Below are 288358 nucleotides of genomic sequence, written 5' to 3' on the forward strand. Positions count from 1 at the left end.
AGTGGTTTCCGTTTGGCCAAGATATATTTAAGTCACCACATACAATTATCCACAGATTGTGAAGATTCCTTAGATTTATGTCGATTATTGTTGTTATTGATTGGATAAAGACCCCTGCCGAGATCTTTGCAGGGTTCCAGTATACATTGACTAGCAAAAGATGTTGAGGTGAGCTGGAGTCTTTTCTAGAATCGTTGGTTTTTCTTACGAGTAAAGTTGACTGTACATGACCATTAGGATTTGATGTGTCCGCCACTTCCCAACCTGTTCCTATTTTTATCATTGTCAATAATCCTGAAGACGGACGACCTCTCGCATTTTTGCTTGCAGGATTTATTAGTATGTGGTAACCGTCTTTTACGGGAAGCTGGCGCATCCAGGTCTCTTGCAAGCATATTATAAAATTGTCCTGGAGGTCCACTGGAAAGTTGTTATATAAGTGGCCGAATCCTCTGGTATTCCATGAAATCAGGGTATTGACAGACTCTGGTCCACCGTTATCTAGTTAGTAATTTCTCGTGTCGTGTTGTAAGGTCCTGTTGGTCTTAGCAGGTATCAAATTTGAGTTCAAATGCCTTCGAATCTGCTCACGCCGATGACTCAGGATGGTTTTTTGTTCGTGTTCCTCCAATAGATTATCTCTGTACTGTTTAGCTGATTCAAGATATTCAAGAATTTCAAAGCCGAGCCGTAATATGTCTTCTCTTGCCCCCATGATTGCTCTTCTAACTGCTTGTGAGTTGACATGTAGTAATACGCAATCGAGTCTTTCTTCGGAGTAGTATTCGACAATTTGGATGTCGTCAGATGAAATTGTCCTTAGAGAAGGGACTGAATGCAGAAGACGCATGACATTGCCACGGTTCAAATTTACATCAGAGTCGTCAGCCAACACATTGGTCAATTTGATTTTCTTTGATGTTATGACACGGTGTTGCCCAACAGTGGTACGTTTTGTTCTTATATCCCTGAATTTATGATTCTGAGCAATTGTGCGCTTTGGATTTAGGACAGTGACTAGCTTTTCCTCACTGGTATTTAAGTTGAGACATTTTCCCCCAGTCATTTTACTGTCAGACTTTCTTACATCTGGTGTGCATTTCTCACTCAGTTTTATTGGCAAACATGTTTGATTTTCTTTTGTTTTCCAGGGATTATTGTGTGGTTGAATATAAAGCTCAAGGGGAGTTTTATCAGTGTTAGACATGTTGTCATCAAGGACACGGCCACCATCCCCACTCACTTCTAGTGAGTAAGTGGACAGGTTGCAGAGTTCCTCGAGGTCGTTTGCGGACGAGTCGCTACCAGAATCCGAGACGACCCTCCTTCGCTTGTTTGGGTTTAGTTTTATTGGCTTAATCACATCGTTTTGCGTATTATTTTTCAAAGATGAAGGATTGGATGCTTTTTCTTCCTCTTTTTTTTTTGCCATTTTCTCTACTAGAGACCGGGGCCTGGAATAACGATTGACTCTTTGACAATTTTCCTGACGTGGTGTCACGGACAAAGACTTTGGATTTGGGAGGCGTTGTTAAGTTTCTGATGAATTTCTTTGCGATTGGAGATTGCTTTAAGACCGTTGTAAATCTTGTCTTTTCTTTCTTTTTGTTATGTGAGTCACTACTTTGAGGACCTCCTGATTTTCTATTTAGTGTGGAGCTTTGAGTCTTTCCATTTTGGAGGTTTTTTGCGCCCCCATGAAAGATACCATAAGAAGCCTTTAGATTTGAGCAGCTTGGGGCTGCTGGAGGAAGATCCCAGATACTAGGAGGGACTTTTCCTTTTAGATTTTGATGTGCTTCTCTTTCTTTTGGCAGTTGAGAGCCTTCCACTAGACAGGATTGAAGTTTCGCAGGAGTGTCAGTTTTAAAGCTTATTTCTTTCACTTTTGACACCTGCTTTAGTGCATTTGCTTCGACTTTTGCTTGGGGATAAGTAATGCCTTGCACGTTCACCTTGACTATTTGCCCAGGGAATGTTATTGGCAGTACAGCTGATTCATCCGAGTTTATATGTTGACAACTTCCATTTTCCGAATTAAGCGATTCTATTGGGGCTGGACTTGGGTGCAAAAGAGATTTTTTCATGAATGTCGACAACTCGTCCATTTGTGTCTTTGCTTCGTTTGAAGTTTTTCCGATTAACAGGAATATTTTTCTGAGACCGTCTTCTATCTCTAGTTGATCTTTTGTACGTTGTTCCAACTGCAGATTAAAGTTATATTCCAGCAGGGATACTTTTTCTTTCAGATGTCCAATGGTTGCACCGTTATTGTGAAGTGTTTCATTCATACTTTCATATAGCTTTATGAAAGGTATTAAAGCCTGAGATGTCGCTGCTAGCACGTTGTTATGTATTTGTATTGCTGCAGCGACCGAGAGATTGGATTTTGCTTCGAAGATTGAGTCCATTGGGTTAGGCAATTTTGGCTTACAGTGACCATTATATTCGAAGGGGTCCGCTTGAAATGGTAGACGTTGTTTTTCTCGGCCTGCATCAGCGGATTCAAGTTTATGGGCATTAAAGGGGGTCGAGCACTTTGGCGCGTTGTCACCACCTTTGTTTGTCACAAGCTTTGGTCTAAGCGTAGTCTCTCCTGCTTTCTCAACTCGATCATCTCTCAGTACATGGGACCGATGTGAACTAGGGACACCTCTCACCTGTCTCGGTGAGATGATCAAAGTGCATTCTTCTTTTTCTTGAGAACTGGATTTTTGTTGGTAGTTTGTAGTTTCTGATTCCACATTGGGAAGTGACTCCGAAACTAACCTTGTCCGATTGTTAGTCCCCTTTTCATTTTTTCCTTCAGGGTAGCTTTCTGACAGTTTTACTTTCATTTGGTCAAAGTCGGCTTGTAGCCTTTGCGTAAGTCTGGCCTCCCGATCAGGTAAATCAATTGCAGTATTTAATGCTCTTGTAAAGAGAGTAAAATGTGTGGAGTTTACTGGCATGTTCTCTTTATTAGTGTACGCTGATTTTTTTCTGTTTTCTGTACTTAAATTTGATGATATGTTGTTTGCCAGTTGATTGATCAAGGGATGACTGTTCTGAGACATTCCGCAAGGAGTTGTAATAGCAGCGGGTTGAGCGGCATCCTTATTTCGAAAATGAAATCGTAACATTTTAGGGTTATTTTGGGTGCGAGAGGGATCAGAGTTTAAGAGCTCGGCATCCGTCACCTCAAAAGGAGAATAAAACAAATCTTCTCCGTCCTCGTTGCTCTCTTCTGGTGGACAGTGTGGTTGTAATATCTTAAGTGCAGCGTCGAGATGTGTTTTGCATGTATGTTCCACGCAATCGGTGTTTAAAACTAGTGCAAGTTCTGTATTTAAATGCGTGGGTTCAGGTAAGTTTGCGGGATTCTCAAAGAGTCCCGCTTTTGGCTGGTCTTGTTGGGCATCTGGACAAACGGTTCGCTCACAGTTTGCCACCTCTTTAGTGTGAGGCTGTTCCAGTACATCTCTCGCCTTTACCTGGAACTCAGAGGCCGAGATGGCCTCGTCCAGTGGCACTGCAGGCGAAGGGCGTCTCTCCGCAGGACACAATCCATTTTGTACAGCATCAGTGTCCGATGTTGAAGCAGAAAGTGCTGATGCTGGTAGAGGCACAATAATGGGGAGTTTGAGGGGAGCATTTCACAAGAGGGCTGGGGCCAATCGAACTTCCTGATCAGAGCTCAAAATGCTAGTCTCGTTTCCCACAAAATCTCCTCTTGGGTTGTTGAACTTGAACCAAAGGCAGCCGTCGGGGGAATAAAGTCTGAGTCAACAGACATCAAGTTCAAAGATGAGTCACATCCAATTTCACACAAGGTCTGTTTTGTTTTAAGGCGAGTTAATGAACGGGTATCCATGGTCAAGAGTCTTACCTGGCGACTGGCTGCCTGCCGATGACTGGGACTTAGCACAAAACTCTATATGTTCTGCTCATGCACCGTGATGAGTTGATCTTGCAGACTGTGTGTGGCTTTGCTGGATTTTCTGAAGGGATCAAGGAGAATATTGTCTCCGCAGTCTCCCTCCCGCACCACCAGCGCCTAACAGCCGCACAACAGCCGATGTGCTTTACTTCCTCGGGCTTAACGCCGCGAGGGTGGTAGCCTCGATCTTTTGAGGGCGGCCTGTGTCACGTGATAGGTCACGTGCCCGCTGTAGCCCCACCTCCTCCAGGAAGCGCAGGAAAGCCGACAGGAGCTTTGTTCCTGCTCGCAGTGTCGGGTAGGTGAAGATCAGAGTTCCAAAAATGCTATGAACACCTTCAAGACGCCGGAGCGCAGCGCTCGGGCGGCAGCCTCGATCTTTTGAGGGCGGCCTGTGTCACGTGATAGGTCACGTGCCCGCTGTAGCCCCGCCTCCTCCAGGAAGCGCAGGAAAGCCGACAGGAGCTTTGTTCCTACTCGCAGTGTCGGGTAGGTGAAGATCAGAGTTCCAAAAACTCTATGAGCACCTTCAAGACGCCGGAGCACAGCGCTCGGGCGGCAGCCTCGATCTTTTGAGGGCGGCCTGTGTCACGTGATAGGTCACGTGCCCGCTGTAGCCCCGCCTCCTCCAGGAAGCGCAGGAAAGCCGACAGGAGCTTTGTTCCTGCTCGCAGTGTCGCGTAGGTGAAGATCAGAGTTCCAAAAACGCTATGAGCACCTTCAAGACGCCGGAACATTTATCTTTTGCTTCCATCACGGAATTCTGTTTTCAACTTGATAACCATCCCTGAATCATTGATAGGGCTGGCCTGAACTGATTTAAAGTATCTCTCACTCACCCTGAACCTCCTATAGGGACTTAAAAGCAATTTTAGTACATTTTTCACTTCACTTCATTGCCACCCCATTTAAAAGGATTTTGCCTGTGTTTAAAATCATACCTGTTTTCCTCTAAGCTCGCTGGGGGGAACTGGAACTTTGTATTGCATTTGTGTGTATTCCTGAGAATTTTGTGTGGTACTTCCATCTCCTTACATTGCATAGGGGGGAGTGAATTGTCAAAGAAAAATGAATCACATTATCTTTTGCTGAAATCATATCAAGTTTATTTCTGTACTGCCTTTTATTCATCTTTGCATCTCCTTGAAACCATAAAGCATTCTCTGATACCTTATTCCCTTGTTCCTAGTCATAAGTCACCAGAAGTGTGCTATTGTAGGATTACCTATTGCTGATTACTGCTCTTATTCACAAATGTGATATCAATTATTAATTTATTATAAAAGTGCGATATATATATATATATATTGTTTAATTCTCAAATAAACCTTTTAAATTTGCAAAACAAACTTACTTCTTGGCTCAGTGGGGTCAGGGGGATTCTAAGAGAGGGGTGTTATATAAGGGTTGTCATCCAGAGTACACGAACTGGACATAAAAATATATAAATAAGGGCTTCCCTTGAGCAATCCCAGACAAGGCACTGACTTAGTCGGACTGCTTGATTGGAGTCTTTAACAAGAAACACTTGTGTGCAGGCGCGTTATAAATGACTTATACCATATCATGTGATCACAGATGCCCAGAAAAATATACAATGCTGCAGTAAGAAACGGCTAGACTGGCAGCACCAAAATGGCAGTCTAGCCAGGTAATTCACTTAGCAGGACTGCTTAATCAGAAATGCCCAGTAAAAAAAAAAGTCATACCAAACTGAGGAATGACTAGACTGCCTGCACCAAAATGCCTCTCTAGCCACTAATACCACATATCATCCCTGCTTAGCCTGGACATAGACAGCCATTATGATTTGTCATACAATCCTGCCCCCCAACTTATCCCCTCTCCCTTCCAGCCCAACCTCCAAAATCAGCTCTTTGGCCCAGAATTACCTCCACGTACCTCTTCCTTGCCCCAGAGCTTACGGTTGGGACTCCTTGTCTCATAGGTAAGTACTGGGATGAGGAAGAGTGGGACTAGGTGTAATGAAGATTACAGGTAGCTAAGTCAGGCATTACCTCCATGTACCTCTACCTCATCCCAGTACTTGTGTATGAGGCAGAGTGCCTTATTCACAAGTACTGTCTCATACACACTGGGACGAGGAAGAATAGGACTAGGAGTAATGAAGACTACCAATAAGTAATCCAGGCATTAAACACAAGTATTGGTGCAATACCATTGATTTAACTCAGATTCAGCACTCCCCCGACCCCCTGAAATGTTGGGCTATGTTGACTCGACCTGGCTGACCTTCACAGCAGTTGCTAGACAGAACAGGACACAGATGTTAAACGACACCTGGGTTTCGGTGTTAACAAGAACGCAGCAATTACTAACATAAAGCATTGCACTGTTAGTACCTGCATTCAAATGCCACATTTTTTTAGGCAATTGAAATCGTAATGTGGGTTTAATACTTGCATGCCAGGGGAGTGATTGGAAGGGTAGAGAGGGAACAGGAGACCACTCATTCTCACAGCAGTCCATAAGTGGGTGCTTTCAACCTTAAAGGAGAGAGTTAACTGCTTTTAACATTGAAGCTGTACTAGAATAGACTCGTTAAAAATCGTAAAGAAATTAGATGCCCCAAACAAATAAGTTTGACCCACCCCCATCGCCCATGAAGTTAGCGCCTCTCTCAACATTTGAGGGGTTAGCCTCCGAAATGTAGGTTTTGTTGCGCCCCTGAACGCAAGCACACACACTATTCACCATATATACACATGCACACCAAGCCATCCATACATTTAAATGTGTATTCTTTCACCATACTAGCACACCCAGGCAGCCATCCATATTTTTAAGTGTGCACCCTTTGACCATACAGGCACACCCAGGCAGCCACCCGTACATTTACATGTGCACCCGTTGAACATACATTCACGTATGTCATGGGGTTGAGGGGAGCCCTAACACTTCAAAAAGAAATTGGGCCTCATTGCAACTATGCGGACTGGAAACAACGGTGCCGGTAAGCTTACCGGCACCGTTGTTTCCGGGCCGGCAAATGACTGCTCTGCGGGCGGTTGCCGTCCTGCCCGGAAGGTCAGACCTGCCGGGCCGAATGGCACCCACCTGCATAGTTTTCACAGAAGCACCGGCACTGTTATTAACAGTGCCGGTGCTTCTGTGGTCCCCATTCCCATAGAGTCCTATAGGGCTTTATGGAAATGGGGACTTAGCATTTGCCGACGCCTGACTTCCCAGACTGCCGGGGTTGTAATCCCCCGGTGTCATCAGGAAGTCGGGCACCGGTAAATCATTACGGGTCTGGCGGCAACCTGCTGGTAGCACCGGCATGGTTACCGCCAAACCTGTAATGAAGCCCATTGTTTCTTTTTGAAGTCACTCTGACTTCATAAAGAATTTATTTCTGTTAAGGACCAAACCATAACGAAAATAATGTTTCTTTTTGTAGTCACTCTGCCTTCATAAAGAAATGACTTCTGTTACAGAAATACTTTCTTTATGAATGCAGAGTGAATTCAAAAAGATTTTTTTTTTGGGGGGGGGAAATGTTTTTCTTTTTTTTTCTACAAGTGGGGGCCCCTCCCAGGACATGTGCCTGCGGGGCTCCACGCACCGCGGGGGTTGCGGGGGCCCCTGTTATGCCAGTGAACCTCTGGCATTGCTCTGGGCAACACTCCAGACCAATGTTCTTTGCCTACCAAACCATTAAAAAAGGGGAAAGACTACATGCAAATCAGGCTTGATCCCACCCCAAAAGGGACAGTCCATCCAAAACTATTTGGTCACATCCCTTCTGCACAACACCACACGCATCCCCAAACATGTTTCAGCCTTGAAGAACGATGTTCTGGTGGGTTGCCCAGAGCAATACCACATGTTAAGATTAATTCAGAACCTTCCAGCCAGCACCTCTTTGGTTTTCCTCATTTGTGTTCCGCCGTTACTCACACACATATGGTGTGAGTCTGCTTGGCTCTTGTGCTCCCTGTTATTCTGCGTGAAGTGTGTTGTCTGAACATAGGGGGCTCAATTGCACTCTGTGTACATGGCTTGTGCTTGTTGTCGGTGGCTGCCATACCGTCTGTTAACCCGTACAGAGATGTTGTCACTGTTTGAGCATATTGTCTGGGCCTATCGATCTCATTTGTACTCCAGCCTTAGATTACATTTAATTCCATGCTTCGTACATATGGTTTGTGCCTGTAGTCTTTGGCTACTGTACTCTCTCTGGTACTTCATGCTGAGCGTTGTGCAATTATTGCACGTTTGTTGCTCTGATCTATTGTGGTCCACTGCATGGGTGGGTGAGTTATTTTGTACTGCGTGGGCCATTGTTGGTCATGGTGTCTGTGTGGTCGTGCATCATCGACAAGGCATGCCTTGGCGTCACGTCAGACCTAGTATGCCTGTACGAATATAGGTGTTATGCCATGAGGCTTGTGTGTGCATATGTTCATTATCGGCTTATTGATCCTGCCTATTTTGGTTGGTAGTATTCCGCGTGTATGGCCGGTGCATAATTTATTCCATGTGCGTTTTTGTTGGGTCTGTTTGTGTGAGCATTAAATATTTCTCAAATGATTTTGTTCATTTATATTTCTTTAATATATTCTTTCTCACAAGGTAGTCACACACACATCCCACCACGAGGGGGGCGGGGTGTCTCACTTTCTAGGGAGAAAGCTTTAGTAAGACCTGTATTGTTTTGTATGGTAGTCGTAATTTATATAGCGCCAATTTCCCCATTTGGATGGCCTCAGTGCGATTTGTGGTTGGAACGCCCTCAGGGAACAAGGTCCAGGTATGGGAAAATATGGGAAAGGTATGGGAAAGTTCTAAGAGTAGACTTTAAAATGCGTGTGTGCATTCTGCCTGGATTAGGATTTAGGACGGCTGGATAGGCTGCAGTAATGCTATCCCCACTGACCACCCACTCACACATTCCACTGAATGCAAGTACAGATTCTACATGAGATTTTGCTCAGTGTGACTTCCACTTCTAAGTGTCGGAGTCAGCAAGTGTTTATGTTGAGTCTGGAGGCAGGTACTTCCTAATCAGCGAAGTATGGCGTAACCCAGCTGTCCCTTTCCGGAAGAGGCAGCCCTTCGCGGGAAGTTCTGGAGCACATATGTCCTGGGAGGATAGCTCAGCAGCAACGTGCTCGCCTTGGAAACAAGACGACATGAAGCAACGCAGTTTCCATCCCCGGATCCGCGCTTAGAAACCTCTGGGTATTTAGCACGTTATAAATACACAACTAAGACATATTGCTGTAACAGCGCCTCGATGTCCCTGGGCTGTGCGAGCGCTTTAAAAATGCAAAAAATAAATAAATATGGAAAGCTAAACCCATAGGTCAATCTTTCTATGTCTAGTTCTCACCACTCAGACAACCCAGGGGCATCTTTCTGTATCAGGGAGGAAATGCAGCAAAGTCCGCATTCGACAGAAATGGAGCAACAAACATGTCTGCCGAGCTCTCCCGCCCAGCGTGCACCTGCACGTGGCAAGGCCTTGTGGGTAGTCAATACAAAGAGCAACTCTAGTATCCACTTATGGATTCCTTGGTGTCAGTAGTGTGATAAAATGTATAGTATGACTCTTTTTGGTCGAATCCTTGTGGTTATGTCACAAGGGTGGGTTAGTCCAGGATGGATGTTCGATTTGAATGTGAAAAAAACACTGTGAAGTGGAATGGGATGTTGTCATGAATAAACTCAATCCTTGATGTTTGCCTTAACATTGCTGTCATTTAACTGGTAATCAAATGGGGGCCGGGTGGTGGGGGTGGAGGAGAGGGGATGAACCAAAAAGTAAGTGCCATCTGTGGCAAAACATATCTAGTGTGCATGGTGCCAACACCAGAAATACAAAGTAAACACATTTAAGAAAATTACTCGATTAACTTATTGAAAACATATATTGTGTCTGGTGGACGCAGACGCCATGGGCTCGTGGGTATTATTAACATTTTGTTTTTCTGCTAGGTCTAAGCATAACAGCCAATCAAATATTAGTACTCGGCGAGGGGGGCGTGGCAGCTTCCCAGCCAATGGGGAGGCTCAGAACACGGGCGTTACCAGACGGGAATACCGCCGCCCGGAGCATCTTCAGGGCTGGCGACCGCCCTCTCCCCTCGCTGCGTACTAATATTTGATAGGTTGTTATGTTACGCGTCGCGCGGGCCTGTAACTATGGGCCCTGGGCATTACCTGATGTGGTAATGACACTCCTCATCCACTGGTCGGGGCTTATTGCTTAAGTAAAATCCAATCATGCTTTCAGAATGACCAACAAACATGTAAACTGGCTGCAATTGCATTCATTTTATGTAAATTGCTCTTACACAGATTCATTACAGATAAACTGCAAATGTGATGGAAATTTACCAATCTGTACTTAGGGAGGACAAGCACTGTTTTTACCCATTAAGAGAATGGGTAACCATGTCACCAGGCAGCCGTAAGATGGTGATCTTACGGCATTCTAATTTAATGCAATGTATCGTGTCTAAGAGCCTCATTTTGTATTTGGCGTTATGACCTCTGGTATTACCGCTAGTATTGGTAGTACTCTCAAACTCATGTACCTTAACCGCCTGTCTTATAATCACTTGCGTTAATATTCCATGGGTGATACCGAATGCGGTAATTCTTTTGTGTGGCAGAAATCTCCTCCACACAAAAACAGGCAGAAATAACGAGTTTTTGGCAATAAACCATAATATGCTGGAGCAAAAACACATATGGGATTTCCAAATACAGCATGTTTTACCAGTAGTGGCAACCTCCTAATGCCTGCAATTTACTGGCATTTGAACATATTTTAAAGTTGATTTAGCACTGCCAGATACCGGCGAGGCAGAAAGCTTCACCTGTGACGGGTACAGGGCACCAGATTCACCACCTCCCTGACAGTGTCCCAAAAGTATCACTTATCACACATCAAACCGCACATGTCGTCAAAGTTTCAGATTTTATTGTGAAAAATAGTTGCCAGTTTATCTTCGCTCCAAATTCAGTTTTTTTTTTCTTTCTGACAATACAATATAATTGCTAAATTCATAAAAAATAAATTCTCAAACTATAGTGGCACCTCGCGCAGCTAAGGATCCGCAGGCATGGGCGGCAGCCTTGCCGCATCGTGAAGCTCTGGGTATGGCTTGGTGCCTGGCAGTACTTGCCGAGACCTCTTGAGCCGCATGTACCCTCAGGTACCCAACAGCAAATGGAAAGAATTGAAAGGACTGTAATATTTGGCGGTATACTGGGCATTTCTGTGATGTCCATTTGGGTTTATATAGCACAAACCTAGCTTGCAACAGAGCATTAAACAAAGACATGTGGGCTTACCAGTGGTTGGTGATTGGGGAGATTACAAGCTGTAGTAGTTTGAATGCTCCATACTACATGGCTGGTATATGCCGAGCAGTAGCAGTGCCTAAGAGGCCCCTAGGTATCCCCCGAAGAGCCAGGACTTGAGTTCCTTCTGGAGCTGAAGGAGCTTTGGAACAGTCCTGATTGGGACCGGGAAGGTGTCCCAGTAGGCTCATTGCATGCCAGTGTAGTCTCATGCCATGCAATAGTCTGGCTCCTAGAGGAAGGCATCCAACCTGAACCCATGAGGTTTGTATCTAGGTAGGCAGGTGTTTGGTCAGTTCTTACCTCATGTGTGTTGACACAGCATATCCCAAAGGTTTCTGCAAAGTAAATATTTTGCAAATATGTCGCCTTTAGGGCAGTTACAGCAAAAGAGGATCATAATTGTTATATCATCAAATGCAGAGCAATATCGAGTGAGATACCTTCCTCAAAGCACAATCTCCCTATCCATGGCTCCACTATGTGGATTGTGTTATGAGAAATGCATGAAACATTATCAGATATTTAAAAACACTTATTTTGGATCTGGGCCACAATGGGGAACTGGGTCCCTGGATGTCTTCTCTAATCTCAGTTATACAAGTTGACTCTGACTTGACTCTGACCTGGCAGGTGGACTCTGACTCGAAATCTGACCACTAGTGTTTGAGAATTTACTAAAAGAGTTTTTTATTTTTATTTTGGGCGTAAGGGTTCCCATTGCTGGTTGCATTTCAAATGAAATATTGCCGCTTTATCACTGGTCACTCAATAAATATATACACAAGGAAAGCACAAGGGCATTTTGAGACAAAACAAATTAAATCAGACAAACATTACAGCAACATCCACAACATGACAATTAGAAGAAGTTGTTGGCTAATTACAAATGGTACACTTGACATATTACAGGTGTAAGGACAAGGAAAAATCCACTATGATAATTCTGCCTTTTGCGAAGTAAGGATTAGGTGCTGATTTCAATAACAAAAATATATTTATATTTACATAGCTTGAGCTAACAGTTGACTCATTTAAGATTTTCTTTTGATTGCCATTAAAGTTCAGGTTTGGTGAGGAGCTGAGAGATGTGTAGCGTGTCGTCAAGTTCCTGGAACGTACATAGAAATGCAAGCTGGGTCACTTAGAATGTAGCGCGCCCACCCATTGCGCACAGGTGTCGAATCCATGGACATGCATGTTCCAGGCTACGGAACATAAGAAAGAAAATGGGGGTGGGAGTCAGTCATTCGTTATGGTATGGCTAAGATTCAATGGCTTCAGCAATCCTATGGATGCCATGCAGTAGTAATGGCAAAGTTAAGTGTGGAATGTAGGGGTATTGGTGGATGATATAAGACTGAGTCACGCTGGCAATGTTGTGGAGGGATTCTGTGCCATTGGCAGTTTAGTGGTGGCATTCAGTAACATTGGCAACTGCAAGAATGTTCCTAAAACATTGGAATGGCACCAGGCTGATATCATGCTTCATGAAAGAGGGAATGCCAATGTTTGATTGTGCAGGATGGCACTGGATAATGAGATGGATTGGAGAATCATCTTTTGGGAATGTTATGGAACGATGGTAAGCAATAGAAAATGCTGCAGAGAGTGGTACATGTCACTGGCAAAGCTAGGCGTGAACTATTAGCAATATAATGGGAATGTCCTTGGGACGGTGAACGAAATGGGGAGAAACGTTTGGAATGCCATGAGACATTAGACCCAAACTGTAAGGCGACTGCTCCAAAGGTTATTGCATGATGGAAGAGTGGGCAGACTGTGCAGCATCTGGATACGAACAGGATGAAGGGTGGTGTTTAGGAAATGCCATGGGATGGGGGGAGAAAAGCACATTGATCATCAATCCAAGAAACAAATCCCCCAAAATCCCAACGAGAGAATGTGCTGTACATAAAGAAGCTTGCATGTGTGAACTGAAAGCCACAGGAACATGTTTTGCCAACTCATTGGCAACAGGAGCCAAGCACTCGGCGATGTTAAACTCCCTGCTGTAATTACACATTTGCTTTGAGTCATTTCAAGAAGTAATTACAGGTGTGGAATCGTGATCAGCTCCTCGGGCAGTCGTGGGCCATTTCATGGACTCTGATCGTCCTCAGGTGCCATGGTTGCTCCTCAGGAGCCATTATGTCCCAGATATGAAAGTCTAGAGGCACCCCTTCTAATCCTACTCATTTGTAATTTGCATAATGGTGAAATGGACGAGAGTTATGCGGAAAACTGCTGAGGGCAGGCAAGAGATCAGTACGGCGTGTTCCCTGACGAGAAGAATGTGTTCTCCGTATATTTAATACCCCTCCAGTTTCGCGGACTCACCAGGAGCCATTCAGCAAATAAGGCCCTTCAGCGCAATGCCTAGAAATGCTGTTGGAAATTACTGTCTCACAGAGCACAGCACAAGATATAAAACACGCCTCTGGGGCACCCTCTCTGCAGGCTACCTACTTAGGACTCTCCCTCTTGGACACATTCCTGTACATCAGATGACAAAGAGAACAATGGAGTGACTCTCTAAAGCATTCGTCCTTTAGGAGACTTGCATCCCTCACCTGCCACTAAGGGATGACCCACAGTCTGCTCTGACGTAACAGAGTGAACTCATATATTGGCTTTCTAAAGAGTAACCCTGGGGGAAATCCTATTACTCAGATTCTCCTAGACCTAGTACTGGCACATGGCTTCCTGGACCTCGATTACACTTTTATGAAACTGCTATGGAGACAGCTCCAGTTGTGCTCAGTTACATTTTGGACCTGGGCGTTGATGTATAAAGGTGTCTTTGGGTTCCTGTTGTTTTTTTATGTGCAATGGTTACAAGTATTTATTGCACTGTACATGTACAGAGCAAGGTTAAAACCCATTAAGTCCTATTTAAGTTGACTAGAAACCATTTGAAGCAGGTCAACTAGAATATCCACCAGGGAATCGCATTTTTGGGATCTCATTATTTATTTTAAGGTATGTAGCAGCAAATGCTAGCAAAGAAAGTGTAATATACAGTATTTTTGGATGAAGGATCAAATATGAGAGGAGGCACGTGTTTAGCCACCAAGATACACCAGATTGACCCTTAGCGCTAGTACTGAAAAAGGTGATTGACCACTAGGGAGAAATCAAAACGTAAGAGCAATTTCATAGCTCATATCCACGCATATCCTACAGTATGAAAGCTATTATAGGCATGGATGGATTAGATAAGCATGGTGGGCCTCATCTTCCTTTAATATCTATGGATCGGATAAATCATGTGTGCCCATGGGAAAGGGAGTTTTTGCTGCAGTAGAATTCATCGAAGTAGATTTTGTCCAATTATTTTCATCTGATTTTGCCTCAAATATATTTGGGGGTGGCTTTAGGTGAATAATTAATGTAGGGGGCTAGGGGGCTGCAGGGGTCTGCCAACACATATATTTGCAGCAAAATCTTCCTGTAAAATTATAAAAATTTACGAAATCTACTTCGGCGAAAAAGATTTGACCAGACCAAATGGAACCATGAGCACAGGGGGAGGAATGTCATCAGATTTGAGCCTGTACTATTGGTCTCTGGCACCCATGCATCAATAGCAGCTGACAAAACTAGAAAACTATTCTGAGATGATAATCAAACATGCCATGGTGTGTCTCAGCCAATAGGGTCATGAAGATCAGTGGCTCCAGGGTCTCATGGAAAATTGATTCCATACTGGTCTGTGACTAGGACATATTACATTTCCTCGCTTTGATTTTCTATGCAAATCAGTTCAGAACCCTTGTGCTTTGCCCATGATGGATAGGTCCAACTATGTATTGTTGGAGACATTCTGCCGTCTCTCTCATTCTTGTACACGGATTGGAAATTCAGGTAATCAGTCCCTCAACCCCATCACCAACCCTGCAAAATGAAACTGGACCCAATGGAGGAATCGGGTTTTCACAGAGGGTTTGATTCTGACCAACTATTTTAATTCATGAGGTTCACCATGACGCCTCATGTGCTCATTTTACTCAAAGCCATACTCACAAATGGGAATCCTACTGAAAAGGGTCTGAAGCAGATAAGGGACAGTTAAATCAATTTTGCTATGAATGAAAACTGCACTGTTGTGAATTTGCAATATGACCTGACGCAGAGTAGTTCATTACACCAGCGACACAAGATGAGCAATAGTTTCCTTTGATTTCATGTTGTCCCTTTCAAAAGCCTCCTCTTCACCCACCCACAGAGCGGAGGCTGTGCCAGAAGAGCGCCCAACAAAATGGATCCCTCTGCTTGATCAGGGTCACCACATCTTAGGATATGCTTTAATGTTAGGTGGCCACAGGGAATCTCTTGCTTCCAAAAGTATAAATCTCTTTTTTACAACGCGACCCCTCCTTTTTCTTTGATGATTTTAGGTTGGTTCAAACCACACACTCTTCAAGGTGTACATGAAAAGCACTATTTGTGTTCGAAAAGATTTAGCTGCACAAACGTCCACATATATTGCCAGCCTTAGAGCATATGCCAGGCAGGGATGCCCAGTTGCTCATGGCAAATGGGCAGGAATTGATGTACATGCACTTGCTTGCAGGAAGTAGGGGGTGGGGGGCTTCTTCTGCTCCTCAGAAAACGTGTTTATGCTTGGATTCAATCACAAAATAAAAGCGGGCAAGGGCCGGCTTGTACGAAGCATCAGTAGCACAATGCATCTCTTTAAGTTCCAGTCCCAGTCCCTGTGCTGGTTGGGGGACATGACAGAGGGGGACAACCCAAGATGTAGATGGTTAAACCCCGATTTTCATGTCTATGTTCTGCTGATTTCGCATGTCCGCCGAGTCCACCAGCTTTTGCTGTGGGTCACCAGCGTTGCAAGGCGGTTCCTTGGGCACCAAGTTCACCATTTCCTGGGACCGGCTGGGGTCGCCGTTCATCTCGCCCATGCGCCCTTCTTCCATGGCACCACCACTGCCGTTGATCACCAGCTTCTTCTTGTGGCCGCATCTGTTCGGGGAAAAGATTGCATTGAATTAGGCACAGGGTCTGAACACAACCACTTTGTTCAAGTTCTTGAAAGTGGGCGTTCACTGTGAGCTAACATCTTATTCTGGGTGTCTACTGGACTAAAAGCCACTCTGCATGCACCATAAACATGCAAAAAATACTTTTCTTAACAACCTACAATTCAGATGACAGTGCAAAATGTATTACTAAACATACTTAACGCCTAAAACGTATTATGCACTTGCATTTCCGCTGGCTCAAATTCTACTCCTTTACTTTTTAGTTTGAGACTGCCATTAAAAAAGTGGACTAACAACATGCAAATTAGCCTTCAAATCTTTCCCAACGAGAGCAGGCCAGCCAAACCTGCTCGTTCTTTCTTCTCTGCCAGAGAGCACACTCACCCCTAGAGATGTACCAGTCTCCTCAGTGGGGTGTGGCTTGGGAACCTGGGTACTGCGTGCTCGGACCCAGACCTACTCATAGCGTGCCCCTCCCCACTTAAACCAAATGACTTCTAAAAGCACAAAAGAGCTTTCAATGAAGACGCTTCAGCAAATGGTTCTTCAGAAAAAGGAAGTGTAAACACATCTGCAGTGGTGTATTCCTTTGCAGATTGGATAGGGGCTAGTAAATTCAGGCTGGGAATCACCTTGTGGGCGGGGGTAAAGAATGGCTTTCATGTCATTAGCCCCTTCTGTTGTGCTACACACAAGCAAAACAATGCTACCCAGAGGAATTCCCAGTGCATAAAGCATTTCGCACTATCACTTTGTGGTTTTTCAGAGACGTAATGTCTTCTTTTTTAAACCTCTTTAAAACAATGAGCTGTGTTCTACGCTCAAGGATGGTACACATGACAGCCAAATGAACCACAATGCCTGCCATGCAGGCTTGTAAACCAGTCACTATTGAATTAAATACTATTAAGGAACATAGTGAGATATATATTTAGTGCCTTTACAAACTAAACGAGGGTTCTGAAACCGGCAGCTCACTATGTGTTTTGGACTACAATTCCCATGATCCCTCATCACTGACTAGCCTGGGTAGGCTAATGGGATTTGAAGCCCAAAACATCTTCAAAGCCAAAGGTGGTTGATCTATTCAACAATCCAATACATGCTTAACAAGTAATAATACAAAACGATATCCGTTCAAACCATCGTGAAATACAATATTTTATGTGGATTGGAGCACCAGCAACACATAAAGGGGAACTCACATACTGACAGTTAAGTATATACATAACTTACAAATATTTTACTCCTGTGACATGGAAGGTGGAGGGCAAGAGAGGGGATTAGGAGGGAAGGTGAACGGATGATGCTGTGCTCGACCAAGGTGCCCACTCCCTGGGAGGTGACATTTAAGGGCTGTTTCCACGGCCTCTACATTGGTGATGTTCTTAATGTTATGGACAGGGACGTTCCGAGGATGAGCCACAAGAAGTGTAAAGGCAAGTAAGCAGGAGGCAATGTAATGGGGAGAAGCCTGATTGTGCCGGGTAATGGACCTCAATATGCGAGGTGAGGGGTGAAAGGCAGATTTAGCTAGATTGGGGGAGGGCGTCAGCCCGTTAATGGACTTGAAAACAAGGAGGAGGAGTTTGATCAGGGGCCACCGAAGCCTCAAGAGCCACGAGGGTCATATACAGTGGTGGAAAAGTAGTAAGGGAGGTTGTTGAACAAAGTACGCATTTTGTCAAGGCAGCCAAAAGAGGTCAGAAGAGGGACGTGAAGGAAGCTGGAGCAGTACTCAAGTTGGCTTAGTACGAACGTGGACATCAAGATTTTAGTAGAGTGGTAGGCGAGCTGAGGCCAGAGCTCGCATACGTTCATCGTGCCTATCCTGGTAGGCGTTGCTATAGAGATAGTTCTATATCTCAAAGAGGACCCAACCATTATGAACAACGTCATAAGCAGATGCCAAGATATAGAGATGCTGGTAATGCAATATGCTGTCAGAGATGCTTGTACAGAAATCTTTTCCCCCCAAAATCAATATTATTGTCACATGAAGTTTTGGCTGCTTAAACGAATGTTGACTAAAGAGAGGATCATGTAAACATATGCCCACAAAAGATATATCAACACAGATATGTTACCATAGAGATATGATAATCTAAAGATATGCCTTCATACAGATATGTCAGTGTAAAGATATGCTGCCAGGTAGAGATTCTTCCAAGAGGATATGTCAACATATGACTACGCCCATATTAAAATATGCTGACATGAATGTATGCTGCAATGAAGATATTGCCAAACGCACAATTCTGCCCCCATAAAGTTCGATGCGCTTGCTTTCTAAATAGGTTTACATTTAAGGAACGTTGAACGAAGATCCGACGTATGAGACCCACATTTAGGTGACTACAATACTAAGCTAAAGCTTGAGCAAATAGGTGTCTTATGTAGGTGCCGCAGTACATGCATCTGACACACGTCATCAAGTTTGAGGAGTCTATTCCAATGAACAGAAAGTCATTGGACAAGACCTGAGTTTGATGGGATGATTCCATACACTAACTCCTGGTCCTTTCTGGCTTTGGAATATCTTCTCCTCTTTCTCACAGGAGCAAGTTCAACCTCTTATTTCACTCCAGTCAGTGTCTCAAATAATCACTGGAGGTGTGGCCATTGAGTCAACTGAAAGAGTGCAGTGAATTCTGGATTATAGGAGGTAAAGTGTTGCGAAGCCCAGATTGCTCCTCACACCTGTTTAGCCGTGTCGCAGATGTCGATATTTAATTCCCTTCCAGAGACACACCTAACTATGGATCTGTCCACTATGTTGAACGATTCTACTAACTCACCCCGTACCAAAAGTGAACGCCATTTTAGCCACATGGGTTGGGTGTGCGTCGCTAGAATTTGAATTTGATTTTGGGGCCATGTCAATGGTGTAAACTAAACAGCATTATAAGAATATTGAAAGTGGCATCAACATTTCTTAAACCCAAACATCCTAGGATTTGTGATCACATGACTTTGACTCCAGAATGACATCCCCAGAAGTGCTATAACACAGACTATCACCCTGATAAAAACACTGGATGCATAAACGTACAAGCATAGGACTAATATATAACTACAAAAGCAGATGAGTCTGACAAATGAGTTACAAGGGGTGAGAATACTGGTTGCAGGTCTGACCCATAAATGATGCCACCTGGTACTGGTGTAAATTAGTGCGGCGGTGAGGGGGGGCTGTTCATCAGTTCCTTGCTGGCTCCTAAGGGAGGGGTGGAGAATTAAAGCAGCCTCCTTATCTCAGCTCCTGTTGGTTACGATACACGGGTGGTGGAACTGCTCACCCTTTGGGTCTTAAGAGATTAATGCTTAGTATGGGACCAAATGGATCATAAACGCGACTGCGTGCTAACTCCCCTATGGAACCCACAGAGAATGTGTTGCAAGGACTTATCTAATGTGCGCCCTCAAGAAGAGTTTAAGAGGGCATGATAACAAGGAGAAGTTCCTGAGATCAAAGTTATTGCAAACTTTATGAGTTGGGATGCCTATCTGAGATACTAACGACTTAACTACATAGCCATACCACAGACCACAGAAAAACGACTTTGTACTGCAATACGTAATTATGAAATAAAGATTTACCCCCGGAAAATTGAATTAAGTGAAACCCCAGAGCTGTGCTAGTTGCTGATATTAACTGTGTGGTCTGAATCCCCATCACTAGAAGCCACAGCTGCCATTGGTTTTGGGTTAGTTCCTCAATCTTCAGAAACATGTCACTTTCTCAGACTGTGCCTGTATAATCTGCTCTGGAGATCAGTAGTCCATGTCAAACGTACGAGCCACATCCTGTTGCCACAAGGGCAGGCGATTTGCGGAGACCTTCCATAGGCTTCCATTTCCTTGAAGCATCTGGAAACATGGGGCACATTGCTACACCCCCCTCAGACCTCATCAGAAGGAAGCTCCAGGGGCTGAATGGCTTTAAGAGAATACGGAGACTGTGCAGCAGTCTAACAGGCCCGCAGTTCTCAGTAGAGCCCGTCGCTTGTCAACTGGTTGCCTATGCTGTGCAAGTGTGATGTGTCGCTCCCTAGTGATATGGCGGCCTTTCTTATCTATGTTCACAGACTTCATATGTGTGGACTTTTGGTCTCAGGCTGGCTTCTTTTTCAAACATGTGTTACATAGGTTCATTTGGTTGCCTTATTGTACGCTACCACATACTTAGGTACGCATGAAATGTCACATATGGGAAGTGTTCTTGTTCGCATATGTCGAATGTTATATGTGCTTTTTACTTTGTTTTGATTCTGTCATTTGCATGTTCACGTTAGGATGTCTATAGTTGTTTTATATGATTGTAGTTGTTTCTGAAGTGAATTATCAACTATTAGTTTCTTTTGAATAAATGACTCTAAAAGGTAGGCGGGACGGTGAAGGGGCGGCATTTTATAAGGGTGGGCGTGAACCCCCCGACCCCCTTGGCCACCCGTTTGTGGCGCCTCTGGCAGGATGAGCAAGTGCTGCCAGGAGTCGAGCCTGCTGGAGGAATCTACCTTCAACGCAACCTTGAAGAGAGAAAAGGCACTGGCTCTCTTTGCCACCCTGATGCGGAGAGCAGGATATGCACTGCTCTGCGGGATGATGGAAGCAACGCCTGACAAACTGCTGATCCAATCCGAGCTTTATCCTTTTCACAATCTCACTTGGAAACTACAGTGCAAAGGGTTCCTCTGCACAAAGATGTTCAGTTGTATGTCAAGACACCTTCAGACCCCACCCCTAACCATGAGGTAAGGTGGCCTCAGACCTCAGGGACTGATTACAGTAAGATAGTTCAGCATGCTAAGCCTCTGCTGCAGAAAGCTGTGTGTTGCCTGACAATCAAAGTTCTGACACGTTAGCGGTTAATAATGTGAGTTAGAAAATACTAACAACTCGTATTAATCTACATGCAGCAATTCAGTTAACGGTGTGCTCTACATAAATGGTTGATAATATTGATAACATTATCCTACCATTTTAGATTCAGATTTTTTTTTTAAACCCAGAGGAGGAGGTTTAGCAGATAAAAGAACTCTGAATACGAGCTAAACGAGACAGAATTGAACAGCAGCTGCTAAATACATTGCCGATTTCTGACAGGCTGGCTCGGATTTTGGCAATTTGCAGGTCCTCCCCCAAACCGAGTTGGGCAGCATTTACTATTGCTTCTGTAATCTTCCTTGCAGAAGTGGGCCTCGTGGCTGCAATTCCAATTCCCCTGGATGCGCTAACATCATATCTGATCTAGCACCCAAACAGCACCAATAGCTGCCCTCATGCCACCACGGATGACTGTCTCCCTCCTTATCATTGCACATCTCACCTCCTCTGTGACAGCATCTGACAGCTCTCTTCCCCAGCATCTGTCTGTCTACCATTGCCTATTCAGAGAGTTCATGTTCAAAGCTCGTCTGGAAGCACCTCAGCCAAACACTGCTTTAGTTGGCAGGCCAGCCATGAGTGATATACAGATAGCTCGGATTCCTTTTTTTTACCTGATTAGCCAGGTGTCACTTCAGAGCTCATTAACGCCATGCTACTGATGAAGCAGTCTGTCTTCCATGTCCCTAGATGCAGTCCTAGTTTAAGTATTTCGTCTATGTCTATGGACCCCTTGTTGGATCAGTTCAAGCTTTAAAATGATATTGATGGTTCTGATAGTTGACGGATATTTGAACGTAACAGGCTTAGATTACTTGCAAAATCCACACATGCAAAGTTAATGAAGTAAATTGCATGTAATCATGGACATGCTTGCCATGGTGCATGGCCACGATGAATGAAAACTGCCAGTGGGAGAAGAGGAATCATCAATTCCATGAGTGGTCAGCTGAAATCGATGGAGTATGTCTGGAATATGCAGTTGGGACGTCCTCTAAACTTGGGATTTCACAGAGAGATGCTCTTGGCCGCAATGAAGAAATCATACAGTCATTCTAAGAAAGAGTGATTGAATAAATATTCCTCTTGCATCCCATTCTATCCCACCAAAGTTAGCTTGGACAAGCTCATGGACCTGCTCATGAGTTTTCTATCAGAGGCACACGGCGTTGGCGGCATGCATTTCACCTCTAGCAGAGAATTTCCCTAAAAAATCTGCAATTCCGGCTTGATTCTGATCACCATGTAAAGTAAGTCATTATGGGATGGGAAGATCCTTTTTTACTTGCTCCATATTCTGTCTCTTTATAAATATAGGCACTGAATTTGAAGCAACTACGAAAGGTGTCTTTTCATCACGAAATTACACGTGTTATTTTCAATAGAGCTCAGAATCGTGCCCCAATTCTCTGTAAACGTTCCTGTTTGGCTCCATTTGAGCAAGTGCTTTCCAACACTATCTAATGGGCCACAAAGAAAGTGCCTAGAGAAGATCCTGTAGTGTGTGCTATTGGCGCTTTAAAATCAGTTAATAGCAATCGATATACAAATCAGATATTTCTTGTAGGTTAGTAAATTGTCGTTACATTCGGAGCTGCTGCAGAAACTGTGTGTCCTCGGATGCATTTTTATTCTGTAAGTAAATTAACCCTTTAATGTTATCCAGATTGTCTTTGTAACTGGCCAATTTAGAAGCCATGTGAAGTGAAAATGTGAAACTGCTGACTCGTCCATCATTAAGAAGACCAACTTGACAATAACCTGGGGGGAACATTTCAAGCAAAACAGCCAAAGGAACCGATTGGAATGCCTGACTGCCGACTCAAGAAGGGGCTCAGAACGCCAGCTCAAATACTTCCCGTGAAAATGAAATCCTTTACAAAAGACCAACATCTTTGAAGCCTCCTGGGGCCCCGCTTGATTTAGTGACACCAGATGAGGAAAGCTGGAAAAGAAGAACTTTCAAGCAAACTCTCTTTGAAAAAAAGGAAAAGTTATGTACTGTGTGCAACTTCCAAGGAAGGACATGGTTCCAATTAAATAAACCTCCCTCAAAAGTCAACTGTTTCCAGATGCTCTGCTTCCTGGTCAGATAGTAGCTGGGCTTGGCCGGCAGCCATGTTTGCCTGTTGCCATGAGCAACAGCGTGAATGAGGCCCAGCTTCAGAGTCATAACAAATACTGACAGGCTGCTCAACCAACCATACGAGTCAGATCCCAGCTGCCCTGTGTGAAGCGACAACTGGCTTGTAAGCTTTTTATTTGATTAGTCCATATGGTAGACATTTGTGTATAGACGTTTCAGCAGTGAGAGGAAGTACAGTTTATGAAACTAGATACACGTTAGCTGTCTGCAGTGGCTGGCTACCAACCACGCATTTAAAATTGATTTTTCGATTCCTCCAACAGAATTCCACGTCTTATACAGGTCCTCTCTCGCAGTTTTTAAATTTTTTTACAGAGAGACAATTTAGGTAGTAAAGAGGGACAAGCACATTCACCTATCATTTATGAGCAAAACCCGAATTCCGTCTTTGGTCTGCTCTTTATAAAATACCTACAAAAATATCCACCTCTGACTGGAGCAGAATTCGCAGAATACATTTTGAAATGGGTCAAGGAACAAATAACAAACAAATAGTTAATAGCAGACATCAAAATTGAAAAGGGCTTGGAGCTTGTATTAAGCTAAAGTGCAGGCTTGAGAGAATTGTTTTTTCTAACTCTAATTGTTGAATGTTACGTGCCACTGAGGAGCAAATATATGATTTTTACTTCTCTTGTAGGCTCTAAGTGCCTATTTTGGGTTGTCTGCCTCTGGCGGTCGAAGGCCGTAATCCTGACAGGTTTTCAGGATATTCCTCATTGCGATTCATGAGGAAAAATGTGCATACATTTAGAATCATTGTATGCAAATTTATCTCATGAATATTAACAAGGGGCATCCTGAAAACCTGACATGGATCCAGCCTTTAAAGCCTGGAATTGGGCAATTCTGATTTCAAGTTTATCACACTTTGCAGCATACTGGTGGTCCCCTGCCGTTGTTTCTTGGCCTTCTTGGAAGTCACCTTCATGAGCTTCAGCTAGCCAAATACTAGCTGTGTCTGGTCTGGCAAGTTGACACCATAGCGCTTCTGCGCTTCTCAAACTCTACTCAGTGCTCTTTGGATCGCCAGTACAATCGTGATGCACGCACACTGCTCATAAAAACAACATGCCCAGCCAATAAACTGTCACCACTCAGCAAAGATCACATTATTAATGCACCCAGTGATCCCAAAAATGAGGTTAACAGGCACAGACAGAACCACTCCAGAGGCCTCTGCCTCATTCTGTCCACAACTGAAAGCACCCACCCATTCTCACCCTTTATCCCTGGACCCCTTTCTCTTTTCAAATAAGCAGCAGAGCCAAATGCTAATAAATAATTACACCTTTTCTCATGCACTTCCCATTTCAACCAATCTGAAAAAGCACCAGATCTGTTCAGCAACCCATTAATATCCGAATATCCCTCAAATGTTTCCCGCCCGTTCAAATCCTCAACTACTCCTAAGCAAACGCATAACACCTCTGTGAATTGTGTAGCTAAATGTGGCAATATCTCTGTGCCCAATTAGCAGCCTAAGTACAGTAAAGTCACCCATGTAGTAATAGTGCATGATCATAGCTTACTAATTGTTTTTCAAAAAAATAAGTGGCGAGCTAGCTCTTCTCTTTTTTTTCTTGGTTTATGTCAGGTGCACATAGCAGGTATATTTTATTGTGGTAAGACCTGATCTGGCAGTCCAGATTGGGTCTTAAGGCAATATATTAGCACCCCAGTGTTAAAAAAAGTATGTTCATTCATGGAACGGGACACTTGTGGGGTCCTGTTCATTGAATGAAAATACTGTGGCAAGATGGCCGACATGGATGTGGAGGGCAAGGCTCCATACTGAGCCCCTCTTCCATTTCTGTGGTGGCCGTGTAGCGATAGCAGCAGTGCGGCAGTGGTGGACGGCCCGCCACCACCACTGCCTGGTAAGAAAAGAGGTAAGTGGGATGGGGGAACCAAAAAATAAAGGAGAGAGGAGGGGGGAGATGGCGCTGTGGGCAGGGGAAGTCAACGATCCAAGGAACCTGATTGGCTGCTCCCCCCACCGCGGGTTCTAATAGCTCTTATGAATAATAGCATTTTTTTGGTTCCAGCAGCTAATAGTTTCATATAAATGTAAATAAACTTCTGCATTAGTAATCTCACAGCGCCAAGGCTTTTCCCAAAAGTAGTGTGTTCTTCCCCTGCCTAGTTTATCCAGACTGTGCACTGGGGAAGAAAAGAAATGTAGGAGATGAGAGAGGAGGGAAAAGTGGCAGCAGGTGGAAACGAGCATCAAACGTGCATAGAGTTGATGCCAGTCTAAGGCTATTCTACGCTGCTGCTAGGGCACTGCAAGCAGAGCGGCGCAAGAATTACCCTTGAAACATTGAGTTTGGCTCAATTTGTAGGGCGAGTGGGCGCCAAGAGGGCATTTCACTAAGTGCTTCATTATCCTTGGGCAGACTCGGACTGTCCTATAGGGCAATGTCTGAACAAAAAACTCAAAATGCTAGTGTGGGCCCGTTTTTTGGGTCAAAGTTAGCCACTTATTTGGGGCAGTTTTTATAAGTTACTTCAGCATGTGGCTAGTAGTTTTTACCATTGTTACGGAATAACTAGTCTTAAAAATGCACAATTTACATCACATTTTATCAAAAACCATTAGCAACTTTGGACCACTTTTTTATTTGTGTCTGAGACAATTTTATGCCACAGTCCGCCCCTGGCATAGCCCTTCACACTTCCGTCTGCGAGGTCCATTGTGCAAAGGAGAGATCGAGAGCCTTGCTCAGAGCAAAGGAAAACACACATTCCTTGTGCACTAAAACATCCCCCAGGCAACAATAGTGGCATTGGTGTCAGACATGTACATGCTTTACAGTAGATGCCATGTGTGCAGTGGAAACACGCATTTCTTTGTGTTTCTGCTGGCTCTAGTTCTTCCTACCTACCTCTCTGTACTGCAGCTGCAATACCACAATGTTTTGGGACCTTTAAGGCCTATGAATGACATCACTCCAAGATACTTGCACGGTGTGATGGCCTTCAGTACTATTGCACTGTCTTCCAAGACACTACACCTCTGCCCTAAATTCATAGCTGTGATATGATCTCATAGGTTATTTATAACGCGCTTGATACCCAGAAGTTTCTAATCGCTGACCCGGGGATCGAACCTGTGCTGCTCCGTATGGTCTTGCTTCCAAGGCGAACACCTTGTCCGTGAGCTATCCTCCCGAGATACATGACTCCAGAGAATCCCGCTGACAGGCCGCCAACCATTCTTTCATTTTTCGCAAACCCCTCCTCTTTTCCTGGAGTATCAACTTTGTTGCAGATATCAGTGTCATTTATAAAGAAATATTCCTCCCTTTCATGGAAAAGTGTGTGTTCCAGGGCTCATCCTGATGGAAGCACATGAGCCACTTCTTTATGCACAGGAGGCCACGTCGCTGAGGGTTGCTCAACTCCGAGACATTGGGGCAAAACACCTGAACGACATTGCTTTCAAGGATCAACCGCATTATTCCAACTCGACCCACCCAAAAGAGGATTAGGGGAAGGAGGTTTGTGCCAGACCCCAATCCCGTAGTCCCTAAAATAAACATAATACTGGCAATCAATGTATTTTATGAAGACCTTGGCTAAAGAGCAGTAGGTTTCACAGTAATTGAACATTATTTCTGTCTGATCCTTTATATTTCCCCCTCACTGTTTCTTTAATGTTCCCTCCCTGGCACAAGTAGATGACGGCTGTATGTATACATCAGGCCTGGCAGTGTTCGTGAAAGAGGCAGGATAGCTCTCTGACGCTATTTAAGAAACAACTGAAAACATTTTTATTTTCTTAATTTTAGATCTGAACCCCACTGACTTTCTGCTTATGAACCCTAGTTTTAACTCTGCTTTTATGTTTTTTGTTATTGTTTTGTTCAATTGTCTGCGCCATTATGCCTCAGGGTCCATAGAGCGCATTGCAAATAATGTAATGTATGGTTAGGGCCCATATAACAGATACATAGCGGCCGCACAAGTGCATGTAGGAATAGTGCAAACATTGCCCTAGTGCAAAACACTTTCTATCAATGCATTTTTGCATAACAGCAAAGGACTAGGACTTGGGCAAACATCTCCCTGGTGCAGAAGTGCATTCAAATAATATGTTTTCTTCACTAGGATAATGTCTAATTACACTTGCACCAATGCAAAATGTATGTAACATCGCCCCACACGTTTGTCAACGTTCTAAAATCCTAGTGGAGCTGTCCCTCAGACTAGACACATATGTAAGGCTCAGACAGGACATCTTCTATGTTAAGACAACAGACATATCTCTTTTGTTTCACTAATTTACCAGGCTCGGACCTCAGCCAAAGAGGTGCATTTGGTGTTAAGGAGGCCCATGAAATCTATCAGCGTAGGTCATAAAGCCATCATATAAGTCATGAAATAACTGCTTAGAAAGGAAACGGTGCCACGTCGTCAGCGATAAATGTTCCTGCACTGGCATCAATTAATGCTTGAATAATAACTTGAACATTTTTGAAAATGCGTGGATTACGCCCCAAAATATGAATTTGTTGTTTTCCATTAATTGAACACATTCTGTCCTCAAATACTTGCTCTCTATTTGAAAAACATACATGTACTTTGTCCCAATATATCAGCTGTTCTTTTTCTCAAAATGAAACAAACTTGTTATTTTTACTTAATGCTTTTTCCACAGGCCACCTCCTTCTCCATTGCCCACCGACTGCCTGCGTCTATGGCGTGTAAGTGAGAGTGGCCTTGTGGATGGTGTGGGCAGCTGGACTGTGGTAAGGATAATAATTTCTAACATGACCACTTGGCATGTGGGGCAGTCACCCTGCAAGCTAGCTCTACACCACAGCTAAATCTCAGGTACTGCCTGCCCCACAGGTTCTCGTCCCAACCGGAAGCCTTTAATTCCTTGCTTCACTGAAGGACTAAATGTGATCAGATACCAAATTACTGAAACGACTTCCTATCAATTTGCTCCCAGCAATATCACCCCATTTCTGATGCCCAATGTACCGTCTACAGCCACCGCAGCTCAGCCAGCGTACGCGTGCAGAAGGAAAGCTCGGCTCTTCTTAAGGATTCCTCTATGACCTCAGCCTCCACTGGAGCCCAGGTACCATTGCGGGAACTAGAGGGCCCCCTCTACAATGATCTCAGTTAATGCAACAATGACTAAACATCAAGTTCATCCTGGTTATCTTCCACCTCTGACCCTGTGGACCTGATTCTGACTAATCTTCCATCCATGAGCACTGGTCTTCATGTGATTCACTTTCCATTGATGATGCTTGTAGTCTCTTGCCGCACCTTGAAATCTCCATCAGCAAAGACTATATTCCAGCTACATCCCTTGCATCTCTTGCAGCCTCGTTAGCCTTCCCAGCTCTTTAAACATGTCTTAACTTCTTCCATAAAGATGTCCATGTTCCGGTTGTTCTGAAATCTCCATTCCTTGTCCGCATCCTTAAAAGCCCTTCCTTGAACTCCAGTCCCACGAACCATAGATCCCTTTCCCATTGCCCTTATTTTGCCATTAATTTGACAATTATATTTCACCGAACCAGAGTTCCTGGTGGCTGCCCAAGACGATTCCTCCTTGGCTTCTTATACCAGCAGTGTCACAGACCTGAGTTTGCTTCATCTGCCAGCCACCTTTGACACTAATTGCTGGAGCGTGTGTTTGACACTGATTGCTAGATTGCTTGCCCAGCACAGGGATCTCTGGCACAATCCTCTCCAGGTATGAATCTTTATTGATACACCATGTACAGTAAGTCATTTTCTCTTTTGTCTCCTTCGCCGGCCCTTTAAAATGTGGTGTACCACAAGGCTCAGCGCTATCACCGCACCAAAGTGCTCCACAAACTCGTTTTTCCACTTGCATTCCACCTCAGATGAGAGGCTAAACCAGGATATGGGTGCCCCAGGCCGTTTTGGGGTTGGAATACATTCTGTTGATCAATGGGTGTCACTTAATTGGCTTAAGTTGAATATGGACAAAACAGGGTTTATGAATGTAGGTGGTAGCCCTCCCCTCTTGGGACCTTGGTGATGGCCCCAGGAGATGGGCTTTGCCTCCTTCCCCTCTGGTTCAGTTTATAATATCAGTTTCAGTTTTTGTCATGGCTTCTTCGCTCATTCCACAGATTAATGCTGTTTCCAAGAGCTATTTTTTGCCATGACGTTTTAAGACCTTCTGATATCTCTGCTCCTGTGGCCATGAGGCTAAATTATGGAAATACATTGATTTTGCCCTTCCAGATCTTGCCGCTTCTACAGTTCAGAACGGGGCTCAAGACCCGCCTACACAAGGAATGGCTCCTTCCAACACCTAGTTCCACACACCCTCCACTCACCACCCTGCCTGAGACTGGATGAGCTACTCACCCCCCACCCCTCTTTGCCTGTAGATCCCTTGCTGACTAATTGCCCACCTTCCCCCTACCCTGGTATCTCCCTGACCTCTTGTTTCTCTGCCTCCCTGCCCGTGTTCTTTCCCCTAGGATTGTAAAGCGATTCATTGCTACTAGAAGCTAGGGCCTTGCACAATAAATACCCTTATATTTATTATAACATTAATAATAAGAATTATCATTATCATTATTATTATTCTAACATTGTGTCTTGAAAGGATACATAAATCAGCCCCTTCCCCTAAAGTTCCCTTCCACTGCAACACAACTGTTCTCTTGAAGGAACTCCATTGGATCCCGATTTGTCAAGGGATTATGTTTAAAGAACCTCTACTTGGTCTTCCGAGCTGTTACTAACTCTGGTACTCCATTTTATATAGACAATGCTAGATCCTACATACCTAGTGGCACTATCCACTCTTGCTCAATTAGGTCTCTGACAGTGAACAATCTACCCTTCCAAATGATGTCTTGAAATAATGTCTTAATTTTCTGACACAGTTTGAAAATACATCTGTTTATTTCCCTGTTCATTAAAAATGGTATGCAATATTCCTATGTGTATTGTCCACCCAGCTTAGTGGCAGTATATGCTTTTGGGTGATAGTGTACTTTATAAGTATACATCCATACAGTGCCTCATATGATGAAGAACAGCCTAATGTGCCTTTAACCACCTCATCTGCACAGCTACCGGCTCTTGTGGCCCAGCCATTTCATATGCCCAGTTAGAGCCTCATGTACCAAGGTACAACTTAATTTGTCAAAGGCATCCTCATAGCCATGCACACCTTCAAATGTCCCAGTTCAACCATCAAGTGTCCAGAAACAGTCTCATATGCCCACATATGTCTACCTCACATTACCAGGATCAACCACCAAGTAGCCTGATAGAGCCTTTTCTTTACTTTGGAGCAGCATGAGGTGCTCATGTGCTCCATATGCCCAGCATCAGCACACTCGATTCCCCATGTACTGCCATCATATAGAGAGATAACCCTTTACAGGCGAGGATCAGCCTCAAATGCCAAGGTCTGCCCCTTTTCCAAGCCCATCCTACCCACCAAGATGCTGGATCGTACTCGGCATGGCAAACTTTGGAGAGCTGTACATGTCATGCCTTGGTGTCATGATTCAAAGTATTGAAGGTAGGAATGAAGGCACGTTGCAGGACAGGCCTCTACAGCATGAGGTGGAGTGCTCCGGAAATGTGCATGGTGGGCGACATATAAAGCAATGGTGCCCATGTTGAAGACAGGCCATTGCCAGTAGGGATTACCTATGGTTCTGCCTGTTTGACCTTACCACCAATAACCTAACTCCTTGCATGCCAGGATCCTGTGTAAGCAGCCTTTGAGGGCCAGATGGTGATTCTCCTCCATCCTCATCACACACACATACTCTGCTTGTGCAATGGGGAAAGCACATACATTTTCCCCAGACACATATGCATTGAAGAATCCTCCACTCTTACCATATTTATAAGTGATAATCAGTCATGGATTTGGCAGGAGTAGACATTTCATTGGTACAGGACGGCACAAGTGAATGATTTCACGGTTGCTAAGCACTGCACAACGCTCCTGCACATGGACTGCAAAAGGATCCCATTTATTAACAACTTTTTAGAGGAGCAGCTGTATACCTCTGCATGAGACCCCGCCACCCTCCTCCCATATGTTGGAGACCTGAGACCGTGCCATGTTTGACTCCTGCCGTTGTGCCAATACTGCAGAAAGAAGATACCCATTAAGACAACCCTATCGAATGTATCCCCAAAGTGTTGACAACCCAAGGGAGCAACTCCCTGAAGGAATATGAAAAAGAGCAAAGACAGAAGCTAGTGAAGTCTCAAGAGACATAGCAAAACGTCACGAGATACTGGCTGAAGAAGATGTATGGATTCTACAGAAACTAATGACGAAGTAAAGAGTTAAGTGAACTTTTAAATATGAAGAAGTAATGCAGAAAATCAACCGTTCAATAACTGTACAGATACTGAAATGCAAGTAGACTAAGTCATCATAGAAGCTGGCTGTACGCAGTAAATAGAATGCAGGCATAGCCGCCATTGTTTAGGAGCTGGACATTGGTATCATGAATTTAGTAAGCCAGTACCCATGAAGAGGGAAGGGATGAAACTGTGTCACAGCAAGAATAAGCAGAATCGTGGAGCTGCATGGGGAGGTTGTCTGTCTTTGAGTCAAGACTGAAGCAGCCAAGCTCAGCTATCTATTCTGGAAAGGAGCAAACGTGCGAAGGATGAATCATCCCTTGTTAAGGTGCAAAGAAAGAATACCAATGGTGGCAAGTTTCATTCAGTTAGAGAATTTAGAACCTACAAAATGGACCAAAACGTGGTCATGTGGGCCAAGGATTAAAATAGAGTTTGAACTTGGAGTCCCAGAACACTATAGTGAGTGCTCTCACCTCCATGTATTCTAAAGACAAGGATACTTTACAAGGCCAAGTTCAAAGACAATCTTCATGGCAGAAGGCACGGCCGATGAGAGATGCTGGGCTCATTGGGAGGGGAGGTAGTGCCATGCCCATCTCCTTGCACCTTGCTCTGGGCTTACATGTTGTTAAGTAAACCGAATGTTCCAGACATGGAACAAGCATGCCAACCAATCGCAGTAGTCCATATGTTGAAGGACCATATAGTTTGAAGACCAATGAGAAACTGTCTATCTAATGTTTCTGAAGATGACATGTTTTAGAGGTAGGCATATGTTGTCTACCTGATAGTGGACAGACAATCACAATCCTAGTTCCTATAGAATGTGTACTTCCCCTTAGCCATTGCTGACCCTTGATAGGTTTTTCATTGTTTGCCACGTAGTATGACATCACCTCTGATGTATTTTTGATATAAAATCTATTGTCGTGTAAAGATCGCTGAGAGAACCTGAGCGTACGTCCATTGATGTTCGTTGCAAACGCCCTGTTTTAGATAATTGTTAATAAAACAGTACTTTGCCATCTTCCTGAGTTGGTTCCGTTGTTTCGACTTGGAGTTATTCTGTGTGATCCCATCCATTGCATACACGTTACTAAAGGGCCCTAAACTCAACTTCACCCTCTTTTCACATAGCTTATTTCCAGTGGCATAGAACAAGGTAAGGGGCACCCCTGTAAAATGTGATGGGAGCTCCCCTTACACAGCGGCTAACCAGACACATACAGAAACATTGAGACACCACTGGGGCTATTTAATCGTGTGTGCTCCCTTGCACTGCAGGAATGTCTGACCTGTGTCTATTCCTTACTGTATTCACCACAGTAGGATATACAGCAAAACTGCTAAACTTGCTAATATGTTTTCTGTGTCCGAGTCAAAGCCTTTTCTTTGAGCAAGGAAGAGCACATGCACCCGCCTCGTATGTCCTGTATCTGTCGTCACGCAAGGGAAGTGAAGTAAAGATGGTGTTCTTACGTTTGCCTGCTGTTCACTGCAATGCACACAGCAAGGATCAATGCCAGACAAACAAGGGCCACCACGACTATCAGCCAATCTGCAGAAAAAAAGAGAATATATTATTATTATTATTATTATTATTATTATTATTATTATTATTATTATTATTATTATTATTATTATTATTATATTTATTTACCAAGCGTTTGCATTAGTCACCATGCAATAAGAGGCTGCATCTGTACAACTGTGGCACCGAAAGAAAATAGTGACAGGCAATAAGGATTTCAGCCTAATTACCAGGAGGGTACCCCTTTCTAAAGGATGGGTGACCAATTACTAAAATGAGGTACATGTCAGCCCAGCATAAAATATAACTTCTCCCTACTTGCCCATTAGATGCGCTGGCCTACCACAGTTGAAGCAGATTCTCTTCCCCATCTTTTTTCTGTATCAGTGGATATAAATGAGCCAATTTTCTTCGGTAAAAATTGGGCCAATCTGAAGTGTTTTTTTAGAGCATCTCTGTCCTAAAATGAACTCGGGCATTGCTTATGGAAGCAGCGGACTCAATCTTTTGGTCTGACATGAGAGAACTTTACTGTTTTTTTTGTAGAGCTATTGAAGACGAATATTGTAGGGGACTGTCAAACAGTTACTCCATGATGCGGAACGAATGCATCATCGTGAAAGCTATATTATAGTAGCAGCCATTTTGTAGAAGCTAGTGTAGCTGATTATGGCAGGGATAAAGTTGGTGCATTTTGCTTTTAATTGCTTGTTTTCTTTGCATGTTGCTTATTACAGTGTTGACCTTTCCACTTTCGTGCTGCATTACATTGTGTTTGTTATTTTTGTTGTGAATGTTATTATTATTGCTAAAGTCAATGGTTTCCACTGTTTGTGTTATTAAAGAATGCTGCCATAATTGATTAGCAAGCTCACTTTGTAGTGCTCCCAATCATTAATGGCGGCCATCATAATAAGGTTTGGCGAAGGCAAAAGGTTTCACTTTGCAAAGGCAGAGGGTAAAGGTCTTGTAAAGACTACACAGACAAAAATATGTCTTACCCTCTACATCTGAGAAGTCAGAACTGTTTGTTCTGTCAATGCTTGTGGTTAGATTTACTCTGCTCTGACTATTTGCCACAGCCGTCCTCACAATCTAGATGACTTGTGGTGAACAGGTAACGCCACAGGCCTTGCTAGGGGGGAGCTGAGGGGGCTATAGCCCCAGGTCTTTTGGTTGTAGCCCTGGATAGAAGATCAGGGGTTGCAACCAAAAAGGCTAGCTAGCCCCCAGCCCTGACAGTCCCAAAATTAACACAGCCCCAGATTTTTTCCAGACCTAGCAACACCTCTGGGTAATGCCAAAGGGACCAAGGTGGCCTGACTCAATGCTCTGTCTAAAGACAGTTCAGTGGCGCAAAGAAAAAGCTGGCCTGAACTATTGAGGTCAGGTTATTAAGTAAGCATTGGCTGCTTTATGGCATGTAACCACCATCAGAGGCAAACAGACTTGCAATTGCCTAGTTCAAAATTTCAATATGCAGGGAGCGAACGCCCTTCAGTTATAGCCCTGACATATAATATATTTTTTAAAGGAAATAACCATCTGATTGGGGGCCTTTTGAATTAATTATTTGATTTCTCCCTGCTCAGATTCTGATACACGCATCATCACACTGCTGTGCAGATATGCTATTTAAAAGCTGTAAGAACCCAACATAATTCTTTCTAATGTAAGAACATTTTGGCACAATCGAACACCACAAATAGTGTAAAAAAACTCAGCCTAAAATAAAGAGTAACATAATAGTGGCCAAAAGATAAAGGGTGCACAACCATCGAACTATTGAATACATTACATTTTAGTCATAGGTTTGAAAAACATAAAAATGCTCCTCTTTTGCTAATTGCCCAAAATTCCCAAAAAACAAAAATATGCAGAATCGGTCAATCCTACCACACCCTTTCCCTTTCATCTTTGCCAACCCGTTTTCCCTCCGCAGCCTACCTGCTCCTCTCACTACAAAACCATCATCCTTACTTCTATGTAGAAGGGGTAATAAGATCTGAGCAAAAATGTCACCAGTAAAAGAAATTGCAGGAAAAATGCTGTGGTTTGACCTGTTAAAGGTGTACCCCATTATACCATTTAAGGGGAGCAGGGGTTGCGGGGGTGTCCCCTGCTCTCCTTAAATGGTATAATGGGTCCGGGGGTTACAGGGGTATCCCCGCATCCTTTACATGATTGTGGAAGCAAAACCACAGCATTTTTGCCACAATATTTTGTATGCACTGCCATTATTGCCACGTTTTTATGAGATAGAAGCGTAAAAGGTATTTTATTTTTTTTACCATACATTTGTTCCTTTACAAAGTTACTATTACTATACATTCTTGATGTGGACCCTCTGGAGCTCATTTAGGAATTCCCCGTAAATAGCACAGAGGGGACCTGTTTCCAGAGGCATAGCCAGGATTGTCTAACAAGTGGAGCCTGAAGCTAGTGTAGTGGGCCCACCGCAGTGACGTTAACATATGCAAATGCCCACATAGTGCTGCTGAGTGGTCATTTACAGGTTTTGGGTGGGCCTTGCCCACTCAGGCCCTACCCTGTCTACGCCTCTGCCTGCTTCGTGTACACTTTTGCGAAGGCAGGTCCCCTCTGTGCAATTTTCAAAATGGGCACAGCGGAGTGCAAAAGTGGAGAGCAAAAAGGTGGCGTACAAGCATTCCGCCATGCAAATTGAGTAAATGCTGCCAGCCATGTACACAGGGCAAACAACATTTACAATGCGTTCCAATGGAGTCCGCCTGCTTTTTGCTGTTGTAACATGCAGGCGACGCGATAGGAATCCACAGCATTTGCACCAGGATGAAAATATATGTTGGTGCAAATGTGTGGAGCATTTGTATGGCGGAGAGGTGGAACCTTAACTTACGACCTGCAACTCCTCTGAAATGAAAATGCACCATGATGCAAATTAAATGCAGGGAAAAAAAGCCCTCCATAGGGCTCTAGCGCCTTTTCTTTGCGTTACGGCTCTTTAACAATAAGTAGTTATCCAGCTGCCTTTTTGGCAAGACACTTGTCAACGATAACAGCATCTTACCTGATCCCTTTACTTTACAAAGAGGTACAAACCAACCTGGGACGTAGGGTGTTCTCTTGCCGCGTGGTTGCTTGGTTGTCAAGAGTCCTCCCGAAGCAGCATTGTCACCTTCGCCAGCTGATTTGCCATCATGACTATTGCCGTCACCACCATGTACATGTGTCCAATCAACACCTGAACACAAAAGTAAAGCCATGTCATAGTACAGTGTCAGGCAAGGGCCCCACTAGGTGGAAGCACAGATTCCAAAGCAAAAAGGCATTGTTCAACTTATTCCATCATCCTTACAAACAGGTGAACACATAGCCTGGATGAAGACTTGCAAAAAGTTCTGCACATCTCGTGAGCTTTCTCAAGACCTGATTAGAGGTGTCAGACATGGCAGTCAGTCATTCTTGAATGTTTTTATTTAACTTAAAGATAAATTGTAATCAATCACACCTTGGCTGTTGATGATTTCTATTGCTCGATTCATGGAATTTTATCCACGGTTCAAAATGACTTTGAAGTGCTGACACAAAGCCTGATTCATGGAACTGTGCAAAGTGTATTTTTGCAGTGCAAAGTCAGCTCCAAGTCATTTTGCAGTACAGCATGACTTTGCACTGCAGAAATACAGGTTGCACAGTTCCATGAATCAGAGTTTGTGTCGGCAGCGCAAAGTCACTTTTCAGCAATGCAAAGTCACTTTGAACCATACAAAGAATTCCATCAATCGGGACCTTAATCTCTATGAAGGACGCAGTTGCTATTGCTTGTTAAAGAATATACCAAACAGTAAAGACCTGCATGACCACAATGGGGTGACTTAGTTATTAAATTAAGCATCATCACAGTGATTCAGAAGCATCCCAACAGGATTTAATCTGCGTTGCCTAACATTAGAAAGACTCAACAAGTCATATCTCTACATATAGACATTATAGGTGGTCCGTTCTCAAATTACTTCTGAAGTGCTACAAAGGTGGCATTCAATTTGATAACTCAGTATAGCTATTTATCAGCATTATCCATATCATGTGTCGATAAAGCCTTACACAGAACTTATTGTATGTATCTTCTTTGTCTGTGCAGTTCATCACCAGACTTCAGTCCAAAGAAACACCTCAATAACCATTTATATTTGATTCGTCATTACAAACTTTCTCCGTTCCCTCCTTATTATAGAGTGGTCATTTCAGTTCATACCGTAATATATCAGCCCATTCAGATTAACTCCTGATGCTATCTGTGACAAATCAACTTCCGGGGCACCAGTGGTCCAGGGATGAATATCGGTTCCTAAACCATCAATCAATCCACACCTCTAATACATCAGAAGGGACCCAAACAGATTGGAAACGCATGTAAATTATAAACTTCCTTGTCCAATGTTGGCAACGTGGATGGATCGACAGGCTTTTCAAGGTTGTGGATCGTTGTTTAGTTGCAAAACAGTGAAAATACAATTATTACCCAATGATAAAAGGGACTGTCCAGTCAAGGTTGTATAAACATATCTAATTTATTATTATTACAACAGACAGTTCTAGCACACTACAAAATACAACCCACCCTGTAAAGGAACACAGAGGACAGACAGTTTCATGAAGGAAAGGGATGCACTCTGGATACTGACATAAGGGTAGTCGGTAAAGCAATCAGTCCACACTGGTCAGGGTTATTTGCTTTCAGCACCAAGGGAGCAAGGGGTCGTAAATGTCAATAGGGGCTTTCGGAGAAGAACCAGAGGGACAGAATCACAATGTACCTGGTGCTTGAGATGATCTTGGTGCTCAACAGGGTCGAGTCCGTTCCAGGATGCTTTGGCAGCTCCTGTGACAGAGTGCAAGACAGGAGAGAGCTGCAAGTATCAGGAGGCATGCAGTTTGGCAAGCAAGGCTGGACAGAAGGCTGTAGGCTGGCCTACATGGCAGCGCAGGTCTGGTTGGCGGATCTGGAACACTGGTCGAGGCATCTTGGACGGCTTTAGTGACTGCAACGTGACACCAATCAGTGGTGCAGCCGGTCGAGGCTCAAGGGCTCGTCTGCCTCAAAAATATTCTTAAAAGATGGACGCTGGTTGATGCTTGTCATGGTTTTCCTCCTAGCATCTTCGCTGGGCTTGTGTCATCCTTTAAGGTGGACAGCCCAAAGCTGAGGAGACTGTTTGCAGCCAACGTCTTTGTTCTTTGTTCAGAGACTCTTTGGCACTTCCCACCCAGGAAGCTTGCTTGCAGAACATAGCAGGGCATGTTGTGTGCTGACTGAGTACCGGTTCTGGAGCTGCTGGACAGGTCTTCTGAGTTTGGTATCTCCCTATGTTCCTTGGGAGATGTTATGGGGCGGGATTTTGCTTCCTTCTTGGAAATCCTGGCCTTCCTTCACTGGCAGAAGCTTTAAGGCAGACTGTACCTTCAGCCAGGGTCAAAAAGAATCCTTCTTGTTACTCCTTGCAAAGCCTACCTTAATGAACCAATCCTGGGTCCCCACCAACAAGCTTCTGTTATGCGTGAGGTGAAAACCAGAGTGCGTTACAACAGGAAAGGTAAAGGGGTGAAAACATGTACTTCTAAGTCCCACCCATCTTTCTGTATATTCTGGATCAAAGAGTCTCACTGGTTAATTGAGCTCCCTCTAGTTTCTGATCATGGCACAGATTTTCCTTGAAGTTTGTGCCGAGGAAAGATTTTCTGTCTCCATCAAATCACACACTCCTTCCCTCTGAAAGGGGGGTCTTCCTGCAGGGGTTGCCTACTGTAAACAGTTGTCCAAGACATGATATTCACTGCCATTCATACTAAGGGGTGGGAACTGACTTCAGGTTGACACAGATGCATATCAAAAAGGTGTTGGGTTTTCTACCCTTTGTTAGTTCTTTGACCAGTCCTCTTCGCAGGCCTGCTTCAATGAACTTTTATCAGTATGCGCTGCCACTACACACAACTGCTAATGAATAGGGCAGATCCATGGAGCCTTTCATATTTGAATGAGGCTGGCCATGGCAGCAGGAAGATGTTGACTTCTCCCTTCCTGAGATGCTTTGATGTACCCGTGGCAGTCACATTCCAGCTAAACATGCCAAGAGGACTGCATTTGTAGGCTGTGTCCCCCCAGAATACACTTGACTATGTGTTTGTTGTGCAGCGAGCATATGAAAATGTGTGCGGATTAGCTCCAGCCATTTTCCGGAGGTTGATCTCCCAACATTCCATTTCATTATCAAATTTCAAAAAGCCCAGTCGAGCGCACACTCCCCGTGCGGATGGTCGAATTCCTTATGCTATCAATTAGGCTTTATCATTTGATACGACTTCTCCGATCAGCTTCTGCTTCTGGAGTTGAATTGTTTAGCCCTCAGAGACTTTGTGATGGATAATCATGAAAACCATTATGTTGATTGATAATGTACAAATATTGCATTTTTTTCTTTGTTATAAAATGTTCACATGTCTTCTTAATGTGCAGTACAAGATTGCACAACACACGTTTTCCACATCAAACACTCCCTGGGATTGTGAGTAAAGCAAATTTGAAACAGATGTTTGTTCTGAAAAATAGCTAGAACACAAGACACCTCTTACAGCGAGTAAGCTACCAATGATATTCAAGCATCATTGGGGCTAAATTGTTTTAAAGTGGTAATTGCCTGATAGAGACCACCAACATTTTCACTTCCGTGCACTGCCAATGTGATTTTCCACATTTGCAAAAGGTAGTGCAAAATAAAGTTTTATATCAGTCGAAATGACCTTTTTATTGCACTTCCTTTTGCAAAGCATACATGTCACCTGCCTATGTAATCTGCCTGCTTTCAGGAGTTGGTAAAAACAGTCAATGTTCCATAGGAACTTACAAGTTTTACGCAAGCATGACTATGTTATGCTAGGGTAAAAACAAACTTTTTTGCAGGTGAACACGAAATGCACATTGGAAAGGGTCATATTCATCTGCAGAAATGTGCAAAATACCCCAAAAATACCCCGAAGTGTATGGTGGTAAATATAGTGGAACCTTTTAATCCAGGTTATAAGGCTTTTTCTACGCTCCGGCAGACTTGAAAATGATCCCCTATGTATTTTGCAAGGTTGGCTGGAAAGGTCTATAATTAAACTAATATTGATACCATTAGATGTTTGGTCCTAGACTTTCTTTTGTAGTGATATTTGAAGCATCATTGTTATAAGCATCGTTGAGCGTGCTATTCGGGCACTCTCCCTTGATACATTTTTTCATCATGCTTTCAAATTATACAATTCAATTGGTTCCCCTAGAACAATTAGGTTTCGAACTTGGCAGGCCAAAAAACACGGCTTGGTGCATTAAGGATGAAGAATAAGAGCTACTATAGTGTAGCAGTATTCATTTTCAGTACACTGTGGTATCCCGACACTACGGGTGGGGGCTCTATCGCCTCGCCTGAGTGGCAGGCAGCACAGCACACCTGTGTGCTTTGTTTGAACGGGGGACTGTGCGGCCTACCTCTGAGCAGGAGTGCTTTCCACGCTACCCAATTATTTTTACGTTTCGGCTCTGCAAAAAACATAGCGCAAAATAGTGAGAGGCAGTGAGGCGTCAAAAGCCTGGCCCGCCGCCCCTCATTATTATGCTAACAGCGTAGACACACTGACTGACAGGGGAGGAGTCCTCTCCTGTTGGTCAGCATGTTGACGTTGTGAATAGGAGGGCCATTCAGTCCTCCTTGGAGGTGCAGGACTTGTGGAGGGCGCGAGTAGGTAAGGTAAGTTTTCTTTATGTATGTATTTGTGTATGTTGGTATGTTTGTTTTATAAATGTGTGCATGCCAGGAGTTGTTTGAATGATGTGTGAAACCACAGGTGACAGTGTTGTTTGTCTGTGCATGTCAACCCCTACCCTTAAATGCTGTGGTCCCGCTCAGCTTGGACCTCTTAAATTTAGAGGTGGGGCTGCTGGGCGCATAAACATATTTTTTGCTTTACCCTTGATGCACAGGACATTCTCAGTCTCTTGTGCTGGGTCAGCTTCTGACACTGTTGCGCTTGGCCCGTTTCTTTTTTCCCCTCTATACTTCCCCTTTGGCTGAAGTTATTTAATCTTTTGGTCTTTCTCATCACTTTTACGCAGACGATACTCAACTCTTCTTGTCTTTTTCTTCTTTCACTTCTGAAATCCACAATACATTTTCGGCATGTCTTTCAGCCATCAATTCTTGGATGACAGAAAATATTCTTGTATTAAATTCTGCCAAAACCAAGCACTCTTCTTTCCAGCAAACAAGATTCCATCTCCTCTTCCTCCTTCCTGAATTTCCTTCCCTCCGTCTCAGCTTCCTATCTCCCGCACAGCTCGTAACTTGGGACTGTACTTTAATTCTGATCTACCTTTCTCGTATATTCCTTTATTTTACCGCTCCTGTCATTATCACTTGTATAACATGTGTAAAGCTCGTCCATTCTTAACATTTGATGCCACTAAACGTTTGATTTCCCCACCAATTCTTTTCAGACTTTTCTATACTGTTTCTTTATTCATTCTTCCTCTCTCTCGCCTTGCACCACTTCTGGTTATCTTCTCTATCTTCTTTCTCTGCGGGACTCTATTGCCTCTTCTCTCTCTACTCTTGGTTGGCTCCATTTTTATTCTCACCTCACATTTAATTTTCTGTGTTTAAATCTCTTTCCAGCCTTGTGTCTGCCTATCTTTCCTCTCTTGTATCATTTCCTACTTGTTCTCTTTGCTCCCAGTCTCAATTTCATCTTGCAGTTTCTCCTCCTCCTTGTGCTAATTCATGTTTTTGTTCTTTTACTTTGATAGCTCCTTTCCATTGGAACTCTCTCCCACTCTCTCTCCATTCATTTTCTTCATTCTTTCTATTCCGTTCCTCACTGAAGATGTATTTTCTTCAATCTGACATACAAGTCTGATTGCTCCTATATTGTGACCTGCATTTCCCATTTTATTGTATTGTTTTTATGATTCTATGTACAGGGCTTTGGCTTAAGGTGCTTTATAAATTCAAAATAAAATGCTAAAATACCAAAGAAATACAGTACAATCCATCCAGGGTAAATCAAACACGATAAGTGAAATGTTATTAGATAGTTAGACTGGCCTATATTCATTGTTAGCCAGTCTAGCCATCTAATAACATGTTTTCTTTATTCTTAATGCACAGTAACTGTACATCAAGGGTAAAGCAAACCTGATAAGTGAAGTGTTAATGCGTGCCTAACACTATGTTTGCTTTACCCTTAACTGTGCATCAAGGGTAAAGCAAATATAGGATAACACAATAATAAGACTTATGTGGCTAGACAGTCTAGAAACTCAATGCACTTAATGTGTTTTCTTTGCCCTTGATGCACAGTTATTACATGGCTAAACTGGCTTACATTGGTGGCTCCAGTCTGCCCATATATTCTTTGTGTGTCATGGCATTTGTGTACTTTGCATCGAGGGTAAAAGCAAACATACGTTTGATGATGTGGTACACCAGCCTATCTTGGTATAGCCAGTCTGGATATACTTTCTATCTGTGGCATGGCATTTTATACTGGCTGGGAGTCGTGTATTACTCACATGTAGTGGTACAGCCTCCATTTACATGTATGGGCACAAGCAGCATGAAAATGTTGTATATACTGGCATATGTTGTGGGAAAAGGCATCATGAAAATGTGTTGGAAAATGGTCCTGCGCACTGTTGGTGACTTGCATCTTTTGGGTTTTTTCATGTGCTACCTTAGAAAACTGATTAATGCCTTTGGGGAGCACCCTCCACACACTTTTTGGCCTGCATTACAGCAGCCTACACACCCAATGGGCCCTTAAAGGCAACTGAAGGAAACCATCTCCAGCCTTGCATGGCCTATTGGAAATAGGGGTACTGTACGCCAAGGAGAACCACGCTTCCATAGGAAAGCCAGCCCAGGAGAGCATCCGCAGCAGCGAGTTGCTGCGGATGGAGAGCTTAATCTTTTCACTGTTCTAGCTCTCAGCGCCCCATTGCATAGTATGGAGAAGCTGCCATTGTTGAATGCTTCGGAGCTTTGAAGTTTCGCGGGGTGCTGATCCTCCAGGAACTCCTGTTGCTTGAGGGAAATAGGGATGTGGCCTATTCTATCATTACTGATTATGTCACCTCAAGAGAGAGGTTCCTCAAGCATTACATAATTTTCTCTAATTTTCACTTCGATTTCTAGCATTTGCTATTTTATTTTGTCAAATATTTTCTATATTTTTGAACAGTGAGTGTAGGCAATATTTGTGAAGCTATCCATAGCATTGGATAATGGCACTGTTTCTGATTTTGTCCTTTCGGGTCTCGTTTTCTCTCTTGCTTCTGATTTCCTTTTACGTCCAGGAAGCTACTCCTCAGAGCCAAAAAACCCTGAGCAAATTAGCCTGCCAGATGTTTCTGAATGTTCAGCCAAGCTAGTTTTACTAAAGGGCACAGTGATTTACAGCAGCACCTCACAGGAAGCATTAAGCTAAATGACGCCCATTAAATCCTGCTTGTGCAGCACCTAGGCTCTTTATAAACTGTAAAAATGTGAGAAATATCACAGTGGTCTGGTATCAAGAAAATACAAAGGTTCTGAGAGGTTTTACATATGGGCAACACCACCATTGTTCCGGACAGGAAGCCTCCAATGTGTCAAATAGCTTTAAAATACACGGCTTCTCCATCAGTGTAGAGACCAACATCCTATTTAGTGGTTTGATGGGTTCAGTGCAACACATATGGATCCACATTTAGGATAATGGTGATGATTTTGCTACCAGCAGAGGAGTTATGATTACACAGTGCACCTGGAGGCCTTCTCCGCCACCTCAAACATCACATTATTCCAAGACAACCGTGTGTGATGCCAAGTATGCAATGGGAAGCAGACCAAACTATATTTTCTAGAACTGATATGTGCATCATAAAGAGTCATGGTGAAAGACTGCAGCACTAGAGCACTACTATCAAGCACCAGAGCTCTCAGGGTTCCCTTGGCCATGCGTGAGAAATCCATCCAGTCCTGTTTTTTTTCCATTTGGATTCTCTAGCTCAGAGCTCAGCACAAGCCTGAGAGTCATTCAAGACACTGGCCTCAATCCAAGCTTACAAATCAGTCCAAGCATAAGAGTCATTCTCAACATGGAACTCAGTTGTCACTCACAGGTTAGCACATGCCTGGGAATCATTGTAGACGTGGGCCTCAGGTCCAGCTCACAGGACAGCATGAGACTAGTCCACATTTTAGTGTAAACGTTTTAGTCATTGTGGACCCAAGCTTAACAGGTCAGCACAAGCTTTAGAGTAATGTTAGATGCAGACCTCAGTCCCAACACAAAGCTCATCATATGCCTCTGAGTCATGTGGGATGCAGATATCCGCCTTATCTCACAGGTGACCACAAGCCTGGGAGTCATGCTCAACACAGCCTTTAGGTCTAGCTCAGAGCTCTGCACCACCTGGAGACCCATCCACGGCATTGACCTCAGCGCAAGCCTACACGCCAGTAGAAGCCTGAGAGTCATGCTCGAGATCGAACTCAGCCCTAACTCACAGGTCAGCAAAAGCCTGGAAATCATTGTGGATGTGGCCCTTAAGAGTAGCTCACATGTCAGTAAACCGGAGTTGTGCTGGATGTGCGGTTCAGCAAAAAACGTGAGTTATTCTGGAAGTAAGCCCAGCTCAAGCTTGCAGGTCATCACACTGGTACAATTATCATTCTTACAACTCTGATTGTGGTAGTAATTCTTTACTGTTATTTCGCAATTGGAATCTTATCATACAACAGTGGCAGTAACACTGCTCAAGGCACACCTGGACTGCACGCATTCTTTGCTCAAGGGGTTTGATGATTGTCAAATTTTAAGACTACAGAAAGTACTACACGCTTCATTAAAGGGTGATCTTCTGCCTGGAAAGGAGCTAACCTGTGTCACCCCAGCGGGGGAGCTCCTTCTTGGTAGAGTAACATTTCAATTCCCCCACCTGCTGCTCAAATGCCTCAGTGAGACAGCAGCACCAACCTAATAAAAGACTTAAAAGAGAAAGGCTATGCTCAGAAATCTTCCTGCACTACACTCACCTTGGAAGCAAGACGACCCACGGAATGGCATGGGTTCGATCCCCGGTCCACGCTTAGAAACATCTGGGTATAAACAACCTATCATATCATATCACTCTAACACTGAAGATGCACAACTAAATCAAAGTCTTAAATTTATGGCAAGAAAGACACACATCAGGCAAACACTTCAGTATCTGAATATCCATTATAACTGAAACCCAGTATGGACAAGGTTTAAATTGTTTTGCTTAGACTTCTCCTCCTTTTAATGGCAACAAGTGATTTGGCGTTTACAAAGTAATCAGCATTTCAAGAAATGATCTAAAGAGATACTGAACTAAATCGTCAAATGGATACTGTGTAGAGGAGCAGGTGGACAAGTTTTTCCTAACTCCCCCCCTCACCACCCTCATATTGGAACAGTAGGAGAAGAGTCCTATATGGGAATCCATGTTTTGTCCCTAACCGTAATGAGTGAACGAGAGCTGATATGCACTCCGACTACTGTATCAAATGTATCCTCGAACTGAGAGAGTGGAAGGATATCGAGTGAAAGGATGTCAGCACACATCATTGGACATCATGGAGGGCTGAGTGAAATCTGATGAGAACAGGGGGATGTCATGAAGAAGGTGTGCAAAGGCGTACTGAAACAATATGAAAATACTTAACGAGTGATGATGTAACTCAAGTGACAAGAGAAATATTTATGAAATAATAGAGTCACCATGTATGCAAGATGAGATAAAGTAACTTGCTGACCAATAAGTGTAAATATGCAGCAACACAAGGTAGATAAGACATATAGAACCTTGCTATAGAGGAAAATATAACGTTGCTAGGATGACCATAATTGGAAGATGGATGCCGGCTCATGCTAAGACTCAATCCAGCTACCTCAGAGACTGATCAGGGTTGCAGAGTCAGAAGATGCTGCAAATCAGCTCTGTTTGCAAAACGAAAAGGAGCCTATGTTGGCCTGGGATCAAGGACGCTACTTCTAAGGAAAAGCTGCAAGGCACAAAGGGGTGCAGATGGATAAGCCATGGATGTGAGACATATTGCTCTTAGGTTAAAGAAGATGAAAACATTTGCAAGAGTCAAGTATTGGACAATTAAAAGTGTATTAGTTCTATACAAGATAGAGTGAGCAAGTCTCTAGAGGCCAAGAGGAGCAATGACACCCAGCATAATTTAATCAAATAGTAGTAAATAAGAAGTCACAATTGACAAATGTGTGGTCTCTTCATATGTGATTCAAAGTCGAAAACAAGGGCTATTTATTAAGCTGTGGATGGAGATAGTGATGTGCTTACACTCCCTTGAATGTCACAGAACAGAGAGCAGGCTACAAGATCAACTACAGATGGGAGACGTTGGCTCATGGTCGAACTGATGAGAGATGATGGACTAATTGTGAAAGTGGGGTGTGATGCTGGCTGAGCCGAAAGTCCATGGTTGGGTGGGGATGCCAACCAATCAGTGGGTTTATGGGGCAACCTGCTCTACAAGTTTGCATAAACCAATCCACTGCCATTTTGTCTGCTATAATCAGCATTATACATATTTAGAGGTAGTTTGAGGTGTGCCGACAGCCAATGGTGTACTAACCCCTATGTATTCTATAAGTGTGTATGTTCCCCTAACCAATCCCTCCCATCAATAGGTTTCACCGTTTGCCATATAGGATGACATCATAGATGATGCATATTGGGGTACAAAACCTCTGTGTAATCAAGTATGTGTGTCAGTGTGCAAGCATCAGTCCGATTTCTGCCAGTTTTTCCTGCTTTATTAAATTGAGAAGAAAGTAGTACTTTGTCATATTCTTTGAGTCTGTCGGGTTATTTGGTTGAGATCTTTATTGGTAATCCCATCTAGCACAAGAGACGCTCCAAGGTGCTAGATCACAATTGCAAGCCCCAACAATGAAGTAGATGTATTTACTCCACAGCGAAATATGCACGCACGAGAGATGGCACCTGGAAAAACAGATTGTGGAAATTAGGTAATGAGCGTTTTTTTGAATGGTTCACCTAAAATCAATGGTCAAAACATGGAGTGACAACTCTTATAAGACTTTGTCTAATGGTTTGGGGGAGCTGAGGAGGGAATGATGATGGTGGGATAACACTACCTCTGGGAGATCAGAGGAGGTGGGTGAGGGATTTGACAACCCAGGTTCTGTTGAATGGGAGGAGGTGGGTGTTGACAGTGGGATGTATAAGGTTCTGAAAAGGCAAAGGAGGTAGGCAATGAATGTGGGGTCAGCGAGGAAGAGCTGGGGATTGGAGTTGACTTCAGGATATATAGGGCTCTGGAAGAATAGACCATATAGGGGCCAACTGTGGGATGGCTGCGCACTTTTGGAGCCCCAAAGAAGACTGTTAATGGAAGGATGTCTGGAACTCTGAATGGGAGGAATGTTGATAGTAAGGAGGCTTGGACTAATTTGGAGGAGAGTGGGTGGTTGTTCATGGTGATATGAACTCTGTTCTGATGGCGCAGGGGAGGTAGATTCTGACTATAGGATATCATACGCTCTGTAGGAGCACATGAGAAGGATGATAATGGGGGTGAGCTGGTCTCTGAGGAGAGAGGGTGTAGAAATTAAAAGTCGGATATCAGCACTCTGTAATGGCAGAAGAGGTGGTTGTTGATGGTGAGATGTTCATCTTAGTAGGATTGGAGTGAGTATGTGCTGACAATGGGATGTCTGATAATCTTGAGGTGGAGAGGAAATCTGTTGTGGTAGTAGGATCTAGGGGCTGTGAAGGAACAGATGAGGTGGCCAGTGATAGTAAGATGGCCGATTCTCTGCTCTGTTGAAGAAGAGGATATGGTTGTTGATAATGATGTGACCTGTACTCTGGAGCAGCAAATGAGGTAAAGAATGACAGCTTGATGACCTGGACTCTAGAGAAGCAGCAGATAAGGGAGATGATGATTGTGATGTTTAGGGCTGTGAAGCATCATAGGACCTGTGTGTTCACATTGGAGCAACCTGGGTGTCAATGGCACAGTGATTGTGGGCAATAGAAGTGAAATGGACTAAGGTCTTTCTGGAGTAAAGGGGACTGATGCTTGGGGTGGGAATGTACAGGCTTTGAAGGTTCAGAAAGAGAAGTACTAGGTCATTGTGGCATTCCTTTGAGCAAGAGCAAGTGGGAATGATGGTGCAATCAACAGAGCTCTATGGCCCTCATTACGACCCTGGCGTTGGACCATGGTGCTAGTAGCACCATGGTCCATGCCGGTAACTTACCGACTCCGCCATGGCGGAATGGGGAATTACCGCCCCATTCCGAGGTTCGCGGGGCGGTAATTCCCCATGCTGCCATGGCCCTTCCCCATTCCCGTTTTTGCCCCATAGGGCTCAATGGGAATGGGGAAGGTGCTAAGTACGGTGCCGCAAATTGCGGCACCGTACTTAGCACCAAGGTCCCTTTGTGGGTTGGTTTTTAACACCTGCAAAAAGCAGGCGTTAAAGTCTCCAACCCGCAAAGGGACCTCGTAATCAGGCGTTAAGGGTTTAACGGCCCAGCCACCTTTTACGGCGCCGTTAACCCCTTAACGCCTGGGTTGTAATGAGGGCCTATATGTTTGTGTTGATCACATCGAGTTCCATGACTCTGGCAAATTAGATATGATGTGATGTCCAGAGCTCTGACAGGCCAGAGGAATTTCATTTATATTGATTGGGTATTTATAATGTGCCTATACACCAAAAGATGTTTCAAGGTGCTACAAGGCAAAGGGGGTCGAAGGGGAGAACAGGGATGAATAAAAACTAAAACAGTCCTACTAGGTATTCTGTCATTCGAATCGTACAAGAGCTGTATTGGTTATTGATTGTGTGTTTAGGAATCCTCTCATAGACATAGGACAAAGGTGCTTATGTGTTTGGAACTGCCTGGATTCTAGAGGTGCTGAGGGCTTGAGCGTTGATAGTAAGCTGACCTCTGCCATGGAAGAGACAAGGAAGCAGGAGTGAACTGTTAGATATCCACAGACTCTGTAGTAGCAAATGTAGTGGGTTGATTGTGCGATTGAAAAACTCTGGAGGAGATGAGTGGCTATGTCCTCATTGTTGGATATCTGAGGCTCTTGAGAGGATGGGGAAGTGAATTGTAGTGGTGGGATGCCAGGGGTTCTGAATGAACAGATGGGGTGGGTGTAGACAGTGCTATGACCTGAACTTTGGAAGAGAAAATAGTTTTAGTGATGACGGTGGCATGTCAAGGCTCTGGAGGTAAGTATTGATAGTGGAAGGACCCAGGCCCTTGGAGATAAGAGGAGGCATATGATTATATTTCCATGTCTAGAGCACAAGAAGAGCAGGAGTGGGTGTCAACATGAAATGTCCAGATCTATGGAGAGGCTGGTGGGTTGGGTGTGGATGGTGAGATGTCGAGATCCTCGAGTTGCAATAGGGTGGGTAGTGATGGTGAGAGGTCTTGGGTCCTGAAGGTCCAGAATGGGTTGGATAGTGATGGTGGGATGTATGGGCTCTGGTGAAGCAGATGAGCTACGTCCAGATTGGCTGATATCTTGGGCTTTGGAGGAGCAATAGGGGCTGCGGGTGGTGACTGTCATATGCTATGGATCTGAAGAAGCAGAGGAGGAACATACTGCCAATGAGATAACTGGGACTCTTCAGAAGGAGAGGAGTTGGGGGGTGACGCTGAGATGTCCAGACCCATGAAGTAGCAGAAGGGTGGGTGTTGACGGTGCGTGATCTAAACTCTGCATGAGCAAGGTAGGTTGGGATGATGAAGGCATGGCTCGTGCTACGGAGGAGTAACACGTGTGAGAGTTCACAGTCATTACAGCTTGTCTTCTGGAGGTAAAGAGAAGAAGTGGGCTGACCGGGGGGATGGTCTGGGCTCTGGGGACAATGGTCTGGGCTCTGGAAATGAAAAGGTGGTTGTTGATAATGGGATTACCTTAGATCTAGAGTTGTTTTTATTAATGCACAAATGGCATAGACCATAGAGGAAAAGAGGAGGTTGGTTCGTGCAGCAGTGTGGCAATTTTATCTGCTTTGGAGCGTTATCAGTTTGAAAATATTGCTGTGCAGATGAATAGGAACTGAAGGTGTTTAATCAATTGTGCATTGTCACTAGTGATGAGACATTGTTGGTCTACTCGTTCTTTTCATCTTAGTATTAACTAATTGTGACCGTTGGCGAAGTCTGTTCAGGCAGTGGAAGACATCCTGACCCATACGACCCCCATTGCTCTATTTTCAGCGTCTGACATGATTCAGTGAAAGGAACAAATACTATGTTAGCACCCGCTGTATGTGCGGCAGCCACTGAGGCTGCACCCAAAGCAGGCCTTACTGACAGTAGAAAGCCTGCTTTCCAAGCTGGAGCAGTGCGCACCCTGGCTGCTAGTTCTGACCTCTCCACTCTCTGCTTTCCATCTCCGCCATAAAGATTCTAATGTGGTGTTTTCTGACAAAAAAAGAAAAGAAAATTAACCTGATGCTATATTTGCTACTCCCATGGTGCTCCTGTGAATTTATTCGCCTTTTCAGTGTTCCTCATGGCTTGGTAATGAGCACTGAAAACAGACTACTAGTGTCCGGGGTTACTGAGGGAGAAGCAAACACAGCAACAGGCATGTGTTCCTTATAAAAAAAAAAATACAAAAAATATGTCTTACCACCCACATTTTGTTTGCAGGTTCTATCGGCTACGAGGCGATGAGGACCTGATGAGTGAGAAGCCACAGCCAGTTATGGTGCCTTCAAGCTTGTGGAAGCGAAGCGCATGCCCTTAACCTGGTAATCAGCTGCGATGGCCTGACCAATCAGGTTCTTAATTCCTAAGAAAAACACTTTTACAGCCTAATGCCAATGTTGTAAAAATATCTTTGTCATGTTAGTCTAAAAGAATACGTTTCACATGTTCTATTAATCGTAAATATGCTGACCTAAATACAAACAACAAATAATAATAATAATAATAACAATAATTATAATTAATAAAGTCAACCACAGAAGGATGACGTAACTCTGACAGTGGCAATAGCTGCTTCTTGGTGGCAGATTAGCAGCACCTGGTTCCATCCTTGAAGAGCTGATGTCTGCCTCTGATTGCGCCTTTGGCCTCAACTATTTCCTGCCTATGCAAGTCAGGCTGAGTGGCAGGGGAGCAAATGGGTGTGTTACCCTTGTAGATGATGTCACAGGCATGATTAAGGTGGGAAGAAGCATCGGGGATGGGGAAAGGGAGAAAAGGGAATTTTAAAGGACTTACAAATTGATGAAATAAAGGGTGGTCCCATGAGTCCCCCATGAAAGATTCTGGTGCCTGCTTGACTAAGATCCACGAGGAGGAAAAGTGAACCGAAACATGGAAATGCAGTGGGGGCCTGTGGGAGTAGAGAGGTGTGCATGGAGATTCAACGGGTATGCAATTGTAATCGTATTCCTTGCTGTCACTTAAAAATGATGCCTACGTCTGCCTTATGACTGGCTGGAATGGGGAAGAGGCCTATTTTGCCATTTCACCACCAAACAGCGTAAGTACCATTAAACGTCCCATGTTGCTAACGAGCCTAGTCATATAGATTGATACAAGGAATTCTATCCTGCCTTGCCCCTACATATATTCTCCATTAAGATTTTAATATGATCATGATTAAATTAGATGTTCTGTAGTATCCGGTCGTCCATAAAACTGTGTCTAGAACACTAAATACTAACAAGGGCAATCATGATGTGTGCACCTTTTGATGTTCCCATGTCTGTCATTCCAAAATTCAAAAAAGCAACTGCACATGTTAATAGGTAGATAGGTAGATAGAGATACAAAGGTACAGAATCGGTGCTTCATTCAATCATTTAGCAACTGAGGGCCTCATTACACGGACGGCGGTAAGGGTTTACCAGTACCGGTAAGGGCACCGGTACCGGTAAACCCTTACCACCTTACTACGAGGTCCCTTTGCGGGTTGCTACTTTAACGCCTGCTGTTTAGCAGGCGTTAAAAACCAACCCGCAAAGGGACCAGGGTGCTAATTACGGTACCGCAATTTGCGGCACCGTAATTAGCGCCTTCCCCATTTCCATAGAGCCCTATGGGGGAAAAATGGGAATGGGGAAGGGCAATGGGGAAAGGGGGAATTACTGCCCCGCCAATCTTGGAAAAGGGCGGTAATTCCCCTTTCCTCCAAGGCGGTGCCGGTATTTTACCGGCATGGACCAAGGTGCTCATAGCACCTTGGTCCTCCGCCTACCGTGTAATTAGGCCCTAAGTCGCCCATTTGTGACTTCATTCACTTTATAACCTTTCATATTTTACCATTCACTTCTTAATTCAATAATGTAACTTTTCAATCAGTAACTCACTGATTTCATTAGTCATTCACTGCCATTCCTTAATGTATCACTTCCTTAATTCATTCCTTTATGCCCTAGCACTTTATTTATTCACTCACTCATTCATCATTCATTTTCCCTCACTAATGCATTGTATTAGCATTCACTGATGCATGACTCTATAGAGGCATGCATATTTTCATTTACACATCTAATTCCCTGTCTTGCTCCTCTGTGTAGTCACGTCTTCAGTGACTTTAGTTATATATCTATTACTGGTACCTTAATTCATGCATGCAATATATAATTCACACTTTCATCGACTAACACTTAGAATAAAAAAACTCAATAATTCATTTAGATATTTGCACGCTCATTTTGTCGCTCATTCAGTTAGTTATTGTCGCACAGAATTGCAAATCCTCATGGTATGCATATCACAAGTCTACAGAAGCAATGCTCGACTTACTGCTGGTAGCTTCCGCACCATCTTCCAATTCAGGATGGGCTTCATTTGGACGAGGTAGAGAATACCCATCATCAGTAGAATCTGGCAGGATTGGCACTCCTGCTGTAGTTGTAAAACCATTAACCAATTCATTTTCATGTTCACCATCAGGGATATGGTCATCGACTCCAGGGACATCATGGCCAGCATGAGCATCTGCTGTTGTTGAGTCAGTGTATGGAACTAGGTTACCTGAATGGCCCTCATCTCTGCTGCCAGGCTGCAAGTCACTATATCTTGTCTGATGGGGATCTCCAGCAGGAGATGTTTCTGTTCCAGCATGGGAATCCACAAAATTTGACAAATCTGAATCCTCTGACTCTGTGACACCTTTATCATTGATATAAGGATGGATGTAAGCATTTGAGGGGTCAGTTACAGTAGCATCTTCGGAGTCTACTCCGTAGTCTGATCCATCAGTGTGCGACTTGTCAGTTACAGTTTTGGAACCAGAATGAGGTGAACCCTCGTTAGAATCATTGCCTGGATAGACCTGAGGTTTATTGCCTTCATCCGTAACTGTAGATTGTTCATCGTGCAATGGGTCATCGGTCACATCAACTGGATCTTGACCATGAGATCCACCAAGATGATCTTCATGAAGGGAATCGCCTGCTTGTGGGGCAATGGTGGTCTGTTCATCTCTCCCTGGCTCAGAAGATCCACTAGGATGATGTCTTTGCGGAAAGTCACCTGGTTGAGGGTCATCGGTTGTGTCCTCATCTGCTCCTTGTTCTTGGGATCCACCAGGATGGTGTCCGTGGGGGGAATCACTAGAATGTGGATCATCAGTGGTCTCTTTATTTAGGTCTTGGTCAGAAGACCCTCCATGATGATGATGTCCATGGTCAAATACATCATGATGAGGAGCGTCAGTGATGTCTTCATCTTCTCCTTGGTAAGATGGTCCACCAGGGGGATGCTCATGACCATAACCTCCAGTTGGGGAAGGAGTTGTTGCGTCATCGAATTGCTGGCCAGGAAATCCACCAGGTTGGTAGCCTTGATCAGAATCACCAGGCAGGGCAGCATCTGTTACATCATCTGCTCCATAGGCAGGATATCCATCAGAATGATCATGCTGGTTAGGATCCTCAGATTGGGGGGTATTAGTTACATGATCACTTGCCCCTTGGGAAGTAGATCCATCAGGATATTGTCCATGGTCTGAAATATCATGTTGATCATCACCTTTATCATTTTTGGATTCATCATCACCATACCCTGTTTGTGTGCCATCGGTGTGCAGAGTATCTGAAATGACAGAAGGTCAGATATTACAACACGCAATCCTCTTCTAAAACTTCCATATTGCTGCGGCACATATGTGGACTGGCTAAAGTGTGCTGCAGTCAAAGAGTAGCAGCTGCTTTCAACATGATTGCAGGTGAAGCACTGTGATAATTATGAAGTATAATGGCCTAAGATTCTGCCATGGCAGCGTACTGGCAGGAGCACTGATGGTTTGCAGGGCAGGGCCCCACAGTGTGACAGAGAGTGGGACAGATCACACTGATGGCACAATGATCAGGGTGGGTCAGGGAGCAGGCTGGACGCATGTATGGGGAGTAAGGCAATGAGGGCAGTGGGTTGATGTCAAGGTGGTTTACAGGGAAACTACCTGGATCAGAACACGGCAATGAGGAGCTGAGGTGAAAGAGATCAAATGGAACAGGAAGGGGAGAAAGCCATGGGGGTCTGCCAGTTGAATGGAATGTAAAGCAGAAGGTTGAAGGGGTGAAGAAAGGCTGAGCAGATATGTAAGTCCAGAAAGAAAAGTGGCATGGGGTCTCCACCTCGACATTATGGGCATGTGGTGGATTCTGATGCTGAGGTTTGATAATCTAGGGATTTGAAACATCAAAGTCAGAACATGAACCCATATGATCCACCTGTTCGATCTTCCAAGGTTTGCCTATGTGTTTACTTTTAGCTGAGTTGTTTACTAAAAAGTTAGGAATTATAATGAATGCACCTGGCTTGCCGTCAGATAATGCTACTATTTCAATATCAGCCAGTGCAGGCTATGCACGGGGTTACCACCCAGGACCTGCTGTCAAAAAAGGACCCAAACTAGAGGATGAGGCTTTCTGTCAGAGGAAAAGTGATGGATAGAAATCTTCAACGTTGTGAGTACACTAACAATGTGTTACACGTCATAAGAAAAGGTGGAATTTGCGTTTAGGTCCTATAAATAGGTCCTCTTGTAGGGGAAGCCAGAGTTTGTTGTCAGCACCCCATGCAACATGTGTGTTCTAGTCATGGCACTTGAGGTCTTTATTGTTTGGCGATCATTCAAATGTTAAAGCCAATCATACACTCTATGAATTCTTCAAAGCAGATGTTTCTTCAATGTCCATGCAGTGCCAGTATAGAAGCAGATTGCCCATATGCACGTTTGCTGTGCCCAGGCCCAAAGGGTGCAGTGCAGACCAAGTATCACAGAACAGGAGCCACCAAATCATAGTTCACCCCAGTCTGGTTGTGCATCATTGTTGAGGTGTACCTTAAAAAACCTAAGCGCAGCGAAGTCAGAGCATGCACCAAAAGAGAGGCCTGGAAGACTTTCCTTAATGCTATGCACTGGGGATTCAACTGGACTGGTGTGTTGCTCACCTGTGGCATTACAGGAGGGAATCGACCATGTGCACAGCATCACTTACCAGGCCGTGTCATCATTCCATGCTGGAAAAACTTGCAACCACAGCAACTTTCCACCTTGTTTGTTGAATTCTGCTGACCTAGCAGTTTGGGGTGGTGGGGGCAGATTATTATGTATGATTCTCTTTTTTTATCTCTACTTTAATTGTGACCACAGTCTCAATAAAACTCTGGGATGGAAAGCTGTCCGGTGCAATTCCCAGTGGTTTATGATTGATGACAGCTTTTGAGCTATCACTTGTTGTTTAGTGTTTCAGTGCAAATCTGACGCAGCCTGTAAAAAATACTGGGCCTCATTACAACTCTGGCGGTAGCCATGCCGGTAAAAATGGCAGGCTGCCGCCAGAGTTGTGATTTTTCCCGGCGCCTGGCTTCACGGAAAAACCGGGGCATTATGACCCTGGTGTTCCTGGAAGTCAGGCGCCGGAAAAATGTTAATCCCCATTCCAATTTGAGTCCCATAGAACTCTAATAACGGAAAGTCTGTGAGCGGCTGCCGTCCTGCTCGCCAGGTCAGACCTGGCGGCCGGGACGGCAGCCGCCTGCAGACCCAGAGTGTGCCGGTCCCATAACAATGGTGCCGGTAGGCTTACCGCCACCGTTACCAGGCCAGCACACTTGTAATGAGGCCCACTGCCTTCTAACGTATCCTGTTACAATAATGTTTTACAACAGAGTGGAATCTGCATTAGTTTCATCAATTTAAAACACTTTATGAGAATACAATTCTCTCTTTCCAAGGCCTTTTCTTTGTCACAAGGATGTATTTTACTGTCAGGATAAACAATCCATTAATTTGCCACTAATAAAATATCTGGCCTATATTTTCTTTCTTATATGTGGTTTAAAAAATCAGGTAAGGCAGACGTATTAGTCATATTAGACATATTAGTAGAATCTAAGCCCTTACCCTACCTTGACATGATAATACTTATCAAGTACCTTGTCAAGTACCTTGTAGGACCCCCACCTGGCTACACAGAGTTTTATAAACACCACGCCCATTTTTAGAGGATGATACAAATAGAAATCTTTATAAATCCAAACTTGATCGAACCAATGCTCGCCTTTCCAGGAAAAGTCTTTTGTTGCATTGTGGATATCATGATATAAGTCTTTTTTGAGAATATTGCAATGCGAATGTCTCCAGCTTTCTTGGATCTATGCACTCTGTGGTGATGTCCCCTGCCTGGTCCTGGGCACCACCAGTACAGTAACTTAGGGGAGCATGTGTCACCCCGAGCCAGTGGATGTTGGTCTCAGGGGATGTATGGAGAGGACACTGGTCACTTTTTTCCGGTTTCCTGCACATGGTAGGGTACAGCCACATAGCCTTAGTGCAGGCATTCCCAAGACTACAGTCCCCCTCCACTGCATTAACCCATCAAGGCAGACAAGCACTAAATGGTTATTCAGTAATCAAACGCCTTGAAATAAACTGCAAGGCTATAAAGCACCCTTGAGAGAGCCCACGGCTCCCCTTAAACAAGCTTCCAGCTCCATTGTCCAAAACTCTGCCTTTTCCTTTAATTGAAAATGCTTCAATTCACTAGCCATGGTACAGTATTTTGCAATCTTGTTAAATACTCCTTTGGAACAAGTCAATTCAAAACATATAAGGGACAGTCATTCAATGAGTTACAGAGTGCTACAGACATAATGTTTCAAACCCGTGGCTTCACAAAGAGGTATTGCATCTGTGAAAAGTTACGAAGCATTGTCCCTCAGCAGAGTTCCACTGCATAGAAAATAGTTTTGCAGTTTCCCCAAGCTCACTGATTATTCATTAACCTCAAGAGATTAAAAAAGCTTACTCAGGGTGGTTCCAGTATTGACGTCCCACACTGAGTGACTACAGCTCCCAATACAGCGCAAGTAGTACCCAGGGTCATGTAGGGATGACTGGCATTCAAGATGGTAGACAAGACATATATAGTCTTGGTCCAACAGAAATCAGTCCCAGATGTGGAGATGGAGTAGTAAGAGGTAGGGTACAGGAGGAACTGGTACAATCCAAAGGACAGCGGGAGGTGTGAACCTCAGCAGGTGGGAGGGACACTGAAGAAGTAGCATCTGAAGAGGTCGACAAATATCTGGTGGAGAGGAAAGGTGTATTGGGGCCCTTGCTGAAAAGGCCCAGGGCCCTCTAGTCCCACCTTTCTAAAAGCCAGTTTGCAGGCCAGACACCAAGGAACAAAAGTAGACTGTAGGACTGCTACCCAGGAAGAGGAGGAAGATTAGCCATGTGATACTACCGGAACTGGGAGTGGCTTGGAGAAGGAAAAACACAAGAAGGGGGATGGATCTAGTTTACAAGAGCAGAAAGGTTACCTCAGACCATGTTGGCCCTATGTCGGACCAGATGGAGGGAGGAGGAACTTTACTTGGTTCCATGTCATTTCATCACCTGCCTGTTCATCCCCAGGCTTTTTAACGAATGAAATATAGCAGCTGGGGTCGGCCGGTGCTGCAGAGGTGGTGACTGAATTCTGTCCAATGGATCTTTCTGCCCCATCGGATCGAAGTCTCCGGTGCCCTGCCCTCCAGGCTTTTATTCACCTGCACCAGGCCTAACTGCTTGGGAGCAGTGCCTGCCCTGTCCTGCTGGGCGTTACTGTGACTGGACTCATGGACTTGGCTGAGACCGGGCTCTGCAGCGCTGGGTCAGTATCTCCAGTCCCTTCATTAGTAAGGATTGCGGGACTTGGGTTGGTGGAGGGTGGGGAGTGAGGGGGACAAGGGTGAGTGTAAGTGCATAATGCTTTACCTTAACATCAGAGTATGAGCTTCCAAAGGGATTTTATCTAAAACTAAATCAATGGGATCAAAATAAACGCTGGGCCGTTAAGACAAATAAGGGGTGGCAGATATAATGCCTGCGTGGGCCAGAAACAGGGCTGCGTCAGCTTTTGTATGGGGAATTCCTCAGATAAAATCCGGCTGCTCCAGACAAGGCAGAAAGAAAGAGATCAAAGCCCAATACACCTGATAAAATACAAGCCTCCCTGATAAAAGGTGGTGCACGCACGGCACCCCTCTAAGGTAAGGGGCAGCAAAACGAGCACCAGCAGTAGCTCCCGGGCTGAGCAAAGTCTGACGGACCAATGGGCAGAGGTGGCAAAAGGGTGAGGAGCCGGTTTTACCACCCACTCATATCTGCCCCACCCCAGCACCACCAGAGAATCTCTAATGCTATGCCCACCCTCCTGAGATAGTGTGAGCGACAGACACCATGAGTTACCGCACCAGGTGTCACCAACTCTAGTGACGCCACTGATTTCTTGCTAAACTAAATGTTTCCTTCTAATGGCACTGTCTTTCCAAATTTGGATTTATATTCATACAAGACTTTCTGTAAGTTTTTCAGCCCATTTTTCAGAAACCTGGCACTGGTGCAAGTGCAATTTTTCACTGTATTAGCACTAGGGCAAGAATGTCCCGAGTCCTAATGCATATCCTTTCCATGCATTTTTTCACCCAGAAATGTTTTCCCTAGTGCTAATACTATGCCATATTAGAGATAGGCAGAGCATTACCATGGTGCAAAATTGTTCTGAAAGAATCCGTTTTTTGCACTAGTGCCACTACCGGGTTAAAACCTCAATTGCACCGGTGCAACATTTCTGCAATAGGAGCCAAGAAGGTTTGCTTGCCCCTGAAACCCAATGGACCATGAGCCCGAGATGGCAGTTTTGTTCACGTATAGCATGACTTGACTTAAGACATTACTTGTTTTCAGGGGAAATGACTTACACAGCTTAGTACTTTCTGTAGAAGGTCAGCCAAGAAAAGAACATTAATCATTATTACCATTTATTTATCAGTATATCACCGACTAATATGTCTCTCTGTGCTTAAGCTTAAATAACAACTGCAATTAGGAACCTGTGCACAATTATATTAGACGACATTACCTTGCGGACTGCTTTGGTCGAAATCAATAGGCAGAGGGAAGCGGTAATTCTCAGGTAAAAGGATCTTGTCACACACCTTCATACGGGTTTCTGCATATTGAGAGAAAGTGGCAAATGTTAGTCAGCTTCAAGTGAAAATCTTTTGTACGATATTATATATAATTCACAACATTTTGCAGTTAGTTTTTCTTTACAAATGTCACAAACATTGACCCCACAAAGATCCTTATAGAAGAGAGACTAACACTGAGATTTCAAATGATATAGATGTTTTTTACTTAGCAATGTCTGGATGGCATTCGCTTTGAGTGTTATTGAATACTAAACTGCATTTGAAATTATATGTGCAGACCCAAATAATTAATTCATCACTATATTTCTGGGAATGGGGGTGCATATTGAATTAGTTTCATCTATTTAATTTCATAGAACAGAACTTTACTTTCCCACATATATTTGTGACTTCTTAGAAGATGCAGGCTGGACCTACATGAGACATACTGTACCACTGCCCTACTAGCCTTTCAGAAGCCCTGGTCTAACGGCAAATGTGTTTTGGCCTGGAGTAATCAGGGAACCTCCAAACAGGACAGTGCAAACTAAAGGTCTGCAGGGCTGCATTATGATTTAGTCAGGTGCAATGGTTACTCATAATATGTCCCTCCACTGCCACTATTCCTAACTAGCAAGAATAGTCAGTGGAGAAGAATCATGGGGGTTGTAAACCAAAATGCTTATTACGGCAGTCTTTTGAAGGCATAAGCCTTATGAGAAAGTCTCCTGATTTCCCTAGAGGCCGACCTCTTTCAATTGAACTCATTTATGATTGCATATCTTCTGAGGATTCAAAAGGTTCTTGATATAATAATCCATATTCCCCAGACAATGGCATTCCAGTTCAGTTAGAACCCCAAAGAGTTTACCCTCAATAAACAGACATATTGGGTCAATATTGGAGCCCACATGTTTTAAGATCTAAACCCATACATTAAAATCCCACCATCAGACCAATTCATTGCGAGATTTTACATAACAAAACCAGACGTAAAGTTTTGTTATTTTTTTAATTCAATTTGCATTTAATCTTGTTGTTTTATTGCTATTTGATTTCCTTCTGATAGCAGGTCTTTATTCAGATTGACTTTAATTCACCCTGATTTGAAATAATTGGTTCCAGTGGTTGGGAATGATTCAAATGCAAACCACAGATATAGGGATCCAAACATTTGTGGTCTAGATTTCAGACATGTCTGAATCCAGCTCTCTGGGTGATTGACTGATACAAACGTTAAGTTAATGATTCAAACCATGATTCAAGTCAAACACCTTAAGGCTCTCCCACCAAAACTACATTGCAAGTTTCCTTTACAAAGGTCCCTTCTTTAAGATTTATGTGTTTCCCAAGACAACGACTTCATTCTCGTAAGAATTTCCAGTAGTTTCGAGCAGCCAATTCCAAAACAGAGCCAGGGCAAAAACCACCACATTCTTCCTTTTTGGATTGTGTAGACGTTGTATAGCCAAAAACATGTATAGCCTTTGAATGTTTTCCCTTTCTCCCAAAAGAAGCTGAAGAAAGTGATACCATGCATTTTAATGTCCTTAAATCAATTGCTATAATTACTAATTTTAGGAATTTCACTAAGATTTACTGTTTTCCTTTTTAATTTGGAATTATATTTAACTCTTCTAGAAAATCATATTGCACTTGGTAAAAAATTACTTTGAGGAAGTCATCTAAAAACAAGGTATAGATTAAGAAACTCCTGGTTTGCCATGTAGCAAGTCTTTGAAGGAATTGTGGTAATAATTCTTACAAACAATAGTATTGCAGGAGCAACCGGGCAAGTGTGGAAGTGGGTTGTTATAAATTATGTATGGTTCTGTGACATGGATTGACAAACGGATAAAAAATAACCAAGCTTAATAATTCAATTTCATTTCAGCTTTATTTTGATAAGAAATGCACCATAAAGGCCAACATAATTATAATGTAGCGTTCAAAAATGTAACTTAAATAGCTGAAGTATATCATAATATCATTAACAGGGAGTTCTTCAAAAGGAATGGAAATCATTCTGTAAATCAATTATAGTCATTTGACAGTGAGTGCATTTAAGGAAAAAGTCATGTTTGGTAATATGAGAGGAATTCTACTCAGAATTGCTCTTAAGCGCTCAAGTTGCCTCCCATAGTGGGTATAAAAAGGCGCCCACCTGCAAATCATCACATCATCACATATCACTGTGAAAAAGCTGAGTATTCAGTCCTCACCCACCCAACATTTGCCTGGTTTAATGCCCGTTCTGGTCCAAATAAACCCATCACATACCTGACACATTGTAGCAGTAGGCGTCATACTTCTCAGTTATGTTCGATACAAGTATATAAACGCCTATGTTATTTGCTGCACATATAGGGTTTTCGTGAATGCGTGGGATGACGATATTCCCTTCAATCCATCCATATCTGCAAAGAGAATTCACACAGATGCTCATTAAAGCTTGCTACATGGGAGAACATAAAGTGTGCTGATGCCCCCTCATCCCCCCAGGTGGAATTATGCAACTGGGGTTTGGGCCACATGTGAGTCATTGGGTCATTGCCCTAGTGTGACCTGTGCCATATCTTGACATTTAGCCTATATTTTGGTATTTGACTGATAGGGTTGGCACTTGACCAGAAACATCAGAGGTTGTATAAGCAGGTAGCGGCGGCAGTCCTCTGTATGGTGCCTCGGCATAGTTACTGATGATGTGTGGGCGGTGATGGGATGGGTATAAGAGGAGGATGGCGACGGAAAGGGAAGACATATCAACAAACAGGCACATTTATATATTATACTCTAAGCATTATGCCAGTAATTACGTAATTACAGATTACCATCAGGTATTGACGGGGCGAGGTATGTGGTAGGGGAGGGCAAGTGGGTGGAAAACAAGGGGGGGCGGGCAGTAATGTGGAAGAGCATTAAAGTGGTGGGGTTGGGGGCCAGTGATGTGAAGGGGCAGAAGCAGGAAGGAGCACAAGGGCGGAGTTGAACAGAGGCTGCCTAGGGCTCTGGGACAGAGAGCCCCAGCTGGATAATAGAAATGGATCGTGACAATCAAACAAGGAACAGGAGTGTAAACAAGGAATGGCACTGACTGAAGAGCTACCCAGCATGGAGACCGTACACTGGGGTGGGAGAGGATCTAGGTAGGCTGTAGAGTGTGAGTGTGTGTGTGGCAAAGTTGGGTATTTGTATTGAAGGACGAGAGGGAGAACAATGAGTAGGCTACAGGAGTAGTACAGTCTACTGGGAACCATGGCCGAGAGGAGAGTGTGTCAGAGTGACAGGTAAGAGTTAATATTCCTGATTTTTTAGAAGGTTGGTCTTTGCCACACTGGCAGTAGTGAAATTATGCTCTTTTAGTTTGCTGTCAAAGAGGACCCCCAGGCAGCGAGGCTTGAGTAGTGGCCTCAGGAAGTCAGGAGGACAGGAGACAGGGGATGTGAGAATCAGGGTGGGCGACACATGACTTCAGTTATGTGGGAATAACATCAGCCAATCCAATGCCATACATAATCGGACTGAAGGGAGGCGGTCAGTGATATGCTGAGAGATGTCAATGGTGAACGAGGCCAGGGAAAACAGCAAGAACCTGATAGGAGGGTCGCTTAAAAAGGTATACGCACATTCTGCAAATGTTTGATTTTGTTCATTGTACCAAACACTGTTATTCGTGTGCACTTTACAGATGATGAACGGGCCTTGATCCATATCCTGCAGGGAAACTGCAAACACTGAAGTGCTTTCCAAATATCAAGTGATTTGGCGGGTCGGACATATTTTCCTATTTGTGTGAGCAAATCTATTTCCTAAGATAGATAGATAGATAGATAGATAGATAGATATAAAGAGGGGGAGCAAGACAGTGACAGTGGTGAACCTTAGGATCTGCCGGAAGCTGCACCTTGGTGAGAAGGACGTGGAAATGCTGCTACACTCCCTCATTGGAAGGCTATTTAAAGTCAAGTGAACACAAAGTTCATGCAAAGTGCACAGGTGGAGCACAGTGAGCGTTAGCGCAACAGTGTCAGTCAATTTAAAACCTGCCGGAAGCCTCGCCTTGGTCAGACAGATGTGGGAATTCTACTAGGCTGCCTCTTTCTTAGTTTATTTAAAGCCAAGTAAGTGAGAAGTGTGCGTAAAGTGCCTGTAAAGTGCACTTTTGGAGTGCAGCAAGGGGCAGTGTGGCTGTGTCGGCGGTGGTACTTTAGACCTGCCAGAAGGTGAGCCTTCACTTGACCAACATGGGGAAGCTGCTATGTGGCCTCCATGGCAGGTTATTTAAGATAACTAAGTGTGAAGAGCACACAAAGTCCCTGAAAAGCGCACAGCTGGTGGCAGCTGGATCAAGTGGACCATATGAACTGTGTCCTATTATGTTATAATAGGTAGGGATCATCCTGAACTTGTTTAGAATTCCATGTGAGTTTCGCTTATATAATCATGACGAAACCAAATCAAGTCTTTAGTTGTTAAGCTTGATTCTGGAACAACACTGGCAGGGTAGGGCATTAAGTAACGGAAATATCAATGGCCGAACCAATCTTCAGCAGCCTGACTCTGGTGTCATTAACAGTGCTCAAGTCGAGGGTACACGCGGGGCGACGGAGTCGACCCACATTTTTCACAGGGAGGACTCAGTCCCCCCCTCCCGCCCGCCTAAAATCCTAAAATGAGAAACATTGAATGTCCTCTTTGAATTTATGAATTAACACCGACATCGGGGATCAAAACGCAGTTGTCAGGTTTGCAGGCTGAACACTTCTCCACTGCACTATATATAACCTGATGAAAAACAACAAACAACTAAAGGTGAAATGTCCCATTTCGGTACTGCAAGTCCCATGGGAAACATTTCTATTGGTTCTTGGAGTTTAAAACATGCACAGCATTTAACGTTTAAAAAAACACTAGTAGAAGAAAATATCCTCTCTTGGTTTTCTGCGTGTGTTGATTTTATGAACGGCAAATGCCATTCGTCCCGGGCAATTTGGGTGGTTATGCAAAGCCAATTTCATGAATTGTGCATATTCCAACTTCATATACTCATTTCTGGTGACGTCATATCCAATTGCGTTTGTTGATGAGTCCCCCACTTTAATTTTTAGGACTTGACCCCTGGTTATTAATGAACATGTTGTGCAGTGTTTTGTGTAGGCTATAAGACAAATCCGATGTGTGCTGTGCTAGTGTTTGAGAGAGAATTACAGTGTGCCATAAACGTTAGGAATCCGTGTGAAATGGAGGGTGTCACAACAGCAGACAGCATTCACTATTATCAATTGATTGCTCTATGGATTAAAGCGCCCCTTCAAACGCAGTGCACTGCACAATCAGACTGAACACATTTCATTAGTCAAGCAGAGAAAATACTGAAGCCAGGTTTGGCTTCAGAGGACGTTGCTTCTGCTCTGGTGAAGAAGATGCATGTGTATTTTCCAGCTAAAAGCAAGCCATCAGAGAAAATGCATCCAAATCTAAAACGAGGGCTGAAGATTGATGCTCCAATTGAAGAATAATCTCTGGAACCAGCAAATTTAACACTGAAATCGATAATGGACAGATATTTCTCATGCACATACTTTTAGTTAAAGAAAAGAGGCTTTGGGGCTGGATCAAATCGAAATCCAAGGAATCCAAGAAATAAATCTAGCCATTGGACCAAATGGAATGTATTCTTCCTCTTAGCAGCCGCTTCACCCAACTAGTGTGCAAGAGCAAATATTAATGGAAGCGCCTGCCTGGCTGAGAGCTCTGTGTATGGCCGTTCTATCCCTTGTTCGGCGCTATGACAAGATCACGAAAGACGTGAAGTCACATACGGAGATTCCTGGGCAAATAAAATTACAATGTGATCTATTAAAAGACAGATGGATCTATGGAACTCATTTGGTAGAAAGTCTATTCTGTATTGACTTATTTGAATCTGAAATGAACACTATCAATTCCCCAGTTAGAGCCTACGCAGTGCATCTCGAGCAAAATTCCTGCATCCGTGGTCTTGTTGGAGGATCAAGTGCAGTTGTCTCCTGTACACACGGGAATTACACACTTGGCCATGAACATTTCTGCTAAACATCAAGATAACACGTGATTTTATGACACCCAGGAGGGCTAATCATCAGCGCTCACCAAGAAAACGCAGTGACAAAGACATGGCTTGCAAAACGGGAAATGTGGGAAACGACGGTAAAATAAATGGAGTCTAGTAAGGAGAAGGGGTGATTATAAGTGGTAATGAAAACCGTACTTTATTAGATAATGTGGAATGCCACTATCTGTCAGCGCCACATAAACAGCCACTATGAGCAGGAATAAAAAGAAAATGAGTTTGCTTCTTGATATTGGAGAATGGTGGAGGAAATAAAATTGAAAAACATTCAAAATAATCAAACACGAGCTAAGAAGATCAAACTGTCTCTACACCTACTACCCCTGTTCACACTAAGGACATTGTAATTGATGACAAAAAGTCTGAGAAGGAAGATGGATAAGGGCATTGTGTAGAAATAGAAGATATAGAGGATGATTCATCCATTATGGACCCTTTACATTAATCAGAGATTGCAAAGGATCCAAAGCCAACTTTGAGACCTAGCTTTATTGCTTCAGCCAGTAGACTATAGAGAGGCATTTAAGACTCTTTGATCCAACAGATGGAAAATGTACTTTACTCAATTTTAATTCAAATACCTCTCAAAAGAAGCTACAATTTAAACACGTTTAATTAATCATTAAGCTTAAGGACTTTTCCACCAAGTACCGTAATCTTGTCGAACTCCTAAACTGGTGCAGGTAAGAATCTACTGTACATGCTGTATAGTGCAGAACTTGCTTTTAAAGGAAGCAGGAGCTTTCTTGATCATGAGAGTTGATGTATTTACCCATAGAGAAAAGAAGTACATTGACAATAATAATTATTTAGGAGATTTAAGTATTAGGATGCTTGATAGTATACGGCTCAAATGTTCACCTAGAAGTTGTTAGTGGTGCAAGTTCAAAGAAATAGAGTGAACAATATAGTTTTAATATAAGATTATCGTGGTTGTCTCATACGTTACAACCATGGCTATTGCAGAGGCCCTAAAGACAGTCTTGCACATTTGCATGCACTTTGTGGAATTCTAGAGGGTTATGAGTTTTTTGATAGGGCCAATCAATACTTTTTATGTTCTCAAGATAATAATAATTTATTTTTTAATATAGCGCTTTAATCTAAAGCACTTTACAAAGAACATTTTTTACATATATTACTATTATTACCCAATCGAAATTGGCACTCGTTTATCAACCTCAGAAAGATGAAAGGGTGAGTTGGCCTTGCTGGGATTCGAACCTGCGACCAGCAGTTCAACAACAGATCAGAGCAACCAGCGTTTAACTGACTGGAATATCTTACCTGCAAAGGTTTTGGCGACAAGAGAACCCCCCCCCGTCTTTTTAATGGTTATACAAATACTCTAATACCCTCAATAAAAGGTTTATGAGCCCACTCAAAAGGAGGCATAATGGCAGTGGCCAAGAATTACTTTTATATGAATAGATTGGGAAAAAGTCATTTTTGCCTGTACATGATTCCATACAGGCCATGAAGCTTGAACAATAGACATACTTCAGATATTCTTGTAGAAGACTTAAATTCGATATGCCCTGACTCTAGTGTGCACAGGAACTTGATGATTTGGGTGTTGATGGTCCTGTAGGAAATTTAAACCAGAAAACATCACATGGTCTAATGGGTTTGTGGGCTGAATGTCTACATTTTTGGAACTTTAGAACAATGGGATACGTTCCTGGTGAATACACTTAGACAAATAGTCGATCACAATTGTTGATAGACTATTTCTGCATCTCGAAGATCTCATTTAGATGCATTTGATTTACATATCAAATGAATATCACATAAAACAGAGTGAGAGATCACTCATTTATTCCTTTATGTGTGTCGATGGACTACAAACTAGGTGAATCTAAACAGTTGGCTGGAGGCCTGCATATACACGCATCAAAGAATTGCAGGACTTGTACTAAAAGAAGTATTGGAGCAATTAACAAAATAATCATTGATCACCCTATCTCCGCGTGAGGATGTAGAAACTGATTATACCTGATTATACTGATTATATAGAAATAGACCTCTTATTTGCCTTAAACAATAAAGGGTTGGGATGAAAGGCCTTGCAGTGCATGCTTCTGGACCCTTATTATATCTTGAGGGGGAAGTATAAGGGAAGTACCAGGGACATTTTAATCGACTATTAGTGTACAAAGAGAAACAATGTTAGCCACAAACTTAAGGCGTACATAAAAGTTCCAAACTTTTTCTAGGAAACTGTTAAGCACTCAAATAAAAGAACTGTAAAAAAACGAAGTCTATGACGCAAGCAAAATGTCATTCATGCTGCGTGGCCTACTATTTTGCCTATTGTGAAAAACATGTCATAGACCATTTTGGCAACTAATGAATATAGCTGATCAAGGCATGATATCTCAAATAAACCCTTTTTTCAGAGTCAACTGGGAAGGCTTTTTCCTGTTGGGTAACAAGCGTCAAATCGCTCCCACCTTCCTCAGGTGTCAATTCTGTAGGATCCTTTTGAGGCTATCAGGCTTTGACTGCCAGCAAATGGTTAAAAACGTCTCGAGTACTGGGCCCGGAGTGGTTGACATATGTGGGGACTCAAGGCAACCTGGAGCCTGGGCAGGAGCTTTGACTCTTTTGTATTGAAGCATCATAAGTACTTCACAACAATCCCAGCAGTTACTGACTGACTGTCTAAATTGATGTTGCTAGTAATATCTTTGCAGCTTTGCTGTTGAAAGAGCTACATAAATGGGCAGACAAGAGGAATACCATTTCCATATTCCAGACTGATTTCATGAAACAAATGGGTACTATCCCAAATGGTCTGATTCGAAATATTTTAAAGCACAAACCCTTCACCAGGCACAACCCTCCCCTGCTTTCAGCTTTTGTAGATTTGTCTCCTGCGTTTGACAGGTTTGAAAGGGGAAAGCTTTGGTCGGAGCTGAATAGTTGAGGGTTGGAGAAGGGTTTCACTCAAGGTGATAATGGCAATGCATTTGGATTCTGCAGTCAGAGTGAAATTGGATAATACAGGGCAATTCACAAAGAAAATTCAAATAAAGAGGGGCCTGAAACGAAGATGTGACCTGTGCCGTGCCTTTTTATTTTATACACAGAATATTTTGAGGACAGGCGGTTAGCTGTTAATAAATATCAACCAAATATTGCAGTAGCATAATTTGACTCGCAAATGACAATGATGTGATTGTCTTGGACAACACGCAAATCAGTCTGAAGGAAAGCCCAAACACAATAATAGAGTATTAAAAATAAATATTGAAAAGTCAAAAAATATGTGATTTACATTGGGAAGGCAGAAGGCAGATTTTAACTGGTCCCCATGACCAAGAAGACTCTACAAAGTTTCTGTGTTCAACTAGTTGGGGTTTAATATTAATAATGTATATTCATAGGCCGAATCAGTGATAAAGGGTTACAAATAATGATTTTGTTTAGGCGTTTTGATAATAATAATTTATGGGAGATACTCACTTCAGCCAGTTATAGTTAAATATAGAAGTGGCCCAAATGCTTTGATATGGCATTGAGCTTAGATTCCATTCCAATCTGTTTTGTCTTCAGAAATACGAAGTTCGAATTTGGAAAACTACACTGGTGTTGTCTCAATTAGTTCCAATCCAGGTATTGAGAATTAAATTAGCCCTGACAACATTATTCATCTGAGCAGCTATGAGAAGGGTGAAACTTTATTTGAAGATCAGACAGATTTGATTTCATATCCGTATTAGTGTGCTAAAAGAATTTCTGTTATCAGGATTTTGCGCTGTAATGGAAGATAGGTTTGAAAATGATAGGGTATGACATTGACTGGCCAAAGGACATCAATACTTTATCAATAGAAACTAAAAAGTGAACTTTTGGGATTGGAGTGATAATTATAATCACTTATAGAAATTGTTCCTATGGTTTTGATACATTACACAGTTTCAAAACCCAAATATGTGTTTTTATGCTGTTTCATCTGAATAAATTAGAGACTCTAGAAATTATTTGCACACACAGGGCTTATATAAGAAGGCTTAGAACCTGTAGGCCATAAAGCATTTTTACATTGATTAATCAGTAATGGTGGACTTGAGAAAAACAGTAATTGGACAATTTGTGCAGGAAATGCATACTCTCATATTTGAAACGTTTTGAACTCGTTTGAGGAATGGGTATCAAATTACACTAATTGTGTTAGCCTTGAAAAACTGGGCGGATTAAAATAAGGATGTTTTTAACATTGGTTACATTTTAGTGGTCTTCTTTTGGTTGGTAAGTGATTGATTGTATGCATTATGCAAATAATTTGCTGTATTTTAAACATGGAAATGTGTTAATCAGTGGATTGTTTCATGGTTGTATTGTGGAGGGTTTACCGTAAAGTAAATTACAATAAATAACAAATAATAAATAATAATAATAATAATAACATAGCATACACAATGGCCTAGACACATTCTAAATGTTCATTTTCATGGCTTGTTTTCCGTGGTCATTGAAAACAAATAATGTACAGTGATGGATAGCAATACAAACTAGTTTTGTGCATCAGCAGTTCCAAATGAAGATCACTTAATGTGCCATGCTGTTTAGTTGGTCCTTGGTGGTACAGGGGCAGCTCTAATGCCTACTTAGTTCAGCTCTAGTAGAGGAGACCATGGGCCAGAGTGCGCAATTTCATCCCTGCTTTCCTTATGGCAAAGTGACAAATACTTCATGAATATATATATTGAACATCTGGCATGCCAACACCACACGATGAGTACATAAATTGATTTGGGGGTCTGGATATGCCCTCTTCAGGAAATCTAACACTATGGGAACTTTTGACGTCAATGGATGTTGGGATCCCAAGTCTCCTGGCCTTGTTGCCTATGGACTAAAGTGAAAGCTGGTTTCTTATAGAAAGTGCCATTATTTGTTGGCATGAGGGTAAGGTTATTGAGGGGATCTCTGTAAAATAACAAGGGATGCCCCTATCAGCACACTATTAAGGTGGCCTGGAAAACCCCAGTTTTTGCAGAGGCTGGGAAATCCTGCACTCAATAGCAGAAATAGACAAAGTGAGAGGCAAACCCCAGCTTTATTAACATCCAAAATAAAGCAGGGACAGCATACCAGCAACAAATCTTGTGACTCTCGTAGATCTTCATAAAAAACATCATATTTTATGCCAAAAACACATCATAAGGACAACATCATAATACAATACCTACGGGGTGAGGGGATTGGACATTATTAGTAACTATATGTGTATTACATAAGTACAAGTGTAACAGCCTTTTTACACTGCCCAAAGTGCAGGTTTTCATTCACACAGTAGGACCGCTATATATCCTAAGCCTACAGCTCCCCCTAGCAGTGACAACAGGTGAAGCTATGCAAATTGGACCACTGTAAATCCGAAGGCAACAGCTCCCTCTAGATGAGCATTCTGTACGTTGGGGCAGACTCTACTGCGCATTACTGCATCAGACAAACTTACCTCTGTCCTTATATATACTGTATAGTAAGCCTTTAATTGGATAGTTCTTAACTGATGACTCCTCCTGATACCACCACTGAATTGATCAAATCTAAAATACATCATCATTACAATTGACTATTGGTTGATGCAATACGCACTGGGTGCCTAGCACTGAGTGTCCTGATTAGTTGGCATTCTACTGACCAACCGTGGATAACTGATAAGATGTCAAAACATGAGCCAAAAGGGAGTAAGGAAAGAGGAGTCTATGGTCTGCTTGTCTTACTTCCAGAGAAATATCATCCCTCATCTCCTAGGCCATGAGCCAGGGTGATCAGCTTTGTAGTTAACCTTGTAAGGCACCTTGTGTCTGGAAATGTGCACGAGGAGTAAAGCAGGTGGCGTATCTGTGTCTGTACCAATGAATAGACAATGTTCTTGAATTATGAGTCACAAGTGATAGGACCATGTTTGGATTTATTTCACCCTGCATTTATAAATATTTTAGCTAATATTGGCGTGAGTGTCACATTTTGTTTTACCTCTGGGGGCACTCTTGAGCTTATTCTTCATGATGTCTTTTAACTTATAATTATCCTGCACCTGGCTCATAACAGTGGGTTGTACTATTCCAGACTTTAATTAATTTGGAGGTATACTTCTTGCGCACTGGGAATCATGATCTGGTGTCTTCTGTGCAACTCGCAGACCCTCCTTAAATTCTTCATAACCTTAGCTTGCACTCCAAGCTGCTCTCTGATCTCTGCACGGATCTGCTATTTCTGTAATTTCAGCATCCTGTGCTCTCTGAGAGTCTTGAGAGTTGTAGGTATTAAAAAGGCTTGCTGCAACTTCCATTTTGGAAAAGATGGCTTATGTGTCTCTTGCATTTCTATGTTAGCGGCTATATTTGCGTGTCATTGGTGTTGGATTTGGCTTATATATATTGCTTATGTTATGTTCTTCATGTCTTTATGATTGCAATGTTAATATCCTTCATGTATAAATGCATACTTGACCTAGTGCATTTTCTTCAATGTGAGTGTGTGTCATGTCTATTGAATGGATATATATGTTTTTCTTGTTTTCCTGGCCATTCTCACCATCTTTAGCTCACATCGTGTTCAGCATTTGCTGCCCCTGCGAAGGATATGGGAGGTATGGTTGTCTCAGTGAATAATACTTTTCACCTTTGAGGTATTAGACCTTGGTGAGGGTCAGTAGCTATAGAGAACATATTCATCTGTCCTTCAACAACAAACACCACACCGCTTTCCAATCACTCGTTCATTCAACATGCCCTACCGGTAAAGAGAAAAGCAGTAGCAAGACAGGCAAAGGCTGTACCCAAAACTTAGTTAATCACCCAGGTTGGGCTCCGGGCCATAAAATACCACACATTCAATCAGATGATTGACAGTATAAATGAAAAAAGGTGGGCTCACATCTAAATGTAGTGTAATCTAGTAGGTATTAATATTTTCCCTGTTCCCACCATAATGATGTCCCAGTACAGAGGCAAATCACAAAATGTCAGCTTTTCGAGGTAGATCCGTTACCCATAAAATGCAGGTTGCTATGAAGTCCCTTTATTTAAGTCCCATAAATAGGATACCACCTACCTGCTCCACCACTACATGCTCCAAAAACATCCTCGCATACAAGACACTAGGACCCATCTCCAAATAAACCACATGACAACTCTTAGTTGTCTGCATGCAATCCTGTACACATAGAGCAAATTGGAGCTACCAGTCAGTGACATGAATGGCACTTTTATAAAAAAACGAATACATGTATGATTACATATGATGGTGCTCTGTGGAGGATTGTGGGAGCTACACAACTTCAGCAAGTCCCAAAAGGGGCTACCATTGCCCCTAAAAGGGGAAGAGAAGTTAGAAAAGTGACAGGAAATGAGTAAAAGTGTTCTGGATATCTCCCCCTAGAAGCCAGATAGCATAACATAGGAATAAATAAATCTGCTACAGAATTGATGCTTGATCGAATGTGTGCTGTCTAGAAAGGAGATGTTAAATTCCTCCAAATGGTTTTATAAATGATATTTACCAGAATTCTAAGGATGCCCATATTAAGTGCTCCAATCTCAGAAAAGCCCCCAAAGATATTCCTGATGCCCCTCCTCCCCCTTCACTTGGTGTGGCCATATTAAATGTTTTACAAATCCAATTGCTACTTCATTTTCCATTTCCTTCTCAGAGTTGAAACACAGAAGGGAAGGGCATTCTAACGTCTTAATCACATATTGACTTCAAAATATTACTCATATTGTTTTCCGCGTGGGTGCATTTTACTTCCAAAACATTGGGAGGACTTCCAAATGTTATGGAAGGGATTGTTTGATTCCTTTGCCTAGATGTTAACTCGGCCCATATGGCCTACTTGTGAACATTTGAAACTTTTTAGTGCAGTATCAGTGTTCAACAATGGTCGATAGACTTTGTTTCGGAAACAGATGTGTTAATGCTGTGCTTCTGTCTTCATTACTGTGAAGGAAACAAAGCCATACTCCAGTATTTCGAAAGAGCCTGGAAGAGTATTAATGTAAAGCCTGGATCATGTGCCTCCTGCCAAACTGGTGGTTTCCCACAGAAACCTTCCACCGGATATTATTCACAGGCGGCGGAGTGCAGAAGACTTGGGATGGATCATTCAGGCCTGTCCCTGCAGAAGCCTCCTCCCACTGCTGCTGCACTTTACTCATCATGTTGATTTCAGCTTTTCCTACCGAGCTGCTCAATGTTCAGCCTGGGATTATTTGGCTGGCCCAACTGGAGCAAGAAGGAAGATGTTTACTTGCCTTATATCACAAAATGGAGCCTCTACAGCCCATTGGCCTAGGTTACCCCTATGTAACCTGCCATTAATAAGAAAATATGGAACTTTAATAATTTTCTTCATATATTTTTTATAATATTACATGTGTAGTGAGTGGCTGACTTGGCTGTAGAGAAAGGGAGAAAATGGCATGACTGTGACACAGGGCTATGCAATGTTTACACAGCAGGTAAGCTTTTATGTTATCTTGAAAAACCTGACAACTAAAGCGGGGTCTTAACCAGTGAAAAAGGAAGCACATGCAGTTGGGTGTAGGAATCAATTCACCTCGTTCATTAAATCTAATGTATCCAAGGACAGGTCCCAGTTACTTAATGAAAATTGGTAAAGTGTCAATGTGTGCTACAAGGTGCACCCAATTAAGTAAAGGAAATTTGAAAAGTGTCAATGTGTGCTAAAAAGTACAAATATGTTGGATTCAGATTAACCTCTGAATTTAGTTAGACTAGAGCAGTCGTAAACAGATGACATGGGTGAAGCATACATCTCTTGCTCGGCTACCTGTCATTTCCTTGCCTGCAGCTGCTCACGAATTCTATTTGGGCTGCACAGTCTTGCAGAACATATCTGGGATTCATGTTCCTGTAGACACTCTCTGGTCTTTGTTATCTCGCAGGCACTATGCAGGTTTAAGGGTCTCACAGTATACAGGCTGCGTGGTTTCAAAATCACCATCTTGGCTGTGTGGAAGGAAATAGCAAATATATGTAAAGGAGCATTTCAAATAATGTTGATGGGAATTGTAGTTGCAAGTGAATGTAAATGCAAGTGGAAGAAGTATATTGATTTGAGAAAGACTAGGCCAGTATATTCAGTCCTAGGCCTCTCATAGTGTAGAGCGAACTCCATTTTGAATGATATGCTTGCAGTCAGGACTAGAGTAATGAGCTTGGCAACTAATGCTGTGTTTACTGACATGTTTTGCATTCTGCTGACTTAGCAAGTTATTTTAGAAATATGCCTGCACAGCCAAACATATACCCATATATCGCGAAGAAAAGCAGCTTCAAATGAACAGTGCCAGAAACTGTCAGTCTTAACATCATTAAGGGTGCACATCTCTTGAAGACTGAAGGAGTGCCTTTGGAAGGCTAGGTGTGCCTTTCTCCATGTAGAAGACCTGTGTGCTAATGTGCAGAAGTGAAATCCTCCTTAGGGAAGTTATAGAATCTACCACTCGTTTTATTCCAGTCAATGTTCTGAAAACCTATAAAGGTTGCTGATATGGGGGCGGGGAAACACAGTTCCAGGATTGCTTGGAATGTCCTGCATTTTGTTTCCGTGTTCACACTGCAATAATGCTATTAAGGATTTACATACCTAATCTTACTCTCACTAAATACTCTCCCTCCAGATCTTTACGTTCCTCCGGCACTAACTCTGTGTGTGTTAAGCACTTCACCAAACAGCGAGCTGGTGGCTGACCTCTTTCCTCAGCAGGCTCCCTCCTATGGAATAGCCTCCCCCTCCTCTTCGTCTTGAGCCGGATCTCCTCAAATTCCAGAAGCTCCTCCTCAAGACTTTCCTTTTCACCTCCTTCTTCCCTTCCTTCCCCCTCTGTTAAATCCCACAGTTGCTGAAATTGTTGACCAGGGCCCTTATGTGTCCTCCCAGGTCCTGCCCTTCCACACCCATTCGCCTACAGCCTCCTCCCCTCCCAGCCCTTTGCCTTGGCACTCACTGGCCTTTGTCACCACAGCACGTTCTGAATTCTCACAAGGCCTAGTAGGTCCGCCTCTATCTTTCATGTTGTATTTGTTCTTCATTCCCATGTCCCCTCCCTGTTGCCGTGTGGGCACTTTGAAACACAATTTACTTGATGGATAAGCACCTTACAAATGCACAATAAATAAATAAATAACAGTCTCACTTGAGATTCAAGTCGAGCATCTGATTTATGTGCAGCTGAATCGTTATAAGGACAATCTCCAGGATTCATAGTCATGTAGATATATCCAGGATGCATGGTCACAAAGGCACTAAGGGAGTGTGCTGTTATGCAGATACTTTCCAGACTGCATGTCACTTGATTCAGACCCTAGGCAAGCTTCATGGTCTCACAGACAATAAGCTGATGTCATGGTCCCACAGACCCTATCACAGCTGCATCGACGTGCAGACACTATACGGGATACACAGTCCCATAGACCAGACATAGCAGTGCCTCTTCAACCAACATTAGGATGAAAGGTCACATGCAGGCCATGTCCAGATGGACAATTCCAGAGATGCTATGAAGTGGCCTAGTCATCACGCAATGTTCAGATACCCAGTGCTATAAATCTGATCACACACTCAGAAATCAAAATGGCTACTTAGAACTCCAAATATCTTGCTGAATTGCAGTGGAGGCCACATTCCGATGTGTGGGCAATCATCTATGGGACTGTTAACAGCTTAAGTAGACCCCCCCACCAGCCCCGAGCAATCATGTACAATGATCCTCCTGGATCTAAATCATTCCATCTGGCTCTCCACAAGGGAGTCGCAGATGGAGCATAGATCAGCAAGGGAGGTTGGAAGGCAACAGGGAGAGAAAACACATCTGTATTTAAAAAAGAAGTTACCAGGAAATAGTGGGAGTCTAGTCCACATTGGGATGCACTGTTGAAAGAGAAAAACATTCATTTTCGGGTACCGAGGGAGATAGAAGAGCGCCTCTACATTTTGTCGCGTGAGAGTGCTAGAGGGTAACCATTCACAGTCTAAGGTTCCACTGTGCTGAGGGTGTTTCAGCAGAAGCTGCATTGCGTGTTATGGCTACTTGAGAGTGGTTCCAGAAGTTTATTATACATTGGTAACCCCACGCATTGCCTTAAGACGTACTGGAACGTTGTCCTTGTTTTTTATTCATTTTAAGACCCACTTTTTCAGTGCCACCTTTAGTTAAGTTGTTTTTACAACAGCATGTGTGTGTGTTTCGTGTTTCTTCCCTTACAGTGCCTGCTAGCCTGCCCCGTATTTATTTATTGAAATAATAAATTGTTGTACTGCATTCTAATGCTCATTGATATCTTTTACCGGGAAACATAAGGGAATATGGAGACATGGTTTCTTTCCCATCTTTTTATAAGGCAACACTAATCGCAGGATTGCCCAAACACATCTCGAGTGATCACGCACCCAAACACCCACAAAAGAGTACTGATTAACAAAGTATGAAGATCTGTGTGCAACGTGATACAACGTTATCTGCACCACCTGCACATTATCCATTGCTTACTTTTGGAGGAGTCACTTCTATGAGCTTATCTATTCCTGCATTCCATTTCCCTGCTCATTTCACTGGTTTATGATCTTGCTTTTCCTGTCCTCCCTTTCTCTACTCCTAATACGCACATACTCGGACAAGCATCAGTGTCCGGAGAACACTGTGGTGGTGGCAGGTGCAGTATGAATGATAATTTACTTACTCACTTTCATCAATCACTATACCTTTGGACTGTAGAGTAATCTAGATATTGTGGCATAGGTCGGCATCCAATATGGAGACCTCATCTTAAAAGTATCCGGGATGATCTGAAAGAACTGCAGGATGTCCGTGCGATAAATTACACCCTAATAGGGTGTATGAAAAGTGGCATACTCAGTTAGCTTGCCTGTAAAACACATAACTGGATTTACAGAGAGGCTGGTGCCTCTGAAAGGCATTTAGATAGTGCCCCAGTCTTACTGGCTTAATCGGAATCTTTACTTTCTCCACAGAACAATTCCCCTCCCCTCACCAAGACAAAGTGTACACACTTTGCATCACTTGTCTATTAGAAGAGTCTGTACTGCAATGGTTAATTTTAGAAAGAGAAGATCAGAGTTAATAGTTAGCTATTTATTTAGTGTCTATATCCAACTCTCTTTACATGGATATGTTTTATATACAATTACCCAATAGAGCACTACTAATTTTTGCCAAAATCTGTAGCATGACAGTATGAGAGGGTCGTCCCACAGTAAACACTGCTGTAGCCTATAGATCACACATTCATGGTTGTTTAAGAAACACGACACTGAAGTTCCTGTGATTGGTCACCTATCCGATCAGGAACAAAACATGTTGGGGAGGCTAATATTGGATTTGTAAATTATGCACTTACTTTTATAATTTTGGATAACAGTGTTAAGACCCTCCTTGATAAGAATAGTAAGAACATTGTGTTACCAATGCGGTTTTGTTATGACTGTGGTAGCATATGACATCTTAATAATGTATGTAAGATTGCACAAAGAACTTTATGAATGAATGGATGAGCGTGAGTGTAGTGTGGTGGTGAATTGTTATATTGTGCATTTGTATCTTTTTCACAATTGTCGTTGTTCACATTGGTTTTATGAAACACAGACAGGGTCCACATAATAGAGATGAATTTCATATGGTGAATTAATGTTTTGATATTCCTTTTTCCTTTATACATTGCAATTAGTAAATGATTGGGTTACTGACTTTGCAGTTTTACTAATTTGTACACACAGTTTGTTGTGTTGTTGATGACCTGTGAGAACCATTTCAGACCAGCATTGTTAGCTTAAGAAGGCAATTTTTCATTTTAGCAATACACCACATCGTACCGTTTCTAACCACAACTGGGTGTGGTGGAGTGCATTCTGTGAAGTTGCCCTATGCACAATTCAGAGCTATCTAGATATTCCGCTTCCTGACTCACTCGTGACTCGTGCCTTATCTTTTACATGGAAACCCATAGCCTCAGGTCTGAGATAATGCAGCTTTAGGTACATTGCCCAGACATTAATTCACCCAGGAGAAAACCACAACTGCGGGCCAGGACCTCCCATACCCACAGTCGAAACGTATCGCCTCTGGGCCTGACTTTTACCTTTGCTGTAATGTTCAACCAACACTGTATAGTACTGCATTGTCCCTAGTCAGCTATGCACCAAATGAGCTAAAATACAAAGAAGAAAACATTTGGCCTCATTACAAGTTTGGCAGTGTGCGAAAAAAGTGGCGATAATTCCATTACTGCCCCTTTTCCTGCACTGCCAAATTTAATTTGTAGTGAATTTACTGCCTGTGGAATTACTGTGCAGTAAATCAACCAATTCTCAGAAGAAAAGTGTCGGATTCACCTCCAGCTCTTCCACTTTACCTGCCAAAATTGGCAGATTTACCATGCATTAACTCTGCAGGCGGTAAATCCACTAAAACTCCCAAATGTAGTCCTATGGACCCCAGAAATGGGGAATTGTCACTGCTTGTAATCCTGTAGTAACTCCACGGGACCATGTAGCAGTAACAGTAATTAAGTTTGGTGGTATTTCGGGATTACATGTCTTTATATAGACATATTTTATATTGAATGCACATTTCTCGAATATTTTAAATTGAAAACATTTATAGAAAATGCACTTTTTTGGGTCTCACCACTAAAAACCCATCTCGACCATTTTCCAAAAATATTGAACCCTTTACCACACCCCTAAATGCATTCACTATAAAAGGTTTCACTATAAAATATTTGCTATATGCGCATTCAATATAAAAGATTCTATATAAACACTATTTTGCAGATTTATCACTGGAATACTGCCAAACGTGCAAATGAGGCTCACTGATTTTAAGTCTGAGTGTTACAGATATGGGATAGCCCTTGTGCCCAAGAGGCGCACAAGCCATCAGAGCGATCCAGACGAAGATCAAGCTTGCCACCTCTCCAGGGTTATACAGGCATTTGAAGCTCTACTGCAAGTGTTCTCCACGGTGCTGATTTTTTAGTAGCAGACTTGAAATGTGGATTGACATTGTCTCGAATGTTTTGTATCTCATCCCATACATTTACATTTCATTTTTGAGACAGAACTCATAGCTTTCCTAGTTAGCCTCGCAATGTTCCAAAGTATTATCTTAGAAAAGCGACCAGTCAAGATCAGATATTCTCTGTCATTAAGAAACCATTGCAATTCACGTGGAGATATCTTCCCCATCATCTGCCTACATTATACTCAATGCATTTGCAACAATACCTGACTTTATTTTAGCTCTGTGGCAGAGCACATTGGTCATATGTCTAACCTCCCCAATACCCGGCTCCACCCACGTAATAGCAGTACGATCCCGCGCGTTATAATTTATGAGGATGGACAGGCTCGGCTTGGTTTTGAAACCCACACCAATGACATGATTGAGGATGGGTTGGAGAATGTGATATATTATTTATTTATGACTGTTGAATAAACTGATAGTTTCAGATAAAGGAAATACATCTAACTTGGCTGCTCTTGCATGTTTTCACATCTCTACACGTGTTATGCTGCTATGCAATGTTCTGATGCTTTTATACTGTCCAAATCACCATTAAGTGGCCTGAGAGTGCCGAGCCATATCTGGAAGATGCAGAAGTGTGCCCATGCCAGAATTAACCAGAACATAGTCCTTGGAGAAAGGGGGAAGTAAAAGGTATTTGAGTATGGGAAGCGGAAGAACGAAAGAAAAGACAATGTTAAACAGGAAGGCCCAGAAACCTAACTTGAGAGCATACTAAGGCCTCATTTTCACATCCCATTTGCTTCTCAGTGCTTACCTGCAGGTTTCAAAGCCAGCCTCCCTTGCTGCAATCATTTGATCCATGGTCGCCAAGGTGGTGTTGAGTACCTCGCAGAGTTGCACAGCCTCTTCCCGGGCAAGGTTGTAGCGTCCGTTTCTCTCCACGTGGAAGACCCCCTGAAACCTACAGCTTATATTTAAAGCTGGGATGGAGGAGAAAGAGTGGAAATTAGGTCTCAGTTGGCATCAGTAACAAGGGTAAGAGTGAGAGCTCAGCTAAAAGCTGGCCCCCTACATATGTAAAGATTGTGCAGGCTCATTGTTAAACAATGACAAAGGCGCTGAGGACGCTCAATAACATGTGATACAAGATCAAATGTAGAATCAATATTCAATTATTTCTGCTTTATTAGCAAAGGAATAATCTGGTAAATGTTTAGATGCAGCACAAATGCAGTTGTGGAAGTAAGTAGCTAAGTGACAAAAATGGGTTAAAATGCTGTGATAAAAATATGCTGCTTAAAAATAAAGAGGAACAGGAAGTGCACCACAACTATGAAAATAAGCATTACATTCTACACACGTTGTGTGGGCTTGGATATATGCATTGCAGACTTGAAATCTGCTACTGCAATAAGGAAAGGACCAGAAAACAAGACTTCTCTGCCTACACCCCAAGACTCTTGATCCCCCTCCCCGTCAGCATCAGACTTGCCCCCACGCTCCTACAATTTAGAACTCAAGACAAACCCCTTCAAGGAATCTCTCCTCCTCAATACCTAGGCCATCACATCGCCCCTCACGCCACCTGACTCGCTAGACGACACCCGCCCCTCTCTCCCGGCCACCCGGTACAGCTGCACCCCTTCTCTCTGCCCCTCTGTATCCTACCCTCCGCTGTAGATCTGTTCTGTTCTTACCTCTAAAAAGCGCTCTGTTATGCATATGTACTATTGCACCTCTGGTAAGCACTCCATTATGGTACCTGTATTGTTGTGTACCTCTGTAAAGTGCTCTGTTGCTTCTCGAAGCTAGGTCCACGCTCAATAAGTACCATAATAATGCTATCATAATAATAATGCACATGTAAACACCTAGAACACTTTAAAGCGCTGTTGGGTGGACCTTGGACCGGCGAACAACCCTTAGTGAGTGCATTTTTAGAACTATACGTTTAATTTAAAAAACATTGCCCATTTCTTAAACATAAAAGTATTTCTTCAAAGTGTTTAGCCATGTTAGGCTACAATTCAAAACTAAAAAACACTGAATGGGTCATCTTTTTTATAATGTAAATATACTTCTTCTGCTCATCAGTTTGTTGATGTGTCATCATATATATTCTCTTGGTGTAAATACTTCCAATGCTGCATCCCAAATAGTATTTCTGAACAACGATTACACACATCTGATTGCTAGGCAATCCCTAACAATGTAAGTATATTGCAAGCAAAATGGTGTGCATAAAACACACTGGAGGCGTCTTGAACATGTTTCTTTCCTTCTTGTTTTTTGCAAATTCATCATGGAGAAAGCTTTCAGACAGGTAACTGGTGAGGGTTAAATATAAACTGTGTTTCTGTACTATTTGAGGAGTAAAGCAGAACAAATTCGAAGCACCTGTTATGTGTATTTACCATTAGAACAATTAATTATACATTGTGGGACCCCGAGTTAACCATCGAAATACTTCGCTTTTATTGTAAAAAGGGTGATACATTTGGTGCTGTTTGATTTGTGCATTCTGTCATGATAACAATAAACATTTTAATAAATGTTAACAAAATAAAAACTTCCTTTCACTTGAAATGTGACATATTTCTAAAAACACGCATAGTTATGATGCAGAGGCAGTAAGAGATATTTGTAGAAAATATGTCAACATAAAAGGCCACTGCATTGTTCCAAGGGTTCTCAGAACCTAAGGGTAACCATAAATGTAGATACAATCATATAGGAAATTATCAAAGAAAAGTAAAAAGAAAAGTGTGGCCACCATAAACCTACAATAAATTCATTTTCGAAAAAGTCATACATTTATTAAAATGGGTTTATTTTATGTTCAAAGGGTGCCATTGCTGCAGTACTCCACATATTGGAAATCCTGCTCCTTCTTCCCCCACCAGCACACTGTCAGAATTAAGGGAGGAAATTGTATTTTCATTGTTTTAGTATAATAATGTCATTAATTTTGACAATTATTTTTTTACATATTTGAATTTTCTAACATATGTTTCTTTATTCCCAGTTATAATATTGGTACAAGATATTTTAGCCACAATGTTTACTCAGCTCAATGATTTTTTCTGAAAATAGTTTGCTCCCTTTCTGCTGAAGCCAAATATTCTTGAACTGTTGTGATTATTTACTATACCGACTACCCTCCTGTCAGTATCCAGAGTGCATCCCTTTTCCTTTGTTGCAACTGTCTGATCCCTGCATTCCTCTACAAGGTGGGTTGTATTTCGTAGTGTCACTAGAACGGTCTGTTGTGATAATAATAAAGTAGATATTTGCATTCAACCTTGTCTGGACAGTCCCTTTTATCACTGGGTAAAAATTGTATTTTCGCTGTGTTGCAACTAACCAACGATCCACGTCCTTTTGAAGATAAGCCTGCCGTTCCATCCACCTTACCAAAATTGGACAAGGAGGTTTATAATTTGCTTCTGCTTCCAATCTTTTCGGATCCCTTCTGGTGTACTAGAGGTGTAGGGCTGATTGATGGTTTAGAAACCGATATTTATCCCTGGACCACTGGTGCCCCGGAAGTTGATTCGTCACAATGACAGCCGCTTTTGATAAAGTGATAATGAACAATCTTTGGAACAAATTACGGAAATTGAATATTCCCAACAGTTTATTAAATATGCTTCATTCCATACGAGCAATAAATGACAAGTAAGATTGGATATGACTGGTACTCTGTCAAAACCATTAAAGGCAAACATCGGTTTGAATCAGGGTTTGAGAGTGCGTACTTGAGCCCTATGTATTCAATTTATATATGGCAGTTATGAGGGAAACTATAGATAAACCCAATCCGCTTATGCCAAAAATAGGTCAAATGCAAATCAGGTGGCTTTCGTATGCAGAAGACTTTATACTCCTGGATCACATTCCATTAGGTCTGCAATGAAGCCTTCACTGTTTCAGTGAATTGTTGATGTCTAATGGTTTAGAAATGAATCCTGTAAAATTCAAATTGTCATTTTTCTGGGTGATAAGAAACAAAGGTGGGACTACTTGGGCGAGTAATAACAGAAAGATAGAAGTGGTTGACAACCTAATCTATCTTGGCTTCATGATAACAAGTAAAAATAAAATGATTGCATTAAAAAATAGAATTGGCGAGAAATGTAGGACATTTAAATCACAAATGAAAATAATCTTAAGAAAATATTGTGCATTCACGTTATCACAGTTAACTGAATTTGTGAAATTAAAGGTAGTCCACCGTTACATATAGGCTCGAATTGCTGGAGTAGACTGATTTGGCCTGACTTAAGGTTTTTGAAGGCGTGCTCTGGAGGAGGTGTTAAACCTCCCTCTGTCCCTATAGCCTTTATTCGGCTGCTGTTTATTAGTTTGCATTACTGTGTGAGTTGTGCGTTTTGCAGGTAAACGGTACACAACAAAACTATAACAGTCCTTGAAAGTTAAAACGGACATTTTTTAACAAGTAAAGCTCTGAAGGTATGTGGTCATGTGCCTAAATTGCAGAGTCATTTAAATTCCCAGATTCGCTGCTTAACCAAACGGCGTGTTCCTGGGCAAATGATGTGATCTCACTGTGACTTAACTGAACATTTTGGAGTCTTTAAAGGTAATTTAATTCACATTGTTTGAACAAAGACTACCTTACTGTGGATTAAATTTTGGGGGCAATATGCTGTCCCTCCATGTTCCTCTTCTAGTGGCCACCAAGGCTGTCACCTAGAATTGCTTTTTTTGCACTGCCCCCCGACCCCCTCAGCCCCACATCACTTGATTTGACAGGCAAATATTTAGTCTTATGAGCAAGGCAGTTGTACGATAGATTCTAGTGCAAGGAAGAACCAACATTCATTTCCTCCCCTGTTGCTGCCAATCAACAAAGTTGCTTGGGCTGTCCAGAGTACTGCCCCATGAGAGAATGTGAGAATCTCTTCAATAGGCCCTGTTCTGCTACATTACTGAGTTTTGCACAGCACACTTGCTACCATTTTCACATTTTTTGGAGCGTCATCATCTGCAAGAGGTGGGTTAAGAAACTAACGGAGGGGGGGCACACCAAGGTTGCTCTGTTACAATAGTGCTGTGTGCAGATCTTAAAAAAGATAGACATATATGTGTTTTGTACTTTTTATGTATTTTGTGAGTTGTCTGGAGCAGTTGTTAATGTACACTTCATGTTGCTAATGTAAATTGTGCAGTTGTCTTTGGTGTTTGTCAGAGTGGTGTTTAAGGGGTGTGGAGTGTTGTGTTGGTCTGTCTGTGCAGGTTTACTCTAGTGTTTAGGAACATTTAGGCTAGACACTTGTCTTCGGGTGGTGAAAGTTCCATTGTGCAAGCTGTGTTGTTTGGAGGCTATAGTTTTGTGACGAGATTTGTTGTCAGAAATAGTGGGAGGTAGAGTCATTTTGTGGTGGTTATGTGTTCCCTACCATGGCCAAAAGACCACCTAATACCTAGGTCTAACCTTGTGCACTTTGGAAACATTGAAGTTGGTCACATTAATTTGTTCATATCCATGTAAAGCATTTTTTCTTCAGCTCTTACGACTTGTTGTGCCATATTATGTGATGTTGGGGTAAGTAATGCTAGGTCAGGTGGCACTAGGCCGTGGGATGCATTCATGGTCCACACTTTCCAGTCAGTTCTGACTGCCCACTGACACCACAAAGACACTCCAACTGCAGTGCCCATCATTTTTAGATGGGGTTATGGTATTAGCCGCTGGACATACACCATGAACTAGCAACTGACAAAGTTCACCTCATCCTAACCTAAGAATTACTATGTTGTCCATTAAAATGTGCTTTTTATCTCCAAATCCTATCATGTTTTTGGGCAATGTCAGTGGCAGAATGTGCTTTAAATTGGAATATTTTAGATGAATTTGACACTAGTTCCTAAAAACATTCCTTGGTTAAGACGAGAAGAGGGCTTGATGCAAGTAAGTTTGTTCTACCCACATAAAGTCTTTGTAGGTAGCCCGCCTGCCACCATTTGAAGTGTTATCTCCCCACAACATTTCCGTGAGGTTATCGCGGGCAGCAGGCACAGCAAACAATGCAAGGGTAGTCCTTTCCCCTCTAACAATCCCAGCCCTCCTTAAGTGTTAGTGCGGATTGTTTCATGTACAAAGGTTGTGTACATTCTACATAACAGAAAGATACATACGTTTGTAAAAAGAAGACTACAAGCAGATGGGTGTATCACAGAGGCCCTTCTGGCAATGCCTTGAACTTATGAAGACAGTTAAACACTATCTAATGTTTCACAATGTCCATTGGGAAAACAAATAACCATTCCTGCCCTTTAGGTTCATCAAAAAGTGTGTTTAAAAGCGTGTTTGCATGTATGTGTGTGTATATTTGTGTATGTGTGCGTGTGCGTGTGCGTGTGCGTGTGTGTGTGTGTGCATGTGTCTGGGGCAAAGGAGCAGTCTGTGGCTACTCAGAGTGGCATGATGCAGAACTGGGGCAGCAGGGCATATATTGAGACAGACTGCCGGATTTGATTAGAGCACTAGCGGAATAAAAGTTGGGAAGGGTGGGCACATATTGTTGAGGCAGGATTCATGATTTTCTGGGACATTGGCAGCATGAAAATGTGTTTTACAGTAGAAATGCTGTTATGTAGTTGTGAGGCTAGCCTAATTACAAAAAGCAGGAAAGATGAACAGACCTTATGATCTGATTTCAGCAGAACACGTTTGAAAGCAGGGCAATACGGGTATGTATATTGTTTGCAAATCCTCATTGCTTTTCTTTGGGCAAAATGCTCCTGTGTACTGTTGGTGAGTTGGCATCTTTTGGAGCTGTATTTCAAGCGTTGCTCTGCTGACCTGAGTGCACATTTCACATAGTCACACAGTTTTGTTCAACGTTTTGCTGCGAAATGCATGATTTCCACGAATGATTTCAATACTTAGAGAATGCGCCCTGGATTAGTTCAGCATGCTTTCTCGGGCTGATTCAAGGAAACCTCAACACAACTACGGTTTTCAAATGCTCCAGCTGCAAACACTCTAGACTTCAGTGGTATTAAGAAAGTGGGGCATGAGAGTTCATGAAGACAGCTGCTTACGTGTTGCTTGATTCCTGCTTCCTTCTCTGACTGCACATTGTGAGAACTCGATATCCTCATCAACAAAGCACAGACACAGTTCTCCCTGGCGCTAACGCTGCTTCTGTCCATTCTGTCTTTGTTACTTTGCTCTGTCATTTCTTAAGACCGGCGCCCTTCACGTGTATGTAGGGTCCAACATTGCCGGGAGCTAGGCGCTTCCTAGCTCCTGTTTCTAGACTAAGAGAGCCTGGTTAGATTGAAACTAACTTCTCCCATGAGCTACTTTCGGCTTCAAAGCCACCTGGTGCCTTACTGACATACATGTGTGACACTAACTTTTGAGTATTTGAAAACGTTTATGAAGAACTAGGACCCATCTAGAACACATAATGGAGCCTACATAATGGGCAAAAGGTAAAGTTTGCCTGTCCTGTGAAAGTTGTTGCAGTGCACTGTTTACTCGCTCCTGGTTCCCCCCCTGACATTGTTGGTTCGAGCTCCTGCTCATGGATTTGTGATTTCGAGACTTGCGGAGCATACCGTGTTCCGCCGCATGTAAGGGGACCAGTGAGACTTCACCGAACTACACTTCTAATTAATGTAAATGTAGACTTTCAGCCCATGGCCTCTAAGTTAAGTATGGATCCCTGGGGTGGGCGCTCATCCCACTTTGCTCATTAACCCTGATGTAATTACATTAAGCTTCTTCTGATCCAGCTGGGCAGAACGACGCTCAAGGGGACTGGCTCCTCGTTATAGCCCTGTCCCGCAAATGGAAGATGAGAGATGGGGGCAAGCGCACAGAAGCAATGCACTGTTATTACAGGCCTGGTGATATGCAGCACGCCACAGTACTGCATCCTGGTGCTGGTGGCTTGAGCGTAAAGTTAGGATGCGTATATATATATAAACAATACACAGAGCTGGCTGCTGGCATTTGAAAGCACGCATCCCCACTTCTGCATTAACCAGGGGCCAGGGGGGGGGGGTGCGGGTGCTTACTGAAAAATCATGAGAGAGCCCACATTGATTTTTCGCATACACAAGCAGTAGTTGCAGGCAAGGAATAACATTAGTGCGCGTGCAAAATGCACTTCCGTTGCTGTGATTTTTCGATAATCCAGACCCAGATTTCTATTTGAGGGCCGATACTGTGCAGGTGTGCGCCTGTTGCAGGGCACACGAGGCTGCATGAGACGCGCTGGTGCTCTGCGCCCCACCAGCAAAAGGGACATTTGCAAGGGGTGCCCTTGCAGAAAGCTAGCAGGAATACGCTAGGAATTACGGAAAGGGGGATTCCTTTTGCCCACTTTTGTCAGCCAGTGATATTCAAACATTTTCATACTGAGCCCCCTATGAATCCAAATATTGTTTCTTTTCCCCTCTAAAAAACTATCACTGCTTATATTTTCCATTGCAAGCAGTCACTGTGGTCCCTTTTTAAAGAGTCTTGCGCCCCCCCCGTCCCCGGACATCCTTGGGCCTGCCGCCAGACCCACAGTTTGAGAACAACTGTGTTATACTAATGTGCAGGGTAAGCGGTACAACGTACACTTCTTTAATGAGGGACCTGACGACCACATCACTGTGGTAATCGAAATCTAAGGGGTACATGTGTGAGTGACATCATGCACCCTTTCACACCCTGATTTGAACACACAAAGGGACTTTGCTTGATCTCTAACACCTAATTACATGAATAAAGATATTAAAAAGCTATTGACAATGCTAATGCCACCAGGAGTCGATACAGACAGCCTACAATAGGTCTGCTACCTCGTATTAATCAGTTAAATGGCAGCCATGGGATTTGCAAGGGGAGCACAGTGGATTGCAGTTGCTCCCTAAATGGTGCCTCAATCATCGGCTACTGGGCCACAGAATGGCTGGACTGGCTATTGTTACTTTGCAGTTTCCTGCCAGAGGGGGCGGTGTTTCCATGTGAATACTCATCTGAAAGCTGAGGAGCATAAATAAGGTCCATGGTGGCAACAAAGGTCTGCAGTCCATGGTGAGGCTCGAATGGTGGTCAATGACCGCATCTCTTTTGTTTGCCCTGCAGATTCGCTGAATGTACCCAACTCTATCTGCGATGGTTTGTACTGGAGAGTGGGACCATTGGAATTGCGGGACTGCCGCACTTCTAGATATATTGGTTGTGTGTCATGTGGCATGTCACCCAGTCTGCTAAGGACAGTGCCCCACTGTCAGGTTCTATCAGATTTGCAGTGTGTTTTCGAGACCTGACACAATCGCGCTACACACTGTACAAATATCGAGAGTGAATTCTCTAAAAAAGACCTTGCAAGATTTGGATTGGTGAGCATAAACTGATGTTTATTAGGAATTGTCTAGAAATTGCTGACACATGTTTCAACCTTCGCAGTGGTTTTCAAGGCAAAAACGGTTAGAAATGGGTGTCAAACGTTTAAAGATGACGAAGAGGAAGGTCCCTTGTGCTCATACAGGTGGGTAATCCACAGTTCAAGGTTGGGGTGTGGTCTGACACAGCTCACGCGAGTCTTCTCGGTCGGTCGCACTGTGTTGCAGCGTCAGGTCTTGAAACCACACCACTTTCTGCAATGGTACTAGTAGAACTGTGAAACAAATGAAAGGGGTGCTAGAATCAAAGTATTTATGTGCTTTGATCCATAGGACACAATGCACCACTTATATTTTATTTTATTTTAGTTGATTTTGGGTAGTTGATGTACACAAACATAGCAGCCACAGCAGAGTGCTGGACCTAGGTGAGTGGAAGAGTGTGGCTTTCAGACCATGGGAGGGGAGCCTCTGCGAGGGCTGTGGGCCGTTACTGGCCATGTCTGCCCCTCCGCCGACGGGGTGTGGAAGCCATTCGCATCCCGGGGTTAATCCAGGATGCAAATGGCTTTCCTTTGTCCCTTCGTGAGATTCGTGCTGCTTGCGCAGCTAATCTCCCGAGGGGGGATTTTTTTTAAAAAGATGGCCACTCCTACAGGTAAAAGGGACTAAGTCCCTTTCCATTTCTAAGGCGGACAGAGTGGGAAGTGCAGCCCCACATAAAACAAAAATGGGAAGGGCCTCGGATGAAAGGGGTCCACATCTGGGTTCCCCCAGGTAACTTAGGGGGACCAACCCCAAGTTCCTAGCAAAATACAAAAAAGGTAGCAGGCACCCCTCTCTAGAAAGAACATGGCATGATAACCTGTTCTGTAGTTGTTTCCCACTTTGAGAGCCCGCAGCCATTGCTTTTAGCTTACTGTACATTTCACAAAGGAGGAATAGCCATTTGCATATCAGTCTTTGTCCTGCCCACAAGGGCAGTCCAGCACCGAAATGCCATGCAAACGTCCTTTGAACAAGAGTACCAACAGCAAACCCAGACACGTGTTTCAGCCTTGTTGGGCCTCATCAGTGAGGTGGAGCTGTGCCTCTCTGAGCACAGTGAGCAAGGGGTCCACGTCTGGGTTCCCCCAGGTAACTTAGGGTGACCAACCCCAAGTTCCTTAAAAAAATACAAAAAAGGTAGCAGGCACCCCTCTCTAGAATGAACATGGCATGATAACCTGTTCTGTAGTTGTTTCCCACTTTGAGAGTCTGCAGCCATTGCTTTTAGCTTACTGTACATTTCACAAAGGAGGAATAGCCATTTGCATATCAGTCTTTGTCCTGCCCACAAGGGCAGTCCAGCACCGAAATGCCATGCAAACGTCTTTTGAACAAGAGTACCAAAAGCAAACCCAGACACGTGTTTCAGCCTTGTTGGGCCTCATCAGTGAGGTGGAGCTGTGCCTCTCTGAGCACAGTGAGCAATGGGTCCACGTCTGGGTTCCCCCAGGTAACTTAGGATGACCAACCCCAAGTTCATTAAAAAAATGCAAAAAAGGTAGCAGGCGCCCCTCCCTAGAAATAACATGGCATGATAACCTCGTCTGTGGTTTCTTCACACTTTGAGAGTCCGCAGCCATCGCTTTTAGCTCATTTTACTGTTCACAAAGGAGGAATATACATTTGCATGTCAGTCTTTATTCCCCCTTTGTGAAAGGTACATTAAGCTAAAAGAAACAATAAGAAACCTTGGGAAAACCATGGACAGTAACCTCACACTAGAACCATAACTGAGAGCAATTGTTAAAACGTGTTTCCTCCAACTTCACATGCTATGGCAAATACTACCATATTATAATAATATCACTTGTGTCACTTGTGTCAGCAGCCTGTAACAGCAGCAACTCGTAACAGTCCAGGATCCAGGTTATAGGTCTGAGTGAAACCAGGGCTTTAACGCCAGGCCCCAGTGCCGTTACCGGCCGATCCAGCCACCGCCATGGATGTTATTTCTATAAGCATCCCGGGACTGAGCACAGAAGTGCAAACAGCAAGTCATTTCTTTTTTTAAATATATGACCCGTAGCATGTGAAGGGGAGCGTGCTGCAGTGGAACCAGCCATAGAACTGGAAGATGGGCTCCGGTACTGTAGGTGTCTTGCTGGCCAGAGCAGTGGATGCAGGCCTGATTAGCGAATACGGGGAGAGGTTCTTACCTGTATGCCACCTCCAGACCTCCGTAGAACACGAAGAAGGTCTTTTGGAGTCCTAGGGGAAAAGAGAAAACATTCTGGAGATTTGAGGGTTGTGCCTAGGTAGTACAGCCACCATGCGTATTGTATTTAGGTGGGCAGGTGGATAGTAGGTTCTGATTGGAAGAGTAGAGGTTTTAAGATAGATAGGAAGTTTCCTATTAGGTACTCTGGGTGGCCCACTAGGGCCTTGTGCTCAGGGCATAGAGGGCCTCATTACACGGTAGGCGGTGAACCATGGCGCATTTAGCGCCATGGTTCATGCCGGTAAAATACTGGCACCGCCTTGGTGGAAAGGGGAATTACCGCCCCATTCCAAGGTTGGAGGGGTGGTAATTCCCCCTTCCACCATTGCCCTTCCCCATTCCCATTTTTGCCCCATAGGGCATAATGGGAATGGGGAAAGCGCTAATTACGGCACCGCAAATTGCGGTACCGTAATTAGCTCCCTGGGTCACTTTGCGGGTTGGTTTTTAACGCCTGCAAAAAGCAGACGTTAAAATCCCCAACCCGCAAAGGGACCTCGTAGTAAGGCGGTAAGGATTTGCCGGTACCGGTAAAATACCGGTACCGGTAAACCCTTACCGCCTACCGTGTAATGAGGCCCAGAGTCTTGAAGTATGACCTTTGCCTGATTGGAAACGAATGCATTAACATTATTGCTGACATTTTTTGACATGGGTTTTTGCGTCGTAGGTGGTGTGATTTTGTGCTCTTTGTAGTTTGAGGAGAGATCTTTTCAGGACCCCTGTGTACAATTCATTCCAATAATCTATCCATGGTCATACATCCTCAAAGCAATCTTGTGGAGGAAGGTGTAAGAGGGGACGAGTACTTCTTGGCAGGTGCAAGTGGTGGAGTGCGTCATTATAACATCACTTATTTGCGGCACGAAGATCAACATTGTGGATCTAGATTACTAGGTCGGACGCTTTCTGGACTGGTTTGAGTGGTCGGCCGAGAGTGACGGGCCACTCAAAAGTTAAGAGCCCAAAGTTAAGCGCTCCTCTCAGACATCTGTAGGGAGACTTATCCCAACAGGATGGATTGGGAACATCATCATTTGGAAGTCCCACTGAGGTCCACTGAATTTGGTAGTAAGAACACCTTTTGTTTGTAACAGCACTAAGAAGAGGAATTTGGAGTATTAGCTGTATTATTTTCCTGGAGGTGGGTAGCACCGTAGTACCGAAGCAGATCAGCCTGTGGTTGGTAAATGTTATCTCTGTCCCAAAATGGCACTGGCGTTCTAGGAGGCTGCCCAGCTTGAAGCTCTCCATCTTTTCACAGCCAATTAGAGTTTAAGCTCCTCTTTTTCCCCAAGGAAGAATTTTAAAGTGACAGTAGCAGGACATTCTGTGATAACGTGTTAATGATTTCATGATTCCCTGAAGCTCTCAGACTCGTATGCGACTGGGTTACCCTTTCCCTTCTCTCCAGGCCCTTCCTGTGTCTTGTATCTCTCAGAGCTCACTGAGTTAGTTGTTGTGGGCACATATGTCCTCCTTCCTTAATTACACTGTCATCAGCAGAGCCACCTACAGTCTGAAATCTCTTCCCATCCAGCTCGTGAACAGGCGTGGAAGGCCTCCCTACCGATGCCAAGTAGCAGAGACGCTGGGTAGGCTATGCACTTGTCCGTTCAGCGCTGGCCGGCTTCCTCTCCAGTTGTCTTCACTCCTAATCTCAGCGTGTCGCTGACTATGTGCACGCCAAGGCGTTGTTTTCCTGAGTCCCGCCTAGATAGGCACCCTGCCAGCTGTGTGTGGCCACTGGGTTCCTGGAAGAATGCGGGAATGAATGAAGCCAGCAATAAGAAGTTCCGGCCTGAAAACAAGTCACATTCCCCGCTAGGAACTGCTTTGCTAGATGCCGCTGTGGAAATATCGATTCATATATTCCATCCAGTGGCCCCCTGCAAGACCAGTCCGAAAATAAGACGTTTCCAGGCGGTGCCCAGCACACCGCCAGCAGGAGGTCTGTGCCCAAGGGTCGCCATTCTGGATTTAAAAAACAAGAACTCCGCCTGCATTGTAAGAGGGAGGTGTCAACATGACAATTCATCTTGGCGGCTTGGCCAGTATAAAATATGCTAATGGGCCCAGACCTCTGCCCACACCTCTTTAGTTCTTAGGGCTTCCTATTGAAACATTGATTTGGTATGGATTTGTCTGGGGCCAGGGATTTAAGTGCCCTTCTCAGACATCTGGATTTGCAGATGGTCGAACGGCGCACCTCCACGTGGTTTTGATTAAAGGCTGATGAGGAAACAACAGGGTTTCCTTGTTCAGACTGCCTCTGTGTCTCCTATTTAATGAGTAGGGAGTGAATGAGTCTAAGGGAGAACATTCTGTTTACCCTAAATAAATAAGGCTTGTCTGGCAAGGTCAAGTCAGTTGCAGTGACTATTGTCTTGATGTTATTGGACATGTATCATGACCTAACAAACAGTAAAATGCAGTCGGATCTTCACAATTTAAATAATAAACAATAAATTCACAATTTACATTAACAGTAAACACTTTTGTAAAAAAAAAATCCTGATCCACCGGCGAGATTCAGCAACCCATGAAGAGCAGCAGAATGTAAGCACCCTCACAGAAAAAGAATCAGTCAATTTGTTTTCAATTTAGTGAAAGGGGGCAAGTCTTCAAGTTATTTTGAAAGGCCCATCTGCACTTGGGCCTCTGCTACCCTCCATCCAGCTTGAACTCACTTATTGGTCAATATGGCAATGCCATAAGGGTTAGCCCAAAAGACTGGTGAAGGCCACTTGGGTAGGCCAGTTTGTGCCAGTGTTATGTGTTAGAGCGCTGCACAGATAACAGTGTTGATCAATGTTCGTGACCAAATGTTCTTTAAAATTTACTATTTGCCTCTAGGGTTTGCACAAAAATGTCAGATGGTGGGGGAGTGGTTGGGTAGTAATTGGCTGAAACTGAATGGGGACAAGACGGAGGTCCTGGTGGTGTGTTCTCCTCCTAATCCCACTCTTTGGACTCCATCTTTCTGACGTGTTGCACCTGGTGATTTTCCTCTTCCAGTGACGGCTGTTCTAAACCTTGGGGGCTGTTAAGAACCTTGGGGTTGTCCTTTCTTCTACATTGTCCATGGCACCTCAGGTTGGCGCAGTTTGTAAGGCCGTCCATTTTCATCTAAGGATTCTGTGCAAGGTTCTGCCTTTCTTACCTTGCCATCTGAGACCTCTTGTGGTAGCCTCCTCTGACTTTGAGCCGATAGGTTATTGCAATTCTCTGTTTATGGCTCAACCAGTGTGGTGTATCCACCGGTTACAGTTGTTGCAGAAACTGGTGGAACGGGTGGCCACTACTACACCCTACGGTGGGTGCCCACATCACATTTCTGCGCTCTCTCCACCTGCTTCCAGTGGCCAGACGTGTGGGGTTTAAGGCTCTCTGTTTAGTCCATCTGGCTTTCTATCTTCAAGGGGTGGACTATCTTCATCAGAAGTCCCCCCCTTAGCTCCCCAGCCAAGCACTGCACTCTGTGAGTGCTTGTCTAGTTTCCATCCCGAGGTTTCATCTAGCCAAAGTGGGAGGTTGTGCCTTCTCTGTGCCAGCAGGTAGACTCTGGAATGCACTCCTTCTTGCTCTCAGATGCACCTCTAATGATTTGCAATTCAGACGTCTTTTGAAAACTGTTTTCTTTTAATTCTGGATATAGACTAGCTTGCCAGATGTCCTTAGTGCCAAGATGCCTACAGGCCTACGAGCGCTTTATAAAACTTGTTAATATGACATATATACAGGAGTTAGGCTTGATGGTGTGGTGTTACATTTCCAAGGCCACTTCCGGTTCCCAGTCCACACCTGTGTATAGGACATCTTCCCAGGTGCCTTTACAGTGCAGAGACCTGAACACACCACAAGAGAGTAAATAATGAAGTGGGTTTTGAGGAACCGTCCGAGCTGGAGAAGAGGGTTGTGGTGGATGCAGGTGACTGAAAAGGGTATCAGAAGTGACATTTCGACAGTGGATGTTGATGAACGACTATGCACCTGTGGGCGTTAATTGAAATGCATCATAAGGGTCAAGAGATAAGTTACGTCGGATCTATGTTTGTCAAATTCCGACTGCTGAATTCTTTATTTACTGCATTTTCACAGTTTTTACCATCAAAATCAGAGGGAGACACCCCACACAACCTCTCGCCCCACCCTATCCTATATTGCTTGGCCCCCAACCTACCATCTACCATGCAGTAAAATAACAGGGAAAAATGGGGTAAACAAATTCGACCAGTTGTAATGCGCCAAAACAAATATATTCCCTTCATATTTTATGTCAGTATTGGAGCTTCTCTGTCCCTCTAGTCCAGGGGTCTGAAGCCTTTGGCTATCCAGATGTTTTGGAATACAACTCCCATCATCCCTAACCAGCATAGTCAAGAGCCAGATATCATGTGAATTGTAGTCCGAAACATCTGGAGAACTGAAGGTAGCAGATCACTGATATGGTCTATGCTTCATCTGGAGCTGTGTACTTAAACAGAAGACAGCTCATATATTTCCGGGAGAGAAAGGTATACACCCCACAAAGCACCTGGTGGGAGAGTTTCATGTTGTTTGGTTTCCTATACACGATTGCATCATTTTATGTAATTTATTTAATTGTTTTTTTATAACACACTTAATAACTGAGTTTGGTTCCTAAGCACAGATGTGGGATTCACATCTCTGTTGCTCTGTGTTGTCTTGCTTCCAATACCAGCACGTTGCCCCTGTGCTATCCTCCATTCATCAAAATAGACATTGAAAATCTCTGTGTAGATCGTAGCAGAGCACAATTGTTTATATCCTGTGTGGCCATATTTGCGCAGGTGTGAGGTGGGTTCCTTAAAAGAAAGGTATATTTCCTGCCTGACCTTTCTACTGAGAAAACAAATCTGTGTACCCTCCGTAAACCAGACATGAATAGTTAGTTTCCAAGCTTGTGCAGGCCTTCAGGGAAGAGTTATTTCTTAACCAGGTCAATTACTAAAATGGAAGCCATGCCTTGGTTGGGGGCGATCCTATACAGAGATTTGAGATCTACAAAATGTGACGCAACCAGAATTAGGTACCTATGGATCTAGGACCTTATTCCCACCAGGGCCATCATTAGGAGTCTGGTAAGTGGCGATAAAGGTAAAAACAGGTGGTGTTTAAAATACTAAGGACACAGAGAGGGTGACAGTGCTGGCTTTGAGCGCATCATTTAATGTATGCCAGGGTGAATGGGCAAAATAGTCACATTTCAAATACTGCCTGTTTTTTTTCTGCCTTTTCATTATGGGCCGAGTGGTATTTATTGAAGGCAGTGTTCTAAGGGTTTCAGCATGCATTAAATAGCACATGATTTCAAGATTAAGGACCTGATTCACAGAAGCGTTTTATAATGGCGCAATCCCGTAGGGAAACGCTCTAAGCATGTCTAGTGACCAGCAAAAAGGTACATGTTTGCCTTTAATATTAAGAAATACACTAGTGCATTGCCTTCAAGACAGGATATAAAAATGCTCACAGAGACACACAAACAGGACGAAACCTGATCATCCTAACCCTACTGTCCATTATTACACATGCTACAGTAGTGGCATGCCACGCTACTGTACCCAATCCACTTTTATAGTCAAATCAGTCAGAACAAATGTATTGCCAGCAACTCAATGCTATCAGAGCAAAAATACACATAAAAACCGTGATACACGCCAAAATGCTATTGTTCTCCCCTTTCAGAACCTGGGTTTCTCTCAATGTAGACCTGCCTTTATTTGTTTTATTGTAGATAAATATGTCACTTCTGTTTTGGACACTATTAACTTATTTGAGATGTGCACTGAAAAGGAGAGAGTATCTAATGAAAGATGGTAATAAGGGATGCCTTTATTTATCTATGCATGGGTATACCGATCTTAAAACTTGGTATACATATTTTGCATATAATGATTCTAGGAAGACAGTTACATGGTTATTTTTGTATAGAATTTTCTGTATTTGACAGATTGGACTTAAATGGATTATTATCATCCGAATAAAGTAAATCAATGAACATATAACAACATAAAATATATTAAAATCTATTAAAAATACATCAGTATGTCATGATAAAATGCCATCCAATAGACCACATTTCGGGGTTAAACCTTCAGTTGAAGAGGCCCTGCAGTACAAATGAACTGAGCAATAGCAAATTGGTTCGGGTGCGCTAGGGCCACTTGGCTCAAATGACTGGAGAATGGGGCAAAACAGTAGGAAATGTACTTCGGTGTCCTTGCTTGTCAGGTAGCAAATCCAGGCCTCATGATGGTAAATAGGGCTGCACAATGCCCAGGCTGAGACTCACCAACTTGAGTTTCACAGATATAGACCTGGTGAAGGTCTGCCAGGAGAAGATCAGGTTGGCAGGAGCTTGCTGGGTAGAGAGTGAAGAAGCATTCTGTCAGGGAACCAGGATTATTAAGATCCAATGCTAAATGTGTTCTCCACTCCCACTGCAGCACATACAATGGCTCAGGGCGTTTTGGGAACCTGCCAGCCCGTGTGGGAGAACTTCTCTTTTACATGTGACAGCCATGTGATGGGCAGATACTTTTAAAAAGATATATTTTCCCTATGAATAGGGTCCTGGCCTTCTGCCCAATCACCCCACCACCCTCCTGCACTGCCCACTGTGCCCACACCTGCCTTTTGGGTGGTTTCGCCTTTGCCCCACTCTTATCTTTTGGGTGGTAGAACTCCCACTACTCCAGGGTTGTTGCTGCCGATGCCGGTACCTGTTGCCCCCTAACAGGGGTCTCTGGCTCTTCCTCCCCTAGCAAACCCCAATAGCACTTTACCTCACCCCGCCCCCTTGTTTTCATTTCTTTCACTGCACTTGCACACTCCGAATATCACAAGGCTTGGTAGGACCACTGTTTCTTTATATTTCTTAATTGTTATTTCCATTATTTATTTTCTCCATTGTTCCCTTCCCTTGTGCCTTCTGGTGCTTTGAAACACTGTCTTGCTGCAGAAGCGTCTTATAAATGACCAATAAAAAAGAAAATGGTAACGTATTTTACCCAAAACAGGCCTGGAAAAGGAATAACCCAGAGGATGCCTGGTTTGCGATTGGGCATACACCCACTTCACACAGCATGGGCGGTAAAGTAATTTCCATACGGAGCACAATTACTGGGCAGAAAAACCTGCTATCATGCAAGAAAAGCAGTGATAACTTCAAAGACCAACACATTTCCACCTTTACAATGTAATGAAAAAGGCCTTAGACAGTGACATGGTCCACTGAGATGCCCCCAAATTTCCTATTTCCAACATGGGTCACCGGCACAGCTGATTTCTCCACTTGGGGTACCCAACTAAGGGAGTACGGAAATAGGATAACATTTAGGGAAACATAAGAAGTCATCACCTCCAAATATTGTCCTAATGGAGCATAATCTCCAAGCACTATAATTTGAGACTTTGGGACACAATCTCAAAACACAGATAGAAATAGATTAGAAAAAATCTGAAAAACATAACACGTGGAATTTCAGAAATACTGCATGCAATATTTTGGGAAATCTGCATTAAAGCTATAATGATCTAATGATCCAGGAACCCTCTGGTTACCAGAGAAGGTAATGGTAATTACTGCATTTGATTGAGGGCTTATTCTGGAGGAAAGTCCTGCTACTCCCAAATGGAGTCTCAATGGCGGTGATTGCTACGACCTGGGCCTGCTTTCCATTAAGTTCCACACCTTATCAAAAAATCGTGCACTACTAAGAAGTGTCTGGTGTGCTGAGCAGGGTTCCATCTGGTGGGAATTGAAGCTACTTTTGGACTCATAAACTTGGCTCTGCTTCAACAAATGGGAGCAGGAATGTCATGCAATCCTGAAGGATAGCGGCATCTCTAGGGATATGATCTTGAACTCCCCTTTAAAAACCAAGAGGAAGTTAAAAGAAAGGGATTGGATGTAAACGATCAAAAAAGATCATACAAAAGGTTTAAAGACTTGCTGATTGATGTAAGGCCTGTGGGGGTGCTACCAACCTATTTAAGCAAGTCACCTAGCCTGACATGGCATAGTTGGCAATGAGGTTAAAGCTCCATTTATCGCCTACTAATGAAATTGAGGGCGATAGAGCTGGGACCCAAAGGGATTTAAGGATCTGTCGCCATTGTTGGCCAAGTTGGGACATTGCAGCACCTTTTGCTGTATTACGGGGCTTAGAATGACAGCCGCCACCACTACTTTCACTACCTGATGGAAAAGTGTACTGTTTGATGAGTTATAATGGTGTGGCAACGAGTTGTGAGCTCTTTGGTCGAACTCATTGGTTGACGGCATCATTTCACCTTTTTAAAGAGATTTTGAATTTAACATAACTGGTTTTGGACATTTGTTTATTCTGACGGTCCTTGTATTGTATGATTTTTATTTGATGTGTTTAACTATGAATTCTGAACTAATGTAATTATTTGTGTTTTAAATTTGTTTTATGAATTTGTTAAAGGTTAATCTTTTTAACCATATAACAATTAAAAAAAAAGAAAACATTACTGCATTTGTTAACCAGGAACACACATCTTTGGCCCATGTAATGAGGGCCTGTGATCTCCCAGTACGCTCCCTCAAAACGCACTACACCTTTGTTGAAAGTGCACTCTTGGAATGATTTAATTGAGCTCATGCTGCGAAGTGCCTGTACGGGCAAAACTGCAGAAATTAGCTCTGTGGAGAAATTGGCACATTATGGGCACATTTTTGCCCGACATTTCAAACAAAAAGTGAAATTTTGTTTTTTGGCCCTAAATTTTGAAGACTGCGTAACGTTCCGTCCCCCAATTGTCAGAAATCTAAATCACAATGTGAAAGTTCAGGCAAAAAACAACATTTAAGGTAAAAGCGAAATTCACCTAAAATAGTCAAATCAGGGAAATATCGGTTCCTCTGGCGCCTCGAATAATGGATGGATGCACATTGTGGCAATTTTGTTTCGCCGTCTGTAATTTCGATCGCACAACCTGAGGAGTACTCTCTGTTAAATATATTCAATCCTTCCCGAGAAACACCAACTCTCCCACTGAATGTGTTGCAGCCATACTGACAATTGCTAGTCCTCTCCAAGTTAATGTATTAAAGTCATTCATGGAAATGCTGATACTCTTCCCAGTGGACCTACTGCCTCCGTCCTGGGAAGTTCTCTCCTACTGAATGTATTATACCCATGACGGAAGTGCCGGTGTTCTCCCACAGAACGTGTTGCATCCGTTCTGACAATTGCCGAAGCTCACCACATGAATGCCTTAAAGTCTTTCATGGAAATGCTGATTCTCTCCCACCGAGCCTACTGCCTCCGTCCTGGGAAGTTCTCTCCTACTGAATGTACTATACCCATGACGGGAAGTGCCGGTGTTCTCCCACAGAACGTGTCGCATCCATACTGACAATTGCCGAAGCTCACCCCGTGAATGCCTTAAAGCCATTCTTAGGCAATGCTGATCCTCTTCCCAGTGGACCTACTGCCCCCGTACTGAGCATTGCTCTCCGACTAAGGGCCTGATTCACAGAAGTGTTTTATAATGGTGCAATCCCATAGAAAAACGTTCTTTGAATCAGGCCTTAAATGCATTAGACCCTGGTTGAGAAGTGCTGTGCTCTCCCACCGAGCGTGTTGCATCCATGCTGACCAGTACCGCTACCCCCCGCACCTACTACTCGCATACTGAAGGCGTTTGCCTCTCCCTTTGAATGAATGGCACCCATGATGAAACTTGCCAGTCCTCAAAGAAATGTTCAAGTGCTTAGATCCAGCAAGTACTTGCCCATTTCCAGCAGTGCATAGATTACAATCACTGCTGCTCAGATCTGCACCCATTCCGTGGGTATCCGAGTCTCACTCTTTGGGAAGCAGTCTCGCTCCTTGCCAGCTTCAATCAATTTTTATCCCGCTCTCTGGCAACTACGACCTGGATACAGGAAACATTAATGAGAACTATTCTCTTATCCAGAAATGGCTAGTGGACAACGGTTTGGCTTTAAATGATGCTAAAAGCGACTGATGATATTAAGGCAGCTTGATACAAACAATTAGGAATTCGTGATAGCAGGGTGTATCATCACTACCCTGCCCAAAGTTAAAACTCTTGGGGTTGTCTTTGATCAGGAGCTGAATATCAAGGCCCATGTGACCTCTTCCTCCTATTGCAGCAAGTGGTTAAGCCTGTTAAGACATTTCCCGATGCATAAAAGCTGTGCCACCATTGTCAACGCTATCATTGGCACTAAACTTGACTACTGTGGTAGCTTGCTTCTGGGAATAGGAAAAGGCGAAAGAGCCCTACTTCAAGCTATTCAAAACAGTGCTGTGCATGCTGTTGAGGGCATGGGTAAGAGAGAACATATCTGAAGCCAGGAGGGCACTGCATTGGCTGCCGGTGGCTGCAGGGATTTTCTTCCGCCTTCTCTTGCTGACGCATAAATGTCTCTATGGTTAAAGTCCAGCTTATCTCTCAGAAAGCCTGAGCTGGTTGTCTAGTAGAAGAACTTTGAGATCGAAGAATACCCAACTCCTGTGTGTGTCAAAAGCAAAATTGACCGTTTTCAGTCATGGTGCATTTCACTTCTCAACACCGAAATGCTGGAATGCTTTACCTCCGGATTTTAGGGGCGCGTCTAGCTGGACTGCTTTAAATGTGCCTTGAAGACCCTACTATTTGCATGAGCGGAATGTCGACTCTTCTGCTGTGCCCTTCTTGGTCTGGAATAGTTAGGTCGTGCCATCTGTTTTGTTATGTAATGTTAGCGCTCTAATGCCTCTGGGCTTTGACTGTCTTTAGTGATATACAATAAATAAATAAATAAATAAAGTACTATCAGTGTTATAATCTTAAGATATCACAGGCCACTGAGCCTTCAGCACTGGAGATAGCTTGTTCTCTTGATGACGGATTATTGCTCTGCCCACCATGCTGGAATTCAAGCCTTTTTACAGCAGAGAGGGGCAAAGGCTTTTGAGTTTGCAGACAGGTTGCAGGGGCTCTACTCGAACCAGTATTTACACAGATTCGATTTCAGTGAATGGATGGAGGCCCTTTCGCTCAGGTTTATCTAGGGTAGATGGGGGTGAATGGAGGAGGGGAATTGGTGGCAGGTGTGTCCACTGCTGTGGGTCCGCAAGATCCATGGGGGCAGTCAGTAAGTGTCCACTCCTAGCAACTGCAGTTCATTTGGGAATGATGGGTTGTGTCATGGGCAGTGTGGTTGTTTATGCCTGGGCCAACGTGGGCTCCCAATGCCTATGCTTCTGACCATTCAGCAGAAGAAGTGTGGTATGTGATATTAACCTCACCTCCCTCTTCCTCGACACAATCTTTAAAATTGTGAAGTGAGCCAGCATCGTTTGAGAAAGCCACTGCACTTCCTTTGACCTGCACTTCTAGGTGGGTCTATGAAGGATAACCTTCTCAAAATTGACCCATGTATTGGCAATGATGCTCTTGCTTAGACAGTCGGGTGCTGGGTACGAGCTGTTGTGTTCAGGTGCAGTCATAAGAGGAAGGGGTTACAGATCCAAAGATTTCTTTCACTTAATAGAGAAGTCATATGCCAAAGTCAAGTGTTGGTGGCAGGCAGTTGTGTAGGTAGTCATGAAGGACGTACAATGCTGAGACTTGAAGATCTGAATTCAGATTAATGAAAATGGTTTTGAACATACCTGGTTGAAATTCTATACTTTCAGCGGTCAGCAGCTGGAGTTTGGCCGGTAATGATGTAGAGGAAATTGTGTGCCACCGCAGCATGTGGCTGATATGCCATAGTTTCATCCCAGCTTGTAGTCAAGCCGGGAACTTGAGGGAACGGGCTGCTGGTTGGCTAAAGGACCAGTATATCATACTATCGGATGCATAACAGCAGGGACTTGTTTCCCTGGACAATGGCATGTTTGCCTCACAGATGTCATAGCATTTTGGCAGTTCCTGGTGCAGTCGATACCAAGGAGCTTGAGAAGACTTTGTACTCAACTTCCAGAGGTGGAACCAGCCCAGAGGAGACCTTATTCTCAACTTCCCAGCACCAGAGGTGGAACCAGCCCAGAGGAGACTTTATTCTCAACGTTCCAGCACCAGAGGTGGAACCAGCCCAGAGGAGACTTTATTCTCAACTTTCCAGCATCAGAGGTGGAACCAGCCCAGAGGAGACTTTATTCACAACTTTCCAGCACCAGAGGTGGAACCAGCCCAGAGGAGACTTTATTCACAACTTTCCAGCACCAGAGGTGGAACCAGCCAGCTTTCTGCCTACCCTCCTGGTAGAGTGAATTGCTCAGCCTGACTCAGCTTCTGCCTTGTCTAGTGTTCGGAACCCCCTTGTTGAAGGTGTCTGAAAGGTGCCCGTCTAAATGCCTAGAGGTGGGTGCAGATACTCTGCTTTGATGCCCACCATCATGTGATGTAAAGAATCTGTGGCACAGTCACTGGGCCTCATTACAACCCAGGCGCTAATGGTTTAACAGCGCCATAAAGAGCGTCGGCGCTGTTAAACCATTAGCGCCTGATTACAAGTTCCCTTAGCGGGTTGGAGGCTTTAACGCCTGCTTTTTGCAGGCGTTAAAATCCAACCCGCTAAGGGACCTAGGCGCTAATTAAGGCAACCGTAATTTACGGTGCCGTAATTAGCGCCTTCCCCATCCCCATTATGCCCTATGGGGCAAAATGGGAATGGGGAAGGGCAAATGGTGAATGGGGAATTACCGCCCCGCCAACCTTGTGATGGGGGCAGTAATTCCGCCATCCACCATGCCGGAGACCGGCATGGACCATGGTGCTAATAGCACCATGGTCCAGCGCCTGGGTCGTAATGAGGCCCACTGTCTTTACATGGTAGTACATGTTTCACCATTGCACTAGATCCTTGCTCACCATCAGAAAGAGAGCCTGAAGAGTGCTAGCAGTAAAACTGTGCTATTTCTTACTAGGCCATCCAGGCTTTGCGAGAAGCTTTTTGTACTGAAGCCCCCCGGTGCACATTGAGAAGTGTTACAGATGATTCTAATGACTTTTAGGTAAAGCAAATGTGCAGATATTTTTCTGAAAGATACTTTTTTGCTACCTTGATTTCTATGAACTATTGTGTCTTTAATCAGGTTTTTATATTTTGTTTCAGAGCATTTTTTTTGTATTATAATCATGTTTAATGGTAATAAAATAAAATGTTTTTGGGGTGGGGGAATTAAGTTGCTTAATGCTTAACTGTGTTGCTTTTTGAAGAGGCTATATTTGCACACCACTCACCTCTTGTGACTTAAGCCTTTGAACATGGCCAGCATTACCAACAAGGTGAGCCAAAACGCCATTCAAGTGGACAGTTAGGCCTGCATCTCTCTGAAACCCACTGGTTAAGAGTCTGTGGGAGCTCAACTAGCACAATTTAATTATCTATCCTCTCTGCCATTCCCGCCAAAGCTTTCTTTCTTACAGTCATCGTGTTCCATTGATGATTGGCTATCTACAGTCAATCAAATGCAACATAGGTGGAGGTTGGTCTCCAAGGAGGGAGTGAAGGTGGTTGTCCCATCCCTCCGGAAATAATTAAACTCACATAAGGGAACTGCAGAGGCCAGTTTAGGAAGCATCAGCAGCCTGACCCCCTTCCCCACACCCAAACTATCTCGGCTCTAGGGGGGTCATGAAATGATGTAAAGAGAATGGAAAGAGTTGGGCAAGCTGCTTAAGACTCATTTCATTGCACAATCGCAAAGGTAGCAATGTGCTCGTCTGGGAAGCAAGACGACGCAGAGCAACACAGGTTTGAATCCCGGGTCTGTGCTTACAAACCTCCTTGGTATTAAGCGCATTATAAATAACCAATTATTATAATAATATGTTCTCATTGTAGGAAGAAGAATCCAATGTTTAAGACATTTTCAGATGGGATTGTGGAAGGCTGGAAAATTATTTATATTATCTGTGGCTGCTTTTCCAACTAACCACATAGGTAAGATGTCTGTAAGAATGTTGGAAAAGTGGCAACAGCATCGTATGTATTCTAGTAATTATGCAAGAGCTTGCAGGCATTGTTTGAAGCAGTTAAGGGTGGTTTGGCTGTTCTTTGCTATTCGAGACCATGGTGTAATAAAGGCAACTCTTCTCAGATGGAGCCTTCAATGGTCTTTGAGCAATGGCATTGGGGACAACTTTCAGGGAAGTCGGGTTGAGTGTCCAACAGGCAGATGGCATGAAGCCATTCTCCTTGAGTGGCTGCTCAGGGTGGCAACACCTCCTATCCCAACATCTACGATAAAAAAAAAAACAACCTTTGTATAATCTTTGATGATCAATTCTCTACATTTCACAAGTCAACTTCACCTCACGGAAAGCGTATCTCCAACTTCACGGTCTCAAAAAAAAAGAACACAGTGCCTGGAAAGACAACAGAATCTGAGGTAGCACAGGCCCTCATTCTGTCAGGAGGTGGCTATTGCAAACAATCTCACATCTTCCTGAATAAAGGCCTGGTCCACCATTTCCAATGGCTTCAGAAGAAGGAGTCCAGTATGATCTTTGACATGAAACCACAACACTCTGTGCCACCAGCCATAAACCTTACAGCTATTCCCTAATGATCAGATAATCAGATAATCAGCTTGAAGACCCTGTGCATTATTCACAAAGTCCTGGAAGATAAAAGACTGCCATACCTTAACGTTTTCATTGCCTAATATTACAAAAGATGAACTTGCATTCAGCAATGCAAAGACCTACCTGTCCAAAATACCGAAAATAAGTTATTTGAAGAAAAGAAGTGAAACTCTCTCGCCCTCACAATCAGGATATAGACATCTTTCAGTGCAATTAAAAAGAACCTCAAAGCTTGGGCATTGCCCACACCAACGCTGATTTCCAAGCTTATGGACTCTTCTCATTCACCTGAAATCCCTAATCTCATGGTCCCAGTGTGAAACTGTGCCCTACTCACAGGTTCACTAGGAATGTCCAGCATTACACTCTGTTTTACAATGTGTGGCTGTGTACGGCAGAGGCCTGCAACCTTTGGCTCTTTAGATGCGTCAACCACAATTCCCATCCACTCTAGCCAGCATTGTCAATGATGAAGGATCATGGAAGTTGTAGTCCAAAACATTTGGATACATTCTGCTTTAACAACTCTGCTGTGGTGCAATTGACTGCCTCCTTTCTTGAAAAAACCTCCATTAAGTTTCCCTGTTTTTCTGCTTCTTTCGATACACTGTGATTATTCAGATCCCATGAATCAGTTTACGGCAACCTAGCTGTGAACCGAACAACATATAAAAAAGCCACTGCCGAGCCACTGAGCATGAACAGCGTGAGGGTTTTTCTTCCATTCTGTTCCAGGTCATGAATGTCTTATTAAGTGACTCGGCGGATAGCTCAGGGGCAATGCGCTTGCCAGGTTCGATCCCCAGATCCACGCTTAGAGACCGCTGGGTATTAAGCGCGTTATAAATAACCAATTACAATTGCAAGTGTAGACCAGTGTTAGTCTTAACGCAGAGCAATGGATATGGGAAGACTTGTCATTTCAGAATGGCCAGCTCCAAGAGATCATTCCTGAATTTGCTCTGGGGTGTTTCGCTTCCTCTATCCAGCATTTCACAGTGCCGTGCTGCGCGTATAGGTCATTTAGAGGTGGACATTGTGGTTTCGTTCTGAAAAAAGGACCAGCTCTTTTGCAAAAGATAAAATGGGGAGTCTGAAGTTCACCACTTTCGGTATATCTGAAACAGTTTTCTGTCAAATGTGCAGCAGTCCATTTAATTACAAGCCAATCAGGGAGGCCAAGACAGGGTCCCGGCAAACACGTATTGCTATTGGGAAGTCCTCGGTTAGCTGCCTTCCTCCCCTTATCGAAACTTCCTCAGATTTGCATTTCAAGCTCTTCCTTTTGAGCTTGCAAACATGCTTTGCACTCTGAAATCTGCTCTGGGTGTCTTTATCAGGGCGCTGGCTCCTTTGGTGGGTGTTCTGAGTGAGAAGCCATCATCCATAGCAGGATACATGCTTCATCGTGCTATAAGGATAGTGGTTGATCCAGCTGGCCAATCCACACAGGGCTCCTTCTGAAGACCTGGGATATGTTATGTTAGACGCCTATCGGTTCATTCGTATCTTCTACCAATCTGGAGCCATAAAGACCTTCCCGGCGTTTCTGTGGCTTTTTCAGGGAGTGGATGAGGATTGAGAGAAGCATAATGGCCTGACTCTTGATGGCGCTTGCTCTATGTTACAGATGAGGAAGAACTAGGGTGAGACTAAGGGTGGGGCTGATGGCGCTGCTCTCTCCCCTGGACATCCCTGATTTCTCCTGCACCCCGCCCTCGCTGTCCTCCTCCCATCGTGCATCTCTCTCCTGCTCTGTGGGTGGTTTAAGGTACTGTGGAGTGTAATCTACGTAACTGCCGGCTTATGTTTGCTTTGTCTTGGCACCCCCTCTGGCGCAGCTGCCAGACTTTGTTCTAACCCACTGCCAGGCCCTGACTCTTTCACTGCCATCCCGTAATGGCACAACTTCGACTCTTCCCGCCTTCCCGCCTTCCCTCTCTCTTATTCCCCCAAGCAGTCTCTCCTCTTCCACTGCAGGCTATATTGGTGCACTGCATATAATAGTGTGAACCTCACTAGCTGGCAACAGAACACTGTAAGTATATATATATATATTTTTTATAATGCGCCTTATACCATGCCTGAACTTGGTTTCTAAGTGCAGATCCGAACCTCTGTTCTGCTGTGTGGTCTTGCCTCCAAGACCATAGCCTTGCCCCTGTGCTATCCTCAGTTGACTAAAGAAGGAGAGCGCTGTGTTTGGATGAGAGGTGGGTGGGGGGCGAGGGGGATGATACCAGGAACGGGCACCCTTGCAGGGCATTTGAGGAGCATGAGCATTTTAGTGCCACTCCTCGTGTCCTATCACTGCATTGGCTATAGGCGTCTCGGGCACGCAGGAGCCTGCCCTACATCCAGCAGGCTCCCACATTCCCACACCCTGCGGCGGGCACAGCGTGCCACTGAGGTGCATGTTGCTGCAGGAGCAGGGAATCATGGGCCTGCACTTTCGCTTGCTGGAGCTTGATCCTGTATTTAATCCCAAATCTCAGTCATTAATTATTCCGGTGAGAAGCTGCGCTGTGTTTGGGAAGAGTCATGTCGCTTCCTGCTCTGTCAAGTACCGCTAGCCAAGAGGCCCATCCCTGGGCAGGCCTCTGGTGCCACACCTCCACTCTCATCCAAACTGTGCCCACACCAGGGTAGGAAACCCAGTGAGGAAAGCGCATGTGGGGAATGCATCTTTTGGAACACTCACCACTAGAAACAAAGATCGGTCAGGTGCCACAAAAGGCTCCCCCATTTGCACATTTCATTCCATAAATGTTTGGGAAAAACCTAATAGAAGTTGATATACCATGCTGGGTAGATGTGTGGCAAATTTTGGAATAAAAGCAAATTGGGCTAGTAACATTGGTCAAGTCGACCAGCAGCACAGTCTACCAAGTCGTCAGCATGGCACACACAGTGTTCCATATAAGATTTTGAAGTGGGAGTATTTTAGTTCCTATTTGTACAGTTCGGAGTGAAATGTTTTTTAAGGAGTACAAAAGTAAGCTCAATTCCCAATGGGAGTATTTTATAAGCGAGTAAAAATATGTTTCAACTGGAAACCGAAAATGTTTTCTTGCGCCTACTTATTTATGCATATTAAAGATGCATGCTGACCTCTTTGGGTCAGGAAGTAATAATAGTAGATTCCTCTTGTGGCGCTACATGTACAACTGGTCCAAACACATCCATGGCGCTGTGGGGCAGAAAGCAAGGGAACAAGGTCCTACAGGTGGGGCAGAAAGCAAGGGAACAAGGTCCTACAGGTGGGGCAGAAAGCAAGGGAACAAGGTCCTACAGGTGGGGCAGAAAGCAGGGGAACAAGGTCCTACAGGTGGGGCAGAAAGCAGGGGAACAGGGTCCTACAGGTGGGGCAGAAAGCAGGGGAACAAGGTCCTACAGGTCTGTTTCCTATTTTTTGTTGAGAGTATCTTTACTCCCTACTTATATTTGTTGGGAGTATGTGCCTATTTTTAGGGAGTACAAGTGGCTGATAAAAAGCCTGTTTGTAGAAGGGTGGCACAGAGGAAAGAGAGGTGGCAACAATTGCCATTGAGTAAGATTATTATGAGATTGAACCAATGGGGCTGCCTTGTATTGCCCTATTTCCCTCTAGGTCACTAAGTCCTTGAGTAGTCCTTCATTTCGATTCAATATATTTTGTAACACATTATCATCTCTTTTACTAAGAAAGTAATAAAAAATGAGACTGACTTGTTAGCATGTCGCTACAGTGATGTTATTAAACAGCAATGACAATGCCAACACTTCAGGGCAATATAGGGCTTTTGTAGGCACTTGCAAGTCCTTCGTCAGTTGCCAGGTGTTGTCATCAGACTGACAAGTGCTAGAATCCATAGCTCGGGTACGGCCATCATATGACAGGTATTGCTATCAAATACCAGGTGTGTCCCGGTTCCCACACCACTGCCAGTAATTAGCAACACTTTCCAGGGTGCTCACTCCATTATGGTTGATGGACATCCAATGCTCCAGTAGTGACACCATGAGATAGGAATTATGAGGCGTGAAACATGCGTTCGCATCTGAAGATCACCTTCAGTCTGTGTGTACGTTAGGGACACAGACTACGTATCCCTCTGAACTTGACAACATTGCCAGCTGACTGTGTGTAACCCTCTGCAACACACTACTGTTCATGGGGCGGGAAACACAAAGCACGTGCCTACATTGTACGCTTGATCTTAATCATCTGCCATGCACGTGCCAACAGTTGGTAATTGATGGCTGCAGTGACTATGTAAACACATGTCATAAATGATCAGATGGTGAACGGAGCCAGGGGGCAGTCAATGTTTCAAGGGCCTATCAATAGCAGGGACGTCAATTCACCAAAATGCCAGGGGTAGTGGAAGTGACATCACACAACCCTTGACCCCTGATGACATCACAGAAAGTGATGTCATTTGACCCCACACTGAAGTGATATCGCGGGAAGCGATGGAACATGACCCTTCATCCGTTGACAAAACAGGAAGTGGCATCACATAGCGTTGTACACTACAAAAAATATGGTTATGATATCACTATAATGTGATGTACATTTCATACAAGAATGGATCGTCATATGTATCGTTACGATTAGTGTGTATAGGCCCATATAACCAAATTACTGTGAATGCAAGCAGACGTCCATGAATGATATTGATGTGTTATTATATAGCACTTAAGCTTAAGCGCTTTACATAGAAGAAATATACACCCAATATCACCCAACCTGTGTTGGTACCCATTTATCAACCTCAGAAGGATGAAAGGCTGAGTTGAGGCATTTAAGAACAGACTAAATCAGTGACTCACCCCCTGAAGTGTGCCTGGAATAAACCTTTAATGAGTCTAGCAATTATTTTATAGAATTCCAGAAAGACACATTTTTTGGTATTCCTATTCTTTCTTATTTAGGGTCAGTGCTGAAAGTGTTAAGACTTGTGGCACTTCTGTTCTTGTGTTTCTTCTTTTTTTTTTTAAGGGGCCTGAACAGGAAAGCTAGCCACTCCAGAATTAAAGATCTACATGGTGCTGGCCACAGCCCAGGAGCTTGCAAGTGAGACAACAGAGGTCTCAAGGGAGACCTCAGAGGTCGCACTTGCGACCTCTGGCGACCCCCAAATGAGTCCCTGATCAATAGTCCAATGCACATGCTAATGGAAAGTGGGTTTTTACGCATTCAGCTTATGGGGATAACACGAGCAATATGGACTCTGTTGTATTATCTTCCAGAAACTTCTGTCCTTCATTTTAGTGAAACAGGACAGGTTATAGTTTGTTCTTTTTGTTTACAGCAACAGTAACTGCCTAACGGCCATTTCATATCGTGATATTAAACTTGTAATCGCTTTTGAACGGGGGTGGGGTGTGGGGGGTGCGGGGACTCCTGCAGCCTGGTTCTCAAACGCCGGTTCCGGTGCAAAGCGCGTGTACCGCTGCAGCTATTCTCTGGGCACACAAAGCAATAAACTCGAAATCTTCTTGCGCCCGCAGTGCCTGGCAGGTGTTTCCAGAATAAGCTCCGTTTATTAACACCCCGGATTTCCTCCTGCAAAAGCATCCGTTGCAAAAGCTTTACCTAGAGATCAAGAGAAGAGAGGCTGGATTGAATGGCAGCGATATTTATCTACGGATGCCCATCATTGGCACCGACTGCATGACGCTCACGCACAGCGCCTTGCGCCACAACAATGACCGCGTCTCTGGAACAATCCCGCACAGTGATAGTGCTCATTTTACATTCATTCGATTGCATTTTTTGTATGCTGCCGATCATATTGCTGGGCGGCCATTTTAGAGTATTTACAGGAAGATGGGGGAAGGAAAATGTGGAGGGGTGCTGCAGGGCACATGAAGGTAAATGCGGGGCACAGGGTGTGTGTGGGTGTTCTTATTGAATTAGTAAACGCACCCTTCTGTCGTCAATGAACAGGTAGAGAGCTCCAGTGGGTGTAGCTTTCTATGTGGAAGCCTCTGCCTCCAAACTACTCCGAATATTTTGGGTGTTGGTTGCAGGCCGGTTTGATGAGGAACTGCATGTGGGCTGAGGAAATGGGAGAGTTCCTCAATATCCCCTTGGCTCTAGAAGGCCAACAGGCCACGGTGGACTCATCACTCCTCATGGTTTTATGCCGGACAAAAGCCCTGAGAAGAATGAGTGACATGTGACGGAACAAGCTATATTTACTTCACCGCCCATTATTACTACTTCAGGGTGTCGCCTAGTACTGCAGCAAAGCTGTTTCCCTTCGAAATGCAGAACACGACAATGACGCTGGCTTCTAAGACCATGAGAAATGACCCAGAGGCCCCGCAGCTTTGCCCCATTCAATGATTACACTTCACGTATGGACGGCACTGTTGTCCCCCTGTGCCTGTCTCATTCCCTTTTAGTGTCTCTACGTATCCTATCTCCGCCATCTTTGCTGGTAGGTTGTGCCATGCTGCATGAAAATGGACAACATATACGGGGGGAACTCCCCACTTCATAGGTTTGAGAGGGGGTAGTAGTTGTGGGGGCACGATTGCCAGTGGTGTGGGTGGGACTCAGGAATGGAGCTAGGTGTTGAATCATGTGGGTGCCCTGAATGTAGGATGCTGCTGCTTTGCATAAGAACAAAGTGCATTTTGGGAACATAAGAATGACCTCTCATTTATCAAACATGCCTGCATTAGTAATCAAAACGTGCATTCCTGATGAGCATGCAATGCACACCGAGTATGGTGCTCATTTCGTCTGTCAGAATAGTCACCATGACAGTAACACGTGTGTAAAACATGTGGCATATATACAGCTTTGGTCCTTTACACACCTGTAGTTTGGGCTGTCCAGTTGAGCAAAGAAGGACTTTCAATGATAATTAGTAAAGCTGTTGCATATCTCTGCTGGCATTCAGACTCACACAACTGGTGATTCAGGGCAGACTCCAAACGCACAATGTTAAGAAGATTCAAATATTCAACTGCAAAGAGCATCCTCAGCTTGGGGGGCCATCTGGCTTGGGCCTAGGGTCTACACACTCTGACAAGACGATATTTGCTGCGCTCCTTCTTGTTCGGCCCAATTCCTCCCCTGGCCATGCACGAATTACACTGCCTGTGTAATTAATGTCACTTCTGAGGCTCGCTGCAGCCATTTTAAATTGGTACTTCAAGGGGTAGCAGTACTTTACCCCTAACAAATGCTGCCTCCTGTGCTGTCTATATTGCCTTAAAGTACGTGAATGTCTTGTCACAACTCCTTTTCTCTAGTGTGGACTCGACTTTTTCTAAGTCTTGAGGTTTGAAGAGGTCACCATTTTGTTGGCCGTCTCTGGCATGTCTCCAGTCTTTTTGAGGCATTTTGTGGTATCTTGAGCCTTAAGAGAGGGGTTTACTTTAATTTTGGGGTATGCACACTATCTCGCATCAAATGGATCCTGGATCGAATGCCACTGATGTTGGCCTTGGGAAAGGTTTATCTACATCAGGGATCCCCAATCATTGGCTCTGCAGATAGTTTGGACTGCAGCTCCCCTCAGCCATAGCCAGCACGGTCAATAGGGAGGAGTCATGGGAGTCGTAGTCTAAAACATCTGGAGAGATGCAGTTTGCACACAGACTCCTGATCGAGAACCACTTGCACATGTGCAGTGTAGGACATGTCAATCTCGAATGTCATACTTTGTAAGAAGGTACTTTAATATGTGGGATTCTTCAGAGGTCCCCCCTGCAGACTGACATTCTTGAAAATGTCAGCATTCATTTTATTGTTCAATAAAATAAGGGCAAGCCTCCATAAGCCAAACAGAACAGCTCTATTTCTTACAGCGTCAAATGGTTGATGTTAAACCTGGCTAAAACAACTTATTTTTCACAATTGTTGCAAAGTCAAACAGTCAGTCAGTAAATCAGATGTATTTGTCGGAAGGATAGCTCAGGGGCAACGTGCTACAACACGGAGCAACACAAGGTACAATCCCCGTGTCTGCGCTTAGAAACCTCTGGCGATTAGGCGCATTATAAATATCATATCATATTACGAGCATCTCGTACAATCCGAAATATAAAACACCAACAAAAACTATGAAGACGCATTTCAATGAAACGGTATAATGTTGGGAAGGGTTGTACGGGGAGTATCTTCCTTGAAAGATGTGCATTGTCTTATACAATCAATAGAACATAATTTTAAAAAGCATGTCCTAAAGAAATCAGAAGAATACTTGACCTAAAAAGTTAGCACAATATCCTCAGGGGAGAGGCCCTCCACCCTCTTTGGGCTTTAGCAGCCCATTGTTGATGAACAGGCAGCCCAGCCTTGTCAGGACAGTGGAATCAAGGAGCCCACATGTAAAGAAGCGAATGTACAGGTAGTGCCGGGCAAAACACCTTGGCATGATACCATAGGTGTGCAGACACTAGGTTCCCCCCCTCCACCCCAGTAGACTACCACTCACTCAAAGAGCTACAACATTCTGACAAATAAGATAGGTGGGCATTTCAGCCAAACAGAGAGTCTGAACATTCTCTGCACTATGATTGGCTGAAATGCATTGTGGTAAGGGCTGCGGCCTGACAGTGGTGGAAATGAAAATGACTAACTGGGGGATCCCACCAGCCACGAGTGTGTGGGAGGTTTTCAGGGCAGGGGTTGGGAAGTTAGGGGCCTGGGGAAACTCAGCAGACTTTTCTCAGTGCCGCCCCACTGTAAATAAACATTTACATTTCAGGAGATGAATACATTATTAAAGAAAGGTGGAGCGTTTCCTATAATATTGCAAGCAAATTAGAAGAGGCGCACATCTTTGCAAAGCTGCACTTGAATATTTTCTGCAGAGTGCAATCCCGACAGGAGTATTCTTTAGAGTTGCAACCTGACATCGCAGTAGTCTAGTGGGTGAGTCACTCCACTTTGGTTCTGGTGACCTGAGTCCCAATCCCGGTCTCTGAAATAAAAGCAGACCATGTGCATACATCGTTTTCCAGGATCAGAGAGCGAAGGAAATGTTTCTCCATCGGATCACTGATCCAGGAAAATCAGGGCGGATGACCAGCCCTGGCTGGCCAGAATGCTTTGGCCGTTCAAAGTGACTGGATTGCAGTGCATTCCAGCCCATCCGGGAAAATCTCACCCCCCAACCCAGCTGGCAAAAAGAGGACACGGCGGTGGAGCTGCAAAATCTGCGAAATCCACTAATTCTGTTCACACGCCGACATCCGACTCACTTTCCGTGAGATCGGCTAAGGCCGTGCACACATTGCCTGTATTCTCTGCATTACTAATCAGACTTAAAAACTGTTTCCCATACATTCCTTTCGATGGACAAAAAGTTTTTTTTTTATAAAGAATGGAGAGACTCCAAAGCCTCCATTACACATAAACCTTGTCCAACTTGCTGTTTGTGTCTACAGTGATTGTTACCATAACCTGAGATTGAGAATTAAAAGCCTGCCTGGACTGATATGTCAGTCCAGACAGGCTAATAGTGTTTATCTGATTATTGTCGACCCATAACCAGCACCAGCGCCTCCAATGTCAACGAAGATACACTGAGAATGCTAGTAGTGTGAAGGTGATCTTGTTTATTGACGATTACACGTGTTTCGACCAATTGGTCTTTCTATCTATCTATCTAAAAAATGTTAATATCACACCACACACCTGAAGGCCTCAGGGCGCTCACAAGACAGAACTGACATGAAACATAGAGCAGAAAGAGTGTGAGAAATCACAGGCAAGGTGATAGATAAGATCTCAGCAGAACCTACAGTCATGTAGTTATCTTAGTCCAGCTTCTTATCAAAGAGACATGTTTTTAGATGTTTTCTAAAGAGTGGAGTAGAAACACAGCCTCTAATATCCGGTGGAACCGAGTTCCACAAGCAAGGAGCCCAAGCATTAAAACTTGCTCTGCTGATCTTTTTCAAGATTACACGTGGCTGATCTAAGGTTACCCCTTTGTAAGAGCGCAAGGCCCGACGAGCAGGGGTTCTTTTCACTCTAGAAGAAAGATAGTGCTGTGCCTCACCCACCAGACATTTGAATAGCATAACAGCACCTTTAAAATGAATATGCTGTTTGTCTGGGAGCCAGTGCAGTTTCCTGCGAGATTCCAAGACCTGAGATCAATGATCAAGACCACAAACGGCACGAACCGCTCTGTTTTGTGACACCTGGAGTTTCTTAATATTACTTTGAGATGTACCCAACAAAAGACTATTACAATAGTCCAGTTTCGTGTTCACTATAGCTGCCGCAATCAGAGCCCTGTTAGTTTCTGATAAAAAGGAGCGAATCTGCCACAGCATGTGGACATAGAACGAACATAAGGATTTTAAATAAGAAACAGGTTTTTTGAAGGCAAGATGAGAGAAAAAAAACTCCAACTGTCTTGACTGAATCTGATACTGGATAGTGTTCCCATTTATCTCAAAAAGTTTATATTGTGTATCTAAATTTTTCAATCTGTAAGGTGTTCCTAGGATAAGAAGCTTGGTCTTTGAGTCTTTAGAGCCAGAGAATTCATGGCCATCCATTTCTGGATTGCTTTAAAAACGTTATTAATGCATTCTGCATCATCCTTGTATACCCCAGAGAGCTTTAATACTATCTGGGTATTGTTTGCTTAGTTTGCAAGCTTTACTCCTAAGGATGTGAGGAGGTCACATAAGCATTTAATATGTATGTTAAAAAGCAATGGGGACAGGCACGATCGCTGAGGAACACCACATGTTAAGGGCGTCCTCTGGGATTAGGCCTCTCCACCAACTACGCAGGCCGTCCTCAGACCTAAGAAGGATTTAAACCAGGATACAGCTGAAGCATTACATTTCCCTACGTGAGCCAGCCTATCTGCTAGCAGGCCATGATCAACCAAATCAAAAGCCAATGAGAGATCTAATAACAACAGCAAAGCCACATTTCCATCCTCAATAATTTCTGAGATGTTGGTTTTTAAATCTAATAGAGGAGTCTCCGTTCCGTGGTTAGCCCGGCAACCCGATTGCTCCTTGGCTAGAATGTCTTTCAGTTCCACAAAAGACTGGTATTAAGAGCATGCCACCTTGTCAATTATTTTAAGGATAAAAGGCACATTCTTAATGGGCTGGTAATTTCCAGCAACCAAAGGGTCAAGATTTTCCTTCTTCAATAAGGGAGTAATCCATGCCTCCTTGATGTTCTCAGGGACGTGAGCCTCTAGAAAGTAGTGGTTAAGGCACCTTGTAACCCACGGAATCAATATAGGTGCAAAATCTTTAAATAGTGTTTCTCAAACCAGAGCTAGATTCATGGTTCATAAAACATATATTCCAAGATTATAATTTACACGACTGCGACAGCCAAGAATCAGCTCGAAATAATCAGTGGTGAGCGCAGAGTGGAGTTACAACTCCCAAATATTTGAAATGAATAGTGCTTATCTGTTGCTGTTTTTTTTGCGTTTCAAAGTTTGTATAAAAATAAGCCTTTAGTTCAGTCCTGCTAGCAGACTGAGCATACATTTGGTTGTTCCTTGACTGTATCAAGACCAAGTTATCGGTCGATTGTGAAACGATGAGACAACACTTGTTCTTTGTGGCTCAGAAGTGGTAGAAAAAGAAACAAGATTTTTGAAGAAGCTTGTAGCGCAATCTGTGGTCAGTGTTACATGACATCAGTTATTGTGTCTCTTTAAATTACGGCCACCTTTCTTTCCCCGTGATTGTTTCTTAGAAATAGAAAGGAGCGCATAGTTGGGAGCAAAGAAGAATTGTAAAAGGCGATTGCAAGTTAGTACTTGCAAACAGGATGAGCAGAAATTGAACATATGCCGCACTGAGAAACTATCATTTAGGTAGAATGCACCAACCATCTTTACAGGAGTAATTGCAAGGAACTTGGGTAGAATGCACCAACCATCTTTACAGGAGTAATTGCAAGGAACTTGGGTAGAATGCACCAACCATCTTTACAGGAGTAATTGCAAGGAACTTGGGTAGAATGCACCAACCATCTTTACAGGAGTAATTGCAAGGAACTTGGGTAGAATGCACCAACCATCTTTACAGGAGTAATTGCAAGGAACTTGGGTAGAATGCACCAACCATCTTTACAGGAGTAATTGCAAGGAACTTGCCACTGCAATGAGTGGTTTGTCAGCAAATGTGTATATTCTAAACGCATATGTGCTGGGAAAACCACGTGTGAAAAAACTTTGAAACAGATTTCTGATACTCTTTATGTATCAATTAAGGACTGAAACAGAATCAATTTTAACATAGCATACAAGGACGAGAGTGCAAACTAAGCAAAATAGGCGTGTGTGGAGTGTGAAGAAAAATAATATTTGTCACTCTAAGAAGCGTTCACGTAGGTCGGGTACTGCTTTTGCCAGTGTTGCAGTGTTGCTTCGTTCGCAGTGGCCGGGGAAGAGTCATGGTTATCTTAGAGCCCCTTTTCCATTTCCATGGCGGGAAGAGGAAGCCAAGTGGTCCAGCCCTGGCAGAGGAGCTGTGTTAAGGTAAGGAGAGGAGAGAGGGCTTGTTGTGAGGCTCGAGATGGGGGCTTGAGGCCCCGGAGTTGGGGCAGAAGGGGGAACAGGCAGCATCGGTTGGAGTCCGGGGGCACAGAACACTCGGGTTGCTCGAAACCCTGGCCTGCATAGTTAGATTCAGTCCAGTTATGGAGAATCCTGATTGGCTGGCGCAGCCACCAAAAGTGCTAATGAAGTAGAGTGCACAAAGATTATTGAGGAATCTGCTCACCAGAGGATCCCCTGCCAGGCCATGCTCGTCCCACCCGACTGTCAGTGCAAGTCTACTGCCATGTTCTCCCTCGCAACTGTACTTCCACAGACATACAGGGCTAGTGAGATGCCTGAAGCTTTATGCAGGGGGAAGTCCTTCAGTACAGGAATCTCGTTCTGGAAAGTCACAGAACAAGAGCCCCTGGGGTGCATTGGGACAATTCATGGTACACCCTCTACCCCTCAGGTCTTGGCCTAACTGCCCACTGAAAAACATGGAATAGTAGCATCCTCATTCCATACTACATCTTACGCCCACCAACACTCAATGTTACCATCGCTCCGGCCCAGGCAGGCCGGGTGGGACACCCTAGCAAGCACACCTCCCTGGCTCTGCTTTTACATAGTTAAATCTCTCTTCCTTGTCACACCAACTTTCTTCTTTCTTCTCCCCCCCCTTGCATGTACCCTACTCCCTGCTCATGGCATCTTCACTCTATCAACTCCAACCTTTTCGTGATAGCCTCGTACACAAACACACACAGCGCCACCTATCTCTCTCGGACTCTCACTGCACTCTTTTCAGTCATGTCACACAGTTAACCCTTAAGTCTCCAGGCTGCAGGCATTCACCTTCAGCACCATCCCAGAGGCGTAGACAGGATTGGGCCTGAGCGGGCAAGGCCCACCCAAAATCTGTAAATTCTCACGCCGCAGGGCTGTGCGGGCATTTACAGATGTTTATGTCGCTGCGGTGGCCCCACTACATTCGCTTCATGACCCACTTGTTAGACAATCCTGGCTACACCTCTGACAAGGGGCACCCCTCAAGAGTTGCTTATGCCTTTCCAAAGAAGCTGTTTCATAATATCCATGGGTGCTGGATTCTATAAATGCCGCCTGCGCTGTGTCCACCCACAGGGCATCAGCATACATGGCCAATGCATGTGACTTTGTTTTACAATTATGAGTCTCGGTGTTATGTTTAGTTTGCATGAAGTTCGATCTGTAATTTTCCATATTCATTTTACATCCAGTGTTTCAATAATTATTTTGTCAAAAAATGAAGTAAAAACGAGTGTTTCCCCCCATTTATTTAAGGTGTTCAACGCACTGTAAAGCTTAGGTAATCTGCACGTGGGGGCAAGTGAATTACCAGTCCCCAATGGGCAGTGGCAGAAGATACTGTCAGTCTCCAATGGCCAGTTACAAACACTATGCCACTGCCGGTGCCCAAATGGCCAGAAACACATAAGCTGTGCTAGTGCGGTTTGCATCCATTGCAGTCTACGAGTGGTCAAGGAAGAATGCTCACTTTGGTAAGCCTTGTCCTTCCTTATTGGCTGGCTGCTTAACGGGTTGCACTGCAGACTTTGAGGACTCCACTGACAGTACAGCTCTAGCAGTGGGGACAGCATCCAGGTCAAAGACCAGAATGTCCACGTCTGCCTCTTTTTTCCATTTAAGATTTCTCAATTTAGAATTCCTTTTCTCCCCTTTCATGCTCTGATTTCTGAAATGGTTCCTTGCTATATGCAACCTCGCTCCCATTTGTACGATTCTGTCTTAGCTACCTTATTAAATCCATCCCTGATGTAATTTCCTATCTTTGGTTACCCTCGATTATAACCTCTTTTAGGCATTGCATCTTTCCTGATTCAACGAAACCTGGTCAGGTGATCCTGTTACTGAAAAAAAACTGGCTTTGACCATACGGATAAATCAAGCTATGATCCCATCACCACCCTGCCTTGATTAGGCAAGGTTCTGGAACAATGTCCAGCAGATCAACTTTCCATTCGCCTGTCAAACAAGTGACACCAATCTGCCTCCCATCCCTGGTGTTGCACAAAGAGCATGACTGTGCAGTGTGATTTGACACTGATGACTATGAGGTTCTGATGAGCACCCTATCCACCCCTATGGGCTTATCTGTCCCCTTCCTGACCTCGTTCTCCATCTTTATACTCAACTGAAGTTTGTCCAGGTTGGATTGGTCAGTTCCTCTTTGCCAAAGCGGTGTGCCATCGATCAGGCGTACGTTTTGACAGCCATATTGTTCAACATCTTCATGCAACCTCTGGGAGATGCATTGATTGGGTCAGGCCTCGAGATGCACTATTATGCTAACAATACCCAGATTCATGTAAGGGACTCATAGTCAGTGGAAGTTGCCTGCCTTAGGTACTGTCTCAGTCCATTGAAGACTGGATGTGTGCATTCTCTCTCTTGCACTTAACACCTTTACAATGGAGTTTCTCTTAGTTTCTCCTTCTTCCTCTTTTTCTGTACAAGTCAAACAGTGGCTTCATCCCCTCTCTTCTTTAGGCATGAATCTGACCCCGGGGTCCTCTGCTAAATCTGTAGATATTATTCTAGACTCAAACATGAAATTCAAATCTCATATTTCCCATGTGACCCAATCCTGTTGTATCTTCTTCTGAAGACATAGGGCCTATTTCACAGGAGGGTTTTATAATGTTAAAACCCCATTGGAAATCTTGCTGTGAATTAGGCCCTAAGGCTTTTTTATTACCCTCAGATTTTCGCTCTGCGGTTCAGGCCCCTGCTATATCTCGATCAGACAGAGGAAAAGCTCTGATTGGGGGACTGCCAGCCTCCTCACTGGAACCAGTGAGCTCTATTTTACACTCTTCATCCCATTAGATCACAGACCTCCAGAAATGTGAGCACATGAACCCCACTTTACTTTATCTTCATTGGCTTCCAATTCACTTCCGTTCACTTTTCAAGATCGGCGTCATTACTTCTAAAGCGGAGGTCTGAGATCAATCTGCTCATATTGCAGTTAAACATCCTATCCCTCAAGGCTTGAGGTCCACTCGGAGAGCGGACTTGAACCAGCTTTCAGTTCCTCATTTCAGACATGCCGTCTATTGGCTCAAGCTTTTCCAACGGCAGCCCCACAAGCCTGAAATGCTTCGCCTCCTGACATTCGGCTACTTCTTACTCTTCCAACATCTCGAAAGCCTTGAAAACCTACTCTTTTTCTAGGGCCTACCCTTAATTTCTGCCAGTTCCCTTTTCACTAGACAGTTACTTACTTTCGTTTTTTGGAATGTTTTAATTTTTGTTTTGATTTATTTTGGCTTTGTTTCTTGTTCTTATTTTTCAGTGCAATAACTATAATTTAATGTATTATGTATTGTAAATGTGTACATTATATGTTTTTTTTATTGTAAAGGGCTCCAACACATCTCAGTTAAGATGTGCTATTTTAACTTTTAAAATAAGTAAATATATTATTTCTGTCCATATTTATATGTGTTCAACAGCAAAAACGCAGAACAGGGTTCCCTATTTACAAGATTGCAATGTCTTGAATGGCTACCCCCCCCAATCTTGTCTGAAAGGGAAGTAATTTCTCACTTGTTTGCACCTGCTATATGACTGGAGAATCTCAGATTGCACATGTAAATAATAATATGCAGTGTCCGTCTACAATGTACACCACGACAGAGTACATTTCTGTTACATGATATTTTGTGTTCTAAGGCCATCTCTTTAGATCTGAAGGAAAGAGCATGTGCTCTAGCACCTTGGAGCGTCTCTTGTGCTAGATGGGATTACCAATAAAGATCTCAGACCAAATAACCCGACAGACTCAAAGAATATGGCCAAGTACTTCTTTATTCTCAATTTAATAAAGCAGGGCAAACTGGCAGACTGATGCTTGCACACTCACACACAAACTTGATTACACAGAGGTTTTATACCCCAATATGTGTCATCTATGATGTCATTCTACATGGAAAACTGTAAAACCTATTGGTGGGAGGTAATGGTTAGGGGAACATATCTACATATAGAATATGTTTGGGTTAGTATGGCATTTATTTTTTATTTTTATTTTATTACATTTGTTACACGCCCAGACCCTGGAGTATCACGGCGAATTGGCTGTCCCTTATCTGTAGGGCAAGCCTCGAATTACCTCTAAATACGTATGATGCTGATTATAGTAGACAGAACATCAGCAGATTGGTCTATACAATGTTGTATAGCAGGTTACCCCATAGGCCCACTGACTGGTTTTCATTTTCACCCAACCTTGGACATTTGGCTCGACTAGAAGCACATAAGCGAAACGAAACCAAGGTCCTTGAGTCACGTCAGATTACTCCCCAATTTACCAATTAGTCCATCATCTCTCATCAGTCCGACCATGAGCAAATGTTTCCCATCTGTAGTTGACCTTGTAGCCTGCTCTCTGTTCTGGGACATTAAAGGGATTGTAAGCACATCACTATCTTCATTCACAGCTTAATGAATAGCCCTTGTTTTCGACTGCTGAATCACGTGTGAAGAGACCACAAATGTGTCCTTTTCGACCTCTTATTTACTGCTATTTGAATCAATTTTGCAGGGTGTCATTGCTCCTCTTGTCCTCTAGAGACTTGCTCACTCCATCTTGTATAGACTTTATACGCATTTAATTGTCCAATACTTGGCTCTTGCAAATGTTTTCTTCTTCTTTAATCTAAGAGAAATATGCCCCATGCCCTTGGCTTATCCATCGGCCACCCTTTGTCCCTTGCAGCTATTCCTTGAAAATAGCATCATTGATCCTAGGCCAACATAGACTCCTCTTCATTTCGCACACAAAGCTGTTTTCAGGCGTCTCTGACTCTGCAACCTTGCTGTCTCTGAGGTAGCTTGATTGCATTTTAGCACGAGCCGGCATCCATCTTCTGATTATGACTAGCCTAGCCACGTTATACAGTCCTTTATAGCAAGCTTCTATATATCTTTTCTACCTTGCATTGCTACGTACTTACACTTATTGGTCAGCAAGTTACTTTATCTTCTTTTGTATACATGATTACTCTTGTATTTCACATGTTTCGCTTGTTGCTTTCAGTTACATCATCACTCTTAAGTATTTTCATATCATTTCAGTATGTCTTTGCACATCCTCTACATGACATCACTCTGCCCTCATCAGATTAAAGCCAGCACTCCATGATGTCCAATGGTGTGTGCTGAATCCTTCCACACAATATCCTTCCACTCTTTCAGTGCAAGGATACATTTGATGTGGTTGTCTAAGTGCATATCATCTCTCGTATACTCGATGTGGTATAGGGATAACACAAGGAGTCCCATATAGGGCTCTTCTCCTACTGTTCCAATATGACAGCAGTGAGGGGGCAGCAGTTTGGGAAAAGGCGTCCACCTTCTCCTCTACAAGCTTGTGTACTACTGCTCATAGTAGTCAATTAGTCCCATAGAGTGTTTTCTGTTTTGGAAATAAGGGCACCCCATACAAGGAGTAACAAGACAGGGAGTGTGAGGTTTGGGTACACCTGACACTGCATTCAGCAAAGTTTGCCTTATGTGATAAAATACTGACATTATGGTTTTAATGCAACCCTCAAGCAATATGTTATCAAGGGACAGTGTCCTATATGACAGTCCTAAATATTTTTCTCACTCTGTGAGACATTCAACACATTGCCAATATTTTCATGTTGGGCGAACCCAACTAAATGTACTGCTGAATTCTAAATCTTCCCAAACATTGTCCCTCATACGATCACATCAATCAATCCTTTATTCGACTAGGAAGTCACCAGGACACAATGTGCAAACAACATAACACATACATAAAATTCATGGCTCCATTCAATTCTAATATACCACACATAAGGTTAAAAATCACTGATGTCATTGTCTCGATAGCGGTCAAATTATCGTTGCATAGATTTAAAACTCATTAGAGTGCTTGAGCGCTCACCATGCAGCAATATGAGCATTATAAGGTCTGAGTTGACATGAAAACTACAATTACATTAAAAGGAAATAAAGGACCAGAATCAATGTGAGCAAAACATAACTAAAGTACTGCCAGGAGACATTCTCTTAACCACGCTCGATGTATATACTTGCCCGAGGAGTGGACTACATCCATGTCAATGGACATTTTAGCTATTTGATTGACCTCTTCACTATCACATCGTGTCAGTCATCCCGCACAGCATGACTGTTAGAACTCCCCAGCATCTGAAGGCCCAATGCTGCAGCACCACTTGTCTTTCCTGGCATGTTAGGGCCCACTCCACGTGGCATCTTGAGGCCCAATCCTGAGGCAATGCGTGTCCTTTTTCATCATCCTGGCACCCTGCCCTGCTGCGCCACTCTTTGGGGAATGTAACGTATCTATTGCCCTTTCCTGTCTTTGTAAGCAAGAGATGCTTGACAAGTGATCTGTCATCAGCAACAGGCAGTGGCTACTACCTTGACCTTCATCATTCTGACAGGAAGACATTAGACAACCTCTACCTGCAGATACACCACGCCTCTCCCACTAAGCTAACTGTCAGCTTGTGGCAGCAGGGAGTACTCCTGACAGATACAAAGCTAAAGAGAATACCACCAAAGCCTCGAGCTGCTAAACAGTTTGGGGACCAACCAGTACTTCATTTGTGGGAGTGTTTGCCAGGGTTCAGCCCTGCCACTTATTTCCAAGTCCCGGCACTTATTGCCTCAGACTCAGTGTGATTATGAAGTAATGACAGCCAGAGCATCCACAAAACCCAAAGAGTAGGTGCAAGCTCTGTTGACACTGTGGGGAACAGCTGTGGGTGGTGGCAGCAATGGTGGGGAACTGCCCACCCGTAGTGTCACAAGAGTGCTAGAAAATATTTCGGGACTTCTTTTCTTACGAATTAAGTGCTGGGCCCAATCATCCCCTGGGCAAACATTGACTCACGAATTTGATGCTTAGAGTGTTTAGCAACGTGGCCGTGCATTTATTGACAGTGCTTGCAAGTTAATTTTATCAGAATTCTGCAACTTTAATATTGTCTAAATATTTTTTAGAACGATTGGCAGTGGAGAAAGTCAGGAGATGCCCGCAGCATCTCAGATTTGCTCTCGCCACCTTACACCTGATTCACAAAGCCCAAAACTGCAGAAAATCTGGGGATGCCCTTGAGCATCTGGGGATGCTCTTGAGTAAATCTTTGTGAATTATGTTTGCACATGAGCATCTCAATGACGCTCCAGGCAGCCACAGGTTTACTCCGGGTTTAGGCTTTGTGTATCAGGTATAAGCTAGAAGGAACACATCGAAGATGCTCGGGACATTCCTTAGCATGCTCCATTGCAAACCTTTGAGAACTGGGCCCCTTGTATTTATAGTCTAATGGAGCAAAAGATCATGCCACCAATCCTTCAACAATACCTGGCCCCTGCAAATATGCTGCAGTCAGGAGCTTTATTGGAGATGCCACATGACATGAAATGATATGATATGCCATTTATAACGCACCTGTACACAAGTGTTTCTAGGCTACATGGACATCCTTTGTAATGCCAAAAGCAATGCATTCTTGAGGGGAAGTTAAGATGAAATCGGCACCGGGTATTCAAAGACATTTTAGACTTCTTTTAGCATCCTCTGAAAGCTTGTTCTTTTCAACGATAGATACCTAGATATATGTGCTTGTGCTTATAGCAGGCGTTTGGTGAAAGATGACGAGGCTGCAACTGTGTGAAAACCACAACGTGTATGTCATCTTGGTACCAAGGCAACTAGGAAGTGTTGCTCAATGTTATCATCTGCAAAGAGATTGTTTGCTGTAGTTCCTGATTTTTGATGCGTACAGAGGATGTGGTCAGTGCTCAGGGCGGTATGGCGATCAGTGGAGTAACTTTGCTGAAAATGTTGGGGAGGGGGCTGACATCTAAATGCAAGGGGCCCCTGCGAAATGTGTGGGACAAAATGGTGTGACATAAAAGATGTGGGTGACAAACACTCTTATCCCCCTAAAATTACGCCCATAATGATGATGGTGGAAGGCCGAAAGAAGCGGATTGTGGCACAATTTCACAATCTCACATGTAGCGATTAAAGATCAGGTGCAGTGACGTGTGCAAACCTGTCTCTGTAATGTTTAAAGCATGCCCATTCACCAAACACAAGGGGTCTTGGCATTTCCTGGGCTTTTAACTGTTTGACTGCTGGACTGGGACACTATCCTAAGTTCAATCCAATTATTACAGTTAGGGGTGGCCGAAAGGCCCAATGTGACATGTGACTGGTCCCCGCCATTTTTAAAAATTCAGGTGACCAAAGAATATTGGCAAGTCACATCGGAAATAAATGAAATAAAGGAGCATTCTTCTCATCCCCTCCTTCTCCCTCCGAAGCTTTCTTACTGGATTGTGCTGGATGCAGAACTTTGTTTTCCCATTAATAGCACGAATGCTTCCTCACGATGGAAACAGAAACATATATTTCTATTTAAGGTACAAGTGGGACAGCCCAGGGTTGTCCAACTCCAGGCCTCAAGGCCCGGAATCATGATGGGTTTCAGGATATCCCTCGTTAATAAAGCAATAGAACCCGAGGAAGGGGGGCATTACCGGTCTGGTATTGGCTCGGGCATCAGTTCCAAACCTGAATGAAGCAAGGGCTTTAACATAAGCCCTGCGGTATTACCAGACCGGTAATGCCCCCCCCCTCTCAGGGTTCTATTGCTATTTGTACCCTAGCATTTTTCTCAAGTTGGGAAACAGCAAGGAAACGGTTACGCAGCTCGAGATAAAAAAAAGAAAGAAATGGCTGACATGCATCGGAGAGAAGGGACAACACGTAGTCCCTTCTCCCTTTCCATGTCTGCAAGTCGGAGAAAGGGAAGGAACTTAGAGGGATGCAGCACGCACTACGGAAGCAGGTAAGTCTTTGTCAGGCTGGTAACGACCAAGCGAGGGCCAATCAGATTGATTGTTACATTCTTATTGTCCCTCTCTGGCTACTAATATTCATTAGATACATTTCTATAGAAGGATTCTAAAAGAATGCTAATTTTTCTTGTGAATATTAAACATGGATATGCTGTAAACCCGTCAAGACTCCAGCCATCGAGGCCTTGAGTTGGAGAGTGAGCTCGCTTAAGCTAGGAGCAGATCATGTTTTCACTAGTTCCCAATCAAACAGTATGCTTCCTATTTCCAGTAGCTGCGCTTGCGAGCTCCCCTGCTTCTGCTACAGACAGAACCTATTTTTTCTATTTCAAGCATGAGTGTGTGCCTCTTGCTGGAATTAGTGTGAACATTTATTTTTTATTTCTTGCAAGTATAGGTGTTCAGGTTAGAAACTGAAGAATAGAGGTGTCCTCTGGTGGACAGAACCACCTCCCTCATTCACAAAGCCCTTGCCTGGTTCACATCATCATTTTTCATCTGAATCTGTGAAACTATTCACATGTTTGAGGGACCACAAACGACCCAAAATGGGTTTTATTTGAGTTTTGCTCCAATTTATGAATGTTGAAAAACTGAAGAATGATGGATGGAAGATTTTGACTAAATCATAACCACTTGTATTGGTCTGGGCAGCCCTCAGAACCATATCTTCACTCATGTTATTTGAACATGGGAATGACATATCCAAATCAGGCTTGGCACTGCCCCAAAAGGACCATTCCAACCCCCTTTGAAATGACATCCCTGCTGCACAAGATCACAAGCAACCCTAGGCATGTTTCAGCCTCATGGGTTACACCAGTGAGGTGCAGCTTGGATTTATAGGCATAGCAAGCTTGCAACCTACATCTGGGCATGCTTGTCTGATGCCTGGGGTTCATTTTAGTCCCATGAAGAATGGATGTGACCAGAGGTTTGGGCTGGACTGCCACTTCTGTGGTGCCGCGAAGTCTTATTTTGGGTCGTGAGCAAGCATGATTTGCATACAGATCTTGCCCTTGCATAATAGTAGAGCAACCTACAGAATGGTGGTTTGGGAGGTTGATGACTGCTATGCCAGTGGTTATGATTAATTCACAACCTTCCACCCATCAACCTTCCATTTTAATTAGGCATGAGCAGTCAAGAGGTTGATATGGATCTGTATATCATGGCATTGCCGGCTTCACAGTTGGGGGAACACACACGATTTAACAGACAATGTGAAGGGAATAATAAGGGGCCACAGCCGTTTGTAGTCGACAAATCCAGCTAGGATTCCCTCTTTAACACAACGAGTCAATGCTAATCATGTATAGAATGACAGCGAGTCCATTAGCGATGAGTATATTCAGTTAATCAGTAGCTGGGGTCTGTTCAAATGTTGCATTCAGGTGAGGCACTGGATGCCGGTACTAGGTGGGCCGCACTGTAGCACCACTAGGTATTAAGACCCCATGAGGAGAGAGTAGTGGAGGTTCCAAGAGAGACACTTGGCCACATTCACAAAAACTAACATTAAAACAGAATGTGCAACAATACTAATGAATAAGAGCTCCCAGCACTGCGCGGCGGCGGATGCGCATATCATAGGGACAGGCCCTTAAAAGGCCTGTCAATGCTACCTCCAGACCAAAAGACACATGGGGGCCCCTTAGGATGTACCTAAACATTACTCAGGAGGAATCGGAAATAGAAGATGGTCATTCACACTGTTAACGTTATGTGGTGTAAAAAGGATGTGTTGGTATTTTGCACATTACCCAGTTGTAATTGGTTGGAATCCAGTAATATGGTTCTGATATGATGTATTCTTCAGCTTGAAAATAAAGTTTTTAAAAAAAAGGCCTGTCAATGTGAAATGTGTAAAAACAAAAGAGCTATTTCTATTCCTGTTTGCGGATAGAAATGCCAGGTGGACAGCAGCCGCAATGACCTCATCTGTCCAACTTAAACATGAATGCATGCACTTTGTCAGAAGTGAAACGTGTATGCACTGGACATCCCCCTGCATCTTTTCAACCAAGTGCAGGGGAATGGTCCTTCATTAGAGCACATTTGAAAGTAGATCTGATTTCCGGGTGCACTTTAACATACCCAGAACTGCCCCACAGTTGTGACATTTCACCAAGGGGTGAACGATGCTCACCTTCAGATGCCCTTTGTGAATTCTGGTGCAACTTTCTTTGGTGCAAGTGATGGTACATGGTAGTGCATCTCATCGCTTGTGCCAGAGGAGGCTTGGAGGATCTGGCCCATAGGTTCCCCAAAGTGTTAAGCCTTTTAAAGGAAAGTGGGGCCGATTACCTGGCGTGACTGCCTCTCCCTTACCCGAACAGTTTTGCAGAGGCACCACCCTTTCTGAAAACATTGTTTCCGTACGGGCCGCTCCACCTCTCTGCAGCATTAGGAAGATAATTCAGGAATGCAGGTGAGCAGTGTGGATAAGGCTGGTTCCTGGATATCAATCGGTATTATTAACCCAGGCCCTGGCGCGCGGATGTGAAACTGCGTCACAAAACCACTAGCGATAATAGAATTCTATACCCACTGTGCCTGGATTAAAGTCTTACGAATGAGATGGGCAGCAGCCGAATTTACCAGCAATGTGTATGCACTTTATGCAGTGCTTGCTGTATCATGCTTGCAGTGCTTCTGTCTTGCAGGCTACTTGTTGTGTTATGTTATTAGGCCTTTATATTGTGCCAAATCACCACTCTGTTAGTTTTGGGGTGCCTGGGCTCTTCCGTGCAGTGGTGTACCGGGCCCACAACAGAGGTATACAAACTTGAATCTAATGGGGGAAAGAAAATGATCAAGGGGTGGGCAATAGGTGCTATAAACAAATGGAGGTGGGGAGGGTAGCCTGGGGGGCAGAAGAATGTTTTGTGATTGCATGGGTGCATGTCTTTCCTGTTAGGTGGAACATGGCTCTGCAAAAGAGAGGAAGAAGTGATCTCCCTACGTGTTGTGATAACTGGGTTGTGTTTCCAAGGCAGATTTGGAGAAATATAAGTTAGAACTCAATGCCTCATTACGAGTTTGCCGGTACAGATACAACGGTACCAGTAAGCTTGACGGTACCGTTGTATCCGGACCGGCATACTCTGAGTTGTGCTCCCGGGTGCCTTTCATTCCGCCAGGTCTGGCATTCCGCAAGCACTACATGCCTGTAGTAATGACAGGCATCCCCATTCCCATTGAGCCCTGTGGGGCTACTTCCAAACTTGTATTGAGGCCCAATGTAATGTCGGATGCTTGAGGGGCTTGAAAGCGTGCTCCGCTCAGGCAATCGTGGAAGTTTGGTGGCTTATTTGCCTGCGCATCTCTACACGTTGTAGTCCAAGGCCAACTGTAGAATGTTAATTCTGGGATAGCAAAGCCTCTGGCAAGGGTTGCTCAGTCAAGACTAGACTGTGTAGAAAGGTGAATGTTTTTGGTAACCGAAGTGACAGGAATGAGTGCCCAAAACTAATAAGGTCAAATTGGAAAAGCCTGGCAGCTTGATGTCAAAAAGATCATGCAAAGTCTATGCAAAGTCGTTTTGTACTGCAAAAATTATTATGCGCTGACTTTTCCAAACCTTGCACGGCAAAAATACACTTTGCACGGTTCCATGAATCTTGGTTTGTGTCAGCAGTGCAAATTCACTTTGAACCTGGCAAATATGCCATGAATCGGGCCCTAAGGGCTTGCTCTGTATCACGCATGCTAGTCTTTATTTTAGTTCATGGAGAGAACATGTTCTGGTGTCTTACTTTACTGTAGGATATCAAGGTATGATAATACTTACCCATCTATAGTGAGAAATTGTACGTGAGCACCCAATGCAGGTTAAACTGCGTGAAAGATGCATGTGGACATACCCCAAAAAAGGGAGCACGTGTATGTAGTGAGCACCTGTAGGTCTATGTCGAGTATGTGTACACAAATGGGTGCCTCCAAAACCGTGTCCAGGTCCGGGTTCCCTGAATGGGGAAATACCGGGCCATTCCGAGTGTGGAGGGCCCGGTATTTCCCCATTCAGGGAACCCGGACCCGGGCCTTCCCCATTCCCATTCGAGCCCCCATAGGGCTCAATGGGAATGGGAAGGGAGCTAACAACTGACCCATTACAAGAGGGCCCGTTGTTAGCTCCCTGGTCCCCTCGCGGGACCCGCTATGGATGTCTGGATAAACCAGATGTCCACATCGGGTCCCGCAAGGGAACCTCGCAATAGTGCGGAATGCGTTTAACGGCGCCGGCACCATTACCGGCGCCGTTAAACGCATTCCACAATAGTTATAATGAGGCCCAATGTATCTAGAAATAATCCTGAATAAATATTTAGTAAATACTCTGCATCTCTCCACCAGTGTATGCCTGGGTTACATAATGTACATATGATGTACAAAAGGTCATTTTCCAAAGATACCTTAAAGTTTCCAGATTCTTCGGAAATGCACAATTTTACTGTTTATTCCCATATACTTTTATAGAGTTGTCAATAACCAGAGATCAGAGAAGTCCAGTATATTTATAGTGACATAGGTATATACCAAAGCAGATACTGGGTGTTTATCCAGTTTCTATAAGTTCCCAAATATGGTCATTGGGCAACTGTGCAGGGCTGGATCCAGCAGGAGGATGCGATCTCACTGCTGAGGTTCATACCTATGGCATGTAAGTGAGAGCCAGATCTCTACAGCAGGCACTCAACCCACTAAGCTGTCTTACTTGCATGAAAACAATGGACTGTTAGACATTAGGGTGTGCCACGCTGCCACCCAGAGATAGAGCACTCCAATCTGCAGTGCAGCATTTCTTGGCGTCTACCCGATAGGTTACTGCGCTGTGAAACCCTCTCCGGGGCTTGCAGCTCTACTACGGAGCTTTGTTGCTCACCTTCAAGACTCCAGTTCGAAATCTGGCAGTGCCAGCCTCCTTCCAAGGTTGATAAAATGAGGCTTTGCAGGGTGCTCATTTGGGTAAATTCTGTATCTCAAATTTCCAAAAGCTCTCTCATGGAGATCATTTTACATTTTGCTAGAGCGGATTTGAAATCAAATATGGTAATTGTTTTCTCCCAATCACACGAGGAATATGTTTTGGATGCGTTTAACACAAGATGTGGAGGCCTGTGACTTTTTGACATAAGCCACTGAAATGCCACGTAGAAGCTCTTCCACGAGCGCTTTCTGATATTGAGGTTCTTGTGCAAAGATCACAGACAGGGTCAGAAGTTCCATGTGCAATATCCACTCCACGTGTCCCTCTCGGAGTTCTTACATTGCATTCATTTGGTAAGTATTCAACGAGAGCTGAGTAACAAGAAACTAATTGACCGGCGTTGAAAATCTTTTTTTCTGCCAGAATTCTGCCAAATACTTGCTCACCTCTCATTCCCACCCATTTGCCACACCTCCACACCTGAAGCTACCTCCTGCTCTCTGCATCAGGCCCCATGGTCGCTCCTCCGCAGCATTCTTTTCACTTTCCTCCTCCTGTGCCCTCTTCCCTTTCTGTCCGGTACTGTGTGCCCTGGTCACTCTGGACCGGCAACCTCTCCCCTCTCACTGTTCTGTCTCCCCCACCACCATCACCCCGCTGCTCACGACTGTCTCTGCAAGCACCAAAATTTCCATTAAACAAATACCACAAGGAATGTCTTGGTTAGCACTTGTCTCCCATTGTGGCTCTCTGGACGAAGGCTGGTCTCTGGCTAGGCTCTGGCTCAACTGCCCCACTGAATGTTGGGGCTTGCCCACTTTTAGCTGCAACATGACAGGACAACTGTGTCCATGCAGGAAAAGCATGTGGGCAGATGAATGCCTGAGAACACCTTACAGTGGCATGGACCTGAGGAGCAAAGGGCACCCTCTTTTCCCCAGGACCCACCCTGCACCATTGCATGCAGAGGAAAGCTGCTGCTGTTCATGAGTTCATGGGTGTGCAGCTAAATGAGCACATCGAAAAACAAGCACTTGCCAAGCCAACAGTTCTTGTGAAGGCACGGGCTCCATATTTAACAGGCATGTACTTCCATAATGGTACTTTCTGTCCAAAAGATGTTAACTGCAGGAAATGGTGTTAGTAGCGGCGCATATGGTGACAGTGCGTTACAAATGCCTATCTAATGCCTTTACAAGAGCCAACACTGTTGGTTTGGATAATTCTTATTTTAAACAAGCATTCAGAGCAAGGAACTGATGCATGGATTCACATACTGCTTGTAAATCCAGTGGCTGAAGGCATACTCTGCTAAGACATTTATATTATTCCAAGAGCTGATTCAGGGTCAGAAATGAATCCATTGCCTTCCAGAAGGCTGCTCAGAAAGCACTGAGTTAGAGTGAAAGAGAACTGGGAGGGGTGTTTATTGCAAGGAGGGGCAGGCAGTAGGTTGGAATGGTCATAGAGACTGACATGGCCTTAGGCTATAAATCAGTGGCCAAAAAAAAAAACAACACCCACATGCTGTGTATGCCTCCTCGCACCCCAACTCTCTCCAATCTTAACTTCCTATAATAGTTTCAGCTTACAGGCAGGGCTTACAGCGCCACCTAAAAGCTCAAATGATAAAACAACATCATGGGAACAGCAAACAGTACAGGAGGGAAATAAACCGCGAAAGCGCCACCAGACCTATGGATTTAACACAAGGAAGAATAGAATAGAATTTGAAGAAAAGCCTCTTTTAGACCTGTATTAGAAACTAGATTGTGCAGTTTAGCTGGAAAAAGTGGATACCTTATTTTTCCACATCACTAGATTTAGCAGGCTTGAGTTTTTCCATTTGAGCAGTTCGTGTTCATGCAGATTACTGTTATGCCACAGAAGAGATAACATTTAGTTCTACAAGCTATGTGGAATCACATAGATGATATGATAGGATTGGTTATTTATAACGCGCTTAATACCCAGAGGTTCCTAAGCACAGACTCGGAGATTGAACCTGTGTTGCTCCGTGTCGTCTTGCCTCCAAGGCGAGCACGTTGCCCCTCAGCTATCCTCCCGAAAAAATGTAGATCTCTAGCGGATTACATGCATCTGGAATGCATATATGTGTGAAAATATTAGACGCTCTGCTCAAATATGATTCCGGGGTTTCAGCATATTGAGCTTCCTCTCCAAAAGATCCATGCACTAACTTACTCTAGTAATACAAATAAGATTGGCAACGAAGTCATCTTCTTGGATTCTAAGACAGAAGACAGAGTTAGTAAAATCATCTGATCGGTAACATATTATACTAACCTCACATGGCTTACATGATTGCCATACCTGGTCAAAGGAGAGCTGCCTAATCACAAGGGCAAGATTTAACAAACTAACCATAAGGGTTGTGCCTGTGACAAACACTGACTCTAGGCAGGTGCCCTTATTACACTATATTTTGCTGTTGGGTGTCTCTAAAATTCAGAGAAGATTTGGTAAAGGTGTTGAATAGACACCAAAAGCTCACTCTTTGGCCTGGTCCACGACCATGCTTAAAAAAACACCACGTTCAAATAAATGTATCTCCTTTAATGTGTAAGGGGCACCTGCCTGACGTCCACGTGTATATGGCCAAGGTTTGCACTGTCAAGAACTCCTGGCTACACCACGCGAACACGACACTCGGAGCAGGCAAGAAAACAACAGAGTCTGTGCTCCTTGCGTCCTCTGGACTGGGGCAGATTTAAATCTAGAGTTCCAACCAAAAATATGTGCGGTACAAGAAAAAAATGGAAAAGAATAATTGAAACAGCATATGAAAGATGGGGGAATTCAGTGATTGGTTGCTGGAAGGCTTATGAAGAGGGGCCAATAGTCTATTCAGGAGTCCATTTCAAAGCCAAATATTGTTGTTGTATTTTCTCCCCGCCTGCGGTCCCGGCCAACACATGAGGAGTCCGGGGCCTGGGCCACAGAGAGGCGTCTGTTTGTTCCCTTGGTCGGAGCCTGTTCTGGAAGCACAGAGCCTCTCCCAGCTCCCGAAAACGGAGGCCCTCCCAGGGAGCTGGGCCAGGAATCAATGGGGCCGTGTTCTGTACATGGCCTTGCCTCAATTAGGACATTGGAGGCCGAGAAGCTGTTAATGTTCGTTTCCCGCTGCACTCCTCCCCTTCCCCTGCGCTGGCAGCGGGACAGCTTCGGCTCCTTCTGCTGTTCCTGGAGATTAATTAAAAGCGACTGTGCGCGCAGACAGCTCTAATGAGCCCCGCCGGTTCGCTCCTGAATACATTCCAGGGCCCATCTCCTACTTGGTGGAGACCCCGCACACTTGGCCGCCCTGACCCCCTCCCTTCCAGGTTCCCCCATCACTCCGCCAGCCCTCCCCCCCGCCAGCCCCCAGTAATACACAGCCACACCATTTTTGTGGATGATCATCGTGCTGTAGCTGTTTTATGTTAGCGAGAGTTAGCTAACAGGTGAACCGTATTGACAATCCCAACCACACTGAGCTGCATGCGTCCAGGTAGCATTTGCCACCCTAAACATCCCAATCTGCCTTTGCTGGTGACAGTCAGTTATCTTGTACCCCATTCCCTGTGCCTGATTGGCTTTTCCGACCCTCCCCTCTATATCAATGACCCTTTCCCCTTGGTGTTAGCCACTCCCCCTTTGGTGTCTGATCCCCCTCCCCTCCTCTCCCCAGGTCCCGCCTCCCCTGTGTTAAATGCGTCAGCCTTCCCTGGCCTCGCTTGCAGTGGCAATATTACCCCTCTTCTTGGCCCCCATTGGCTGCTTACACCCAATGCCTCCCCAAGGCCTTGTGCCCCGGGGGGGGCGTGTTTGCTCCTCCCGCCCCTGCTCCCTTTGACTGCTGGACCCTTTTGGCCCTTTTAGCACTCTCCCTCTAGGTACTAGCGCTAGGTAAATCTGCTGCGGCGCCTCTGAAAGACGGTATCAAATCACATTACAGGTCATTTCCGTATTTGCCCTCCTCCACCCTATCCTTAGCGTAAGGTGTGGGCGGGCGGGTTCATCCTCTCGCTGTCTGCAGCTGGAAACACAGAGGGCTGCTCCCCTACTCCTCCTGCTTTATCTGGCCCTTGACCCCACTCCACTACCACCAACCATGAATGCCCCTCGCACCTGGTTGTTCCCCCACTCCCCCCTCTTCTCCTGACCTCCCTTCCTCCTTGCCCCACACATGCTGCCATCCCCATTAGCCAGTCGGAGGTCTCCCGCCCAGTGGGCATCCCTCACTAGTTGGGGGGCTCCAACGCCTTCCTATGGGCGGTGCACCCCCCTGGCTTTTCCCTTGGACTGGACGGAAGCATGTCCGTCTCTGCCGCACAATTATCCCAAAAACGGTCTTTTCTGCGTGGCAACCATAAAATCGATTCTTCAACAGAACCCATTTTACGGCTAAGTGACATCACAGATTGACATGGCAAATGACTAACTGATTCTCCCAAATTCGCCATCTGGAGGGCGATACTGAATTTAGCTTTAAAAAGCATTGGATTCTTCAGTGGTTCTGTGGCTAACATTCTCTGTGCGATAAAAAATGTAGCATTTATATAGCGCTACGAACCTGAGGGCTGCTTATTATTACCACTCTGTGGCGACGTCGGAAAGATGAAAGGTGAGCTTGGCCTGGCAGGATTCAAACCCGTGTCGGCAGGCTCTGCACGGATGTCAAAGCGAGCGCTCTACTCGCCGTGCTATCGGACCGGCTAGTGATATTAATGTGACATCTGAGCTCAGGTGCCACGTGGCCCCATGTCATGTGTGAAACCTTGAGCTAGTCCTGGGTTTTAACGTTGAATACTGGGACTTGTAGGTCCACACTTAAAGTGGGAAATGGGAAAATACAAGGTCCAGCATGCCATGGGTAAACCAGGACCGCCTCAAGGTGTCACACAAGACACAGGGCCACTTGGTAGCTATGCCCGAGGATCAACCCTGCGTCACTGGTGCCGCCATCATGCAAGTCGGAATCTGAATCTAGCGTGTAATCAAGTTGTATTTTATGTACCATAAACATATGACCTCGCATTATGCATATGAGTATGGCAGTGAAGACACCCTAATAATACCAGTCAGCACTGATCTGTATCCAGGTTGCCTTGTGGTACTGCGTACATTGATTTGTGCAAACTCGGAACAACCAGAATTTCCTCGTGATTCTGAGTTTGATTAACTTTATTAATTTCCTGAAATTCTGTGAAAAATTAGAGGGAAAGTTGGAGGCATTTAACAAGCAGCACATTAAGATGACACCACAGCTTCTTCCTTGAGCTGTACACCGTAAACAGTGTCAATTTCAGGGCTTGTTATGTGTACCCCTGGTTTAACAAAAGCTTTTGGCTTGATGCAAGACTCCAACCATGTTTTTTTTGACTTGGAAAATAATCCTTTGACTAGCTCATCGAGATTAACTCCCACTCCATAGATTGAAGGATAATCAGCAGGTTACAGATTTTAATCTTTGTTAGACAACTGTTTTTTTATCTCGCAGCTGGATTATTTGCTAACTGATTTAATCTGATTTAAACCTGTAGCACACGAGCTAGAAACAGATCTCGGTCATAGTCACGTCTGCTATTTTATCAAAGGCCACTCATTGGGAAACGAGGGCAGGTATTTTGAATGTAGATGTACTGCACTCCACACTGTGAATTGACTATTGGTTCTTTAAAGGCAAGTTTTTATTGTTATTTTTTGTTGATGATGGAGGCATTAAAGCCCGGATCACGTCTAACTGGACTCTACAGGTTGTACAAAGGTCTATTTATTTATTTATTTGCATTTTTAAAGCGCTCACGCAGACCGGGCACATCGAGGCGCTGTACAGGAATTCTTTTTTTTTTTTCTAAGCTGCGTAAAACGTGCTTATTAACCAGAGGTTTCTAAGCGAAGACCCGGGGATCGAACCTGTGTTGCTTCGCGTCGTCTTGTTTCCAAAGCGAGCACTTTGCTGCTGAGCTATCCTCCGGGACATGGGGCAAATACAATAGCCCAATAGACTCTCCAAATGGCTTAGAAATATGTGACCTGAAGATTGCACAGAAGTTTGTGACTCAGCCACAGTAGCGAACTAAGCTACCCTACATGCGCTGGAGGGCATGCGGTTGTAGAGGTGAACATGTGTGTGGCTGTACCACAGCTCACCACCGTCGCAGTACATGTTTTCATAGACGTCTTTTTAAAAGTGTGCACTGTGGGCATATATGGTAAAAGAGGCAAATTACATACACATGTGTATGTGTGGTAGGGAAGTAAAGGGGGTGGTGGGTGCAGGGTGAGAGGGTAGGGATGTGAGCTAGAAGAGGGCATGGGGACACCCCCCATTAAAAAAACAACATGTCGAATTTATGGCACTATAAAAACAATTCTATAAAAACACGTACCACTGTGTCAGGAAAAGGGGACATTTCCAGATTGATCAGTGACTTAAAAGGTCACTAGAGCTGGGGCTGAGTTAGTAACATGTCCATTAATGAAACATACGTATGTATTTGTGATGTATGTCATGCTGAATGCCGGACTCCTCCAGCTTCTAAGCAGTGCACAGCGCCACCCTGAGTTAGCCTAACGCCCTATAACAGTATCATTTTGTAGCGCTTCATGAAGCACACATCCCACCTCTAAGCGCAGTCTCGAAAGATGTCTTTATTGAGTTCATTGGGCCTCATTACAAGGTTGCTGGTCCGGTAACAACAGTACCGGTAAGCTTGCTGGTGCTGTTATTACCGGACCGGCAAACTACGAGGTCTGCTCGGGGGTGCCTGTCAGACCAGCAGGTCCGACCGCCAGGTGGATCGGCACCCACGAGCAGACCAACACGGTAGCGGCGGCACCGTTATTACTGGTGCCGGCGCTACTGTGCCCTATGGGGCACAAATGGGAATGGGGAGTAATAAATACCGGCACCCAGCAATGGTAAATTACTGGGTCCGGTGGGGCTGGAATGCCCCAGTAATTGCCCATTGCCGGGTGCCGGTAAAAAAAAAATTACTCCGGCGGCAGCCGGCCCTGTATTTATCGGCACGGCTACCACCTCAGTCATAATGAGGCCCATTGTTTCTGAACGTATTGACGCATTTGACCTGCCAGTTTTGAAATCTGTGACTGCTGACTGATTGCACAGATAACGTAGCAGGAAGCTCTTGAATTGGCTCAGGTCATGTAATCAACCTCAGCAAGATGAAAGGTTAAGTAAATTATGGGTTAAAAGTGACTGTCCGCAATGACTGTCATTGTTGTAGGGCCACCAATGAGATCCATGCCATGTACGCTGCTGGTTTAAGCCAACGTATGAATGTCAATCCCCGGATTTTACTTTAGACTCTGTAGTCTAGTCAAAACATACAAAGGTCATGGAGTCCAATATCTGCCTCTGGTTATATGCAATGTGCCATTGACCTGGCCAGATTCACCTCTGTGGGGGGGAAATAAGATAGACGTGAATCTAAAGTGAAGAGGCGCCAGAACAATACCTCACATCATTCACAACTTGTGCTTTTTAAGCTATCACAGAAAGGGCACCCCTGGGGGATGCAGGTAGATAGTTACCTGCCACCGGAGGGGAAGAACCCGACAAATGGCTCGGATGTGTCATACACCATGGGCATTCCTTTGAATTACACAAGCAAAAAAGTACTCTGTGAACCAGTTACAAATATATTGATGTATCGTTGTGCTGACTTCCCCAACATAAAGTGTAAAGACCCCCTGTAGAGGAGCAGCTGCATGCCCCTGCAGGAAATCCCACCCCCCCTACCTCCTATATGTTGGAAGTCAGAGGCTGCGCCATGTTTGAGACCAGCAGTTGTGCCGATTCCACAGCAAGTGTTTGAGAAAAGGTATCCTCTGAGAAAGCCCTATCGAAAGTATCCCCGAAGAGACGACAATCTGAGGGAGGTACTCCCTGAAGGAATATTAAAAAGAGTGAAAGAGAAGCCAGTGACATCACAAGAAACGAGCGTGACGCACTGAGAATACTGGCTGAAGAGAATGTATGGATCTTGTGGAAATTGATGCTGAAGTTAAGAATCGAGTAAACTTTCATATGCAGAAAAGAAGATTGCACCCATGCAAAGTGCGATAGAAATGCAACCGTTCAATGATTGTAGGATGTATTAATGTGAAATTTGTTGAGAACTGAACAAACGTCTGTTGATGTCTGTTGTAACCTCCCTGTTTTAGATCATTGTTAATAAAACATCAACCTTCCTAAGTTGGGTTGATTATTTGGACTCAGAGTTATTCTGCGAACCCCATCCATTGCATGCACGATACTAAAGAACAATACATTCCCACCTTTCAAGGAGTTTGATTTAAATAAAACACAATTTTGATTCATAATACAGCCTCTTTCTTGTTCCAGAATTGGAGGGGGGGGTGTACTATGGGCATTAGATTCGGGGGGCTCCTAAGCAATGTCTTTAAATGAATCTGCCTTCCAGAAGCCATCCATCTCTGCAGACCTCTTAAAGCCAATCCAGGCATGCCAGACCCCTGAAGTCAGTTCAGCTCTTGCAGACCCCTCTAGTTCCCGACCTCGATGGCAGCCATTTCAAGTTCTGCCCAGCTGTGACAGACCTCTCAAGTTCCATGCAACTTTGGCAGATCTCTTAAGTCTGTCCAGCTCTGGCAGACCCCTTATGTTTGATCCATCTCTGAGAGACCATTCAAGTTCAGTTCAGTTCTGCCAGGCTTCTGAAGTTTGTCCAGCTCTGCCAAACTTCTCAAACTATCTCTGGTTTGCCTCACAATCTCTCCAGGCCTGCCTATTGCATGCATATTTAATTTAGTTAACGATGTGCTCTGTTGGAGTGTTGATGCCATGTGTATGTGCAAAGTTGAAAGTATTTCTTTTTTTATTTATTAATGCTTCTAAAGTGCAAACCTGGCCCAAGGACATCAGACCGCTGTACATACATATATATAGTTACTAATAGTATGTATACACAGTTTGCACAAATGTAAGCATACACATCATTTCTAAAATGACCAACAAGTCTTGTTTAAAAGCAAATCACATGCTAAAAGTACATTTCACAGATATACTTTTACAATTTTATAAATTCCAGATAAAGAAGTTATTTCCATCATCTATAAAATTCTAAAGAGCTGTATTCCATAACCAGGCCTTTACAGGTTAACTGAATTTGAAAAAGTCTTCAGTCATGCATAGTTCTTTTGGCTGGGCATTCTACAATTTTACAGTGCCCCCTGAGAATGACGCTTCATTGAAAAGGACCTGTTAAATCTTGTAATTCCAGAGTTACGGATTCCCTACTACACAGTCCTCTTAGGCCACCTGAAATATTTGGTTTGATACACAGAGATTCATTTAGTCTGGAAGAGAGGGATGGGGGAAGATTCTCAGATGCTGTGTGTTGGCTGGTACTTTCATTCCGTGTAGGGTGTGTGATCAGTGGCATCTATGACTGCAAGGGGGTGCCACTTCCTGGAGCACCTCTGGTCTTATTAATTGAGTATGACCACTCTTAATGGATGGCCCAGTAGATGTTAAAGTTGTAAACATTTAAATATCAAAAGCACATGTGGGGGTTCGGGACACAGACAGAAAGAAAAATAAAATGGGCACACTCTCGATCTTCTGATCTCTTCAGACTTTCCCCTCTCTATCCCTCTCTCCACTCCTCTCTCCTGGAGTGACCACTTTCTCCTTTCCTCCCACCTCACCCTCCCTACCCCGCAGGCCAAGCCACCTCCGTCACTGCCACCCACCTTCTCAGTCACCCGACCTATGAAGCGCGTGTCATTGGAGGCTTTCGCTGCCACCTTCTCACCTCCTCCTCCCCCCCTGGCTGACTCTCACCCTGACGCAGCCTTCTCCACTCTCCACTCTGCTATATCTGATACTCTTGACATCCTTGCCCCTGTCATGAGAATCCGCTTGAAGCCCAAAGCCAAGTGCAACGACAGTGCAGGGTTGCCAAGAGGAAATGGCGTGCTTCTAGTTCACCCTCTGACAAACTGGCCTGCCGCCTGCTCCAAAGGCAATACCGGCTTTCCGTCCTCACCAAGAAGAGAGCTCATATCCAAGCCTGTGTCTCTACGGAATCTAACAACTCGGCTGAACTCTTTAAAATCTGCAAGGAACTGGCCAATCCTGCCGCAGTCTCTACCTCTCCTGTCCCTTCTCAGGCCCTCTGCACGGCATTGGCCTCTCACTTCATTTCTAAAACTCAGGACATCCTGTCCTCACTCTCCTCCTCTCACCCCCCTCCCGCAATTCCCTGCTTTTCCTGTGGCCCTTCTGCTGCCACCCCTCCTCCCTCCTTCTGTACCTTTCCCCTTTTCTCTCCAGACGAGGTTTCTAGACAAGTCCGATCTATGAAAGTCTCGTCAAAACAGGTTCACCCCTGTTCACCTCTGTTCCTCCAAAACTATTAAGGATCACATTGACTCCCTAGCTCCTGCCCTCACGGATTTCTGCAATCACTCCTTCGCCACTGGAGTCTTCCCTTCCCCCCTGAAGCACTCCCTTGTGCACCCTCTTCTTAAGAAACCCTCTGTCAACCCCTCCTGCCCGGCTAACTAACGCCCAATCTCCATAACTCCCTTCTTGGGCAAGCTCCTGGAGAAACTGGCCATCTCCCAACTGAATCTCCACACTGAATTTGTTGGTTGTCTTCATGACCATCAGTCTGGCTTCAAAACTGCCAGAAGCACAGAAACTGCTCTCCTGAACATCCATGAAGACCTGCTCTCCAACCTCGACTCTAACACCCCTTGCGTTATAATCCTGCTTGATCTCTCTTCTGCCTTTGACACTGTCAATCATGCCATCCTTCTCAACCGTCTCTGGCTCTGGCGTGGCTGACTTCTTTCCTCTCCGACCGACCCTCCCAGGTCAAAATTTAGGTCCTTCCTCTCCGACATCTTTTTCTCTACCTGTGGTGTGCCCCAGAGATCTAACTTCTCTCTCTGGCTGTTCAACCAATACCTGGCACTCCTTGCCCACCGCATCACCACTCTCTGTCCCAACTTTCAGTGCTATGCGGATGACACCCAGCTCATTTTCAGGCTACCCTCGGCCTCCTCCTCCTCCTCTCCTTCCCTCATCTCTGACTGTCTGTCTGCCATCCAGGATTGGTGTGCCGCTAACAACCTCTGCCTTAATGCCAGTAAAACTGAGATTGTACTCATCGGCAGGCACACCTACTCCCTCCTTCCCTGCAGCTCTCTGGCTGGCCTCTCTTGGCCCTCCTCCCACTCCCACCTGCAAGGCAAAAAATCTTGTGGTCATCTTCGACTCTGCACTCTCCTTCTCCCCTCACATCTCTGACCTCTCTAAGAGGTCACACTACCAGCTGCACCTCCTTAGAGGTATTCTTCCTTTCCTATCCTTCCCCCAGAAGCTCACTGTCTCCAGAGCCCTGGTCCTCTCCAAGCTGGACTACCGTAACAGCCTCTATCTAAATCATCCTGCCTCCACTCTCCACCCTCTGCAACTTATCCAGAACAGGACTGCGAGAATTGTCCTTGGCCTCAAGCCCAGGGATCGTATCTCTCCCGGACTGAAATCTCTGCACTGGCTCCCAGTGGCTGCGAGGATTAAATTCAAAACCCTCTGCATTGTACACAAGGCCTTCTGGGGTCTGCGGGTGAAATACCTTCAACTCTCTCTTCCTAAATACCTTCCTTCTCGAGCTCTTCGCTCATCTGTCTCCAACTCCCTCAGGGTCAGTCGCTTCTCCAAGCAACGAGTTGGTAGCAGATCACTCTCTTCGGCAGGGGTCTCTCTCTGGAACAGCCTTCCTGCCTCCCTGAAACTCGAGGAGAACCACCTCCGGTTCCGGAAACACCTCAAAACCTTCCTCTTTGCTTCGGCTTTCTCTCCTCCCCTCCCTTGCTGAACTCCTGACCGAAATTGCACCTGCTACCTGGCCACCCTTCTATTCTCTGGCCCAGGCCCTGTCAACTGACCACCTGCACTGCCTCGCTGGCAACCCCTGCACTTGGGGATTGTTTTTCTGTATCCCTTCAGTCCCCTTTCCAGCACTTTGTCCGCACTTCCTTGCGCTTGCTTGTTGTTTTTTTTAATGTGTTTTATTTATCTTATTTATTCCACTTCCCATGTACTCCACTTTCCCCTCTCCCTTTCCCCCTTGCACTCTTCCTTTTTTCCCCCGTTCCCATGCACTTGCACAATCTGAATGGCACGTGGCCTAGTAAGATCGTTGTCTGTCCTCCCTTTGTTCCCTCCCCCTTGCATCGTCGCGCCTTGAAACACTGGTGTATAGGTGCGTTATAAATGCCATATCATATCATATCATATCACCTACTCAGCAGGAAATGCATAGTGGCAGAATAGCCTATCACATTGAAGATGCAGCCGTCTTTTGATCAAATACAGAACCAGTGATCACCGGTGGAGGCAGAAATGGGAGAGCACAGATAAACCTTGAAAGCAGAGCATGGCTTGGTCCTCAATATCTGCATGGGTCTATATAAAAGGACATGCAATTCTGTAAACACTGCCCAAATATAAGTGAACAAGAAACTGCTTTGTCTCTGACATAAACATGACCTTCAGATGCTTAGAAGAGAAAGGAAAGATCGGGACTCTCCTAGCATGGGAATCATAGGTAGTATGGAAAAGCCTCAGATTAAGAGATGATATCAATACCTAGTAAACTGCAAAGCCAACCACACACAACATCTCAACTACGCACTTGCCATGCCATACTAAGGGGAAGATATCCTTCCATGTTCCACCAGTTTGGTATGCTCTTCTAGGTGCATTGTTATATTAATGTACATTTGCAAGGTATAAATGTGCCAAATGTTTACCATTCTGCAATGTCTTTCTCATTGCTATTTAATATATAGTCTGAGATTACGGTCCTATGTAATCCCAACACCACACAACCTGGCATGACAGAAGGGATGTAGGTGATTATTTCCTGCACGAAAATGTCAGATTTGAAAATGACAAATTTGAAATGCTCGTTACGAAATAACATCACCCCACCATCCACCCCCTACCATCCATACTTACCTCTGTGGCTCACTTACCTGCTGCTCCTTTGCATGGCTCTTTCCCTGCAACGCAAATTCCGCCTCCCCATTGAGTGGCAGAACCTCCGCTGCACGGTGTTTCTTTATTTATTTTTTCTTTATTAAACGTTATTTGTTCCTGCTTTCCTTTTTACGGAAGCAGGGGGCACCTCCAACACCCCCGCTTTCCATTTTTGTCGAGTAAGGAGAGCAGGGGACACCCCTGCAAACTCTGCTCCCCTTACTCGAAATTCTTTTTCGTTCTTTTTTTAAGTGCCGAATTCTGCATTTTCTCCTGCTCGATATTTCCCCCCGATTTTTTCGATACATTCCGACAGAAGCACTATGATACCAAGATGAGCACTGCCCAATTGAGGCATAAGACGACTCTTGTATGTCTGAAATGTTCTGCTATGGAACAGGTACAACATCTCCCAAATTTCTTCAGAAGGCATTTTTGTGAATCGGGCTGGCATCCTTCAAAAACCAGTACCCTTTCAGAACAAGCTAGTACTGGCCAGAGAGACATGATGAGGGTGTAACGGGGACGTCCTGATCTCCCCAGAGCCATCCAATGATCGTCTAGATTCACCATGACCAGATCTGTTGGTGTCCCAAGGTCTTAGAATTCTCTTTCCTCCATTCTGCTGTCAGCCACCTCTCTACCCATCCAAAAAAGAATGAAACACTCTCCATGACTTCTTGCTTGGGAGTAAGAAGTTATTCTGCTGGTTTTTCCTTGCGTGCACCTTTGTCTTTAGTACTCGTGACCAGTTAGTTTTACTTATGTGTCATTTTCATGTCACATGCATGGATGTAGCATGTTTTGACTTCTCATAAAGTGCATTGCGACCACAAGATGAGGAGTGGGCTATATAGGCCCTCACACTTGCGGCGGATGCGCGTATGAAAATGAGTTATGCATCCAAGTTAAGTGGCAACAGCAAGGGAAACAGTCTATGAGGACCAAACGCGCTTGACCTGGTTTAATGTATTCTCGAAGCGACAGACATATTGATCCCAATTTCCTCTTTCAAATTGAATGAAGGTGTGTGAAGGTTGTGCCAGATATGGCAATACTGGGGTGCCAGCAATGGGTTTTGTGTTGTGTGGGGGTGGGGAGGCAGGATGCCAGGCTAGGGTTTTGCATTGACAGAACGCCAGATAAGTGTTTTCTGTCATTTTGTGGGGGTGGGGAGGCAAGACAGCAGGCAAGGGTTTTGTGTTTGCGGGGAGGCAGGGAACCAGGGCCGTGGTTTGTGTTATGGTTGGCGGGGAGGAAGGAACGCATGTGCCAGGTTTTTTTTCAGGATTGGCTCGTTTCTGGCATTTAGGGCCACGCCAAACCCGCCGGTTGAACTCTGGCGCAGCTCTACCCATGAATTCTTTTGCTCTCCCACTTCTACACTCTCATTGATTGACGCTGAGGCGGCACTTGGGTGCATGGGTCATATATCCCTGACCCACTCACTGAGTTGGCCAGTTGAAGGCGCACTGGTAGAAAGTGATGCCTCCTGCAAGCCACACAGCTCCCCCAACCTTTCAGAGTTTGCTTGGCCTCCCATTTCCCCTATGAGTCAGGCTGACTCGGGCAATCCAGGAGACGCAATGATTAAAACATACTTTTGAATTGCAATGACATGTACCTATTTAGGCAGGTCTCTGAGGCCAAGTTTTATTGGTTCCTTCCCAGCGTTCCAACACACAAGGACGTGTCGTTAGCCGAGTAAGTTTCACAAGTGCTTAAAAGTCTGTACAGAAAGTACATGGCCAATAAATTACCCGTAAAAGGACTCTATGGAGCCAAGCCACGCTTTATGGTCGATGGAACTCTTGATACCGCAGTAGGCCACCTGGTCTGGCTCGGAATGCAGGTTTCCTCCATCCATTTTAGGCAACTCCATTTTTACGAACAGCAACAAATGCAGACTGGTACCTTCAGTTATTTACTGATAGCTGTTATCTCTGATAGCTGATTGGCTGATAAAAAATGAACATTCATAGCTGTGTACTAATTTATTGGGCTCAGTTCTGTCCATTGAGGTTGCTTGGTTTACACCATCCCATGAGCTTCATAACTCTTGAAGCGCGTCACCTTGCATCACACAGCCAACCTACCCACTAGGCTGAGAGGCACCGATGATTGTTGGACAAAGGCGTTGCTGAGGTAGCAGGGGTGATGAGGGGGCTATAGCTCATGGTCTTTTGGTTGTAGCCGCGGATAGAAGTTCAGGGGCTACAAGCAAAAGGTTGGCTAGCCCAGCGTCCCGACAGTCCTGACATTAGCGTAACCCCAGATCTTTTCCAGTTCTAGCAACACCCCTGTTGTTGGACATCTTTGCTTCATAAAGTCATGACTATAATAATGATGCCTATCGATTATGACATTATCCTGGGCTGTTCCTTCGAACATTTGAAGGTAAAAGAACGGGTGGGTCCATTGCTGGTTGATGCGCTGTTTTTAAAGCTAAAGAGTGGGGTCTTCACCTGGAATTGCTCTTGTGTGCAGTGTCTACTTGTGCCTTGACTTTGGGGCAGATCCTTTGGACTCTGGATCACGTGATGGCTGCATATCAAACCTACCTTAAACAATGTCAGTGGAAGAGGGGGTTGTACGGTACGAAGAGCATCCAGGTAAATCATTGGGTATGTCTCTTTGATGTTTGATATTATTTGGTCATTCATTCCGAAAGATCCACCTCTTCGGAAGGTATTGATTACTCTGCCTGCCCCCAAGTGCTGCATAAAGTCCACCCCGCCCATTAGTGCAGGGTCAGTGGTTCTGGCACCAAAGTGTCATTACAGCGCGCAGTTTCAACAAGAAATTGACCAATATTTGAGAGGCTTGGTCTTTCAAGTAGACTTTATGAAGCACAGATGTGGGATGATAAATAAGGGATTTAGCAACATGATAGTGCCCGGATGCTAGTCAATATACTCACCTTACACCTTGCAACAGGACTGATGTGCCAGTTATTCCTCTACTTTCCCTAGAGGCAAGTGTATCTATGCCAGGGGTCTGCAACAGTTCCCTCTCCATATGTTTTGGAATGAAATTGTTGCCAATAAAATGCACCAGTAGGGTAATCAGATGACCAGGGCACAAGTTGAGGGACCACATGGGTGGACAGCGTCCGCCCACTTCTCCGAGAGGGTAGACGCTGCCCCCCTGTGTGTTTATAAAACATTTTTTAAAACAGTGTGCTGTACCCACTTGATGGGGGCAGTGCCACGACCGGGATTCAAACCCCGGTCGTGCAGTTGTACAAAATACTTAACCATAAGAAAAAAAGAAAAAGAAAAAGTTTGGGGGTTGCGGGGGTGTCCCCCGCATGTTCCATGCAATAATGTTGCCACAAAAAACGGCCATTTTTCGGCGATATTTTTGCATGGCGAGATTTTTGTGGCGACGTTATTACAAGGAACCGCCCTGATTGTATCTGCTCCCCTTATGCACAAGGGTTTCCTAGGACTGACTGTCCCTCACTCCCATGGGATGGCCAATGCACACACACAATGCGCTCTTGCGGTCTTATGATGCTCTCACGGCAGTGAAGGGTGTGTGAAGGAAGGCACGCTTTACTCTCCGTTCTGGATGTTCCAGGATCCTGGGCATTGCAGGTAAGTCGAGGTGCCAAACTGGATATCCAGTGCTGCCGCCACTGCGGCATCGACTATCTTGCACATTCCCAAGCTCTCTGCACCACACTCCAGTATTCAGCGCTTAGAAGTGGGAGACATTCAGCACGAAGCACTATAGAAAAGACATGCAAATTATTATTATTGCTATTATATTTTACATAATTCTTCCATGGCATAACTACGGAGCATGGAGCAGCAGAAACCCGGCATAAGAACGAGTTCTCTGCATACTGAGAAGACTCTGAGCGCAACATAGGTAAGGCACTGGCCGTGGTCATACAGCTCTATGCAAATGCCACCTGCATTCATGCAGTGGGTCAGTTACTAGAGGTGAACCAGAAATCCCGGCTGCCTTTTTCGGGTGTCCGGTTCAGCAGCTAATACTGGGCTTTCACTCATAAATCCCTCAGGGTGAATTCTCTCAATTGGAGCCTTTCCAGTTCACCTCCCCTCCCGGTCCTGGCAACTGCTGCTGAGCGCAGTGTGCGCAGGAGACACCAAATTAGGTTAAAACCGCGAGGCACCTGGAAAATGGCAAGAAGGAGGCTTGTTTCTCATCTCTCTCACCGCCCACACACTGCCTCGCCGCCCGGTCTCTTTTTCCTCGCTCTCTGCGGCACGTACAGACTCTTTTGGCTGGGGTGTCCCAAGTGGGGCACTGACCTATGCAGGGGGGGCATGAACTACGAACGAACGCAGGCACACCCACACATCTGCAGAGGCGGCTGGGGCGGCCAATCAGATTCCAGGGGTAGAAGATTCCCCAGGCCCTTCCCTGGACACGCTATGTCTCTGTACACGTTTCTCTCTCCCTAAAATCATTTCCCCACTCACACAGACAATCCTCAGTTAAAATAGTCTTGTTTTCAAACCCAATAATCCTTATGACCAAATACTTCCTCAGTCACCTAATCATCCCCCCCCCCCACACATACACGTTCTTGTTCTTCCCTTGCTGCTCCCCAAAAGGCTGTTCTTCCCCTGTGTGTTGTGTCTCATAAAGGGACCCCTACTGCTCCACTCCAATGGGGTGAACAAGCAGCTGCGGGTCATCTCCGCACTTGCGTCCTTTCCCCATGGCACATTGGTTGGAAGAGTAAGCTCCTGATCCCGCCCAAAGTGGCCCCTTTCTTGAGAACTCTGCTCGTGGGCCTAGTAAAGATCATTTGGGGCTCCCTCTAAAGTGGCTGGAATAATGCAGATAGTCCGTTTTCTCTCTCTCCTGAAGAGTGCAGCGCCCACCCACCACATTACCTTAGCCAAAGACCATTCACCAATATACGGAATTCACTGAGGTGTACGCCCAGTGTTCCAAGCCTTCCCATTTTTTTTGGTTGTCTCTCTCCGTTTCCAAAGGTCTGAGTGGCCGACTTTCTGATTAGCTGTTTGTTTCTCTTTGCAGGGAGGTTAGTGGGTGATCACGACCCAATCATGAGCATATACCATTGCGCCAGTGGAATGGAAGCAGCTATCTTACACATGGGCTAGGAATCAGATCCTTGCGTGTGGCGTCACGAGCCACGGATAGGCTGTGGAAAGCCACTGACCAACTGTGGACTTGGTCTGCAAACAGGTTTGAAATTGGTCACTGCGTCAAAAAATACCCTTGAAGGAAACAACCATAAGTTAATCGTGACAAGAAAGCAATATTCATCCCTCAATTGAAACCATTCACCTGGAAGTTCTTAAAGCCAAACCTTTCACCCGAATTTCATCCAAATCCCTGGCAAAACCATCAGAACCTTAATTAATATTGGTGATTATTTAGGAATCTCCCAGGAGCTGACACATAAGCTCTAGAATGTGGCCTTTTTGTTGCCACAAAAACTCAAATGACCTATGAAATTGTTACAGTTTGTTGCTGTGCAATAAATAAAGTGTGGTTGAAATTCCAAAGAGAATCGTGAATCAGTTGTGGCTGTCAAAGAGCTTACTGAGGGCTTCAGCAGGGCAGAGTCCAAGCACTTTGCTGACATAACTAAAATCGAATTGATGGCACACCCTACAACTCAGAAGCGGCGAACCTCGGTTTGCGTATAACAATGTACAAACCACAAAAAATAGACACGTTCCAGGTCAGATGTGAATTAGGGGGGGTCTTGTTGGTATTAGAATGGGTTTTGGATTTAGTCGATGAAATTGCAAATTGTCTGATAATTAGTTGGGTCCAGGATGTTATTGCAAGGCCAGGCCTATCCCTGGTGAGTGTACCCTTTCACAGCGCTCAGAGGGAGAGTCTGTGTTCAGTACATTGCACTCCTGAGGGAACATTTTGTAGATTCTATCCTTCCTTCGAATTGTACCCAAATTAGTGTGCCCCATTTCTGTATGCTATTTCTGCTTTGTCCCTTGCAAGCTTGGTTCACTCCATATGAAATGCATTTAATTCAAGCAAACATATATTGTTGACTTTGAGTGCAATAAGTGGCAAAGCGCAGTTATGCTACTATTATTCAGCTGAGGCTCAGCCAAAATCCCAATATTCGGACAAATAATGTTATTAGACAGTGTTGAGTCGTGAAAGCTGGCTTTTGTCAAATTCTGTAATTTATATATGTGGGCGAACCTATGGATATTGCCAAGCGAGATTACCCAAGTCAATCTAGTACATGCATATATATAAACTACAAAGGGTCCCAGAGTGATTGCCGCCAGTTCGAAACAATATAAACCGTTCATCTTTTTAACTTTTTCATTATTTTAATTCTTTCCAAGGTTTAAATTATTTCACCTTTTTATTTTTATTTTATTGTTTAAAGTGCAGACCTAACTTGAGAGCAGCAGAGCATTGTACAGGGTGTGGGTAGCCATCAGTTGGGCTGGCATCTTTTAACAGTAGTGCAGTACTGTGAGGTTTGGGTGTCGGTCTGTGCATCCATTGGAATTAGTCCTTGGTCAGGTATTGTTAAAAGAGCCATTCTTTTAGAGATTTGCAAAATTAGAGACTTGTGGCGGCTTTCCGAGTTGACACCTGGGATCGAGTTCCAGAGGGACGGTCCATGACAGGAGAAGGATTGTTTGTGGGTCCTCTCTTTGAGTACGAGTAATATTCAAGCCGGTTGGTCGATTTGCTGCGCAAGGAGCATGTGCCACCACATATGTGGAGCTAAGTCACCAGGTATGCTGGTGTGCTACTCGTGACTGCTTTGTAGATGATACATGCAATCTTGAACAGTATTCTGGCCTGGAAACAAAGCCAATGTAGTTTGCGTCGATGGGGGTAATTCACCCACATTTTCATGCTCCGGAAATAAGATGTGCTGCAGCATGGTGGACTGCTTTTAGGGGAGTCAAGTGAGCAGCTGGGAGCCCTGTCAGGAGAGCATTTCCCCCATTGATGTGTGTGTCTCGAATCAACTTCGGGGGGACCAGTGGTCCAGGGATGAATCCCACACATCTAGTAAACCAGAAGGGATCTGAACAGGTTGGAATACAAGTGAATTATAAGACCTCCTGGTCCAATTTTGGTAAAGTGTACGGAATGGCAGGCTTATCTCTGCAAGGTCGTGGATCGTTGGTTAGTTGCAACACAGTGAAAAAACAATTATTACCCAATGATGAAATGACTGCCCAGTCAAGGATGTATACAAATATCTACTTTATTATTGCTACAACAGACAGTTCTAGCACACTACATATACGACCCACCCTGTAAAGAAATACAGAGGACAGACGTTTTCACAAAGGAAAGTGATGCACTCTGGATACTGAAAGGAGGGTAGTTGGTATTCAGTCTTCCAGCCTGATTCATGGAATTATTTGCGTGAAAAACGCAAATTTGCGTGCCTTGCTGCCCGAAAAATCCCATACTTCAAACAGGGATTTTCAGGCAGAAAGGCGTGCAAATCTGCGCTTTTCACGCAATTAATTCTACAAATTAGGCTGTTCATGTTCAAGGTTATTTGGTTCCAGCACCAAAGGTTCTCTTAAGGGAGCAAATGTAAACATATCCGCCTTTCAGCACAGAAACTAGGGAGATATTTTTTTTTAACAAACCAAATATATATTTGTAGGAGCCCTTCACAACAAACAATGAGGCGTCAGTGTATATAATCAGTCACTTTGTGCCCAAGGCCTCTGTGTTTCCACTCTCCTCCTTCCTGCTAGATTGCCTTGAGAGAGGCGGGGGGGGGGGTGACTGGCCTAGTGGGGAAAGAGTGGGACATCGGTACATAGTGGCCCTTTCAGCGCCTGCTCTCCATGACAAATTATAATCTCTACTGTTATCAAGCCCTAGGCGGCCCATGCCCGCTCAATGCCAGAGCTGGGCATGCCAAGCAGGGGTAGGCCAAAATGAAACAATCCCCCTGCAATTTGGAACTTATAGATTGTGTCCTTTTCCGCTCTACACTGGAATGTGATGTTATGTAACTGGTCTGCGTCTTGGCGCTATTGGGAATCTTTGGAAAAAGGGACACATTGGCATAACTTCACTTGCATGAAAAAAGCCTTTTTGTGTCTTGATGCCAAAGTTGGAGCCTTTCCCAAGAAAATTTGGCAAAGAAAAGATGTTGTCAGCCCCAAAATAGGCTGATGATTGAATGTGGCTCAAATCCCTTCCTGTCTACAGATGCCATAAGTGGAGCAATCCCAACAGCACACCTTGAATATGATATGATAATTTATTTATATTGCGCTCGTACACAAGTGTTTCAGAGCGCGACAGGGCAAGGGAGGGGAACAGGGGAGAACAAAAAAACAATGATCTTGCTAGGCCCATTGACATTGAGAATGCCCAAGTGCATGGGAAACGGAAAGGGGGAAAAGTGCATGGAATGGGGAGAGTGGAAAGTGCGGAGCAGAGGAGAAACATATAACAAATAATAAATAAAAATAAATAGATAAATAGAGGCAATAAACAGTGGTAGTGCAGCCATCAAGCGGCAAGTGCTGTGTTTAAGGCAGCAGACTGGGTAGTTCTGATAAGTGCAAAGAAGAAGAAGGGCGTGTGGGGGACTGTAGGGTACAGATACAGTCCGCAGTGCAAGGGGTGGCCAGGAGGCAGTGCAGGAGGGTACCAGGGTGAGCAGGTACCTGGGCACAGGGGACCCAGGTACCAGGGAACAGGTCTACTAGTCAATGATGCACCCCCTCCTTAAAGACGTGCCAATCCAACCTTCGCACATGAAGAGAGCTTGACCCACAGAGTAACTGTTTACACCATACAGGAGAATTTCCTATCAAGCTCTGCTCCTCTCAGTATCAACGGGCTCCCACTTATGCTCTGTAAAACTCCTTCAATGCCAAGTCTTAATGAACACTGTTCATCTAGCAATGCAAGGCTACCACAGCCCTGTGCATCCCCAACTCCCCCACCAATGTAAACACCAATTGGTAGTGCCCACAATTAGTGCCCGCCTTTCCATCAATGAGCCCCTGCCTGTTCAAATGTGTCTACTCTTCTAACATCCTTACTGATATCTGGTGCATGAAAGTGAGCACAGAATTCTAAATACAGAAGGGATAGGAAAGTGTGTCTCTATCGTGACTGTCCATCAAAAGGAAGAGGTGTCAATCCACCGTGAAAGGTCACTCCAACGCTGCAGGAATCACACAAAATATAAATATTGTTACTGGACACATAAGCCAAATCCATTAATTCTGATTTACTGCTGATTTGTCAACCTTATCTAGATCAGGCTTCCAATTCTGTCTAAGCCCACAAGGCACAGCCCAGGCAAGCTTGACTTACTGATGGATAGGCCTGACTCCTTATGTATTGGAAGTAAGTCAGAGGGCTAGGAGTAAGTCAGAGTTGCCTATTGTGTGGAGATTCCAGGGGAGTGGGGGGTTAGGGACCACAGTGTACACTCAACTATCAGTTTGACAATTTATTCAGAATACATTATTTTAATGTGTGTAGGCTCTATTTCACCCATAAATTCTATCCATCAGCAAGTCAAACTTATGCGCTATACATTAGGGACTTGGTCGGAACATATATTTTGGGCATACGCCAAATTGGGATGGTATTGGAGGAATACTTTTGAGGTTATTCACAGGATTATTGATCAGGATTGTCAGCCAGGCCCAGATAAGGCCCTAATGGGAATAATAGAAGAGGATGAGCAAGCAGCGTCTCATGAAAGATCCTTACATTGTTAAGCTCATGAATAGCCAGATCAGTAATAACCGCTCATTGGAAGGCAGCAACGCCCCCTTTGGATGGACAATGGAAGCTCAAGGTGCAGAGAATAATGAAAGGAAATAGACCATGAATAAGTAGCACTTTAGCACATAGCACTTTCATCCTCTACCGACAGTCCTTGTTACACCTTAATCTAATAGGAGACAGGTTGGGCTACTATGCTTAAAATGGCACGTCTTTCAGGTCTGGTTAAGGATTCCTACTGGGATGCGAGGCAGAGACCATGAAACATACGTGGGGTAGTCAGCTCTATTGCACTTTCTTCATGAGTGGGAAAGAATTTGAATTTTGATTTGTAATGCTAGACCCTGGGCGGACATGAAACAGATTGTTTTTAAATGGCTAGGATCAGGAACATTTGAATAAAATTCGGTCGGCCATTTTAGAAAAAACAGGAACGCCCTAGGAATTTACCACTTTAGATAAATGTAAAATGTGGACAGTTATTTTGCTTTCTCCCACTTTAGTCTCTCCTTTTTGTATGTGTGTGTGTGTGTGTTTTAAAAGGTTTGGATGATTCAGAATAACACCATTTTGTGGCACGCGTATCATGCACAGGAACAGTAACACATGTAAAGCGGAGCACAGGGCGACCCCCAGAAGTGGTCAGAATGATGTCTTGTGCCCCCCTTAGGTCCTGTCTTAGTGTGCAATGATGCATGCCCTGCAGGAGAACCAACACACTTGCTCACACATCTTTGGCATTCTGTCTAGCAACATGTCCACATCTTTGCTGGTGCACTTCCATCCAAGCGTATTCTCATTTGCCATTGGCCGGCGCCTTGTCGGAGTTCTCAGAACCTTACATAGCATCTGTACCCCACTCAGGTGCATGATCCCATAGTAAAGGAGAACATCATTGTTTCAAACACATGATTCCTGCTCTAGTTCTGAGCTGTGGTGTTCCTGGTTTACCCTCACAGTCGTTCTCACAGCTGAATTCCCCTCTAGGGTAGGACTTGCCTTATGAGCAAAAAACGTCTTCCAGCTATTTCCAGTTTCCAGGACATTCAAGTTATTCCTCTCCCGATAGTTCACTTTGCAGAGAGACGGCCCTAGAGCATTGGTGGGCAATCTACGCCCCTCCAGATGTTATGGCCTACAACTCCCTTCAGTCTTAGCCAACACTGTTAATGGTGAGGGATCATGGGGGTTGTGGTCTAAAAACATCATCCGGAGGGCCACAGGTTACCCACCCATGGCCTAGCGAGATTTGCATTCTTAGAGTTTCTGTCTAAGATTGCAGATCACATACATACATTATTATCCCCTGTGGGTGCCATCAGCAAATATGGAAACTCGATCCCATTTTCTCACTAAATGATGTGTCCAAAGGTTTAAAACGTATTGAGTCAAATGCAGAAGTCTGTGTAACTCCCCACTGCACCCCTTACGCGCCTGTGACTTTTCTATTATTTGATACCTTCTGCTGCCTGCCTTGAAATCAAGGATCGCTCCATTTGCTCGTTTAATCTCTACTGGGCATGTCTTTCATTCAAAGTGTAACACTGTGCCAAGCGGCAACACATGCTGTCTCAAAACGAAGTATGGCACTGCCACCTTTGCCCAGAATCGTATTTTTATCAAAGCAAGTACGACCACATTTGTTCTCATTTCTGTTGGGCTCTGTGCAAAATATAAATGTAAAAGCCTTCAAAATATGAAATGCAGCCGAATCCCTGTGAGATTGTTTAACGCTCAGCAGTATCGCAAGATTGTGTCGATGAAATGGCCCAGGGTGCAGTGTGCTGCATGTTTGTTGCACATAGGGTATTGTTTATTGTGTATTTAAAGGTATTTGTTTAACATTTGAATTGCAAAACTATGAAAATGCAACCCACGGGTTTGCAGAGCAACGTGCATGAACAAAACTGGCACTTGTATTGCTATTAATCGTATCTCTCTCTCTCTCTCTTGCTTCTCCACTCTTTTTGACTGCTTACTCTCTGTTCTCTCCTCCTGTCCCTTTCTCCCTTTTCCTATCTCCTCCAGTCCTCCCCTTACTTTATTCTATGCACTTACTCTATCAGAATTGTCCCAGACCAAGTATGTAGCAACCTCGTCTGTCTCCTCCACCCTCCCCTTACTTGTTTTTTTCCTCCTCCCACCTCCAGCACTATCTGAAATGTTGTCAGGCCTAGTACATAGTCACTTGTTTTGTTCCTCACCTCTCTTTCTGCACCCCTCTCCCTCACCTTTTGTTTTCTCCGGCTCTACCAGAAATGTCGTCAGGCCTAGTACTGTAGTCGCATGTCTGTTTCCATTTCCTTCCCACTCTCCCGCTCCCTTCCTTATCTATTGCACTGAAATGTCATCAGGCTGAGTATCATAGTTAATTTCACATCCTTACTGTTCATGGCCTGTAAGAATGTCATTGTATTTTCCCTTGATCCCTCCCTTGCCTTGAAGCGCTTTGAAACACATTGGTCCTCATTACGAGGCTGGCAGCCGCGGAATGAACGGTGCCGGTAAGGTACTGGCACGATCATTCCGGGCCGCCACATTACGATTTTGCTTGCGGGTGGCGGTATGCATGTCTGGGCCAGACCAGACGTGCATACCGCCACCCGCGAGCCAGCGAGGATGCTAACAACGGACCCCTCAATAATGGGTCCGTTGTTAGCATCCTCCCCATTCCCATTAAGCTCTATGGGGCCTCGAAAGGGAATGGGTATGTACCTGGTCCCGGTCCCGAGAAAAGGGAATTACTGCAAAAGTCGGAATGGCCCGATAATTCCCTTTTTTTGGAACCCAGACACGAGTTTGGAGGCAGCCATGCCGCTAAGAACAGCACGGCTACCTCCAAACTCCTAATGAGGCCCATTGTGTATATGCGCTATATAAATAAACTATCATATCATACCATATTTCTTTCTCTCTTCCTCTCTTTCTCCCTCTCTCTTTTAACTCCATGGTGATTAACCCATCATGTCAATGAAATGATTACAGATGCCAGTCAAAAAAGAACCACTTGGAGATACATTGCTGACATCCCAAGGCTCAGCTCTTTGCAAACCAATTTCCGAGAACTTCAGTGAACTAGAAAATCACTTAAAATTCAGGAAAGCCCCTAGAACTATGTCTGTGCCCATTGGACAAACCTCAATGACAGATCATGGAGGACCGACAAAGAACGGCCACGCTCTTGCACCGTCCCACCCTCCCTCGGAGGACAAGCACCAGTCGCTTTGTGAATGGAGTCTTCTCTTCCCAAATCCACCGAAACCAACTGTGCCTGTGGCCTCTTGCTGATGGAACTCCTTTACCCCACAAAACTTGTATCCCACAAAATGGCTTTGGTAAACTTGTACATAGCTGGTGCTATACGACTCCTCACCCTTGCCGTTCCACTCTCATTTACCCCAATTCTGCAATAAAGCTTTTCACCACGGCACCTGGAGGTCGAACATTTTGCAAGAGGCAATTAACGAATTCAAATAAATGAACACACATCTTTCTGGGGCAACAGCTACCTTGAATCAACAGAAAAATATCTTTGCACCATTTCTCTAGGACCCGTTTTTTTTCCTCACTCCATCAGGCAAAGTGTCCTCTTTATTCACCCATCCCTTTTGCTCATTCTGTGCTCAGAGGTGTACATTATTTCATATTTTTTGTTCGACCGAATGGAGGTGTATGAATATTCTACGGAATAGCCTGAAAGCCGATTTCTGTTTGCAGCCTTCCGGTACCAGAAGTCTGCACCCTCTGATTGAAAGGACTGTTACACCCCACACCTTTGGGGGCATCAAATCCTCCAGGCCCCCATTTAACAGACATGTTAGCTGACGAGGATTAGCGAGTTACTAATACAATTCTTCAACAATGCAAACACACATAATTTAAAGGACCACGTACTCATATTGCCTACATAAATGTTATGATTCTGCCAAATACGTTAACTCCTCGGGTTTAGAGCTTCTCTCCTCTATGTGCAGCCTGAAGACACAGGTTCGATTCTCGGCAGAACTGGCTCAGCCCTTTACTACTTCTAGGTGGACAAATTGAATGCCATTAACTTAGGTAATAACAACACCTGTTAGCACCCTCAGTGAGTGCTTCAGCCAATCAGGGTTAGGTCAGGCTACCAATTCTGTCTAAGCCCACAAGGCACAGCCCAGGCAAGTTTGATTTACTGATGGATAGGCCTGACTCCTTATGTATTGGAAGTAAGTCAGAGGGCTAGGAGTAAGTCAGAGTTGCCTACAGTAACTTCTTTGTACATTGACCCGAGGGGCTCTGGACTTTAGTGAAGAATGTTTTGGAAAGGCACACCTGAAGCACCAGCCTCCATGTTCTATCTACTGATTTTAGCCCCTAGCCCCAGTGAGTGCTTCAGCCAATCAGGGTTTTCCAAACCCAGGTTGAATCTACAGATCCAAGCCCAGGTTCGGAACAACCCTAGAACTCAACACATCTGCCCTCCTGCGAGCCGCCGCCCTCTTGCCACCACCCACTCCCTACCTTCTGCCACCCACTCCGATCTTCTGCCCTCCCCTGCCTGCTGCTCCTAACCTTGAGACCTGAACCCTCTCCTGTCTCCTTACCTTAGTAAGGCCGCCCTCAGCCACCAGCACTGGCAATTGTGGTTGCCGAGCAGAGCCCTGCTTTCTATCTCTAGAACAACAAGTCACTGCCTCACCTCTCCACCAGCATCGCAGAGTGTCTCATGTAGACATTTTTAAATTAAAATTCCTATTAGCAACCTATGGGTTTGCCGCAGGGCTCTAAAAGTGAAAAGTAGCCAAAGGGTCTTGCGACCGGGTAACGGCACAGGAGCCAGGCATTAAGGCCCTCTCTTCCCTCGGCCTATAACTTGGGTCCCGGGCTGTTGCGTGCAAGTGTAGCTCTTGAAACGCGCGCTTATTGCTTAATTCACACAGTCAAGACAATATTGACCTCCTTGCAGCAAATCAGAATGTTTGGAATGCAGTCAATAACTACTGGTATCGACTGCATTCCAGACATTCCGACTTCAGAAGAAGCCAGGGAAAACCTGAAAGCATTTCTCTCCACTCAACAAACAGCAATACAATCTTCCTTCACAGAAACAGGGGCAAGTGCGTCAGCCCATCTCCTTTTAGAAAGGCCATCGGAAAATCACTACAAAAATTCCAAAAGGTGAGGTACATAAACAGGGGCCGATTCATGGAATTTATTGCGCAGAAAAAAGGCCACTTGCGCCCAATAAGCACGCGCAACTCTGTTTGTCTATTCATGATATCGAAATTGGGGGTCACTTTACCTCAACTTGCGCGGATTGCGCGCTGGCCTGACACACCTCTGCGAGCCGTCAATGACCTTGCACAAGACTCCGAGCAGAAGGAGGGCGTGGCCTGCGCAGAGATCTGGGAAAGGGGCGGAACATCAAAAATGGGAATAATTTGCAAAGAAGTGGATGTTCCAAGGGATGGCCTAAAGGCAGTCACTCACATGTGTGCAGGCCATCCCTTGCACGGCAAGACAGATTTTCATGGAATCGATTGCGCAACATCTCGGCTGGGAAATGCCCACGCAAGTCCTCCATAGGATCCGCCACCCGAAGGCTGGTGTAAGTACACTTGCACGTAGGATTTTCTGCACGCAGGCAGGATTCCATGTCGGATTACGGGGTGCATGTACTCAATAGGGGTTCTGATGTAACGTGGGGGTGCACGTAAGCTCGGTAGCGGCGTGCAGGAACATTTTATGTGGGGTTTCACGCACACTTCCCGAGTTATTGACGAGTTTCATACACATAGTGTCAGGGTGCCGGATTCAGTTACGGGGGACCCCTGTAGGCTCCCCGAGTCGCAGTCCTGCTTACGGGGGACCCCATGTTTGAAGGGTGTGTGTATTAGCGCCCGTGGAGCACGCAAAGGTGGTTGATCTGGCAGTTTCCTGCTTTGCATGTCGGCGTGTCGGGGCGTTCCAGCCGCGACTTGCGAATACGTTTACTTTGCGTGGAGAATTCCATGAATACGTGTTGCACGCATTTTTCTTTCTGCACGCAGGCTCGTGCAGTGCCCTTCTCCGCAGCCCTCGTGCAATTTATGTGCAAAATTCCATGGATCAGCCCCACAGAGTTTAATCATAGCATAACAAAAAAAGTGCGGTTTTACAGTAATACAGGTTTGAGTGTAACCGGCTCTCTATTACCGTGGGGCCTCATTTGACCTCATCCGACCTGTTAATCTCCAAAATCAACCCATGTATTCGTGGTTGTCTTGCTTGGGGACCCGTACATGGAGATGAGTGCCAGGGAGAGGGGAGGGGATTCAAAAGATATGGAGGGCGGGGGGCATCTACAGTAAACATTTGTTTACTGATGGGAACTCATTAAGGCACATTTTTAGACAGCAGAATGCCTGTGCAAGAACTTCCCCAGAGAAACGAACAAAACAAGACATTTTTTCATTCATTTTCAGCTGGTCTGTTGTTTGCTTCACAGATCCTCTTCGAGGCACAGCTGCTTGGTTACTGTTGCTACGCTAAACACTGGCATATCATTAATTATAGGTTCGGAGGGGGGGTTTTGTTTCTTTTTACATTCTTATACCATTTGCAAATGTCGCTGCAGGAAACAGAAGAAAGCAGTGCAGATTAAATGCACATTGAAAAAAAGCAAATACGCCTCCTCGGTGACAACATATTCAAAGCCGGGAAAAAGTGTGGGGCGCGGCGAGGAAGAAGCAAGCTCTTTCTGGGGTACAGGATCCACCAGTTAGAGACCACCGGTAATATCGTCCAGACTAAGGATGGTCCCCGATCACACTTGATTTATTGAGAGGGTTCTCTGTGTCATGCCGCTAGGATAGGCTCATCACCGCGCCTCATTCATGATTTCACCCGGGTCAACCTGTGTCCAGACATGGCTACCAATCCCTCTATATCCGAGGATGCGTGCTTGCGCCGGAGTCGGGGGGCGCGGGAGCCGGTGGCTAGGGATACTCATGACTTCCATGAGGTGGAGCTCATGGAGAGAAAGGTCTGGTGACTCCAGTGACATCAGTCGGGATCCTGAATGTGCAAGGGGATCACATCAGGGGTCCGCAAGGAAGGGGTAGAGACAATCGCCCCAAAAACCATATCACCCCACCTTCAAACTGCTCTTGTTTAAGTTTGTTTTAGAGGGGTGCTTAGGGGTGCGGTGGGGCACCATGGAGAGATATCAAATATTAACCTATGAGTGTTTGGGATTTTCTAGAATGCAAACCTAGCTAGAAAACTACAGAGCCCTGTACCAGAAAAGTAAGGGCCAAGGAATGTTAAGAGTCAGAAATCTCCCAAAAGCCTTACTCGCATTTGACCCACAGTCCTAGTGCCAAAGACAGGTGACCTCAATTCCAGGGACAGAGCCAGCTTCAAAGTTTTGGGGGGGCTGGATGGCAGCTTTGAAAACTGTTAGTGAGATTGACATGAAACCTATTGCACTACTGATTCTGCCCGTCATACCACCCCTTCCCCAAACCCAGGAGGCTGAGTAGATATCACGACTTCCTTTGGCCCATTAGATCCATCTTTCACCCCAACTCACCAGAGGCGTAGCCAGGATTGTGTAACAAGTGGGCCCTGGAGCTAATGTAGTAGGACCCACACTAAGAAGAGTCCGCAGAAGGGAGGGTACTTGTTCTTCCCCCAGCCAAATGCACAGGAGTGACAGAGAGTAGTGAGGGAGGGCGAACCAATAAAGGTGGGGTGTCCCCTTAAGAAAGGTTTTAAAATAATGGGTTAAAATGGTACATTTTACAGTACACTTTCTGTGATACATGTGTACAGGTGCGTTATAAATGCCATATCATAAATTAGGTGAAAAGCCACACAGTTTACAATCGGTTTTGTAGGGTAAGACATAAAAAGTCTGTTAGATGCCAAGCCACCAAAAATGCACAGGAGCATTCTCAAACACATTTTCATAATGCCTTTGCCCACTGTATGCCAGTACCCCGAGGGTGTAATTAACATGTTCATACTGACTGGATTCACACATCCATTCTGGTGCACCATATATGCCACTTTTCGCACATAGGAAAATACTCAGGTTCGCTTTGTCCATGATGCCAGGAACGATACGATAACAAAGCATGTTTATGCTGGCTCTGCCAATACATGCCAGTATCCCCGTGTAAGAACATACTCCGTTTGGCCTTGCCTTAATGCCCGTGAAAAAATCCATGCCACAGTGAGAAAACATATCCTTGCTGGCTACACAAATCCCCCACTCCCCGCATGAGAACTCTCATGTTGTATTGGCTCCTTAATGGCAGTAAAAAATGGCATGTCACAATAAAAAAAAACTTTGCCTTGGAGGCTGCATGAATTCCCCCGTCCCAATGTATGAATACTTATGTTGCCTTTGGTCTTAACCCCAGTAATAAACTGCAATGCCACAGTAAGAAAATATGTTCTTGCTTGCTAACAGGTAAGATAGCTCAGTGGTCTGAGCGCATGCTGTTGTAATATGAGTGTGATTCGCAGGTTCAAATTCTGGCAAGCCCAACTCAGCCTTTCATACTGCAAAATGACCTCCCTAATCTCTACCCTCTTCTACGGACCTTGCACTGTTATGTTGCTTTTGCACCTTGTTACATCTCTCTTACCCGGTACTGTACTGTGTTTTCCCTGCTCACCAAGTTGTACCAGCGCTCTGATACTTGCGGGATTGGGCACTGTCAATAAATGCAATAAATAAATAAATAAAGCTCATTAAATGAGTGCAAACTTCTGTTGGGTGATCCGTTTTATGTAAATATGGCCCATGGCCCACAGAACTAGGAACAGCACCGACACCATCGAAAATAGGGAAAAAACTTGGAGTCCTAAAAGACAACACGCTAACAGAACTACAAGTAAACGCAATAATCAAGAAATGCTCCTTCCTCCTGCACTCGATAAAAATAATGCTACTGTTCCTGCCCTTCACTCATAAAACACTGAAAATCATCGCCCTCATCATTTCAAGAATTGACTACGCAAACAGCCTCTACTTCAGAATGCCAGAACACCTGCTGAAGAAACTGCAACGTATTCAAAACGCAACGGCCAGACTCCTCCTTAAACTATCACGAAGGGACCACATCAACCCAGCGCTAGAAATGCTGCACTGGCTGCCAATCAAACAATGAATCACTTTCAAAATGATGTGCATAACGCACAGAGTAATCCATGGCCAACAGCAGAATTCCTACAAAAGAAAATAACCATCTTCCAACCAGCAAGACCACTCACATCAAGCAACGATATCTGCCTGGAACCAAAACCATACACAAGAAAAAAATGTGGGGGTTCCTCATTCTCCCATGTGGCAGCAAAAACATGGAACATCCGTTCAAAAGAAATAAGCAATACAAAGGACCACCTAAAATTCAGGAAAATACTCAAAACGTAGCTCTTCACCTCAGAACCAGATGGAATTAACTAACAGACTCTCTGTTCATACCGCTTGCACCCTAAAGAAAACACCCACTTTCTTTCACAACAACTGCATGTACTTCACTACACTGCAACAACAAAACAAACCACACATAGGGCCTGATCACGACTTCGGCATTAACCCTTAAATCCGGCGGTAGCGCTAATACCGCCGGATTTAAGGGTCTGCCGAATCAGGGCTTTGGCGGATTTTGCCCCAGCTCTGAGCTGGGGGGATCTCCGCTGAAAATTTGCGCTATTACCGCCGGCGGGAAATCCGCCACCGGTAAGAGCGTGAAAATTCCCCATTGAGCCCAATGGGGAATGGGGCATTCCCGAATGGGCTCAATGGGGAATTACTTTACCGCCGAACTCGTGATCCGCCGCTATTAGCGCCGGGGAGTTCGGCGGTAATGGCCAAGTCGTGATCAGGCCCATAGTCTCGCACAACAGTACATGGGAGCCTACCAATCCGTAAACCACGCCCATGCTCAGCGAACTGTATTAACCGAACTGAAGCTGCAAACAGGACATCACAAATCTCGCTCTACCTTTATCCTGCTAAACTCTACTAACGCTCCCCTACCCTCTTACTTTTTCAGATCTGCCAGAGCACCACGGGACCACTCCAGTGGTGATACTGCATGGTATAAATGTCCTTTAACATTAACATGTAAGAATAGTTATGTTGCCTTTGACCTTAACACCAGTAAAATAAAAAGCCGAGTAAAAATAAGGAAACACGTCCTTCCGACGTAAGAACACTCATGTTGGCTTTGCCCGCAATGCGAGTACAACATTCCATGCCACAGTAAGACCCAGCCAGACCAGCCCCACTGTAGTATTCCCTGCCACCCCCACTCCAACCCCATCATCACATAAAAACACTGAAGTTGGCTTTCCTTTGCACAAAAACGGCAGTAAAACATGCCATGCTCTTGTCAAAAAAATGTTCAGGCTCCAATGCCGCTCCCCAAGCCCCAGCGTGCACACACACAGATACACTCAAAGCTATAAACACATTCAGACACATTCACCCACCAGTCACACACCCACACAGCTGATCTGTCATTCACAGGAAGCACCCATAACATTTAGACTGCTCTCATTAACATGCGCAGTCACACCCATGTACACCATTCACACTGCATTCATTGGTGTGTACTTGCCGACAACTCCTAGCATACAAACATGCACTCACGTACACTAGGGTGACCAGATTAAAACAGTAAAAAAACGGAACAGGACAACTAACATAAAAGTAGGACTAACTCTTGAAAGTGGCTTTCAAGGCCCTACACTTCAGTAGCGTTTGGAGAAGGGGGTTTAAGTGTTACTGTTAAAAGAAACAAACTAACACTATCTTAAGTTGTAAAAAGCAGCATTTCTTCTGTGCGAGATTGTGCATTCCTGCCTGTCAGCTATGAAGGCCTAGGCCAAAAAACCAGGACCACTGAGGTTTCCAATGGGAACATAATCTTGAGAAAGAGGGGCGGAGCTCCAAATACTGGGACAGTCCTGGCACACCCCCTCGCATACATGCACACATAATTTCATACATGTATGCATACATACAATCCCTGCATGCACACAGTTACACTTAAAAAAAAAAGGTCATTATTCAAAGCATGGGCCATGCAAAAGCTGAGCCTGCAGTTAAACCTTTAGCTGCAACATGAGGGGTGGGGGAGTCCTACTCATGGGAGGCTTTTGTCCTCTGCCTCAAACTTCACTTCAAGCTATGCAGTGATAAAATTGCGGCAAAAATGTTGTCTGTAAAAAGAATTGCGGCAAAAATGCTGTGGTTTGACCTGTTAAATGTGTACCCCATTACACCATTTAAGGGGAGCAGGAGTTGCAGGGGTGTCCCCAGCTCCCCTTAAATGGTATAATGGGTCCAGGGGTTGCAGGGGAGTCCCCCCCGCATCCTTTACATGGATTACGGCGGCAAAACCACTGCCTTTTTGCCACGATATTTTGTGTTCAGCTATTTTATTTTAACACATGGAACCCACTTCAATGCCTATTTTCTCACCTCGGAGAGCGTGTATTTGCTTAAGTAAATACACCACAGCTCTCCGAGGTGAGAAATGTGACAGGTTCTAGTTGCCTGAGCCCGAGCTGGGCGTAACAGCAGAGTGTTGACTGCTGAGACAAAGTGGAGGGGCTTTAGCCCTCCCAAGCCCATGCCTGGCGCTGCCCCCACTCAATTTTAATCAACCTTCTTCGATTCAATGGTCATGCAATGGATCTCGTGCAAGGGAGAAGGGGAAACCACTCAACCTACTAAAAGAAAAGAGGAAAGGTGGATGGAGTATTATAGTGAGGAGGGACGGGAAAGAGAAAGAAGGAGGGGGGAAGAGAAATAGAAAGTGGGCTCATGGATAACAGCAGGACCAATGCATGGACTGATGCCTCTGGAGTGAATGTGCCCTCCCCTTGCAACTTGGCCATGGAAGATGTTGGTGGTGTCTCTAACCGCCCCCCCCCCCCCTGATGGTCGCAACATCAATGGTTGCCTGAAGGGGCCTTTATTTCGTATTGGTGCTTTGTAATAGAGAGAGTAATGAGGGGTAATTAAATGAAGGCGGCAAAGTGGAAATAGAAAAGTACTGAAAGATGAGACATACACGAGAAGAATAAAAGACACAGAAACATAAGAGACTGTGAGAGCAAGAGGCAGGGTGGCAATTCATGGTAGAGGATGGGAGAAAATAACAAAGGATGGAAAGAGTATGGGGGTGAGACGGGTAAAAGGGAATGCGGGGGCCAAAGATGAAAGCAAAGAGTGTAAAATGCAGCAGTAGGGGGGATAGACGCCACGGAGAGGATGGAAGCAGAGAAAGTGATCGAGGGTGAAGATACAGGGGGAGAGGAGATACTTCTGCAAGCCCAAATCCATGCAGGTGCAGCGGCAGTATTGAGACCCAAGAGCGGGTATGAACGTCGGCCAGAGGGTTATTATAACTAAACTGTCCTACTGGCGGAAAGGGGGGCAGATTTTCTGAAATACCACATGCGGTATTTCAGAAAATTTGCATGTTGTCGCTTACTGATGTTTAGAAACTCTATTTCCATCCCTGTTGAGGGGGAAGGGGGCGGAAATGAATTAGGTGCAACAATGGATCATGACTCTACAGAACCATGTACATTAATACACAGTGAGGTCTGTAATGGTTTTTCTATGCATGCCACTTTGGGGCAGTAGGTGAGAAGATGGCCATCCAAGAGCCCCACATGTTCGCATCCTTTAGGGTCACCATGCAGGCTTTTCTCCCTTAGGTTGAAGGGGTACTTCTGGGGCATCCCTTTACCTAAAGAGCAAAAGCCTGTTTAACCTTTGGGTGGAGGTATACATTGGAGGAATTTTTAGGGGATATTTCACCTTACAATCATGCTCTATTAACTGCATGCAGTATTCCCTTGGAGTATTGCATGAGGTAAAAACCTCATTACTTCTAATTTGGAGGGTGGTAAAGAGCAGCCGTACTTTAAATATTGCCCATTTTAACAATATTGTCAAAGTTATAGGGACAGCTGTCTGAATATGAAGGTATAATGGAGGCCGGAAGGAAAGTCTGCTCCGTCGCTCCTGCAGGTATTACCTATTTTTTCATTGGTGATTTGTTGAGTGCGATACTGCAGAGAAAGCTGCTTCCTAGCACCTCCAAGGTAAGGGGCGCGGATGTGGACAAAAAGATCTTTCAGAGGCCTCGGGCGCTTTCAGACCTATAAGTGGAGGGGAAATGGAATGGAAGTGGAGCGATAGCAAGTGTAGTCCAAGAACGGAAGAGTAACTGAGCATGCGTGAAGGGAAGCCGGGCCAAAGGTTAACAAGACAGGAGGTGTGAACCCCTAGGTAGGTGGAGGGGAGAAAGCTGGCAGCAAAGAGGGGTACAAACGTGGGGGAAATCCTTTAAGGAAGGAGAAGAAGAAGCAGGGGCAGGATGGGAGCAAGAGGAGATGAGGAGAAGCTGGGAGCCAATGAGAGGAAGGTCTGAGCATGGGGGAAAAAGCAAGAGTGGGACAGTCATTCTGGGGCAGGTATGGGTTAAGAATACTGAGAACAGTCTGCAGTCTTTCCTTGAAGCACAGGTGATTTTGCTTCCTGTGGCTGGGTGAGTCGATTGCTGGCTACCACAGGCATGCCCTCACAAATGAGCCTGACCTCACTGTGCGGCATGTTTCTCTTCTGCGTGAGCGGTATTTGGAATAGGTGGAGGTTGGAGGGGGTGGTCCTCTAGCAACAGAGCTGAGAATGAAAGATCGGCTGGTGCCTGTTGAGTGTCAGTGTTCTGATATCACAGAGTGTGAGAGAAAGGATTTTAAAGAAAAGCTACTAGCATTGCTGGGGAAGTATCTTTTTTTCTTTGGTGCCTGTGTTTATAGAAATTGGGAGTGATTCACAGACATAGTACACTCTAGAGGGAGCCTTAGTTTGAAGAATGGCAGATCCTTGCCTGCTCAGAGTTGATTAAGAGGGGAACGGGAGGGCTCTAGGATGACAAAGACCATGAAACGGTGATGCATAACAGAAGAAGCAGATGGCGGTGAATCACACACGACAAGACCTGGTGGGACATCCCAGAGGTTAGAGGACTCGCCGCTGGCCTAGGGGGAGAGCTGATGTCAGCCCATGGCGTAGGAGAAGTTGGGATATAAGCTTCTTTTTCAGACCATAGAGAAAGGTTGATAGCTATCCATCCCATTTTGCACTCGTTTCCCAGTGGGAGTAAGGGGGACCCCCTTCCCCTGTACGCATTACTATATAAAAGGAAAAGGGGAAAATACAACCTTGCAATGAAGCATTGGTGAACAGAAAGTTATTCTAGGGAAGGCAAGGAGGGAAGTAGGGATGAAAGGTTCACTTCACCACAAATGAAGAGCCCAGGAAGTTCTATGCACATCCTGACCCAAAGGTCAATGAGTTGCAAGCGGATGTGGAATGATGCGATGTCCTTTCGATACATCTAGGTCACCTGTTACTGGAAACAGATGTGAACCACACAACGGCCTTGCTGAGGTAAAGTGTACGATACCACAGGAAACCGGTGGCCATGAGAGTAAAACTGATACTAATTCTTCAAAATACACTGGATAATAAAATGCTGTATCGTGTATGATCTACGAGTGGGCCGATGATATGAACCATTATGACCATAGTCTACATGAAAGAAGCACTCTACCCAGTTAAGAAGAAGCGACGATTTAAAGTGCCCCCCTGATGACAGTTTAGCAGTCATATAAATGACTGAAACATGTTGTGTATTACAAGTGCCTCAAAGGGTGGGCATGAGAACGACCAACGACGCTTAAGGGTATATATCAAACCAGCAAGCCAGGACGGGCTCTTTCCATGGAACATAAATGGTTCAAATTTGAGTGGATGTGAGATAGAGTGAAATTGTAAAGATAAAACGCAGGTGGCGATCTATCAAGCCAGGGCCAGATTGTGAGTCTGGTGGCAATTTAAAGATGTGGTATTTGAGTCGGAAATGGATGGGATATCTACCCTGTCATATAGCAGTTTTTTACCCCACTCAGTCATTTCTATGCGCCTATTGCAGTAGATATCCAATGTGATTCCAACTCATCAAAAATTGTATTTGAAAAAGAAGGGATATTAAAAAGAAAAGATTGTTTCACATCACGGCCATAGCAAGTGCTTGAGACTACGGAGGTACATAGATGATGAATGAAAGGGGAATAGTTTTACGTGGTACGACATCCTTTCATCGCCGTTTTTTTTTTTTGCTCCATTTTTTGCCACAGATTTTTTGCTGGGGGGGTGGGTAGAGGGATATAATGTTTGGGGGTTCGGGGTGCTAGATTCTAAATAGGTGGGAAGGGAGGTTTGGGGGGTTAACCCCCCATAAAAAAAAATTGATGAGTTTTCGTGACAAAAAATCCCGGCAAAAAATGCTGCAAAATAAAAACGGACGATGAAATGACATGGAACCGTTTTACGTATGACATTATTGTAAAAATAAGGGTTATGTTTGCAATATTTTTTAAAGAAAACTCTGTTCATATATGTGCTTGCTGTAGAGACTTACACAAGCGTGGGACACACGATGGGGTATGAAGAGGCTATGCAGAAGGTTAATTGGTTCGGGAGATGCACAACCCTAGACCTTATGCCTGGAATTCTCCTCCCTTTCTGGCAAGGGATAACGGGGAGCGCACCAATGCTCCGCTGGCTTCGCGTTGGCATTGAAAGGTAAAGTCGAGGACCGGTAAACTGGCTGCCTACATAGGTAGCGAGATCCCTGGGTGATGGTGCACCAGAGACACATCACCATGGATCACCCACTTTTTTGTTAATTAAGTGGAAATGTTCACACAAGAACTTTTTCACAGTACAAATGAATAAAACTAGAAAAACAAATATGTATACATATCTGACGTTAAAAATAACATATTTCATTAATCAACATTCGTATCTACATACGCTTAAAACACATATATGACAATTTAAGCTTTTTAAAATGCATTATAAAACAGATCTTCAATCACAACAATGAATTCTAAAAAATCAGCCACGGATTACCCTACGGGAACAATTCCTTTCAAAAACACAATGCTGCAAATTGCCAGCTGTTTGATCTAGACGTCATAATATATTGCCGTACCAGGCTCCTTGACACGATTTTAAAATCCTGTGAAAGGTGACCAAAATTATGCATGGGTCGGGATGCAGGAATTGGGTACACAAAGCCGCACTCAGGAATGTGTTTAAGTATTCAGGTAAAACCCCCAAACACCTCACATCGAACAAAATTCTGGAGTACAGCCAATATTTTCGGACTTCTTGGATGGTAAAAATCCAATCCAGTTCCCAAATCCAGTTCTGAGGAAAATCATTAGAATTACTACTCCTTGACATGAGACTGCACAGGACATCAAAGTCCATTTCAAGCTTTCAGGCAACCAACATAATATCTACATTTCCAACCAAATCTTCATTAGTATTTGCCTAGATCTCCTTGCAGTGCCTTATCCTTTCATCCTCTAAAATGGGATTAGCCAGAGTACTAGTTTGGAAGTTCGAGTCAGCGTTTATTAATCACCAAAAGTCTTGAAAATCCTTACTGGAAATGGCCTGAGCATTGACCACGTATCATTCAGCAGATGTTTATATGTATACCATCTTCGTCATTTTTGATAATCAGTCCTAATTACCCTGTACTGTCTCCGTTATAGGGATTTCCTTCAAGGCTCTACGAAAATCTCATTTTTTACTTTGCAACACAGGATCGTATGCCTGTTTATGGACACCTTTAGGCTTGTTCGGGCAGTGCATCGAACTGTAAACCGCCTTGATGATGTCATGAGAAGGGTTTGTTTTTAATGATTCATAAAATCCCTCATCTGCATACATGGCAGATAATGTTTCATCAAATACCCTAATGCTACGATTGTTCCAGGCTATACGATTCCTACCTTAGCAGATGTGTAGTCAGTGGGACAAAAGCTTTGAGGCTCAGGCAGAAACTGTTTCCTCCATTCCAAACTAAGAGGCAAATGATCACTGTCACTGATTCAACGTTCAAGGAAACAACATCTGGAAAAACTTCCTCTGATACAAAAACATAATCCAGAACATATGTCTGTTGTCCTCTGTACCATGTATGATGAGGTGTTTCATCACCAGATGGGTTTCAATTTAGAATACAGAAACCCCACGCATCCATAAGCGCCATCCTTGCCTTTCCCCTTGACATAACATATTTATGTGAGAATAACATTCTCACTTTCTAAATGAAACTCACAAGGCATTCAGGTCACCACTCAAAGTAATCGAATTTGAGTTCCATAGAACTTGCCGATTAAACATAATAGTCTTAATACTGTCAAAGATATCTGATTGAGAAACCTTCACAGGGTTCCAGTACAAATTCAATATCAGGGTGAACTTTAGAGATGGATAAACAGAAACATCCCACTCCCACTCACATTCAACTGCTTGAAGAAAAGCATTTGGTGTCACGTAAGGCTCTTTCTAACACCAAACAATAGACCAGGGGCAGGGCGCCCTTTATCCCCTTTATATGCTGATGAAATTACCAAAGAGAATCCATCCACATTTAGCACCTCCTGAAGCCCAGTCTCCTGCAGACAGAACATGTCCAGAGCACGCAAACCAACACTCTCATTTTGAAACAAGTGGGAAGAACACCTACTATTCCAGGATTCTTATTTTTTTTTTAATTGAGGCCAGACCCCCTGTTATTGGGAGTTAATTGAACGGTTGTCCAGGGCATTAGCAAGCCAACTCCAGTTTTAGTTTTCATAGCCTAGCTGCCTGCCACTAACTGTTCTCGTTTATCTGTCGCTTTAGACCACTATCTCTGAAGCATTTAATCTGTAAAAAAGGAGATGGGTGGAGGCAAGAGCTCTGCTGTATTTCTTATTTTGGAAACTCACATGTGGTTTCAGCACAAATATAGAGATGTTAATACAAATATAGAGATGTTAAACCCCCGTGACCTAATATAATCTGCCACCTCCACCACTAACTCCTTCACCAGGCGAGATGTAAGGTGTAAAATCCCCTTATCTAGGTGGTAGTAATTCCAGAACTCCACCCACGCAATGTCTTTAGGGTTGATTAGGGAAAGTGCTGGAACTCTCCTCAATAAACATAAAACTAGTGCTCTATTCAAGACTGTAACATCTTGATCTAGGAGTAACTTCTCAATAATTAATTGATTGGAGGGTCAAGTGTCAGAGATAGCCTCATTATTACTCTTTTGGTTATTCACCCTGATGATGCACTTTAGAGCAGGGAGTTACACATAATTGCAGTCTGTGGTCCTCTGCCAGGTCCTGGTGTAAGGACATTTATCCTTAAATTGCATACAAATCAACTTCCAGTATGCACAATAACCGGGCCCCCTCTGGGGTTAGTAGAAGAGGACAGATACTGTTGCGCCTGTGCCCTCAGGGCCCATCCTGAAACTGTGAGACACGTATTCACCCAGTGTGGCAAGCTGGGTGACATATACAACCAATCTAGGGACTTGTGTGCATCATTACGAAACCATCCCAACTGATTCCTTCTGGGATAGATGTCTGAACACAAACTCCCTTGCCCTTTAAATTACACTCCTGCGAGTATGGAGACGTGTCCAACCTCTACTTGTATAGAAGGATAAAGTGGGTTACATGACAATTAATTAGCACACTCTATTAGTCTGCTGGGCAGTCCTGGGTATGAAATGGCCGAAGTCCAAGCCATGATTAGTGTATTTGCCCATGTGATGGAAAACTAGAAGTTGACTGGGAAGACATTTTGTCCCTGCCTTTGAGGCCCTTATAAGCAGTATTATTTGAGTAACTCCACGTCCAATCCTGTACCTCTAACCCACACATTTTTCATATTGTCCAGTAAATCAGGATGTTGTATGATTGGAAGTTTGAATGAGTTCTGTTTGCAATGTTTTAATTAGTTTAGGGTGTAATGCCCTTTACTCACATTCTTAATGCCAAATTAGTTTGTTCGTTTATTTTTCTTACTTGTGTTATTGGTTTTATGAACAGTGTTTGCTTTTGCTTTTAAAATGGCATTGTAAAATGTCTGATTGTTTATTTTGCAAGAATTCAGTTTTGATGTGCATGATAAACTACTCTATGAATTGATGATTGTATATATAATATGTGAATTATTTGGTGAATTGCTGTTGCTTGATAAGTGTATGTTTTGTGTAAAGTTCTTAAGTGAACTAATCACAATAAAGATGATGATTATTATTATTATTATTACTATTGTTATTATTATTATAATTGCAGTCTGTGGTGATCAAGCAGCCCAATAGGCGAGTGTGGGAGTGGACTGGGAACCAAAATGGGCCCTGAATTCTTTTTTGTCCAAAGTGGCGACACATTACACAATGCCAACGAAAATAGCATCTTCATTGTGAGTAAGGTATTTCAAGATGCCACGGACACAAATGCGGCAACAGGTTATCATTCTTTGAATAGACACAAGGGTAGGAAAAGTGTATGGATTGAAACACTGATATGTTGTGTCAAGAAGTGTATTGTTTGGAACACTGATACAAATTAACATGTACTTAGCAGATGGTTATACTCTGAATGCATATGGTATCCCAAGCTGCCGCTGGCACAAATCTGGCAACTGGTTATCCAATTTTGAATATTGAAACACATGTCTATCAGAAGGAGACATTAAATGGCACAAGGGCAGCTACATTGCATGGATTAAGATCCTCGTGTGGCAACAGGTCAATGTATGAATAGGACATATAGGGAATGTGTCTGTTAATGTATGGATCACACTGCTTGTCATTGGTATTCTTCAAATGAGAATATATCAAAATAAAAGCAACTACTCAGTAACTCTTGAAACTATGTGGTCATATCAGACTCGTTCTTTTGAGATTTACTGAAATTTGATTGATTATATTAACTCGGATTGCACTTAGTGATTGGCTTAGTTCCCTTAAGTAACTCGTATTACTACTGGCTTTAGGCTGGCCAGGATACACCATCCCAAGCAGCACACATAAATGATGTCTATATCTGTGAGCAGGATCACCAACTGTAGCCTTAAATTGTACTGTTTTAAATACATATTATTTGAAGCTGCACCGGGAAGAATGTCTGTTTTAGTTATAGCACGTGGTCTCTTGCTGAGTGCATACTATTAGCCAAACCACGAGTGATGTCTTCTCATTAAAGGTACTCTGTCTCTTGCTTGTATGCACATCACGCATAACAGCAAGCTGCATGCCTGCATCAAACAATGGTTAAGAGCAGGTGACTATCAGATGTATTACCCAGTGGGAAGATTACAGGCATCTTATATTAGCACTTGCCAGGTGTGAGATGATAAAGCAGTTCTCATTATCACATTACATTTTGGTATTTATAAGCCTGGCTTTATAGTCCGAAACTAAAGCTACAATTACTGTACAGGAATACTGAATAAAGTGTGTTTAAAGCTAATGCTTGAATATCCCAGCCCTTATGCTCCAATGTAAGGGCTTTGTTTCTGCAAAATATTAAACCATTGTGTAAATTAGCAAAGTTTGGTTAGTACTTTACCCCCATGGCTGTTTCTCCAGACTGTTGGGACATTTCCAAGAATAACATGGGATTGGAAACAAGGTGTCTACAAGGCATGTAGTTAGCCCGTCCTCCCTGCTGGCACACAACTACAAGCATATTATCACAACATTATGAAATGAAAAGTGCACACAAAATGTGAGCTAAAACCTTTAAGGGTAACCCGGGGATGGATATGCCAACATTAAAAAAGCAACGTCCATTTCTGCCAGCAGTAGTGAGCAGTTCTCTCATACAGAATATGTACAAAAATTGCAAGCTACCCCCAAACCTACTTCTAACCTTCTCTCCCTTTATATGCCCTCTCCCCAAGGACCTCAATCAACTCACCAACCTCTATTGAATTAGCAAAGTTGTTTTCATTTCCATGCAGTTTACCAACCTACAGCCAAGACTGAGCATCCTAAACATATATGCTTGAATGATGCCTTGCAAGGTGGTCCTCAGACTCTGGGGCAGGTTGCAGTTTCTATGGTATTTGGGACTCTGAGCCCAGTATTCAATGTGAGTGAAACAAGTCTGAAGTTTAAAGGCTGGCCCTTCACTGTCTATCGGGAGCCAGGGAGGGACTGCAGGAGTAATGCAAGCAGATATTTTAAAACCAAGGATGCTTGGCTGCATGATTTCTGACTAAGCGCTTGCCTCTGACATCGGTGTACACCCTGCAATCACACACTTGAATTCTGAGTGGGCCAACATGGCCCGTCATCCTTTAAATGTTGTTGAATTGAGTACTTTGAAGATCCTTCTCCTCTTTCCTACCAACCACACTTTGTAGCTCAAGGCCCAGGTAACTATACACAGAGGACGATCGCTTAATCTTTTGAAAAATCTCTCAAAACCTGGCAGCTCATTGCACTGCATCAGACAAACGATGCCGCCTTTCAAAGACTGCTCCAAATAGAACTTTCAACCTCAAGCCACCCCAGGCTGGGACCTTACAACTCATCAGAACCATTCATATGAACCACCATGGTCCTGCAAATCCCAAGGGCCGGGACATAAGTTGAGGGTCGCCATGGGTCACATCTGCGACCCCTGTGGTCTCCCTTGTTGACCCTGTGGTCTCCCTGGCTACCCCTTAAAAAGGAAAAAAATGAATTATTATTATTTTTCTTAAATGGAAGCTCCTGGGCTGTGGTCAGCGCCATGTGGCTCTTTGTTTCTGGACTGGCTGGCTTTCTTGTTCAGGCCTCTTAAAAAAACAGGAGGTTCCACAAGTGTAACACTTTGAGCAGTGACCCTAAATATGAAAGGATAGGAATAACAAATTATTTGTCTTTCTGGAATTCTATATAATAATTGCTGGACTCATTAAAGGTTTATGTCAGACACACTTCAGCAGGTGAGTCACTGATTTAATCTGTCCTCAAATTCACAATGCAGACAAAAATGTCCACATTTTTTTTAGAGTAGAATAAGCATCCATTTCAGACTATGTACATTTTGCTTTTCGCAAGATGCAGTTATAGCATGTTTTCTTCTGCCGTTGTCTCTGTTACGATCATCACAAGACATTCCATCTTGGTGTCCTGGGTCACTTGACAAAATCCTTGCACCTAAAAGCGTGTGTACAGTGTAGAAATGTTTGACCATAGCAGATAAAGCAGATAACGTGGCCCTTGATTTCACTGTGCCACAATTAATGCTTTGTTGCAATATGTCTTTCTTTCCTATCTCCCCTGCATGCTGTTCTGGATGTTTGCTTGAATGTATGAGGTAACGAGTGCCCATAGTACAGAATGCTGCTTTCCCTGCGCTACTCTAAATCCTTTAATACACAGTTATGAACCCTCCCAATGGAATGCATTTTGACAACATCTGAAGCTTGAAAAGTAGATCCATGCAGGCTTCACATGAGGCCAACATTGCACTGGACCTGCAGATGACCTGGCCTGCTGTTGAATCTCAGTTACCAATTTAATGGTATCCACTACAGAGTGTAATTGTCCTTCTGACTTTTAGAACATTCAGACATGTAATTGCTCATTTTACTATAGCCTGTAAGTTAGCTATGGACAGTGAGCTAGCTCAGTGGGTTGAGCGCTCACTGCTGCGGTGTGTGTGTGATCGGCAGGTTGCAGGTAAGAATCCTGAATTGGCCAACTCAGCCTTTTATCCTTCTGAGGTCAATAAATGAGTACCAACACAGGTTGGGTGATATTGTATGTATATTTGTTCTACATAAAGTGCTTAAGCATAAGTGCTATATAATAACACATCATTATCATTTGGCTTTGGATGTCTGCTTGCATAAAAATACTTGTGTTGCGCCTTGAAACACATGTGTATAGGCGCATAATAAATAACCAATCAATCAATTCACAGTAATTTGGTAATATAGGCCTACAAACACTGATAATAATGATACATATGGTGATCCATTCTTGTATGAAATGTATATCACATTACAGTGATAGTGTAACCATATTTTTTGTAGTGTACTTAGGAACAATGCTATGTGATGCCACCTCCTGTTTTGTCAAGGGGTGAAAGATTGTGTGCCATCACTTCCTGTGATGTCACTTTGGGGTGGGGTCAAATGACATCACTTCCTGTCATGTCATCACAGTTCAAGGGTCGCGTTGTCACTTCCGCTAACCCTGGCCCCTGGCATTTTGGTGAAATGACGTCCCTGACCAAGAGATGGACAACTCAGATTTTAACATAATAGCCATCACAAATCTCGACACAAAGACTGTTCAGAGCACTAACCACTAAAACCAGGACTGAATAGAGACTGACCTATGCGGGTCAGCTTCACTGAAGTGAACTATGGCTCTGCTTTTATAGAAAGAACACCTTGGATATGGATAGTCAGTCTCCAAAACGTTTTCTCCCCATCTGACAAAGCGCACTGACATACACACACATGCGTACACTATCACAATCACACAATCCTATACATACTCACACATACATACACAATCACAAATTCCTATACATACTCACACATGCATGCACTATCACACTCACACAATCCTATACATGCTCACGCATGCTTACACAATCACATATTCCTATACATGCATGCACTATCACACTCACACATCCTATACATACTCACACATGCATTTTCGGCGAAATACTGCCTTCCCTAAGCTCACAGTACAGTAGCTTGCGCAAGGTCATGTTCGGCTGCTCAGGGTCACAGGTGTGTGTGTGTGTGTGTGTGCGCACGCACGTGTGTGCCAATTCATTTTATACGCTTTTCAGTGCAAATAGGCATATTATTTAAAAATAAAGGATGGAAAGATGGCCTTTAAACACGATGAAAAATCCAATTACCTCGAGTACAAGCCAGGCTCTGGCATTCACTGCACTTGTGATTACTTAATATAAACCTCAAAGAAAGAGCAAGATGCCAAAATAACCCGCTACCAGCTCAATCAAATTAAGCCAAGAATGTTGAATTCCACGCAGGATTACTCCAGTGGATTAAAAGGGCTATTCCTTCAGGAGGTCGATACCACTACTGCGCTGCACTCAAAGATGCCTAGTGTTGGGAAGAAAAAGGCTTCTATAGAGGAAGGAAGGAAGGAAGGAAGGAAGGAAGGAAGGAAGGAAGGAAGGAAGGAAGGAAGGAAGGAAGGAAGGAAGGAAGGAAGGAAGGAAGGAAGGAAGGAAGGAAGGAAGGAAGGAAGGAAGGAAGGAAGGAAGGAAGGAAGGAAGGAAGGAAGGAAGGAAGGAAGGAAGGAAGGAAGGAAGGAAGGAAGGAAGGAAGGAGGGAGGGAGGGAGGGAGGGAGGGAGGGAGGGAGGGAGGGAGGGAGGGAGGGAGGGAGGGAGGGTAGGAAGGAAGGAGGGGGTGAGGGAGGCTTCAAGGTCACGTGAATGGCAGAGCCCTGCTCTACAAACCACTCATAACACCGTTAAGAGCATTCCCCGTTGTGTATGTGTTCTTTTTTCATCTTCAGCTGTTCAGGTTTCCCTGCTCTCTGCTTTGATCCCTATATCAATCTTTACGTGAAATGCTGAGAACTACAAGTCCTGAAGGTGAAGGTGAAAGGCCACATCCGCTCAGGAAGCTGCGCCCCTCTTCCACTCAAGGTGGAGTTCAGTGAAGAGGATGGAGTGGTTCTTGCCACACGTGGTGGAGGTTTGTGGGAGGTGGTTGGGCAGTTTTTTCCAAATCATGTTAGAAGAATGCCAAGACGTTGGACCGGCTCTTCCAACTTGCAGTGGTGGTCTTTCAGAAGACTGGAATCCAAAGTCAGACTTACAGTGGAGGTCAGTGAGGAGGATCAACAGCTGTTCCCGATGACCACATACTCTCTCAAATGAGCAGTTAAAACGTCTTCGGCCCTTGGCACCTGGAGCTCCCTCTCAGGATCAAGATCTGGGGGGGGGGGAGTTGGGCTGGATCATCCATCTTGCAGCGGATGCCTGTAAGCTCACCCAACTCATTTTAGAGATCAGTGATGAGGGGGACCCCCTCGCCCCACTCATTTTTAAGGGTTGTGGGAAACTTAGAGTGGCTATTCTCCATTTCTGGCCAGAGTTAGCGGACTGTTTGTATTAGATCTTCCCACACACGGTGGAGTTGTGTTTAGAAGTAGGGCTGTTCGCTGCCACATGCTCTCTTAGATAAAGCCACGGCCGTTACAGAGCCTTGTGCACAAAAATGCTTCATCCCTGAGCAACAATCAGAGACATTCATGGCCTTGCCATAAGTGGCCTCAGCGGAGGGATGGAACAAGGCCGACATTGTATCTGCTGAGAACTCCGGCGACGCCACCAGGCCTTTTAATTTGAGAAGAGTTGCAAGCACGGTGCACATGATCCTCCTGCCTGCCCACCATGTGACGCTCAGTTCTACGGCAAGCTCTAGCTCCGAATGGTTTCTCAATGCCTTTACTCTTTCGTCTCATACTTTAGTTGTTTTAGATCCTCAAAGATCAACCCAGGTCAACTGGAAAGATCCGTTTTTTTTGACGCACAGATCCTTTTTTTATCAACATTTGAACATTCTGTCTTTGCTGTTTCGATTGTTTATTTTTTTTCTGTCTCGTACAAAAAGACTGAAAGGAATTTTGGACATGGTCTGGTGGGAAAGCCTAGTGCCCCAACCAGAAGATGTACACGATTCAAAGTAGGTCTTAAGCTACCCATGTCGTCGTGAGTCTGATCAGGACATAGTGATTACATAACAGGGCTCAAGTAGGTTGCTTGGTAAGTATCTTAACTGTCAATCTGACTGGGACATCCTGATAGCCCCTCACTAGAGGTGGGCGAGCTTGACGAGGCCCGGGCCGGCCTGGGCTCAAACAGGGGCTCCAGCCTGACCCTCGTCTCGGGCCGGTACCCTTGGACGCCACGTGCCTTACACGTGCACCACCATGGCTGCCGTGTGTTCAGGATAGGCAAAGTAAAAAAAAAACACAAATAAAAAGCAGCGCAGCTGCGTGCAGGCCCACCCACAAACCACCCTCCGAGTCATGACTTCCTGTCCCACGCCCAGGCAACACAATTGACTGGGGGAAGAACAGGGAGTCACCCTGCAGCGCTACAACCTACGACCGAGGTCGGCCGGTCCCCCCCAACCTCCTCCCCCTGTATCTTTATTTTAATGGGCATTATTTACAATTTTGCAGGCTCCGCAGGGGGCAAAAGAGAAAGAAATGCCCAAATATGAAAAAAATAAACTGGCCCTAATGGCGGCTCGGGGTAGCCAAACCGGCAGCAGGGCTGCGTTAATTGTTTTGATTTTTCTGCATTTCTTTCCATTTTGCCACAGCGCTGCCAATGTGAAAAGGAATGCGCAAAACAGGAACACAATAAATGCAGCGCTGATGGTGGCTCGCCAGGGCTGCATTTCTTTTTTTTCCTTTTTCTGGGGGTGGCAGGGATTTCATGGGCACGGCTCATGGTGGGCTCCTAGATCCAGGCCTGACCCCCAGGCTCGGCCCTGGCTCGGCCCTACCCATGAAATCCCTGGCTCCCTCAGCTCTACCCCTCTCAGCTGTGGTTCATTGGCCCAGATTCCTCTGGATTTCTGATCGCCTGATGGCACATGGATCCCAGCTTCCTTACTATACAAAAACTTTTCTACCAGGGATTGGTGCTTAGGAATGTCTTGTGGCACTCAAATTAACCTGGCGAGTGAGAGAGCAGATCTCAGCCCACAATCCAGATGCATTGAAAAAGTGAAGTGAGCAACTGATGTCAAACTTCAGAATCAAGGTGCACTCACTAATAGAATGTTATTGCAGCTGCTGCTGAGCCTGTAAGTGGGTTCCGGTGCTCCATCTCACTTTATTTGTTTTGTTTCTTCTGGCCTTGTGTGTGAGGCAACATGACGCAGCAACACTATATTACAACATATTATCAGAGCACTACACTATTCAATGACGCTGGCTTCATCCTGACTCCACGCTTTGTGTGGTCCAAGTTGGGCGTTGCTCTCACTCGTGGGTGGCACTGCATGTAACTCTAAAGCACAGGAGGGTGGGCCATGCCACTGACACAGGGGGCATGCTGGTGGGCTGAAAGTGACATGTGTTATTAGTATGTTTCCGTCCGTTCACGAAGATACTACATTAAATAGCATTTTAAAGCTTCCTTGATGAGACTTAACGCCTTACATCGCCTGCTCTCCACAGGAGGTCCCAATCCATATTCTGGGTGGCTGTGTAACTGTTGCTTTCAAAAGTCTTGCATAAGGGCTGAAGACCAATTACTATATTAATATATGTACCCTTGCCCTGAAATGGAACAGAGGCGCCCTATTCTAGGAACTAGTATGTTTCAATAGCGCGGCTACACCCTCGCGACCTGTCATAACAATGGATATTGCAGTCCTCTCAATTCAGGTAGATAGGCCCTCATCCCCTTAAGTCAATTGCTCCAGCTATGCACATCAAAGCAATACACACATAATCCACATTAGTGAACCCATCCTCACTGGTAGCCCATGCATGTATAGCACTTGAAGAGTAATGTTGACCCTCTTTTCGCAAATCCTGTTTTCCCTATGTGTTCCCCGTGTTGCTCTTTACATGACCAACTCCCTGGGCCTGATGCTTCCAACAGTTGGATTCACAGGGCCAGATGAATTACCCGGGGATGGGCCGGCAACGCCTAAAGATGTTAAAGGGCAATCAATTCTCCACACTCCAAGGGCACACCTATGTACATCTCTGACCCATCACATAACCATTTTCTGACTAATTCTGGTATCACTTCCCAAGTAGCAGCATTCGCCAGCACTGGAAAATGCTCTTCATCACAAGATGGTCTACAGTCCTCCTTTCTGATCAGCATTCCATCTGATGCCCGGCCAACGAATATACATGCACCCCTAGCAATGCAATTATATGTTCTTTCCTTTAACCCCTTCATATATTTCCATATTATCCGTTTTCCTATCCTTCCTCCTGCTTTTCCCTCCCTCTCATGTCTTTGTCCCTTTCTCTTCCTCCAGAGACCAAGGTATTTGTACCCTGACTAGGAGGACAAAACACAGTTTTCCCTACCAGCCCTGGTGTCATAAAACCAATACAGTGGTGATGGGTGCAGTATGAAATCTTAACATAACTTTGTGTGTGTTTATAGATCCCTAAAATAGCATTTGTGTTCAGAAAACGTGCAATTTGATGCCCTGGTGGAGCTGGTAGAATGGATTATTTGCTAGTTTTTATTAACACAAAAGGCCCTTCTTCAGGCCGCGGCAGAAAAAAGCAATGTTTACATTTGAAGACTACAGTCGTGGCCACAGCTGCCTTCTAGGGATTTGCAATAGAAACGTGCATTCCTGAACTAAGCCAGTCTGGGTGCTGTGTTACCGCCTCCCATTTGCTTCAAAACTCCAATGTGTTGGGATGGCTCTTTAAAGTGCAATGAGGAGTTAGCATTGCATGAAATGTAAGGGCAATACAGTGTCAGACAAATGGAAGGTAGCGTACTCCCGAGTAGGGGTGCACGCCCCTACCTATTGCTCTTGTAACATATTGCTTGGCTAAAGATGGTGGCATCTTAGTGTCCTTAAGGTGTGATCTTGGACAACTGTGAATTCAAGACGATTCAAATAATTGGCCCGCTACACATGGGAGTAGACATAGAAAGAGGGTTCATCACCCAGCATCCACGTTGAACCCTATCATCCCACCCGCCCCCTCCTCCACCCCAAACTTTTACGGCAAGCCCTCCCCTCCCTCCCCCACCCCCCGAACACAGAGTCAAATGGAGAACCGGAGAATGGGCCACCCCCTCTTCCTTGTTCCCAAGGTAAGCAGAGACATCTGACTGTTGAGCTGCTGAATTCTGGTCTTTGTCTCCATCACTAACAGATTGTGAAATAGAATGCCAGGGGTTCTCAACAGGACATGTCACTCACCCTCTCCTTCAGTAATTGCTCTGAACGACAGATGAAAGCAAAACTTAGAAATTGATGAACTATGTGCCTTTCCTGTTTGAAACTAAACTTGAATTTCATTGCACACAATAAAAATACAACCGGGCTGCTTGTCCGGCTAGCGTGAGGCGGCTTAGGAACGGGAATTGTAGTCTTTACGGCTAACCAGAAATAAAATGTCTTAGCCAGATTACATGGTGTTGGTTTGTTTTTTTAGTTTAAAAAAAAATCTGTACATTACCTAAAAGCGCGGTACGTCCTATACTACAATGAGGTCTGTAAAAAGGAAAGGCGGGAACTCGTAAATTGCTTTCCTAAGGACAATATGTGCAGTGGCGTGTCCAGACTCTTTTGACTGTGGTGGTCCAAGAGAGGCACTGACTTGGGAGGATAGCTCAGGGGCAACGTGCTCGCCTTGGAAGCAACAGGACATGGAACAACACAGGTTCAATCCCAGGGTCCGCGCTTAGAAATCTCTGGGTATTAAACATGTTATAAATAACCAATTACATTCGCAATAACTGATGTAGTGGTGGCATGAAATACAAGTGCACTCACACACGTCTGAATCTCATTAATGTACTATTTGTCTCCACTAACCATATTTACTTCGGTTACTAACATTAGTTTCTTACATTCCTGTGTTTAAAGTTTCATGATCATCGTTTAGGATAATGGGTGGTACCTGGGGTGCCCCTTCGGATTCCAGGGGTAGCACATGCCACTCCCTGGACAGGCCTATGAATAAATGTACCAAGCTTCAGTTTGGGTATACATTTCTTTAAAGGGTCATCCCACCTCTCCAACCATGCACCCACAAAGGTGCAATTGCTATTGTTTATGCATACCTTTGCACTTCACTGCAGAAAACTCTGCCAATTGTCGCTGGGCTTCTTATTTTATTTTATATTATCGAGAGCATTGAAGTGCTTTACAATGGGAGGGTGGCAGCAGTGGGCTTGGAATTTTTTGCAGTAGTACAGTACTGTTGGTGGAGCGTGGGCGACATTGGGGTAATGACTGACAAAGACCTATATTATTTGGAAGGCTGTTCCCCTATATTTTTGGCAAGGTCTTTCTCCAAATGGTAGATGTTGTCATGTGCATCTTCTGGCTAGACTTGAACATTGTGGATTGGTTTGGGTACAGTGAGAGAAATCCATCCTTTTAAATGAAGCTCTTGGGTCTGTTGGTGTGTGATCAATCATTGTAGTCTCTCATTCTCAGTGATGTCATTTTCTGGGAATGTGTGGTTTTGAATGTAGTGGAAGGTATTAATGCTTTTGTTGGCATTCATGAGTTTCTGTTGTCCCATACTCCCAATGAGGAAGATCCCAGGAATATTTGTGGGGATATGTTGCGAGCTGATAGTGCCAATTGGATATGACGTCATTGTCCAGTTCTACCATGAAAACGACCTAATTACCCAATGGAGGGTCACATGTCACAGCCATTTTTATCCCCACATCCAAACTCTGACCCTGTCCAAATGATTGTGTATGTTTCATGGTAACACATAATTTAATGTTATTGGGAAAAGTAAAAAGAGGGTATAAGTAGTTTCCTGTGCAGAAGATTTGCTCAAGGAAGATTACATCAAATCTTTTTGATCAAATTTCACAGAAAATGTATGTGGGGGTGGGTCAGTGTAATAATAAAGGTAGGGGGGTGGAGGGAGTTGTGGGGGGCACCCCCGCATACATTTGCATTGAAATGTCACCCCAGAAAAGAATTCAATGACTTCTTCTTCGACCAAATCTTTTTGATGGAATCACCTAGATCCGAAAAGAGCATCAAGCGCAGTGTGTATCATGCAGTTAATGGCCCAGGCATGCAGCCCTTTTATCACAGACATATGCTGCCTTTTGCCCCCCACTTCCCCGTTCTCATAGGGGTATTTTGAAATATTACAATAGCTGTATACCAGACTGTCCATCTTTCCATCTTAGTATGATAACATCTTTGAGAAATTAATATATCTGGTTGTCCTGGTTTTTCATAATATGCTTTGCCCATGAAGACAGGTGTAGCCAAGAATACACACCCTTTTGTCTCTCACAATGTCTTTCCTTCTTGGATAAAGAACAAGGATCTACATTTTCTGTGACCAACAAGGCAATGTTTAATTTGGTGTCCTGCCTACTGAATGGTTGGTAGGGTTACTGTACTCATGTGATGAATCACCTTCCAGGGCACCAGTGGTCCAAGCATGTATATCGGTTTCTAAACCATCAATCAGCCCCACACCTCTAGTACACCAGAAGGGATACCAACCGATTGGAAACACAAGTAAATTATAAAACTTCTTGTCCAATTTTGGTAACGTGGACGGAATGGAAGGCTTATCTCTGCAAGGTCGTGGATTGTTTCTTAGTCGCAACACAGCAAAAATACAATTACCCAATGATAAAAGGGTCTGCCCAGTCAAGGTTGTATACGAATATCGACTTTATTATATCACAACAGAGAGTTCTAGCATACTAAAAAAAATACAACCCACCCTGTAAAGGAACACTGAGGACAGACAGTTTCACGAAGGAAAGGGATGCACTCCAGATACTGACAGGAGGGTAGTTGGTAAAGCAATCAGTCTTAACTGTTGAAGGTTATTTGGTTTCAGCACAAAGGAAGCAGGGGGTCGAAAATGTCCCTAGGGGCCTTTGGAGAAGGATCAGAGGGACAGAACCACAATATACCTGATGCTTAAGATGATCCTGATGCTTGAGAAAGTCGAGTCACTTTCAGAATGCTCTGCAGGTCCTGTGACAGAGTTCAAGACGGGAGACAGCTGCGGGTCAGATGGTAGGCAGTTCGGCAGGCGAAGCTGGACAGGCGGCTGCAGGCTGGCCTACATGGTGGCTGGGGGTCAAGAATCATTGTCTCTGTGTTGGTTGGGGGATCTGGAAATGCTGGTCGAGGCGCCTTAGATGGCTTTAGTGACTGCAGCGTGACAACAGTCAGTGGTGCGGCCGGTCTCGGTTCGAGGGCTTGACTGCATTGAAAATGTCCTTAAAATATGCACGTTTGATGCTACTTGCTGTGGCACTTCTCCTAGCTTCTTTGCTGGGCTTGTGTCATCCTTTAAGGCAGATGGCCCAAAGCTGAGGAGAGTGTTTGCAGGCAACGACCCTTGTCCTTTGTTCTGAGACTCTCTGGCACTTCACACCGAGGAAACGTACTGGCTTAACCGAGAAGAGCACACTTTGTGCTGGCTGAGTACCAGTTCAGGAGCTGCTGGACGGGTCCTCTGAGGTCAGTATCCGCCTCGCTTCCCTGGAGATGTTTAGGGGAGGGATCTTGCTTCCCTCTTGGAAATCCGACTGTCCTTCACTGGCAGAAGCTGTAAGGCAGACTGTACCTTCAGCCAGGATCCAAATGAGTCCTTCTTCTTACTCCTTGCGACGTCATTGGATGGTCTCCCAAAAGAGGGTCTCAACCCTCTTTTAAAGCCAAATGGGCCCCAGTGATTGGTGCCGGCTAAGCCCACTGTAATGATCCAATCCTGGGTCCCCACCAACAATATTCTGTTACATGTGAGGTCACAACCAGAGTGCTTTGCAACAGGAAATGTAAAGGGGTGACAAGATGTACTACTGAGTCCCACCCATCTTCCCGTCTGTTGTGGATCAAAGTGTCTCTCTGGTTAATTGAGCTCTCTGTGGCTCCTGATCAAAGCACAGGTCTCCCTTGAAGTTATGGCGAGAACAGACTTTTTGTCTCCATCAAATCACATACTCGTACCCTCCTGAATGGGGTCCCCCTGCGGGGATGGCCACTGTAAACGGTTGTCCCAGACATGATATTCACTGCCCTTCATACTAATGGGTCGGAGCTAACTTCAAGTTGACACAGATGCATATCAAAAGGGTGTTGGGTTTCCTGTCCCCTTTCTCAGTCCTAGAACCAAGCCTCCTGCAGGCCTGCTTCAATTAACTCTCATCAGAATGTGCTGCCACCAGCAGGCATACAAAGGATAGGGTGATCCATGGACCCTTTGATCTTTAATTAGGCTAGTCATGGCATGAGGAAAGTGTTGCTCTCCTCCTCCTCCTGCTGCTTTCATGTACTCCTGGCTGTGTCCACCCAAAGTACACGTGACTATGTGTTTGTTGTGCAGTGAGCATAGGAAAATATGTGCGGATTAGCCCGATGCATTTTCCGAGGTTGATCTCCCATCATTCAAGTTCTTTAAAAAAAATATTTAAAAAAGCCCAAGCGAGTGCACACCCGCTGTGCGGATGGTTGAATTCCTCACAACTCATGCATTTCTTGAGTTTAGTTATTGTTAGTGTTTCTTACAGTATGCACAAACACTAATAATTTGACACAAATTAGGAAATAATAAACATAATTGTAGACTCTGAACGTGGGTCCTCTTGTTTCTTATGAGATCTGTCAGAACCCCAGCACTCACTGCAAAGCCTATCAGTGCAGCTAATGGACAACAGTAGATAACGGACAACGTACCCTCAGAGTGATGGCGACATTACTACAAAGCACACATGATGACAATGTCATTTTCCAAATACCACGGTCTTCCCTCACCTGATGATATGCCTTTGCCTTTTCTGCTCAAATTCTAATTTTAACCTTAAAAAACACTGCTCCCCCTCCAACATCATTCCTTCAACATATCTGTGTTTTGTCTCTGGTCGTGTTGGTGTCACAAATTGCTGATTCTACAATATGTGCACCTGACAATACAACTCTCTGAGAGAGAGGGTGAGAGGGAGAGAGAGGGGGGGACAGAGAAGAGGAGAGAGGGAGAGAGAAGAAAGAGTTAAGGAGAGAGATAAAGAGAGATAAAGAGAGTGAAGTGAGATACAAAGAAATGAGAGAGAGAAAGAAAAAAGTGCAGAGAGAGAGTGAGAAGAAAGAGAGAGAGGGGCATGTTATCTGTTGGTACAGGTTGATATTATTATGATAATATAATGTTTTGATATAATGCTTCATGACAAATTCCTCCTGCTTCTAGGTGCTGTGCTGAACAGTAGGTGTTGATATTGCCTAATGTCCTCTACATCACAGTACGCCCCCATGCTTCTAGTAAGGTCCCATGAAGACTTTTAAGGATTAGGATACCTGCCCACATCTCCCTCCCTCCAACACATCTCCCCCACCTACAGATCGTTTGAGGCAAACTGGGCTTAAGCTTAGATGATTTCAAACAAACAGTATTGGTGAATATACGACTGTTACCTCCTCTATGACCCTTGACTATGCCCTGTGAACACTTCCTCTCACAATTCCTTGTTTAAGCCTCCCACAATGTGTGTGATCCCTTCCTTATAAATGTCAGCTATGCATCCAGTTACAGCGAGTTGAAAAGTTATCACCATGTAAATTGCAGGAACCTAAGACATAGTTCCCAGCAGCGCACTGGCACTGTTCATCTAGTTGTTCCAATGCAACACACGTTGTTGTCTCAAAGCACCTGCAAGTGTTTTTTATCACTTTTCTCAGTACCATATTCCGGATTAATATGCATTTATTTGTTAAAGTTTTGCAACATGCTACATGCAGAACACACTACTTCAAAGCACGTTAGGGGAACAAGAGAGGGGGAGCTGCACCGCAAGGGAAGGTTAAGGAAAGCCAGGTTCCTTAGCATGTACATGTACTTACCGAAATTACACCTGAGAGACAATTTACGGACTTAGAGAATGATCAAGTTAGTGCAGTGGGGCAGTCAGACCCATTTCTTGGGGCGGACGACTGCCCGGGGAGCAGAGCTAAATAACTCACCGGATGGGGGGTGGGAGGGAGTGCAGGAAGGGTTCGGTCCACACAGACAGCTGTCTCTAAGATTCCTACCGGAGAAACAGTTGCATATTGCGGACTGCTCTGGAGACACACATCCTAGGCCCCTGCTCTTTGGATTGGGCCTTTAAAGTGGGGGCTATTTGTAAGTGATGGCTCATTTGACAAGCCATTGTTTTTATACAGTATTTGCTTAACATTTCAGTGTAAGGACTGAACATGGGGCATTTTTTATTTTGAAGGTCAGCACAAAGCGTCAGTTATCTGACAAAATATATGCATTCTTCCTAGAGAATTATTGTGCCACACAGAAAAAGGTTTTAGACTATGCTTTTATTTCCATGTATTTTTATTTGACACACCAAAACGTTCTTTTTGTTTATCACTGTTTAGTTACATATGGTGCATGCCGGGAAGGTTAACTGTCATTTACTTAAGTATTCTAGTGGCTGCGTTGGGATATGGACTAAATGCATGCGCTCAGCATTAAAGTAAAGGTCTTATCATTTTCTTAACAAGTCAACCAGTGCCTATCACACATCAGATGGCACATTAATGTGACTTGGCACCTTGATTAGGCAAGCAGGGTTCATTGAGTGTCACCATGCAGACAGTAGTCCATGGCAAATCAATGCAGTGATATGTGTTCAGAAATGATTTGTGCGCTGCACAAGTCACTACCCTGTTGGTTAATGGCTTCTATAGGGTGTTCCTCTATGTCACAGCACATGTGCCTGTTTTTGTCTGATGTGTCCCATGTCCATACAATAGCACACTGGAACGTTGTGTGTATGTGGCTCTGACCAGCATGCCATACTGTGCCCACACTTAAGCACATAAAGCAATCAAAGGAGTTCCTTCAAATTGTACATCCACTAGGCCAAATGGCCTTTCTACACTGCCACACCATGATCTACACTAACTGAAGCCCAGCACTAATGAGCGATACTAATGCCAGCTCTGTTAGATGAAGCATGGGCCTGCTCTTTTTTTTCAGAAATAACCCTTGAGGTCTGCATAATGGTGAGCAGGTACTGTGCACGCTTTACCATGCATTAGAAGCCAGTTCTGTTTAAAGTACTTCATCAGTTTATTACTGGCCAGGCTAAAGGCTGTAAGAGGTCCAATCCTGTCTGTGTACTCTTTCTGTGCATTGTTTATTGGGTGTCTATTGTAGGGTATCCTTTCCTGTCGGTAGATATAATTCCCTAAAGATGTTTCTGTATTGGGGGCTGGGCATGCTCACAATGACACCCAGACCCTCGTCATTTGAAATTCTCCAGAAACAAGAAGCAAAAGAGCCCTTGGACCTCATTTAAGTGGCTTATGTTGCAGTCATTTTATACTCTCATCCCAAAACTTAAGCGGTCTGAATGAGTATGTATGATTCATGGTTGCAGGCATTTTATTGTCAGGGTGAGTGTTGTGAACAGTGATGTGAGCACAAAGCCATGTGACTGTTATGTTTTCAGAATTTCAGACATGCAACCCTTGTATTACAGACCTGTTTTCAAATATAGAGATATCTGATCAGTTATATTAATGAAATGGTATGTGATTTAACGGAAAGCAGACACGAACAATCATTGGTGCTATTTGGCCCCTTTCCCATTCTCATAGATGTATTTTGAAAGAGTACAATAGGAGTGTGCCAGGCTGTCCATCTTGGAATGATAACCTTCTATCAGAAAATAATTCATATGGTTAATCTAGTATTTCCCCTTGCAAAATACAAGTGAGGTGGTAGGAACAGAACGCCTGCAACACAGGGCCCATGGGCCATCAGACCCTGGCAAGCTGGTCACTCCGCAGTATGCCATTACAGACAATTTGAAAATACATTCAGGCAAGGCCTTCCCTAAGAGCCGGTGACAGAAGAACCGTTTACTTGGGCAGCAGCAGCTGTGTGTTCACATTAGATTTCTTCGGTAAAGTACTTGAATTACAATGTAATGAAGCCAGCTTCATTTGTGTAGCAATGATGTATTGATATTGAGGAGGGGTTTTGTTGCACGAAACAGAGCTGTAGTTTGAGAGTGATATGTACCAGTCCGAGGGGGGTTCATATTAGTGTTTTACCCTGGGCACCAAGTTGGCTAGAAACTGCCCTCTCAGCAGCTCATGGTACCCATTCTAGGATCAATGTGGTCATAGTAGACCCTTGTCACTCAGCATGGTTCTTATTCCCAAGGAAAAGCCACGGTCACCAGCTCTGCATGGGGTGGAAGGGCCTGGAGGACTGGCGAGGCTTTTAAGGTCTTTTTTCTCTGAAGTAGTTCTTTCCTGTACTCCTGAATAAAGTTTGGAAGAATAAGCCTCCCCTTGCTCCGTGATATGATTACAGGCACATCAGTGTTTCAATTCATCCAAAAACTTCTTCGAATCTGACTCTGGGACACAGTCCGACAGATGTCCTTACTTTTTAAATGCCAAATGTTGGTTTGCTTGGTTGATCACATTTATATCACTTTAAGTAAATATTTTTGATATACATTATTTTGCCCTGTTTATTAACTTTTTTAGTTGGTGTACCTCGCTTCTCAAATGGTATGGCCGGGCGGATAGATCAGGGGTAACGTGTTTGTCTCAGAAGCAAGACAACAGAGACCAGACTCTAGCAGGGCTGCATGGGGTTGAATCCCGGTCCGGTGCTTAGAAGCTGGTCTCTGACATGAAGTGTGACATAAAGCACCATTTGAATTTTTTTATGAATCTCAAATGGCTTCCCTGCAAATCAATTGCTCCTTTGATGAGGGTAAGACGCAGGGCGGTGCCTTGACTTAGCACTTCCTTCAGTAATGCCTGCTTCTTTTCTGTGGAAAGGGATGTGGGCCCAGAAGAAGACTCCCCTTTAACATTGTGAAACTGGCTCACCTCTTCATCTTCCAAATGTCGCACTTCTAACTCTAAGCCATTGGCGTGGCCAGACTTTGTTCACTAGGTGGCCCAAGTGGGGCACTGACTTGTGCAGGGGTGGCATGAAGTAAGAGCGTACACACACACACACATGCACAAACTAAGGGCCTGCCAGATAACATTCATAGTTTAGGATAATGGGGTGGCCACTCAGATTCCAGGGGTAGCATGTGCCACCCCAGGCCACTCGCTGGACACGCTTATGCACTAAGCATGACACACCTCCCAGTAATCCTCTGCACTGTTTTCACGGGAATACAATTTTGAAGAGGATTCCTTTTTGTACTCAACTCCAAAGAGAAATCTATCCCAGTGGTTACCAGTGCCATCCACCCATCTTCAGAAACTTGTTAAGGGACCAGGTGCGGACAAGGAAGCAGGGCGTTCTTCGGCTCCCTATTGCATTACACGGGCAAAATTGATTCTTAAGGGGGGAAAGGGGAAGAATGTCCCCAAAGCACATCATTCTGACTTGGCAATGAGGGGCAGATGCAAGTGGTGCAGTGTACATGTACGCGTGTTACCACCCGAGAACAAAGTACCGGAGGATACGGCCTTTGTCATACGATCCAGCAACAAAAATAGAAACCAGCCAGAAGTCTTTAAAAAGAAATTCCTCTGGTTCATGACTCTGGGATTCCTTGGAGCGAGAAGAGAACTGACGTGTCCTCCTTATAGAGATGGTCCTGAAAATCATGTCTACAACATATAGGAGCGTGCAAAATAATGTGTGGTCAATTGGCGGTGAAAGTGGTGGGTTAATAATGTGGTTGGTTGCCCACTGACCTGCCACTGGGTGGCAATAACTTCGTTTGCCACTATCTTGAGACAGACCTGGAGGGGGCCGGAGGAGGTGGGGGGTTAAAAGCCACTATCCACCCCTCCGCGACCTGATTTAAGCTGCATAACTAGCACCTAAATGTTGGTCAGTGTTTCCGTTTTAGCTCCTTCTAGCTAAAGAATTAGCACGTCAAGCAGCAGTGGGCTCTGAAACAATTTGCGAAATTCACAGAAGAAAATTGGTAACTTCGACCTTATGTTTTGAACCAACACACCTGTGGGACAGGCCTGCATTCTATTTTCCATGGGCCCCTGAAACTTAAAACCCACCATAATCTTTTATGTGGAACCCAATAGACTGCAATTTGCCCTTGTGCTGTCAGGGCGATGAAAAGCACGTAAGCAGTGCTTACTGCAAGCTCCTTCCCCATTGCTGACCAATGGAATATGCAGAAGAGGGCCAATTACCCTTAGTCAGTAGAAGGGCATGCATTTATTTCGTATTTTATTGTTTGGTTGTTAGGCGCTGATGCAATAAGATAAAAACTGTTTCAAAGCGCCTGCAATCAGCACTGGGAGGTGAAGAGCAGCATTGTGATCCTGGGCAAACCCAATATATTCTGAGCTCTAGTGAGCTATATGAATGCATTGCCTGACGAGGTAAAACATCACAAATAAACATGAAGTGTTGCAGCAAGCAACAACCGTGCATTACAATGAATAAAACTTTAAAAGAGGATGCCTACCCTCCCCATGTTGCCTATCCAGTCTTGTTATTTTGAAAACTGACCTCTGTGGCCTGTGTTCCTAGGACCTCAGAAGAATGTCGCTTCAAGGTCACCGTTTGAATCTGACACATTACCGAAGTGCAATTTACAAGAGCACGTTCCAACATTACATTGCCATCCCTTGTGTCATGATTGGTCGACCATGTGATTCTGATGTTTTCTGTCCAGATTTCTATGGTTGTGGACCTCTGTGCTCAGAAACCAACACCCCACTTGGCCAAACTTCCTTCAGACTCAATGGAAAACCCAAGAATCGAAAAGGCATGAAGCTTAACTACCCATGGCCCTTTCCTAGGCAGGTTTGATATACGCTGCAGGCCGCACTTCTGGCACCAGTACCCCGAATCGGACACCTTTCACAGGCACTACATCGACAATGTAAAGTTGCAAAAGTGCCCAGAGTCGATTCCTTTTACAGGATGCGCTATACACGACCACTCGCTATCTCAATCAGGGCAGGGCAACAGAAGCTTCCTCAGATTGCTGCTTCTTTAACCCATGTGGTCACTGGGCCTCTTTATTCTGCAGCGGGCGCTTGTGGTAGTGGCATCCACTTCTGCTTTCTCTGGGCTTGCCAGTATCTTTCCACTACCCAGCTCGCATGTTTGGGTGAATTCCACTGATTACTGGAAATGGAAAACAATTTCTCTGGTATTTCACCTGGGTGGAGTGTGGATGATGGGGTGTGGGCTATAGCTGGAGTCATAGCAGTAACATGTAAAAAAAAAACACAGAAATAAAAAAATAGCACTGTCTTTTATAGAGATGTCTTGGAAAGTGTGCAGATCCCATAATAAACCAACCTGACAATATGGAAATCGTTAGAGTAACACTCTGAGCAAAGAGTGTGGTAGTAGTTTTAATTTCCACATCCTGCACAGAAGCTTACAATAACAGCTTGCAAAGAACCGTTATCCTTAAAAAAAACGGTATACCATCGTTTCATAGACAGGGTTAAACCGTACTACAACTACTGAAAGAAATAGTGAACGAAAATGCATACGGGTCTCCTGATTGAAGTCATTATTTCACACAGCAGGCAGCTTTTTGCAACTCTCCCATTTCTAATCACCATCCGTGACTCTTGAGGGACTACAATCACCTACTCGTGGCTGTGCCTGTTAATTGTGACTTAATACTGCAAAGCAAAGATAAACTGCAGCAGAGCTCCTCTGAGCTCAGAAATTGTCCCCCAGCACTAGGAGCAGCTGATCACTGCAGGTGGGGCATGGGCTTTTCATTTATCTGGATTCGGAATCTAGGTAGACATTGTTGGGCAGTTTCCGAATCTGAAGAAATGTGCCCAATTCCAGCACTGATTCTGCTGAGAGAGGAGCCGAGGGAGTATAGGCCAGTTGCCAGGATGGGCCAGGATTGGCATTGTGATAGTTTGGCTTTGGGGACAGATGTGCGGTCGGATGTCTGATATGATTGCAGCGGCGCACATATGTGCAAAGAGTAACGTGACAGACTTGGGACCACTGAAATCCTCCCTCTGAATGTATTGAAATGGCATTGCTGATCGCTCAGTGCACGGTGAGTCACAATAGCAAACAGTGGGAGTGCACAGTGCATTCGGACACGGCCACATGCTGCCGAGGTCCTGCGGAACACGCTGTGACTGCACCTGTGCTTTCAGAACATCTTGTCATTTCCACTCAAAGCAAACATTAACCATTTGCAAAGTGGAAGCGGTCTAGGGTGCCCCACTTCCACGTGCAGTGGTTGGCGCCGGTCACGGCGCTGTGGTGTGTGGTACCTGTCTCCGCCCTCCCTGTGCACCATACAACACAACCTGAAGCAGTGGTCTTCATTGGGGGGACCGAAGGATGTCCAAGGTGGGGCACGAGGCTCTTCCAAAAGGAGTCTACACTGACTGCTTTTCACAGAAAATCAAAGCAGGTAGGGAGTCTGGGGCCCCCAGCAATAACATGTCTTACTCCAGGGGGGCTCGCAATACAAACTTTACTCAAGTGGGGGCTTAGCATAAAAGAGTTTGAATACCACTGACGTGAAGTCATTTGTGTCTCTCTCCCTGAAAGGGGCAGAGTTTGCAAGGCCTGAAAGTGTATGCCATAAATATACCAGACAAAACCCTGTTGTCCCTTGCAGGCCTCCGTCCAGGGGCTTCCGCAAACCAGAAGGTGTGACCATTGTTCTTTCTACTTCTAAATAACTAGTGATGTCACTGGTATGTTTGTTATATTTTACTTCTGTAGTGCCTTGCGGCAAGCCACTTTGCAAAAATTGATGAAATCGTACAAATAATGATGTGATGATAAGTCAAAAAACAGAATAGGACACAAGGAAAAAGAGCAAGATGATGCCAAGCAGAGGCGAAAATGGACAGATTGCAGAAAAAGTAAAAATGAGGATCAGGTAACATGATGCATACTGAAGACACAAAACAGGCCACCGCGCCCACATTGTTTTGGAGAGGGCCAAAACCTAAATCCTGATGCCGTCATGTGTGGTGTGTGCCATGGTGGGGTATGAATGCTGCCTTAGGCGCTGTGATCAAAGATGGCATCTAGGAAGGCAATGTGGTGAGGACATGTGATGATTTCACTGGTTTCACTGTTAAAGTCATGTGTGATGCCACCATGATAGTATTTTTTTTTGTTACATAATTTTTATTATGTATTTATAAGGAATACATACGAAACACAACATTCAGCAATTAACAACACTAGTAAGACGTGTCAGTCAAATAATCCAGGATAAATATGTAAACTGAGTTAACAATCAAAAGGCATCAAAATAGTGTATCAAAGTTACAATAAGTGCACACAAAAAAGAAAACACCTCATCACAAAAAAAAGAAAAGAAAATACCCAATAGCCATTAAAATATTAAAGGGCAAAGGGGCTACGATTTCTGTAGCTGAGAGGGTTGGAATGTATATTTTGTTATGTGCTAGGGTTGGCATTAACACGACATTTTAATTATTTATTTTTTTCAATTTATATACACATTATACAAAATATGAAAAGCAGTTTGGATAAAAATGCACGTGCTCTCTGGTCTAATCATCATCACTGCACCCTGTTCTTGTGCCATGCATCTCTCCGCCATTCGTTTGCCCAATGTGGGTACCTTAGTCACATCCCTCAAGCGGCAAATGCTGAGGAATCCCCTCTCCCCCCTTCAGTGTGTTCTGCTCCCAGATGTTGCCCCCTCCACGCCCCAAGCGATATCTCGTGCAGTGTTATATTAGGATATACAGGGGTATTCAGATGTATAATGCGTGCAAATGCCAAGGCTATCGTTTACAGTTTGCCAAGAGCAGCGATTGCCACCCTTGTGTAGATGTTTGCAACCCCTGTCGACTGCTTTGCTACCTCTCGGATTTAAATAGTGTATCTGATGTTGTATTTTTAAAAAAAAGTAGGATTTCGGTTTTGCTACAATTTTTCAGCGGGATATCTGTACCTTATTCACAGCCCCTTCATTCACTTGCCACTGCCTCAGAATTCGAAAGCATGCAGTGCCCTATCACAATGGACTAGCTGGAGTGATGTCACTTCCGGTCAAGACTCAGAGCTATCCAGCGATCATGAAATGCTGCTTCGGTTACCTCTGTGATTTTCATGAAATGACTCCACTGCAGCAGCATGCACTTGGTGCCTGTCTACTCTGCGGAAGCACCACTACGTGTCTACTGGGCTCGAGACACTGCGTGCCACCAGGTCTTGATTCTGTGTTGGGAAAGGAAGCAGAGCTCAGTGTAGCCGAATTCCATAGCAAGGCTTTACTCCACCGGATTGTGGAACCATGCCCACCTTTTCGGGGTTCGCATTTTTGGGCACTATTGACAGGTGGTGTTCAGATGAGGCTAAAGCTTGGGTTGGAACTTACCATAGGGTATACATGTTGCCCACCGAAAGGAAGGTCCAGACAGTAGTCGTTCTGTCTAATATCTACAGCCTTAGGCTAAGTGTGCTGTCAACTGGGAGCCTGTGCCATGAAACGGGTCACACATATTATATAGAAGCTCCCCTGGACTGCCTTATAAAGATGTCTGCTTATTGCATAATGTTATGTTATGTTGATTTCTGCCGCGTCCCGCTGCAACCCAGCGGCAGTCTCCGCGCCCTCTGTCAGTAAATCTCAGTAAACAAGTTAGCAGGTCAAGGTGGGCGCTGTTAGCATTATGTGCCTTACTGGGCACCATAGCGGCTACCAGCTGACTCCTGTGAGGGTCAAATATATGAGAACACGTTCTGTTAAAGGGCCTAATTCATAGAAGCATTATATATGGCAAAACCCCTTTGGAAAATGCTCTGCGAATCAGGGCCTAAGTGTTTTCTGGGAAGGGGGAAAAACACTGTCTAGAGTAGCCGCCCAAGGGAGATGCAACAGAGCAGAGTCAGACACAGAAGACCGTGGTTTCTCACTAAAGGTACGGGGGAAGGCCTGCTGCTGGAAGAGGGCAGACAAGGCAACGGGGGACTAGAAGTTTGAGTCATTCCCTGCGAGCAGTGTATTGATTTCTCCATTCATAAGCTTGAGCCAGTTCTGGCTCCTCCACCAGTTGAGTGATCAAGAGAGGACATAAACCAATGACCTAAGGGTCCCCAGTTCCTATCCAAGCCAGAGGATCACAGCAGCCAAACCAATGGCGGAAGGTTGGGATTAATTAACAAGGGGGCAGACAAATAAACGGCGGCGCTGTGCAGGCTACAGATCTGAATGTAACCCTTGCATGGGACTTCCACTCGAATACTGTTCCCCTCATTCGCTCAGCCTTGCAGGCAGATAGACAAGGTGGACTGGTGGGTAGACTCTTGGCCAGAAGGGTGTGATGACGAGCAGCAGGGCAGTGAGTACTGCTGGACGAGCAGCTGCATGGTGATGAGGTGGGGGAGATAATGAGCTGTGTGGTGAAAGAGAAAGGTGGGACGATGAGAAGAATTGTGGTGAGAAGCGCCAGATGAGGATCGGGGGGGGGGGGGTGATTAGAAAGCTGGAACAATGAGAGGTCAGGTGTTGAGAAGCGTGGGACGGAGCGTGGTGATGAAAAGAGCGGGGTGAGCAACAGAGTGACGAGGAGAAGGTGGGACAATGAGACATGTAGAGATGATATGGGTGAGATGAATAGGGTGGGACGATGGGCAGCCTGACCTGGGGGTGAGAAGGGCGTGATTATGATCAGAATGGTGATAAGAAGAGAGGAATTGCGAGTAGCATTGTGATCAAATGCGTGGCATGAGGAGCAGCGTGTAATGCAAAGGGTACGGTGATGCGTGGAATAGTGCGGAGAATGGTGGCTTGATGAGTGAGATGATGATGAGTTTGTGGTATGATGATCAGTGTTGTGAAGAGAAGGGTGGCATTGTGAATGGCATGGTGATGAGAAATTTGGGGTGAGGAGCAGTGAAGCGAGGATGAGCAGCACCTCAGTGAGACGGGTGGGGTAATTAGTCAAGTCCAAATGGGAAGGGTGGAGAAGAGTGGGATGGTGGTTCGGGTGTAGATGTGAGGGTGGGGTAATGAGAAGGGTGGGCTCATGAGTGTTGTAGGTATGGGGACGGTGGGGTGATTAGTGGTTCAGTGAAATGGGTGAGCTTATTAGATGTGAGAAGGGCCGGGTATCCAGCCAAATCAAAGACATAAGGGTGGGCTGATGACCAGCATTGCAATGAGGATTTTTTATTTGTTATTTATTTAGCGTTTATTTACAGCGCACATAATCCGTAGGTATCTAGGCGCTAGTTTCATTGTGGAAGGGCAGGTCATTTATAACGCGCTCATTTTTCTTTTTCTTTTTTTTCCCCAAGCGCAGGTCCGGGATTCGAACCTGTGTTTGCTCAGCGTGGTCTTGCGTCCAAGGCCCGTGCGTTTCCACAGATCTATCCTCCCGTCCAGGGTGCGACCAGTGGGAATAGTGGGGTGATGATCAGGAAGGTGATGCCAAGGGTTGGATGTTGGGAAGAGTCTGGTGAAAAGAAAAGTGTATGGCGTCACCATGACAACGTTGGGGTAATTAGCTGGGCAGAAGTGATATGGGTGCGCTGAAATGCCACATTGTCGTAGGAAGGGTGAGATGGTCACCCAAGTCAAAGTGAAAATGGTGACAATGAATGGCACGGAGACGGCAAGAGTGAGCAGAAGGGTGACAAGAGGCCTGAGTGGGGAGCAGCATCGCGGCTAGAAGGGTATGGTAATAAGCCGAGTTGAAGTGTGACGGGTGGGATGGTCACCTGAGTCACAAAGAGAAGAGTGGGATGAAGAGTGCTGTGGTGATGAGGAAGGTGACTGACCGGAATATGGTTGGGATGATGAATGGAAGTGCAATGATTAGCACGGGATGGTCAGCTGCATTACATTTCTCCAGCCTTGAAGCAAGTCCAACTCTTCCTGACTCCAATGGGGAAGTGATCTGTTTCAGCGGTTTTGGCAACCTTTCTAGCGGTAACCAAAATTTCCACCGACAGGGTGCCACTGCACCAAAGAATTGACAGTCTATACACTTTTTTAGTCGTGGAAGAGTAGAAGAATTGTCACTATGAAAAAAAATATATATTCCAACTTTCTGCTTTTTTTTCTTAATGTGAAGCATTACTGTATTCAACAAATGCTTGCAAAGGAGCGAAAAGTATGTGCACCTGTACAAATGTGCAAAGACACCAAAATGTACGAAAGGGTATTTCGCCTTTGTATAGTAAGAGCAAGTTACATAGATTTGCCCCTTGCGCCTGTTCATTTTATTTGGCCCTGTTCAAGACTTTGCTAAATCCATCACATGTGAGCAATTCGCCTAGAGCTTTCTTGTGTATATATGCCTGTTCATTCTAATTTAAGTTATACCCGGTCTGTGTGCCCTGTGACCCTGAGACAGTTCTGACTTCCAGACCCATATTTAACCTATATCTCCTTGTGAGCAAATCGACCATCCGCACGGTGGGTGTGCACTCGCCTGGGCTTTTTGATATTTTTTAAAGAAATGGAATGATGGGAGATAAACCTCGGAAAATGTGTAGGGCTAATCCGCACACATTTTCCTATGCTCACCGCACAACTCACACATAGATCTGTGTACTCTGGATGGACACAGCCTCCAGGCACTGCTCACCCCGCCCCCTGTCCCATTTAGCTGGAATGTGACAGCCAGGAATACAGGAAGGCATCTCAAGAGGAGCAGAGCAAAACCTTCATCCAGTCGTGGCCAGCCCAATTAACTATCAAAGGCTCCATGGATCCGCCCTGGTCATTGGCAATCCTGCTGGTGGCAGTGCATACTGATGAGAGTTAATTGAAGCAGGCCTGCAAGAGGTCTGGTCGCAGAACTGACAAAGGACAGGAAACCCCAACACCTTTTTGATATGCATCTGTGTCAACCTGAAGTTAGCTCCCGCCCCTCAGTATCAAGGGCAGTGAAGTGTCATGCCTGGTACATATGTTTACAGTAGGTAATCCCTGCAGGGGGACCCCCATTCAGACGGTAAGAGTAATTGATTTGATGGAGACAGAAAGTCTGTTGTCACCACAACTTCAAGGGAGACCTGCCTTTAATCAGGAACCACAGAGAGCACCATTAACCAGAGAGACTCTTTTATCCACAACATACAGGAACATGGGTGGGACTTAGTAGCACATGTTTTCACCCCTTTACCTTCCCTGTTGCAAAGCACTCTGGTTATGACCTTGAACTCTGTCGCAGAAGCTGCAAAGAGCCCTGCAAGTGACTTGAGCCTGTCGAGCACCAAGAACTTCTACAAGCACAAGGTACATTGTGGTTCTGTCCTCCTGGTCCTTTTCAAAAGGCCCCTAGTGACATTTGACGACCCATTACTCCCTTTGTGCTGAAACCAAGTATCCTTGGACAATTGAGATTAATTACTTTACCGACTACCCTCCTGTAAGTATCGAGATTGCATCCCCTTTCCTTCTTGAAACTGTCTGTCAACTGCATTCCTTTACAAGGTGGGTTGTATTTTGTAGTGTGCTAGAACTGTCTGTTGTGATAATAATTAAGTAGATATTTGTATGCAACCTTGACTGGACAGTCCCTTTTATCATTGGGTATTAATTGTATTTTCGCTGCGTTGCAACTAACCAACGATCCATGACTTTGTGGAGATAAGCATGCCGTTCCTTCCACGTTACCAAAATTGGACACAGAGGTTTATAATTGACTTGTGTTTCCAATCTGTTTGCATCCCTTCTGGTGTACTAGAGGTGTGGGGCTGTTTGATGGTTTAGAAACCGATATTCATCCATGGACCACAGGTGGCTCGGACGTTGATTCATCAATCCCCTCATCCGTTGCCCCATAATCCCGTAAACTATAGTTTTCCGTGGAGTATAGTCAGAGGATTAACTCCCACAAGGGAGGATCACCAGGGACCAAGCATAGGCATGTGTATGGTGGCCCAGAGTCTTTCGCCAATGGGGCCCCCACAGGCAGCAGCTGCCCCTACATGGCCATCTTTGCTAGCCTTCAGAGTGGAGCGTGCAAGGGCTGCTTCCTGCTGTAACGTGTTTCTTCCTTTCCATCGCCCTGGACACCTTGCAGGGCGATGCCAGCTCCCCACGAGCACCCGGTCAAGCATTTGAGGTACATTTAAATGCCCTTCTGAAAGCAAAGAATGTGACACTGACGTGCTTTGTGTGGTGTTGGGAAGTCAATTTGCCCCACAAGGAAGTGTGATAAGAACAGCAATGGTTCCATTTTCATGTGAAAACCTCACACAAATTCACCTATTTGCTGAAATGGCATGCAGAGGAAGACTATTTATTACAGAACTTCGAAGTTGCGTGACAACAATGTGCATGTCTGTGTCAAACAATGATTACAAGCAGGTAATAATATCATTACTTGTTTTGAGGTCTACAAGCACACTTGGAAAACTGTGGAGATATTTAACGCACATATTACTATCTTCATCCTGACAGGAAAAATACAACCACAATATTGCTCTTTGTGTGCTCCTATTCAGATTTATATATTTGCCTGCCTGGGTTAGTATGTGATTTGTGTACTTTTTATGTCAATTCTATGAAACAGTATTCTTTAGCACTTGAAAGTCACACATGCATGTGTATACCAACAGGATGTCAGAATATATATGGCAAAGTGCCAACCCTGGCTCACTATTTAACAAAATTGTGTGAACCTGGGCAATGCATTCTATCTCACTGTTCCTGATTTTCCAAAATAGGGAGGACTTGAAAGTTAATAATTTTCATAGTGTACACTATTAAAAACTTAATTGTGGTTAAATAAACAATAGTGTGGCACCACAGATGATAATCACTAGTTGTAGATTGGCGTGCTCCTGGCAAATTCTTGTAATCTAACATGCCATGATGCCCTTGTGTAAGAGCGGAATATCCCTTATCACAAATTTTAAGGAACGAAACGGATTTGTGTCAACGCACACAGATTATAAGGCCTAAGGGCCATGACATGAGCACTGCGTGGCTGGCCTATAGCTGATTGAACTTTACTGTACAATCTTAATGAGAAGATTGCAACATCAATTGGGAGGCAAAAGATTTTTACAATAGAAAATCTTCTGTACAACCGTTGAATCGTATTTGCATAACTGAGCATTTAATGATTTGAGAGCCCTGAAGAAGAGCTTAGCTCGAAACACATATAGGCTCATTTTGTTATTGGTAACTCGTGAACTCAAGTCACAATAAATCAAGCTTTATAACTATGAAGGCAGAAGTGAGTTTGAATCAATTGGCAACACTAATTGGCCGCAAAGCAGAGGTGTCTGCAATAGTTTCTACTACAATTAATCCAAACCTATGGTAGGCGCTTTTAGAAACCAAGGAACCTGTGCATGTTTACAAATATAGGAGAGACATCAGGGAAACATTTCTTTATGCTTGGATTGACTTTGACAACTGACCAAAATTAACAACTACTAGTGCAGAATTTTGGGGCTTTACTCTTCCCTCAATCCCTTTGTGATGTCACTTTCAGTGACATCAATAAATATGATATGATATGATATGGCATTTATAACACGCCTATACACAAGTGTTTCAAGGCGCAACGGGGCAAGGGAGGGGAACAAAGGGAGGACGGACAACGATCCTACTAGGCCAGGTGTCATTCAGATCGTGCAAGTGCATGGGAAGGGAAGGGGCAGGGACAGTGCAGTACATGAGAAGATGATAACAATACTAAATACGGCCAACAAGTGGCAATGGTAAGTACATAGATCAGGTGTCAAGGGCTGGTAGCGGGACTGTAGGGATACAGAAACAGCCCCATAGTGCAGGGGTTGCCAGGTGGGCAGTGCATGTGTGTGAAGCTTTGGGGGTGAAAATTAGTCGGCCAGGCACGTCTTGTGCCACAGAGAGCATGCAAAACGTAGGCCCGTCCCGTGTAACCCGTGCACCTATGAAGACCTTGACATGTGACTGACTCTGCCCTGATGCAGTGCCATTTTAGAGTCCTCCCTAGGGCGGGGAGTTGTCTGATTTCCCAGCAGACAAGCATGAATCAGCAAAAACAGCAACCTTCAGATGTAGGAATATGAGCGCTTAGAGCTGCAATAGTACTAGAGCAGGTAAAGTGTGTCCCACAGTAGGCGTGCAGTTGCTTTCGACCCTGTGACGCATCACGCCATCCAGGCTCAAGCAGGCCCTGGGGCGCGCTTATTAATTCCCATTAATGAACCCATAGAATGCAGAACGTTGCTCAAGATGTAGGGGGGAGTTTCCCGGCAGCGCCTAACTTCGCCTCTCCTCCTTGACTAACTGAAATGACAAACTGGGCTGTGCCGGAGACACAACCCCATCAAAATCACAGGTACAGCCATGGCGCAGCCGTGTCAGGCGGTGTCTGCGCTGCCCTGTGACTAAGCGCGCCTAGTCGTTGGGCAGCCCCGCGTTCCGCAACGCATGGCATGCGCACATCCGCGCAGGAAGGCCTCGCGCCAGAACCAGTGTGTTCCAAAAAGAAAGACAACAGCAATCTACGGGGGAGCTGCGACACGCTTCGGTGTCAATCAGCTGTCTTCATTCATAAAAGGAACAGTCAACAGTCTCGCGGGGTAAGAGACACTACTGTAAAGAGAGGAGAAACCCTGCTTTCTCTGTCTGGATCGAAGAGGATTTTTTTTCTCTAAATCTCATTTGTTTGGGCCCCTTCTCCAACGCTAGCGCAATCTGTGGTCATAATTCTTCATTTTAATACGTCTAGTATAAGAGATGGACCTGCGTGTCACTTTCTTTGCACTGTAGGATATGGCTTCCCATACACTGTATTCCAAAACTCGATGATGTCAAACATATTAAGGGTCCGATTCATGGAAATGTGTGCAGAAATCCTGCAGGGGCCGCGCGCCGAGAAGGACACTGCGCGTGGCAAGAAAACTGTGCCCCCTGCTTATTAATGGAATTTAAAGCACAAAGTAACCGTAATTGCAAATCACGCCGGGAACTCCCCCGACACGCCCACACACAAAGCATAAACAGCCAGAACAGCTACCGTAGTGCGCTCCCCCAGGCGCTAATACATGTTCCCAGGGGATTTTCTAGGTCTGGAAAAGATCTGGGGCTATGCTAATTTTTGGACTGTCAGGACTGGGAGCTAGCTAGCCTTTTTGATTGTAACCCCTCAGCTTCTATCCGGGGTTACAAGCAAAAGAACAGGGGCTATAGCCCGCTCAGCCCCCCCTAGCAATGATGCACCCTTCAAACAGTGCATGGGGTCCCCCGTAAGCAGGACTGCGACTCTGGGACCCAGTACTGGGTCCCCCGTAACTGTACCAAGCACCCCAACATAACATGTGTATAAAAAAATCAAAACTCTGCAATAACTCAGGAAATCTGTGTGTGAACCCTGTAAAATATTCCTGCACTGCTTATGCACACCCCTAAGTTACATCGGAACACAGATTGAGTACACGCACCCCGAAATCCGATATGCAACCTCACCAGCGTGCTGCAAATCCTATGCGCAAGTGTACTTACACCTGCCTTCGGGTGGCGGATCGTATGAAGGACCTGCATGGCCATTACCTAGAAGAGACGTTACGTGATCAAATCCATAAATAAGTCTCATGCTGCTCAATTGTGGGCGTGCGAGGGACGGCCTGCAGGCCGTCCCTCGGAACGCCTACTATTTTGCAAGTTCTTCCCCATTTTTGGTGTTCCGCCACCTTCCCAGCCCCCTGTGCAAGCCATGCCCTTAATCTCACGCATGGCCCTCGACGGCTCGCACAGACATGCTGAACCAGCACGAACTCTACGCAAGTCTGGAAAAAGTACAGCGCATTCGATTCCATGAATTGACAAAGGCGGATTTGCGTGCCGCTCCGCACGCAAGTACCCTATTTTCCGCACAGATAATTCCATGAATCGGGCCCAAGTGCTTAATTCACAGAACATTTAGCGCGGTGCAAAGTAACTATGCACTGCAAAAATACACTTTGCACCAGGCCTAATTCACAGACCGGAACAAAGTGACTTTGCGCTGCAAAAGTACTCTTTGCACCACGATAAATGGGCCTAATTGCTTTTTTTGTGAATTGGGCCCATTTAGTGTGGTGCAAATTAGGCGGAGAACTAACTTAGCCTTGTCTGGTATGATGCCACAGTGCAGGGGCTTTCCAAGTCTCACAGCCCTTCCCTCGGAGTGTCTTGACACACTGATCGGGAGTACATTGCTTTTGTTTTTTGAATACTGACTATGGTTTCTTTGTTGTGAGGTATTGGCATCAGATAATCAGGTACTTACACTGCCGTCATGTGGCAAGGTGCTGCAATCTTTAGCCAGGGATTGCCATAATATGCACAAAAACTCGCATCGGATGGCTTGTGCAGACATCATATACCAAGCATGCCCCATATGTCCAAATACTGCTAAGAATAACGGGTTCCTGCCATCATACGGCAATGCACGTCCCACCTTAGCATAGAACAAATATATAAATATCCTGGAAACAATGTACTATAAGGTTTCAGAACTAAAATATGCCCCTCTTTGTTAGGGCACCCTTGATTTTAGTGTATTAAAAAGGAACCGTGGAATGGAGTTTAGCACATTTTGGTTATGGGTTGTTTGCTGGGGAATAAAGAGCATGTAACCCACCAAACCCCTGCCTTTCAGCCCCAGGCTCTCTGGTCCCTACCACTCAAGCTCCATAGTCATCCACTTTTTGTCTGGGGTAGCTTATGGTCTTGTGCAGAAGGGATGTGACCTAGCAGTTCAGACTGGACTGATGTTTTGGGGTGAAACCAAGCCTGATTTGTATATGGTCTTTCCCCTTCTGAGTTAGCTTTTCTTTACAGATCTGTCAGAGCGCCACAAAACCACAAAGGTGGCGACAGTGCGCAGTATGAGAACCTTAAACATAACATAACATTGTAGTAGTCATTTATATTGTGCCTTTTCAAACCTTCCAGCCATCAACCTTCAGTTTTGCAAGTAGGGCAAGTATGCCCAGTCGTGGGTCCCGTACCCTCTGGGCTTAGAAACCCAAAATACTCCTCAATGATGAGACCCAATGAGGTCAAACACGTCTGTTTATTGCTTGTAGTCTTATACAGAAGGGGTGTGACTTCGCAGTTCAGGCTAAACGGCCCCTTTTAAAGTGAAACCTACCCTGAAATGGATATGATCTTAACCCTTCTGTAATGGCTTGGCAGGATGAAAAATTATGGTCTGAAAGGGGTTTCCCAGAGCAATGTGTATAGTTATGATTAATTCATATCTTCCAGCCATCACCCTTCAGTTTTGCTTATGTCACCCTAAGTGAGACAGGTATGGCCAGAGAAGGGTCTCGAGACTGCTGGACATAGAGACCCAAGCTTTACCTCAACGATGAGATCCAATGATGCCAAAACATGGCATTCTGCAGAAGGGATGTGACCTAGCAGTTTTGGCTGCACTGCCACTTTTTTGGGTTGGCATGGTGAAAAAACGCTGGTCTGGAATGTTGCTATGCCATTGGTTATGATTATTTCAAAACCTTCTAGCCATCACCCTTCAGTTTTGCTCATATAAATATTTCATATTGTTCACAGTGGCTCTCCCTGTTACTGCTTCTCTTTAATCCTTAGGTGCCGTTTTGTTAGAAAAAGTTAAATACTTTGAAAAAACTATGATTATAATATTATGGTTTCAACTAGAAACAAATGGGAAATAGAAATGCTAGCATCCAGCCCACCATGAACCTCTGTCATGAAGATTTTGAGGCTAATGTCTGCGGATCGTCTGCCGGTCACAGCTTGAAAACAGGCAGGGAAGACTCAGCCTTTCATCCTGCTAAGGTCAATAAAATGATGACTTCTAAGTTGAGTACAGCGATCATCTTGTATTACAACACTACAAAAGGGCAACTTCTGAGTTTCCCAACTCCAACAAAACAATAAGGTATTATTAACGTCGCTTTCTTGCGTTTATGGATGACGTCAAGTGACCTGTGGGGACTTACGCAACGTGTCACCGCCTGCTCAATGAGCTGCACATGTGTTTAGTCATGCTAGCAATATACTCAGAGGGACTCACGGTGTACTGCCTGTCTGATCGCTCAGGCTCTCGGTGAAGGTATGAGTGTGCAGAGTTCCCCAACGTCGTGATAAGGCTCAAGGTAATAGATTGCACCCATGCAGGGACCACAGAGATGAGATGATAGAAATGAGGAGACGACTATAGGATTTTCAAGGGTTCTACAAAACCGAAGACACCTGACCCGAGTCTAAAGATAAAGTACAGCATTGATATCTTATTTGTTAACTCTTCCTTCCAAACGTGTGTTTGGCAGAAGTGCATGAAGAACAGAGGGTTGGGAGATATTATTATGGATGTTGACAGTAATGCTCGGGCTCGTCAGACTTATGACTGACTCTGCCCCTACTCTACCGTCTTTCCTGACCTGCTGGCCTGTGGGGGTGAGATCGTTCCACTCCTGGTGAAGACTGTTTTAGTAGTAATGCTCGGGCTCGTCAGACTTATGACTGACTCTGCCCCTACTCTACCGTCTTTCCTGACCTGCTGGCCTGTGGGGTGAGATCGTTCCACTCCTGGTGAAGACTGTTTTAGTAGTAATGCTCGGGCTCGTCAGACTTATGACTGACTCTGCTCCTACTCTACCGTCTTTTCTGACCTGCTGGCCTGTGGGGGTGAGATCGTTCCACTCCTGGTGAAGACTGTTTTAGTAGTAATGCTCGGGCTCGTCAGACTTATGACTGACTCTGCTCCTACTCTACCGTCTTTTCTGACCTGCTGGCCTGTGGGGGTGAGATCGTTCCACTCCTGGTGAAGACTGTTTTAGTTCTTATAACCAAAGAAGCCCAGAAAAGGTTCAGGATAGAAGCAAAGAAAATTCTAAAGACTAATGAGTGAAAATAGGGTAAATTCAGTACAACTGCGCTTAGGAATATCCATACTGGTGGGACTGCTGCTACGGTAGGTGCATGCAGGCTCCCCCGCAGCCCACAAACATGAAAGAGATAGTTACTGCCTGCACCATGTGCACGAATCAGTACAGTGCAATAAAACCCCTTTTGCATCATTCATTATGAATACACTATAAGGAAGCCCAACCTTGAGAAAGACCAGTAATCGGTCGAAACACGTGTTAGCACTAGGGCACTTGTACTGTTTCGAGCACATACACGATTTATGACAAATGGAATAAAAAGGGATTATCAGCGATTTTAACAGTGATATTTATTTTATTTATTTATTTTTTTATTTGTAAAGCGCCCAAACCCTGAGGCACCAGGGCGCTGTTGCAACCAGTTACATCAAAACAATCTTGGATGGTGAAATGTACGTATGGGCATAGGTGGAATGGGCATTTAGTTACATGAGACAAAGTGAATTAGCTGATGCAAAGTACATATTGACATAGGAATGAATGAGATTGCAGAGGCAACAAGTTACATGACAAAGCTATATGCAGTATACATATATGCATGGGTATAACAGAGATTGTCAATCGATAGAAGAAAACCAGGACCAGGCGGGTTTGGGCAAAAAGCCAAGTTTTTAGGGCCTTGCAGTAAGCCCAGTAGGAGGTTTCTGCTCTCAGTGAAGTGGGTAGAGAGTTCCAGTGGTTTGCTGCTACCGAGGAAAAGCTCACTCCACCGCCCTTGGCTCTCTTGATTTTAGGGCAGGTTAGTTAGTCTGTGCTGGTAGGTAGATCTGACTGCTCTAGAGGAGTTGATCCTCTGTATTTTGTGGATATATCCTTATTGATGGGAACAATCAACCGGACTGCTAATTCTGATCCTTCTGTAACTGCAAGTGCGGAGCCAATGAGTCCACAACTCCTAGGGACATGTGCATGGGACATGGTGGAGTAACTATCAGAATGTTAAAGACCACTTGGAACCTGTGCTGACCTACAGAGTCCTGCTCACTCGCAGAAATAGAACATGTCCCCGCTTTGTCAATTGAGATCTGCTTCGATCATTTGGTCCAACTACAAAAAAAAAGACCTCTTTGGGAGGGACCCAATGGGCTTTCCACATAGGTGAATCATTATGTTACACTGCTCCAGATCACCACTGTGGCAGTTGCCATTGGTTTCCGTCGCATCAATGCAGACGTAAGACGCTGCCACCTCGCTTATAACATTTTCGGTCATCTCTGTCAGTCATACGGCATGCCATGACTACCCCTTCCTTCAGCATCGTAGGCCATTGAGTTTGCAGCAGGATACAGGGATGGGACTTGGACATCCTGGCCTATAAATCTGAATGGGCAAATCCAAGGTGGAGCAGGTTGTTGACACCCCCATGAGACTGGAAGGACACAGTTACATTCAAGGTCATTGCAGAAGGGTGCCTTTACAGTTAGCTATGGCACGCCCCGCCTGCAAGAACTGAGCAGTCAACCAGAATGAGCACATTTTAACAATGATCTGATTGGTTCTTTGTAACGCGCTTATTACCCAGAGGTTTCTAGGCGTGGACCCGGGGATCGAACCTGTGTTGCTCTGCGTCGTCCTGCTTCCAAGGCGAGCACGTTGCCCCTGAGATATCCTCCCGAGATGAGCAATGAATTGGATGCATTCTTGGAGATGAGGCGGCTGATATTTTCTAGTGCCAAGATTGAGGTTAAACAACTTATCCTTGCGCTGAGCAAGCGATTGTTGCAAAGATCTGAGCTGGGTTTTCAGACATCGTTTTGTTTTCCATTCATGGAAAGACATGGCTGGTTGCGATGATATTGGGTGTATTCTTTATTTATTTCAATTTCCTCTGGATCACTGATAGACACACTCCCCAGTCTCTGGCAGCTGCAAGAACATTGCAGACCATGGGCCGTGCGTCAAGACGAGAGGCAGGGTTCTAGGGAGGGATAATGGAACCTGAGAGAGAAAGCCTGTGGAGGGCTTCCAAGGAATCTCCCTTCTGGCCCGCCCCCATCCAGATGTTCAGGCAAGGGGAGGCGCGCGGGCAGCGGCAGACTGTCTGCTGAGGGGATTTGCAGCACAGGAATAGACCGAACACTGCCATAATAACACATTGAAATGGAACTGCCAAAAGGCTTGCCTGCGCATTTTCTTGGCCTGTTCGTCTTTTTTTCACTGTGGATCTGAGATGCTTTTTCTGTTGGGCTGAATGTTCTTTTCAACTTTTGTTTTAGGTAGAAGCAAACTTTTGGGGGTACTCATGTGGGACAGTAGCAACTGAAGGAATCATTCACTGTGATACACACAGATACCAAGGAGGCACCCCAGACAGCGAGTGAGGGGTAATCTTTATCCCTCAAGGACACTGTATATAAACTGGCCATTGTTTAATACGTCCATTGTTTCAACGTCCATTGTTTCAGTTGTACATGCCTCAACCTGTCCATACCTTAAAGTTACCATGATTTTATATTGTGCGTATTGTAATTGATCATTCATCAACCTGCCACGTTTTTATACCTTCCATTGTTTGGGATTTCCATTGTTTAAGCGTCTGTTATTTTACATGCCCATTAGCACCGGGGCGGCAGGAGCCAGCCAATCAGGTAGCTAGGAATGCAGGCTTGAACTGCTGGTGTAAGCCCGCGTTCCAAGTCGACTGACAGCCGGCTCCCCCGCCGCCATCTTCCCCCCACCCCTGCGCCCCCTTGTTTAAATTTTTTAATCCCCCCACAACCCTAGCCGCTGCAGCTGCACCTTCCTCTCTGCACAGAATTGCCGCCATGGAAAGGGAAGCGGGGCTCCGTACGGAGCCCCGCTTCCCTTTCCACGGTGGCCATGTTGGTAAAGGATGTTCCTTCGTTCAACGGGATGCCGCACGCGTCCCATTGTAGGGAGGAAAATCCTTTTTATTTTTTAGCACCCCGGGTTACAAAATCATTTTGTTCTGCAAATGACTATGCACTGACTTTGCACTGCAAAAATGCACTTTGCACAGTTCCATGAATCAGGGTTTGTGTCGGCAGTGTAAAGTCACTTTTCAGCAATGCAAAGTCCTGTTGAACCGTGCAAAAAATTGCATGAATCGGGCCCTTAATATTTTACTTGATGTTGTTAGGACTATTACGACCGCTCGTCGCGCTACGCCTCTATTGCCCGAGCTATTATAGGTGCTATATCATTGCAATGCCTTATATGCAGGAATTTCCCAGTTAAATCTCTCCGCATGAGAGTCTGACGTCTGCATAGGGACTGACACACCCCGGCATATGCACATTACCCATGCACGGAAGAAACTGCAGTGGCTCCCACTCAGGGCCATAATTATCTTTAAAGGCCTTACCCCGGCCCATAGAGCTTCGCATGGAAGTGGCCCATTATGCATAAGGAATGGCTACAAGATCGGGCCCTTACATAGAGCTCCTCTTCTCTGTGGTTTGGCTCGGGTTTGCACATTGCATGCAGCCGTTCACTGGAACTACATTCCCCATAATGCCGAGACATGGATCACCTTCGATCCTTTCATGGAAACATTCAAACTGTGTTATTTCAAATGTAATAGTTAATTGTCCGCCTTGTCTTGAAGTATTTGGTAGAGGGCACGGATGCCTACGAGTCGTAGCGCCACACACTAGGAACAAGTAACAATGTTGAAAACGCTACCATCAAGGTTCAAGGTCTAAGGGCTAGGTAATGAATTTTGTAAAGAGAACAGCCAGTTTCTAATCCCGGCGTACCAACTTAATCAACCTGTGTGTTCCTGAGCAAATCACTTTAACTCTTATTGCCTCAGCTACTGTATATTCCAAAGGTTAGAGCATATAGCAATGGGTTTGTTGCAGTGTGAATCGTTATATCAACCTTTTTTTAAAAACATGTATTTATGTATTATGTGTATGTATATATGTATTACTATTTGTTCAACTTTCTTTATTAAAGCACTTGGGTTGCAATATCACACAATCGGATACAATTGACATGCAAGCATTCATCACAAACCTAATTACAGTAATGTACAGACAATGCAGCTGAGGAGGCGGCAATATACATTTTAAGAAGTATACGTGCACTGAATAAACGGCACCACCTTGTTAAACCCACCAAGGCCCTTCCCCCAAGAGCCTAGACACTTCTGCGTGTAGATGGGTGTGCAGCATCAGATTCTGGCAGCACTGGGGCCCCCCAGGAAGGTCCAACTTCCTTTAATTCAACCATTACCACTATACACGTGACTACTCCCCGTGCATGCTGGATCCGCCCTTTATCTTTCTGAGGCTAACGCATTCAGGACCATTTACTTGGGTAATAACGCAGCGTATAGTAGTGTTCAGAAGCTGGAAGAATCCAACGTGAAGAGCTATATAAAACATTGCATTATTGTTGTTCTAACTTCAAAGCTTCTGGCTACAGGCCACCTCTCGTTCCCCACCCAATGCCGAGTCTGTGAATGTGTTTACCCCTGTGCAATGCAAGCCCAAGCAGCTCCAAAGTAAAGTGAGTAGAAATGAATGGGGAGGGGACGCCACAATCCACCGCGTGCAACAGAAAACAGGCGTTTTTCCTGCGCATCCCTGGGCCCCTTTATCGTGAGATTTCCGCCCAAAACCGAGGCACACGCTTCTGATATGCAAATTCCCACTCTGGGTCACATGCGCGGTTTGAAGGGCAGCGCCCCCTGCATGCTCCGTGTGCATTGTGACTGCTGTGAAGCACTGCAATTGTGTGCACCACCCGAGGCACGCCCTAGGCGGCGGCCGTTCATGAAACACCATAATGTGTGTACGGCTGCTATAGATCCAGCCCCCCCCCCCCTTTCTTTGCTCGTTAATGGAAGTGGCGGGGGCAATGGTGTGGTCATCTCTGGGTGCAGGGAACCTCCGCCTGTTGAGGGCTTCCACCCATGGCGATGTTATGCTGGTTGCTTTTGTAGCAGTTGTCACCTCTCTCGGCCACCTCAAAACATCAAGAGGGAGGAGGAGGCAGGTGGGAAACACAGGGAAAGTTGAGAGATGGCAAAAGAGAGCCTCTAAGGGGAGGAGAACGCAACACTGTTGTGCTCTTATGTCGTCTGCTTCTGTAGCGCCTTGAAATACTCTTGGCAGCCTCAAAATGCTAAGGGTATGGACTGGATAGAGAAAGGGTGCGATGGAGGGGTGGGGGGGGGGACTATTAGAAGGATCAGTCCACAGTGTAGGCATCAGAGCGCCAACGTCACTGCGCTGGGTCCGCGAATACCCGTGCACATGGGCACTGATTTTAGGTACGATGACACCGCGATCCTAATGCGTTCTGAGGCGGGTGGACTTCAGTGTTTAGTTGAGGCCAGTCTGCGCTCTCATCAGGCAACGGGAACTGCCAACAACCTTTTGGGGTATCTATAGGGGAACTGGCCCCCTATTAAGCTGCAGTATAGATCCTCTGGGAATAATCAGCACATATGCCACCCCTTTCCACAACCCTCTCCCCCGCCCTCTCTCTAAATTGCAACACTGTGTGATCCTGGGCAAATGACATCTTCTTCCAGTGCTTCAGACCTCAAGGTCCCGATTAATGGAATTAGCTGCATGCAAAATAGGGTACTTGCGCCACAAACTGCATGCAAATCTGCATTTCTCGATTTATGGCATCAAATGCACAGTACTTTCCCCGGACTCGCGTGGAGTTCACACAGGTACGGCACATCTCTGTGAGCCGTCAACGGCCTTGCGCGCTACTCCACGCAGAGCGTGGCTGTGGCCGGGAAGGGGGCAGAACACCAAAAATGAGGAATAACTTGCTAAAAAGTGGGAAGGCCTGCAGGCAGTTCCTCGCACTCCCGCAATTTGGCAGCATGAGTCGTATTCATGGTTTTGATCGTGCAACCTCTCGGCTGGGAAATGGCCACGCATGTCCTTCAGACCATCCGCCACCCGAAGACAGATGTAAATACACTTGGGCATAGGATTCACAGAGCAGAGGTGGGTTTCCATGTCAGATTACAGGGTGCGTGTATGCAACCAGGGTTTCAGTCCAATTTAGGGGTGCGCATACGCAGTGTAGCATGGTGCAGGAACGGTTTATGGAGGTTTGCACGCAAGTTCAGATTTTTCATACGCATGTTGTCGGGGTGCTGGATACAGTTACGGGGGACACTGCGCAGGGTCCCCGACATGCAAGCCTGCTTGCGGGGGACCCCATGCACTATTTGGAGGGTGCGTGTATTTACGCCCGGGGGAACATGCAAAGGTAGCTGTCCTGTCTTTTTTTGCTTTGCGCGAAGGCGTGGCGGGGACGCTCCGGCCGCGACTTGCGTATATGGTTACTTTGCACAGTAAATTCCATGAATACGCAGGCCGCGTATTTTTTATCTGCACACCGGCTTGTTCAGTGTCCTTCTCGGTGCGCGGCCCCTGCAGGATTTCTGCGGACATTTCCATGAATATGGCCCCAAATCAGTCCAAATCTGAAGCGCCCTAGACAATCGCATTCGTGAGTGAAGTTAACATATATAGAATCAGTACATATTGTTATCTACCTCCAAACGCTGGTCTACACCCACGCCTGGCTTCATTCTACAAATACCCCGCTCATCACTTTCAGAATCGGGCTTCTAAAATAACACGGTAACCGCCACTGTAATCTGCAACAGAGGAAGGCTACGTATACACCGCACAGCGAGTTCCTCCCAGAAAGGAGGGGTGGGAGGGAGAAAGAGAGAGAGTGAGCGAGAAAGAGCAAGAGAGAAGAGAGAGAGAGGGAGGGAGAGAGAGAGAGAGAGAGAAAGAGAGAGAAAGAGAGAGAGGGAGGGAGAGAGAGAGAGAGAGAGAAAGAGAGAGAGGGGGGGAGAGAGAGAGAGAGAGAGAGAATACGTCCAAACAAATGCTGGAAGTAATGGCGTAATAACAAGGCAGCGTTACTTCAAACGTACATTTGACAAAGATTTACATCAGCCAAAGACGTGTTCGCCCCGGATTGCGTGCGTGCCATGCAGTGGCGTTGTCTCTTATAGCACATGCATGCACATTGATGTGAATAAAGAACAGTCTGTTGGCACAAACAGGCATACACACAAGTGCAGGAGCAGGATCCACGTGTGCTTTGAAAGAGGGGCGGCGGGGAAACCCACATTAAGCATACAACAAGCACACAACACACAAGCGGGGTCTCTTTCAGTGTGCCCCTACACTAAGGGACGAGGAGCAGCACACCCCCCGCGCTGTTTGGTTGCTCACAGGTACAACCTATTCACCATGATCTGGAGAAGGGGTTGGAAAACAGGGAAGTAGGCAGGGGGTGGTATTAATTTAATCTCGGCGCAGCCCCGCAGGCAGTTTGCATCACAATGGCTCTCTGTTCTGGGAAAAGCCATGCTCCGCAGTGCACCCAGGCTATCCCTGCTGGAACTATCTGGAACTCTGTACAGGGGCCGTGTGGACCACGTACGTGTGTGTCAGAGTGAATGCGCGTTTGCTTGTGTACTGCATATGTGTGAGTACTGCATACGTGCGTGCGTTGTACTGAATGAGCGCGTGTGTGCGCTGCATTTGTGAGCGTACTGCATATTGTGTTAGAGAAACTCTAATATGTGTGCGTGCAGTTTCTGAACTGCATATGTGTGTATTTACTGCATATGTTTGTTGGTGTGCAGAATATGCGTTTATGGGCTCGCGCGCGCGTGTGTGTGTGTGTGTGTGCGCGCGCGTGGGTGCACTGCTCGTGTGGCGCTTATGTGTGTTTGTAAATGTGTGTAGGGGCATGTGTGCTGCGTGTGTGCAGGGCTGTACGTATACACAGTCAGCACTGCATGGATGTATCGCTGTGTGTGACTCATACGCCCACACCTGCAGGTCTTCCCAAGGGGACCCAGCCCCACGCAGTGGAAGCGTCCTCGGACCCCCCCCCCCATGAAGTAAATGCAGCCCCCCCCCCACTCTCCGCCTTCACTGCCTACCCCTTCTAGCCCCAGGAGGGGGTGGACTCCTCGTGGCGTCGAACTTCGGGAACAGTCCAGGCATCACCGGGGCAAACTCTACCTTTGTCCTTAGATGGGAAGCAGCTGCCCCGGCAGACGAGCTCCCTGCCCCAAACTGCCCCTTATATGGAGTAATATTACACGACCCGCGAGCTCGAAATCACCGCTCTGTGTGCACTTGTCTACAGTGCCACTCTTTAACTTGTTCCTGAGACAAAACGGGCCATGCCCCCTTCATCTGCCCAGAGCTGAGGCACGCCGAGCCGTCCTATTTAAAGCCCACGCGCACACCCCCTCGCGAATACCCCCCGCACGTCTCTGTATGTTGCAAACCTCGTGCTGGATTTATGATCTTGAGGGAAATGATGGTTCGTTCGGGGTGCAGCCAGTTGTAAAAAGTTGGGTCATTTTTTGTCAAAGATTTCACACATTATTAGGAACGTGCATACACCCAAAAAAGTGCGATCTAAACTGCACAATATGACATCAAATAAAAAAGCGCAAGAGGGACGGAAGGGCGCAAAAAGACGGGCGATGTGTGGCATGTTGCGTCCCCCCCCCCCGTCCCCCCCGCCGCGTGCGAGCAGTTGGCTCTTTGCGTCGGGCTAGGTGACTGCAGGGTGCCGCGATCGTGCATACAGACACACAACTTACTGATCTGAGCTTCACAAATCCCCAGCAGGCACAATCCAAAAGCGAGGGTCAGCACGAGTCGGGCCATTGTGTTGGCAGAGCGATTCACCCCTGTGGCAAGTCCCCCAGGCGCTATCCGAGTGGCACGGCCAGGAATCTGAGCTCTGTCGCTCCAGCGCCGAGCACACGAGGCAGGCAGAGTTAGCTGGAAGTTTTATTCAAAGGGAACTTGAGGTAGTGACATAACTTAGAGGAGGGTGAGTCAAAGTCACACCCAGCCTGGAGCCAGAAGAGGGAGGGGCAGGGAGAAGACGGAGAGCAAGAGCACAAGCCTTTTAACCAGGCATCGCCTGCTGTGCGCCTCACTACGGTGTGACTCTGTCATCTGACAGCATCTGGGCGACTGGAAAACGTTATGCATTGTACCCCCTGTGCATTATGCGTTTTCTGTTTGTCCAAACAATAAGGCCCAAGAAACGCGTTGGCAACTTTTCGTTTGAAGAATGGAAAGTCCTCATTCGAAGAGATTGTCAGGGTAATTCATAGAATTTCGCAGAAAAGTGTCGCAAGCGGCTGGCGCAGAGTGTCCGCGTGCGATTGACTGCGCCAGGCACGTGCGCTAAAACCGATTTCCGCGCACAGCGTATTCATGGATTTCATGCTCCCAAACCAGCCGTGGCGCAGAGTATCGCAGCGACCCTGCAGCAGCGCCAGTAACGCCCCCAAGAACGCCCTCGCGCAAGGAAAAGCCAGCAAAATCGCTAAATCATCGCAAAGGGCTGCGCTAACCCTGGACCAGTTTACAGGGCAGCCAAACAAGGAACGCAAAGCGGGTAACGTGCATATCAGGGGTACACGTGAAGTCATACACGCGATTAGCCAGGGTAAGTGTATTACAGGGGTACACGTGAAGTCATACACGCGATTAGCCAGGGTACGTGTATTACAGGGGTACGCGGGAAGTTTAACACGCAATTGGCCAGGGTATGTGTATTACAGGGGTACGCGGGAAGTTTAACACGCGATTGGCCAGGGTACGTGTATTACAGGGGTACGCGGGAAGTTTAACACGCGATTAGCCAGGGTAAGTGTATTACAGGGGTACACGTGAAGTCATACACGCGATTAGCCAGGGTACGTGTATTACAGGGGTACGCGGGAAGTTTAACACGCGATTGGCCAGGGTACGTGTATTACAGGGGTACGCGGGAAGTTTAACACGCGATTGGCCAGGGTACGTGTATCACAGGGGTACGCGGGAAGTTTAACACGCGATTAGCCAGTGTAAGTGTATTACAGGGGTACACGTGAAGTCATACACGCGATTAGCCAGGGTACGTGTATTACAGGGGTACGCGGGAAGTTTAACACGCGATTAGCCAGTGTAAGTGTATTACAGGGGTACACGTGAAGTCATACACGCGATTAGCCAGGGTACGTGTATTACAGGGGTACGCGGGAAGTTTAACACGCGATTAGCCAGTGTAAGTGTATTACAGGGGTACACGTGAAGTCATACACGCGATTAGCCAGGGTACGTGTATTACAGGGGTACGCGGGAAGTTTAACACGCGATTGGCCAGGGTACGTGTATTACAGGGGTACGCGGGAAGTTTAACACGCGATTAGCCAGGGTAAGTGTATTACAGGGGTACGCGGGAAGTTTAACACGCGATTAGCCAGGGTACGTGTATTACAGGGGTACGCGGGAAGTATAACACGCGATTGGCCAGGGTACATGTATTACAGGGGTACGCGGGAAGTTTAACACGCGATTGGCCAGGGTACGTGTATTACAGGGGTACGCGTGAAGTTATACACGCGATTAGCCAGGGTACGTGTATTACAGGGGTGCGTGGGAATTATCACACGCGATTTGGCTTGGTACGTGTATTACAGGGGTGTGCGGGAATTATCACACGCAATTAGGCTGGGTGGGTCCTCACAGGTGTTCCCTGTACACCCTCCACAGCCCCTGCAGGCAGCCCACAAAACAGGGGACTACCCTGCACACCTGCTCATGTCCCCCTGCACCCCCACCCCCCAGCAGTGCAGGGGCACCCTCCACCAGGCCCCCACTCATGTCTCCCACCACCCCCACCCCCCAGCCACCAGGGTCACCCTCCACCAGGCCCCCACTCATGTCTCCCACCACCCCCACCCCCCAGCAGTGCAGGGGCAGCCTCCACCAGGCCCCCACTCATGTCCCCTATCACCCCCACCCCCCCGCCACCAGGGTCACCCTCCACCAGGCCCCCACTCATGTCTCCCACCACCCCCACCCCCCAGCAGTGCAGGGGCAGCCTCCACCAGACCCCCACTCATGTCTCCCACCACCCCCACCCCCCAGCAGTGCAGGGGCAGCCTCCACCAGGCCCCCACTCATGTCTCCCACCACCCCCACCCCCCAGCAGTGCAGGGGCAGCCTCCACCAGGCCCCCACTCATGTCCCCTATCACCCCCACCCCCCCGCCACCAGGGGCACCCTCCACCAGGCCCCCACTCATGTCTCCCACCACCCCCACCCCCCAGCAGTGCAGGGGCAGCCTCCACCAGGCCCCCACTCATGTCTCCCACCACCCCCACCCCCCAGCAGTGCAGGGGCAGCCTCCACCAGGCCCCCACTCATGTCCCCTATCACCCCCACCCCCCGCCACCAGGGGCACCCTCCACCAGGCCCCCACTCATGTCTCCCACCACCCCCACCCCCCAGCAGTGCAGGGGCAGCCTCCACCAGGCCCCCACTCATGTCTCCCACCACCCCCACCCCCCAGCAGTGCAGGGGCAGCCTCCACCAGGCCCCCACTCATGTCCCCTATCACCCCCACCCCCCCGCCACCAGGGGCACCCTCCACCAGGCCCCCACTCATGTCTCCCACCACCCCCACCCCCCAGCAGTGCAGGGGCAGCCTCCACCAGGCCCCCACTCATGTCTCCCACCACCCCCACCCCCCAGCAGTGCAGGGGCAGCCTCCACCAGGCCCCCACTCATGTCCCCTATCACCCCCACCCCCCCGCCACCAGGGGCACCCTCCACCAGGCCCCCACTCATGTCTCCCACCACCCCCACCCCCCAGCAGTGCAGGGGCAGCCTCCACCAGGCCCCCACTCATGTCTCCCACCACCCCCACCCCCCAGCAGTGCAGGGGCAGCCTCCACCAGGCCCCCACTCATGTCCCCTATCACCCCCACCCCCCGCCACCAGGGGCACCCTCCACCAGGCCCCCACTCATGTCTCCCACCACCCCCACCCCCCAGCAGTGCAGGGGCACCCTCCACCAGGCCCCCACTCATGTCTCCCACCACCCCCACCCCCCAGCACTGTGGGGCACCTGCCAGCAGGCCCCCACCCATGTCCAACTCATGTCTCCCACCACCCCCACCCCCCAGCACTGTGGGGCACCTGCCAGCAGGCCCCCACCCATGTCCAACTCATGTCTCCCACCACCCCCACCCCCCAGCACTGTGGGGCACCTGCCAGCAGTCCCCCACCCATGTCCAACTCATGTCTCCCACCACCCCCACCCCCCAGCACTGTGGGGCACCTGCCAGCAGGCCCCCACCCATGTCCAACTCATGTCTCCCACCACCCCCACCCCCCAGCCACCAGGGTCACCCTCCACCAGGGCCCCACTCATGTCTCCCACCACCCCCACCCCCCAGCACTGTGGGGCACCTGCCAGCAGGCCCCCACCCATGTCCAACTCATGTCTCCCACCACCCCCACCCCCCAGCACTGTGGGGCACCTGCCAGCAGTCCCCCACCCATGTCCAACTCATGTCCCCCACCACCCCCACCCCCCAGCACTGTGGGGCACCTGCCAGTAGGCCCACACCCATGTCCAACTCATGTCTCCCACCACCCCCACCCCCCAGCAGTGCAGGGGCAGCCTCCACCAGGCCCCCACTCATGTCCCCTATCACCCCCACCCCCCGCCACCAGGGGCACCCTCCACCAGGCCCCCACTCATGTCTCCCACCACCCCCACCCCCCAGCAGTGCAGGGGCAGCCTCCACCAGGCCCCCACTCATGTCTCCCACCACCCCCACCCCCCAGCAGTGCAGGGGCAGCCTCCACCAGGCCCCCACTCATGTCCCCTATCACCCCCACCCCCCGCCACCAGGGGCACCCTCCACCAGGCCCCCACTCATGTCTCCCACCACCCCCACCCCCCAGCAGTGCAGGGGCACCCTCCACCAGGCCCCCACTCATGTCTCCCACCACCCCCACCCCCCAGCAGTGCAGGGGCAGCCTCCACCAGGCCCCCACTCATGTCCCCTATCACCCCCACCCCCCGCCACCAGGGTCACCCTCCACCAGGCCCCCACTCATGTCTCCCACCACCCCCACCCCCCAGCAGTGCAGGGGCAGCCTCCACCAGACCCCCACTCATGTCTCCCACCACCCCCACCCCCCAGCAGTGCAGGGGCAGCCTCCACCAGGCCCCCACTCATGTCTCCCACCACCCCCACCCCCCAGCAGTGCAGGGGCAGCCTCCACCAGGCCCCCACTCATGTCCCCTATCACCCCCACCCCCCGCCACCAGGGGCACCCTCCACCAGGCCCCCACTCATGTCTCCCACCACCCCCACCCCCCAGCAGTGCAGGGGCACCCTCCACCAGGCCCCCACTCATGTCTCCCACCACCCCCACCCCCCAGCAGTGCAGGGGCAGCCTCCACCAGACCCCCACTCATGTCTCCCACCACCCCCACCCCCCAGCAGTGCAGGGGCAGCCTCCACCAGGCCCCCACTCATGTCTCCCACCACCCCCACCCCCCAGCAGTGCAGGGGCAGCCTCCACCAGGCCCCCACTCATGTCCCCTATCACCCCCACCCCCCCGCCACCAGGGGCACCCTCCACCAGGCCCCCACTCATGTCTCCCACCACCCCCACCCCCCAGCAGTGCAGGGGCAGCCTCCACCAGGCCCCCACTCATGTCTCCCACCACCCCCACCCCCCAGCAGTGCAGGGGCAGCCTCCACCAGGCCCCCACTCATGTCCCCTATCACCCCCACCCCCCGCCACCAGGGGCACCCTCCACCAGGCCCCCACTCATGTCTCCCACCACCCCCACCCCCCAGCAGTGCAGGGGCAGCCTCCACCAGGCCCCCACTCATGTCTCCCACCACCCCCACCCCCCAGCAGTGCAGGGGCAGCCTCCACCAGGCCCCCACTCATGTCCCCTATCACCCCCACCCCCCGCCACCAGGGGCACCCTCCACCAGGCCCCCACTCATGTCTCCCACCACCCCCACCCCCCAGCAGTGCAGGGGCAGCCTCCACCAGGCCCCCACTCATGTCTCCCACCACCCCCACCCCCCAGCAGTGCAGGGGCAGCCTCCACCAGGCCCCCACTCATGTCCCCTATCACCCCCCCCCCGCCACCAGGGGCACCCTCCACCAGGCCCCCACTCATGTCTCCCACCACCCCCACCCCCCAGCAGTGCAGGGGCAGCCTCCACCAGGCCCCCACTCATGTCTCCCACCACCCCCACCCCCCAGCAGTGCAGGGGCAGCCTCCACCAGGCCCCCACTCATGTCCCCTATCACCCCCACCCCCCGCCACCAGGGGCACCCTCCACCAGGCCCCCACTCATGTCTCCCACCACCCCCACCCCCCAGCAGTGCAGGGGCAGCCTCCACCAGGCCCCCACTCATGTCTCCCACCACCCCCACCCCCCAGCAGTGCAGGGGCAGCCTCCACCAGGCCCCCACTCATGTCCCCTATCACCCCCACCCCCCCGCCACCAGGGGCACCCTCCACCAGGCCCCCACTCATGTCTCCCACCACCCCCACCCCCCAGCAGTGCAGGGGCAGCCTCCACCAGGCCCCCACTCATGTCTCCCACCACCCCCACCCCCCAGCAGTGCAGGGGCAGCCTCCACCAGGCCCCCACTCATGTCCCCTATCACCCCCACCCCCCCGCCACCAGGGGCACCCTCCACCAGGCCCCCACTCATGTCTCCCACCACCCCCACCCCCCAGCAGTGCAGGGGCAGCCTCCACCAGGCCCCCACTCATGTCTCCCACCACCCCCACCCCCCAGCAGTGCAGGGGCAGCCTCCACCAGGCCCCCACTCATGTCCCCTATCACCCCCACCCCCCGCCACCAGGGGCACCCTCCACCAGGCCCCCACTCATGTCTCCCACCACCCCCACCCCCCAGCAGTGCAGGGGCACCCTCCACCAGGCCCCCACTCATGTCTCCCACCACCCCCACCCCCCAGCACTGTGGGGCACCTGCCAGCAGGCCCCCACCCATGTCCAACTCATGTCTCCCACCACCCCCACCCCCCAGCACTGTGGGGCACCTGCCAGCAGGCCCCCACCCATGTCCAACTCATGTCTCCCACCACCCCCACCCCCCAGCACTGTGGGGCACCTGCCAGCAGTCCCCCACCCATGTCCAACTCATGTCTCCCACCACCCCCACCCCCCAGCACTGTGGGGCACCTGCCAGCAGGCCCCCACCCATGTCCAACTCATGTCTCCCACCACCCCCACCCCCCAGCCACCAGGGTCACCCTCCACCAGGGCCCCACTCATGTCTCCCACCACCCCCACCCCCCAGCACTGTGGGGCACCTGCCAGCAGGCCCCCACCCATGTCCAACTCATGTCTCCCACCACCCCCACCCCCCAGCACTGTGGGGCACCTGCCAGCAGTCCCCCACCCATGTCCAACTCATGTCCCCCACCACCCCCACCCCCCAGCACTGTGGGGCACCTGCCAGTAGGCCCACACCCATGTCCAACTCATGTCTCCCACCACCCCCACCCCCCAGCAGTGCAGGGGCAGCCTCCACCAGGCCCCCACTCATGTCCCCTATCACCCCCACCCCCCGCCACCAGGGGCACCCTCCACCAGGCCCCCACTCATGTCTCCCACCACCCCCACCCCCCAGCAGTGCAGGGGCAGCCTCCACCAGGCCCCCACTCATGTCTCCCACCACCCCCACCCCCCAGCAGTGCAGGGGCAGCCTCCACCAGGCCCCCACTCATGTCCCCTATCACCCCCACCCCCCGCCACCAGGGGCACCCTCCACCAGGCCCCCACTCATGTCTCCCACCACCCCCACCCCCCAGCAGTGCAGGGGCACCCTCCACCAGGCCCCCACTCATGTCTCCCACCACCCCCACCCCCCAGCAGTGCAGGGGCAGCCTCCACCAGGCCCCCACTCATGTCCCCTATCACCCCCACCCCCCCGCCACCAGGGTCACCCTCCACCAGGCCCCCACTCATGTCTCCCACCACCCCCACCCCCCAGCAGTGCAGGGGCAGCCTCCACCAGACCCCCACTCATGTCTCCCACCACCCCCACCCCCCAGCAGTGCAGGGGCAGCCTCCACCAGGCCCCCACTCATGTCTCCCACCACCCCCACCCCCCAGCAGTGCAGGGGCAGCCTCCACCAGGCCCCCACTCATGTCCCCTATCACCCCCACCCCCCGCCACCAGGGGCACCCTCCACCAGGCCCCCACTCATGTCTCCCACCACCCCCACCCCCCAGCAGTGCAGGGGCACCCTCCACCAGGCCCCCACTCATGTCTCCCACCACCCCCACCCCCCAGCACTGTGGGGCACCTGCCAGCAGGCCCCCACCCATGTCCAACTCAAGTCTCCCACCACCCCCACCCCCCAGCACTGTGGGGCACCTGCCAGCAGGCCCCCACCCATGTCCAACTCATGTCTCCCACCACCCCCACCCCCCAGCACTGTGGGGCACCTGCCAGCAGTCCCCCACCCATGTCCAACTCATGTCTCCCACCACCCCCACCCCCCAGCACTGTGGGGCACCTGCCAGCAGGCCCCCACCCATGTCCAACTCATGTCTCCCACCACCCCCACCCCCCAGCCACCAGGGGCACCCTCCACCAGGCCCCCAATCATGTCTCCCACCACCCCCACCCCCCAGCCACCAGGGGCACCCTCCACCAGGCCCCCACTCATGTCTCCCACCACCCCCACCCCCCAGCAGTGCAGGGGCACCCTCCACCAGGCCCCCACTCATGTCTCCCACCACCCCCACACCCCAGCAGTGCAGGGTCACCCTCCACCAGGCCCCCACTCATGTCTACCACCACCCCCACCCCCCAGCCACCAGGGTCACCCTCCACCAGGCCCCCACTCATGTCCCCTATCACCCCCACCCCCCAGCCACCAGGGTCACCCTACACCAGGCCCCCACTCATGTCTCCCATCACCCCCACACCCCAGCAGTGCAGGGTCACCCTCCACCAGGCCCCCACTCATGTCTCCCACCACCCCCACCCCCCAGCAGTGCAGGCTTAACCTCCACCAGGCCCCCACTCATGTCCCCCTGCACCCCCACCCCCCTGCCACCATGTGCAGCCCCCACCAGGTCCTCACAATCCCGAATCATGTGCGTAATGGTCATCCTCCACAGCCAAAAAGACCTACCAAGTAACCCATTCACCCACATGGAAATGGAAATCACATGTTACACCCCCAATGTACATGAAGCAAATGAACCCATGTCCGTCACACACATATTTTCAAATTGAATGGGAAAACACACAACATGACATGCATGAAACCAATGAGATGAAACCACACAGTGAACAATGGAAAAAAAAATGTATTGAAAAAAATACAAATGCCAAAGAAAGAAAACTAACTACAATGTAAATGTGAAAAAATAAGCTGCATGTCCGCATAAAAACACAAAACTAGAAAATCAAATCCAAAAAATTATGTCCAAAGTGAAATGTAAAAACTCTCCATGCAACAAAGAACTATGTACAAAAATAACAAGGGTCCATCATCACAACTGAACTAAGGAAACCTCCTAAAAAACCTACCTAAATATCAACTATATACAAAAAGTGGAGCAGTGTCCGTCGACTCCAAATAATAATAAGAACGAAAGGAAACCTAAAACTAAAGAACTATATACAAAGGCGGCGGGCAAGTCCAGCGGCTCACTCTGTGGTGTTCCGGGCCAGGGCATCATCGAACTCCTGTTCGATGTCCCGGAGGCGGTCCAGTTCCATGGCCCCGAGGGTCCGCAGGGACGACGCCGTGTCCTCCTCCAACCCCCTGCGGATTGCCTCGAGGCACTCGGCCCGCCTCAGGGCCCTCCGCATGGAGTTCTCCGCCCTGACCATTGTGAGCCGCGCCTCTTCCGCCCGCCGCCGCTCCGCACCTATGGCGTGGCCCAACCGCTGCCACACGGAAGACACTCTCTGTCCTGGGTCCTCCTGCCCTCCGGCCGATGCCTGCCCCTCCGATGTCGAAGGCCCCGAGCCTTCATGGCTCCCACCATCTTGCTGCTGCTGCTGCTCTGCCTCTGCCCGTCCACTGCCTCCTGCTGCCTGCACATCCTCCGCCGGCTGGGGTGCACCTGTTGATGTGGCCACCCCTGCTGGACGTCCGACTCCCGACTGTGGCAGGGATGCCTCCTCCACCAGCCTGGCCGCACTGTCAGAGGCAGCTCCACTGGGCACCCAGGTGACTGATGGGTGGGAAGATGGCACAGAGGACGACTGGCGCGTAGGGGGTCCAGTTGAGGAGGGGGTCGGAACAAGCCCCATCAGACGGAGGAATCCGGTCTGGGTGACCTGTCCCAGCAGGCTGACGTGGTCAACGAGCCATTCGAGATGACGTGCAGTCTCTCCATGAAAAGACTGCAGGTCACCTCGCATGGCCCGTTGACGCAACGCCACACCAGCCAGGACAGGCTCAACCCGGACCTGGATAGCCACGTCCGCAGGCAGAGGAAGGCCAGTTGACGTCAGCTCATCCCCTGCCTGAAAACGGGTCTGGACGTAGGCATCCCTGCTGGTGCAAGATGATGCAGGGACAGGATCGGGGACAGGATTGCACACAGGCACCTCCGCGGCCGCCTGTGCTGCCTCCTGTCCCTGGTCCTGGACTGCACCACTAGCACCAGTGGGATCCCCACCTCCAGACCCTGTCTCTGGTGCTTGCGCGGCCCCCTCCTCCACCAAACCCCCCACCAACCTGGATGACTCTGTGCCATCTTCCCCTGTTGGGCCCTGTGGGGTCCCAGCTGCCCCTTCTGCTGCCGAGGAGTCCAACTGCAACCTCCGCCTCTTGGACCTCCCCCCGGCAGCTGCGGCCTGGGACGCGGCACCGGACTCCTCACTCCCCGACGAGATGACAACACGGGAGGGGAGCCGGGCCTTGCGTCTCCGGCTGGCGGTCGGATCCCCGCCGCTGTGCTCCACAGCACCTTCTCCGCCCTCTTCATCAGTTGACGCTGCAGACAGGGAGAAACAAAACACAGGCATCAGGGCACTGTACAATGGACACATACACGCATGACAGTTGCACATGAGTGGCATTGGCAAACCTCAGACATGTCATCACAATCCCCAACACACATGTCATTGCAACTGGCACACATGAGCCATACCACAGCCATATCGCAACTGCCACCACCATCCCTACACATACAACAGCATCAGCAGCCAAAGGGGAGCCATACATCACATGCAACACAGGAAGTGCACCACACATGTACACACACCACCACACTTGCATGCATGTCTACACCTCTGCCAAGTGTCGCACTGTTCAGACGGGCATCCATGTCACATCTGCCAATCAGGCTTCCACATACCGCTGTCACATGCATCCATGTAGCATCACTGTTGCACCTTTGACAAATACACACACATGCACATGTACACAGTGCTCATACATGCAGCCGAAAACAACATACATGCCTGACATCACAGACATGTCTACTTACATACACATTCATCCAAACATGTGTGCACGCACAACTGCATTTGCCATGCAAGCCCACACACACAAGCACCATCCATGTCTCACACATTACAGCCCTCGCATGTGTCAGCCCCACGGCCCTGTACACCCCCACCCATACTCCACCCCATACAAACAGATGTGCAACCGGCACAATGGGGAATGATCACCACACGCCCTGCTCACAACCAGGATGCATGTACACTCACCGCTCGACTCCAGACGGCTCTGCTTCTCTAGGACCTGGACGTGGAGCGCTGGGGATATGCGTTCCAGGACCCCCATCTGTTCTTCCGACAAGTGGCCCCGGCGCCCCTTGGCATCCGCTGCCTTCAAGAGGCGCCGGGCCTTGTTCAGGGTCCTGGACCTGAAGTCCTCCCAGCGCTTCCTGACATGTTGTAAGTCCCGGACTGCCACCCCCTCCGCGTTGATGGCAGTCACGATGTCTGTCCAGATCCGAGTCCGTCCTTCCTTGTCGGCGCGGGAACTTCCAAAGAGGGCATCATACTGCCCCAGGACTTGCTCCACCAGGACACCAACTTCGGTGGCACTGAAGCTGGTGCCCCTCTGCCTCTCTGGCCGGGGGTTGTCAGTGGTCACAGATGGTGTTAGCCCCGACATGACAACCCCAGAGGCAGGAGTGGGTGGGCAACTGGGTCCTGGGGCTGGGCTGTGGAGCGATGGAATTCCAGTCGGGAGTCTTCTGTTCCAGCAGGGGTGGTCACAGCAACAGCACCCCTGGCTGATGTGCAGGCAGCAAATGGCAGTGCACGTGGGCAGCAGGCAGTCAGGCAGCAGCAGATAGCAGGTGGGAGCGTGCTCGGGGCTCTGGGGGGCAGTAATTCGGCCTTCTGGGCAGGAGCGTGGTCTCCCGTGTGCTCACGCGTGGCCAGCTTGGTACGGAGTGAATTGGCACGTGAAAATCCTGCACGTCAGCGTGAAAACCGAGGAAAGGCCCTTAGCGCGTAAGCGCGTCAGCACGCATACGCGATTCCATTGGACCAAAGGCCCTCAGCGCGTAAGCGCGTCTGTGACGTGACCCGCACGGGTGTTTCCCACACAGCACGTGATGACAGAGCACACGTGGAAAGACTGCACGTCAGAGTCTCATCGCGTGTAATTGGACAAAAGTGCGTGTACACGCGATTGGCCTATGTACGTGTATATGAGGTGTGCGCGGACACTTACACACGCAAGTACGTCAGCGCACCTGTATCCCGGTGTACGGCCATTTCCACCAATCACACGCAATGAGACTCTGACGTGCAGTCTTTCCACGTGTGCTCTGTCATCACGTGCTGTGTGGGAAACACCCGTGCGGGTCACGTCACAGACGCGCTTACGCGCTGAGGGCCTTTGGTCCAATGGAATCGCGTATGCGTGCTGACGCGCTTACGCGCTAAGGGCCTTTCCTCGGTTTTCACGCTGACGTGCAGGATTTTCACGTGCCAATTCACTCCGTACCAAGCTGGCCACGCGTGAGCACACGGGAGACCACGCTCCTGCCCAGAAGGCCGAATTACTGCCCCCCAGAGCCCCGAGCACGCTCCCACCTGCTATCTGCTGCTGCCTGACTGCCTGCTGCCCACGTGCACTGCCATTTGCTGCCTGCACATCAGCCAGGGGTGCTGTTGCTGTGACCACCCCTGCTGGAACAGAAGACTCCCGACTGGAATTCCATCGCTCCACAGCCCAGCCCCAGGACCCAGTTGCCCACCCACTCCTGCCTCTGGGGTTGTCATGTCGGGGCTAACACCATCTGTGACCACTGACAACCCCCGGCCAGAGAGGCAGAGGGGCACCAGCTTCAGTGCCACCGAAGTTGGTGTCCTGGTGGAGCAAGTCCTGGGGCAGTATGATGCCCTCTTTGGAAGTTCCCGCGCCGACAAGGAAGGACGGACTCGGATCTGGACAGACATCGTGACTGCCATCAACGCGGAGGGGGTGGCAGTCCGGGACTTACAACATGTCAGGAAGCGCTGGGAGGACTTCAGGTCCAGGACCCTGAACAAGGCCCGGCGCCTCTTGAAGGCAGCGGATGCCAAGGGGCGCCGGGGCCACTTGTCGGAAGAACAGATGGGGGTCCTGGAACGCATATCCCCAGCGCTCCACGTCCAGGTCCTAGAGAAGCAGAGCCGTCTGGAGTCGAGCGGTGAGTGTACATGCATCCTGGTTGTGAGCAGGGCGTGTGGTGATCATTCCCCATTGTGCCGGTTGCACATCTGTTTGTATGGGGTGGAGTATGGGTGGGGGTGTACAGGGCCGTGGGGCTGACACATGCGAGGGCTGTAATGTGTGAGACATGGATGGTGCTTGTGTGTGTGGGCTTGCATGGCAAATGCAGTTGTGCGTGCACACATGTTTGGATGAATGTGTATGTAAGTAGACATGTCCGTGATGTCAGGCATGTATGTTGTTTTCGGCTGCATGTATGAGCACTGTGTACATGTGCATGTGTGTGTATTTGTCAAAGGTGCAACAGTGATGCTACATGGATGCATGTGACAGCGGTATGTGGAAGCCTGATTGGCAGATGTGACATGGATGCCCGTCTGAACAGTGCGACACTAGGCAGAGGTGTAGACATGCATGCAAGTGTGGTGGTGTGTGTACATGTGTGGTGCACTTCCTGTGTTGCATGTGATGTATGGCTCCCCTTTGGCTGCTGATGCTGTTGTATGTGTAGGGATGGTGGTGGCAGTTGCGATATGGCTGTGGTGTGGCTCATGTGTGCCAGTTGCAATGACATGTGTGTTGGGGATTGTGATGACATGTCTGAGGTTTGCCAATGCCACTCATGTGCAACTGTCATGCGTGTATGTGTCCATTGTACAGTGCCCTGATGCCTGTGTTTTGTTTCTCCCTGTCTGCAGCGTCAACTGATGAAGAGGGCGGAGAAGGTGCTGTGGAGCACAGCGGCGGGGATCCGACCGCCAGCCGGAGACGCAAGGCCCGGCTCCCCTCCCGTGTTGTCATCTCGTCGGGGAGTGAGGAGTCCGGTGCCGCGTCCCAGGCCGCAGCTGCCGGGGGGAGGTCCAAGAGGCGGAGGTTGCAGTTGGACTCCTCGGCAGCAGAAGGGGCAGCTGGGACCCCACAGGGCCCAACAGGGGAAGATGGCACAGAGTCATCCAGGTTGGTGGGGGGTTTGGTGGAGGAGGGGGCCGCGCAAGCACCAGAGACAGGGTCTGGAGGTGGGGATCCCACTGGTGCTAGTGGTGCAGTGCAGGACCAGGGACAGGAGGCAGCACAGGCGGCCGCGGAGGTGCCTGTGTGCAATCCTGTCCCCGATCCTGTCCCTGCATCATCTTGCACCAGCAGGGATGCCTACGTCCAGACCCGTTTTCAGGCAGGGGATGAGCTGACGTCAACTGGCCTTCCTCTGCCTGCGGACGTGGCCATCCAGGACCGGGTTGAGCCTGTCCTGGCTGGCGTGGCGTTGCGTCAACGGGCCATGCGAGGTGACCTGCAGTCTTTTCATGGAGAGACTGCACGTCATCTCGAATGGCTCGTTGACCACGTCAGCCTGCTGGGACAGGTCACCCAGGCCGGATTCCGCTGTCTGATGGGGCTTGCTCCGACCCCCTCCTCAACTGGACCCCCTACGCGCCAGTCGTCCTCTGTGCCATCTTCCCACCCATCAGTCACCTGGGTGCCCTGTGGAGCTGCCTCTGACAGTGCGGCCAGGCTGGTGGAGGAGGCATCCCTGCCACAGTCGGGAGTCGGACGTCCAGCAGGGGTGGCCACATCAACAGGTGCACCCCAGCCGGCGGAGGATGTGCAGGCAGCAGGAGGCAGTGCACGGGCAGAGGCAGAGCAGCAGCAGCAGCAAGATGGTGGGAGCCATGAAGGCTCGGGGCCTTCGACATCGGAGGGGCAGGCATCGGCCGGAGGGCAGGAGGACCCAGGACAGAGAGTGTCTTCCGTGTGGCAGCGGTTGGGCCACGCCATAGGTGCGGAGCGGCGGCGGGCGGAAGAGGCGTGGCTCACAATGGTCAGGGCGGAGAACTCCATGCGGAGGGCCCTGAGGCGGGCCGAGTGCCTCGAGGCAATCCGCAGGGGGTTGGAGGAGGACACGGCGTCGTCCCTGCGGACCCTCGGGGCCATGGAACTGGACCGCCTCCGGGACATCGAACAGGAGTTCGATGATGCCCTGGCCCGGAACACCACAGAGTGAGCCGCTGGACTTGCCCGCCGCCTTTGTATATAGTTCTTTAGTTTTAGGTTTCCTTTCGTTCTTATTATTATTTGGAGTCGACGGACACTGCTCCACTTTTTGTATATAGTTGATATTTAGGTAGGTTTTTTAGGAGGTTTCCTTAGTTCAGTTGTGATGATGGACCCTTGTTATTTTTGTACATAGTTCTTTGTTGCATGGAGAGTTTTTACATTTCACTTTGGACATAATTTTTTGGATTTGATTTTCTAGTTTTGTGTTTTTATGCGGACATGCAGCTTATTTTTTCACATTTACATTGCAGTTAGTTTTCTTTCTTTGGCATTTGTATTTTTTTCAATACATTTTTTTTTCAATTGTTCACTGTGTGGTTTCATCTCATTGGTTTCATGCATGTCATGTTGTGTGTTTTCCCATTCAATTTGAAAATATGTGTGTGACGGACATGGGTTCATTTGCTTCATGTACATTGGGGGTGTAACATGTGATTTCCATTTCCATGTGGGTGAATGGGTTACTTGGTAGGTCTTTTTGGCTGTGGAGGATGACCATTACGCACATGATTGGGGATTGTGAGGACCTGGTGGGGGCTGTACATGGTGGCAGGGGGGTGGGGGTGCAGGGGGACATGAGTGGGGGCCTGGTGGAGGGTGACCCTGCACTGCTGGGGGGTGGGGGTGGTGGGAGACATGAGTGGGGGCCTGGTGGAGGGTGACCCTGCACTGCTGGGGGGTGGGGGTGATGGGAGACATGAGTGGGGGCCTGGTGGAGGGTGACCCTGGTGGCTGGGGGGTGGGGGTGATAGGGGACATGAGTGGGGGCCTGGTGGAGGGTGACCCTGGTGGCTGGGGGGTGGGGGTGGTGACAGACATGAGTGGGGGCCTGGTGGAGGGTGACCCTGCACTGCTGGGGTGTGGGGGTGGTGGGAGACATGAGTTGGACATGGGTGGGGGCCTGCTGGCAGGTGCCCCACAGTGCTGGGGGGTGGGGGTGGTGGGAGACATGAGTTGGACATGGGTGGGGGACTGCTGGCAGGTGCCCCACAGTGCTGGGGGGTGGGGGTGGTGGGAGACATGAGTTGGACATGGGTGGGGGCCTGCTGGCAGGTGCCCCACAGTGCTGGGGGGTGGGGGTGGTGGGAGACATGAGTGGGGCCCTGGTGGAGGGTGACCCTGGTGGCTGGGGGGTGGGGGTGGTGGGAGACATGAGTTGGACATGGGTGGGGGCCTGCTGGCAGGTGCCCCACAGTGCTGCAGGGTGGGGGTGGTGGGAGACATGAGTGGGGCCCTGGTGGAGGGTGACCCTGCACTGCTGGGGGGTGGGGGTGGTGGGAGACATGAGTGGGGCCCTGGTGGAGGGTGACCCTGGTGGCTGGGGGGTGGGGGTGGTGGGAGACATGAGTTGGACATGGGTGGGGGCCTGCTGGCAGGTGCCCCACAGTGCTGGGGTGTGGGGGTGGTGGGAGACATGAGTTGGACATGGGTGGGGGCCTGCTGGCAGGTGCCCCACAGTGCTGGGGGGTGGGGGTGGTGGGAGACATGAGTGGGGCCCTGGTGGAGGGTGACCCTGGTGGCTGGGGGGTGGGGGTGGTGGGAGACATGAGTTGGACATGGGTGGGGGCCTGCTGGCAGGTGCCCCACAGTGCTGGGGGGTGGGGGGGGTGGGAGACATGAGTTGGACATGGGTGGGGGCCTACTGGCAGGTGCCCCACAGTGCTGGGGGGTGGGGGTGGTGGGAGACATGAGTTGGACATGGGTGGGGGCCTACTGGCAGGTGCCCCACAGTGCTGGGGGGTGGGGGTGCAAGGGGACATGTGTTGGTGTTCAAGGAGACATGTGCCTTTGCTGGGGGGCATGCCCATGTTGGGTGGGCTGCCTGCGGGACATGACCAGGGATGCAGGGTAGTCCCCTGTGGTGTGGGCTGCCTGCAGGGGCCGTGGAGGGTGTACAGGGTACACCTGGGAGGACCCACACTGTCAAATCACATGTGGGACTCCCCGGCACCCCTGAAATACACGTACCGTGCAGAAATCGCGTGTAAAACTTCCCGCGCACCCCTGAAATACACGCGCCCAGGCTATTCGCGTGTAAAACTTCCCGCGCACCCCTGAAATACACGCGCCCAGGCTATTCGCGTGTAAAACTTCCCGCGCACCCCTGAAATACACGCGCCCAGGCTATTCGCGTGTAAAACTTCCCGCGCACCCCTGAAATACACGCGCCCAGGCTATTCGCGTGTGGAACTTCCCGCGCACCCCTGAAATACACGGGCCCAGGCTATTCGCGTGTGGAACTCCCCGCGCACCCCTGAAATACACGCGCCCAGGCTATTCGCGTGTGGAACTTCCCGCGCACCCCTCAAATTCACGCGCCCAGGCTATTCGCGTGTGGAACTTCCCGCGAACCCCTGAAATACACGCGCCCAGCCTATTCGCGTGTGGAACTTCCCGCGCACCCCTGAAATACACGCGCCCAGCCTATTCGCGTGTGGAACTTCCCGCGCACCCCTGAAATACACGCGCCCTGGCTATTCGCGTGTGGAACTTCCCGCGAACCCCTGTAATACACGTAGCCCGCTCCCCCAGGCCCGATCGCGTGAGGAACTTCCCGCGCACCCCTCAAATTCACGCGCCCAGGCTATTCGCGTGTGAAACTTCACGCGAACCCCTGAAATACACGTAGCCCGCTCCCCCAGGCCCGATCGCGTGAGGAACTTCCCGCGCACCCCTGAAATACACGCGCCCAGGCTATTCGCGTGTAAAACTTCCCGCGCACCCCTGAAATACACGCGCCCAGGCTATTCGCGTGTAAAACTTCCCGCGCACCCCTGAAATACACGCGCCCAGGCTATTCGCGTGTAAAACTTCCCGCGCACCCCTGAAATACACGCGCCCAGGCTATTCGCGTGTGGAACTTCCCGCGCACCCCTGAAATACACGGGCCCAGGCTATTCGCGTGTGGAACTCCCCGCGCACCCCTGAAATACACGCGCCCAGGCTATTCGCGTGTGGAACTTCCCGCGCACCCCTCAAATTCACGCGCCCAGGCTATTCGCGTGTGGAACTTCCCGCGAACCCCTGAAATACACGCGCCCAGCCTATTCGCGTGTGGAACTTCCCGCGCACCCCTGAAATACACGCGCCCAGGCTATTCGCGTGTGGAACTTCCCGCGAACCCCTGTAATACACGTAGCCCGCTCCCCCAGGCCCGATCGCGTGAGGAACTTCCCGCGCACCCCTCAAATTCACGCGCCCAGGCTATTCGCGTGTGAAACTTCACGCGAACCCCTGAAATACACGTAGCCCGCTCCCCCAGGCCCGATCGCGTGAGGAACTTCACGCGAACCCCTGTAATACACGTAGCCCGCTCCCCCAGGCCCGATCGCGTGTGGAACTTCCCGCGCACCCCTCAAATTCACGCGCCCAGGCTATTCGCGTGTGATACTTCACGCGAACCCCTGAAATACACGTAGCACGCTCCCCCAGGCCCGATCGCGTGAGGAACTTCACGCGAATCCCTGTAATACACGTAGCCCACTCCCCCAGGCCCGATCGCGTGTGGAACTTCACGCGAACCCCTGTAATACACGTAGCCCGCTCCCCCAGGCCCGATCGCGTGTGGAACTTCACGCGAACCCCTGAAATACACGTAGCCCGCTCCCCCAGGCCCGATCGCGTGAGGAACTTCACGCGAACCCCTGTAATACACGTAGCCCGCTCCCCCAGGCCCGATCGCGTGAGGAACTTCACGCGAACCCCTGTAATACACGTAGCCCGCTCCCCCAGGCCCGATCGTGTGAATAACTTCACGCGAACCCCTGTGATGCACGTACCCTGCAAATCGCGTGTGACACTTCCCGCGCACCCCGGTATACATGCACACGTATTTTTTGTCAGCGGGTGTCCGTGTTTGTGGGTACCCCTTTGCACGTCATTTTTCCTGGAGGGCCACAGTATGGGACATTCATCATGGCAGTATATAGGTGCTATTTGTTGGCGCACCTTTTGGCGCACATTTCTTACAGCCGCAGAGACGCTACCGCCTCCTTTCTTGTGGCGGTCGTGTTTGTGCCTGTGCGCTGGTTTGAGCGTGCGCTTTTTTCCCCTATTCTATTCCATGAATACGTGTTGTAGGCGAGCGTGTGGGCGTTCCGCGCACTTGTGCCCTGTACTTCCCCCGTGACGCCCACGTTTTGGCAAGTTGTTCCCCATTCCGAGTGTTACGCCCGTGTTCCGCCTACTTTTATTGCGTGCGCCGCGCTATGTGCGAATTTCGCTGTGGCCTGTGCGATTTTCGCTGTGACCTGGCGCACGCTGTTAGATGGCCTGTGCGCCAACGTGCGCCAACGTGCGCCGCGCACTTTTTTTTCGCACATCCGCTGGTTTTCTCGCGCACGGCCTTCCATGAATCGACGTGCGCTGCTTTTCGTGCGATTTTCGCACGTTCACTGCGATTTTCGCTATTCCACTGCGATTCGCACGTTTTTGCCCACTTGCGCCGCGCTAATTATTCCATGAATCGGCCTCTGAGTATCGCCGGAATTTGGTTCAGTAAAGTTAAACAACTCGGCAGCGGGTTTCTACCCACTCTCCTCGTACGCCCTCAACACAAAGTCACATTTGGAAATAAGATTTTGATGGAGCGCGGTCGTTCTTCAAAAAGGCAGCATTTAACCTTATTTTTTTCCAGTTACGGAACGAGCGAACACTTCTGTATCAGGAAAGTGTTGAGCACGAGGCACTGCAGAGTGTCCGGGTAAGTATCTAATATGTAGGGTTCGGTTGGGTCTAGGTTATAGAAAACAGGCTTTGATGATCAGGCAGCATAATATTATTGCCACAGCACAATATAAATATGTACTTTAGAATTGTCCATGTTTACACACTACCTGCTCGTCCCTTCTCCTAGTCACCTACATCGCTGACTGAAGAATGCTCACATCCTTGCAGCGTACTTGCTGGTTCAACATGTACTAGAACCAGGATACACACCCTTTTGGCTTACTGCACAAAAACCCAGATTCATTTATAGTGGAAAAGGTCGCTTTAATGTGACAGGCCGAAGCATACAAATAACCGCTTACCTGGCTCCCTGGCCTTACAAACTAACAAACTATTTTAAACAACCATTTAATAATTCAACACTTTCATTTTTCCCAACAATGAATTAATTAAATAAATCCACTTCCTCCCTAACTATCCCTTGGTCCCTACCGTCTCCTTACCACTTCTCAAGGCGTCCCGTTTTCTCCCCGGGGCCATGGCCCTTCAAGCTCAATACCTGTTCCCCCGGGGTAGCCCGTTTGTGCAAACAGCACCACCCCATCCTTTCCCACGCCATTCCACCATTGTCCTTCCCTCCCCCCACATCTAAGGGGGTCATGCCCCAGGCAACAGAAAAACCCTCCACCAAAGTGTTCTTTCTGCCCCACCCCCACCACCATTCCTTTCTACTTCCAACTCTTTACCATATCTCTCACCAACCAGGGCATTTCCGACAAATAATGAGTTTTTCCCAAAACGGACAAATGGACATAATGCTCTCTAAATATCATGAATCCTTCATAAACTATTACTTTGTGGTCCAAAACCTGTACCACCGCGAGGCACAAAACTTTACCATCTCTCTGTTTATCCTCTTCCTTGCCCGCTCTATCGCTCCCTCACTTCTAGCTCCCCTCCAACCTCTCCATGGCAACAACTTAGACCAAACTACACATGTTTGAGGCCACATTTCTCAGACCCATAACAAATCCCTTTTCATTTTTCTAAGGAGAGCCACACCTGTATCTCTTACTAGGTCATTTTCCCCTGCAAGAATGGTCACCCCCTCTGGAGACCCATAGCATTCCCTCAACCCCTCCAACATAGGCAGCAGCTGATCCCAGCGAAACCCCCCTAAACTGAACCATTTTACCAATGCCACTTTGTAGCTGTAACCCAATTGCCTGCCAAAAGACCCTTTTCTCTGCCTCCTTCCCTGCCCACTGTCAGTTTCCTTTCACGACCACACCACCACATTCCGCCTTCCCCTGGACCCCTGACCATAGTCCAAACAGCCCCCTTTACCCAAGCCCTAATATACCCTGTGCTTCCCAGACCTCCACCGTCCTAAAGTCTTCACCTTATCAACAGATAAGCCCCAACCAGCTACTTTCAGGTGCCTTACCTATCCTAAATAATGAGTTCCACCCTCCTCAACCTTTCCCCCACCGCTACTAACACCTACCTCCGGCAACCCATCCTCACCTGGCCATCTCCTTATTCCCTCTACGGAAACACCCCCAGTCCTCTCCTACCTGTCCCCCTACACTACCCACCTTTAACACCCATCCTTTAAACAAATGCACCTACTCCCACTTACAATCCCTTTCTCCTCTATCCTATTACCCTCCTGCTCACCCTTGCCCCCCATCTTCCCTCACCTTTCTACTATGGCCCTGTGTTGCCCACACTGCACCAGGCGCCCACGTGCACCCCGTCCATGCAGGTCCTTTTCTTCATTACTCCTCTCCGCCACTGCACCAGGGGCCTAACCTGCGCCCCCATCCATGCAGACCACTCCATATACTTAATCTTCTATCTCCTTGCGTCCATTACCCCATGTTTCCCACCTGCACCACCTAGTGCTCCCCCGTCCATGCAGGCCATTTTCTTAATTACTCCACTCCACCACTGCACCAGGGGCCAAACCTGTACCCCCGTCCATGCAGTCCCATCCATATAACTTACTCTTCCAGCACCTTGTGTCCGTTACCCCATTTTCCCCACCTGCACCAGGGGCCCTATTGCACCCGGTCCATGCAGTCCCATTTCATCATTTCTTCCTGCTGCACCAGGGGCGCTCCCGCACCCCCGTCCATGCAGTCACCTCCCTTCAATCCCCCCAGCTGCACCCAAGTTCAAATGAGCCAAGTTCCTCCCATGCTGTGCCTACTCAATTCCCACCCTAACCTGCGCCCTGTCTCCTGTGAACCGGGGCTACTACCACATGCTCGTAGTTGCAATTTCCTCTTAACCTCTGTCATTCTCTCTGTGTTTACTCTATGCCACTAATAACCCTCTGCCATTCCCCTAAAGCTTGCTCACCTTGTCGTGTGGCAAGCGTGAGGGCTTTGCCACTGTTGTCCGTGCCCTCCAAACGACGGCCACCACCCCCTTAACCTTTTCACAGTTACATCCTCCCTTGCGGCCCATCCCGCCCTGCCTAAACTTCTTCCTCCTCACCCCTCCTCTACCCCCTTTGGATCGCCCCCAAAACCTCTCACCAAATTTTGTGCCCCCCTTCTTTTCCGATAAACTAAGCCCGACCTACCGGCACCCCCCAGTTTAACTGGCATGCGGTCCTTCCCCCCCACCTCCTTGGTGGCTATTAGCGTCATGACTACCTCCAATACCGGTACCATGTCCGGTCCGGTTCAATGGGGACTTACCGGTCTAATCCGACCTTTGCGGGACCGGTAAGTCCCCATTAAAAAAGCCATTCCCCATTCCCATTTCAGCTCCCATAGGGAAAATTGCGGTACCGTTATGAGCTCTGAAGTCCCTTAACGAGTCCCTTCCATAATGCCTGGTAAAACCAGGCGTTAAGGAAGGGACCCGCTAAGGGACCTCGTAGTAGGGCGGTAAGGGATTACTGGCACCAGTGCCCTTACCAGTGCCGGTAATCCCTTACCGCCCATCTCGTAATGAGGCCCAAGGTCTCTCCCCGGTCCAATACTCAACCAAAGCTCCGTGCACAGTGTATACCGAACTGAAGCCGCCAACAGCACACCACTTCTCTCACACATCTACTCCCTCTTCACCCAACTAACCCAACCCCCCGCCTCTTGTTTTACTGATCTGCCAGAGCACCTGGGGACCATCTCCGTTGGTGACGGTGCGCGATATAAATACCTTTAACATTTAACATTTAACTTGCACACGCAACTGCATGCAAATCTGCCTTCATCGATTCATGGAACCGAATGTGCAGTACTTTTCCTGGACTAGTGTGGATTTCGCACTGGCTCGACACCACTGTGTGAGCCCTCGGGGGGCCTTGCTCGAGACTCCAAGCAGAGCATGGGCGTGACCTGCACAGAGGGCTGGGAAGGGGACAGAACATCAAAAATGGGGAAGAACTTGCGAAAAAGTGAACGTACCAACGGACGGTCTGCAGGCAGTCCCTCGCACGCCCACTATTGTGCGGCACAAGATATATTCATGGATTCGATCGCGAAACATCTCGGCTTAGAAATGGCCACGCAAGTCCTTCATACAATCCACCACCCAAAGGCAGGCATAAGTACACTTGCACATAGGATTTTCAGCATGCAGGTGGGGTTGCATGTCAGATATCGGGGTGCCTGTACGCAATCAGGGTTCCAATGTAACTTTGGGGTGTGCGTAAGCAGTATAGAAGGGTGTAGGAACGTTTTACGTGGGTTGACACGCAGATTTCCCGAGTTATTGCTGAGTTATCATTCTTTATACACATGTTGTCGGGGTGCCGGATTTAGTTACGGGGTGCCACGCACAGGATGCTGAGTTGCAGGCCTGCTTACGGGGACCATAGGCACTATTTGAAGGGTGCGTGTATTCACGCCTAGTGGAGCGCACAAAAGTAGCTGTTGTGGCGGTTCATTCTTTGCGTGTGGGCGCATCGGGGACGTTCCGGGAATGACTTGCAAATACGGTTACTTTGTGCTGTCAATTATATGAATACATGGGGCGCGCATTTTTCTTTCTGAAATCAGACTCGCGCAGTGTCTGTCCTGGTGCGCAGCCTTTGCAGGATTTCTGCACCCATTTCCATGAACCTGTGCCCTTAGTTTTTAGTTTGGACTATTAGGTGGCAGAGCCACCAAAAACCCTAAACTATTGCATTCAAGTACAGATAGGGAGAAATGGCATATGAGGAGATAAACAAAGTTTGTAGGTGTTGTTTGTTTATACACGCACCCATTGACTACCCGTGGCCATGCTAATCCTTATGGCCATTCCTAACCAGTTTGTGCCCATGCATGCCCAAAACACCTCCTCATATACTAACGCATGAGAGCAGCTGTTAAACGAAAATGGCCATCATATCCGTTGGAGCCCGACTCCAACCAATATATGGAAATGATGATACAACATGACAACAAGAGGAAACTGCTAGCGAGACTGTATTCTAGATACAGCATGGCATGCCCCTATCTAACACATTGAGGGAAAAATGGGAAGATGACACAGGGTCAGCAATTGACGAACAAAGGTGGCAGAAAATGTGTAGCCTGACCAGGGAGGTCTCACTCAATGCACGTCTGCGGCTGATACAATACAAGGTACCAAATAGGCTCCATTACACGCCTATGCACAGCACCAGGTTCAACCCACAAAAGATACAGCTCTGCCCAAAATGTAGCTCCGGCAACACAGATACTATGCATACGCTCTGGAGTTGCCCACTGATTGTGGAATACTGGCATCACATTGCACAAATGCTACATGAAATGGTTGGAATACCCCGACGCTTCTGCCATTAAAGTATCTCCTGGGAGACATTGGCAAGGCAGAAACTAAGATTCCTAGACTTTTCAATCTAGGCTGCATTGTAGCAAAAAACTGTATACTACTAAGATGGAAGGCGAAAGAGGCACCAACACTAAAACAATGGTTTACCAAAATGACATATGTGAATCACTGCGAGGAGTGCTATGTGCAGACTGTAATGGCTATAACGCGGCCTAAAGACATATGGCCCCATACCAAACTCATGTGGAAAGCCCATCCGGAACTTAATGCCAAAAATGCAAATAATGCAACTTCAATGTAAACGGTCCTGTAGAAGCAATAACAAGGTACAAATGCAGAAAACAAATGTATTCAATGTCATTTGTAATAGAACCATATTAAGCATGTATTGTATGAGCATCTTGTATGCGATTGCCATTTGTTAAATAAAGTTCTTAAAAAAAACACCTCCTCATAGGACCTCTTTCAGCTCGCTTTATTCAAGCCTTACCATCAAACTTTACACTCAAAGTGCCCGTCATTGTTACTTCAAAGCAGTCTTCTGAACATACACATGCCGCTGACACGTCCCAGTGGTGATTTACTAGCTACCTCGGTTATAGTGGATGAGTGAACATACATTGAATGGGGACGTGGGCACAAGATTTGTAGGACATGGAGCCCGGTTATTACGATTGAGTAGCAAAAATGGAGCATAACAGTCATTAATTCCTTGGTCAATCTATTTTGAATTATGCATGAGTACTTTAACATGAGCATAGAGCTGAAGTTTGCAATTTTGATTGCATTTTCTGTTTAATGTGCATATTACTAATTTGGTAGTCTTGTATTCCTATATTTCTTGTATGCACATTGTTTCATATCCAGCACACTGTTTGTTACATTCCAAAAATGTTAAGTATTTGTTTATATTGTCGTACAGATCGGAGGTCACATTTTTACTTCCTTTTAAGAGGCCACATTGGTTGGGTCTTTTGAATGAACTCCATTGCCAAATTAAATTGAATATGTTTGATTAAACAATTACCAGTTGAAAGTGTTCTTTCAGGGTGTGATATTGTTGCACTATGAAGTAATTGTCTCGATTCAATACCGAAAATGACAGGTGCAAGCAAGTATATGTCAGGAGCTCTCCTGTTATCATTTTGTTGATTGCTTGTCTTTAGTCCTGGTCATGAGGAGACGTCCCTTTAGTATTGGAGATTCTGAGAGTTAATGACTTAATTTGAGCTGTAAACAGCTACCCGTTTAATACAAATGTTGTAACCAGGTCTGCCTCCAGCCAGTCACTTGATAAGCACAATGTGTGTCTTTCACTGAAGTCCTGTTAATAACAAGCATTGGCAAAGCCAACAGCTTTGGCTTGTGTATAAGTATTAGGCATTTGCCAGGCACAGCTATTAGATGCCCAGGTACTCGCACCATTTTGCACCTTCTACCATTAATGGCTGTGTAATGCCACCATGGCAGTGCCTGGCAAGTACCTTTCCCATGTCTACACAAAAACCCAAACTGTTGGCATTGTCAGTGCTGATTTTGTTTTAGGGAGTCCCTCAACTCTCTACACCCTCGCATGTCACTAAGTAGCACCTGGGGCCTAGCACAGGCCTGTTCTTTATGTTTGCTCACACAAACACACAGCAGGCTGTGTCTGCGGGACGCCACAGTTACTGGCATGGCTGGCAACGAGTGTAGGCTGCTCAGGTAGGGCCAGGAGCAGAGTGTTTTGTGGCAAGGCCACGCAATCCTTTCCTCTCGGTCAGCAGATGGCAGGGCCACAGTGGGAGCACACCAGCACAAGCTGCTGCTAAGAACTGGGCAGGGTCCCTTCCATATGACTGTAGCACGGTGCCTGGTGTTGGGCAGGGACTGACTCCTCATAACACCATGTGGGCCCTGATGACTGGTTTCCTCTGGGTGGAGAAGGCAGGGCCAGAGTTTACTGGCAGAAGTTCTTCATTAAACAATGGGAATAGGTAAGTGGCAGTGTGTGAGGTGTGCACGTATGTGTGGTATTCACTCTGCTCTGTCAGTCATTGTTTTTTCTTAAAATGGAGGGAAAAAGGGACAGGAAAGCCAGGCACAGGTTCCATAGACCCCCTGGATAGGAATTCTCCCAGAGGCAGCAGGACAAAATCATGGACATTTTGCCAAAGGAGTCAAACGCAGTAGGAAGACATTAACCTCTTCTTCTAGATCCTCCACACCATTCTCCTCAGGTGAGGAACCAAGGGCTATTGATATCAGGGGGCTGGTACATTTTCAAGGGGACTGTGTTGGACATCATAGAGCACCTTAGGAAGAATATTGATTTATTTCCTCAGTTGGTGTCCCCCATTTGTCCTGGTTCAGACACCAGTATAGGAGCAGGAAGTCTGCCTGGTTGAGGCTGGGAATGTCATACGAGATGTGGTTTTGCAGGAGTGAGAAGAAGTGGATAAGAACTCCATCCCTAATTTCTTAATAAAGCTGTACAATCTGGAGGGGGAGGGTCCGAGCCTAGCTACAGTGGTGCAAGTGGTTCCAGACCTGATGGCTCTGATCTGGCGCAGGGTGGTGTCTACCAAGGAAGCATCTCCATCATATTCAATTAACTGCAAAGTTGAGGCTGCCTTAAAAAAGTCCTTTGTGGACTCAAGCCTGGCATTGTGCTCAGCAGCATGTATGGCGTATATAGCTTATTCAGTCCTGGAAGACTTTGAGACCTTCCTTCAGGCCCTGTTGGAAGGGGAGGATGCACAGCCCTGATTGAAATTATCCAGAGACAAGTGGAGTTGGTCTTGGATTTGGCGTTTGACAATGTCTAGGGGATGCCACTAGCCTCAGACACATCAGTCCTGGGCCGCAGGAACATTTGGACCAGAAACTGGAAGGGAGAACTGTCACAAATAATCAGCTCATTACGCCCCCGTTCTAAGACAAGGAATTGTTCGGTGAACAGATTGACGTGGTCATGAAAAGGAACTATGAAGGGTGGCAAAGAGCCACTACCTTTCATACGAAGCAGAAGCAGAAGCCTGTGGCATACAAAATGATGTATAAGTCTCTCTCCTCGACTGGGGCTTCCCTCTGGAACAGCCTCCCTGCCTCTCTCAAACTTGAGCAGAACCACCTCCAGTTCCGGAAGCAACTCAAGACCTTCCTTTTCACTTCCGCTTTCTCTCTTCCTCTCCCCTGCTGATGTACACAACTGCTCCACGCATTGGTCACCTGGATACCCTCTGAACTCGGGCCCAGGCCTTTGCATTGCCTCCAGGCTCCCCCACCACTTAAGGGTCTGTTCCTGCAACCCTGCAGTCCCTTCTCTCAGCACTTATGAGCCACCTGCTGGCTACACTTATTGATTTACCTGCCCTTCTCCCCCCTTGGCACTTCTCCCCTTCCCTTTCCCCGCACTTGCACGATCTGAATGATACAATGCCTAGTAAGATCCTCCCTTTGTTCCCCCTCCTTGTCTAGTCGCGCCTAAAAACCCTTATGTACAGGTGAGTTATAAATGCCACATCATATCAAATACAACACTAACAATACATGTATATAACTCACTGACATATAAACGGGACAGTAATGGGCAGCCATCTTTTCCAAATTGGAAGTCGCAGCGTGCATTGAAATGAATGAAAGGGCTTGATGCTTCATGGAAGCTCAAACTGCTGAATTTACTGAAATACAGATCCATGCAGGGCACAGACAGTAGGTGCCGAGGTTACTGAGAAATTAGGGAGGGGTTGGACAGCTCTTAGAAGAACACAAGATAATAAATCCCAGGGCACAAGACATATTTCTCTAAGATTAATCAAAGAACAACAAGCCTTTGAACACCAGGTGGCAAATATAGTCTAAACCTTCATAATGAACGGATTGACAAAGTCCCTAGTGGTCAGGAAAGTAATAAGACCTGCACTTAGATTAGCAAAAATCTTAGTAAATGCAGGGTTAAATAATTCAGAACACGGTCCTTTCACACATGACCAATAATTCAAGAACACTGTCTATTCATTAGCCCCAGATGCAGACATACAACTGCCTCTACTCCCTACATATTCTCAGAACTAAGGTGCCTGGCAAGGCCAACTACAAAGAGGTCACTCGGACACATGGCCCAGGAATAAGAGATAGTGTCTTCTTTAAGTGAAAGGAAAGCAGTTCCCAGGCCTCGCTCCTCCCTACTTACAGTCTAGCTCATGTGTTGACAACCTGTCAATTGTCCGAGGTTGGTCAGTAAGATGTCAACCAATGAAAACCCTCAGATGCTATGCCTCCCAGTACATGTTGCATTAGCCAATCAAATAGAATAAAGATGACATGTATTCCTTTTTATCAATCTAGAGGTGGTCTTAGGTGGAGCAATCAGATAGGTAATGACCAATTAGAAGACTAACCCACATACATGGTATACATAGTTGATTCCCTTAACCCGTCCCCCAAATCTGTAGGTTTTTGGAACCAAGATTGTAGTATGAAGTCAGTAGCGACATATTTTCCATTCATAATCTGTTGCTTTGCATGAGACGCTTTGAGAGCTCCACGAATTTCAGAATTTAGTGCTTGCATGCTGTCCCTGCTTTATGTGGATTGTTAAAAAAGCGGCTTTTGCCTTTCACTTTGACTATTTCGTTATTGGGTGGAGGATTTCTCAGCCTACCTTTTCTGCTTAAACTTGGGCTTTCCAGACCACTTTAACCACAGTGGTCAAGGAAGGTTACAGGATAGAGTTAGTTTCTACGCCCGCCTTCAAGATTTTGCGAGTACCCTCTACCCATACTCCTGGAAAAGAAAGAGGCAGTATTGTCAGGCTTCAGAATTCTGCTTCAGGAGAAGAGGCCCTTGAGAATCCAGAAGGGAAGGCTTCTTTTCCATCCTGTTTCTGTTCAGGACACCTCTAGGAGAGTGACTCCCTGTATTGGATCTTATACATATCTCCAGATTCTGATATGGCTGGCATATCGTCCATTACTATGGTTGGCATTCTAGGCACAGCGTTTTTAGTTTTGAGTGCTTCCCTGCGCATTGGAGTCTGCTCCCTGAGTGTTCGCAAAGACATTTCCTTGGGTGGCCCAAATCCATTGGAGGGCATTCTCTGTCACCCATACCTAGATGACTGGATTATTCATGCCTCAAGCAACACAGAGGCATTGGCTCACATCCAAAGTGATCTTCGCACTCCAACATTTCAGGATCCTGATGAGTTCAGGTAAGTCCTCCTTGATACCATCCCAGGACCTCCAGTTCATAGAGCCCAGGTGTCAGACAAAAAGAGGGTTGGTTTGCGTTCCAGAGGACATACTTGAACTGTAGTCCCCAGCCCTTTAAGATGAGATAGCAATACCCTTGAGATGGATGGGATGCAGAAATTATTCAAACATCAATAATTGAAATGACTCAGGTAGTGGGCAAAGGGATAACTGTTTTAATATCAATTGTCTAAAACAGGGAGTACAACGGACATCAGCAAACGTCTCTCATTACGATCTCAATGCATCTGGAAAAAAAGCTTGCTTATATAACATAAAATCGTCGTAGGTGACGTTAACCCACATACTACTAATGTCATCCTGCGTGGAAAACTCCAAAAACCTAGTGGCAAGTGTGATAGGGTCTAAGGAAACATCTAAGTATATGATCCATACTCGTCTAGGGCAGTGGAATAATGTGATTTGCTTCTTAACATCAGGTGGGGCAACTAAGCCCTCCCCTCAAACAGGTCACTATGAACGTCACTAACTATACAACGTTTCATCGGCTAAATAACTATAGGACCCTTGATCATGCGGTCCTTTATCATTGGTTGGCTTCTAAACTCCGTCAGTACCTTCCCACCTATGTATGGCAGCACGCAGGCTGAGCGTCCAGGTGCTGGTGAGCTCGTCTTACCCATAGCTTCCCACCAATTAGCATATCATCTATTATCACCTCAGTGGTCTGCTGTCAATTAGGACTTTGACCTCGACCTTGGAAATGTTCCTTGCTCTGAAGAATTCAGGGGATTGAAGGCACGCTCTGCCCTCGTGCGTAGGTGTGACCATCATGCCCATCCAAATTCTTCTCCCCACGTGACTGAAGACCACGAAATCAAGCTTATAGTGTATTAAAATACTATTTTCTAACAGACCTCTGATGTCTTTCTTGTTTCTGTCCTGGCCTCCTGAACATGAGCTTCATTCTTTCATACAATTTGTATCCAATGTCAGCTCCCTCCAGCCTGATACGGCCTTGACTTCTTGGCTCATCCAACCTCGCCTTTCTGAGATTCGCCTGTAATTCACTTGTTTTTCTAATTGTGACATACTGGAAAAGCGGCTTTACTTCTTTTGCTCATCTCTGCTATTGTACGTGGTGGAAACATCCATTCTTTGCTGACTCCAATATATTCATATGTATATGTTGGCGCATGCCGCATTCTATTCACTATAAAGCTAGCCTCAGGAATACTTCATCTGCTTGCGTTTCTTTGCATATGTACACATGTAAAAAGCTTGATATCTTCATCTATCTCATTAGCATAAGCTTCTTCATCTTGATCCCAAAATGACACTTATATTCGATACCTTCTTGATGCCTGTATTCTCTTGTCTCTGCATCTCTTCTATGTACATCAACTCTGTACATCATCATTCTTCTCGTTTAGTCATTTGTCCTGTTTCTTCCAGAATTTCATTCGAACGGCCATCGTATTGTCTCGTATGCAGGTATGGCTGTCTCAATGGGAACCTTGCTTCCAATATTCTCCTTGGTATCTGTAATATCAATGGCTCTGTACGTGTCTCATACTCTGGTCCCCAACATATAGGCAATATGGGCGAGGTGATTGAGGTGGGGGTACTTGGCTCCTTTTCTACATAATCATCAGACTATACTAGGATCTTGAGGAACTGCTCTCATTCCAACAGTGAGGCATTGTTTGGGTACATGTTTGCAGCCATGTTTGCAGTTCTATTGGGTCGCGCGTATCTCAGACAAGTAGTTTTGCACATTCTGCATCACTGGTCACCTCTCCAAGGACCATCCTTTCCTCTCTCCACCGTCAAATGGCTCTGGAGTGGTTGTTGGACTCCAGCAATCTCAAGAAAGAGGCTCAGTTGTCCCCACCCATCTTCAATGTAGTAACCATGGATGCCAGTTCAAGGCAATGGGTGGCTACCCTAGGGAAGAGAAGGACCCAGGGCAGGTGGAGCCGATGGGAGATGACCAGGTCCTCACATTCGTAAGAGTTAGCAGGGATCCTTTGAGCTCTCAGGTTCCTGCAATCTAAGCTGCTGGGGCAGAGGGTAAAAGTCCAAACACCAGGGTAGCCATGGCTTATATAAATGGGAGGGCGTGACAGGACCTCCCTCAATGAACATATTGGCTATGGAAATTAGCAAGTGGGCAGAAGTCCATATATTGGCGCTGATAGCAGTTCACATCCAAGGGGTGGACAACGGGGTAGCGTATTCCCTCAGTGGAGTTTTCTCCTAGTCGCAGGTTCTGCCTTAACACCTCAGATCTTCCAGGGTACATGTTTAAAGTTTGGCACACCCAAGATAGACCTCTTTGCCTCCCATCAGACCTTAGTACTTCAGAAGGGTTCAAGACCCCCATGCATGGGCTTTGGTTGCCATGTCAGTGGCGTGCCCCCCCTGTCTTCTGTATGCATTCCCCCCATTTGTCCTGATAAGGGCAGTACTGATGCAGGTCTGGAGGGAGGGGAGTCACATGATCATGGTGGCACCTTATTGGGAAAGAAGGTCTTGGTGCCCGTTACTGAAGAAACTGCCCGGGAGCCAGCATGGTACCTCCTGTTGGATCCATGTCTGCTGAAATTTCCTCCCTAAGACCAAATATTTCTATTGAGGCTGTCTTGGTCTGGAGGTTGAAAGGGAGGGTTTTCGGAAGAAAGGCTTGACCCAAGATCTGGCCATATCTATCCCGAACTTCAGGTTCTCCTCCACGCTGCAATCATACTTAAGGCATTGGCAGTCCTTCCATTCTTGGTGTCAATGGAAGTTTACACGTCCACATCAGGTTCTCTTCTTCCTGCATGATTGTTTCCTAATGGGGTTGTCACTGTTCACCCTGATAGTCCTGTGGGTGACCATTCAGGATTCCAGGGAGCAGTGGAGTGACCTCTCTCCGATCAGTTGGACACATATTCCTCCATGGGATCCCTTACTCGCCAGCTGAACCCATTTGAGCCATTGGAGGATGTGCCCTTTAAATTCCTTTCTTGCAATGTTACTCTTTGGATAGGCATAAAATCTGTGAGATGCTTTGGCGACCCAATTGGCTTCCCAGCCTTATTTGTAGGTTCTTCCAGTAAGGTGGCTTTTATGCAAGGGGACTTCTTTTCTCCCAAAGGTTCTCTTGGTATTTCATGTGAACCAGGAAGTCTGTCAACCTGTGTTCTTTCCTAACCCTTTAATGGAGTGAGAATCCTGTCTACATACGTTCGATGTCCTTAGGGCAGACCTCATTCACTTGAAAAGGGTATCCTCTTTTAGGAGGTGTGACTCACTTCTGGTGACTATCTGCTTGGCATAAAGGTGGCATGGCCGTCTTCTACCACTTTGAGCAAATGGATCAAAGCAGCCATTTTTGAGGCATACTCTAGGTCTGTCGCAGTGCTTTGCCCTTTGGTTCATGATAAGTCTGCCAGGGGTATGGCAGCATATTGGGCTGAGACTAGGGCAATCCCATTACAGGATGTCAGTAGTGCTGCCACCTGGGCATCAGCACACACCTGTGTGTCCCATTACCACTTCGAATTTGTGGCTTCGTTCAGGAAGGGGGTTCTCGCAGAAAGTACCCTCCTGAAGCAGGCATGTTTTATTCTACTGTGTTCATGTCAGGGTTTGCAATTAAATGTGTGTATTGTATCAATTCCTGTATGCATTGTTTTTCTTTCTTGCCAATATCTTTATGTCTAGCGGCTTGTTGAAAGTCGCTTTGGTATACTTCAGCAATGAAGGCATTGAGGAAGAGGGAAGGGAAGATAATGCCCTGATTACATGAGGACATCTTCATTCCACCAGAGGGTAGAGGGACCAGAAGTCCCTCCCAAAAATTAGAGAAAAAATAAGGAGCGTGTGTCTCGCGGGATGAGGGCATCTCGCAGTCAGTAATGAAGGTGGCGAGAAAGAGTAGGACTTGAATAATGAAGATTACCTCATGTAATTAGGGTATTGCGTAGCAGAATGAGATTAAGCAATGAGCCCAGACTGACCCAATTTTGTAATCAAGAGCTCTAGCTGTGAAAACAAAAAGGAGATATCGAGGCCGAGTACCCCAAAAGGAAGTACACCAAACGCGGGTTACAAAGGAAAATACAAAGATCTTTATTCTATACTGAACAGTTTCAAAGGACAAAGCAACGGATAGCTATCGGCCCTCAGTACAACACAGCAAACTCCAGCTTGGTTCGGTGTGCTCAGTGAGTGGGACTGTACATTAGAATAGTTGTACCTTTTTTGCAGTCCAAAACATGATGTTCAACCCACCTACAAGTTAATACAAGTTAATACATCATGAATCTAGGGTTTGTGCCGAGTTCATACATCTATACATTTAGTCAAACAAGTGTTCACATTTCGGTATTTGAATATATTGCCTTTAACATGTGTTCGCGGATTAGCTTCGTTGGCACAGGTAATCCTCTACACACAGGTCGAGGGACAAGGTCTCAGTTCATGACCCTAACATGTGGCCTGCAGGCAAGTTACACATTAGTTTGTACACAGAGGTCAAGACGGCCATGTTACATTCGGAATGACACTGTCCACCATTTTAGAACACAGGGTGACTTTAGAGAGAGAATCTAAAATGGCGGATAGACCTAAAATGGCGGTTTACACTGATCTAAGGTCAAGTCCTTGCAACGCGGTTTTCCTCGCAAGTGGCTTATAAGCAGCTTGCCGTAGGCCAATATATATATTCATACAGTATAGGAGGCACGATATGATTTTCTGTTCGACAAACCCTCCTTTTGGCCTATGCCAAGCTCTAAACTACTTCTGATCACTTTACAAACAACTCCACGTCTCAACATCCATACACCCTGAATCACTGTCAGAAATATCTATTGCCATTAGAGCAGTTATCAGAATTTCCTTCAACACATACTCTTTGGAGTTCTTATCTAGGGCGTATACCTTATGTCCTATTGTATCTATCACCTGTGCGCAACATCCCCCTAGCATCGAACATATACTAGGTAAACACTGTATACAGCAACAAAGAAACAACAAAATTCACAAAATGATCAGCAAGACCGAAAGTACCTTCCAACCGCAAGATCGCAAGAAGTCCCAGAACCAAGCACTAAGATGCCAGTTTCCCCCGGGAACATGCACTTCTGAACTAAGGACGTGCATATTCTGTATTTCCTTGAAGATAGTTGGGGAGGAATCTGGCATGAAAACACAGCAAGCGGACCCCACTTATTTACTCACTCCACCACGTTCAGCCAGAATGACATCTAATGCCATCCGGTTCTGAAGTGCTACCAATCTTATTGCTTTCTGTTCTAATGTCATATTATAGAGTATGTCTGTGGTCCGGTTGATGGTTCTCTCCAGTACTCTCGCTTGTCTCCTGATGTCTTCTGAGTTCGCTATTTGTCCCCCAAATGGCATGAAGGATTTCGATACATCTCCCAAAACCTGTGCTGGAGTGTCACCATTCTCGTCCCGCCGCGGACGAGCCTTTGAAACCTCTACAGTACTGGCTATGAATACCCCGGGTAACAGGATCCCTAGATAACAAGTTCCCTGCCAATCCCTGGGTAACCATGGAAATGCTACATTACCGCAAACAAAGTAGACAGGTTCACCTACATACAAAGGTCTGTCTTCCCTAGTCAAATTCGCAACGTTGGCACAACCTCTAAAATTTCCCATTGACTGAGTGCCATTCCTCTGTATGCAGAAAGAAACTGAATCGGGGCTATGGTTAACAGTGTAAGAAGGAGGCATGGCATCCTTATTGCTTATAGGAGCCATTTTAAAAGAAATCAAAGATTGGAAAGGATGAGACAATCTATCAGAAGGCCTAATAGAAGCAACGTTGAGCTTGCTCCTATTCGCAAAAAGTGAGCATCCCAGGGGCGTAAGAACACGTTTCTCAAAACTATTGAAATTAGTACCGTCAGGTAGTTCTCCGAGAGGCTATCGTTCCATCGGCCAAAGAATAGTGCTCTAGGAGAGGCATAACAGGCAGTTGTCAAAGGTAAAGGATGAATATACCAACCTAGCCCCTTTTCCCTGTGTTGCGATAAATGCGAACAGACCCAACAGTTGGACTTATTAAAAATGGCATGCATAGCATTCATGATGAGTAATAATATATTATTGTAGTATCTCTGTCTACGCTGAGAGTCTCTAGGAGATAAAGTGTGCAGATGCACAAAAGGAGTAGAAACAGTGGGTACATTTTCAGTCGGTAACAAGGTTTCGAATGGATGCACTTCTTCCAGGTAGCAAAAGCCTAAAACAATTACTATTATAAAACCAATTGACATTATAAAAAGACAGCAATACATTTTCGTGGCCCAAACAATTTGTCCATTCTCACAGCTGGTCACGCGATCATTTATCAGTCCTGTACGAGCGGTAGCGGTTGCAGGCATTGCAGTCTTCAAACGAAAAGCCCCAGTGTTCTTGGCTGGCGACCTCCCGGCCGAGCGACTTCTTAGTGCTTCCACAACCCTAGCCAACAGAATCCCCTTTTCCAAACAATTACTTGGGCCAAAAGCAAGCCCTTGATGATTTTCCTTCCTTCTTCAAATGCACAGCTGAACCGTGCCGTAAGTCTATTTCCTTGGACGCAAATTGTACCTCGTTGTCCCTGGTACTGATTGATCCAGGAACAAAGTGTCGTCACTTCCCGTTGGAAGCGACGTATCAAGAGCAAGTGAAGATGCAAGATCCGGAACAACAGCTTCTGGAAGCAAAACATTTGGAGAGTGTGGAGACAAAATGGCTGATTCCCCAGGCCTCGTGAGCTCAGAGAGAGATTCCGATGCACTCTCGTTGCTGTTTACTGCTTCGGGATCGTTGGTTGCAGTATTGGTGAGGGGTTCTGTTTCTTCTGTATCATATGGCACCGGGTGTGGCCTCATGACATGCGTCGTGTGGATCCAGTTTTTTCTGCCTGCGACCAGCACCGCCGTCTGTGTGACCAGCAGGACCTGGAAAGGGCCCTGCCACAGAGGTGCAAGGCAAGAGGATCGCTCAAATGCCTTTGTCAACACCCAGTCACCGGGCCGAATGCTATGACCTGGGCCCTCGTATCGTACAGGTAAAGCCCCTCGCACCTGGTGATAAATCAAATACAGGATTTTAGTGAACTGGCTACAGTAATCTGAAAGAAGTACATTTTCGACATTTTTCAAAGACCGACATTTCGGAAGGTTCCAGATGTTAGCAGGTCTCCCCATTACCACCTCAAATGGAGAGAGCCCAGTCTTAGTTTGAGGGGTTGTACGCATGGCTAGCAAAACTATCGGTAAGGCGTCCGGCCATTTTAGTTTGGTGCCGGCACACGTCTTAGCGAGTTTGTTCTTGATGATGCCGTTGTGTCTTTTTACTAATCCGGCACTCTGAGCATGTCTGGCCGAATGGAACCGTTTGTCGATCTGTAGTGCCGCACATATCTGCAGAATTACAGCAGTGACAAAGTGTGGACCATTGTCCGACCAGATGACTTTTGGTAGCCCGAACCTAGGAAAGTACTCCTTTAACATAGTTTTTGCAGTAGTCATGGCTGTAGCGTCTTTAACAGGAAAAGCCTCAACCCATTTGCTGAAAGCACAAATGACAACTAACACATATTTCAAGTTATTACACTGTTCCCTTTTGATAAAATCAAAGTATATAATTCAAAGGGGACAGAAGGTGGACCGAAACTTCCCCTGGGAGTTGATGTTCCCTTTCCCACCTTGTGCTGTAAACAAATCATGCAGTTCTGAACATATCATTCAGCTATCTTAGAAATTTTGTCATTTGCCCAAACTTTCGCCAACATTTTTCTAAGTTTCCAGGCACATATATGTGTAGGGCCATGAGCCATAACGACCATCATCGTTATGTATGCGTCAGGAAGTAGCCATTTCCCTTCAACTATGTCCACCCAACACCCATCATCATTGAGTTTCCCCAAGCCTTCAGCCCATCTCTTGAACTCTTCTAGTGTGGCATCGGCTTGGATGTCCTTTACAGAGTCAACACCCTCATCCATTACATAGGCATTTACGGTCTCCCTTGAAATGTACACGTCTATAGAGAGATCGGTGGCAGTTTGTTTAGCTATCTGATCAGCGAAAGCATTCCCTTTTCCTATATCATCTACAATCTTTTGATGTGCTGCACATTTTACGACAGCTAACTGAGTGGGAAGTGCAAGCGGTGAGAGCAGTTGTACTATTAGGGAGCCATGCTGGATCTTTGTACCATGTGAAGTTAAGAACCCTCTTTCTGACCAAAGTCTACCAAACTTGTGAACCACCCCAAAGGCATACTGACTGTCAGTGTATATATTCACAGTAAGCCCTTCGGAAAGTTCACAAGCTCGGGTCAATGCTATAATCTCTGCGGCCTGCGCGGAGTTATGCGTGATTCTCTTGGTTTCCACAACCGTACATAAAGTGGTGATTGCATAAGCAGCTGTGGATGTACCATCCGGAAGTTTGAAGCAGGAGCCATCACAAAACAGCTCCCCTTGTGGATTATTCAAAGGATTGTCTTTTAGATCAGTTCTACCCTTTGTCTCTTGTTCAGTATTGTACAGGCAGTCATGTGACTCTTTGTCACTGCAAGCAGTACCTTGCGGGAAAGGTAAGAGTTCAGCCGGATTAAGAACACAACACCTCTTAATTTGTATGTGAGGAGCAAACAAGATCAATTCATATCTCGTCAACCGTGCGGAAGTGATGTGTTGCGTTTGAGTTCTGTTCAATAGAACATCTACAGAGTGAGGCACCATCAGGGTTAGAGGATGGCCTAGGACAATTCCCTCACTCTGTTTTACAGATGCAGCAGCAACAGCTCGCAAACATCTTGGCAAAGCGCATGCTACTGGATCAAGGGCGGAAGAAAAGTAACCACATGGCCTATTCTTCCCTCCATGTTCCTGCGTTAATACAGCCAAAGCACATCCATCACATTCATGCACAAACAACACAAAGGCCTTTTCATAGTTTGGTGTGCCCAAAACCGGTGCCGAGCACAATGCAGTCTTGAGCAGATCAAATGCTTGCTGGTGCTCCATGTTTCATGGCAATAGCGAAGAAATGCCCTTCTTCGTCAAAGCCAACATCGGCTTAATCACTAGTGAGAACCCGGGAATCCAATGCCTACAGTAAGAAGCCATACCTATCAAGGCTCTAACTTCCTTCTGTGTATTTGGGACAGACACACCAGAAATGAGTTTTATCCGTTCAAGTGTCAATCTTCTTCCCTCCTTTGATAGGAGATAGCCTAGATAGGCGACATCCTGACAACAATATTGACATTTTTTAAGCAAAGCTTTGTGTCCATGTTTAGCCAGATGTATGAGTAATAACACAGTACCATTCTTACAAGTGCTCTCAGTGTCGGCAGCCAAAAGTAAGTCATCAACATACTGAAGCAGTGTACAAGTAGAGGGCAATTCAAGGGTATCAAGCTGTTCTTTCAAAGCCCTACTCTAGATGCTAGGACTTTCCGTGTAACCTTGAGGTGCACAGGTAAAGGTCAACGAGCGTCCCCCTAAGGTGAACGCGAACAAGTATCTACTGTCCTTGTGTATAGGAATATTAAAGAAAGCATTCTTCAGATCCACAACACTAAATGAAGTAGCTGAAGCTGGGATCATAGTTAATATTGTCGTCACATCAGGCACAATTGGAAATTGCAGAGCAACGACCTTATTTATGGCACGTAGATCAATTATGAAACAAAATGGAATTGCATTATCGCCTTTTTTGTACACGGGCAAAATTGGACTATTGCACAAACTACCTGCAAGATGCACAAAATCGGAAACGATGCATTTCAAAGCTTGTTCACCCTCAACTGAAATCTTATATTGTGGAATATGTGGCAGCTTTACTCCATGTTTCAGGACCATTTTAACAGACTCGATCTGCAAAACGCCGACATCATTGTCATCAATTGCCCATAAACACCCTCGTACATCACTGAATTCTGGAGGCAAAGGTCCGGTTAATAATTGTGAGACAGAAAGTTGCTGTGGTGAAATCGTCAAACGCACTCCATCAGAAGAACAATGAATTACCGCATTTAATTCCTTCAACAGATTCAACCCCAGCAAATTCTCTCCACAATTCGAAGTCAAAAGGAATAGACAGTGGTCTGTAAAGGGACCGAGAGAAATAGGTACCGGCAAAGAAACTGGACAAACAACTGGTGTGCCAGAAATCCCTACAGAAACATTGGTTTGCCCTGACAGTGGAATGTTTGGAACCCGAGAATGATCAATGGAACACTTCTGTGCCCCTGTATCTATCAAGAATAGATGCTTCCTATTTCCCACTATCATTTAAATGCAGGGAACTTTCTGATTAACGGGAATAGGCGTCGGTTCCAAATCCTGCTTCGGGCAATCCTAACGAAACAAAATGTCGTCAAAAGGAAGTTCTTCAGAGAGGTAAGCAGCAGAAGGATGATCAAAAATGTTTCTCGTATCCATACTTGGTACCTGATTATCCTGTGAAAAAGGTTGCTGTGGATCCTGTGCAAACTGATTTCTACCAGGGCCCCCAACACCCGGGCGACCTCTGGATTGTCTACCCATATTTCCAAATGTGTTATTTGACCTTTGTCGAAGGACCGGGCATTGTGCACACCAATGACCCTCTTGCCTACAATAGGCACACTGGTTAATGTTTACAGGACCCAAGGGCATATTTCCTTGTGGAACATACTGACCTCTAATCTGCAAACTACCCTCTCTAGGGCCTCTAACAATTTGCTGCAATAATACTTTTGTCTTCAAATCACCTTTTCTTTTTTCGACTCTTTCTTTTTCATGATTGACACGATTCCCGTAGTACTGAGCCATGTGCAGTACTTTTGATTGAGACTTTGCTTGCCAAGCACTCTCAGAAGACATAATTTGCGACTGGATGTCAGGCAGCAATCCACGCACAAATTTGTCTACGAATAATCTTTTCCCAGACTCTGTGCCTAAGTCTTGTCCACTGAAATCCGAGAATACTTGTTCGAACCGATTAAAGAACTCGGAAGCACCCTCAGACTTCCCTTGGACACAGGCCGTAAGCTTGTCCCAAATAATTCTCTTTTCGGGAATTATGGTTTTCAATTTCCCAATGATTCTATCAGGTAAAGTTAATATCACTTGAGGCGGTCTCTCGCCAGCTGGCCTTTCTCCATTGAGTCTAATTATGTTAGCCCATGCATCTCCCAACCCTGGTACATCGTCTATAGTCCTAACCTGCTTCCACAAATCTACGGGCAGGAGTACAGGAAACAACAGATCAATATCACCTAAGGTGAATACTGAGGATTGCAAGACATACTCTATTTCTTTATAGAATCCTGTTGGATTTTTCCTAAAGTCGGGAATAGATTGTCTAATAGTGTCCACTTCCTATCTTGAGAACGGGACGTGAACAAACTGCGACACATAATGTGCAGGAATATCCACAGCAGCTGCACCCATTACAGCATTAGCCGCAATCTCAACTTTCAGAGAAAAATGTCGGAGGAACCTCTCTCATAGGCAACTGAGAAGTAGGCAATTCCGAACGCTTACTAAGCAACAGAGCCAAATTGAGTGCTAAAGCAGTCGAAGAAGTGTCAAGTGAAAAAGCTCTCTTATAAATACTCAATAACTCTGTGGGACAACAAATCTTCCTTTTTACACATTCATCCTGCAGGTACTCTACCATTACCATTATCACTTTCCTCTGCATTTCTGGCATATACTGACTATAAGTATCATATACTTCAACTGGAGTTATCGACATAACTGTGATCCATCTAATCGCGTCCTTTGTGCAAATTCGTATTTCCTCAGATATCGATTTACGACAAGGAAGGAACCGTTTCTGTAAATACATACTATCCTCATCCTCATTCTGTAACATTTCCAACTCCTTTCTATACTCAAATATCCTCTCAACATGCTCTTCTACTTTCTCCACAGTGTCTCTAGAAAGCGCTAAGGTGTTCAGATCCCTCAACCCTTGTGGGAGATCTGTATTGTTTAGTCTGTCCCACATTACACATAAGTGAATCCCTAATTCTTCAATAAAAACATTTTTCTCAGGAAAATTGTCCATATTAGAAAGTGTGGCGAAAACATTAGCTCGATCATCTCTCTCCATACAATGTTTAGCCCATGCAATCAAGTCACGTTTCTTCTCTGGAGGTACAGTATTGTGAGTGACAACCCTTGATCCCGCTCCCTGATCAACAACAAGCGGTGCAAGACCACTTGGAAGAGGAAGAGCAGGCAAGTTCAGCGGAGGTACTATTACTGGTGCAATAGGAAGAGGTGGACGAGCAGGTGGAGGAGCAGCAACAAAAGGAGGAACAATGACTGGAGGAAGAGGAACAGTAGGAGGAGCAGGAACAACAGGCGGAGCAGGGAGAGCAGGAATAACAGCAGGAAGAGGCAAAGCAGCGGGAAGAGGAACATACGGAGGTGGCGCAGTGGCACCAGGCCTTCGTTCATTTAACAATTTATCAATAAATTCATCGGAAACATGAAAGTCTTTAGAAGGATAGATTTTCTGAACGCCAAGTGAGAAACCCCTATCCATTTTCCTAGCTGACTCAGACTGATTATCCTGGTCATATAGCAATGCTTTTTCGGCGTTTGTCTTATGACGGCGCGTGTGTTTTTCTCTACTCTTAAGCTGTGACAAAGCTTCTTTCTTCCAATTCTGTAAAACATCGAAGGCTGCAGGTCTAGCCTTTTTCTTTAATAGAATGGATTCTAAATATTCAATACGAGGGATTTCAAAACTAACATTGATCAGCCACTGAAGTTCGGAAGCATGTCTAGTTTGTCTGTGGCAAATATCATTAAACACTATACTACCAATGCCCTGCTTACAGTACATAGTACAAGCCTGCGACCCCTCCTGTGGTGCCGGACGGCTAAATTCCAAAGATTGTCTGTCACCGCGGAATAACGCCCTGAAGCAGACCGACAATTTTCCAGGCATATCAGAACACTGGTGTTACCTGGCCAATATTGTATTTGCAGATACAATGCACCAAAACAAATTATCAGGATACTTAAGAATCGGGTCACGACTCACCTGATCAATCCTAAGGAGGTCCGATCCGATTTCAAAATTCTTCTCTAACAGATTTTTTTACCTCGTGTTGGGTGATTTCGTCAAATCTGCCCGCCTCGATAAGTGGACCCTCATCAAGATGCCAACTCGGAGCGCGAGTTCATCGCCTAGGGATCGGGCCATGCAGCGCTGTTGAGGTGTCGCGTCTCTTTCAGAAAGGGGCCCCCTTTTTTTTGTTACACCGTCCGATCCCAGTCCGATAGCGAGCGTCAACCTTCAATGATCTGGCATCAATCTTGAGGGTCCCCAATCGGGCGCCATCTGTGAAAACAAAAAGGAGATATCGAGGCTGAGTAACCCAAAAGGAAATACACCAAACGCGGGTTACAAAGGAAAACACAAAGACCTTCATTCTATACTGAACAGTTTCAAAGGACAAAGCAACAGATAGCTATTGGCCCTCAGTACAACACAGCGAACTCCAGCTTGGTTCGGTATGCTCAGTGAGTGGGACAGTACATTAGAATAGTCGTGCCTTTTATGCAGTCAAAAACATGATGTTCAACCCACCTACAAGGTAATACAAGTTAATACATCACGGATCTAGGGTTCGTGCTGAGTTCATACATCTATACATTTAGGGTTTTCCTTTAATACATTCACTAACAAATCACAATGGCAACAGTATGTCTTAGGATTTCTCACAGAGCCTCGTCAAACAGTTTTATACAAGGCACTCAAACAAGTGTTCACATTTCGGTATTTGAATATATTGTGTTTAACATGTGTTCACGGATTAGCTTCGTTGGCACAGGTAATCCTTTACACACAGGTCAACGAAGGACAAGGTCTCAGTTCATGACCCTAACATGTGACCTGCAGGCAAGTTACACATTAGTTTGTACACAGAGGTCAAGACGGCCATGTTACATTTGGAATGACACTGGCCACCATCTTAGAACACAGGGTGACTTTAGAGAGAGAATCTAAAATGGCGGATAGACCTAAAATGGCGGTTTACACTGATCTAAGGTCAAGACCTTGCAGCGCGGTTTTCCTCACAAGTGGCTTATAAGCAGCTTGGCGTAGGCCAATATACATATATTCATACGGTATAGGAGGCACAATATGATTTTCCGTTCGACATAGCTAGGACTGGAAATGAGGTCTCCAGGTACAAAAGTCAGCAATTGACACACTGTACGTAATAACATCACACAAGACTTTTAACACAAGACCATTTAAATTGTCTTAATTCAGAGAAAGCTGTGTGCTGATCATACCCACCGGCCATCTTCCCACCCTCTGCCCATGGCATCAAGTCCACTCCCCCATCCTCTCCATCACCTGTCCTCTCTTCTTCCCTGTCAATTTTGTGGCACTGCAGAGCCACTCCTCAGATGTTCCTATGCCACAATGGAAATGGAAGAAAGGCTCTGCCTGGAGCCCCACTTCCATTTCCATGGAGGCCATTTTGGGTGAGTTATTTTGAAAGAATGGGTTTCTGCAAACATTTGGCACATTCTTTCAAGCAAATTAATTGCTATCAAATCAGCACCCCAGTTTTTAAACCCGGTGTGCTAATTGCAGTGATCTCCCCCGTCCCACTGATTGCTTAACACCCGGGCACCTTAAGTGAAGAGCAGATGAAGACAAGGGCAATAATTGTTTGGAACTTTTCGGACAAGGAAGACTAAGAGCCTGAACCTATACTCAGACAACTGGTAAGCACGCACCGACATGTGTTTTCTCCTTTCCTCCCCACAGGCCATCCCCACAATCACCAGAAAATGCCAAAGTCAGAGACATCGCCTATCATCTAAGGCATGGATTCCACAATGCAGCAACCTCACCCACATCAGCCTCAAGTCCATCAACAACCCGTCACCGTCCAAAACACGGAAGTTGATGCCTCCAACACAGGCTCAGCTATAGCCCATGCAGCAGACATTGACAACCTCATCATTACACACAACCTTGATGCAATCTTCATCAGTGAGACCTGGCTGATACCCACCTCCACCCATATCCTAGACATCCTTGTCCCCAACAGCTACAGCATCCAACACAGAGACAGGCCGAACAAGACAGGCAGAGGCCTTGCAGTCATATACAAGATAGTGTGGCTTTGCACCAGACTTGATATCAACAACATTGTCTCCTGTGAAGTCCCCTCCTCAACTTCCTGCTCTCCCTGACGGACATCTCAGACTCATATTATGTCCCTTGGATCCCTCCCCCTGAGCTAACATGAGCCAGAACCAGGGCGGTGTATGGGAAATATTTTGGTATTTATTTATTTAGATTAAAAGTAATAGACATTTGCACAAAAATGTAAAAACACCATTTTATTTGTGGCACGACACAATCAACTTCTCTTCAGCATAAATAATAAAGTGAGTTGAAAAGAATACAATCACAATTCTTCACTTTCTACAAATTTCACTTCAAGAAATAATTAAACTGATCAATAACCAAAATAATTATAAATGTGGTGTTGTGCGATTTTGATTTTGCCAGCCAAACTCAACACCGCCTTCATCAGAGACTTCATCAACCTGGTCATTACCATGTCTATCATGCACGCAAACAACCTCTTCCTAGGAGACTTCAACCTCCCCGGTGACAAGGCCACCAAACCGATGAAGGAAGCTCTCCTCAGCCTTCTCAACAGCCTCAGGCTCACACACCTCATGAAAGACTCAACACACGAGAAACGTAACATCCTTGACCTAATCATCATGTCCCAGTCTTCCCTCCACTACAGCTCTCCTCTCCCACCTGACTGATCTGACCAACTAGCCATGCCTTTCAACATCATGCACACCACCCCAGTCAAGCACTCCCAGCAGAAACCCAGCAGACAAACCTTCACATCCTTCAAGAACTTCCCAGTGGAAGCCCTCACAGAAGACCTCGCCAACCTACACCTTACATGGACAGAACACCCCCAATTGAACTGCAACTCTCTACTGGAAGCACTAAACGCCACCCTCTTAGCCTCCATCGACTGTCACATGCCTCTGAAACAAGGCGCCTGCAAACAGAAACCGCCAACACCCTGGTACAAGCAAGAACTCAACCCCAGCAAAAGGGTCATCAGGAAACAAAAAAAAACTGGCACCACTACAGCACTGCATCTGATATGGGACTCCTCAAGGAATCCGAGCAACCCGCTGAGAACTAATCAACACAGCCAAAGCCTCCTACTATCAGAATGCCATAGAAGAAGCCGAAAACAAGCGCAGAGCCCTCTTCAAAGTGGTCAAGCAGTGCATTAACCCGCTACCCAACCCTTACATACTGTTATGCTCACCTGGTTCCCACAGGGGCGTCAATCGGACCCGGACAGCTGCGGTCTCCACCAACGTGATGCATAGTGCCGAGATGAATGTCTGGACTGGCCCGCCTAATCTCGTCTGCTTGATCCGTAGAGGTATTCTCCTGCAAGTGGTGAAAGGGATTTAGCTACCCGTGGATATGAGTGAAAGCCCCCTCCCACTGTTTTCGTTCTCCCTTCTTGTCACCTCCTCCGATATCCCCTTTTTCGAACCTCACCTTATGTTTTTAAATGATGAGCTCTCCATCCTGTGTGGATTGCAGGGGAGCGTTGATGCCAGTTACTTCACTGGTTTGAAGGTGTGGGAGAGTTCCGGAGAGTATTGACTCTGAGGTTCCTGGCAAGGTTCGGTAAGTATCAAGTTCATAGAGTTCAATATGTCCGATGATTCACTCTTGTACCCCCTTCCTTCCTTGTCTTGCAACTAAGATCGTGAAAAGATACCCCTCATGGCAGTTGGTGGCGCTCAGTTAAGAGTCTGTATTACCCAACGCCGTCCGGTAAATGTTGCTGGTGTTTAACGTGTTGTTTTCTCTCCCTTTGCAGGTGCGGCACATGAAGATTGGAGAGTTATAGAATAATGCCTCCGGTGGTAATCAGGTAAGTCTATGAAGATAAGAGTTTTATTTATTGGTTTTCTCGGCTCACCTTGTTGTTTTCTTTTGTCCCTCAGGTGCCAGAGTTCAGCAAAGAAATGATGGAGGCAGCACCGAATCGAAAGATGCTGCGAGGACTGGTGAGTGTGGCGCGGCGCTGCAGCTGGAGATGTGACGCGTACAGAAATGATGTTCTTTCCAGGTCCGGAGGCGAGAAGGATCCGAAATCAGGTGAGGAATTCAAAATAGTTTGTTTTCTAATCTTGTCCTTTTCTTTCCTCTTGGTTTTAGGAGCTCCAGATTCGAGGCGGGCGTGGCAGAAGACTGGATGCAGACTGCAGGCACGGTGAGCGTTACGCTGCTGGATGCAGAATAACGCGAAGCGTGTGCTGTTGTTCGGGCGTGGTTTAAATAGCCTCCAAAGTAGTTCCAGATTAGAAGTTCCTTAAAACCACGGCCGAGTAAAAAATAGTCTCTGTAGAAAAATAGTCCCATCCAGGCCTCACGTTGGCTTGGACTCACTAGCAGCATGGTCTGCATCAGGTAAGTAAAGTCTATGAGCCTGGCGCCTATGGCGCCAGGACTGATTTCCATGATGAGCCTGGCACCTAAGGTGCCAGGACTGAACCCAAACAGCCCCCAGTCGGGGCTGTTGTGGTTTTAATAAGTATCTGGATGCCTGCTCCCGGAGCTGATGGGCTCGGTCCTGATGGCCTCAGTAGGCATCATGACAGCACTCCCCCCAAGGCCCCTCCTAAAGTTGTTCTTCCCCTTGGCCCTGGTTTGTCTGGGAAGTCCCAATGGAATTTCTTCACTAACCGAGGTGCATGAACGTGGTCACTAGGCTCCAATGACCTTCCTTGTGGTCCGTACCCCTTCCAATCGATTAAATAAAAAAGTTTTGATTTAACCATCTTGGAGTCCAGGATATTTTTTACCTCAAATTCAGGTTCTCCATCTATCAAGATGGGGTCGGGTGGTTTGGTTAATTTTGCTCCTGGTTGAACTGGTTTTAAAAGTGAAACATGAAAGACAGGATGAATTTGCATATTAGAGGGTAATTCCAATTTGACTGCCACCGGGTTGATAATGGCCTTAATAGTGTACGGTCCCAAATATCTAGGGTTAAAAGTCTGAGTTCCCTTCAGAGGTATGTGTTTTGTAGCCAGCCAAACTTGATCCCCAATCTGGTATTGTGGAGTTTCACTTCTATGTTGATCAGCATTGTTCTTATATTTCTCTTTTGCTTGTTTCAAATGTTCTGTTGCCTCTTTAAAGGCTTGTGTAATAGTTGAGTGCAAATGACTAACTGCAGGCATTTCTAAATGCTGAGGCGAATCTAGTTCTGAGGTTCAAGAGTGATGTCCATATATGGTATAAAAGGGGCTTTGTCCGGTTCCTGAATGCACAGAGTTATTGTAGGCATACTCGGAAATCCATAAAATATCTTTCCAATTACTTTTGGTCTGGTGTAGCATGCAACGTAGGTACTGTTCAAGGGTCTGGTTGGTCCTGTCCGTCTGACCATCGGTTTGGGGATGGTGACTGGTTGATAACCTCACGTCGATTTGCGCCAATTGACAACATTTCTTCCAAACATGTTAAATGAATTGCCTACCTTGGTCAGAGACCAATACGGAAGGAAATCTGTGTATTCGAACATTGTTTTCGAGGAACTCCTTGGCCAGAATTGAAGCAGAAGGTAATCCCTTTAAAGGAATAAAGTGGGCCATCTTGGAAAAAAGATCCACAATAACTAGAATGGTGTTAAATCCATTACATGGAGGTAGATCTGTAATAAAGTCTAAAGATAAGGTGTGCCATTGTGTAGGTGAAATATCCAAAGGTTGTAAAAGGCCAGCTGGTTTTTTCTTCTGACTTTTGTTTTGAGCGCAAATGCCACAAGACATCACAAATGACTTTACGTCTTTTCGCCAGGTAGGCCACCAGAATTGTCTCTTAATTTTAGCTTCAGTTTTTGCGATACCTGGGTGCCCCTCCATCAGGGTGTCATGATAATTGGAGATGACTAGTTCTTTTAGTTCCTTGTGTGGTAGAAATAATCGCCCTTGATAATAAGTAGGTCATTGATGACTGAGTAGTCCGGCCCTTTCTTTACCCAGTCCTGCAGGGCTGTTGGATCGAAGAGTTGTTGGATCTTTATCTGAATATCCTCTATTGTCTGTAGAGTAGTTATGCCAAGAATTCTTTGTTCTGAAATTATAGGCACCGGTTCTGGGTTCGCATATGCTTCTCCCATCCCTATTCGGGATAAGGCATCTGCATTGCTATTTTTACAGCCTGGTCGATAAGTGATCACGAAATCGAACTCGGCAAAGAACAATGCCCATCGAAGTTGGCGCAACGATTGGGCCTTGGCTGTTTTTAAATACTGCAGGTTTCGGTGATCGGTGATCACAGTAATGGTATGCCTGGCACCGAGAAGATAATGCCGCCAAGCCTTGAAGGCGGATTTGATGGCTAATAACTCTTTATCGGTAACCGCATAGTTTAATTCGGGTGCTGAGAACTTTCTGGACCAAAATGCTTCTGGGTGAAGTTGACCGGTTTCAGGATCCTTCTGGGACAGGACTGCTCCCATGGCTAAACTGGATGCATCAGTTTCAACTATATATGGAAGTTCAGGGCGTGGATGCGTTAAGACTGGTGCAGACGTGAATTTCGCTTTCGGCTCTTGGAAGGCCTTTTCAGCTTCTTCGGTCCACAAGAAGCGTTTGTTTTTTCGCAAAAGTGCTGTGATAGTGTGTACAACATGTGAGAAATCCGGGATGAATCTGCGGTAGAAATTAGCAAATCCGAGCATGCTTTGTACCCCTTTAACTGAACTGGGTGATGGCCACTTGAGAATTGCGTCCACCTTTCGAGAGTCCATTCGGACTCCTTTTGGAGTCAGGATAAATCAGAGGAATTCAACTTCCGTAGCATGAAAAACGCATTTTTCCAATTTTGCATATAACTTGTGCTAGCGTAGTTTTTCAAGGACTGCACGAACGTGCTTCACATGGTCTGATTCTGAGGAGGAGTAAACTAGAACATCGTCTATGCATACGACAACACAGACGTCAATGAGTTCACGAAGGACATCGTTCATAAAATACTGGAAGGCTGCTGGTGCATTGCACAACCTGAAGGGCATCACCTGGTATTCGAATAACCCGTACTTTGTGATAAAGGCAGTCTTCCATTCGTCGCCTTTCTTTACACGTACCAGATGATATGCCCCTCGGAGATCTAATTTAGTGTAGATGCAATCGTCCGTTACCTGGTCTAGGAATTCGGGGATCAGAGGCAATGGATATCGGTTCTTAACCGTGATTTGATTTAATGCGCGGTAGTCTATACATGTTCTGAGGTCACCTTCCTTTTTAGGCATGAAGAACAAAGCTGAAGATGCAGGGGACTTGGATGGACGAATGAAGCCATTAGCAAGGTATTGGTCCAAGTATTGTCGCAGGTGAAGGTTTTCGGGTTCCGTAAGGGCGTAGATCCTACTACATGGAGGTTGTGCACCGGGTATGAGATCGATTTGACAATCGTATGATCTGTGAGGTGGTAAGGTGTTCGTCTGTTCTTTTTGGAAAACATCCTGGAATTCTTGATATTCCTGAGGTAACTGCACGACTGGAGAAGCAACTGCGGCCAGGCCTTGGTTCAAGGGTTTTTCCAGGTAACAAGTATGTGCACAATCCGGGAAGGTTATTCTGTTCTCTCGCCAATCAATACAAGGATTATGTGTTTCCAACCAAGGTATCCCCAGTATTATTTGGAACTGCGGGGCTTTGATTAAATCAAACACAATAGTCTCTCGATGCCCATCTTGACCCAATAATGTCATCTCTGCGGTGGAATGAGTTACAGGCCCAGGGGCAATTTCAGTTCCATAGACTGTGGTGATGACATCGGAAGTGGTCTTTTTGCAGAGAGGTAGATTCATCCTAGTAGCCAATTCGTGGTCCACATAGTTTCCTATGGCCCCACTATCAATGTATGCCCTTACTGCGTGCATGCGTGATGGCTGCCTTGGATCCACAAGGACCATTGGTATGATGAAGTGCAAGGTCTGAGTATCCTTCTTCAAGCTCGGCAAGTGGACCTCTAGGCTTGTCGGGCGTGGTCGTTTCCTGAATCAGGCTCTGTTTGATTTTTATCAGCAACTCCGACTACCTTTTTGGATGGTTTTATAGGGCAATCACGTAGAAAATGTCCTGAGACCCCACAGTATAGACATAATTGCATCTGTCGTCTCCTTTCTCTTTCCTTTTGAGTTAAGGGTCCCTTGACCGCCCCGCTCTGCATTGGTTCTGGTGCATCTGTTCCTTTGAGGGTAACATTGGGTTTAACCAATACCCGTTTCTCGAACTTAGCTCGATCAGCCTTTCTATTCTGAAGTCGGTGGTCTAACTGGACCACTAAGTCTATATATTCTGCGCAATTCTGAGGTGGGTTCACAACTTGGGCCAAAACATCTTTGAGTTCACCCCGAAGTCCCCGATGAAATAATGTAATTCGTTTTACCTCTGGCCATCCGGTTTCCACCACCAATCTATTGAAGGTTGCGATATAGGTTAGTAGATCCTGGTTACCTTGTCGTAAGGATAAGAGTTCGTTATCCAGGGCCTGTCCCTGTGAATGTCTGGCAAATAGTCTCTCCATGCTCAATTGAAACCCTTGGAAATCCCGAAGAAAAGGATCATCCTGGTTGACTAGTGGAATTGACCAATCCGCTGCGCTGCCACTAAGGTATGATAGTACAAAGGCTACTTTGGTTTGGTCGTTCAGAAAAGCTCCAGGTCTGCATAAAAAGTGCAATCGGCATTGGTTCATAAACACGGCGAACTTTTTCAGGTCCCCAGCAAAACATTTGGGCGGAGCTAAAGGAATGCTCCCTGGTAGAACCACTTGCACAGGATTGCTCGATGAAACAGGAGTTGGATTCCCCCCGAGTCCAGGTAATGGTGTTTGCCCAGCTTGGTTTTGCAGCAATTGTCTAGCAAGATCATCAGTGTGCTCCTTTGACACAATCAGTTCTCTCCTGAGGGAATTATTTTCTTGGCACGCAGAGTGCACTTCTGCATTAAGTTCCCCTAACAATAGGGCTAGTTGGTCGGTTTCTGAGGTTTCCATGACGCCCGGGTGGGGATTTGTAGATAGGCTTTGCGTTCTGTTACGCTCACCTGGTTCCCACAGGGGCGTCGATCGGACCCGGACAGCTGCGGTCTCCACCAACATTATGCGTAGTGCCGAGATGAATGTCTGGACTGGCCCGCCTAATCTCATCTGCTTGATCCGTAGAAGTATTCTCCTGCAAGTGGAGAAAGGGATTTAGCCACCCGTGGATATGAGTGATAGCCCCCTCCCACTGTTCTCGTTCTCCCTTCTTGTCACCGCCTCCGATATTCCCTTTTTGAAACCTCACCTTATGTTTTTAAATGATGAGCTCTCCATCCTGTGTGGATTGCAGGGGCGCGTTGATGCCAGTTACTTCACTGGTTTGAAGGCGTGGGAGAGTTCCAGAGAGTATTGACTCTGAGGTTCCTGGCAAGGTTCGGTAATTATCAAGTTCATAGAGTTCAATATGTCCGATGATTCACTCTTGTTCCCCCTTCCTTCCTTGTCTTGCAACTAAGATCGTGAGAAGATACCCCTTGTGGCAGTTGGTGGCGCTCAGGTAAGAGTCTGTATTACCCAACGCCATCCGGTAAATGTTGCCAGTGTTTAATGTGTTGTTTTCTCTCCCTTTGCAGGTGCGGCACATGAAGATGTGGAGAGTTATAGAATAATGCCTCTGGTGGTAATCAGGTAAGTCTATGAAGATAAGAGTTTTATTTGTTGGTTTTCTCGGCTCACCTTGTTTTTTTCTTTTGTTCCTCAGGTGCCGGAGTTCGGCGAAGAAATGATGGAGGCAGCACCGAATCGAAAGATGCTGCGAGGACTGACGAGTGTGGCGCGGCGCTGCAGCTGGAGATGCGACGCGTACATAAATTATGTTCTTTCCAGGCACGGAGGCGAGATGGATCCGAAATCTGGTGAGGAATTCGAAATAGTTTGTTTTCTAATCTTGTACTTTTCTTTCCTCTTGGTTTTAGGAGCTCCAGATTCGAGGCGGGCGTGGCAGAAGACTGGATGCAGACTGCAGGCATGGTGAGCGTTACGCTGCTGGATGCAGAATAACGCGAAGCGTGTGCTGTTGTTCGGGCGTGGTTTGAATAGCCTCCAAAGCAGTTGCAGGTAAGAAGTTCCCTAGAACCATGCCCAAGTAAAAAATAGTTCCTGTAGAAAAATAGTCCCATCCAGGCCTCACGTTGGCATGCACTCACTAGCAGCATGGTCTGCATCAGGTAAGTAAAGTCTATGAGCCTGGCGCCTATGGCGCCAGGACTGATTTCCATGATGGGCTTGGCACTTAAGGCGCCAGAACTGAACCCAAACAGCCCCCAGCTGGGGTTGCTGGGGTTTTAATAAGTATCTGGATGCCTGCTCCCAGAGCTGATGGGCTCGGTCCTGATGCCCGGGGATAGGCATCATGACACATACCACACTCCATTGAAAAATCCACCAACATAAACACCTTCTTCATCAACAAAGTCAGCAAGATTTGCCAGCACATAGATGCCAGCTCTGCATCCACAGACCCACCTCATGTCATTCCTCATGAAATCTCCACATCCTGGACAACATTTAAGACACTATCGACACAGGGCCTGGTAGAAACCCTGGCCGCCCTCAAAGCCACATCATATGCAGATGACATCCTCCCAGCATCCATCCTCAAGACCGTCTACGCAGATACTATCCTTCCCTACCTCAAGATTATCAACAGCTCCCTAACTCAAGGCACCTTCCCATCAACCATAAAAACAGGACAAATCCTCTCTCTATTAAAGAAAGATCTCTGGATCCCAACAACCTAGGTAACTATCGCCCAATCACTCATCTTTACTTCCTAGGTAAGATCATCGAGAAAGCAGTAGCCACACAACTGCAGAAAAACATTGACACCAACAATCTCCTCCAAGCCTTACAATCCAGATTCAGACCCAGATGCAGCACAGAGACAGCAACCACACAGGTGGTCGACAGCACCCTCAATATCCTTGACGACAGCCACCCCTCTCCTGGTTCTCCTGGGGGCTTTTGACACAGTAGACTACCAGGTGCTTACAGAAACCCTACATAGGCACATGGAAATCAGAAACCTTGTCCTACGCTTGTTCAAGTCCTACATCGCCATCCGCAAGCAGTTTGTTCAGATGGACTCCTCTAGATCAACAATGTTACCCGTCACCTATGGAGTTCCACAGGGTTCCATCCTCTCTCCGTTAATCTTCAATCTATACATGGATCTGCTGGGAGCTCACACCCAAGCTGTCCTCCTATGCCAAGTCCCTCTGGCTCCACATCGTCAAACACCTTTCCTTCAAGACACACATAGCTAAGAAAACTCAACCAGCTTGGTATCAGCTGTCCCTCCTATGAAAAGTCAAGCCCATTTGTAACGGTTTATTGAGAGGCCACCCTCAACATGGGGTGTTCCTTCCCTCCCCACTCAAGGTGTCTTGCAACAAGCTCATATCATGCCCCTTCGATCCCTCCCCCTGAGCTACCAATGACCCAAGAACCAGGCTGGTGTACGTGGTGCATCAGACCTGGGTGTTGGGAAATTCTGAGAAGCAGGGTTAGGTTGAGAGTTGGACTGAGCCCTCAGCATGCGCCCAAGATAATTGATTACTTGCTGGACCTGTCGCTCCAGTTGCAAGACTTTGTCTGCGTGGTAGGAAGGTCTCAAGTCATACCTCTGCTGCTCCCAAAAAGGGTAAGTGTCCCTTCTCCAGGAGTACCTTGGGTACTGGAAATTTCCCCCATAATTTTCCATCCTGAATCTCCCTTCTCCCGGGTTCAGGGATCCATTGTCCTGGAACCGGGGAGAGAGAGTAGGATTGTTTTGGAAATTCAGGTTTGGGGGATATCTGGGGAAACAGTTTAGATTGGGAGGTGTAGTGATACTTTTCTCCTGAGGGAAGTTTGGTGGGAAGGTTACCGGGGCAGAACTTACCTGATTAGTCCCCACGCGCTCTTGGCAGGGGGAATGTATACATACCCCATGATTGTTTTAGTACCCTTGTACTAAGGACGTATATAGGTGGCAGGGTCAGAGGGATCATTGTTCTGGGCCCCTGCCTGACTACCCTTTGATTGGGCCGGGTTTGGAGGGTCTCTTCTGCTTTCCATTTTGCTTGTTCGCTTGAGGGATTACTTGTTGGCCCTCCTCATCTCTAGATCGAATGGGGTGGGGGGTCATTTTTACCCCTGGAACCTTTGCAGAAGGCGGGGTGTTTGATGGTTTGGGGGGTTTTGCTGTATTCTTGCTCTCAGCAGGCTTCTGGACCTCATAAATCCTGGTGGCCTGTTCAATCACCCAGTCCAGGATCCTATGATCATGAAAATCACACTCCACCTGGGTCATTATGTATTTGGGGAGCGTATGGAAATATGTAGTTATGAACTTCCTGCTATTGGTGTTCACCCGCCAGGATGTCTGAGCAAATGCCTGCTTTAACTCCTGCACAAACTCCCTAGGCACCTGATCCTCCCAACATTACAAATTATGTGCAGCCTTACGGGCCTCTTGAGGGTTCCTATATGTGGAAAATGTTTTCAATATGGCTGCCTTATAAGTGGACCATTTATAATGATCCTGGTCCTCCAGTCCCGTAGAGTACTCCAGTGAGAAAGTCAATTTTGCAAATGCAATACAATTCACATCATTCCTGATCTGGAATGATGCCAACATCTGCTCATAATGTTCCAGGTGCTACCATACTGGGTACCTGGCATTCTTATGGTATGGGGTCAGGGAGTTCTTTATGGCCTTGATATGTCTTGTTAGGTCTTTCACAAAACTTTACTCTGTTTCCCTGTCTTTTTCTTCCTCTGCACCTGAGTCCATTCACATTTTGACTCAGAGCTGCTACTGGCACCCCCTTCCCTGTCTTCTAGGCACTCCGTAGTTCTATGATACTGGGATTATCTCCCAGAACCACAGTGTCTTGACTCCTCTCACCTGGACACTCATGGTCACTCTCCCTGGAGTTCCTTTCAGGCCCGGGATCGAACCAAATTTTGGCATCCCTCCTGCCAGGGATTCTGGGGCATTCCCCCATTCCCCTGAATATACAGAGGTTTTAGAATGGCCTTCCTAGACTGAGGGTCTGGCTTTTCTCCTTCAGTGAAGAAGGCAAGATGGTCTCTTTGTAGTTGCATTGTCATCCAATCTAACTCCCTGACTTTCTCATCATAAGAGTTTTCATGGTCTGAAGTACTTACATTATTATTCCTTCCTTCCCAGGACGCACTGGTTCAGCCACTTTCCCTTCTGTGTGGTAGAGATGAATGCTCATCAATATCAGACGGGGACTGGCCTCCTTGATCAGTTGGGCTATGCCTTGGTAAGTCTAAATGCCCATGTTGCCATGTTCTGGATAGGTGGCATGCATTAGGTTGGCTCAAATTTGGAAATGGGAGGCTGTAAATGGCTGGCATGAGGCCCCTGTTGGGAAGGGCGTCTCAGCTTGATCAGTGGGCCTTGTCACATATCCTGATTGGGCAGGTTGCCTCAGGTCCTGTTTATAATTTTCAATTTCCTTGGTGAGGCTCTCACACCTGTGTCTCTATTTATTTCTTGTTGGTAGTCAGAATGCTGGCCTTTTATTCTGACACTAAGTCCTGATTAATCTCATGCAACCAGGTCTGAGCTGCCAACCGATCCTTTGTTTGCTTCACCTCATGCTGAAGTGATTAATTCTCCCTCTGTCAACCTTGTATGCTGCATGCATATATAAGGTGCTTTTCCTTCAGGAGACTAATCCCGTTCTCTTGCTCATCCCTACCATTCGCTGCCTCTGATAGTTCAGCTTCTATTTGTCTCACACACCTTTCCATCTCATCCCTTTCTTCTGTAATTCTGGTCAGTTCCTTAGAACCTGACTGCTCCTTTTCTACCTCCATTTCCAACTGATTTATCCTCTGTAATAGGACGCTGTTATTCTGATCCAAGATGTCTTTTTCCTGAATCAGCTGAGTCCCCTTTTGTTTCAGAGTACTTATACCTTGGTGAACGTCCTCAAACTCCTTTTGGGAGTCCATTTCATTAATAACTATTTTCCCTTTCTACAGTCTTGATGTGTTGCTTGTGGGCCACAATGTCATCTAACAACCCTCTATTATAAATAGTCTGATCATTAATCTTTTGCAGAGTGTTCATATTTTCCACACACTCCATATGTGCATTTTGCAGTGCAGAAAACTGTGTATCACTCTCTACACTCCTTTGCTGCTGGGTGTTTAACTCATTTTTCAGTTGTTCAATGAGATCCTGGGCCTTTGACAGGTCTCCAGTCTGATTCATCCTACCAGCCTCACTATTTTGCCAACACTCTTCCACTAACAGCAAATGAAAATATAACAAAGCAGTTAGCTGAGCCATGTGTATCTGTTCATCACAAGCAGTTGTGGTCATATAAAATGCCTCACGTGCTTTGTGCAATATTCCACCTTCAAGCCAAATATCATTGCTGACTGAGGTAACCTCCCACACAATTCTGGTTTGCCGGTTTCCAGCATCGTCCTCAACCCATTCTCCTTTAAGAAATAATTTAACTAGTAACTGCTCCCTGGCTTCACCATTTTGTACAGTAGTCATTTTCCCAATGGCTTTTTGCACCTTAGTAAAACTTTCTTTATTCAGGGGTAAAAATCACCCTGTCCCTGCTTGATTTCCTCACACAAATCAATCCGTACATAATATACATTTTTCATATATACACCTCCCTGGAACACAGGGGTCAAGACCTTGTGGCACTTTACGAAGGAAAAGAAAACTTTCCCTCCACCTTAATGCAATTGCATCAAAATTAACAGTTTGTCCAAATGCACTTTGCCATGATTCGGAAATAGTTAGCTAGATCCTGGACACAAGCCCCCAAGTTGTGACCGTTTATTGAGTGGCCTTCCCCAACACAGGGAGTTCCTTCCCTCCGTCACTAAAGGGTCTCAAAATTGTTTAACAGATTATTTTCTTCAGCCCTATCTCAGACTCATATTATGCCCCTTGGATCCCTCCCCCTGAGCTAACATGAGCCAGAACCAGGGCGGTGTACGGGAAATATATTGGTATTTATTTAAATTAAAAGCAATAAACATTTGCACGAAAATGTAAAAACACCATTTTATTTGTGGCACAACACAATCAACTTCTCTTCAGCATAAATAATAAAGTGAGTTGAAAAGAACACAATCACAATTCTTCACTTTCTACGAATTTCACTTCAAGAAATAATTAAACTGATGAATAACCAAAACAATCATAAATGTGGTGTTGTGCAATTTTGATTTTGCCATGGGCTTAAAAGGCTCGCAGTAGGATTTTAAGTTTGGTACAAATACATATGGCAATTATGATTTTGCCCACACTTTTGGTTTAAAATAAACACAAGGTGATCTAGCGTTTTGTTTTTCAGACCCCTCCTACTTTGGTCAGTGTTGGGAAAGTCAGGCAGAAAAATTGGAATGATTTGGGGAATTTGGGATTTCAGACCCCACTCCACTGAAAGGCCTGTGTTGGGGAAGCTGGAAAAAAGGTTGGACTGATTTGAGAACAAAGACACCCCTCTTCCTTAAAGAAGTTGGAGTCAGCAGGACAAAAAGGATTACCCAATTAAATGATAGGCTAAAGTATTCAGCGCACACTGGGAAGTGAACTTTGTTCATTTTGAATTTTAACAAAATTCACCCCGTAGTGTTCTGCCAAATGGGGAATTAATTACATGAATGTTTATTAGTTAAATAGGCTAAGGATCTATACAGTTTTGCCCCACCCCACCCACTATAAAGGGAAAGGATTCAAGGCAAACAGATTCCCCCCCACCTTTTGGTTTCTCAGAGCTCACTTCTACTTACATAGAAAACCTCTGTTTAAAGTTCAGGAAAGCCAGCTATATCTCACGCCACTCTGGAAAGATAGGGCAGGGGTCTGGTCACCTCACTCACAAAGGTGGCCTCTTCACCATAGGCCCCAAAGAGCTTTGAGGCCTTCCCAGAAAAAGACAGCTCCAACCAGATGTATTCTCAGAATTCTCCTCTGGCGTTTCCTTACAGCTGTCAGATGGTAAGTTGAAGCCCTCCTGATGGTACCTTTGACCAGCTCTGTCCCCTCCTCCTAGTGCAGTCCCCCTTATATATCAGCGATGACACCATCAATTTCACAATCTTGTTGAAGTACCCTGCAATAGTTCCTGCAACTAGGATTGGACACTTACAGTTCTCTCTTCTGCCAAATCTAGCCTCCATCTCAAGATTGGTGTAGGGGTCTAGAGCAGCATACAGCAATTCCCATTTGTAATCACCATTTGTACTCCTTTCAAATGGTTGGCAAAACTAGTTCTGTATCAAAACTTTATGATTGAATTCTTACTGACATAATATATATATTTTCCTTTTCAGCTGATCGTGGGGTATTAATCAAACAGCAGGGTCTGCACCATGTTGCACGACTGTTTGGAAATGTTCTGCTGTTTTTACAAAAAGCATAACAGTTATGAATATGTAATTTATTACCCATCTTCCTAATTGTTCCCTTCACCCATTCAACAACTCAAATTTTTGGAGCCTTTTCAAATCGGGCAGAAACATATCTTAGATGGCCATTACCGTTCCCGGAGTCGCAGGTGGATGAAATGTATATCTCCACAATCACTTGGAAATTACATAAAAAATAACACATGCATGTAATCAGTACAACCTATTGTTGCTGAGAAAAAGCCTACATTATAATTGTCCTTTTAAATTAATTGTGAATCTTCATGTGAGACAAATGGCCATTCTCCTGTCTTCGGGTTATATGCTCTCACTGGGTCCGCCTGTAACCAGAGTTTTTATTATTCCCTTTGTGTTTGCAGCTTGTTCCATTTTCACACCTTTTGGTCATGCTGCAGCCAAGGGGAACTTGTCCTGCTGTAACTGTCTTCAGAGCCTGCAAGTCTGGCGAACACTGGGCTTTCAACGCCTTTAGCAGGACACACTTTATTTCAGTTGTAATTAGATGGGGGATGTCACTTTGCAGTGGGGGAGTTTGTGGTGACGTGTCCAACAGCCAGCAAAAGGGTTTGCCTAGAGACACGTTTTCATGAAAACAAAGTGATTTTCAAATGTCACTGGTATTTTGTATGTGAAACATTGTATACATTACTTTTTGTCAACACACACCATGTCTTTTTCACTGACATTTTTCCCGTTAGCAGTAGTGTATTTTGACACTTAAACTGCAGATACACATGTCAAGCCAATTTTGGGGTCAGTGTTTGAAAATCCTGCTTTTCAGGTGAAAGGGACCTTCAGTGTTCACTTGCAGCCACAAGCAAAACGGTTTTTGTGTCAGTGTTGAAAAATCCTGCTTTCCATGTGAAAGGGACTTCTGTTTGGGGCCTTTGAATGCACCACACACTTCCTCCCTCTGGACAGCTTTAGATCTAGCCTTCAAGCACTGGTCCTATCCCACCTGGATGGGCTCAAAGCACTCCTCGAAGGCCTCCCGTCATCCCCCTTGTACTCTGAGAAGTGTCCTACACACAGCCACACGCCTCATCAAGAGTCTTCGCAGATACGATCAAATAACCCCGGCCATCATCGACCTTCACTGGCTCCCACTGCATGCATGAATCACCTTCAAGTGTTGCTGCATCATCTATAAGGCAATCACCCTCAAGTCACCCAGTTACCTTGCATAGAAACTCAGCATCTCCAGTGGACAATGCCCCACCGAAAGCCAGGAAACACACAGACTTGAAATCTGCTGCTGCAAAAAGGAAAGGGCCAGAAAACAAGCCTTCTCTGCCTACACCCCAAGACTATGGAACCTCCTCCCCGTCGGCATCAGACTCGCCCCCATGCTCCTACAATCTAGAAAAGAACTCAAGACCCACCTCTTCGAGGATTCTCTCCTTCTTAAAACCTAGGCTATCATTTCACCCATTGCGCCACCCGACTCACTAGCAGATGCCTGCGCCACTCCTCCGCACCACCCAGTCTAGGTGTACCCCTTCTCTATGCCCTCCTGTATCCTACCCCCGCTGTATATCTGTTCTGTTGTTACCACTGAAAAAATGCTCTGTTATGTATCTTTATTGGAGTATACCTCTGTGAAGTGCTCTGTTGCTTCTCAACGCTAGGTCTGCACTCAATAAATACAATAATATTAATAATAATAATAATAATAATAATAATAATAATAATAATAATAATAATAACTGTGTTAGGGTATGGGTTGGGCCTATAACGTGGGCCCCAGGATATCACTTATTATGTTTTATTATGTTTATAGCTCAAATGAGCTTTATCATAATACAAAAGACAGTAAATACATTTAAATTAATTTAAACAACAACCATCAATCAGTAAATTAATCACACTTAAGAGAAAAGACATAAATAAAATTGATCTATCCACGATGCATTATTGATTTCATTCTTCCTAAAACAATGGGTCAAAGTAAGACTATTGTCACCAAGAATAAAAGCAAATAAATGTCATCAGGTGCCTCATCGTTAAATCATCAAACAACTCAAAGTTTAACTCCTTCTTCCCACCTTTCCCAGATTTAATATTGCATTCTAGATGTTAAATAATGCAGAATGTACTGATTTATTTCCCGCATTAAGGTAGTACTGCCAAAAAGCCTTGCTCTTGATGCTGTTGTAGTCAAATACAAATGGACCTAACAACTTCATGTAGAGCGGGCCACAATTGTGGCACCTCATCAATACGTGCTGTGCATTTACTAGTGTTCCAGGTATCACGCAAGAGCAGAAAACTCTTCACTCTCTGGGGACACCCAGTTCAGAACCAATGGATGCTATTACGGGTAGTTTACACATTCGTAGTAGCAGCACAAATATGTGTAATTCGGAGGAAGGGCATAGCTTAACGTAGCCTTGAGGAGTCTTGTATTTATGGGCTAGCTGGACAATAGGGGAGCTATAGCTACTCAAGGTAGCAAGATGGGAATAGTTTGCACACCGATCCTGTTGCTCAAGTTTACTAGTGAGTTTCTTCGTTAGCTCATGCAACTATCCTCCCAAACCAGTTTCCAGCACATATTCTCAATGCTCCCTAGAGCCAAAGATGCCAGTGTGTCATGATGCGCAGTAGGAACTTGTTGGTCTGACAGGTGTAAACGTGGGCATCTAGGTGCATTACGAGATTTGACAAACAATACAATTCTCCTTTTTAATGCCATGGTAGACAGTGCAATGAGGCCCAATTCCAGATTAATCATTTCTACAGGGACAATAGGACCCAAGCCCAGCATTTTTGCCAGAATTTTCCCTCCAGCACATCTACAAATAATACACTAAACTAAACTAAACTAAATCTAACCAGGAAAGATCTTTCATGCTAAGTGATTCCAAACCATATGGAACTGAGGTGCAGAAGCATTTTTTTTATAAAGAGTGAGAATGCCTTGGAAACTATAACCAGAGGCTGCTCTCACACATCTATACATCATGTTAAGATTGGACATTGCATTGTGTTTCCTAATATCACTTAATTCTCTGTAGTCAGTCCTAGTTGTGAACTCTACACCCAGGTATCTATAACAAGCAACTTGCTCAATGATTTTCCCATCAATGACCAGGTTAGGGACGGAGACCAGCTTGTGTGAAAAAGCATTACCTTAGTTTTCTCATAATTCATGATGAGGTCATTATCCTTTGCAAATCCTTGAAGCTCTTCCAAAGATCTCCTAAGGCCTGAAAAAGTGCAGTTGAATAAGACTAGGTCGTCTGCATATGATAGACATGAAACCTTTGCCTCCTTGATCTTCAGGGGGAAAATGTTTGCAGACTCCAGTACTTCTGCTATTTCGGCAATGTATATGTTAAAAAGCAGGGTGGCAAGCGCACACCCCTGCTTTACACCTCTATTTGTTTTAACTGTTGCAGAGACTAAGCCCCTACTATCGAGCCCTATTTGGACAGAAGTGTCCTCATACAGACCCATTATGGCTATTAATAGATCTTGCGGGAAGCCCAGACAGTCCATTTTAGCCCACAGTTTGTTCCTATTAACCGTCTCGAAGGCTGCTTGGAAGTCTATCATTGCCACGTAGAGGCCGGGGTTCCCCTTAATACTTGCTGCCTTAGTAAGAGTATCAAACAGCCAAAGGCAATGCCTAGTTCCTGATCATGCCCTGAAGCCCATTTAAAACGTGCTAAGCAAGCCAATGGAACCAACCCACTGGGTTAATTTGTCAAGCAAAGTGATGCAAAGATTTTTCGGGTAGTGTCCAGTATTGCTAAAAGTCTAAAATTCTCAAGGCATGTTTTGGGGCTCTTCTTGTACATAGGAACAAGGATTGAGTACCGCCATGATGTGGGGAGGCGTCCCTCCAGAGACACTTTTTTGAATTAACGGAATACTAGCTCTCCCCAAAATGTAGGATCATTTTTTATAATTACATTGAGGAGGTTATTAGGGCCAGGTGCTCTGGAATCTTTGAGAGCTTTAACCTTGGATAGTATCTCTACACGGTCAAAACTAAGGCTAAACCTGCCTCATATCATAGGGTGGGTTCCCCTAGGGGCAGTACGATTGTGGAAAACATTACTGATATAATTCTCTCATGCCTGTTCCCCAATAACACTGGTCTCATGTGTCATAGCTTTGGAATTCAAGGTACTCAACAACTTCCAGAGCTTACGTGTGTCCTTAATCATTGCGATAGCAACCAGAAGGTGCCATCGGGCATTATTACCTGAGGAGACCCAATCCTTTACCCATCTGCAGTACTCGTTTTTGGCCATTATTTCCATGTTGGTACGGCCGCTTTTTGAAATCTCAACCAATTCTCGCTTTACATACTTTTTTGCTTCACAGATGGTTTTATTGAATCTGTACCTCTTAGAAGGGGGGTTCAGCATGGCAAAGGGGGCCCTTTTCACCCCTAATATAGAGGTGTAGCTATCAAAGCATCAGTGCCATCAGCAGATAGATTATGCAGTGAGGGCAACACATCTTCACCTTGCGCAATAAAATAGTTTCCAGCCTTCTTGATACTGTTCTGTCAGTCCAGCACATCCTACTGCCTGCCGGGTCCCCATCTCATTACTCAACCGGGGCTTGATGGGCAGTTTCTATACTACAAATCATATGCAGTGTAAGAATGGCATGGTCGCTATGACATGGGTCCACAATTTCGAGTTTCCTGACAAAAGGAAGATCCAGGGAATTACAGTAGAAGTAATCAAGGGTCTAGGTTATCCTCCCAGATCTCCAAGTTGTCCTTCCTGGTACATCCCCCATAAATTCAGCAGATAACAATCCCAATCGAAAAGCAAATTTACCCATAGAAAGCCTTTAGACATTTTTTATCTAAGTGGCTAATTACAGATATATGTTGGACAAAATCGGTCTCCTGGATTTCACCAGGACAATTGCATGTCGCATTAAAGTCCCCCCAACATAAATCAGATCTTCTTCAGCTGCATTATTGATGTTACAAATCAATTCAGTTACAAAATCGGATATATCATCGGACTTACTTGAGCCTGGAGGGTCGTATTCATGTATGATATTAATGCCAACAGCTATTTTCTCATGGCATATTCTAATGGCGAGAACATGGGAGTTATCAGTACAAGTCTTTATTCTCACTGCGTTTAAATGATTTTTAGCGCCAATAATGAGGCCCCCATATGGGCGGCCTCTTGGCCCTTTATTGGTTAGTACTTGAAACATTTGATATCCATAGATTAGTAGCTCCGATAGCAGCCATACCTCTGTAAAAGGAAAATGACGTTCTGTAACAAGAGCTCCAAAGACCCTTCCGCCTCAAGCACTTGAGTATAGGTGCGTTATAAATGACATATCATATCATATCATCTCGGGAGGATAGCTTAGGGGCAATGCACTTGCCTTGGAAGCAAGACGATGCAGAGCAACACAGGTTCGATCCCCGGTTCTGCGCTTAGAAACCTCTGGGCATTAAGAGGTTATAAATGACCAATTAAAATGACCAATCAAAAAAATGAGAGAATCCCTGGGTATTCCAAGAAGAGATAACTAAATCTCAATGTCCACTTATTTGCGCAGGTGCATGATTTTGAGCCAGCCAATTCAGAATACCCTGAATATTAGATTGAAAAGTGCCATCATTATTGGGGTTGGAACTTTAATTACCAAAGGCACTAATTTTTTCCTTAATCAAAATTCATATCAGTAGATTTCTTTATAATAGTCTCCACGGCTACATCAAGATCATACCCAAGCTCATGGTACTTGTTCCTTATATGATCTAATCATTTGAGCGGTTTCCTTCATGCTGCAATGTATCCTGCTGAATTGATGTTTAGGGTTCTCAATGGGTTCAATAAATCCTTGCTATCAAGATTTCTGAGTGGAAGGATTTTACGCGTTAAGGACAAGAAATCCACCCTGTTGATATGTGGCTTGGATCTGCGTTTCCCCTGGGCTCACTTCCTGATGGTAATTGTATGGGAAAGTGAGTCCAGACCTCCTCCAGAGGTCTGAGACATTGTTCGCACCCTGTTGCAAACTATTCAATGATATGACAGCTGGAGTTGTCGAGATTGAATGTTGGAGGGCCGCAAGGATGATGATAATAGTGGGCGGGGCAGGGGCGGATCAGCACTATTATTCTGCTCAGCCTCCTCATTCACCTCAAATAAGTGGCCGCCCTCGTTTAGTACTCAACTACTTAAGGTCCCTATAGGCCTCCTATCCTTCCTACCTCCCCGTTCTGCCTTTTTGGGTTTAATATTGTGCACTAGTTGAAGCTGCCAACAGTAAACCACTCCTCTCACTATCCTACTCCCTCTTCACCTTACTAACCCATCCGCCAGAGCGCCTGGGGACCAATTCCGTTGGTGATTGTGCACGGTACAAATACCTTTAACATAACATAACATAAATAAGGCTGCTGAAAACCCATTAGACTCTTAACAGTATGCAAGTCCTTTTGTCTCGGGTTACTTGCTGCGCTATTACAGTTTTCCCTCTTTTTTCTCCTACGCTGTGTGCAGGCTCAGACAGATGGTCGATATGTCACTAAGGAGTTCGGCCATCTCTTTTGACTCGGAAACCATAGGATCTGCATCTGTGATATTCACTACTTCAGTCACAGGCATCTCACTTTGTAGGTTCAAATTAGCAGAAGTGTATGGCACTACAGCAGCAATGAGTCTATCTAGTTGCCTGTCATCGTGGAAGTCCTAACACTTGCCACAGCTGAGACCTCCTCCAGAATCCTACCACACATTTCCAACACCACTTTCATTGCGAGCTGTAATACGGATAGCTGAGCATGAGTCTCAGTTTGCTGCTTCTCATGCTCAGTGGTAGTGCTGGCATCATTCCCCCATCCTCCAATGGGCACAGGTGATTTAGTTGTGAATCCGGCACCAAAGAGTCACGTAGGGAGTAGCACAAAGCCAGCAGGGAACGATTATTGTCCATGGCGGAAAATGAAAAATCGGAGTGTGTAATTTTAATTTCCCTGCTTGGAAGAATGATGTCAGAGGGAACCTCATCCAGATGTTCATTCTCCAACACCGTGAGTGAAGGGAGCGAGCTGCGAGGCATCGATTCTGGCAGAGAATAAGTGTCAATAGTGCCAGCTCTTTTTTCTTTATTATCGGAACCTCTGGGGGAGCTGGTATTGCGGGATTTAAAGGAAGCCCCTGTGTTTCTTTTTGCTAGTTCACGGGCTCCACCCCCGGCCCGCGCATAAATATATAAATATAATATATTAATATATGAGGCATTTTTCCTTGGTATGCTCATATTAGATCTCAAACTGAACTTTCCCAGCATGTTAAAAATGAAGGCTTGTACACAATACCAGAATGTCCAACAGAATCCGGTAGTTTGAATGTGTGTCTTAGTTATAAAAATGCAAATTGTATTAAAACTCGAAAATATTTAATCAGTGCAAACCAATTAAGATGATTCGAAGGGTTTGGCCGAAGAGGGTAAGATAGTTGTAATAAAATCAGCTTTCAGCAGGGTCGGTCTGGGACAAGAAATAGGCCCGGACACCCAAAAAAAAGAGGGACGCACCCCTTGCCCAAAATAATTTCCCCTCAAACCATCATGCGTAATCACGTCAATTCACGACTTTACAGAAAATGCATCCCAAAAACTCAAACCTGGATAAATTTCTCTTTGCAATAGGGTGGCCAACTTTTCAAAATAGCTTCGCAGGACACATTACGACATTACGCGCGGAGGCTCAAAAATTGTGTGCAGCGCGCTAGATTTTATACAGCGCCATTTGTTCGCGCCAACATATGGATACTTTTTTTTTACAGAGGACTGTTGTGATGTTTAAATGTCCTGTCCTCTCTGGGTGCAGAGCAGTCGACCATTGACTGATGACTGCACACCTAGTGCACATTATTTTATAGGCTTAACCATTCTTGTATGTCACATGTATTTTAGGCCTGGCCGTGTCAGGTCTGTTTTGGTCTCGTTTTGCCATAATGTGTCCATGGGTGTTTAATACAAGGAAGGGGGCATTAATGCCTGTGCCATCCGGACTCGGGCCACACCACAATTACCGGGGGAACCTGAGGAAAAATGGTGTTGCCCCGGCACCCTGATCCGCCAGAGAGTGAGAGTGGTTGTGTGTGCATGGCAGAGAGGGGGTGGGCCTTATGATTTGAGTACTTAGCATAGCATACACTGTCCATATCTTGTGCGCTGTGAGCACTTGGGCATTTGATGACAATACCTGGGAAAACAGAATTTTTCTTCTCTATGCATAAGATGTTCTATCAAAATTGTTTACTGAAAGTTTGTCAAAAGTTAATAAACCGAACTACTCAATAATGCTTGTTTTATTGCATTATTCATATTGACAGAACTTAAAACATCCAGCAATAAATGGTCGAAGTGTACGAAAAGTAGTGGAACTATGTTCCCTGCTGGCCTGCACTGCTCCACACAAACCCCATCGCCACCCCCGCCCCATGCACAATACAAACCCCAAAACACATATGCCTTCTGTTTAGGAAAACGTTCAGTACTGTGCACTGAAAGTGCAAGTTTCAACTTCTTCCTACACTTTTATTTTAAAACGAAACCATTCTGGAGCGGTTTCTTTTTAAAATAAAAGCATGGAAACAGAACAGCAAAACTGAATTAAAAGAAAAGTGCTTACCACTTACCAGTTGTGACGGTGGCGGCGCTCGAATGATAAAATGTGATGTTCCCTATGTCCGTGTGTGTGCTGAGTCAGATGCATTGTGTGCCCCTTGCAGTGTCCCCAGACTTTGGGCAGGGATCAGGAGGATGCTTCATTTGGTTCTAGTGCCTCTTGCTCAGAAGGTTTGAAGTGGCTCATCCGGTGAATGCCCTATTCATTTCGTGCTCGAGGATGGCACTGGCACACAGTCACACAACTCATTTGCAGGTGCTGGGAACATCAGTGAGCAGTGCTCTAGAGGTCAGGAGATGCAGGAATCAGCCAACGGCAGGAAATAATATCCACTGAGGTGACAAACCAAAAGGAGAATTTGGGTGCAAGGAACTCTATGATAACTGTTGGTGGGCGTATGCCTGATACGAGCACTGTCATAGGACACGTGGAAGAGAGAACCTGTGGGTGAAGGGAAATAAGAGAAGGCCAAAGGGGTGACGCCGCTGCTGAACCCCTCAGCATCAGGAAATAAGGCCAGTGAATACGGAGCAGCCTGTTGGGTGTCCTGACCCACGTTTGGACTATTATGCTGCAACATTTGGTGCTGTGGGCTTAGGAGATCCAAGAGGGCGGAAAAGCCCACATTTGCGCCAGAATCCTGGAGAACCGTGCAGTTTGGCACACAGCAAAATGGTCCCCTGGCCTGCCACCCACCAGTGCAAAGAAAGATGGTTCTGTTCAAAACCCGTTTTTATTAATGTCAAAAATTGCTAAGATCATGGGCCCGGAACCACAAACAAAAATCCAACTATGGTTGAGTGTTTTACTTTACTCTATTACAGATCCACATCAATGCCATGTCGCGCAACGATCATATGCTATCAAGTAAAATCCTTTCCTTTTGAAATGTATTAATTCAAGACAGCTGTCAAAAATAGGTGCAGTACCAGCATTGGACACTGACCGGCGCTGGCGCTCTATAAATCCTGACAGGAGAGCTGTCTAGCAGAACTGTGCAGTGAACAGAAGGGGGTCTTATGTAATTAAAAGTTCAAAAGACATGCCTTTCCTGAGAACTCTTAACACCCCAGAGACCCACACCAGGAGGCAGGACATCACATGGCCCGGTTAATAGAGAGGGAGGGGTTTCTCCTCCAGCCTGCAGGACCCAACACAATAGTCTCTTTCAATTGAATGGGATATGCTGATTTGGCTGTGGACTGTAAACAGAGCTCTGCCTGGAAGAAGAGACATGTGATCCCTGACTCACCCAGTTCCTAGGGGCGGGCCAGACACTTTTTGTGAATTGAATTGAAGGCACATATATGTTTTATAAAAACACTGATAACTAATTGTAACCAGATGACAGGAATGTACAATTTGGAGATCCTTAAAATGGAATATGTACCTACAATTTGAGTCTAAACTCAATTCCGTACAATGTTCTGGGACTGAACTCCGCAATTTATTCATGTTGCAGACGCTGGGTTTAAGCTAGAGACATGGACATTTACTGGAATATGTGTAGAGAGACAGGGTACATCTGTGTAAATTTGGGTAAAAATCCAATATTGGGAAACCAACAAAAAAGCACAAAATGTTGTCATTTCTTAATCCAAGCTCTTAGAAACATCAGAGTTGGAACAGAGACTACCTTATGTGATATATGATGTGTATATGTAATGTCAACCACTTGTGTATCTGGGAAATGTGTTTAGTTATGGAATTCATTTTCTAAGTTTCTTCAATAGACTGTAAGACCTCATCACTCTGACTCACAACTCAGTTCCCCCAATCAAGAGAGAGAGGAGAACTGGGCCAATGATAAGTTGAGAGGGGCAGGCTTAGTTATGCCTACGCACACACCCATTTTCTAAAGACATAAAAGGAACACCAAAACCCAGGTAGGGACATTCACTTTCCACTTTCTTGCAGGACGCTTTGCCGGGGGACTCCAGACTTCAAATCCATCAATCTCCAGAGACCAGAACTTTGAATCCAGACTCCAGAACTTGTAGCAGAGAGGCCTGAATCCACAAGCTGAATCCTTTTTCAGCAGGCCTCAAAATCATTTGCAAATTATTCAAACAGCCGGGGTGAGCTGTCGGATTCTGGCCTAGAACCCTGTGCGAGAAACACCCAGAAAGCAGAGCTGTGTCCAGAACCACAGACCGGACCCAGAACAGATCGCTGTGAGCAGAACCAGAGATCCCTACCAGACCAGAACCAGAGATCCAGAACCAGAGAACCAGAC

General features: G+C 46.0%; 1 protein-coding gene across 1 annotated transcript; it reads right to left on the reverse strand.

Annotated features, from left to right (window-relative positions):
• Positions 1-15187: 15187 nt before the first annotated feature.
• On the reverse strand, positions 15188-218652 carry CD44 (CD44 molecule (IN blood group)). Its single transcript, XM_069623363.1, has 8 exons — positions 218284-218652; positions 80669-80834; positions 61996-62132; positions 59664-59753; positions 53050-54342; positions 36259-36396; positions 33122-33200; positions 15188-16240 (listed from the first exon to the last, which is right to left on the reverse strand). Exons 1-8 carry the CDS (start codon positions 218348-218350, stop codon positions 16024-16026), a joined length of 2187 nt encoding a protein of 728 aa, XP_069479464.1. The 5' UTR covers positions 218351-218652; the 3' UTR covers positions 15188-16023.
• Positions 218653-288358: the final 69706 nt, after the last annotated feature.

The sequence above is a fragment of the Ambystoma mexicanum genome, chromosome 11 (genome assembly GCF_040938575.1).
Source record: "Ambystoma mexicanum isolate Mex_15411 chromosome 11, UKY_AmexF1_1, whole genome shotgun sequence".
Classification (NCBI taxonomy): Eukaryota; Metazoa; Chordata; class Amphibia; order Caudata; family Ambystomatidae; genus Ambystoma; species Ambystoma mexicanum.

Coding starts and splice junctions, on each gene's coding strand:
- CD44 (XM_069623363.1), bottom strand. CDS start 218,350: ATGGCCCGACTCGTGCTGACCCTCGCTTTTGGATTGTGCCTGCTGGGG. Junction 36,397..53,049: donor TGGTGCGGAAGCTACCAGCA/GTAAGTCGAGCA, acceptor TTTTGTGTTCAG/GTGTTGATTGGACACATGTA. Junction 16,241..33,121: donor GCAGTGAACAGCAGGCAAAC/GTAAGAACACCA, acceptor TTCCCCGAACAG/ATGCGGCCACAAGAAGAAGC.